The sequence below is a fragment of the Canis lupus genome, chromosome 18, assembly GCF_003254725.2.
Source record: "Canis lupus dingo isolate Sandy chromosome 18, ASM325472v2, whole genome shotgun sequence".
Classification (NCBI taxonomy): Eukaryota; Metazoa; Chordata; class Mammalia; order Carnivora; family Canidae; genus Canis; species Canis lupus.
Window position 1 is genome coordinate 49,556,267 of NC_064260.1, and position 278,137 is coordinate 49,834,403.

Here is a 278,137-nt window from a genome sequence, read left to right on the forward strand (position 1 = left end):
TTCTTCTCATTATGGCTCATAGTTTCTTGCTTCTTTGCATACCTGGCAACTTTTTTTGGATGCCATACACCATTTACACTAGTTTTTAAAATAATTTTACTTTGTTTTGGACTGTTTGGTGTTTATATAAATATTCTTGAACTTTGCTCTGGGACACACATGTTCCTGAGACAGAGTTTGATTCTTTCTAGTCTTGCTTTGTGAGGCAAGATCAGAGCAGTGTTTAGTCTAGGGCTAATTTTCCCCTCTACACAAGCAGGAACCTTCTCAGCACTTTACCCAAAGTCTAGAAGGCTTTCCCTCTGGCTACTGGAAGCAGGAAATCTACTCCTGGCCCTGTGTAAGCTATTGTGATTGTTCCCTCTGATCCTTTTGGGTGTTTGTCTCCCAGGTTTGAGCAGACATTTTGTTTTCCTCACGTACACTCTTGATCTCAGAGTCTTGAGTTCAAGCCCCATGTTGAGCGTAGATCTTACTTTAAACAAACAAGAGAATGAGATATAAGACATAGACTGGAGGAGCCTGGATGGCACACTTGGTTAAGCTTCTGACTCTTGGTTTCAGCTCAGGTCTGATCTCAGGGTGGTGAAATTGAGCCCCCCCTCAGCTCTGTGCCCAGCAGAGAGTCTGCTTGAGTTTCTCTCTGCCTCTTCCTCTGCCTCTTCCCACTGTGCTCATTCTCTCTCTCTCTCTCTCACTGAAATAAATAAATAAATCTTAAAAAAAAAAAGACATAGACTGTAAAAACATTTACAGATCACCTATCCAAAAAGGGCTTGTATTAAGGAGATATTATAAAGACCTCTCAAAATTAAGCATTAGGAGAGGCACCTGGGTGACTCAGTTGTTTAAGCATCTGACTCTTAATTTTGACTCAGTCATCTCAGGGTTGTGAGATCAGGCTCCATGCTGGGCCATGCTGGGTCTCTATCTCCTTCTTCCTTGGCCCCTCTCCTCTTCCCTCTCTAAAAAAAATAAAAAATAAGAAACCAATCCTATTTATTTATTTGTTTGTGTAATCTCTGCCCCCAGTATGGGGCTTGAACTCTTGACCTTGAGGTGAAGAGTCCCAGGATCTTGTTTTTTTAAAAGATTTTATTTACTTATTCATGAGAGATACAGAGAGAAAGGCAGAGACATAGGCAGAGGGAGAAGCAGCCTCCCTCCCCTTGGGGAGCCCAATGTGGGACTCGATCCCAGGACCCCAGGATCATGCCCTGAGTCAAAGGCAGACACTCAACCACTGAGCCACCCAGGTGTCCAAGAGTCCCATGTTCTAGTGACTGACCCAGCCAGGTGCTCCACAAATAACCCAATTTCAAAATGCATGAAAGGTTTGAGCAGACGCTTCATCAAAGAAGATACAAGCATGGCAAATAAGCCTGAAAAAAAAAATGCTCACCCTCATTAGTCCCCAGGGAAATGCAAATTAAAGCTACAAGACACCCCACTCCAGACCTATTAGAATGGTTAAAATAAAAAAAAAAAACTGACCAAGTGTGGACAAGGAGGTGGGGAGCTGGACCTCTCACACATAGTGGAATGCAACATGGCACAGCATCTGGGAAATGGTTTGGCAGTTTCTTATAAAATAAAACATATATCAGCAATGCCACTTCTGGTTGCTTACTCAAGGGAAGCAAAAACTTCTGTTCACACCAAAACCTGTCCATGAATGTTTACAGCAGTGTTATTCATGGCAGTGAAAAACTGGAAACAACCCAATGTCCTTGCCAGAAGAGCAGATAGGCAAATGGTCAAATGGCCACACACTGGAATACTACTTCAGCAACATAAAGAAACCAACTATTGATACGGTGACAACATGAAAGCCTCTCAAAAACACTATGCTAAGTGAAACAAGCCAGTCTCAAAAGATTACTTACCGAAGAACGTTACTTACAGGACATTCTAGAACAGGATTGGAACAGACCAGTGGTTGCCAGGATTTAGGGGACAACTTGACTACAAAGAGGCAGTATGAAGGAATTTGGGGGTAATGGGGCTGTTTCATCCCTCACTATGGAGGTGGATGCCCAAGTCTATAAACATGTGAAATCTCACAGAAGCATATACCAAAACCAAACAAAATAAAATGGCATTTAATTTGAAAAAGCAAACAAATAAACTTCAGCTGTATGCTAGAAATGATTTTGGATATGTTTTATTTTTATTTTTTAAGATTTTATTTATTTATTCATGAGAGACACAGAGAGAGGCAGAGACATAGGCAGAGGGAGAAGCAGGCTCCATGCAGGGAGCCCGATGCGAGACTCAATCCCAGGATCCCAAGATCATGACCTGAGCCAAAGGCAGACCACCCAGGTGCTCTGATTTTGATATATTTTATTCAGCATTTCTAGGTGTTTGTGAGCAGAGGAGTTTTTAGGTTTTCTTATGCCACCTTCTTGCAAGAGCTGGGCAAATTCCTGCTACTTTGACCCCTTTATCTCTCAAGTCCTCTTCCTGCCTCCAGTGCAGACACCCACTCCCATGGCTGCACCTGGATCCTCCTGTCACCAGGAATTGCTTTGCCTCAGAATTCGGCTATAAATCAGAGCAACCCCTCTATAAGCCAATGGCTCTTTGATGGGAGTGACGTTGTCCCCGGAGGGCATCTGGCAACATCTGAAGACATTTTTGTCATGACTAGGGATGGTGTGGGTAGGATGCTGCTAAACATCCTGCAATATACAGGACAGATCCCACAGCAAAGAGTAGTTTGGCCACAGATGTCAAGAGAGCAGAGATTGAGAGACCCTGCTCAAGCCTGTATAGAATCCCCTGAAACCATGTCAGCCCGATCCAGCCCCCGGGCTCTAGTCTTCTAGCCTCTTTCTCCGGCTTGCAGCCCATGGCCCAGCTCAGCCACTTCTTGGTGAACATTCTCACCTTAGGCAAGACTCTTTTTATAATGAGAAATATTTAAAAAATCAGAACAGGTAGGGCCCAAGAGGGGACTTGATTGGAACAATTCGAAGGTGGAACACTGATGGCCAAGTGAGAGCTGACATTCACTGAGCCCCTACGTGACAGCACAAATCTCCATAGTTCTCCTTTAAGGTAGATACCATACTGTCCCATTTTGTATATGTTATGGAACCACAGGCAGAAAGGGCCCTAGCCTGCCCCGGAGTTGGGAACAGGAAACTGGAAAGACAAAGCAATAAGAGTGGCTGTTCTTCAAGCTCTGTCTGGGACACTCCCCTGCCTGGTGTTGACCTTCCCTGCAAAGCTGCTCTCTTCTCTCTGTAGACCAGCTAATTCCATTTGTCCCAGAGCACAGCATCAGGCAGCCAGGTGGGGACTGCCTAGCTTACTTGACCCTAATTCAGGAGACCAGCAGAGTACAAATGACATTTTTGATCTGCAAATTCAAATTCTCTGTTCAGTTTGTTTCTTAAATCAATAAACTTTATTTCTTATTTTTTTAGAGATTTATTTATTTATTGTAGGGCGGAAGGGCAGAGGGAGAAGGAGAGAGAAACCCAAGCAGACTCCCTGCTAAGTGCAGAGCCCAACATCGATCACTTGACCCTGAGATCATGACCCAAGCTGAAACCGAGAGTCGGAAGCTTAACCAACTAAGCCACCCAGGCACCCCAATCACCTTCATTTCTTTTAGAACAGTTTTAGATCTACAAAAAAACTGACAGTACAGATAGTTCCAGTATACATCCCACTGCACCCCAGGGTTTTCCCTATCACTAACATCTTGGTTAGTGTGGCCCATTTGTTCCATTCTATCACCCAACATTGATACATAATTATTAACCAAAGTCCATACTTTACATTAGTTCCCTTTTGGTGTTGTGCTTTCTATATATCTATAGTCCCAGTGATACAAAGAATGGTTGCACGCTCTCAAAGTCCCCTTGCTCTCCTTACATACTTCCCTACTCCCCCAAATCCCCGGAAACCACTGATCCTATTACTGTCTCTACAGTTGAATCTTTTTTTTTTTAAACGATTTTAGTTATTTATTCATGAGAGACACAGAGAGAGGCAGAGATGTAGTCAGAGGAAGAGGCAGAAGCAGGTTCCCTGCAGGGACCCCGATGCAGGACTCAATCCCAGGACCCCAGGGTCATGCCCTGAGCCGAAGGCAGACACTCAACTGATAAGCCACCCAGGCATCCCTCTACAGCTGAATCTTTTCTAGAATGTCTTATAGTTGGAATCACACAGTATGAGGCCTTTTCTCATTGGCTTTTTACTTAGCAGTATATATTTAAGGTTCCTCCATGACTTTTTATGGTCTAATAGCTCATTACTTTTGATTATTGAATGACACTCTATCAACTGGATGTATCACAGCCTCTTCATCCTTACATCTGTTGGGTGACATTTTGGTTGTTTCCATTTTTGGTGATTGAATAAATCCGCATTCCTGTGTAGGTTTTTGTGTGGACATAAGTTTTCAATTCAATTGGGTAAATACCAAGGAACATGACTGCTGGGTTGTACGGTGAAATGATATTTGGTTTTGTAAGAAACGTCTAGCAAAGTGGCTGTATCACTTTACTCCCACTGGCAATGACTCAGATTTCCTATTGTTCCACATCCTCATCAAGATTTATTATTGTCGGGGATCCCTGGGTGGCTCAACGGTTTGGCGCCTGCCTTTGGCCCAGGGCGCAGTCCTGGAGTCCCGGGATCGGGTCCCATGTCGGGCTCTTGGCGTGGAGCCTGCTTCTCCCTCTGCCTGTGTCTTTGCCTCTCTCTCTCTCTCTCTCTCTCTGTGTCTCTCATGAATAAATAAATAAAATCTTAAAAACCCAAGGATCCCCGAGGACAGCCTTTTTAAGATTGAACAAGTTCACTTCTATTTCAAATTTGCTGATGGTTTTCTTTCCTCTTCTCTTTAAATCATCAAAGCACTGAATTCTGTCAAGTTCTTATTAAATACATCTATTAAAATGTCACGTGTGTTTTCCCTCTCCTTTTAATTAATTAAGTTTCTTTACATAAATGTAGTGAATTATATTGACTTTTGTCAGTATTAAATCAGTCTTGCATTCATGGGATAAACCCTACTTTGTCATTATGTATTTTTATCTGTCATCTATATTGCTGGGTTTATTTTGCTAATATATTATTAAGAATATTTGCATGGAGGAGCACCTCCCTCAAGGCCATGAGATGAGCTGGCTCTGCCTCCCTGCAACCCTTCTCATCTGCTGAGTACCCTGGCAGCCAGTACCCAGGGGAATGAAGCCAGTACCTCTTCCCAAGGCCTGCCACCTGCCTTCTGCCTCCCTTCCCAGGTCCCTGCAGGTCCCTGTTGACCATGTGTTTCTTCAACGCCAGCTCTGGAAGAGGGAAGAAGAACTGCTTCCTGGAAGGGGAGGAGTGGGCCAGTGCCTGCAAGGAGGACAGCCAGGACTGGCCTGGGCGGGCCTGGCACCTATGCTCCCTGAGGTCCAAGGATGCCCATGTAGGGCCGGGCTGTGGCTGCTTCTGAAACAGGTCAACCTCATCAACCCCACCCTCCTCAGTAGAGCCCTGCCTCTTCCCTTCTCCCAGCGGATGTTTGCTTTGGCTCTGTCTCACCCAGGAACCTGGAAGCACCATGACAGCAAGAATTAGGCACCTTTGTTACATTATCCCTAGCATTTAGCATGGGCTCCTGGCAGAAAGGAGACAGTCCATAAATATTTGGGGGAATGAATGAGTTAATGCACAAGCACATCACTTCCCTCCGGGAGTGACTAGACCGTGAGGCATTTGAAGCCAAGACTCTTCCCCCACCCTTATCCTCACTGTCCTCACTTTCATTCCCCACCATCACTGGGCTGGGGGAGAGGGATCTCAATGGTGGAACTTCTGGCATCTGGTTCCAAACATCAGTGATGGCAGGGCTATTTCCACTAAAGAAGCCCTGCTCCCCACCTGGGTATGTTATACACTTTCCTGTCTATGGCTTCAATTTATTTATTTATTTTTAAGACTTTATTTATTTATTCATGAGAGACACACACAGAGAGAGGCAGAGACACAGGCAGAGGCAGAAGCAAGCTCCATGCAGGAAGCCTGATGTAGGACTCGATCCCAGGACTCTGAGCCAAAGGCAGACACTCAACTGCTGAGCCACCCAGGCATCCCAATTTTCTAATTAAAAAATAAAAATAAATTTTAAAAAAGAATATTTGCATGTCTATCATGAAAGATGTCCTTCTGTGACTTTATTTTCTTGTAATAATATCTTTTTCAGTTATGGCAGTGGGATGGAGCAAGCTTTACAGAATAAGTCAGAGGGGATCCCTGGGTGGCTCAGCGGTTTCGCACCTGCCTTTGGCCCAGGGCGTGATCCTGGAGTCCCGGGATTGAGTCCCGCGTCGGGCTCCTTGCATGGAGCCTGCTTCTCCCTCTGCCTGTGTCTCTGCCTCTCTCTCTCTCTCTATCATAAATAAACAAAAATAAATCGTCAAAAAAATTAAAAAAAAAGAATGAGTTAGAAATATTCTCTTCTCTTCTGTTTTCTGAAGGAGTTTGCGTAAGATTTACATTATTTATAAACTAGAATTTATAGTGACTAGTGAAGACATCTAGGACTGGACTGTGTGTGTGTGCATGTGTGTGTGAGAGAGAGAGAGAGAGAGAGAGGAAATTTTTCATAATGAATTAAATTTCTTTGATAGATATAGGTATTGGCCTATTCAGATTCTTATATCCTTCTTTGGTTATTCATGGTATTTTTTTATTTTTTTGCCATTTGAGAAATACACCCATCTTATCTAACTTGTCAAATTTGTAAATTTGTTAGAATAAAGTAGTTTGTTTTATATGTATATACATATAAATATATGTATGTATACATATATATGTGTATAGATATATATACAACATATCATCTTGTATCCAAATAAATAAAAGATGTTTATAACTCACTAATAACAAGACAAAAAATCCAATTAATAAGTTGGTCAATGATTTGAACGGACACTTTCCCAAAGGAAGATACACCATGGACAATGAACTTGTAAAAAAAAAATGCTCAACATCTTTAGTCATCAGAGAAATGCAAATAACATCCACGATGAAATATTATTACACACCCCCTAGAATGGCCAAACTTAAAAAAGACTGATGGTATCAAAAGTTGGTGAACAGATAGAGCCTACTCTGCTGGTGGGAGTGGAAATTGGTGCAGCACTCCGGGAAAGGTGTGGCGGTTTCTTATGATTAAACATACACCTACCCTATGGCTGGGCCATTCTACTCCCAAGGGAAATGAAAATATTTTCCCACAAAAAGACTTTTACAGGAATGTTCCTGGTAGCTTTATTCATAGTATCCTGAACTGGAAACAATCCAAAAGTCCGCTGCAGGTGGGGAGGTAGAAAGGTCGTGGTATCTATGCATTGTATGCATATCAGGAATGATAGGAGCAAACTGCTGGGGAGCCTGGCTCTGTCAGTGGAGCATGCGGTCATGAGTTCAAGCCCCACAGCAAGTGGAGAGTTTACTTAAATAAATAAATTTAAACAAAAAAAGAGCGAATGCCTGATACATCCAACAACATGAATGACTCACAGAACAGTATGCTTCAGGGGCAGCCCCGGGGTGGGGTGGGGGCGCTCAGCGGTTTGGCACCGCCTTCAGCTCCAGCGTGATCCTGGAGACCCGGGATCGAGTCCCACGTTGGACTCCCTGCGTGGAGCCTGCTTCTCCCTCTGCCTGGGTCTCTGCCTGTGTGTATCTTATGAATAAACAAATCATTTATTTATTTATTTATTTATTTATTTATTTATTTATTTATTTATGATAGTCACAGAGAGAGAGAGAGAGAGAGAGAGAGAGGCAGAGACATAGGCAGAGGGAGAAGCAGGCTCCATGCACCGGGAGCCCGATGTGGGATTCGATCCTGGATCTCCAGGATTGCGCCCTGGGCCAAAGGCAGGCGCCAAACCGCTGCGCCACCCAGGGATCCCTGAATAAACAAATCTTTAAAAAAAAAAAAAAAAAAGAAAGAAACATTATGCTTCATTTTTTTTTTTAAAAGATTTTATTTATTCATTTATGGTAGACACACAGAGGGAGAGAGGCAGAGACACAGGCAGAGGGAGAAGCAGGCTCCATGCACCGGGAGCCTGATGTGGGATTCGATCCGGGGTCTCCAGGATCACGCCCTGGGCCAAAGGCAGGCGCCAAACCGCTGCGCCACCCAGGGATCCCAAACATTATGCTTCAATTATAAGAAGCTCTAGAACTGGCAAAACTAATCAAAGGTGAAAAACTTCAGCACTGTGGCTGCCTCTGGGAGAAGACACTGGGAAGAGACAAGAGACATGAGGGAACATTCTGGGGATCATGTGAATATCTTGATAGGTTGTGGGTTACATGGTTATATCCACTTGTCAGGACATGATTGTACACTTAAGATTTGAGAATTTCAATATATGTACATTTTACCTAAAAAAAAAAAAAAGGAACTGCAACCAAATATTGAACGCTTATTGATAGGGTGGCTTTTTGTGGTGGAATTGGTTGGTAATTTTGAAGCTACCTTCTGTGTATTTTATTTTATTTTAAGATTTTTCATTTATTTATTTAAGAAAGAGTGAGCAAGAGAAAGAGAGCATGAGCAGGGGGAGAGGTAGAGGGAGGAGCAGAGATTGAAGGAGAAGCAGACTCTGCTGATCAGAGAACCCCCACACGGAGGCGGGGCTCTATCTCATACCCTGAGCTGAGGGCAGAAGCTTAACCAACTGAGCTACCCAAGAGCCCCCTACCCTCTGCGTATTTTAGCCTTGAGTAAATGAGTACATCTATTGAGGTTAATGGGAGTCAGGATTCTCACTGCTGGGGAAGAGTTATGAACATAGAACTGAACTCTTTGTTTTTGACTGACAGACCACATAGAAACAATAATAGTTATATGTGAAATACATATGTGTAGGTGTGTGTGTTGTGTGGATTGAATATACTCCCTCTGCCATGTCTGCTAAGAGAGCCGAGGAGCAAATGATACACCAGTGGAGATGTGCACACCTGGCATCAGAATCTTGCTTTCTAAATCCATCCTCCACTAACATGAAGTGACCTTCTTAGAGAAATGACTGGTTCAGAACTGGAGCAGGGAAAGTACAACTTGATCCTAGGATTTCTTGTGACTTCACAAAATAAGGAAGTATTCTAAGAATGAGAGGAACATTTCCAAAGGGACAGGTGCCAGCTTGAAGGGGATTCCACTGGCCAAACCTGGGGCAATCAAAATAAAGTAAATGGTAGGGCTATCAAGTGAATGTTTGTGTCCTCCCCCCCAAATTCATATACAGAAACTTAATCCCCAGTGTGATGATACTGGAGGGTGGAGCTTTGGGGAGGTGATTAGGACATGAGGGAGGAACCCTTATAAACAAGATAGCAGAGAGCTCCTTCGCCCCTTCTGCTGTGTGAGGCCACAGTGAGAAGAGGGCGTCTGTGAACCAGGAAGCAGGTCCTCACCAGACACGCAATCTGTAGGCACCTTGATTTGGACTTCCCAGCCTCTGATCCTGAGAAAGAAAAGTCTGTTGTTTAAACCACCCAGTCTGCACGCGGTATTGTATTATAACAGCCCAGAGAAAGATAGTAGTCGTGGGTTGTAACTGTTGGTGGACAGAGAATATGAAAATGAACCAGTAATGTATTGGAATTAGGTTGAAGTCTATGTTTACACATTTTTATTTATTTACTTACTTATTTTATTTTATTTACGATTTTTATCTATGAGAGACACAGAGAGGGAGAGCGAGAGAGAGAGAGGCAGAGACACAGGCAGTGGGAGAAGCAGGCTCCACACAGCCTGACATGGGACTCAATCTCAGGTCTCCAGGATCAGGCCCTAGGCTGAAGGCAGTGTAAACCGCTGAGCCACCCGGGCTGCCCTACTTACTTATTTTATTATGATTTTTTTAGATGGAGCCCAACAGGGAGCTTGAACTCACAATCCTGAGATCAAGACCTGAGCTGAGATCAAGAGTTGGATGCTTCACTGAATGCGCCACCCAGATGCCCCAATATGTATTTAGATATAGAAATATAGCTGTGAATGGGGTGCCTGGGTGGTGCATTTGGTGAAGCATCTGCCTTCGGCTCAGGTCATGATCTCAGTGTCCTGGGATTGAGCCCTGCATTGGGCTCCCTGCTTAGCGAGGAGTCTGCTTCTCCCTCTCCCTCTGCCCCTCCCCTCTGCTCATATTTGCTCTCTCACTCAAATGAATAAATAAAATCTAAAAAAATAATAATAAGAAGAAGAAATATAGATGCAGAGGGGCCCGGGTAGCTCAGTCAGTAAAGTATCCGACTCTTGATTTCGGCTCAGGCCATGATCTCAGGGTCCTAAGATTGAGCCTTGTGTTGGGCTCTGAGCTCAGCCTGGAGTTGGCTCAAGATTCTCTCCCTTTCCCTCCCTCTCTGCCCCTCTACCCATTCATGTAGGCACTCTCTCCTTTCTCTGTAAAATAAATATATAAAATCTTTAAAAAATGTACCTAGCTGTAAATATGTGCATAACTATATATACATATAAAAATGTGTATTATATGTGCATATACATGTACACACATAGACATATACATTCTTGGGCTTGGTCTACTGAGTGGGCCAGAGAGTACCACCACCACCATGACCCTGGGCATACCTGGCACCCAGAGCTTGGCTGCCCTGAGAGGAACCAGAGCTCCCTGGAGAAATGATTGATCCTGGGGCTGAGGCCCAAAGAACCATGGGGGCATATAAAATGGGACAGAAACAAGGCTGAATTGGTTCCCATTAGCCCAATCCAGGACAATGCAGGCATCCAAATAAACAGTGCTGGAGTATGTTGAATGGTGTGTCCCCCCTCATCCCAAAGGTATGTCCTTGTCCTTATCTTCAGAACCTGCAAATGTGACCTAATTTGGGAAAGGGGACTTTGCAGATGTAATTTTAAGTTAGGGATCTCCAGATGAGATCATTCTGGGCTCTCTTGGTGGGCCCTAAATCCAACCACAGGTGTCATAAGAGAAAGTTAAGGGAGATTTGACACAGAGAGGGGCCTTGGGGAGACAGAGGCAGAGGCTGGAGGGATGCAGTAGTGAGCCCAGGAGTGCCTGGAGTCCTCTAGCAGCTGGAAGAGGCAGGAAAGATCCTCCCCTAGAGCTTCTGGAGGGAGCACCCCGTCAACACCTTGATTTTGGACTTCTGGCCTCCAGAACTGTGAGAGAATCATTTTCTGTTGTTTTAAGCCACAGGAAACGAATACAAATGAGAAGAGTCAACTCCCTCTGAGCGGAGCCCTTTCCAGATTGAAAGATTCTTCTCTGCCTGGTTTAAAGCCCTTTGGAAAGAGATATGCCCTATGAAGAGTCTGTGCCTGGGACGGGGCTGGAATGAGATCCTGTACAACCAGTTCTGCCTTCAGAACCTCAGATGCAGGGTGCCAGAGGCTTGGACAAGTGTGTGGCTGCAGCCAGCTGCCTGTGGCACCAGGATGTGGGAGGGACCTGTGCCTGGCCTGCGGAGCCTCAGTGTGTACTGCTCCCACACATTGGGAACTCGTTCACTCTCCCCCTTACCACTCCAGAGACCTCCGTATCTCTGGCAAGTTCTTACTCTTTCTCCTAGTTGGCTCAGGGCAACTCACAGCCCCAAACCGAGCTCTAGTCTGGGCGGCAGTTGCCGAGGATCCAATCTCCTGAGGGCACCCATCAAGGCCTGGGCACTGCAGTGAGCAATGTCTGAGGGCCGGGGAATAGATTTTGTTCTTGTGAATTGAAGTAACAAAGAAAGATTCTGATTCTTTGTGGCTTCTCCTTTCAGTGGGCTCACTGGGGGCTTATCACATTTCTTCTACTATTTGATTAAAGACCAAGAGTAATATCATAGGGATGCCTGGCTGGCTCAGTTGAAAGAGCATGTGACTCTTGATCTCAGGGTCATGAGTGCAAGCCCCATGTTGCATGTAGAGATTACTTAAAGAAAAAAAACTTAAAAAAAAAATGAAGGGCACCTGGGTGGCTCAGTGGTTGGCTCAGGTCATGATCCCGGAGTCCTGGGATAGGGTCCTACATCAGGCTCCCCATAGGGAGCCTGCTTCACCCTTTGCCTATATCTCTGCCTCTCTGTGTCTCTCATGAATAATTTTTTTAAAAATCTTAAAAAAAAAAAAAAAGATGTCACAGAGAAACTCAAAACTCTTCTTTCTCCCTTGGTGAACTAGCTCCCTCCCCAACTCTAAGGCCTTCTGGAACTGAACCTCTAGGGGCCCCCCAACTCTGAAGCCAGGGTCTCTACTCCCAATGCCAAAGCCTCATCCCTATTCATCTTCTCTGCCTGGCTACCCAGAATGCTCTAGAGGAAAATCATCTCTACTTTTGACTCAGGAAACACCATCTCTAGGAATTTACCGAGAGACAAGCCAATAGCCCAAAGTGTATCTGTGAGGTATGACATGGAAATTAAGGGTAATGAAACAGAGCAAACCCTGGTGCCCCATGATATCCTGGCCAGAGAAAACCAAGGTCAACTGAAAATTGGCTGGAGATTCCAGTCCAATATAGGCCCCATTGCAGCTGAGAGGAGGCCCCAGGGCCTGCAGCAGGGAAGTTCACCTGGTCGGAGAAGATTTCATCAAGCCTATCAGGAACAGGAGCAGTTTTTCCTCTCCCCTTTACTTATCACTCAGCAAGAGGCAATACTGACAGAGCCCGGAGGGAGGAGAGAGGATCTTCAGCTCCCTCACCTGCACTTTGGACCATGAGTGTCATCTTAAACCTGGGTCTTTCCCCGAAGCAATGTCTGGGTAACACCCAATGAAAACCTATGCTGCAAAATGAACTCAGTCGCAAGACAAGTCATGGAAAAACAGAAGAGGTTTTCACAGAACAGTAGCTCGGTCCAATTCACTAGCCCCCCCCATCTCCCCCACTCCCTTATGATTGTATAATTTACATGCAGTAATTTGTACAGAACTTAGACACCTGGCTTGAGAGCTTTCTTGAGCCCACATTCCCGGGTAACCGCCCTGCAATACAGAACGTTCCTATCGTATTGGAAGTTTTTCCCACCTGCCTAAAGGCAAGTGACTCCAGATTTCTTTTTTTTTTTTTTAATTTTTATTTATTTATGATAGTCACACAGAGAGAGAGAGAGAGAGAGAGAGAGAGGCAGAGACATAGGCAGAGGGAGAAGCGGGCTCCATGCACCGGGAGCCCGACGTGGGATTCGATCCCGGGTCTCCAGGATCGCGCCCTGGGCCAAAGGCAGGCGCCAAACCGCTGCGCCACCCAGGGATCCCGCCTCCAGATTTCTATCCCCATTGGTCTGTTTTTCTTCTGTTCTATGACACCACATATTTGAAATCAAACAACCTGTACTCTATCTGTCTTCTGTTACCCCAACACAATGTTTTTGGAATTCATCTGTTGTTGTAACTCATTGGCTCTTATTTCGGTAGGATTTCATTGTGTGGATAGACCACAATTGGTCTATCCATTCTTTTGTTGATCGCATTTGTGTTGTGACCAGTTTAGGGCTACAATAAATGAAGCTGCCACAAGAATCTTTGAAGAAGGGGAGAGGAAGGAAAGGGAGAAAGAGGAACAGAGTATAGCCTACTGAAAAAAAAATAGGAACTCATAAGTCATACTGACATAAATATATTACTACACTGCAAGTTTGATAAGGAATAGGATGTTTGTGTCCTCTTAAAGCATCTCTCCATGGAATAATTAGTACAAAGGGAAAACAAGTGACTCTCCAGTGGAGAAGTTTGGCAGACATCCCTTTATCAGTGACCCAACTGAGCATCCTCAGTTATGGGGCAGACTGAAGTCCTCCACCACCTGATAGGATGCGATGAGAACACGGCCTTGCTTCTGCAACATTCCTGTCAAAGATCCCTGATCTTAATTGAACCATAAGGAACCATCTGAAAAGCCTCAGTTAAAGGACATACTACAAAATAATTGGTCTGTAACCTTCAGGAGTGCCAAAGGCATACAAGTCAAAGAAAGAGGGAGGAACGTTCCAGAAGGAAGCTGAAGAGATTTGACAACCAAGGGAACATGGGTTCCCTTAATATAAAGGACATCATTATTGTCATAGGGAAGATTTGAATGTGATCTGAAGATCAAATGACTACAACCTATGGATGTGATTCCCTGACTTTGCTCACACTAGGGTCTGGTTTTGTAGGAAGATATATCACATCAGTTGGAAGGAAATACACCCTAATGTGCTCTGAAGCTGTGGAGCATCTGGGTAGTGACTTTTTTTTTTTTTTTTTTTTTTTTTTAAGATTTTACTTATTTGACAGAGAGGGAGAGAGAGAGAGAGCACAAGCAGGGGGAGCAGGAGAAGCAGACTCCCTGATGAGCAGGGAGCCTGATGTGGGGCTTGATCCCAGGACCCTGAGATATGACCTCAGCTGAAGGCTGAAGCTTCACCAACTGAGCCACCCAGGTGCCCCTGGGTAGTGACTTATAGGCAGACAGTTCAGGAAAAATAATTCTTTGTGTAATACTTGGAAACTTCCTGCAAATTTGAAATTATTAAAAAATAATAAGATTAAGGTTTTCCTGCTCTTGAAGAAAACAGTTTTTTAGCTGCCATTGATCCTTTCTGTGTTTACTGTTAAGTGTGCATGAGGACAGGGCTCACCACAGTCAGGCTTCTTTTTGGAGGTGGTGGGGACCTGAAAGGGCTCCATCCCTCAGGGGCACAAGGCTGTACCTGGGGCCTGTCTGATTGCCCCAGGTGGATAGGAGTCCCAGGGCACCCCTGATCTTGAAAGGCAGGGAAGGATCTGTGCACTTTGTGGGCACGGCTGAACACACCTGAGCCACTGGGCCAGAAGAGCAGGTGAAGAAACACTTACACCTCCTTTAGCCCAGTAGCAGGGCTGGAAGGTCTGCATCATCCTTCATGTATCGAGCCTCTTATGTCAGCACCCCAGGCACTACTCTGGATGCTGGAGATGCAGCTGTGAACAAGGCAGACAAAGCCCCTGCCCTCAAGGAGCTTACAGCCTGGAAAGGAGAGACAGCCAGTAGACACGATGAGTAAGTAAAATGTACAGAATGCTAGACAGTGATACGTGTTAAGGAGAGAAAGCCACAAAGGCTGGTAATGCGGAATGAAAGCTAGCTACTGGACCTGAGCAATGGGAAGACTGAGAGGTGGGAGCGTGCACACGTATGTGCGTGCGTGTGAGTGTGTGTGTGTTCAGTTGTGAACTGAACATGCTCCTATGCTATATAGGAAATGCCTGGTAAATACCTAAGTGATGAAGTCAGAAGTTCAGAACAGTGGGCCAGGCTGGAAATCAGAATTGGGGCGTTAAATAGATGAACGATTTTAAAGACATGAGCGAGTTCTGGGCAGACCCAAGAATTGGCACATTTCACAGTTGAATGGGTGGTGTGTAGATGGGCCACATCACTTGCCCCAAATCACATGGCTGGTAAGTTGGGGAGCTGGGGATTCAAATCCAGGTCAGACGTACCCCAGACAGTTCAAAGCTGCCATAAGTCTGCCTGCTGTTGACTATGTGGCCTTGGGCAGGTCACCTGACCTTCCAGAGGCTGGGTTTCCTAACCTATCAAAGGAGGAGTGAGAGTGTCAGGGCAGGTGAAGGTAAGGGTGATGCAGGGGGCCTCGTGGTGCTCAGACAGCTGGCCAGACAGGTCACCGGAATGGTCCTGGGTTTGCTCCCAGTCCTTCTCCCATTAGTCTTGGATGCCCGCTCTCATCAGAACAGCCCTGTCTTCTGGGCAGGGGTGGAGGGACAGTGAGACACATGTACAGAGTCAAAAGTCAACATATCAATTTACAAGAAGCCACTGTTGCCCAACCCGGAATTCTGGGGTCAGCGTGACCTGCAGGCCCTCCCTGTGGGCACAAGATTCCACCAAGCAAATCCCTGCCAGCCAGTTGCTGGGTGAACCTAGCATTTGAAGAAGGGAAATTAGAGAGTGATGCAGGGTTGGTGGGACCAGACTGGGCACTCTGTGGAGTACCCCTGGGCCCGGCTGGGAGGACTGGAACAGCCTCTATAAACCTCAGCCAGTGCTCTGGCAAGGGTGCCGCTCCCAGGTCAGCTCCGGGCTGGGCTGGCACTCCTGGAGCTTCCGGGGCTGGCCAGGCTCCTTCCGCCAACTGAGTCTTTCTTTAGAGTTGTTAATATCTTTCCATCTGTCCAGGCCCAGTGGGGGCCCCACTGCTTCTGTGGCTTAGCACTTCCACTTTGTAGTATCCAGAGGCTTCACAGTGTAAATGCCAATGGCTCCTGTCACCTGGGGGCTGGGCAGGTGCCAGGCCACACTACTTCCTGTCCCCCATCCACCCCTCCCCTGCCAGCTGGCAGCAGGAAGCTTCCAGCTGGCCATGCTCACTGTGGGGAAGTCAAATTTCCAGTCTCCCCCAGGAGGACCGCTCTGGGCTGTGCCCTCTGCCCAGCTTAGCCCTAGCTTCCCTGTATCCTTACTCCATCGAGGTCCTGAGGCCCAACTCAGTTGTGCCAAGAACTCTGGTCCACCCTGTGTCTCACAGTTAAGGCTACAAGAGCAGCCAGCAATGCAGGGGGCTGGAGGAGAGGCAGATCCAGAGCCGGGGGAGCCTGAGAGGACGCTGAGCTTAGGTCTCACCTGTCTCCCCTGCTGGGCTGTAGGTCTGACCTGCTCCCTTGCAAGTCACTATCCAGAACACCTGACCTGGCCCTGGGCCATGAATAAATGGCAGTGTCAGCATCTTGGGAATCTGGGGGCTTTATAGGGGTGGGGGTGGGTGGGGATTTTGGTGTCAGTCTCAGGGGTCTGTGTTGGGGTGAACTCTGGAAAGTTTGGAGTGGGGGGGGGGGTGACAGTGGTGCTTAGCTGTGAAGGGCTTGCCCAGGCACAGTTGGGCTTGAAGCCTAGGTACCAAGAGCCACACAAGGCTGCGGCTGCCCTTTGCAGGCATCTAGATGGGTTTCCTTCTTTTCCCACGTGCGCACGCCTCCTGTGGGCATCCAGTGGAGGAGGGGCTGGCAAAGGCAATCTCAGGGTTTCTGGGATGTAATTTGAGTATTTGGAGCCAAGCACTATAAAAATCTTGGAAAGAACATTTAGTGATAAATCAGAAACTAACAAAATCAAAGCAATTATCTGTTAGTTGTGTCTGCAAAGAGGAACAGGGCAAGGTGAATTCTTATCCAGTAAGACCCAAGCTGTGTGCCTGGGTCTGGTTTGGTTGAGGGGTGGTGAGGCTCCACCCACACTCTCCCCTCAACCCCAGCTGGCTTCTAGAGGGGGAAGGGCAGAAAGCAGGTGCCAGCAGTGGGAGGAACTTTGGTTTGGAAGATCTAGACCCCTGGCTGCCTGTTACATACACACTCTTGGCAAATCACCGTGCCTCAGTTTCTCATCTGTGAAAGGAATCATAAGCATCATGTCTACTACCCAAGGTCAAGGAGGGTGAATGAGGTCAGCACGTGTATGGGTGTTAGTTGGACCACAGTCTCCAGTGAATCATCCTTTATGGTGCGCCCATTCTGTGCCAGACCCTCGGGATACAAGGGAAACCAAGGCAAGAACGGATTCCTGGAATCCATCTATCCACCTGCCCTGGAAACGCCGGAGCCTCCCCCCCACCAGGCCTTTGCACTTACAGCTCCCACATTTCCTAACCACCCCTTTCCCCTAACATACTGCAACCCACTGTTCGTGCCTCCACTGCCCAAGGGGCCACTTGCAGGCCCCAGCTCTGAGCACCTGACTTCTGTGGCCACAGATCCGGAGTCCCCCAGACGAGCTCTCCTAGGGGTCGCCTAACCTGTTTCCCTGCATGTAGGGGAGAAGCACCACGTTCCCACCCGCTGAGGGCTGTTGCGAAGAGTCCAAAGCCCTGAGCACGGCGCCCACCACCCGGCGAAGGCTGTGTACGTGTGAGTCTCAGTACTGTTATTTTGTAGCCAGTGTTATCGGACCGCAGGACTCAGGGCGGTGCTTCGCCCCCTTCCCACAGCTCAGCGCCCGGAGCGCGCGACCCTCGGCCTCTCCCGCACCTGCCCAAGGTCCCGGGCGGGGGTGCGGCTGCACCTCGGGCGCCGGCGCTGCCCCACGAGCGAGGGAAGCGGAAGGAGCGGCGCGTCGGCCAGCCGGGCAGGCACACGGTGGGTGCCCCGGGGACGGCGGCGGACACCCGGAAGCCAGTGGCCCGGTGAGTGCACGCTCCCCCCACCCACGGCGCGGCGGAACGCGCGGCCGCCCCGACGCTCCCGAGGGTGTATCCGCTGCAGCGACACCCGCTCGCACAACAAAGAAGCTCGCCTCCGTGGGCCGCCTCCCCGCGGCGCCCCCCACGCACGCCGCGGGACCGAGAGGCCGCGCGACCCCCGGCCCCACCCCCACCCCCCTCCCCGCCCCGGGAGCCGGCCCGGCGGGCGCACCCGCACCCGCAGCCGGCACGCAGCCGGGGTGGCGCCCGAGGGGCGCGCGGCGACGCCGCCTCCAGCCGCGATTTAAAGGGCAGCGAGGGGCGGAGGGATCCCGGCAGACCTCGGCGCGGATCCCTCCGCCGCGGGCGACGCGAGGCGGCGGCTCGTCTCCCCTCGCTCCCCAGATTCGCTTTTTGTCCCTCCGCCCCCGGGAGCACCCAGCGAGGAACTCGTTTCCTCCCCGTGTTTCTCCGCCTCCGCCGCCCCCCGCCCCCCCGCAAGTCCCGTAAAAGCAACAGAGGCCGCAGCAGTGGCGCGAGGCGGCGCGGTGTCCCTCCGCCCGGCCGAGGGCACTCCTTTTCGTGTCCTTCCACCGTTCCCGGGCGGCGTCCGGACGGCTCACCGGGGGCGGCGACGCGTCTGCGGCGCGGGAGGCGAGGCTCCGGGGCTATGAGGTGAGGGCGCCCGGACAGCGGCGGCGGCGCGTGCGGCGCCAGGACCCGGGACGCGGACCCCGGCGGAGGCGGCCCCCGGGACGGCGCGGCCGCGCGCGAGGCGAGGTGAGGCCGGGCGTGGGGACGCGGGGGCGCGGCGCGGTGGGGGCGGGGGGCTCCGGCCGCGGCTGGGACTTATTTCCCGACAGCGGATGGAGCGGGCGGTGCTGCGGCAGGCGCCGCCATCTTGGATTTTACTCTCCATTTTTCTCGGGAATTTTTTTTTGGTGATTAATTTTCTTGGGGGCCGGGGAAGTGCCGCCCGGCAGCGCGGACCCCCCAGCGCAGCGGCCGGACCGGGGGCCGCGCGGCGCCCCGAGGAGGAGCGGGCAGCGCCCGGCGGTGAGCGGGGGGCGGGCGCGGCGCGGGCGTGCGGGGGCGCCGGGCGGCGGCGGCGGCGGCGGCGGCGGGCTGGGGGCGGGTCGGCGGGAGCGGGGGCGCCGGGCCGGGCGGGGGCCGGGGCCCGGGCGCGGGGGGCGGCGGCCGGGGGAGGGGCGCGGCGCGGCGGCGGCGGCGGGCGGCTGCGGCGCTGGGCGGCGGGCGGCGGCGCCGGGCGGGGGTGCGGGCCCTGCAGTGGGCGCCGCCGCCGGAAGGGAGCGGTAGCGGCCGGCGGGCAGCGCGGGGCCGGGCAGCGCCGGGGCGGCCCGCGGCCGCACGAGGGGAGCAGCCCCGCCGCTCGCGATTGGGGGACTCTGTTTTCCCTCTTCTCCAATGGGCAGTCGTGATCGGGCTCGCCCAATCTGCTCCCTCTGCCGCGCTCCCTTCGGCTTGTTTTTGTTTGGGCTGGAGCCTGGTTCAGGCTCCACCGGGGCCGGTCCCCCGCCCTGCCCGCCCTGCCCGCCCTGCCCTGACAGCGGCGCCCTCGGTGCCCTCGGTGCCCGGCCGTCCTCGCAGAGTGGCGGTTGTCCTGCACACCCAGAGGTGATGGGCTCGGCGTCGCTCCCACCTGGGGGGGGGGGGGGGGCGGGACCGCGTTTCCGTGGTGACAACGGGATCCAACTTTCGAGGATGGTGTAGAGGCACGTTGCACCCGGAGAAATCCACTCTTTCTGTCTTTGGGCTCATTTGACCCCGTTCTGGAGCTGTCACTTCCGATCCGTCAAGCGGGGAAGCCAGAATTACTAAGAGGGTGAACGTGTGTTCGTTCTTGGAAGATGATTTTTAGAAACTTGTCTTACGTAGAGTAGTGGGCAATGAATGGGTCGGTCGTGATTATGCCTTTTCATCAGGACCTTCTTAGATGTAAGCTACTGTAAACTTTATAAAAGTAGAGTCCGTTAAACGTGGTTGGGAGACTGCCGTGTAGGATCGTCGGAGGAAGTAGTTGCCAGCTGCAACTTTTTCCTTTAGTCTTGGATAGCGAAAACATAGCCGCAACTTTTGATGATTGGTAGTACAAGCGTAAATGTTTTGAAAAGGACAGGGGAAATCATTTTTGCCTGAAATAGCGCCGATGACTTGTGTATATCGAAAAACGTATCTGAAGAGTTACTTGGTGTAAATACACGTTTACTTTGTAGCCGAACGGTTGGCATCTTGAAACACAGGTGTGGCCCCGTCACTGTCGGGACTCCTTATTTTCCGAGAGTAAAGTCCACAAACGCTTTAATCCCAGCATGTGGGGGAACTCCGGTCCACTTTCCAGGTTTTGATCTTTAAGCATTCTACATTCTACTCCCCCTTTACCAGGCTCTAGTGCAACGAGCTTCCCCATGCCTGGCACCTTTTGGTCTCATTCCGCCCAGCATTCCTAGCCACCCTCTGCCCCCTCGCCCTCATCCTTCGGAAAGGTCTGGCGAGAAGTTACCTGCAGGGACTGGCCCACTCTGGAGGATGCCCATTTCCTCTGCGTTCCCTGAGCAATTGTTACTGGGTATTCTGTTTGGTTATTTGCCCACCCCTTCAGTTTTCTTGTGAACTTGTTGGGCTATTACTTATTTTCTCTGTCTGGGGCGGGTGCAAAGTAGGTGCTTAGTAGGCATTTGACAAAAGTGAATTTGTTAATCTCCAAGTTATGGAGCCTCATAGCTTGTATTTGGATTTTTGTATTATGTCCATTTTAATGTTATCTTAAGACGTTGTTATTAATAACAAAAGCCACATAGTTTGTGCACATGAACTTTGAAACCAGACTCTTTCAAAGTCATTTCCAAGTGCCCTCTTGCCGGTATGTTCATCTGTCTTCTCAGATACCCTGAACTGTTTTCTGTACTTGAACCAGATACCAGTGGACCTACTCAGGGGAAGGGGAGTTGGAGAGTATAGCAGAATAAGATGTGAAGGAAGTGGTCACAGGTTGTTTGTGTGTTTGAGCATAGAGTTTTGTGGGTGGGGATGTTGGTGTGTCATTTTTTCCTTGGGTCATATAAATTTGGGATCAAATCTGATTTTTCTCTACATAGGACATGGGTAAGTGGCCCAGTTGTGTTGAAAGACACATGTACCATCTGAACAGCTCCTTGTCCACAGGAATGTCCTTTCCATGGCTTATGAGAGCAAATCCTTTCAGACAAACCATGTGGTTTCCATTATTTTATACTCTTGCCTGCCATATATGAGCTTTACTTTTTCTCCACTCACCAAAATGCTTCTTCATGGAGCAAGAATTGTGGCACTCTGTTATGTGTTAGCCCCAGAACACTGCAGTTGAGCTTTCCACACAGGGACCGTATGTCCTTGCTCCACTGTGACACAGTACTGGTTACATGGATACACTAAGTAAATGCAGGGAGAAAATGTGGGGTGGTTCTAGCCCAGATACAGCTGCATGCAGTAGAAAGATGTTTTCTATATAGGATGTAACTTAGTTTTCCAGTCTGACTTTTAGTTACTTTTTGTTTTGGGGGCAAGAACTTGTAATTTTACTGACATGTCTTGGTGTAGAAAATGGATTTAATGGCTCTAAGCAGCACAAGCTCAAATTATTACAAGATAAAATTAAAACTAGCTAATGCACTTTAAATTGTAATCATTAGGATATTCTAAGCATTAGAACACAGTGATTTGAAAAGTAATTTCTTCGACAGACTGCCAACTTTAAACTCATAAAATTACTTTCTATTTGGAGCTCTTAGTTTGAAATGTAAGTTAAACCCTGAAGATTTAATGGCTCAGTTTCATTGAACAAGCTGTATGAGGATGAGGTCCTAGCAAACAGTAGGGAGTGAGTACCCTAGGTCTTTGTCTAAAGGATTTTTAATGAAGGAAAGTATAGCAGGTTTCTTTAAATTCTATCAACTCTACCTCATGCCTCTCCCCCAGCCTCTCTACAAATCTGTTTTTATTTCAGTTATTACTGTAGTCCCTTTTTTCCCCCTCATAATTTGGTGTTTCCTAGAATCTGGAAGTATCGATTAAAAGTAAAGATCATGCCTGAGCAATATCTAACCCCGTACTTATTAGTGTGATCTGAGTTTCTTTTTGCCCTAGTCAAATAAAAAAAGCACTTGCCATTTACAAACATATTTTGAATCAATAGACATCTTCCTAAATTTTGGTCGTCCATTTCTTACTTTTTCTGCATTACAGGATTTTATTTTACTGTTTTAAAGAAATGCTAGGGAGAGAATCCATCTGTATAGCAAAGACTTCTAACCTTATTTTTGTAAAGCCACGTTAATGTATAATGTTTGCTTTAAAAGAACAAAACAAAACACCTTTTCTTTTGATCCTCATGTTGCCTGGAGACAGAGCTGATATATTATCTTTATATAGTTTGTGATGGAACCAGAAGCTATTTGCATTCTAAAATATTCTCACAAAAGGAGAAGTGAAGTCACTGATTATTTCCATAGTTATCAATATTCTAAATTATGTTTTGCTTCACAGTTTTCCATTTGTCGTGCTAAAGGGTTCCTAGGACCAGGTTGGTCACTCACTGCCTCTGGCTCCTGCCTCTTCCAGCCAGATTTGGGGCTGTCTGATGTCTGTAAAACAAACTCAAACCACACAGCCTTTTAGGATTGTATGCAATTGTGACTACATTACATACAATTCCGGAGCTGGATGAAGGACCATTGGAATAAGAATACCTGTGTTCCAGTCTGCTCTGTCATTATTTATTATAAGACACAAGGGCCAAGCCTCAGCTCCTACAACTGAACCTTCCAATTTTAAATTATATTTTACACTTAATTGCCACCCTGTTTTCTCACTTCTAAAATCTGTTTTAGTATTTCGACATCTAATTGGTACACGTAGTTCATCTACATATTCTATGTAGTTTTTCCTCACTTTATTTTGAATTGATGCTATAGCTTACCATCAGTTGGGTTTTAGAATTGAGAGGATGGAGTATATTAATGGCCCCCAAATCTTGATGGCTCGTACTTCTGTATGGCTCCTATTTGTCAGTTGCATCTCTACTAGATGTCTTTTCTGTATTATAATAGTACACTAAAGAAAAAGTATACAGACCTAGGGAGCATTACCTAGTGATAATAAGCCTTTTTATTTATGGGTGATGCACATGTGGCTCAAGTATTGGCGTAAACCCCAGACTTCAGCTTGAACAGTAGGGTTTTAGACTCAGCCTTTCCACTGAATAGCAATTTGACTTCAGGAAAACAACTTTATTTCTGAGCTTTAGCCATCTCATGTGTAGCAGTAATGCCTGCCTCACCAACCTCATAGGGTTGCCAAACAGGTGAATCCCTCAGTCATGTGTCAGAGTGAAACACACCTGTGTTTTCAACTTCAGCATCTTTATCAGAACTCTTGCCCAATAGATCTATGATGGCATTAGGATTGCCTCTCAAGTCTCAGGCTTAAGATCCCTTCAGTGAAGGGTCATCCTGCTTTCCCCTCTGCACCTTTCTGTCCTGTTCTTCAGATACCCAGTTTTCACTGGCTTCCCTTTGGACTTGCAAGGTCTCCTACTCTTTATTAGCCCTGCTCAATTTTCCTGAAGACTGAAATGCACATGCGCCCTCTAGCGTTCCATAGAGGCAACAATATTCCAGCACCACGAACAGTGCCCAATGGCTCCCAGTAGGTTCTTGAAAAATGTTGGGTTCTTGGTCTGCAGAATGATTCATTTTGTTTGTCTGATTTGTAGAACAAGGTTGCAGCAGCTGATACAGTGTCATGATCTCTGAGGAGTATTTTTATTTTCAAGGAAATGCTATGTTGTATAATGTAGAGGGATATATATTTTTAGCAAGAAAACCAACCTATTCTTAGGAAAATGGAGTTCCCCCCACTGAAGCGTAGAGGGGGCCTGATCCTTCAGGCAGTGAACCAGTGCAGTCTGGGATTAGAGAGGCCATATGGAAACCTTCTCTCTCCCCTTCAAAAGAGAAACAAAAACAGATCTCACTCAGGGTCCAAGAGGATTTAGACAAAGCCAATGGCCTCAGAAGATCTTTGATGTAGATACCAGAAGTGCTTTTGACACCCCCAAAAAGAGGGGTGATTTTTTTTCTCTACTTGTGCTTTTTATTTCTTTTCCCTGATCATCCAGTGTAAAGTCTGTTCCCACATGATTCTCTCTCCTAATATCCTATTTGTTTCTTTAAAGCTCTTACCAGAATTTGTAGTTTCGTCCTTATTGGATTGTTTCTCTTTCTGTGCTATCCTAAGAGCCCCATGAAATTAGGAGCCATGCCACTTTTGTTCTAGGGTCTTACTCTTCAAATAAGGGGCAAAGTGTGTTTAAAATTTTGTTTGCATCACTTTCTTCATAATGTCAAGAGTGTACAGGCTCTCTCTGGGACCTGGGTGGCTCAGCGGTTGAGCATCTGCCTTTGGTTCAGGGCATGATCCCGGGGTTCTAGGATCGAGTTCCACATGGGGCTCCCTGCATGGAGTCTGCTTCTCCCTCTGCCTGTATATTTCTGCCTCTGTGTCTCTCATGAATGAGTAAATAAAATCTTTTTTTTTTAAGATTCTATTTACTTATTTTTATTTATTTATTTTTTATTTATTTATGATAGTCACACAGAGAGAGAGAGGCAGAGACATAGGCAGAGGGAGAAGCAGGCTCCATGCACTGGGAGCCCAACATGGGATTCGATCCCTGGTCTCCAGGATCGCGCCCTGGGCCAAAGGCAGGCGCTAAACCGCTGCGCCACCCAGGGATCCCTAAGATTCTATTTATTCATGACACACACACACAGAGAGAGAATGAGAGAGAGGCAGAGACACAGGCAGAGGGAGAAGCAGACTCCATGCAGGGAGCCCGACGTGGGACTCGATCCTAGATCTCCAGGATCAGGCCCTGGGCTGAAGGCAGCACTAAACCGCTGAGCCACCCGGGCTGCCCTGACTAAATAAAATCTTTTAAAAAACGTGTACAGGCTCTCAACCAGCCTCAGCTTAATTTGTTTCTAGTTGTCTAAGGCTTACTCTTATTTGTAAAATGGGGGTGATAGCGGTGGTATTGTGTATGTTTTGTGTATTAGTAGCATATTGTCATAAGGAGTGAATTACTTTGGGCAGGCAGGGATTCCTGAGCCTGTTTCTTTTAATCTAAGACTTTTTGCTCTGAAGTTCTGTGATTCTTTGAGTTGAGATAATGTTGAAATGCTTGGTAAACTGTAGAGTCCTTTTGTTAGTGTTACTCTCTTCACAGTCCCCACTTCTTAATTTTTTAAAAAATATTTTATTTATTCATGAGAGACACAGAGAGAAGCAGAGACACAGGAAGAGGGAGAAGCAGGATCCCTGCAAGGAACCTGATGTGGGACTCGATCCCGGACCCCGGGATCACATCCTGAGCCAAAGACAGATGTTAACCGCTGAGCCACCCAGGTGTCCCCACAGTCCCCACTTCTCTCCTGAGTTCTGATGTCTTATAACAGCTCCACCTGGGTTGTGACCCCTCCCTCCTCAAATTCAGTAAACTTAAACCTTCTCATCTTTTCTGCAAACCTGTTTCTTATGTAGCATAGTTTATGGCAATCTTGCAGTCTCTGCAGCTATAGATTTCTGAACCATCTTAAATTCCTTTCTGTCCCTCACCACCTGTGTCTTAATTTATTACCAAGTCTTGCCTTCTATTTGAAACACCACAGCTTTTCCTCCCTCTCCCTGTCCACTGCTACTGTTATATTTGAGCTTCTTCCAGCCACATGCTTTTTCACCAGTAGGATCCTTTCTAGAGTACAAGTAAGCAAATTCTGCTACCTTCCGTCTGTTTAACCAAGAAAAAAAGTACATACTTTACAGGATGTGAGAATTACATGGTAAATGAATGGAGGAGCTATTATTTATTGTTGTTTTAAAAGTGGAGTTACAGTGGGTCGCCCGGCTGGTACAGTTGGTGAAGCATGAGACTCTTGACCTCAGGGTTGTGAGTTCGAGCCCCACAATGGGTGTAGCGATTACCTAAAATCTTTAAAAAAAAAAAAAAAAAAGTGGGGTTACAGTAAGAAAAAAATGTCTTACCAGAAACATAACAGGCAATTCTACTGTAACAAAATCTGTCGTCCCCTTGGATGTTGATGTGTGAGGTATAGTTTGGTATTATTTTTAATTCTAATTGTTATCAGAAGGCATTTTCCTTCTCTTCAGGAGCAGTAGGAAAAGCAAAGCTGGTCTTAGGTCTCTATCATAAATTAGCACCCTACTCTTTTTATTTTCTTGAAAATAAGTACTCTTTTTAATGGAAATGGTGATGTGATTGTTTTCTTGGGAGAGTTATGGTAGGATAAGGAATGGAGGGGAAATTTCTACCTGGTCATTTTAGGTTTTGTGAACACTTCATCAGTGTATCTGACCCTATGTTTCTGCCATCAAAGAGGGGACAGTTGGAGGTCTTTATTTTATTAGCTATTTCTGCTTGTTTTATCCTTGTGCCAAACCAAGGAGGTAGGCTCTGTTTTCATTTTACCTATGAGACGTTTGTGAGGTTGAATGCCTTGTTCATGGCTGCATTGTTAGTATCAAATGGGGTTAGAGTGGAACCCTAGGTGCATTGACTCCATCTGGAGCCCCATCCTGAACCCTGTGTGCGCCGTCTCCTGCAGGGTGTGCTGCCTGGCACACTTAGTCTTGGCCTTTAAGACCAAGACTCACCTATGGAAGTTTTTCCTCGCCCACCACGTCTTTGCCCTGTAAGAATGGATTGTTCTTTGTTCTGCTTACCTCTTAGCTTCTGAGGAACTGTGGGCTGTACTTACAGACTTTTGACACTAGGTGGCATATGTTTATAGAAAAGTAAAATGCTGTGGGTCTCAGGGAGGAGTAACAAAGGAAGCATCCTTGATTTTATGTATAGGCACTACTAGGTGAGCAGATGGGTCAGATGTAGAGAGATGTGGAAGCACGTTGTTTTGTTTTGTAGAATTTCTCCCAACAACCACATCAGCTAAAACCTTTTTTTGGAAATACCTACCAAGACAATTGGAGACATAAATCTTTCATATACCAAATCTTTTGTTGTGATACATATTGGATGAATATTGGATATTATTGGATAAATAAGGAACTGTGGATCAATATTTTTTGTCCTGAGGCAATTAGAGGGAAGTTTATTACATGCCCACTTGCAGATCAGTAGGTTTAAGTGTTACAATGATTGTTACCAGTAGTGCATGTTTTGCTGTTTCAAATGTTCTGCTAAATGAAAAATCCTACCTAAGAGTTTTAGTTTTCATTTTTATTGTAAAGTTTTTACATAAATATAAAAGTATTCGATCATAACACTTCTATGGAAGGTCTTGGTTACCTGAGGTTTAAGTATATATAAAACTTTTTAAAGGTGTTTAAGAGTTTTTCCAGTGATATATTGGAATTTTATGTGTTTTGAGGAGCTGGTAACTGTAAAACATTTTCACTTTGGTTTACTTTATCATGGTCTCTGTATTAGCTGCTTGTGGCTGCTGTGACAAATTACACGAATTTGGTGGCCTCCAACAGCAGGGATGTATTCTCAGTTGGGCAGGCCCGAGGTTCCCCATCTGTTTCACTGGGCCAAAGTCCAAGTGCGGTAGGGCTCCCCCGGAGGCTGTAGGAGAGAATCTGTTCTGTGCCTCTGCCAGCTCCTGCAGTGGTTTTCGTTCCTTTGCTTGGGGCCCGTGTCACTGCAATCCTCACCTCTCCTCTTGGGTGTGTGGTGTCAAAGCACCCTCTACCATTCTCGAAGGTCTCTTGTGATAGCATTTAGAGCCCACCCAGACAACCTGTGTCATCTCAAAATCCATACTTTAAATCACCTCTCCAAAGACCCATTTCCTTATAGGCTAATACTCACAGGTTCTAGATTAGGACCTGATATCTTTGAGGACTATTTTTCAGCCCACGGAAGTCTCCTTTGGAGCAGTTAGCACAACCAGTTTAGCACGATTAGTAGTGCTGGCTCCAGCCAGCCTTTTACTTTGGATTTTATCTTTATATAGTCATATCTTACTATGAGTTGTGGGAAACTGCTCCAAGTCAGGTGCCATCTCTTGCTGGATCAGAGGGGGCTTTACCACCTCAGGCTGCTTGGGGAGACTGTTAACTTGGCTGAAGCAAAATGCTTGGTGAATTTGACTCTCCAAAAGCTGGAAAAGAAAGCAGAAATGATACTTAGTCATCTAACTTCTCAAGTGACACTTATTTCTGACAATATTTATAGGAGCAAGTTGTAAGGTTACAGGTGTGATCATGAAGTCATAGTTGTCTTCTAACTGACAAGTGAGTAAACTGTCTTGTCAAAGTAGATTACAGTCTTACTGCATTGTAATATGGAATATTGACCACAAGTGCTTCTGATAGCTTTAAGGACTTCTACTACTGGCCTGATAGTATGAATTATTGTTCTGGGATTCCATGGAACCTTGGAAAATATTGATCACAGATGAATTTGGAATAACCATCAATGAACACTGATTTGCATTTCCTTGATGTATTATTGTAGAGCCCTTTTGTAACTTTAGATTTAAGAAAAAGAACTAATCACCAGTTGGGTTTCTATGTAGCAGTTAGGTTCGTGACCAGAAAGGGGGATGTGATGTGAATGGACCTGTGGTAAGTTGTGCTAAGTTCCAGTGATACAAAAGTGTACCTTAGCTAGCATAATACTGCAGTGGGGAAGTGAAGGATTATCAAGTACTTACACGAAGAAGTGAGTACAGTTGTAATAAGCACCATTAAAGAGAAAGTGTATATGGGATGGAGGACTGGGGGTTGGGCGGGGGGGGACTGGCGGGCAGCTTGACAGCATCCCAAATACAAAGGCCCTGTGTAGGGAACATGTCTAGCACACTAGGGGATGAGAACTGGGCTGTATCTGAAATTTTAGCTGGAGTAAAGGGGGGGGGGGGGCGCGAGTTTGGATCATGCAGAACTTTGTAGGCACCAGCAAGGTAAGTTCTGTTAATGGTAGTTCATAACAATTTCCAAATGCTTTTGTTTTTGCTTGTAGACTGGGCATGTTAGCCTAGAATGGAAGTTGGATTTTTACTTTACTGGTGGGACATTGTTGGCACTGACCCTAGCCAGTGTGGTCACTCCTGGTCCAGTGTGGGCACTTTTGTTCCTTTGGGCTGTTTGTGTTTGTTGTCGCCTCTCTGGACAGTGCTTCCTTTCATTTTTGTGTGTTTTATTTGTGTTAGTCTTCCTTGTACTTATTTTAAATATAAAGCTCCTGGGAGTCTGGGATTGTGGCACTTGAGAATCACGGAGTCAGTCCACAAATAAAGGCATCAGAAACTTGTGGAAGTATTTCAGAGATGTATTTAACTTCTCTGATGTTGGAATTACCGAATTTAAGGTCTTAGAAATTGGCTTTAACTTAAATACATAAGAATGATGCAGAAGAATTTTTGTGACATCTGTTTTACTTTCCCTTTTATACCTGCTCATTTTGAAAAGCTGAACCTTGTGAAAAATACACCGTGCAATGAAAAAATTGCTCGTGATCTCATTCCCCAGAGAGAGTACTGTTAACTATTTGGTGTTCTGAATCGTTTGCTCAGCATATTGTAGCTGAATCACTTGCAAAATGTTTGCTCTGCTTTTTCTCAGTGAAGTTTTCCAAAAGTCCTTCAGCAAGCTAGAGCCTGCTTTTTAAAAATCTGTGTTACCTTCTCAACCCCTTGGGACATGTTTCTTTGCCACTGGGTAATTTCTCTAAGATAAGCTATCTGAGACAAGTTCAACATGTAAACTGGTTAGAGAATTCTTTGTAATATCACAGGAATTCTATTAAAATTCTTTTTTTATATTAAAATTCTTGTTTCTTTTAGAATCAGTGTTCTCATTTTTCTGACAGTCTTAAAATCCTGGTTTGTGTTTAAGACATTCAGCAGGAAATAATCCAAAAGCTTCAAGTAGGAAAGGATTGGAACCAGAGTTTTCAAATTGTGCGAGCAGTAAAGTCGAAAGTCACCAAATAGTTCATAACCTCATGTGTGTTCACAAAGGCGGCAGTGGAAAGAAAGAAGGTCATTGGCATTTGTTGGGGACCTGTCACTGCTGGGAGCAGTGCAGGCACTTGACAGGAACCAAGCACATTTTCTATGAGACAACTGTGTACTTTGAAAAATTTGCAAGTGTCAGCAGGTGTTTCTTTCTTTTTTTTTTTTTTTTCCCCCAATTATAAATAGTAAACATTTGGGGGTTGGGTTTTTGTAATGTTAATCCCATTCCTCCAAAGACAGGGAATGCTGTTGGTGATTTGGAATGAGTGGTGGTGGTGTGGGTATGCCTCTTACCTTAGTGGTATTATATATACAGTTCCTCTTTTTATTTTTTCAAGATTTTTTTATTTTTAAATAATCTCTACACCCAGTGTTGGGCTTGAACTCACGACCTCGAGATCAAGAGTTGCATGCTCCACTGATTGAGCCTGCCAGGTGCCCCTAAAAAGTTTCCTCTTTAAATACAACTCTAAATCTTTAAATACTTTGCTTTTTAAATGCAACTCTTAGTTTAGTGGTTTTCAAGTATGTTTTGTATTATCACAAATCTCCTGCCCCTTTTAAAATTTATGTTTGATAGTAGAATCTGAAGTAGGTGCTTTGTCTCCCATCTGTTGGTCCAGTGAAGCCACGTGAGGCAAATCCTCCTATTTGTTGACTTCACAGTGGGTGAAGCTCGGGAGACCAGTGTTAGTGCTGCCTGTCCCGGAGCATTGGCACAACTGTGTTTCCTTAGAGCCTGCTTGCATCATTCTTGTGAACACTCATAAAAAAGAAGGAGCAGAGCCTTAAACAGCACCCTTAGGAACTCCATCCACCCTGTTGCACTCAGATCGTCCTTATCACTCTATTAGAATACTACTCAGTTCTTTTAAAAACTTTTTTTAAAGATTTTATTTATTTATTTGAGTCAGAGCAAACATACAAGTGGAGGGAGGGAGAGGGAGAAGCACACTCCCCACTGAGCTGGGAGCCCAAATCAGGACTTCCAGGATCATGACCTGAGCCAAAGGCAGATGCCCAACTGACTGGGACACCCAGGCACCCCTGAAAACTTTTTTAAAGAAAAATCCTTAAAAACTCTGAAAGCCTGCTGTTCTCAGATTAACCCTTTCCCATCATCTCCATTTTCTGAGTTTAATTTACACATGTCCTTTTAGTTACATGCAATTTTAATTTTCTACTCTCATTTGAAACAAATGACCTAGAACTTAGGACTCTTTCTATTCATTATTCCTTAGTTCCCCTCTGCCATCTCTTTCGCCACAAGCCCATGTTTCAAGATGTCACGTCCATTTTAGGAGTTCTCCGACATTTCTGAGGTGCTCACAGATGGTCAGAGTCTGCGAGTTTCAGCTCCTGTCCATGAGTTTCAGCTCCTAAAAGAGAACTTTGCCTTGGGAGTACCTGCAGCCTGTGCCCAAGTGGGTCACTCCCTTCCCTCATTTGCTCTTGCTTCTCCTCCTTCCTCCCTAGTTGTTCCCTGCAGTAGCCTTTGCAGCTGGTTCCTCATCTTGAGGGATGCCCCTCTGTCCTTAGATTTCTTTCATCTGTACTCAGCCCCTAGGTGATTTCATCTCGTCCATTAGCACTCTGACCAGCCTGGACCTGTACTCCCGGCCCTTGTATTCAGCGTCTCTGCGTGGTCTCTGCTGGGTGTCTCAAACATAACCGAAGCTGAACTTCTGCACTTGGACCCCTGCCCAAACCTGAGCTTCCTGTAGGCTTTGCCATCTCTGTAAATAGTGTACTTCAGTTGGGAGGCATGTTAGTCTTCTTTCTTTTTCACACAGTCTGTTCTCAGATCCTGTCTATCTGTGTGTGACCCTTCAGAAAAGATCCCCAAGCCAGCTACTTCTTGCCACCTGTGCTGCTCCGAGCTGCCAGTATCCTGTGGTTCATTGCAGTAGCCTCTTAACTGGTGCTTTCTCTTGTGTCCCCCAATTATTAGTAGCGGGATTAGATCTGACCTTTAAAAAACATTTATTTGTGAGCTTTTCTCCATATAGCAAGCAGCTAGCGTGGGCCTTTAAAATTGTGACTTGGACCACATCACTCCTGCTTTCCATCTCCCGGAAAGTCTGTGCCCTAAGTCTCAGCAGTGGCTTTGAGGCCCTCTGTGACATGTTCTAGCAGCCCTTCTGATGACCTTCCTGCCCCCGCCCCACTAACCCTACCACAGCCACACTGGGCACCGTACTGGTCTTCTGCACACCCACTGCTTCCCCCACCCCCTCTGGTTTTGTGCTTTCCCTTTGCCTGGGACGAGCTCCCCTTTGCTGCCAGGCGGAGTCCCCCCCTCCCCCACCCTGAAACACCAGTGCTTAGAAACTGCTTTACTTTCTCCAAGGTGCTGGCAGTGATTTGTTAATTTGTTATTTCCTAGAGATTTTTTTTTTTAATTTTTTTATTTATTTATGATAGTCACAGAGAGAGAGAGAGAGAGGCAGAGACACAGGCAGAGGGAGAAGCAGGCTCCATGCACTGGGAGCCCAATGTGGGATTCGATCCCGGGTCTCCAGGATCGCGCCCTAGGCCGAAGGCAGGCGCCAAACCGCTGCGCCACCTAGGGATCCCTTTCCTAGAGATTTCTTCATTGGAATACAAGCACAGATTTGCTATATCCTCAGGCCCTGGTCTGATGTCTAATAATTTTCCTGATATTTTATATACTTCACCCTTGAACCCTCATGCAGTCAAAATTCCACATACAACTTTGGACTCCTAAAAGACTTAACTGCTGGGGTGCCTGTGTGGCTCAGTTCATTGAACATCTATCTTCCTCTCAGGTCATGATCCCTGGGTTCTGGATCGAGCCCCATGTCGAGCTCTCTGCTTAGCAGGGAGCCTGCTTCTCCCTCTCCCTCTGCTGCTTCCACTGCTTGTGCGTGCATGCACACGCACGCTCTCTCTTTCTCTCTCTAATAAATATTTTTAAAAAAAAGTAACAGCCTACTGTTGACCAGAAGTCTTATAGACAAAATAAATGGGTAGTATAAATTTTGTATATTACATGTATTTATTTATTTTAAAGATTTTATCTATTTATTCATAGAGACAGAGAGAGGGGAGGGGGCAGAGACACAGGCAGACGGAGAAGCAGGGTCCATGCAGGGAGCCCGACATGGGAATGTTACATGTATTTATATAAAGTAAAGCTGCAGAAACTTTATTAAGGGGCAGCCTGGGTGGCTCAGCGGTTTAGCACCTGCCTTTGGCCCAGGGTGTGATCCTGGAGTCCCCGGATCGAGTCCCACATCAGGTTCCCTGTGTGGAGTCTGCTTCTCCCTCTGCCTGTGTCTCTGCCTCCCTCTCTCTCTCTCTCTCTCTCTCTCTGTGTATTCTCATGAATAAATAAAATCTTAAAAAAAAAAAGAAACTTTATTAAGAAAATCGTAAGGAAGAGAAAATATGTTTATTGTGCTGTGCTGTATTTATCTTTAAAAATTCATATAGAAGTGGGCAGCCCCGGCAGCCCAGTGGTTTAGCTCCGCCTTCGGCGCGGGGTGTGGTCCTGGGGGCCCCGGGATCGAGTCCCACATCAGGCTCCCTGCATAGAGCCTGCTTCTCCCTCTGCCTGTGTCTCTGCCACTCTCTCTGTGTCTCTCATGAATAAATAAAAATAAAATCTAAAAAAAAAATTTCATATAGAAGTGGACCTGTGCAATTCAAACCCATGTTGTTCAAGGGTCAACTGTATTGGGAAATCAGAACAGAGAAAGATTTGCAATTGTTACACCATTTAAGGAGTGGCCAGTACTCCCCTTCTTGAAATTTTCTTCTGCCAATTTTGGGATAAATCAGGTAATTTTTACTTCTAAATATAGTTAGTGGTCAGTAGACTTAGACACTGTCAACCAAGCCAAGACCATGGTGGTATTTTCTATGTGAGCCGTCTTGTGTCCCAGGCCGGAGAGACTGCACCCTTGCTTATGTTGGGAGTGGACCTCTGTGGGAGCCGTGAAGCCTTTAGGCTTTGCTAGCCACCCAATGTCCTCAACTTCTGTTTCTCCATAGTCTGCTACAGTATCGGCTGTGTTAGTCTTTGAAATTCTATCTCCACCTTTAAAATATAAATATTCTTTCAGCTTGTAGTCTTACAGGAAAAATTGTGCCAACAAGAACAGATTCCACAGTCAGGGGGGCACAACCATCAATGACCTAATAATTAGTAGAGGATATGTTCATTTTGAGTTAGAAATTTATAAATAGTTCCCAAATTTCTGATAGTTTCACTAGAACTGGTTTTACAAAATAATTCATTTGTGAGTGTAAGTAAAGTTTTTTGCCTTAATGATAGCTGTTATCTGGACAAGTCGAGAGTATTGGAGCCTCTACTAGAATATATCCAGACATGTGCAGTGTATTCATACTAGTGAAATTCAGTCACAATATGTGATTGACAGAGTGATATTTTAGTATTTAAGTCCAAAAAAAAATATTAGTTAACTGGATGAGATGCAAGGTTATGAATTTGCTCCAATTTGGATGGATCATTAGTCCTCATTGAGTTGCAATTATGTAGGAGTAGATCTTAGTCTCTATTCCATGAACTAGGCTGAAGTGTGCTGCTAAGATGATTTATTGGCGAACTTTTCCTAATTCTCAGGAAAAAAATTAGGTCAATAGGTATAATTTCCTCATTAAATTTTGGCCTCTGTTCTTTGCCCTAACAAATGATCAAGTGAATGAGTAACAGAGAACAGTAGTTCTCACACTGGAATTTACATCAAAACCATGTGGAGGGCTTACTAAGAACGAATGGCTGGACTTCATCCTGGCTTTTCTACTTTTAATCTCTGAGTGAAAATCATGGTTGGGATTCGGGATTCTCTGTGGAGAGATGGCATGCTATTTCTTTTCTCTCTTAATTCTCTCTAAAGCCATGTTGCTCTTTTCTATTCCATGTAGTTCTATTTTATGTCTCACTGTTGAGGGTATTGGGACTCCTGAGTCCTGAAAACACTTCAGTCATTCTCCATAAACTGTGTGCTCTGGGAGGGCATTCTTAAGATCACTTCCTCCAGGACCAAGAGCACTTTACCTGTTGCTTGTCCTTCTCTGGAGGTGTGGAGCTGGGGGTTTCCGCAGAAAGCAGAAGGGAAGCATAGGGAGGTGGCTGCCAGTAGCCACAGCACAGCCGTGCCCGGGCAGGGGCTTTGCTTGCTGCCTTTAGCAGCACAGGCATCTTGAGAAAGAAGAGGACTTGAAGAAGTCAGGTTATAACTTTAGTATTTTACAGTTTACTTTTTTTAAATTTTTTATTTATTTATGATAGTCACAGAGAGAGAGAGAGAGAGAGAGGCAGAGACATAGGCAGAGGGAGAAGCAGGCTCCATGCACCGGGAGCCCGACGTGGGATTCGATCCCAGGTCTCCAGGATCGCGCCCTGGGCCAAAGGCAGGCGCCAAACCGCTGTGCCACCCAGGGATCCCGTATTTTACAGTTTAAAACAATACAAAAAGTAGTTCTGGGGTGCCTGGGTGGCTCAGTCGGTTAAGCATACAACTCTTAGTTTCGGCTCATGTCCCAATCTCAGCTCAGGATCATGGGATCTAGCCCTACCTTGGTCTCTGTGTTGGGGGTGGGGGGGGAGTCTGCTTTGGATCCTTTGTCCCTCCTCCCACTTGGACACATGTGTTCTCACTCTAAAGTAAATAAAGCTTTCAAAAGAATTAGTGTTTTGTAATTTTGTTGGATATCATTAAAGGTACAACTAGGTGTACATTTCTAGAAGTACTTTAAAATAATGTATCATTGGTGTTTTTCTGTGTGTTTGTAAAAATGCAAGGGAAATTGGCCTTTGTGGGGGGTAGTGAGAGACCCTGAGGCCCCAGTAAGGTTCTCCTTACTCTGCTGGAGCCTGGTCGTGTGGCCCTGGGCAGGGCGCCTCTCAGCTTCTGTGTTGGTTTCATCTGCAAATTGAAGGAGTTGTACTAAGATCTTAAAGTTCCTTTAGCTCTGAAGTTCTGTGTTTTTTGCACTTTCTTATCCTGGAGCCCTTTTAGTCTGATTTATACTAAGGCATAATTCCATAATGAGGTGATGCCATGGACATCCCTGTTCTTGCTCCATTACCAGCAAAATGTAATCCATCATAATGTAATCTATCATACCCTTACTTCCAAAGGTCCTTATGAATTACAAGCACCCTCATTATCCAAATCATTCAGTTCCCAAATTCAGTTGACTAAAATTCAGATGGTGAGGGATATCTCTATATTAGCAAATGTAATTTCTCAGTTTTTGTTGCTATTGTAAAGGCTGACCCATGGTAATGGGTGATACTTTGATATTTGAATATCAGTCCCCAAAATACCTTGACTGTTGACTTCAAAATAACAACAAAAGACAAAGCTGGAGCAGCCTGGGTGGCTCAGCAGTTTAGTGCCACCTTCAGCCCCGGATGTGGTTCTGGAGACTCGGGATTGAGTCCTGCATCAGGCTCCCTGCATGGAGTGTCTCTGCCTCTCTCTCTCTCTCTCTCTCTCTCTCTCTCTCTCTCTCTCTGTCTCTCATGAATAAATTAAAAAAAAAAAAAAGACAAAGCTGTTGTGGACAAAGCTTAACTTAGATACTTTTTCTTAAGCTTTCCTTAGAGAGGACTTCCTTGTAGTTTGTTTGCTCACAATTTTTTTTTTTTTTAAGATTTTATTTATTCATGAGAGAGAGAGGCAGAGACATAGGCAGAGGGAGAAGCAGGCTCTATGCAGGGGAGGCCGATGCAGAACTGAAGCTCAACAGATGAGCTACCCAGGTGTCCCTGTTTACTCACAGTTAGTAAACTGTTACCAAAACATATCTTTTGAGCAGAATGTTGCTGTACGTGAATACAGGCCATAACAAGGTGCAAAAGGAATCTTATTGGTAACTGAGAGAGAAGTGCTTGCTAAGCTCTTACTGTTTACCAGTCTCTATTCACAGCACAAAGTGCCTGTCAGAGTGAGCTCCCTCCCTGCAAGTGGGGAGGGCTGCTGTAGACCTCAGCATGACACTGGATGGCCTGGGGTGCCAAGTGGTTTTTAAAGAGTGGAAACATTAGTTATTAAATTGCCTCCTCCCCAAAAGGCTTTATTAGATACATATGGAGTGAGGTTCGGTCCTTGGCTGCCACCTTCCTCGTTTGCTGAGGTGTCGTTCAGCTCCTCTCTCTTCCTCTTGGTGCTAATGTGTGTCTCCATCCTTTCCTCAGTGAACTTGAGGGTTAGCTTGTCCTTGGAGACCTTGAGCAGCACCTTGGTGCGCCTCGGGTCGCATCCCACATGGACTTGGTGTGCCGGGTGGGGTGCCCAAGGCGCCAGTGGCACAGCTGGGCCTGGGCTGCTCCTGTTCTTCTGACTCTTGCTGGGTGCTGCGTGACCCCCCACCCCCACCCCAGTCAGGGATGTGCAGAGCTCCCACCACCAAAGACTTGGAATACTTTGTATCTTTCTCAAGGGTCTGGGTAGTATGGTCTTTTATGTATTTATTTACCTCCTGGTTTTGTTTTCCATATTTTGTTTCTGTTAGGAGAGAACATTGGAATTATTCTCTAAGCTATCTGAAGAGAGCGACTCAATGCACCTGGGTCAGGCGGTCTGTGGGCATGAAGTGGTTGGGAGAATCCAAGAACATGGTGGTGAATGGCAGGAGGAGTGGAGGCAAGTTGTCTAATGACCATCAGCAGAGTCAATCAAAATTGCAGCACTCGGGAAAGGAGGCCGCGAAGGCTGGCAAACACGCAGTTGAGAGGAGGTCAAGCAGATGTATGTACACAGTGCAACTGTCTCTTTTCATTGTGATCTGGGTGGTAATTCTTTACAGTTTGTAACTTGTGTTCTGCCTTTATTGTTTTCAGAAAATTTGTTCATGTTCTCATACTTAACTTTTTTTACCCTTTGAAAGTTGACAATTCCTACTCTCATCTGACATGCACACTCTAGTTTAATGCTTAATATAATTAATTATGCTCTTATATCCATGACTTTAAGTTATGTTTTGTAGAATGTACATCTGAGAGTTTAGTCTGTTCTATAAAAAATATTAAAGTACTGCTGCTGGATTTCCTACAAGTTCAAACTATATTTTTTACATCTGATGTAAGTATGTCTTTCTTTGAAAACTTAGCAATATGAATAATCAAGTCAACTCTACAGAACAAGTGGAATTTAGGGCAACTTCCCAAATTGTTGCCATTTTTTCTATATATATGGGGTGAACAGTTGTTTATCCTGACACTGGAGCACTGGTGATAATGAGTAACTTTTTTACCTTGCTTACCTCTTGGTAAGAAGGAGGCTACTAGTTTTTTTTGTTTTTTTTTGTTTTTTTTTTAGATTTTATTTATTTATTCATGAGAGACACACAGAGAGAGAGAGAGAGAGAGAGATAGAGTCAGAGCGAGAAGCAGGCTCCACACAGGGAGCCCGATGTGGGACTTGATCCTGGGACTCCAGGATCACGCCCTGGGCTGAAGGCAGGCTCTAAACCACTGAGCTACCCAGGGATCCCTACTGTTCAGAGTTCAAGAAATAGTTCTCTTTTTTTCTTAATTTATTTGAGAGAGAGAGAGAAAGCATGTGCACGTGCATGAGTGGGGGGAGGGGTAGAGGGAGTGGGACTGTTTAAACACTCTCAGCCGAAGGGGGGCTCCATGCAGGGGCTGTATGCGGGGCTTGCCCCCAGAACCCTGAGATCATGACCTGAGCTTAACTGATTGAGCCACTCAGGTGCCCCAAGAAATAGCTCTTTTGAGAGCAGGAAAGTGCCCCAGGATAAGTGTGAACCTAAGTAGGCAGCTATATGAAGATAATCCAACAGTGGCCATATTAAGGAGGATAGTTTTCTCTGTTTTTGTTTCTCCTGGTTGATATAGTGCCACTACAAAATAGCCTTAGTTTGTGTTGTAGTTGGCCTGCCTTGAGTAGAGTTGAATTTGCCTGGGATTTGCAGCAGTTTCAGATAGATTGCACCAGTTCTGATTGATTACCTTCCTACCATTTAGAGGTTTAAGCAATTTATTGAGCCCAGGCTGCCCTTAACCTTTCTACATTAGAACAGGTCACTGTTTCTGTAAAAAAACTAGGCAGAAAGCCCTGCTTGGGATAAGAGTTAGGCAGAGAGCCCAAGACTGAATAGATCGTCCTCCTCATGGACACCTGCTCACTCTGGAGCATTGTGATGGGAACCTGAAGGAAATGAGAAACGTAGTGACCATAGCAAATGATATTGGCTCTAGTCAGTAAATTAGACCACTTTTTTTTTTTTTTTGGTTGTTTTTTTTGTTTTGTTTTTTCAAATACCTCTTGGCCTCCGTCTGTGCGTTGTTGAGCAAAAGGTCTTAAGTAGTTTAATTGTTGGAGGTACATAATGTAGAAGATGGTCATTACATATGCTACACTTTGCCAAGTATAGACCAATTCTGAGGGCAGGCTGGGAAAATCCAGAGAGTGTAAAGATGGACAGCATCACATTGAATGCCACTGGACAAGAATGGTACAAAGTGAGAGCTAACAATGAAGCAAAGTAGAGCTGTGCTCCGTTGTCAGTAAACTACAGTGACTTCACCTAACAACAGAGCCACCAAGTATGTGATGCAGAAACGGACAAAACTGAAGGGAAAAATAGATAATTCAGCAGTAATTTGAAGACTTCAGTTCCCCCACTTTCAATAATGAATCAGACAGCTAGACAGAAGATCAACAGGAAAGGAAAACTTAATACCCTAAACCAGTTCTTCCTGACAGATATCTATACAATGCTCCACCCAACAATAGCAGCATGCACAATCTTCTCAGGTGCGCATGGAACATTCTTCAGGGTAGACCATAGGCTAGGCCATGCAACAAGCCTCAATAAATGTTAAAGGATTGGAATCATACAGTGTATGTTCTCTGATTACAGTGGATTAAAATTAGAGATGAATAACCAGTGAGTTAAAGAAGAAATCCAAAGGAAATGAGAAAGTACTTCAAGATGATTGAAAATACTAACATACTAAATACAACATACTAAAACTTACAGGATGCAGCTAAAGCAATGCCTAGAGGGAAATGTATAGTTGTGAACACCCGTATTAAAAAAGAAGAAAGAGAACTCTTCATCAGTAACCTAACTTCTTACCTCAAAACACCAGAAAAAAAAAAAAAAAAAAAAAAACCCAAAGCAAGCAGAAGGAAAGAAATAATAGAGTAGAAATTTACAAAATATAAGGACACCAGAAACAGAAGGACAACAGAAAATCAGCAAAGCTAAAAGTGGACTCTTTGAAAAAAAATCAGCAAAATTGGCAAACCTTTACCCAAGACTAACCAGTTAAAAGAGAAGACTCAAGAATGAAAGATGACATTACTACTGCCTCACAGAAATAAAAAAGGTTACAACTCAGTATTCTGAACACCTGGATACCAACATGTTAGAAAACCTAGATTAAATAAACAAATTCCTAGAAAGTAACAAACTACCAAAACTGATTCAGGAAGTACAAAATCTGCATAAGCCTATAGCAAGTAAAAAGGTTGAATCAGTATTTTTTTTTTAAATACTGCTAAGAAAATCTCAAATCTAGATGGCTTTGTTGGTGAATACTGGCAGATATTTAAAGAAAAATTAACTCCAATCCTTTCCTGTTCCAAAAAACAGAAGGGAAGGGAGCACTTCCTCATTCAATGAGACCAGTATTATTCTGCCACCAAAACCAAAAACATCACATGGAAAAATACTCAAAAACTACAGACCAATATCTCTAGTAAATATGGATTAAAAAATCCTCACTAAAATACTCAAAAACCAAATCCCGCAAGAATAGGAAGAGTTCCTTTTTTTTTAAGATTTTATTTATTTATTCATGAGAGAGGCAGAGACATAGGCAGAGGCAGAAGCAGGCTTCCTGGGACCCTGATCTGGGACTCGATCCCAGGACTCCGGGATCACAACCTGAGCCGAAGGCAGACGCTCAAGCACTGAGCCACCCGGGTGTCCCACTTTGTCCCAAAGTGGGAAGGGTTCTGTAGCATAAGCAAGTGGGATTTAAGTGCAAAGTTGGCTTAATATCTGAAATTAATGTAATACTATCACATCAATAGCATGAAGGACAAAAACCTTATGATCATTCCAGTGGATACAGACACTGACAGGGTAAAAACACTCGACAAGCTGGGAATAGAAGGAAATTCTTCAACCCAACAAAGGAGGTCTACAAAAACCCATAGCTTATGCCCTATTTAGTGGTGAAAGATTTCCACTAAATGCTTTTCCCCTAAGATCAGAACAAGACAAGAATATCTGTTCTCACCACATCTATCAAGCCTTGTGCTAGAGGTTCTAACCACAGCAATTAGGCAAAAAAATTAACAAAAAGGCATCCAGATGGAAAAGGAAAAAGTAAAATAATCTCTTTTCAGATGATATGATTGTGTGTATAAAAAATTCTAAGGAATCCATTTAATTGTTGGAACTACTAAATGAGTTTAGCAGGATAGATCAGTATGCAAACAATAAAAGTATAGAACTTACACTGTGAAAACCTCAAGTCATTGTTGAAAGAAATAAGACCTAAATAAGTAGAAAGACATCCCATGTTCATTGATTAGAAGACAATACTGCTATGATGGCAATACTCCCCAAATGATCTACAGATTCAGCGCAGTCCCTATCAAAATCTCAATTGGCTTCTTTGCAGAAATTGGCAAAGCTGATCCTAAAATTCTTACAGAAATTCAAGGGACCCAGCGTAGCCAAAACAGTCTTGAAGAAGAACAAAGATGGCATACCCACACTTCTCATTTTCAAAACTTTAAAACTTCAGTGTTACATTGGTGTGTCGCTAGACCTATATCCATGGGATAGAATTGAGGGTCTGGAAATAAACCCTCATGTTTTCAGTCAGTTGATTTTTGACAGGGACGCCTGGGTGGCTCAGCAGTTGAGCATCTGCCTTGGGGTCAGGGCGTGATCCAAGGGTCCCGGAATCGAGTCCCACATCAGGGTCCTTGCATGGAGCCTACTTCTCCCTCTGCCTGTGTCTCTGCCTCTCTCTGTGTGTGTCTCTCATGAATAAATAAAATATTTTTTAAAAATTGATTTTGACAGGCATGCCAAGAAAATTAAGTGGGGAAAGAATGGTCTTTCAGTAAATGATGCTGGGAAAATGATATCCACATGCAGAAGGATGAAGTCGGACTCAACCTCACACTATGAGTGAAAAATTAACTCAAAATGGATCAAAAACGTTAATTATAAAACTCTTAGGAACAGATGTATACATTTTCATGACTTTGGATTAGGCAGTCGTTTCTTAAGACACTAAAAGCACAAGGAACAGAAGAAAAATGAAAAGATAAATTGAAATTCATTAAAGTTACAGACTTTTGTGCTTTAAGGAATAACATCAAGAACTGGAAAAGATAACTCACAGAAGGGGAAAAAAACATTTTCAAATCACATATCTAATAAAGGACTCATATTTAGAATATACAAGGAATTCTTACAAGTCAGCAGTAAAAAACAAACTGCAATTCAAAATGAGCAGGGGAATCTGAATAGACGTTTCTCCAAAGATACACAAATGGCCAGTACGTGAAAAGATGCTTGAAATCATTAGTCATCTGGGAAATGCAAATCAAAACCACAAACTACCACTTCATAACCGCTAGAATGTGTCAAACTAGAAGGACAGATGGTAGCAGGTGTTGGGGATGAGGTGGAGAATTTAGAAACAATCACACAACTGCTGGTTGGAATGTAAAATGGTGCGGCCACTTTGAAAAACAGTTTGGCAGTTTCTCAAAAGGTTAAACATGGAGTTACCGTATGACCTAGCACATTTATTATGTGCCTAAGAGAATTGAAAACCTAGGTATATACACAGAAACTTTTATATGAATGTTCATAGAAACATTGTTTGTAATAACCCAAAAGTTGAAACAGCCCAGTGTCCATCAGCTGATGAATGAACTGGCAAAATGTGATCTATCCAATGAAATATAATTTGACCATAATAAGGAATAAAGTACTTCTGTATGGTACCACATGGATGAACTTGAAAACATGCTGATTGAAAGGAGCCAATCACGGAAGACCTCATATCGTATAATTTCACCGATATGAAATTTTCAGACCAGGCAAATCCATAGAGACAGGGAGTAGATTAATGGTTGCCAGGGGCTGTGGGGAGGGAAAAGCAATAATGACTGCTCATGGATCTGGGATGTGTTTTGGGAGTGATGAAAATGTTCCAAAATTGATTGTGGTAATGGCTACACAGTTCTGTGGATATATTAAAAGCCATTGAACTGTATGCTTTAAATGAGTGAATCATATGGTATGTAAATTGCATTTCAATTAATAAAACAACTTGGATAGCTAAATGCAAATGATTTGATGGCAAAACATATACCTACCTTTTGATGGTAGAGATTCACATGTTTAGTATTTAATTTGTTTTTTTGAAAGAGTGTAGAAAGGGTTATGCCTCTCACTGTGTGTTTCGTTCTTCCACACCTTAGTTGTGAGAGGCTTAAAGTTAAACTGTTGGTGTAACTAAGTGGCTAAAAATTTTAGACTGTCATTGACCTACAGGGCAGGCTTTAGTAAGCCCTTGATGAAATTTCACCCAGACGAGTGTAGCCTTCCTTTCCTCTCTCCCACACTGTGTTTCTTCCACCACCAAACCCAATTACTTCAATTAGGTATCTCCAGCACTTCCCTGATTTTATCCATTTGTTCAAAAATCTGTTTCAAACAGGTTAGAAATCGCCCTGTCATTCTCTCTACTTTTCCCATTTCTGCTACCTAACTCTGTGATGATGGATGAGTTTCCTAACCTGTGTGCTCCTGTTACCAGCAAAGTGAGGATAGTTCTCATCCACCTGCCCAAAAGCAGGAAGGTGAAGTGAACTCCTTGGGACTCCGTTTGGTACTTGAGATCCACCCTTCTGGCACTTACTGCAGAGCGTTTCTTTGCTCCCCCGCAACTCTCCCCCAGTCTGTAATGGCACTTGATGCGGTCTTGCTATGGTAATGAGCATTCACTCATCCCCTGTTTTTCATCTTCCTTGAAGGTGTTTGAGCTCAAGATTCTTACACCTAGTGAGACTCTGTTCTTGGGAAACCTGATAATATCATCTAATCAAAATACTTTCCATATTATTGTATTTGGTTTTCTGTTTATGCAGCAGGTATCCAGTTCTTAATTAAACAGAGTGAAACAAGTGATTTCAATTTTTTAAAAAGATTTTATTCATTTATTCATGAGAGACACAGAGAATCAGAGATACAGGCAGAGGGAGGAGCAGGCCCGGGATCATGCCCTGAGCCGAAGGCAGACGGTCAACCACTGAGCCAACCAGGCATCCCAGTAATTTCAATTCTTAATTACCAACTTGAGAGGGCAGTGAAGCTAAAGGTTTTACAGGTAAATTTAAATTTAGTTTTCAATTTGGGTTACTTTTCTTTCATTTTCTTTTCACAGGTAATGGTAATTCAGGATTTGAAGGACAGAGTCGCTATGTACCATCTTCTGGAATGTCTGCCAAGGAACTCTGTGAAAATGATGACCTGGCGACCAGTTTGGTTCTTGATCCCTATTTAGGTTTTCAAACACACAAAATGAATACTAGGTAATTGTAAGTCTTTATCCTGATGTGGAGCAGATGATGATGTTGAATTTAAGGAAAGAGATGCTGATTTTACTTTTAGTCACAACTTAAAATGACATTAAAGGAAAGGTCTTTGCTGTAGAAGATTTTCTATATGTGAGCCAAGAAAAGCAACAAAAGCTTCTAAGGGTCTTGTCAGTTTTAATTCTGTGTTCTTATTTTATCTCAGGCTGTTTCTATTAAAATATAAAGCTGGAGGCATCTCATATTCTATTTTAAATGTTAATGATAGTTATCTTAGCTGAAAGAAAAACCTTGTGAAACCTTGAAAATGTATATGATTTTTTTTCTACTCAAAGTGGGTTACATCAGTGTTTTTTTCATGATTTTATTATAGACTTTCTTCTTTTAAATAATTGCAACTGTATATAAAGAATTTTGCCATCATGTTTAATCTTTGAGATTCAGCTAATCATTGTAAGAAAGAGAATATTTTTAAAGACATGCTTCTGTTCAGCACACAGATAAGAGATGTGTATGTGTTTTGAGTATCCCTCACCATCTTGTATAAAATAGTGTTACACTGCTTTTGAAATCTGTAATCCTTTTAAATTTTTTAATTCATATTCTCTTAAACATCATTCCTCCCCCAAAAAAGGCCCTTAGACAATTTCATAATTGCCACCAGACACTAAGTCAGAACATTACAACTTTTTTTACCTCCTGAGTGGCGAAGGGTTTTCAAGGCTAATGGAGTATAACTGCAGGGATTGAGAATGTAGAGCCGGTCTGGGCCACTAATCCCTCCTATGTTCCTCATACTTGGTGCTGGTGTTTTGTAGTTCCAAGGCCAGTGACCACACTAGAGGGATGTGACCACCAGGTGACTGGTCACTGATAGTTGGGGAGGGAGAGTGAGTAAAGGTGATTAGAGGAAAATCTTGTGCCATTTCCCCGTTTAATTCAGTCCCTTGCTAAAATTTAAAACAAGAGACTGTATGATTCATTTATCAGTATATTCTAAATCCAGAAAGAACAAATTCAGACAAAAATGAGACTCTTGGGGATCCCTGGGTGGAGCAGCGGTTTGGCGCCTGCCTTTGGCCCAGGGTGCGATCCTGGAGACCCGGGATCGAATCCCACGTCGGGCTCCCGGTGCATGGAGCCTGCTTCTCCCTCTGCCTATGTCTCTGCCTCTCTCTCTCTCTCTCTGTGTGTGTGTGTGTGTGTGTGTGTGTGACTATCATAAAAAAAATGAGACTTTTTTTTTGTTTTTTTGTTTAAGATTTTTATTTATTTGAGAGAGAGAGAGAGAATGAATGAATGAATGGGGACAGAGGGAGAGGGATGAGCAGGGAGCAGGAAGCAGGCAGCCTGAAGCAGGGCTCCATCCCAGGACCCTAGGACCATGACCTGAGCCAAAGGCAGACGCTTCACTGACTGAGCCACCCAGGCACCCCGAGTCTTTGGTACTTTCATGTGATTTCCTGTCATCATAGATCTACCCTTGCTAAAATGAAGTGACAAGTTTGAGTGGATTTGAGAACTTATTTAAATAGCTCCCTGCCATCAGAGGGATGCCTTTTTTTAAGTAGGCAGCTGGGAGGCTGTTGTCTGGAAGATTAGCAGGATTGGTTGTTCTAGTATCCAATTAAAATCTGGATTGCATTATTTTAAGTCCATTTCCCTTCTTTCCCCAGTGAGGCCCACTCTCATTCTCCTAGAAGGTCCTAATAATATTTAAGAAATGTGACTCACTTTCACATAACAGTCTTAGATATTCAGAGTATTACTACAAAGGCCCATAATTATGACCTGGAATCATGAAGAAAGAGGTTCTGTTCTTTACGCCTGTATATTGAAATATAGAAGCGTACAAGTCATCTTAGAAAGTACTGCATCAAAATTAAAGCAGAAGTTTCACTGGTTTAGGAAAGAACTCCTATGTATTCAATCTCCCCTTCCCCTGTCATTCTTTGTTTCAAGAGTTGAGCAGTTACCTGTTACTGGCTTCTGCAATAGGAAACAACTCATATGTTTAAATAAAAGTCCTCCTTGACAACAGCTTCCCATAATTAGCTTACGTGTGAGTCACTTGGGGAGTTTAAGATGCATGTTCTGATTCAGTAGCTGTGGGCTGGGGCCTGAGATGTTCCATTTGTAACAAGCTGCCACCTCTACTTGGAGTAGCAGGTCCTAGGCCATCTGGCCTACTGAGCTTTGTTGTGATGTAATAAGTGGATAAAAAGTTCTTAATCAGTAGTTTCCTAGGCTCATTTAAAAACAATGCAGCCTGGGGCACCTGGGTGGCTCAGGTGATGATCTCAGGATCATGGGATTGAGCCCTGTGTCAAACTCTGTACTCAGCACAGAGTCTACTTGAGATTCCTCTGCCCCCCCGCCACCAGCTCACACACATACACGTGTGTTCTCTTTCAAAAATAAATAAAATCTTTTAAAAAATAAAAACACGCCGTCCTAAGATGTAAACTTTCAGGTTACTCCACAAATCTGATTAAAATTCAAGACGTTACTGTATCCAGGTACCTCTAAATTAAAATGCAGGATCCAAAATCGGTTAAATCACATTAAACATTCAGAGGAAAACCTATATTCCTGTTTTCCAGTACAGTATGTAATTCTACTCCTAGAGTTCCAGGAGTAGCCATTGGTGGTGGAGATGGTTGTGTTGTGCCCTGTCTAAAACAGGTTGGCCAATGGCAGCATCGGCACCCTGGGCCCATGTGACTGAGCCAGCAGTGCTGCTGTGACCCTGAGCACTGACTGCCTTTCACCAGAGGCATTTATTTCAAAAGTGCTTTTTTTTTTTAATACAGATTTTTTTTTCAAGATTTTATTTATTTATTCATGAGAGACAGAGAGAGAGAGAGAGAGAGGCAGAGACACAGGCAGAGGGAGAAGCAAGTTCCATGCAAGGGAGCCCAACGTGGGACTCGATCCCAGGTCTCCAGGATCAGGCCCTGGGCTGAAGGCGGCTCTAAACCGCTGAGCCACCTGGGCTGCCCAGTACTTACAGATTTATTTCAGAGAGAGAGAGAGTACATGTGGGGAGCCAGAGAGGGAGAGGAGAGAGAGAGAGAATCCTCAAGCAGCTCCCCACTGAGCATGGGGAGTGGGGCTCCATCCCACAACCCTGAGATCATGATCTGAGCTGAAACCAAGAGTCAGATGCTTAACTGACTGAGCCACCCAGAGGCTCCCATTTCAAAGGTCTTTTGACGGACTCTCTTGTAAGCTGCCTTTTGGGGAATACACAGAAGTTTTATTAATGAAGCTTGTTAATCTTAGTGAAAGGCATATGTGTTCATTTAATCTTAGTGGAGTTACTTGAAAATAAAACTTTGTCTTCCAATTCTTCACCTTTTGAACAAGAATTTATTAAAATGTTGACTTCCATCATTCTCAAAGGTACCATTTTATGGGAAATGAGGAAAATCAGTAGTGCTGCATTAGAATAGTTTTGACTATTTCTTAAATTATTAGTTTATGGACTTCTCTTTCTTTGGGGGTGAAAGATGTAATTGGAGCTTGGATCCTCATTGTCGAAGCTTGTATGTCTGTCACCTGTAGGAGTGATCTCGTTCCCATGTTTGTGCATCTGTAATTTGTCCTTTCTGTTTCTCTATTTTATGCCCTCTTCCCCTCCCTCTGCTTCTTTCAGTGTGCCATCAGAAACCATGTTCAGATACAGTAGATACTTAATGGTTTAAGAATATCTCTAGCTGGCTCTGTTTATGAATGCTTATGTTTTAATCTTGATAAATCCCTACATTTATGAACAAGTAAGTCAGAATTGTAGCACAACTATCTAGAAATGATATAAAAATAGTAACTTTAGTTTATTGAGAAATATTTAGATCTAATTGACTTTTGTCAACTATGAAAATTAAATTCTTCAATTTTTTTAAAAATATTTATTCATTCATGAAAGACACAAAGAGAGAAAGGCAGAGATGCAGGCAGAGGGAGAAGCAGGCTCCAGGCAGGGAGGCCAATGTGGGACTCGATTCCAAGACTGCGAATCATGCCCTGAGCCAGGGGCAGGCGCTCAACTGCTGAGCCACCCAGGCATCGCTAAATTCTTCCTTTTAACCAGAGAACAGAGTTGCTGCTAGTCATGCCTCTGAATTTTTATTTTTTAAATGTCTAATAATTTAACAAGCACGTGGAGAGGTGATAGCGTAAAGCAGGCTGGACACCTTCTGTAATGCCCCTTGTTGTAGGTAGGCGACCTGACCCGGAGGTTTCCTTCTCCTGGGTGAGTGGGGGGGACGCTGAGCAGGAGATAACAAAAAATGGGAAGAGTCCTCACAGGATTTTTGGGACTTTTAGAATTTTTCTCTATTTTTCTAATGCAAACTACACTTCAGCCTATCTCCTCTTTCCACTGCTGAAACCATCTTAATTTTAATTTTGCTTGTTTATGTATGTGATTTCTTTGTATCCAGTATGGGATGTGAAATTATAAATCACTTGAAATGTCACTTTAAAATCAAGTGCTTGATTAGAAAACATAAAGACATTTTTAGGCCTTCTAACTTAATGTGATCAAGAGAGGAAGGATGTCGTGTGGGAAGGAAAGAATTGTGGCATATTGGCCTTTGTTAGTATGCTGAGTCTGCCAAGGCCTCACAAAGCTCTGAGTGTCACAGCATTTTAAGGACTTGTGGGACAACTAATATTATAAGTCTGTTTAGAACTTATAAATACAACTTACACAAATAGTTTTTATTGTTGTTGTTTGTTTTTGCATTTATATAGCGCCTTTCCTTCGAGGAGCTCAAGGCATTTTTCAAAATCTGACAGTTTTCCTCACAACAACCCTGTGAGGTAGGTAGAGTGCATTACAAACAATAATAAGATACCAACTAACCTGTTTCAGCCTTTATGATGTTCTTTTATGTTAAGTAATTGGAGGTGTCAGCATAAACACGATTTTTAGAACATTTTGCAAACCTTTTAAAATAGTTTGGTCTCAGTAATAGCTGTATTTAAAAAACCACTTGTACTCCATAACAGGGTAATTTTAAAAGAAAGCATTCATCAAAAGATCAGGAGTCACTCCCTGGGATTAGCTGAGCACTGATTGCAGGACTCAGCCAGGTATGTCTCTGGTGGTTGTTTCCTTTCAGGTCAAGAAGGAATGAAGAGCTGTGATTCTAGCATGATTCCTCAGCATCTACAAACTGTCCGTGTGCAGTTGAACTTTCTTCAAAGGGGGAAATGTGTTCACAATGTTGCTTCACAGTCTTCTTATTTTATATCTTAAATATTTGAGCATTTTCTCTCTCTTCCTCTCTCCTTCCCTTGCTCCCTTTTCTCTGTCCCCCACCCTTCTCCCCCTCCCTCCAGTCAGCTCTTGGGTGTACATGCTAATGGAAGGGCACAGTAGTACAGCTAATACAAATCTGCAACTTCCCTTCATTGCCACAGTGGTCACTTGGGTTTGGAAACAGAAAATCCAAATAGCAAGAAAACCTGGGAAGTCAGTCTCTGGAAAGAGTGGGGAACAGGTGTGTGGGAGTGTGAATTCATGTTTTTTTCTGCCCTTTTTAATAATAAATGACTTAAGTGACATATTTTTGTATTTCTTTTATCAGACATTGATCAGAGGTGTGGAGAGAGAAATGTTTGGTTTATTTAAAGTTCTAAAGATTATACGTATTAAGAGAGGGAAGAGGGACGTACTGATTTGGAAATGCCAAATATCTGTCTCTTGCCTCCCCTGCCACACCATTTGGCACCCCCCAAATACTAAATTCAAAAGTATATATTTGTGTCTACCCTTCTTGCTGTCTGTGGCTGGGCTCTGTGCTATGCTCAATGGCGAACACAAGTCAAATCCTATTCTGATCATGAAACAACACCAGAGGGCCCTCAGAGTCCACAGGAGAGAGTAGGACTGGGCCCAAGGCCTGGGTAATAATAGTCACTCCATTAACAACCTTCATTAGGCTTTGTTTTCTGCATTTATGGAACAAGAGGGTTGTTTCACAATAACCTAAATATTCTTCTAGCTTTAAGAACTGTGGCATGAGGATAGCGTTGTAGGTTTAGAATGATTGTGCTTAAGGAGAGGACAAAGGGTATTTTTCTCCTCAGTTAATAGAAAACCACTTCACTTTTTCTAGGGTTTTCAGTGCCTTTTGCTCTGGCCCTATTAGTTGTAATAATCTTATGTCACTAAGTAATTTTATCTCTCCGTAGTATTTGTTATAATGGGATTTGACTTGAACTGTCAGCCAGGTGATTTTGATATACTTCTATAAGATTATTGAAAACTGTCTTGTTTCCTTCCTGTCTGCACCCAGAACCATTTCTTCCTCCTTTGCCTCACTATCATTTCACGCCTATAACAGCCAACTGAGACAGTAAGTTTTGACAGTAAATTACATCTTAGGTGAAATGGAAGTTCCTGCCAGTGAGAAATAGTAAGGGACAGTTCAGAGGTTTTATGTTTGAAGCAATAGAACTCAGGAAAGCAGAAACAAAGCCCAGGAGAAGCAGCGGAATAGTACTAAATTGACAGTTGATTCTTTTGGTTTTAGCATATAAATTGTTTGGCATCATGAACAAAGAGTAAGCAAAACTAAAGTAAGCTGGCAGGCATTTTTAGATAGGGAGGAACATGTTTCAGGAAGTGGAGAGCACCCAGAAAGCCTGTCAGGAAGAGCCAGCATCCATTCCAGGTCTGTAACTTATTTTTCTGACACATTCTCAAGAGCTTTAGGTGAATTTAGCCTGGACTTTGGCTTGCTTTCTCATGCATCAAGCCATGCGGTGTTTTAAAACTGTCACCATTGGTTAGTTCTACATTAAACATGGAACGATGGCTTGGCTCTTTCTGTGCTTCGTAGCCCTGCCACTTAACATCGTAGATTTATTCATTGTATTCACTGTAAGTGAACTAGTGCTTTTCTCTTTACTCCACAAAACATGAATTTCCTGCCATTTCATATTCTATATTGCCGACAGCTACTGGGTTGTCTGGTCTGTCCTTGGTGTGCAGAGAACTTCATAGTGTAGGGTTACGGCAAGGAGGGTTTAGGTTTTCTAAGAAACCCAATCTTGACAAAATCGCTTGTGGTGGTTACAAGTAAGTAGTTTAATATTCTATCTGTGATGGTATGGATGTTTCCATAATTCTGCAGCTGATTTTTAGATCATTTTAGTGGTAGTTCTCTGACACCGTATTCTGACAGCCTAGTTGAAGACTTCTGAGTTTAAAGGATTTGCACTCTCCCACCTGTGAGGGCTGGTGTGAGGGCTGGTATGCTAATTGATTGAAATGGAAGATAATCTAGGGTATTATCCATTTATTCATATGATCTCTCCAGGATGTGCTTGAAGTCTTTCTCATAGTTCTGCTTACTAGTCATGAGAAACACTGAAACTTGAATCTCTGGCTGGTTAGTTCCCAGAGGTGTCAGCTTGCATTTCTAGAGTGGAAGTCCTTAGAGGTCCTGTCCAGTAAATAGTATATACCCATTCAGGGTCTCATGTCTTCTCTCTTCCTTGTTCTAGTACTTTCCCTCAATATTGCTGGCCAAGCTGACTCCCTCAGTCCCAGTTCAACTCTTTGAATTCACCCTCATTAAGATCCTCTGCCTAGACTTCCTCTCACTTTGCCTGCCGCCTTTTGATTCTTTCCTGACAATGGTAATATTCTGCTTTTTCTTTAGAAAGCTGAAATCACCACTTTCCTCATTGCTCACATCACTGTCAACTCCAAAACCCCTTCCCAAACAGACCTTACTCCTTAGTTCTGGTTTCCATACTTGAAAGTGCTGTAGCGTGTAGTTTGTACCCTGCTAACTTGCATTAGGAAAGCGATTCCTTGCTTTTAACCCTTGGATGCATGTATGTTTCTCTCAGTCCCTATGGAGTTTTCCATTCAAGAGCAGTGGTCATGTTTTTCCCCATGCCACCTGTGTACCAGCACCTAATAAAGAATTCTTGGTGAGATACTGTGCCTTCAAATCTCACTGAAATTTATGAAGGCCTTTGTTATAGCTTACCTGGAAAAAAAATTCTGCTTAAATGCTTCCTGTGCTGGAATTCATGCCAGGTCTTACTTCCATGTTAGCATGTTCAGGGGCTACAAGATATGCAATTTTAATTGTTGGAGTAAGATGCGTTGTTCAAATATATTTTCTCCTGGACCACTAATAGTTTCTTCTTAACAGTTTATTTGAACAGCAGTCTAGCTCCTTTTTGTTGTTGGACGTTAAAAAAAAACAAAACAAAACTTTGAGAAGATAGACCAAAGGAATTTGACATGAGAAGAAATTTTGAAATTAAGGTCCAAATACCTTTAATCATAGTACATGTTTTAGAGAACACAGCTTTAGAATAAGGGGCTTTACCAACTGAAGTCTTTCTTGGACCATGATTGCATCATGCCTAACAGTACAGTATTTTGAAGGCATCATGGCTAGTGTTATTATAGAAGCCTTTCAAAATTCTACCCCAACAGTTTTTCCTTTGGCATCACCAATTTAGCAACATTACCGCTAGAGTTGTGCTTTTTGCAAAACTCTTTGCTCTCTGATTGCACTTACCGAAGATTAATTTGACATGAGTGTTAGAAAACTCAAGGTGTATTTCAGGACCTCTTGGGATATTACTTGATTTGGGGCTTTTCTAACTGTGCACATGGAGAATGTTCTGTTTATGGCATGATTTTTGTTTGCTTCATCCCTCTGAAGCTCATTGCCTTGCACTCTTCTGGCTTGATTCTGCATGTTTTTAAAAATTCTTGTCATTCTAACTCTTAATTAGACGTATTCTATTCTAGATCTTTCATTTTATACCATCCAAAGTAGATGACTAGCGTGAGCCTGAATCAAACAGCTTTCGTTTGAGTCATCTGGTCATTTCTCAGTTAAATGAGGTAACAGTAAAATAAAAATACCAAATACAGTTTGAAGAAAGAGAAGTTCTATTTCCTGGTGATAACTATTACTTGAACAGTAATTATCAGGATTATTGATTATTATCTTTTATTAAGTCTGGCTGTTTTTAGGTTATCTCTTATCTCAGGATCTCTTAACGTGGCCCAGGGATGATGGAAGATAACTAAAGTGAATGTTTTGATTTTGTTCAGATTTCGGCCTATTAAAGGAAGGCAAGAAGAACTAAAGGAAGTCATTGAACGTTTTAAGAAAGATGAACACTTGGAGAAAGCATTCAAATGTTTGACTTCAGGCGAATGGGCACGGCATTATTTTCTCAACAAGAACAAAATGCAGGAGAAATTATTCAAGGAACATGTAGGTTTTATTGATAAGATTAATACTGTTTTCAGTTTGGATAAGAGTAGAGGAAACTAAAGCTTAAATTTTAGTGAACACTGAAACTTTAAGTCAATTTTGCATAATGCTGATGAGTGTGAAGATCTAATAATACATAGGATCATTTGTATGACTCTCCAAAGAGAAAACTTTGTCATCTAGAGGTGAAATTTACTGTGAACTTTTAGAGGAACATAGCCAAGCCAGTAGGTATTCAAATATGTGAAATTTAAAAATAAGAGAGTTTATTACTTAATGATCTTAAATGTTTTACATTGTTGATAATGATTTGCTTTTATAATTCTGAGCAAGTCTAACAGGATAAACAATTTAATACAAAGTTAATATCTTTTTTTCCCCCCGTTTAGGTATTTATTTACTTGCGAATGTTTGCAACTGACAGTGGATTTGAAATACTGCCTTGTAATAGATACTCATCTGAACAAAATGGAGCCAAAATAGTTGCAACAAAAGAGTGGTAACTATTATACTAGTATAAACCCATAACATAATTTTAATTAAATTTCTCTCTTAAATAACTGTTGAAGTGTTAAGAAAGTTGTGGGAAGGAGTAAAGCCAGAACATACCTTAATGGGGCCAGTGCAGTGCCAGCACCTCAACCCTGTGACCTGGGTCCAGGACAGTGAAATTAGAAATCTGGGTTGAACCAGATCTCGTCCCTAAGCCATTGTGCTTCTTGTTTTTCTTTTACTGAGTCTGAGTGCTTCTCTGCAATGAGGCTGAAAGCCAATGGGCACCAGGGCTGGAGAACCTGGCTTCCAGAGTCCGGCTCCTGCTGGCCTAAAGGAAGGTCAGATGAGAAGTCATAATGATCCTAGGAATTTCAGAGGTGGAAATTTCCTACTGCATTGCCTGCCTAAATACATACACAGACATATATATGCCCGGTTAAGTAAGAGTAGTGGAATTGAGTCCAGCTAGAAGGGATGAAAGCCATTTGCAAGGGAATATTTTATTATATTTTTCCTCTAATGCCTGTTCCTATCTTATCTCCCAGAAGAAGGAACATGTTGCCCCTCTCATAAGCTACCTTCAGTATTTTTTATAGCAAAAATGTTAGGATCAGGTGACTGAAAGTGGAATGATCAAAGAGCAGCACACTCAGGTCTCTTGGATAAGTGCGTGCGTGTGAGTGTGCATCGGAATGTATCCAACCTGCTACTCTGCTCCCCTGGCTCTCTGTCCGTGGATGTAGAGCTTTGAGGTCTTGTATTCCAGAACTGCGCTGTCAAGTACAGTAGACACCAGCCACCTGTGGCTCGTGGGCCTTTGAAATGTGGCCAGTCTGACCTGAGAAATGCTGTCAGTGTGATACTGGCAGATTTTGTATTAAACTGTATTCCCCATTGATTCTTCTACTGATTGTCTGCTAGAACAATATTGAGGGTGTGTTGGGTTACAAAAAATAACTAAAAGTAATGTCATCTATTTTTTTTCTTTACTTTTTTTAATGTGGCTGCTAGAATGCTGAGGATTCCGTGTTTGGCTTCCATTCCATTTCTCTTGAATGGTGCTGCTCTAGAGGGTAGCATCCCAATCCTGGGTCCCCGTGACCTTTTACTACTGCTTGTCTCTGTCTTGAGACCTTCGTCCATTGTCACCAAGTTGAATTCAGTGGAGTGGGCATTTGAGTCCTTCCTGCCTGCAAAACACCCTAGCACCTGCCTGCTGCAGGGCATTCAGAGACATAGGTAGCACAGCACCTTCTGATTTCTCGTAGTGATGAGACAGCCTCCCAAGTAACCTTGGCACAAGGCTGAAGGCTTCTGGGGAGGGCAAGGCCGTGCCCAGATGGAGTTCCTGGGGGCTCGGCTAAAGTAGTACACACAACTAGGCCTTCTCAATTCCTGGTGTTGATTGGACAGGCTTATTTTATTAAAAGAAGCCTTGTTATTTATAATTACTAGTAATTTTTAACATGACATATTTTAAATAGGAAACGAAATGACAAAATAGAATTACTGGTGGGTTGTATTGCCGAACTTTCAGAAATTGAGGAGAACATGCTACTTAGACATGGAGAAAACGACTTCAGTGTCATGTATTCCACAAGGAAAAACTGTGCTCAGCTCTGGCTTGGCCCCGCCGCCTTTATAAACCATGGTAAGCTGTGCTTCTCGGGCGGGCGCGCGAGTGGCGGGCAGGACGGCTAAGACTTAGCATGGCCTTGTCAGACCGTGTAAAATTGTGTCTCCCTTCAGAGGAGGTTGGCAGCGTGACTTCTTTATTTTTCCCACCAATTTATTGAACAAATAGTCCTGTAGTTTAACTCGAGACCTAAACTTCTATCAAAGATTGTAAAATTATGTGGAAAGCTTATTTCAGATTTCTGTAATTGTTCGTGTTTCAGATCTTATCTACAGTTAATTGACTTTATCTTTTGGACATTTTTCAGATTGCAGACCTAACTGTAAGGTAAGCAGAGACATTTTTTTATTTCAAATATTTTGTTTCTGCCTCAGGTATGAGTTTCTTAATGGGTCGATTGTATTTCAGTTTGTGTCAACTGGTCGAGACACGGCGTGTGTGAAGGCCCTGAGAGACATTGAACCTGGAGAAGAGATATCTTGTTATTATGGAGACGGGTTTTTTGGAGAAAATAATGAGTTCTGCGAGTGTTACACTTGTGAAAGGTAAAGTATCGAGTAAGGTAGTTGTGGGCGTGCACTAACATCACTTCCTCCTCACATGCAGGAGTGGTATTCTGTGTTCTGGTGTCATGCACCCGCACAGTGTATGTCAACAGTCAGAGATGCAGAGTTCTTGAGGGACTTTGGCACCTGGTCCTTTAAAGTCTTCTTACCAGCTTATTATTCTTCTGAGTAGGTCAGAATACCAACGTGCCTAAGGAGAGAATGAGAAATAACACACACACACACACACAGAGTGCGAGAGTGGGGTTGCCCCAAAATAGCAAGTGATATTCACTGCTGATAATCACATGAAAACCCTGAAGTTGTCTTGTGTATTACCAAGCTGTGGCTTCTCGAATTTTTATGTTTGTTTTAATTTTTTTAATTCAAGTTACTTGAGTTGACACACATCAGTATGTTAGTTTTAGATGTACAACATAATGATTTGGCATCTCTGCTGTGCTCACCACAGGAATTTTTATGTTTTGATATACATACTTTTCACATTCCTGGGTTCTGTTTTTTCCTTAATAAGGAACCTCTTGTGACCCATAAAGATTCTGGAGTCCTCATAGAAATCCCCAGATCTGACTTAGCAAGACTGCTGCTTCACACTCACTCATTGCACTGATTTCTGCATAGCAGAGCTCCCAGAGATGGCTTCACAAACTTGTCTTGGCTAGTGCTGCAGGAGGGCTTCTTACAAGGCAGTGCACATTCGTATAGGTCACATAGCGGAGTAAACCTGGATTTGTTGAATTTGTTTTTCTTGTACTGTGCTGGGCTCTTTATTGACCTAATGAATTCAGTCCTCACGGCAGTCCTGAGAGAAGAGTACTAGTCATGTGCCCATGTTGCGAGTACAGAAATTAAAGTGTCTGAATCCATTGCAGCGGAATGACAAAGCCCTAATTCTGCCCACTTCATACTGCTTTTACAAATATGAGCAGGATTGTCCAGTAGTACTACTTCTCCCTCTGAAAACACCCAGCTTGCAGCCAGCCAGCCTAGGGAGAGGTAGTGAATCCCCAACACCCCAGTTTCCTTCTTTCTAGGTAGTTTGGAGAATCCCCCTATGTCATGAGACAGTAGAAGCATGGAGTCACGATACTACCCCAGTCACTTCTCTCCCATCACCAGGGTCTTTGCCATAAAAAACGGCAGAAAACCTATTCCTGCTGCTGCTGAGAGAGTGGTATAAAAACTATCATTTACTACATAAAAAATGATTTGAGTGTTGATTGAATCTTAGACCAGCCCACAAAAAGACTTTTAATCCATTAAGTAGTTTAATTATACTTGAATAACACTTCAAAATCATTTTCTAGGGAGAACATAGTGTAGCACTTAGGTGCCTGAGATCTAAAATAGCCTGAGTTGAAATCCTGTGACTGACTGCACTTCAGTAGCTACATGATCCTGGACAACTTAGCTGCTTCTTATGCCTTAATCACCTCATCTGTAAAGTGGAGATAACGTTAGAAGCAATCTCACAGGGTCACCATGAGGATTAAATTTGTTATTTTATGTGAAGCATGTAGAACAGCACAGATGTTAACATAAAGTTATTTTGTGGTTTCTGGTTATTTGCCCATTAAAATGTAAGCCCCATGGAGGCAGAGATTTTTGTCCTTTTCACTTACTACCATATCCCCAGCATCCAGAACAGTACCTGGCACATAATATGTTCTTTTTTTAAAGATTTATTTTATTCATGAGAGAGACAGACATAGACATAGGTAGAGAGAAGCAGGCTCCTTACAGGGAGCCCAATGCGGAACTCGATCCCAGATCCCAGGCTCACACCCTGAGCTGAAGGCAGACACTCAACCACCGAGCCACCCAGGCGTCCCACATAGTAGGCTCTTGATAAATATTTGGTCATTGAATGAAGGAATGAGTGAACAGAGCAAACAGTATTCTAAATAAGCTTTTGGTGGCTATCCTGAAAAATGTAACTCCATACTCAGGATTCTGAACCAAACCCAAAGCAGCTCTTTTACCATAGTCTAGAATTGCACTTATCATCCTGTTCCTCAGGCAAAGTAGTACTCTGTAAGCTTCAGTTTCTCATTGGTCAGATGAATGTTACTCCAAACAGTAGCCATGGCTATTTTCAGACATTTGGAGCAGTTTGATTTTAAAGGTTGACTGCAAATATTTGTGACATTCTCAGGAACACCTGAGAGGGTAAAACTAGTTAAAGGGACTCCTTCAGTTATTCATCAGATAGTAACTGAGTAGTTAATTTATGTTAGGTCTAGTACATGCTGGGTCAACAAGACTTAGCATGATGCCAGCTATGAGAGCAGTGCAGTGAGAGGGACATGCACACATGTGCTCTGCCAGGAACTGTAGGTTGAGAAGAGGTGGCCCCGTGAAGAAATGGGTGAGCAGAAAGTTCACAGAGGCACTGAGATCATGGGTGAAGTGTCCAGGATGCATTTGATGCATGTTTCTGGCTCTAACTATCCTGATGATCACTATTGTGAATGTAATGCGTTCATAAGTAAATGCTATGGATTTTACTGCAGAAAATGTGAGGAATTCAAGTCTAATGAAGGACCAAAAAATATGAAGGGCTAGCTTATTTTTATATTGAAATATGTCTGATGATAACCAAGAAAACATTTCTAAAGTATAGTTAGAGGAGATTTGCGTTATCAGACCTCAAAAATAACTAAGAGACTATTGTCATCAACATTTGATGCTGTTGGCCCAGAAATACACAAACAGATAAAAGGACACAGAGGCGAATGTGTGTGTGATTCTGATATCACATTAGGAGAAATGATGATTTTTCCTAATGAATGATGTTAGTATCATTTGTTGTGCATCTGGAAGAAAACCAAGTTAAGTTCAAGATGGGTTAAAGATTTCAGTTTTAAAATACAATGCAAAATTGTTAGAAAAAAAAAATTAGACTATCTGCCTAAGCTTGGGGTAGTGGACATGTTTTGAAAGAGAAATAAGAAACAGTGACTACGAAAATGTCTGGTCAAAAGTAAAGTCAAAGACAACTGATGAACCAGAGGGAAAACAGTACACATGTGGCAAAGAGTAAATAATCCAAATAACAAAGAAGCTCCTAGAAACTCATAAGGAAAAGACAGACTCCAGAAGAGAAAGGTAAGGAGGATGCCTCACAGAAAATCATGGCCATAAACAAGGCAGTTAAAACACTAATTGGGTATTCATTGTCACTATCAAATTGGTAAAATTTAAGAGGAATACTCTGTAGTGCTGGTGAAGATGTGGAGAAACGGGCACTCATACACTGTTAGTAGGGCCACGAATTATCTGCAATAGTTCAAAATAAGTGCACCCTTTTACCTGGCAGTCAGTCCCATATGGAAGAATCTGTCCTGTGGAAATGTGAGTGGTAGTAAAGATTTGGTTTCTATAGCAATATAACAACAACAACAACAACAACAACAAAAAACCCTGCAAGTTTCAGTAACCATCAATGAGGAATGATAGACTATATCATGGAATGTGTATTCAGTGTAAAAATACAATTTTCAAAACATGTTCAGTTTAGATGTATTTGTACAAAATGTAATGATAAAGCTGATTGCTGAGTATTACTGTACATTTTTGTTTCGTTTTTGGTTTTGTTTGCTTAAAAACCAACCACATAGACTGGTGTACAGACTATGGTAAACAAATGAAGGATGACACACTGGCAGGCAGTTAACACTGGTACCTCAGGGCTCTGGGGGTGCAGGGTGGCTGACTGTCAACTTTTGCTGTATGGATTTAGATACTAGGATTGTTTTGCTTGTTGCAGCAAGCAGGAGCAAGTCTTACTTGCATAAGTTAGAAAAAATCAGGGAAGTAGAGAAGCAGATGAATGGTAGAGTACTTTAAAAAAAAAAACCCTCTAATTTCCAGAAAAAAATAATTCCATCATGATCATTTGTATTTAAGCATACTTTTAATATGGCCCATTTTTCTAGATATGAACCAGAAATGTTAAAGGTTATAGGGAAGAGGCATGGAATATCTGAAAATGATGTATTACTCTCTTAATCTCCATGAAATGAAATCACCTTTGACATTAACTGTATTTTCTTTCTGCACATGTTTTAATGTGAAGTGGAACTGCTTGCCTGCCTGGGTAATGATTACCTGGGCGTTTTACCATGATTTCTAACTCACATTCCAAGATCAGAACTGAGGCAGCCACACAATAAGATTGTTGTGATTTTAATAGAAACATTAATAGAGTTCCCAATCTGTTCTGGAAAGGTGAAGAGAGCAAGAATGCTCACCCTACTTACCAGAGAGAGTTTTGGCGATAGGTTTGGGTGTGTGGCCCCTAGCTTTAAGATGTAAGATGGTAGGAAGGGAAATTGAAAGTTTTGTTTTGTCCCTTAGCTAAAAGTTGAGCACTCCAATTACTTGGAGAAGTTATTTTGTCCTCATCCACATCCTGAAAGGAAGGAATCATACAGGATCTTATGGAAGCCAGTACTGCTCCTAGGCTGGAGGACACCCACAGTTTACTGTGTGTTCAAAAGTTGTTGTATATGGCTTTTCATTTACAAGCTGAGGACAAAAAAGCAAATCCGTGAAGACATTTTGGCCAAAAAGATTTCTCACTTTTTAATTGTAATATGTAGTGCCTTTTTTAAATCTCATTAACTTCTTCTCTTAAATTGAGTTGAGTAGAAGTAATCACCAAATAAAATTAATGTCTGCAAAGCTAGATTCATTAAAGTTGATGAGAGCCTCTTCGTGAGCACCCTCATTTCAGAAGAACTTACATAAAAATAAAATTATTAGAGTAGGCTACAAATCATTCTTGTTCCGTAGTAAAAGCAAGTCTTTTAATGTGTTTTATTTAGTAACATTGTGTTAATTATGGTCATTCACGTTTATCTCAATAACTTGAAAGAAATTAAACAGTTTTTATTGTTTTGGAAGTTAAATTTTCACTGATACAGCCATCTTATACAGAATTTCAGTTAAGGGCAGCCCAGGTGGCTCAGCGGTTTAGCGCTGCCTTCAGCCCAGGGCTTGATCCTGGAGACCCGGGATTGAGTCCCACGACAGGCTTCCTGCATGGAGCCTGCTTCTCCCTCTGCCTGTGTCTCTGCCTCTCTCTGTGTGTGTGTCTCTCATGAATAAATAAATATTTTAAAAAAATTTTTTTTCAATTAAGATTTGTATCTAACATCAAGATCTATATAATGACTTAATTTATGGAAGTTCTCTGGGTTTTTTAATTCCTTAATTCTTAATATTTAGTATTACAGAGTTAAATTGCATAGAGCAAAGCTGGAATATAATTAATGGGTGGGTTATTTAAGATATAATGTAAATCTAACTATCAATTAAGCAGCTTTGAAACTGAGGAATTAATTCTACCTACACGTGGACTTCTACAGGGTCTAGGAGTTTCTCGTGGGCGATTGATAATTAATTGATAATAATCATAGGTTGTTATTTAAGGTTTAAAGGAGTTTTTTGTGTTAATTTTAGATACACTTAATTATTTTGAGAGTGTTAAACATTTTTTTAAAAAGGACTTTTATTTATTCATGAGAGACACAGAAATAGACCTAGGCAGAGGGAGAAGCAGGCTCCCTGCAGGGAGCCTGATGTGAGACTCCATCCCGGGACCCCAGGATCACGACCTGAGTGGAAGGCAAACACTCAACCACTGAGCCACCTAGGTGCCACTTTGTGAGTGTTAGACCTAGCAGATTTCCAGTGATGATGGAGGCCTCGTGAGTGTGCTTCATCTGTGAACTTGATGTGGCCATGAGCCCTCAGCAGCTGACCTTATAGTAAATACACTGTCTGTTTAACCTGTGCTGTTTTCTCTTTCAGACGGGGAACCGGTGCTTTTAAATCCAGAGTGGGACTGCCTGCACCTGCTCCTGTTATCAATAGCAAATACGGACTCAGAGAGACAGATAAACGCTTAAATAGGCTTAAAAAGTTAGGTGACAGCAGCAAAAACTCAGACAGTCAATCTGTCAGCTCTAACACTGATGCAGATACCACTCAGGAAAAAAACAATGCAAGTAAGTAAGGGAGATTGATAAGCATCTATCTTCTTTTTTTAATTATTATTTTTAAAGTATTTTTACACAATGATCTTTCTAAAGTGTGCTTCACTTCAGTAGTTTTGATCTTTTAAAAATTGAGAGAAGCTCTGGGACTCGTGTGCTTCAGCAGCACTGCAAGGTTCTAGAAACGATCTGAGCACAAAAGCAGTCTGTATCCTGCCTCCAGATTCAGTCCTGTACTCTAGACTGAACTGTCTGCTTTTCTTGAATTCCTGGTAACTGGATATTACATTCTTCATCATGTGTTCCAGGGTCGTCCTATGTTTGAGAGAAACATTTTCAAGGTGTTAGTTTGACTGTCATGATGGCGGTAGGTCCTACAGGAAGACGAAGGACTGGGTAGAGGCGTAGAGGCACGTACGTGTCCGTGCGCCAAGCTGGTCCGTTAGCACGCATGATGCGAACTTGGGCAGTTCATAGCTCTGGCCTCAAGGCTTCTGCCTTTTTACTGCTTGCTTGCCCTTTGCAAACTGAACTGAGCCCATTCACCAAACCACCAGTTACCAGACTCAGAATTGTGATAGAGGAGCGTTTCAAATGTCGCTGTACTGTGACGTGGTGCGTTAGCCACCACTGAAAGGAGCAAGAGAGGTGCAAAGAAGAAGCCAGCATTAAGATGCCAGTTGTGCGTGGGGGCAAGACCGTATGGAAACTGGAAACAGAGAGAATGGAGAATAAAGAGGCAAGAAAGCGAAGCAAGCCTAGCCGGGCAAAAGGAAACGCGTCATGTTTGTGGAACTTTGAAGTCCTGGGACCATGCTCATGGCTGCCGTTTCCTCTGGGTAACACCAGTTTCCTCTCATTGCCACTAAAGCTGTAGGCTTTTTAGTCTGACTTGTTTCTGACAGGAATAAAGCCTCAAGGTTTTGACTCAGTGATCCCTAGGGGTTCCTGTTCTGGCATGCCAAGTGTCTGTAGGTACTTGGTAGCACCTCTGTGCCTTCTGGAGTCGGGTTGTTTGAGGCTCCTCTCCCCATCTTCAGATGTTTGCAGCCCAGCGTGGATGCACCCTTCCCCTGCAGAAAACCCTGGAGAGAAGGGAAGGCTTGTCCTGTGATGGCCACTGTCACTGCCGTGAATTCCTGCATCCGCCTGCTGCTGGAGGGTCAGAGTCCAGGTGTAACCCCCATAGTGGAAGAGCAGTACTGTGTTCCTATTCCAGTCTTTAATGTCCCAGGTGAACAGAGAGAGCAGTTAGCCCGTCATTCACTGTTGACTGTTGGTTCTAATAATAAATGGAACATAATCAACGTTTTGTTTTCGGAGTCTGGTTCCTTGGTGAAACTGGAGACTTGTGAAGCCTGGTTTAGAAATATGTGCATGAAACACTACAGAGCGCGGACACGGCCACCACGCTGCCCACACCGGATGGCTCTGTGACACGGGGGGCGTTAACTCTATTCCTACTGTATACATACTGAACTCAGTACACCACGGAGTCTAAAAGAGCATAATATAGGTAGTTTCTGGAAGCATACTGACTGCTGTGGGACCATCTAGGAAATGTTTATTAGTAAACCAAATACTTAAAAGCCTTCTAGTTGTTGAAGAGATACAGAGATGAATGAGACACAGGTTCCTCCCTCAGGGAGCTTACGCTTTAGCTCCAGGATACAACAAGTACACAATGACGCCGAGCAGACTATAAATGCCATTTGAGCTGTGGTCTCAGCATGACTGAGTAGAAATGCAGCACTTCCCCGTGACTGCTGATGGGAGGGGGCTGACTTTGTTCAAATTACCTTTCTGCAGAATGATGGTTTTGAGTACTTGGGTTGGTTGTAGCTAACTTTGAGGGGCCATGTGTGAGTTGACAGATGCAACTCCATACTCTGGAGGAGCAGACTGCCCTACACTAGGTCACTTTCACAGCAGTGTTCTTTCAAGTTCCCACAGGTATTCTTTCAGACGGTATTTCTTTCAGTGTCTGTCTTGACCATACACTTCTACCGGTTTTTAAGAAAGACTTTTTCAAATTGCAGCCGGAAGCAAAGCCAGAGCTGCCTGAGCCTGTCCTAAAGGAGGCGGCCTACTTGTTGTTTATGGACTCAGGGTCCTTTCTCCGTGTGCAGCTGCCATCCTTATTCTGCAGTTTGTTTAGAGTTCACCTGGCAGAGAACTTTCTTTGAACAGCTTATGTGTTCTTTTTAAGGAAACATTTCTGCTTAGGAGAAAAATTATTTCTTCTGCACAGATTCTTTTTTTGAAAAGTGTCTCAAGAGCCACAAGTTGACTGTTGGCTTTAGCATCTGGAAAGAGGAAACAACAAGAAATCCATTTTCACAAATTCAGTCCACAAACTTGAATTATAATGCATTTTAGAAGATTGTGGCTTTTTAGGCCTCTCACGCCTCGATGGCTAGGCCACACATACCCCCATAGTGCTGTGATACGGGGTGTGGGTCGTGACAGTGCCACGAGTCAGTGTGAGACCCAGAAGACCAGGCCAGTGGAATAGGTTTATCTTAACTCTGGAGCGCCTGTCCTAGATATAGTGGACTGGGTCACCCACTTCTCACTCTCAACTGTCAGACTTCTCTGTTGATCCGAATACTCTCTGCTGATGAGCCTACAGGCTGCTTCAGAGTCCTTTCCAACACCCTGCTCCAGGCAGCCACTGCCAGTATGTGTTGGTCACGTGAGATGGAAGATGCTTATTGTGCCTGACAAACTTGAAGTGAACTCTTTAAAGTCTTATTCAGGGTTTACTGGATCTTCAACTTCTGAAGATGCCAGGCTGTGGATGGCCCTCACACTCCCTTGGTTCACGTTGATAGAGTGCATTTCCAGGACTTCTCCGTACAGAACCCAGCCCGAGCGTGCGGGAAGCTTTGATGTTGTTTTGCTGTTCTTATATCTGGCTGTAATTCTTGATACCCACACAGGGCTGCCTTGCAATTTGGAGGACACCCTGAAATGATGGTGATGGCCATGCCGTGGGCCCTCTACCCAGGAGTTGGGACCCACACTGTAACTCTGTGGCCTACTTAATACAGTGGATCTTAAGCCACAGACCTCCGTCCAAATCGCACCTCTTCCACTTACCAGGTGGACGATCTTAGACATGCTCGTCCATACGAGCTTGGTGGTCACATGGATTTAATAGCACTTACTACAAAGAATGCATCTTAGGATTGAGATCATAACTGGTTTGTCTATTTTGCATAGCACCAGTACATAATAATTGCTAAAAATAAAATTACTGTCTTAGGTAATGCACTGGGGGTTTGTCCCCACCGCTAGGCCAGAGAGTCGCCTATGTGTGGCAGTACTGGGACCCGCGGAGCCGCAATACCTGATCTCCACTTTGTCAAAATCCTCAGTCTCTTGACAGACTTCCATTAGCTTGTGTTGTGGCTACTGTCTTCCTTCTCTAGCCTACCATCACTGTCAGCCTGAACACCCAGAGGACTGGGTAAACCATCTGGTAGAAAAGAGCCCTTGGGCACCCTTGGGGCTCCCATCTTAGTCACATTGCTCACATGTCTCCTCCCCAGCCTGTCTGTGTCTTTTCTGACCTTTGACTTAATGAACTTACCTCTTAGCTGGGCTTTTGTTGAGATACTGTTTTTAAAATGAGACTAGACCAATACATGAACATACGAAAGTGAGATCTCTATAGAAGTAATACATAGCATCAAATACAGTTTATTTTGTGCTGTTTAGAACACAAACACAAGTGCTTTGTCAGTGGTTCACTGTAGTCAGCTAACAATGAATCTGTTGGAAGCAGGGGTGGATTCAGAATCACCATAAAATGAGACTCGCCTAATAGATTAAAATACAAGCTGGAGTAAGGAGAATTTCAGGTGCTCTGAGAATACAGAGGAAGGGTGACCTGTCATTTGTAAAACGTCGCAAAGGCTCCCTGAGCAAAGCATTTCCTAAGCTGAGTCTTAAAGGGGATGGGGGGTTGGCCAAGTAAAGCATGTTGAGAGCAGAGGGAATTCATAAATGGAGCTGTAGGGACGAGAGTAGGGCCCAAATAAGTAAAGTACATCATGGCTGGAGTAGAGGGTGGAAAAGAGATATGACCATTGTTTAAAATTATGGGTTTATTCATAGGGCATTAAGTTATTGAAAGTTTTAAAGCCTGCCAGTGACATGTTATACTAGGACGATCATTCTGGGCACATGGTAGACAACAGGATGTTGGGGAAGCAATGGGAGAGATGAGAAAAGGTAGGGGTGTTGTTGCCATGGTTCAGGCTGGGGAGTGTGAACCAAGATAAGTAGATGGCCACAGGGGTGCTGCAGGAGTGGAATCCACGGGGACATTATGGCTAATTGGGTGAGGCGGTCAGGGAAAGCAAGAGTCCTAGAGTCGCCTCACTATCTGCTTGGGCAGCTGGGCAGATGGTGGTGTTACTGAGCAGGATGGAGAACTTAGAAGGAGAAGCAGCTGTGAAGCTTGATGGTGAGTTCAGTTTGGTCATGTGGAGTGTGAGGAGTCCATCCTCAGTAAGATCTAGATGCTAGCGGTGTCTGGCAATATGCATCTGTAATCTAGGAGAGAGGCTAGAGAAAGTGATTCGGGAGCTGCCAGTGCTTCAGTTGCAAGAGCCATATGGGGGAAGGGGATAGATGCTTACCACCCAGAGAATGAACGTAGTTTCCAAAGGGGCTAGGACAGCAGAGGCCCGGCGAGCGCAGTTGAAGGGGCAGATGGAAGGACAGGGGAGTGTGCTCCTGTGGGCAGCCAACGGGACGGGTTTTCAAGGAAGAAAGTGGTTAGTAGTGTCACATTCTGCAGAGAAAGAAGAAGGGGAAGAACTGGAAAGTGCTTGCTGGATTTCATGCCAAGAAGGTCTTCCAAGACTGGCAAAGGTTGTCTCCATAGAAGGACAGGCTGGATCCAAATTGCAGGGGATTGTGGCCAAGCATTTGGTGTATATGTTTTCATTGTGAAGGGGCGATTGCATGTACAAAATGAGAACAGAATGGCCAAAGGAATAGTAAGGCTAAGAACCACCAAGTTTGGTCCTTGAAGAGCCAAAGGACTTCACAGCCATATTTGAGAAAGCCAAGTACGGGACCCTGACATGCATTTACATCAACAAGCACATCTCCTCAGTCTACCTTGTAGGAAGCCTTGTAAGCATAAAGAGGTCCTTTAACAAAAGAATGCCCTATGTAGCCTTGTATTTTAAAAAATAATTTCTAGCTGTTCTATTTAATTCCAATTCATGCTACATCAGTTGAATGACATCCAAACCATGACTCCTACTATTCTAAAAATAAGTGGCTGTTTTGGGGCGGTAGCCCACATGGATAAATAAGCACATTCTTGGTCTGATTGGGGGATCTCATTCCTGGGAATTGTGCTGGTTTGGGTACCCCAAAGCCATTTATGAGACACCTTTCTTGAGTACAGAGCCTTCTATTCTTGGTGGTTTGATATTTTTGCAATGCTTTAATGCATTCTTGCTCTTCTCGCCCAATAAAAACTAACTAATGGTAACTTACTTGCTTAGCCATGCAGAAGGAACACCAGTCGCCCTGGCAACCCTTGGGCATGTAGTTAACAACAGTCTTTGTTGGGCAGCGTGCTGGATTTACCCATAGTTGCTTTTTACTCTCGCTGTTTTCTTGTGAGAAGTGGGAATTATTAGTTTGGTCATCCCAGCTTCCCTAGTGAATGACTGAAGGGTAGTTTGATAGGAAGAGGTTTTCAGGTAGGGTCTGAGGGGACCTATAAGTAATTGAGAAATTACTGTAAAACACTATCATACATAGGTCCAAAATACAAATGGAGAGAAAAATACAAAGGCAGCAGAAAGTCCGTGGTAAGGTTAGAAGCTCACCATGGAAGCAGCTTAAACTTGAGTCACCTGTAAACCTTTTGAAAATCTGATCACCTGTCATGTTGGTCCTCAGCTGGCTGTTCCCAGTAGGGTCATCACAGCCTTTCTGTATGCTTGTCCAGAGGAAGGTAGATCCCCTTCTGTCCCAAGAGTGTAACTCTAGTAGCATGCTTCTTCCTGCCGTAGTTTGATGTTGGTAGCAGGCGTTCCCCGGAGGAATGGGGCCAAGCAAGTTCTGCCTTGGAAATCTGCTGGTCCTCACGGAGTTGGAGGGAGAACTTTGTGTAGTGAAGTTCGTTGTTGAAAAACAATATATGGTTCTTAGGGTCTCTCTTGTTTGTTTGAAACCATTGTGAGGGGCAGCCCCTGTGGCGCAGCGGTTTAACACCGCCTGCAGCCCAGGGCGTGATCCTGGAGACCCAGGATCGAGTCCCACATCAGGCTCTCTGTGTGATGCCTGCTTCTCCCTCTGCCTGTGTCTCTGCCTCTCTCTCTTTCTGTCTCTATGAATAAATAAATAAAATCTTAAAAAAGAAAAAAAAAGAAACCATTGTGATAATAGAATGTGTCCGTTAGAGCTCATTAATAATGTATTTCTGTTCTATATTACTGGTCGAGTGTTATACTTCCTTTGAGTTAATGAGTAATGGATTTTAGAAAGCCATTTTAAATGATGTTAAGAATTTGTGAAAGAAAATCTTATTTTTCCTCATTTACTTCAAATCTTTTATGTGGTAAAATACTTGGGAAGATGACTCAGGAAAAGAAATTCTTTCTGTGGACAAGTACTGTGATAGATTGTGGACAGGCTCGGAGTGGAACCCCGGACCTTGCTGTGTGAAACACACAGATGCTCTGTAACTCGGAGGCAGCAGTTGGGAAGTTAAGGAAAGTAGTGTGGGGGTGCTCGCGTGCCAGCGGAGATGGAACGGGGTCTGTCCTGCACGTGCTGGTAGTATCTGAACATTTCGTAGCTGACAGGTGTGGGCACTGTTTTGTTGAGCACTCCTGTGTTACCACGGCTGATTTTCATCCTTTTTTTTTCTCCTTAATTTACAGCTCCTAACCGAAAATCTTCAGTTGGTGTGAAAAAGAACAGCAAGAGCAGAACATTAACAAGGCAATCTATGTCAAGAATTCCAGCTTCTTCCAACTCTACCTCATCTAAGCTAACTCATATAAATAATTCCAGGGTACCAAAGAAACTGAAAAAGCCTGCAAAGCCTTTACTTTCAAAGATAAAATTAAGAAATCATTGCAAACGGCTGGAGCAAAAGAGTGCTTCGAGAAAACTCGAGATGGGGAACTTAGTACTTAAAGAGCCCAAAGTAGTTCTGTATAAAAACTTACCCATTAAAAAAGACAAGGAGCCAGAGGGACCAGCTCAAGCCACAGCAGCTAGTGGGTGCTTAACTAGACACGCGGCGAGAGAGCACAGACAGAGCTCCGGCCGGGGCGCCCCGCCGCTCGGGGATGGCGTCCCCTGCACCTACACCACCAGGCGCTCGACCAGGACAAGGATGAACCCGAAGGAGCCTTCTGACATCAAGCTAGAACCAAATACGTTGGACGGCTATACAAGCAGCGTGACAGAACCTTGCCCGGACGGTGGCGAGCAGCCAACTCCCGTGGCACAGGAAGAAGACCCGGCTCATGGAACTGCACAAAAGGGGGAAGCAAAGTGTCCAAGGAGTGACAGTGGTTTGTCCAAGAAGAAATCGCGACAAGGAAAACTTGTGAAACAGGTGGCCAAGGCCGAGGAGGCCGCTGTAGGGCAGGAGTCCCCTGGGGAAGCCAGTGTGGCACCGGAGGTGCTGGGGCCCCACTGCGAGCCGGGGGAGCACAGCGCCTCGGAGGCCACACCGGGAAGCTACCCAGACTGGGCTCCCAGTCCATCACCCGGTGGCGGTTCAGTCGTGACGTCTGACAGCTTCAAAACAAAAGATGGCTTCAGAACTGCAAAAAGTAAAAAGAAGAGGCGGATCACAAGGTATGATGCCCAGTTGATCTTGGAGAATAACTCTGGGATTCCCAAATTGACTCTTCGTAGGCGTCACGATAGCAGCAGCAAGACAAACGACCAAGAGAATGATGGGATGAATTCTTCAAAAATAAGCATCAAGTTAAGTAAAGACCATGAAAATGATAATAATCTGTATGTAGCAAAGCTCAATAATGGGTTTAACTCAGGGTCAGGCAGCAGCTCCACAAAACTAAAGATCCAGCTGAAGCGGGATGAGGAAGGTCGGGGGCCGTACACAGAGGGGCTTCACGAGAACGGGGTGTGCTGCAGCGACCCTCTCTCGCTGCTGGAGTCCCGCATGGAAGTGGATGACTACAGCCAGTATGAGGAGGAGAGCACAGATGAGCCCTCCTCTTCGGAGGGCGACGAGGAGGACGAGGACTACGAGGAGGACTTCGAGGATGACTTTATTCCTCTTCCTCCGGCCAAGCGCTTGCGGCTGATCGTTGGGAAGGACTCCATAGATATTGACATTTCTTCCCGGAGGAGAGAAGACCAGTCTTTGAGGCTCAATGCATAAGCTCTTGGTCTCAGTTTGGTCTGGGAAACCTACTTAAATAAAAACAAATTCCAGTTATTCCTCACCCGAGACGTTCTAGCGGCCGCACTTCCCTTCTCTCTTTACTTAGCAGCGTCATACTGTAGAAAGTGTACAGCGCACTGACTCTCCCTAAGTCTGATTTGTGCAAATTTTTATTGTACTTTTTAAATAGCCTTCTTATGTGCAATTCTGAGTTAGAGGGAAAGCCCCATTGTAAAATAAAGGCTCAAGCAAAATTGTACAGTGATAAGCAACTTTCCACACAGGACGTTGAAAACAATAATGTGGCTACACAATTTTCTTTTCTTTTTTTTAAACTAAGAGCATCAACTGGCTCTTTAATATATGACTAAACAATAATTTAAAACAAATCATAGTAGCAGCATATTAAGGTTTTCTAGTATATGCTAATATCACCAGCAATGATCTTTGGCTTTTTGATTTATTTGCTAAATGTCTCCCCCTCGGAGTTTTGTCAGTTTCACACTGTTTGCTGGCCCAGGTGTACTATTTGTGGCCTTGCCTAAAAAGAGCAAACCATCAATTAGGAGTCGAATTGGTTACTTTAAAAAAAAAGAAAAAAAGTACAATTACACGCGTGACCGCTAACTTTTCAGTACATTATATGTACGAGGATAGCAGTGTGCAGGATGAGTTCCAATACAGCGTATTTATTGCTTGTCATGTAAATTAAAGACCTTGTATTTAACACTTTTCAATCCTTTTAGATAAAATTGTTCTTTGCAAGAATGATTGGTGCTTATTTTTTCAAAACTTTGCTGTGAACAATGTGATGACAACAAGCAACATTTATCTAATGAACTACAGCTCTCTTAATTTGGGTCTTCAAGGTTTCTGTTGCACTTGTAAAATGCTACAAGGAATATTAAAAACTCTATTCACTTTAACTTATAATAGTTTATGAAATAAAAACAGTCACAGCTTTTGTTCTGTGGTAACCTATAAAAATGTTTGTCTTTGAAATTCAGTGTAAAGAACTGAAAACAATGTATATGTTGTAAATATTTGTGTGTTGTGAGAAATTTTTGTCATAAGAAATTAAAAGAACTTACCAGGAAGGTTTTTAAGTTTAGAAATATTCATGCCAATAAAATAGGAAATTATAAAATATATAGTTTTAAGCACTGCATCAGTGGGAGTTCTTGGCTTATGTTTATGTATGAAACTATCAAAGATTTTTTGACTATATTATCAGTTAAATGAAAAGAGGAGTCAGATTTAATTTGTTTTTTTGAAGCACTTTGAAAAGAGAAATTAATTTTAAGTAACTTAATGAGCAAATTTTTGATTACTACTTTATGTTCAATACCAACCTTTCATTTGTCTGGATTATTTTACAAATCATTGGACAAAGAATTTGGGAATATAAATCTGTAGCAGGTGTTTGACACCAGTGGGTCTCTTTTTTTCTGGGAAATGTGTACATGTGCTTTCAGATATACAGTGTTCCTGAGTAAAATCAATTTAGGGGATTCGTGTAGTGTCTATAGAAAAGTTAGCCCATGTCTTAAAATATTACAAGGAATCTGCCTGTAATGAAAAGTCCAGTGGAGAAAACCTCAATGCTTACTGTTATTTCTAGGTGATTCCTCCCGGTTTCCAGGTTCCGGGGACACTCTTTAGATTGAGGCCCACAAAACGGTTGCTGTTAGGTTCCACGTAGAAATGAGTAACATTCATAAAAGTGTTTGCCATGTAGAATTTTGTTTCTCCTCACGTCCTTTAGGGAGGTCTCTTGTGGTCCAAGTCGCCCCGTTACTGTCTGTCCCACGCAGGGCAGCCCCTCAGGTAGTGGCGTGGAGGCGGGCGCAGACCCCCCGGCCCAGGGCACCCCCACCCGGCTCCGCCGGCGCCCCCCAGGGTCTGTCCCCAGGCCCTCGAGACCGCGCGGCCAAGGAAGGTCTGGAAAGCGCCAGAGAGCGGTGGCCCCCCTCCAGCCTCGTCTTAGTGTGGTGTTCTCGGCAGAGGTGCAGAGCCCGCGTCTCAGGCCGCCTCCCGGGATGCCAGCAACAGCCATTTCAGGAATTCCCATGGAAAGGAAAAAGTCACAAAATACCACATTTCCCACGTTTCTCCATTTCTCAGCTGAAGTTTAGTAACTTATTTATGTTCGTTTTAACTGTATCGCGGCCTCGTCTTTTGGAGGCCGACACTCCCGTGGGCCCGAGCGGCGGCCCCCCCTCGGGAGTTCGGGGTGCACAAGCGCTGCAGGGAAACCGGGTAGGGCCCCCGGAGCTGCGTAGACTGCACCGCGTGGAGTGGCAACATCCACACGCGGGCGACCGCTCAGAAGAGGTTGTGTCCAATACAACTTTGAGCTTGAGCTTATGCAATGATTCGTAAAGATTTTGGCATTGTACGAATTAGGAAATGATCATAAAAGTACATGTAAAGTATTCAATTTTCAATCATTTTTCAAATTACTGTCTTAAATTGTTTTGCCGAGTTGTAATACTTTTGAGATACAATGTATTCCTTGTACTGAAAGAATGAAAAAAAGGACTTTTTCAGCATTTGAGGTAAGTTCTTTAACGTTTCATTAAAAACATTTTTTACAAATATTTTGTACATGCACTTGCAGTATTGAGGTTAATCATTTTAATAAATTCGGAAATTAAAACAATTTGGCCAGTGTTCGCTGTATCTGCAAAGAAGCGATCAGAGGGGTGACTTTCTCCACGAGGTTTTCATTTCAAGATGAATTTGTAAGGTCAAAGGTTTGGGAGCTGTCCAGTTACCTGCAAGTGTGGAGTTGCCTGCACCCCAGCCTCTGGCCTCCGTTTGCTTCCGGGGCCACTCCGTTTAGAAACCAGAGGAAAGGGCAGCCTTGGTGGCTCAGCAGTTTAGCGTCGCCTTCAGCCCAGGGCGTGATCCTAGAGACCCGGGATCGGGATCGGATCCCACATCGGGCTCCCTGCGTGGAGCCTGCTTCTCCCTCTGCCTGTGTCTCTGCACCGCCCCCTCATAAATAAATAAAATCTTTAAAAAAAAAGGGAAAGCACTCCTCGTGCCCTGGGGAGGCTCCTCTCAAACCTCACTGCCCTCCAGCCCCACACTTGTGCAACTCCTGAGTACTCAGTTTCTTCCCTCGCTTGATGGAACAAAACTGGCCTATCTAGAGGCTGGCATGACTCCTCTGTCCTGGTTACTGTAGCGAGGCCCAGTTGAGGGAAGAAGTAGGCCTGGCCTCGGGTCGGGGTCAAGGAGCTGCCCTGGCACCCCCCTAGACCGCCTCTCCGCAATGCCCGACGTCACTGGAAGCTTGTGTGAGCCCGTCCTGTCCCGGCGAGGCAGGCAGGGCAGGTGGCGCAGGCTGGGCTGGCAGCACCAGCTGGATGCCCAGTGCCTGGAAAGGCTGCAGAGCTGGCGCACCCCTAGGTGCTCAAGCCTGGTGTCTGGGCTCAGGCCATTTCCCTGAAACAAGTTCTCCCGTCCGCGACCCAGTGGCAGCTAGCCCTGGTGTGACTCCGTTCCTCGAGCGCCAGCTCCGGCACGGGCAGGCACCCGGTGCTTGCTGGGAGCCGCCGGCCCTAGTGTAGCCCCGGGGTCTGGTGAGCGCTACCCAGGCAGGAGGGGACGGGAAGCCTCTGCAGCTTCTCCCTCCCCGGGTCCTAAGCGCCTGGGCACTGCTGGCATTCGCTAGTGGTGAGGCCCAGAGGCAAAGCGAGGCTTCTGATTTGTCAGGAGGAGGCCCTCCCACCAGGGCTGCCTCCACCCCCTCTCTCTGCACCTCTGCCGCTCCCACCTCCTAGGGCCTGAAGTTTGTGTTTGTGGAAACCTTTGGAAAGCTTCTAACACGGAGGACTAAAGACGGCCTACAGCCTCCCGTGATGACTTGGGTAATGTTCTTTAAAAGAAAAGCCTGTTGCCAGATCCTGTTTTCTCCTTGTCAAATTTGTGAGTTTTTCTGCTAAATTCAGTAGATCGTGCTTCCACGTTTTGCAGAAAGTCTGCTCCTCTGTGGGGACATTCACACACCAGAGGGCTGGCAGATGGGTGGCCGTCTGAGACCCTGAGTGACAGGGGTGCGGCTGCATTTCTTTAATATTTGTTGAACACCTGTTATGTATTAGTGCTGGGGTGGGGAGGCAAGAGGTGAGAGACCTTGGGGTGGGTGTAATTAAAGCCGTGGAAGCAGGTGAGGACCTAGGGGAGAAGGGGGCAGACAGCCCCTGGCCACCCCTACCCCCGACCTGGGAGAGGGCAACTAGCCAGACATGCCACCTCCAGGAGGAGCAGGCCAGTGGGGAGAGAAGAAAGCTGGTGAGGGGGAGGGAAGGATGGCAGCTGGAAGGGGAGGTGGGGTTAAGGAAGTAATTCCTATTGGGTTGTTTGTTTTTTTTTTAAGATTGATTTTATTGGGGCAGCCCCAGTGGCACAGCGGTTTAGCGCCGCCTGCAGCCCAGGGTGTGATCCTGGAGATCTGGGATCGAGTCCCACGTCGAGCTCCCTGCATGGAGCCTGCTACTCCCTCTGCCTGTGTCTCTGCCTCTCTCTCTCTCTGTGTCTCTCATGAATAAATAAATAAAATTTAAAAAAAAGATTGATTTTATTTATTTGAGAAAGAGAGGATGAGCACAACCAGAGGTGAGGGGCAGAGGGAGAGAAGCAGGCTCCCTACTAAGCAGGGATGTGGGACTTGATCCCAGGACACCAGGATCATCAAAGGCAGGTGCTTAACCAACTCACCCACCAAGACACCCCTGGAGGTGATTCGTATTGTTAATGAAGGACAAACACAAGAAGCTTCCACAGGGAATGAGTTCCCAAAAGGGAAGGTGGGGAAGTTATTCAGAATCTGGAGGAGGGCTGGTCTTAGGTTGGGCCTATCTTCCTAAGTAACAAGAAGGAAAGAGATGGAGCCAGTGCCAGCATGAAAGTTTCCATTTTGTTTGTAAATAGGAGGCAAGATCACCTGAGAGTGAGGAGGAGGAGGTGAGAACCCCCAAAGCTTAAGGAGCATGAAGGAGATTTAGAATCAAGAAAGGAAAAGCAAGCCACCAAGCCACCCATAGAAACCCAGCATAACTCGTTACAGAAATCTTGACCAGTCACCTTCTAGGTACCAGTGGGTGTTGGAGGCACCCAGTGGAGCCAAGGCCACTGGCCTCACTTCTCAGCCTAGGTGTTAGGCTCTCAGCCAGGTGGGGGGTGGTGGAAGTCCGCAGGTTATAGGGCTCAGGTGGGCAGGAGAGGGCTTGAATGAAGAGCCCTGGAGAGAGCGCAGGTTAGGGAAGGGGAGTCCACGGTAGAAGTGGGCCCCTGGCCGGTAGAGCCGCCCAAGGCCTGGAGGCACTCCTGCCGTCAGAGAGCAGTCCAGCAGTAGTCAGACAAGCACGTGGGTGGACAGGAGGTCAAGGTCGGAGCGGGGCTCTTGGAACTTTGGAAGGGCTGCATTTAAGTGATGACAAGCTCCCTGATGGGGCCCAAGGGGAGAGCGTCCTGGTTCTGGGAGATGAAGACGCTGGGTAGAACTGAGCTCACTCAAGATGACAGCAGACAGCCTTCACTGAGAGTCCTGGGAACCAAGCAAACCTGGCCAGAAACATTAGCCTGTGGGGGATTAACACGGGGAGGTACCCTACTCAGGTCTGGGCGGCTTGCTGAGCCTCCTGGGGAGGTGAGCAAATGCTCAAAAGTGACGTTTCAGTGAATGAGTCAGCTTGCTCGAGGCCACGCAGGCGCAGGTCCTGCAAGCAGCAGAGCCACACGTCAGTCCCAGATCCAGCTCCAAGGTCCTGGGGTGCATTTGGAGCTATGCCTGGACTGTCACAGAGCCAAGGTCACTGGGGCCAGCCCAAGTCACAAGGCCCCACCTTCACCAGCTTAATTCTGGAAAGCTCCATGGATGACAAATGGCAATCACTGTTTCTTACCTCCTGTCCGTGCAGTTAGGTGGGGACAGGAGAACTTTGTCCAGGGGTTATCATGCAGATAAGCATGGTGACCTGCCCCCATTAGTCAAATAGACACAGGGGGCTTGAAAAGTGTACAGGGTGCCTCATGAGTTTTCTGAACCCCGAGAGCCGTGACTTGTCTTTATCTGAAAGAGTGTGTCCAACAAGAGGAGGCCTCAAGACGGCGGAGAAAGGGCAGCCCGGGTGGCTCAGCGGTTTAGTGCCGCCTTCAGCGCAGGGCGTGATCCTGGAAAACCCCAGATCGAGTCCCATGTGGGGCTCCCTGCATGGAGCCTGCTTCTCCGTCTGCCTGTGTCTCTGCCTCTCTCTGTATGTGCGTCTAATAAATAAATAAAATCGTTTAAAAAAAAAAAGACGACAGAGAAAGAGTTTTTCTTCCAGCCTGGCAAGTTGCTGGACTCCATCTCGACAGTGACTCCACACAAAAGTCACCCAGGCACACAGGAGGGACCCTATGCATTACCCCCTAAAGCAGCACCAGGTCCCCTCAGTTGGGTGCACACTTTGGAAGCTACAGACACAAGGCTGGGGAGTTAGTACACTCTTGCATAGCTGACTCCCCGGCAGCATGTCGGGTGTCCTTACACCTCCTGGGTGGGGTGAGGAGTCGGATGCTGATGGGAAGTGGCTGTTAACCTCTGGCAGGTTGAGAAAACCCTGCCTAGGGTCAGTCTCCTGCAAACCAAACAGAAGGACATTTCTTTCCTCTTCTTGCCAGTAAAACTACATTTTTTTCTTTTTTCTTTTTTTTTTTTTTAAGATTTATTTGTTTATTCATGAGAGACAGAGAGAGGCAGAGACACAGGCAGAGGGAGAAGCAGGCTTCCTGAAGGGAGCTGGATGTGGGACTTGATCCCAGAACCCTGGGATCAGGACCTGAACCAAAGGCAGACGCTCAACTGCTGAGCACCCAGGCGCCCCTAAAACCACATTTTTCTTCTTGGGTCAGAAGGGAGAACCAAGGACAGCCTGAGCAGCCTCCGAGTGGACCCAGAAACGGCCAGAGCGGCTCTGGGAATCGCTCAGCCCCGGGCACGGCTGGCAGAGGTGCTGTGGGTCTCACTGCCCTCCCTTAGCTCTGCGGGGACGGACAGACACAGGTCCTCTGTGGTCTCCAGTTTCTCACCTGTCAAGCAGAGGTACCACTGGCACTGACTTCAGAGTCATTGAGGAGTGAGAGCCGTGAGCCCCCACTTGGGGCCTGGTCCCCAAGTCAACAGTGAGCATAGGCTGGCCTCTGTGCGCTCATGGGCCTCCTCTGGGCCTCTGACCTTCGTCCTCTCCCGTTAACACCTGCTCAAACAACTGGAAGGCATTATGCTGAGTGAAGTAAGTCAATCAGAGAAGGACAAACATTATATGGTCTCATTCATTTGGGGAATATAAAAATTAGTGAAAGGGAATAAAGGGAAAGGAGAGAAAATGAGGGAAAATATCAGTGAGGGTGACAAAACATGAGAGACTCCTAACTGGGAAACGAACAAGGGGTAGTGGAAGGGGAGGTGGGCAGGGGGTGGGGGTGACTGGGTGATGGGCACTGAGGGGGGCACTTGGCGGGATGAGTACTGGGTGTTATGCTATATGTTGGCAAATTGAACTCCAATAAAAATTAAAAAAACACACACCTGCTCAAACAGCCTTCAATCACAGCCTTTTCCTTTTTTTTTTTTTTTTTAAAGATTTGATTTATTTATTCACGAGAGACATACAGAGAGAGAGGCAGAGACACAGGCAGAGGGAGAAGCAGGCTCCATGCAAGGAGCCTGATGCAGGACTCGATCCCGGGATCCCAGGACCATGCCCTCGGCTGAGGGCAGGCGTTAAACTGCTGAGCCATCCAGGGATCCCCGTCACAGCCTTTTCCATCCTGATTTCAAATCGCTGGGCCACTGGAACTGGTCTCCACTGGAGATGGACCCACAACAATTCCAGTTCTTTCTTCCTCAAGCCGAAGCTGACAGAGGTCAGCCAAGCCCTCCTTCCACAGGGGTCTTTCTGGATTTATCTGCTCCCTTGACAACCTTCTCACCTTGAGCACCAAATAGGTGCAGAGCACTCAAAAGGCACGGGGGGGCCTCCCCTCCCCACCCCCACTACCCCGGCTCTTTCCCTCACAAGTAGCAGGTACACAGATTGGCAGGGAGCGGGATTCGTGCCTCGATGAAGTATGTGGGAAGCACTGAGGGAGTACCGAGGAGGTGTCACTTCTGCTGGAGAATCGAGGCAGGTTTCAAAGAGGAGGTGAGATTAAGAAGGCTCCAGAGGAGTTCGTATGAATAGGAGTTCATAAGCCCAAGGGGCAGAGAGGCAGCAGAGCCTGGTGAGAAGAATGGTGAGAAGTTCAGGGTGGCCAATCCAGAGGATTAATGGGGATGGGCAGGCCCAGGTGGTCTGGGGAGATTGGGTGCGAATGGTGGGGAGACAGGGGCTCACTGGGGTTAGGAACAGGGGTTCTTGTCCAGTGCCCTCAGGGCAAGTTCAGTCCACACCACCTCCTAATTTGGCAGCCTTGGCTTCCTGTTCCGTAAAATGGAAATGATCGTTGTGCCCAACTGGCTGGGGATTAAATGGAACAGCAAAAGGATGCCTGGGCACCAGTGTGGCCACAGACATTGGATAGCAGCTACTGGTCACTTTTGATTCCTGGAATCTAATTCCAGAGGCTATTCTGTTTCTCCTGCTTCCCCCAGTCAGCCCCACTTGGGCTCCCCACCCCTCCTCCTGGCCCCAGCTGTGGCCCAGCCATCCCAGGAGGCCAGAGAGGAGGGCCAGGCTCCTCACAGGACAGAGGGGGCGATGGAACCCCCAGTAGCACGGACAGCCTAAGCCCCCTTGCTGGCTGTGGCGGGCATCCTGCCTGGAGCCCAACACAGGCGGTGACCCGTTTGGGCCTCAGCGCCTCTTCTTAGCAACAACCTCCGAGCTGGAAGAGCCAAGCCAGAGGAGGAAGCAGCGAGTGCATAGGCCGAAGTGAGAGAGAAGAGAGCTGAGGTGGAGGCCCAAGTCAGCCACTAGCAGGGGCATCCACGGAAGCCACGAGAACAGAAGCGAGGAAGGCCAGAGGCCGGGGGCGCCGGTGCAGGTCGTTGGACGGCAACCCTACTGTCTGGAATTCATCCGGTGGATCTAGAACATCCATCACCATCTGATCACAGCCACTGCCTCTGAAAGGCCCACCTTGCTCGTAGCTAAGCAGTCCCCTTTGGTCCTTTGCCCTGGACAGTGACATTCCCTAGTTCTGTTCTCAGGTGTGGCTGGATGTAGTCCACACACAACATCGTCTTTTCTACGGTCTTGGCTAAAGGAAAAATAAATAAATAAATAAAGCAGATTCTTGACCTTATTACTGTATGCCCTGCAGTGTTTTGTGTGTGTGTGTGTGTGTGTGTGTTTTAAAGATTTTATTTATTTATTCATGAGAGACATGGACAGAGAGAGGCAGAGACAGGGCAGGGGCAGAAGCAGGCTCCACGCAGGGAGCCCGACGTGGGACTCAATCCCGGGTTTCCGGGATCATGCCCTGAGCCAAAGGCAGATGCTCAAGCGCTGAGCCAGCCAGGCGTCCCTAGAGTAGAGTTTTCCTGCATATGCTTTTAGTACAAGAAAAGCACAGATGGAAGCACTATTTTTTGTCTTTGGAGAGGATCCTGAAAGTCAGTTCAACTTAAAGAGCAACATTGTTGACTCTTAAAACTGGGGCAGTTCTGCTGGCAGATCTTTTAACAGAGGCCTCAGTGATAGTCACTTAGATTTGCTTACGATTTCAAAAAATAAAATAAATCCAATTAAATCAGCCCAGCAGCTGCGGCAGGGGGTAGCTACCATTGACCTGTGACAACGTGTTTGTGTTTGTTTAGCTGGAGCCACTCACCAAAGAGGTTAATGTTCAACACCCTCCAGCCCCTGGAGCTATGGCAGGGAGCCAGGCTGGTGAGACACGCTGGCCAGCACTGAGGCCACTGCTCAACTGCCCTTCCTGCCTGCCCCTCCCCGACAGTGACATGCGTGTGTTCTTGCCCTGGAGAGTATCAGGTGAAGCCTCCAAGGTCTCTCTCGGATCTTTGGGAACAGTGAACATAGGCAGGCAGGGAGCCTCATTGTGGTTCCCGGGAGGGAAGAGGAGCCTCAGGCTCAGAGTGGGACAGTGCCACCGATGTCATGAAGTCCCCAGGACTCTGCCACACTGGGCCAGTTCCTCAGAACCCCTGGGAGGCCCTGGTGGGTGGTGGCTTCAAGTATGGAGGGTGAGGCTGGTAAGCAGCCCTAGGGCTCGCTTGGGTTAGGGAGTCTTTGCTGTTCCCTCCTCCTGGACCTTCTCTCTGTCCCACCCTTACTTGAGCAGCAATTTCTCAGCCCTTGGACCCCTGGCAGATGTCACTTCCTGAACCCTCCCAGATGTCCCACTCTCACTCTGATCATCTCTGCTCAGCTCTGATCCCTCTAACCCCATGGGGTCTTTGGGGCCTGACAGTGTCAACCCAGGAAGGCTAGGGCAAGCCACAGGCTGATGGGGAAGGGGCTTCCTCCCTGGAGAAAGAAATCCCAGAAGCATTCCACCTCTCGTCCCCTTTGGCCAGCAGAGCAGGATTCAGGTGCCCCAGAAAAGCCCAAGCTTCAGGTTGCCACCAGCCTCGGGGGTGCCTGGGACACACTCTCCTCCCCCTCAGTGAAGAGGCCATGCCAGGCAAAACGGCTATGCCCAACCTGTGCCCCACGCCCTCTTCATCCTGCCTGGTGACTCCCAGCGGAGGAAGGACTGGAAGTAGGTAGCAGAGCACTTGCTCCATGTTGGACCTGGGAATGTGGCCTAAGGGCTGGGATGGAAAGGGCTGGTGGCCAAGGGACATGTGGTTGAGGGCACCTGCCACTGTCATAGCCTCCATGCCAGGCGAGTGCGGTGGACCCACCAGGAGGGAGCACACTGTCCTCTGGCTGGCCCCCTGGCCCACCTGCCTTCACAGAAACTGCTGCTTCTGGGGGTTCCTACGCAGCCACAAGGGTCAGGCCCATCTGTCCAGCCAGGAAACATGGAGATGGAAACAGGCCCTGTGAAGGGCCCAGGGTGTGCGCTGGGCGGGGGCAGAGCAAGCACGACACCAAGTAGGTCCTCTAGGCTGACCACCCCCCGTGGCCAAGAAGGGAAAGCAGGTTGTGACACGGACCACAGTGGCGGCTTGAGAGTTAACAGGGCACCTCGAGAAGGAATAAGAGGGGGGCGGGGGGAGTTTGCAAGGTGCCCAGTTGGAGGCGAGGGGCCCTGGGGGCAGCCCCACCCCCACCTGCCAGCCTACCTGCCCCGGTCAGGCTTGAGCTCACTGCCACCCCATGCCCCATGGATAGTGGGCCCCAGAGCACGCAGTGGGATGGCCCGGCTGGCCTCTGGTCCTTGGTCAGAGGTGGCAGATGTGGGCCGTGCTGGGGGTGAGCCACCCCCGTGCGAGGCAGCCTTCTGGGCACTGGGTCCGATGAACAGACTGCCGAGGGGGGTGGCAGCTCGTTACTGGCCATGTGGTTACAACCCAGCGCCACCGTTGAGAGGGTTGAGGTGGGCTGAGCTTAGACACCAGCCACAGAGAGCTGCAGAGGGCTGGACTCTTTCTCTCCCAGCTTTGGCCACCCCTGGACGGAGGCACCAGAGGGCCCGGCTCCTGCTGCCCTGGCTCCCTGGGGCTGTCTGCCCGGCCACTCAGTGGTCCCATACATCCGCTCATCTCCTCACTCATTCACTCATGGGGTGTTTGCTAAGCACCTGCTCTGTGCCATGATCTACACTGGGCACACACTGGCCACCAGGGAATCCCTGCCTCCTGCCCCTGAGTGGTCCATCGTCTGACAGGGAGACACTCACACTTCAGTTGGGGGACTCTGAGGAGGGCAGCCCAGGAGACATGGATGAAGCCTCCTGGAAGTGTGGCAGGCATAGCAGGGAAGGCTTCTTGGAGGAAGTGACAGTGGAACTTTGTTTTGGTTGTGGAGGTGAAGAAGGGCCTTGTCTGTCCCAGCAAGCCAGGCTTGGTGATGGATCGGGAGCCTGGAGGTCAGGCCACGGGCCAGCCTGGTCATTGACTTGCTCTGTGACCCAGGTCAGTCACTGCCCTTCTCTGAGCTTCTGTCAACAGTTGGCTTTGGCCCCTGCCTTGTAAAGCACGCAAGCTGGCAGGGCCCCCAGTGAGATGAGGCCACAAGCCTGGACCACAGGCCACTCATTGCTCTACTTGGGCAGCCTTAGGAGAGAGTGGAGGCAGACTGGCGGCCCCCCTCCCTCCATCCTGCCGCTTGGGCCTGGGGACCCTGACCCATACCAACTTCCTTTAAGGCCTGAGGCACTGAGAGAGACGAAGAGGAGCCGGGTCCTCTTACTCCAGGGTTTGGACCCACACCCTGCCACCTCCTGACTGTGTGGTCCATGGCAAATCACACCACCTCCTCGAGCTCGCTTTTCTCATCTGCTAAATTGGGGGGGCGGGGGGGGGATGATAGGATGATAATTATAACAACTAATTGTCAGTTCTCCTGTAAGTGTAGGCACTGGGCTTAGATTTTCCATGCATTATCTTGACTTTCCCCCCAAGACTGAAAGGTAGACCTCGCCATTCTATTCTAAATAAGGACTCAGAGGAAGATGAGACTAAGACTCATCTCAAAACCACAGACCCTTGGTGCCTGGATGGCTCAGTTGGTTAAGCACACGACTTCAACTCAGGTCAGGATCCCAGGGTCCTGGGATCAAGCCCCACATTGGGAATCCACACTTAGTGGGGAGTCTGGTTTTGCCTCTGCTCATGCTCATGCTCTCTCTCCTCTCTCAAATAAATAAATAAAATCTAAAAACAAACAAACAAACAAAAACAAAAACCTCCAAAACAGCAGAACTGGCTTAGAACTCCAATTTTTCTGTTCAAAGACCAGAGACCCCAGCTACTTCCTTTAGTAACTTTCTTACCAGGTCCTGTCTCAAGCCAGGCTCAGCCAGACACACAGAAAGGCATGGAAGCCAGGCCCTGGGGCTTACCCTGGAGGAGTCAGGAGAACCAGGGGCCCGGCAGTCCTCCTGCCCCAGGGTGTTTGGAAACCAGGACACATAGGAGTTGTAGGACCTTGCACCATGAGGGAATGAGCCACCCCACTGGGGAAACCACCCCCCCGCCCCGCCCGGCCCCAGAAATCACTGGCCAAATGTCGTATCTGGTGAAGCATATGCTACCACCATCACTTCCCTCCAGCCTCCCAGACCTCATGCAGAAACTATCCTGAACTTTGTTGCAGGGTACACTGAGGAATTCTTGGGCTTCTTGGGCTTCTGGGCCCTGCATTCAGGGCAGTCATAGTCTGGGGACAAGGGGCTAGAAAGAGGTCACTGGCCCATGAAGTCTGCATAGCCCTAGTACAGTGGCACCCCCAGTGTGGCATAGCATGCCACCCATTGTGTACTCCTGAGCCCATTGCCAAACCTCCCTGTGCCTGTCTCCTTGCCACTGGCCCCATAGGCTGTGTGATGATACTGTGCAATAATTGGTGTGAAAAGTTTTGCATGGGGCCTGGTACCTAGGGAGCACTCAATGCACAAACTGTTGGAATCATATGACATTTCTTTGGGTAGGAGCCACTGGCCTACATGGGACATGGCTTCTGCCATGTGGAATTCCGATGGTTGGAACCTCAGAGCCCTGTCTCCGACTCCCCAGTCTCTAGGCTCAGGCCTTTGCGTTTCTCCACAAAGAACCACGGGCTGCTGGGAGCTCTTTCTGGTGAATGTGGCTGCAGGACTGTGGGGCAGCTTCTCTTTCTTTCCAAACCAGGTTTTCTCCCCTTCCTGGGGGTCTGGGAAGGGACCTTCCCTGAGAGCCTCCCAATAAATTATTTTCCTTATTTTCTTAAAAAATAATCTCTACATCCAGCGTGTCGCTTTAACTCAAAACCTTCAAGATCAAGAGTCATGTGCTCTACAGACTGAGCCAGCCAGGCTGCCCAAATTATTTTCCTTCTTAAATTAGCCTGAAATGGTGTCTGTCATCTTCAATCAGTAGACCCAGCTGGAGCAGTCAATGGTCTTGGGGCTGTGGCTCCCCCATCAGTTCTGGAGAAAGACATGAGGACAGTAAGGATGAAGGGGTCTCTTCCACAGCTGGGAAAATGTAGCCACTGAAGGTGGAATCTTCAAAGAACATTTCAAATGACTTGGGAGAATGCTCATGATAGATGCTTCAGTTGAAGAATAATTTACACAATATCCACAAGTTTTAATAAACAACTCAACTGGACACCTGGGTGACTCAGCGGTTGAGCAGCTGCCTTCAGCTCAGGGCGTGATCCCGAGTCTGGGGATTGAATCTTGCAATGGACTCTGCAGGGAGCCTGCTTCTCCCTCTGCCTGAGTCTCTGCCTCTCTCTGTGTCTCTCTTGAATAAATAAAATTTTTAGAAAAAAAATAAATAACTCAATTATTTTGGACATGATATTCATGCATGTAAACTACCACCCAGCTCAAGACATAGGACATTTTCAACCCCCAGGAGGCTCTCGAGTGCCCCTTCCCATATAATACTTCCTTTTTTTTTTTTTTTTAAAGATTTTATTTATTTATTCATAAGAGACAGAGAGAGACACACACACAGGCAGAGGGAGAAGCAGGCTTCATACAGGCAGCCTGATGTGGGACTTGATCTCGGGTCTCCATGATAATGCCCTGGGCTGAAGACGGAGCCACCTAGCCTGCCCCAAATAATGCTTCCTAAAAGGAAACTGTTACCCTGATTTCTACCTCCATTGACTAAGTCTGCTCTTCTAGAACTTCAAAAATGGGACCGGTGTGTCCTCTTTTGTCTATCTTTTTGCACTCCATGTTACATCCATGAGATTCCTTTCAAGTGTGGTGTGTCCTCTTCATCACAGTTGTAGTGCTCAATCATGGAAATATACCACAATTTGTTTATACATTCTACTCCTTTTGGACATTTGCATTGTTTCCTCTCTGGGGCTACTGCCAGTGGTGCTGCTGTGCATTGTTCACGCCTGCCTGTTGCTGGACATAAGCAGTCAGCAGTCATTTCTATCAGGTACCGACCTACATCCAGCAGTGCAATTACTGGTTCTTAAGATATGTGTGTGTTGGGGATCCCGGGGTGGCTCGGTGGTTTAGCGCCTGCCTTTGGCCCAGGGCATGATCCTGGAGACCTGGGATCGAATCCCACATCAGGCTCCCGGCATGGAGCCTGCTTCTCCCTCTGCCTGTGTCTCTGCCTCTCTCTCTCTCTCTCTCTCTCTCTCTCTGTCTCTTTCATGAATGAATTTTAATAAATCTTTAAAGGAGTGAAAGATGGTAACTAATAAAAAAAAGATATGTGTGTATTGACACTTTGTTATGAAAAACCTCAAATCTAGGGATCCCTGGGTGGCCCAGCGGTTTAGCGCCTGCCTTTGGCCCAGGGCATGATCCTGGAGTCCTGGGATCAAGTCCCACATAAGGCTCCCTGCATGGAGCCTGCTTCTCCCTCTGCCTGTGTCTCTGCCTCTCTCTCTCTGTGTGTCTCTCATGAATAAATAAATAAAATCTTAAAAAAAAAGAAAAACCTCAAATCTACAGAAAATTTGAAAGAATCGTTCAGTGAATCCCACAATGCACTTCACATGGACACCATAACTCTATTCTACTGTAGCTGTCGTATCGTGTTTCTATCCATCGCCCATTCCTCTGTCCATCCATTAATCTATCTACTGTTGCCAAGGCAGCAATATAATTTTAAGGAAAAAAAGGCAGACACAAAATTATTCCAAACCCATAGACTCAGAGAGATTGGGAGGGCATCCAGCAAACCCCCAATGACCATGGTGATGTCTGCCTGGTAGGATAGGGCTCAAGCTTCCCAGGAGAAGAAAAGGTGGCAGGGACCAAGGAAGTAGAACAGAAGGAAACTGCTCCATAAATCTCTTGACCCTAAGAGGTGTGAATGAAAGGCTCAGAGGGCCCATCCCAAGCTGAGGAAAGGTGGCCAGTAAAAGGGGAAGAATCTCATCACCAGCAACATTTAAGCTGAAATTTGGGAGAAGGTTCTGGACAAAGAGACCAGGATACTGTGCTGTGTCTAGGTGTTTATTTCTATGAAAAGCTTTCACAGGTATGCAAATAGCCAGTAAGCACATGGAAAGATGCTTGGCATCACTAACCATTAAGGGAAATGCAAATCAAAACTGCAAGGAGATACCATTTCACACCTTTTAGAAGCCCATTACAAAAGATAAAACAGAAAAACAAACAAACAAACAGAAAGCAGTGATGTTGCTGAGAGTGTGCAGAAACTGGAGCCCTTGTGTACTGTGGGAGGGTAAAAATGGTGCAGCCGCTTATGGAAAAAAAGTATGTGGTTCCTCAAAAAATTAAACATAGAATCACCATTTGATCCAATAATTGCACTTCACACACAGAAGAATTGAAAGTAGAGATTTGAACAGATATTTGTACCCCAAAATTCCTAGCAATATTATTCACAATAGCTGGTAGGTAGAAGCAAACAATCAAATGCATGAATGGGTAAAACAATGCGACCTATCTTTTTTTTTTTTTTTTTTTTAAGATTTCATTTATTCATTCATGAGAGACACAGAAAGAGAGGCAGAGACACAGGCAGAGGGAGGAGAAGCAGGCTTCATGCAAGGAGCCCGATGTGGGACCCGATCCCGAGAATCCGGGATCGGGCCCTGAGCCGAAGGCAGACACTCAACCGCTGAGCCACCCAGGTGTCCCACGATGTGGCATATCCATACAACGGAATTTTTTTTGTTGTTATAGCACAGCTTACATATTTCAAAAGGACAAAAAATTAGTATCATTTACAGTATCTTAAGATAAATTGCCTTTGGGAGTTTTCTTTCCAGTACTTTTTAGGTCTATGAGACGTATCTAGAAAACGTATTACTGTGGAAAATGACTGCTTGAATCGATGGCAAGGGTGAGGGGAGGGCCTGTCTTTTCTCTTTTTGATTAATTGCTGTACTATCGTCCTTCAGGTGGCTGAGGGAATTTCATGTCTTCTTAGACATCATTAGGTGCCGCAGCTCTTGCAGGACAACTTTGGTGCTATATGAGTTCTGCCATTTTGCTAGCACGGATATGGCTTTTGGGTCCACCACTCCACTAGAACTATAAACTCCATATTAATTTTTGTTACAAATCTTACAAAGGGGGGTTGCTTCTGGGTACTTAGGTCTACATTCTATTTTAAGGTTGTATATTCAGTTTTCATAAATTGTTCTTGGAGGCCCAATTATCATCCCTGTCCATCTTGTTTTTGGTTTTTTTAAAAGATTTTATTTATTCATGAGAGACCCAGAGACAGAGACAGAAAGACAGAGACACAGGCAGAGGGAGGAGCAGGCATCTCACAGGGACCCCATTGTGGGACCGAATCCCCAAACTGGGATCACACCCTGAGCCAAAGGCAGATGCTCAACCGTTGAGCCACCCAGGAGTCCCCTCGTCCATCTTGTGTCATAACTTCGTCATCTTCTAGACCCCAGCTAACAGTGCCATCTCTTACTCCTTTCTGGCCTTCTTCCAATTCTTCCAACAGTCAAAAATTGTGAGGCACTTTTACTCCCAAGCCCGTGGTAGCTGCCATCTTGCGTCACTGTCCCATACAATGGAATATTATTCAGTCTTTTTTAAAAATCTTTATTTATTTATGATAGTCACAGAGAGAGAGAGAGAGAGAGAGAGAGAGAGAGAGGCAGAGACACAGGCAGAGGGAGAAGCAGGCTCCATGCACCGGGAGCCCGACGTGGGACTCGATCCCGGGTCTCCAGGATCGTGCCCTGGGCCAAAGGCAAGCACCAAACCGCTGCGCCCCCCGGGGATCCCATATTATTCAGTCTTAAAACGGAATACAATTCTGGGATGCCTGCTGGCTCAGTGGTTGAGCGTCTGCCTTTGGCTCAGGTCGCGATCCTGGGGTCCTGGAATCGAGTCCCGCACTGGGCTCCCCACAGGGAGCCTGCTTCTCCCTCTGCCTATGTCTCTGCCTCTCTCTGTGTCTCTCATAAATAAACAAAATCTTTAAAAAGAACAGACAAACAAACAAAAGATATGCAGAGCAGACAAATTCAGACACAGAAGGTGGAATAGAGGCTACCAGGGGTTGGAGGGGGTATGGGAGGTTGTTTAATGCAGACAGTTTCAGTTCTATGAGAGGAAAAGAGTGCTAGAGATTGGTTGCACAACATTGTGAATTTACTTAACACCACTGAACTATACAGTTAAATGTGTTTAAGATGGTAAAGTTGGGGTGCCTGGGTGGCTCAGTCAGATGGGCATCTGCCTTTGCCTCGGGTCATGGTCCCACGGTCCCAGGTCCTGGGATCGAGCCCTGCGACAGGCTTCCTGCTCAGTGGGGAGTCTGCTTCTCCCTCTCCCTCTGTTCCCCCACTACCTTGCTCATGCTGTCTCTGTCCTCTCTCTCTTTCAAATGAATAAATAAAATCTTTATTTTATTTTATTTTTTTAAATAAAATCTTTAAAAAAATGGTAAAGTTGATGAGAAAGACCAACTTCCTGGAACAGGAAGTAGGACAGTGTAAGGACCCCACTAGGCTGGGGGCATGGATTTCAGGTAAAACCAGTTGAACCAGTTATAGGGTACTCAGGAACATTCAGCTTTTCTGTGTGGCAGTTGAGAAGGGCAGGTTGGGCTCACCTAGGGTGGGGGTTTGCCAGGTGATTACAGCAGAGGAAGGGTCAGCCAAGTGCTAGGACGCTCAGCTCCCAGATGGCAGTCACTGAGCACCACAGAGCCCTGCTTCTGGCTCACACAAACTCCTTCCTTGCATGTGTTGGTGACCAAGCATCTCTCCTCAGCTTTGGGACACGAGACTCCCTGTCTTGTAATGCTGGCTTCACCTTGCACCCAGCGCCCTGGCTTACCATGGAAGGGGAAGAGTATGGGGAAGGTATACTGGGTATTTAACCCTCAAGGCTGTTCAGGGACATGTTCAACTCTGTTCCTGTCTTGGTCTATTCACATGATGGGCAGGTTGTCTCCCACGTGCTGATCCAGGGACCCAGGTGTCTTGGAGCTGGTGTGGCTGCCCTGGCTTCTTCCCTTGGATCCTCTGCTGCTAGTCAGAGACAAGGGCCATGGCAGGTGCAAAGAGGCTTTCCCAGAAGTGGCCTCTTTAAGGAGTCACATGGTCCTTGTCTGCTGCAAAGGAGCAGGGGACTGAGAAATATGATCTTCCTACTTGCCCAAGAAGGAGAGGTGCCCCTGGATAGTGGGAGTGTTCTCTCAGCGTCTCTGTCAAGAGAGCCAAGTATGTTCATGAGGGGTGGAATCCACACTGGGGCTGCTGGCTGGAGGGCAGATAGTGCTAAGGCCACCAACGGAGGCTTGAAAGGAGTCAGAAGGGGCACCTGGGTGGCTCAGTGGTTGAGCTGAGCATCTGTCTGACTTTGGCTCAGTCGAGATCCCGGAGTCCTGGGATTGAGTCCTGCATGGGGCTCCCCGCAGGAAGCCTCCTTTCCCTCTGCCTATGTCTCTGCCTCTCTGTGCTTCTCATGAATAAAAGAAATCTTTAAAAGAAAGAAAAATCAATCAATCAATCAATCAATCAGAAATCTGTAGCTAGGGAGGGTCCTAGAGGAGAAGTCTAAGTGCAGAGCTGGGGCCAATGGACCCAAAGTGGGATGCTCCAAAACAAATTTCAGGATGCGGCTATTTCCAGTGATGAGTGCAGAGCATGGCAGCTGGCATCCGCATAAGAAAAGAAGGCACAGACTTCTAGTTATAAAATAAATAAGTCACAGGGATGAAAAGAACAGCATAGGGAACAAATTGTCAGTAGTATTGTAATCACATTGTATGGTGACAGATGGTGACTAACTGACCCTGGTGCCAGGAGCATAAGGTATAGAATTGTCCAATCACTATGTTGTACACCTGAAACCCATATAACATTGTATGTCAGTTATACTTCAATTTAAAAAAAAGTGTTGTTTTTTTTTAAGATTTTATTTATTTATTCATGAGAGACACAAAGAGGGGGCAAGTACACAGGCAGAGGGAGAAGCAGGCCCCATGCAGGGAGCCCAATGCGGGACTCGATCCCAGGACTCCAGGAGCACACCCTGAGCCTAAGGCAGATGCCCAACCGCTGGGCCACTCAGGCGTCCCCAAAAAAGTGTTTTAAAAGAGAGTGCAAAAAAAAAAAAAAAAAGAGAGAGATTGAGAGAGCGCCAGCGAGGGTTCAAGAACACAGAGGCCAGAGTGGCAGGGGTCATGCAGGTAGATGCGGAGAACGGTGTTCTTTTCTCTTTTCAGGCCCTGGCCACGTTCCAGGTTCTGTCCTCAGCTCTAGTCACTCGTGTGATCCTTCTAATGACCATACGGGGCAGGGACTCCTGTTGTCCCCTTTACCGGCAGGGAACAGAGATGCAAACAGTACAATGACCTGATCGGGGTCAAACTGTGAACAGGGTGGACCCGGGATGAGCAGTCAGGCAACGCGGCGCCCCCCGCCCCCGCGCGGGCATCTCCCGTTCCTCCCGCGAACACGCACAGGGCCCCTGGCGCGTGCGGGCCCTGAAGGCGGTGGAGGGGCCCAGAGAGGGTGGGGGTCTCGCCGCACGAGCCCCCCAGGGAGGGGGCTGGGGGCGCGGACCCTTGGCCTCGGTCGGTCGTAGCTCGGATTAGTCCTGGCTCCGGGGACGCGAACCTTTGCCCGGTCACACGCTGGCGCCGTGGCCCAGGGCGGTTCCTTGCTGCTGTTGCTCTAATTGCGAGGGCAGCTTGGTCAAGCTGGTCGGAGGGGGGCAGACAGCCGTCGGGGGACCGAACATTGCGGGGGGAAGGGGGGCTCCGGCCACGGCCCCGCGGGACTTGCAGGGCAGGGTGGCCGCGCCGGGAGGGAGGCCGAGCTGGGTGGCTCGCCCTGGTGGGTGGGATCTGGGGGGGCACCCCCTCTCGGCGCAGACCCCGCCCCCTCGTCCTCCTGCCCGGCACCTGCCAGCTGGGCCCGCACCCTCTCTTGCCCAGAGGGGAGTGGCGCAGGAATCCCGTCGGGCCAGATTCCTTACCCCAAGGACAGCGGCTCCGCCTGGAATTTGGCCCAGACAGCGGGGCTGGGAGGAGGGTCCAGCCACAGCCTCCCAGGACCCAGATCTTCCAAGGTCGCCTTCTGCTTTCTCCTTCATTCTCTCCCTCTACCCTGTTACATGGCGTTCTAAGAGGCTCTGGGACCAGCCAGGGTCATGTGGAGGGTCGCCAGTGGGGTTCCACCGACTTCTGAGTGGCTTTGTCAGGCCCTGTGCGGTTGAGGGCTGCCAGCTTCCTTGCTTCCCAGTCGCTCACTAAAAGGGAAAGGACAGGGTCAGGGGCGTTGGGGCTAGTGATGCCAAGTACCCCTAAGAGAAGAGACCCTCCCAGCAAGTAGAAGCCAGATCCTGGACTGGGAGAAAGGGATTTAGGTGGGCGTGGCCCAGCAGTGGCCATGGCATCCCGGATAAGCAGAGCCCTGGGTCTCCGCTTACCCATCTGCACAGGGCATCTTTGGATCCTGCTGGTTCTCGTCCACAGAAAGGAGAGCTGTGCCAAGGCCACCTGGCACAAGTCCAGCCCGCAGAGCCCAGGGCTGACTGAGGAAACAGGAGCTCAGTAGGCTGCAGCGTCAGAGTCAAGGCTTCTGGACTTCTAGTCCAGAAGTCTCATTCCCATGCCATGACTTTCATCATATCTAGGATCTTTTGAAAAATGCACTTATTGGGGCAGCCTGGGTGGCTCAGTTGGTTAAGCATCTGCCTTTGGCTAGCGTCATAATCCCAGGGTCCTGGCATTGAGCCCTTCATTGGGCTCCCTGCTCAGCAGGGAGCCTACTTCTCCCTCTCCCCCTGCCTTTCCCCCTGCTTGTACTCTGTCAAATAAATAAAATATTTTTAAAAGTTAAAATGCACTTATTGTGTTACAAAAGTAATGCTTGTAAGCCTCAAAACCACAGGATAGGTATTCACCAAATTTAGAAAGTAAGTTTGAAAGATGTACTTTAAAACACAGGCTACTCTCTCTCTCTCAAATAGATAAATAAAATCTTAAAAAAAAGGGGGGGGGGGAGTAATCCCTGGATGGCTCAGCGGTTTAGCACCTGCCTTCAGTTCAGGACGTGATCCTGGAGTCCCGGGATCGAGTCCCACACTGGGCTCCCTGCACGGAGCCTGTGCAGATGGGTAAGCTGAGACCCACAGCTCTGCATATCCAGGATGCCGGTGTCTCTGTCTCTGCCTCTCTCTCTCTCTCATGAATAAATATATAAAATCTTTTTTAAAAAGCTTTTTTAAAAAACAAACCAACCACAGGCTCTGGGTGGCCCTTGGGATCACTTCCGGTAGATGGATGGCCATTGCCCAGGGTCTCCCGCAGGGACCTCAGAAGGGCCTTGTATTTAGATTTTGGCTGTCTTCTCTAAATAAGGACAGATTAACACAGAGATATGTGGTCAGGCTTGAAAGATGTTCTTCACACTATACCCTTTGCCACTATTAGCTTGTGTACAGTAAAATTATCTTGCCTGAGACCTTTTGCATGTGTGATATACAAGCATCAATTTGTTCAGCATAAGTATTTAAAATATGACCTGGTTTTAATAATCCTATTGAAGTATTTCTTCGTTTTTGAAAGTGCCAGGAGTCTCAAAAAACAGAAAAGGCCCCAGGCCCTCTTAGACCTCTAGGAGCCCCCAGAGTTCCTGTAGGCTATGTTCTCCCAGGGGCACTTGGGATGTACTGCTTGCAGGTGCTCCCCTCCTGACAACAGGTGATGGCTGCTGTCTTCCAGCCTCTGGGAATCCAGCTAATAGTCAGTAGAAAGGCACAGCCGCCCTTCGTGGGGTCCTGACTTTGTGGCCGGTACTTTCTCTGCTTGTGTCAGTGACTCTCCCCAACAATGCTGTAGGGTAGGAACAATGATCTTCCTCTGGCTTGGACAGGTAGGTGACTTGTCCAAGGCCACAACAGGCATGGAGGCACAAGATCCAAAGATAGGTTTTTACCTATCTTTCATTACCTTCACTCTGTGCTCAGGATCCCTGCAAAGGGCCTGTTCCATCCACCAGACAGTAGGCATTCAAGTCACTGGCTTTCTTTAAGCCCGCCAGGCCCTAAGCTCTGCCTGTGGCCTGAATTCCCTGGGGCTAAGTATATGGTAGGAGGCCACTAAGTAGGACCACGCTTGGGCTCAGAGACCTGCTGCTAGGCCAGCCCAGTCTCTAGCTAGCTGACAGAGTATCCAGGGGTAGGACCAAACCCAGGCATGCCATGAAGAGGCCCAGCCCCTTGTTACTCTGCTGGAGGGGACTGAAACCCAATCGGAGCATATAGGATCTCAGCCTGTTGGCCTCTGAGCACTCCCCATCAATATTTTAAGGCTCAGAAAAGAAGTAGGGAGGCCTAGTCCCGGGTGCAGTCTAGAAGGGGGTGGTAAGCCCAGCACAGCTAGGATGCTGCTGCCTCAGTGAACCCCCACTGCATGTAGTGGTCCAAAGGTGATTTTGATGCAGATGGACAAGTCTCCTCTGCATTCACAGGAAGTCCTGGGGTGAGGTCTCTTCCATTTTGGGGGGCGTAGACTCAGAAAGCTCTTCCTTTGAATAGGCCTTGCAGTTGGAGTTGGTGGCACGGCTGTGGCCCATGGGACCCTGGTCTGCCCAGTGGTCCTGGGGACACCCCTGCCCAGTCCCACAGGCCAGACCAGAGGCATGAGTCTGCAGGAATGTCAGGGACTGGTCAGAGACTTCCCAACCACCTCCTTCCCACATTGCTCCCAAGGCCTATCACCCACACCCTCTGTGTCTGCTCTCAGAATTCAGCACCAACCAGAGCTTTTGGAAATTATTTTCTTATGTCCCAGAAGGAAGTTTTTGCTATGGGAACACCCTCTCTCCAGCCCCAGTACCTGCCATAGCAAATTTCTCTTTAAGCCTTGGCCACTTGTGCATGCATATTGACATTTTGATCAGAGAATGTACATTCCATCCAAAAATGAATTCTTTTCTGAGATGACATTGTCCTCTTGGGCTGAGCTGCTCCAAGTATGTATATTATTCATTACTGAATACCAGCCACTGGCTGAGAAGCCATGTCATGCAGTACACTACGTAACAATACAGGTGCTCCTTGCTCCTGGCATCCTCTTGTTCCCCCGTCACAACACCTCTGTGCCTTGGGGATGACACCAGCATGCTTCGTTTTACTGTGCTTTGTTTCATTGCACTTCACAGACACTGCATTTTTTAACAGATGCAAGATTTGTGGCAACCTGGCGTCAAGCAAGGCTGTCGGTACCATTTTTTCCAACAGCATTGACTCTCTTGGTGTCTCTGTGTCACATTTTAGTAATTATAGCAATATTTCCAACTTTTTCCTCATTATTGTATTTGTTATGATGATCTGCGATGACAACTCACTGTAAGTTCAGAGGATGATTAGCATTTATTAGTAGTAAAGTATTTTCTTTAAAGATTTTTTTCAAATAATCTCAACATCTGATGTGGGGCTTGAACTCACAACCCTGAGATCGAGAGTCCCATGCTCTACCATCCAGGTGTCTTGCGATAAAGTATTTTTAAATTAAGGCATATACACTGTTTTTTTATTTTGGACATGCTACTGTACACTTAATGAACTATAGTATAGTGGAATTATTACTTTTATCTGCACTGGGAAATCAAAACATTTGTTTCACTGACTTTATTGTGATATCTGCTTTATTGTGGTGGTCTGGAACTGAACCTGTAATGTCTCTGAGTATGCCTGTCAGCCCCATTTTACAGCTGAGGAAACTGAGGCTCAGTTCAAAGATATGGTTAGTAAGTACTGAACCAGAATTTCATCTAGTCAGCCAATATTTGAGTGTCCACAAACATCAGGGCCTGTCTGTCATGGGTTTGGAGAAAGATATTCAAGGTCCCAGCTTTCCTGGAGGCTCCATGTGTTGAGAAGATGGACAATACACAATAAACAAACAGGAATGAGGAGAGAGGCACTGGGTGGCCGTGGTTGGACAGTGTTGCTATTCTAGATTGGAATAGGAGCCAGGCAGAGCTGTTTTCCTCACTATGCAGTGCTGCCAATGACTGGCCCATAAATAATGTGGAAAATGAATCCTTCGTACCACCTTTGACCTGGCCACATTTAACTCCTGATACACCAACATGTAGGCTCAACATCTTTTTTTTTTTTTTTTTTTTCTTTTTTTGAGTAAGCTCTACGTCCAGTGTGGGGCCTGAACTCGCCACCCCCAGATCAAGAGGCACATTGACTATTTGACTAAGCCAGCTAGGTGCTCCATGGACCCAAATATCTTTTATAGCTTGGTCCAGGTGCTGGACGAACACTGAGGTTATTTCCAGCTTTCTCCAATTACAGATGGTGAGGCAGTGGATGGTATGATGCATGGGGCTTTCCGCTCTGGATGACTTCTTGGTAGAAAGTCTTGAGAATGTGGTTGGCAGCTCAAAGGTCACGAACATATTTATCACTCTGGATTTCTCCTGGTGGAGCCTGATAGGTCCGGTGCTTTTCCTGAGCACCTACTTGGTGCCAAGCCCCATCTTCATTATACATCCTCATTGATTACTCTGGAAAGGGGACTGCCTGGAAAATGCCTTTTTCAACCTTTCAAAGCCTTGCTCAAACACCCCCTGGCAAGGCTTCCCCTACTTTTAGGGCAGAATTAGTCTTTTTTCATGTAAAACCTCTTATTTTAGCATCATGATATGCCAAGCTTCCTCAGCCTCTGCCCTGGTGGTTTTGTCCCAGCACTAAGGGTGGGAGCTGAGTGGCCAAGCCAAGGATGAGCTTATTAGAGCTACATTCAGGATTTTGTTTGATTGTAGGGGAGGGAAGTTTTCTACCCTCTTGGAAGTAATACTCTTCACACAAAGGAGCCAGGATGCCCTGCGCTCACCTCTCATCTTGGGTAAGAGACCTCAGCTGAGGCATGCAGCTTCTGTAGGACTCAGTCTTCATATCTATAAATGGAAGTACCTTTAATAAGGCATCCTTTCCTTCCCACAGGGAACTGCCATCCCATAAAGGCGCCTGTGGGTTCTAACAGCCCAAACCAGCAGACGCCAGAGTTACTTCTAGTGCCCTTTCCTCCCTGCCAGGTTTCTGGCATTCCAGAGATTACTAGGTGGCTGCCAGGGGACAGTGGGACAAAAGGTCTGTCACCTGGGCAGGCCGGTGGACACAGCCCCACCTCCCTACGAGTATTATTTTTAGACAAAGTCCTTGGCTACTTTATCTAAATGGCCTGACTGGAGACCTTGACTTCCCAGCTTTTCAAATATCCAATGGGACTCTCACCTTCCCTTCCACCCAAACGCCTAGGCTACTCCCAGGTCCTTAGCCCAGTGTTCCGGCCCCATCTCTACAGCTGTCTCATCAAAAGCCCCCTTTCATTAGGACGCTTTTTCTCAATCAGACCATTTTTCTTGGAGCAAGTTCAGCTAAGTACACGCTGTCTAAAAAGAGGTTTTCGGGCAGGCTGAAATCCCACGCAGAAGCCATTTTCTGTAATCCAGGCGCTTAATTTCCTAAGCAGCCTGGGAAACCTCTTGTCCCAGCTCATGTCCCATAAACTAGGATCCGTAATGTTTATGCTTATCTGTAACCCACTTCCAGAAAGGATCGGGGCGGGAGGGTCAAAGAGGAGTGAGGCACAGCGGCCCCTATGGCAAGGGGAGCAGGGCCGTCGTCCCCCTCCGCGGGCAAAGGTGCATTAGTCGCGGTCACGGGGCTGCCCCCTGCGCGGGGGCGGGCGGGGCGCCCACAAAGCCAGCAGCCCCGTGTCATTCACCTTTGGCCAGAGCCCCGCTGCGGGATGCCGCCCCGCCCGCCCCGAGCCTCGAGGCTCTGGCGTCCTCAGCACCAAGGACAGGGAAACTGAGGCTGCCGGAGACCTGGGAGGGCGGGGTCCCCTGAGCGGCCTCGAACCAATCGCCTCTGCCCCCTTTCGGACCGGGGCTTCTGACCAGGGGATAAGTCGCTCCTCTGGCTTCTGGCTGGACGCAGCGTGGCCGCGAGGAGCTGAGCCGGCGCCGGGAAACGTTATAAAAACACACCCACGGAGCTGCAGAAGGAGGGGCCCTGCCCAAGGTCGTGCGGAAAGAGGCGCCGGCTTCCTGCTTGCCCCCGGCCAGGCCCCGGCCTCTGACGCCCCGGGGTCCCCAGGGGCCCAAGCAAACTGTCGGCTCACAAATCCGAGCCCCAGACCCCCGCTGAGGGGCCGCCCTCACCCGGTCCCCGCACCGCTCCAGGGGCGCCCCCGCGCCTCCTCGCTGCGCTCCAACCCCGCGACCCCCCGCGCCGGCTCGACGCCCCGCCCCCCGCCCCCCGCCCCGGCCCCGCCCCCCGCGCCGGCAGCGCCCGGGGCGGGGGCGGCACCGCAGCCAATAGCGAGGTGGCGTGGCGAGGGCGGCGGCGGTTGTGATGCGCCGGGCCGGCGGGCGCCAGCCAATCCGCGGCGAGCTCGAGGGCGGGCTGCGACGCGAGCGGCGCTCCTCGTGCGGCGGCGGTATAGGAGCGAGCGCCGCGGCCAGCAGGGCCAGCAGGGCCAGCCGGGCCAGCCGAGCGCCGCCGCCGCCTCCTCCGCCCGCCGCCCGCTCCCTCCGCGCCGCCGCCCCGCGTCCGCCCGGCGCGCCCGCTCCCGGCCGGCCCGTCGGAGAGCCGGCGAGCCGCCTCCGCGCCCGGCCTCCGTGAGGGGGGCGCCCGGCCGGACCCTGAGCCTCGCCCTCTCGCGCTGCGGCCGCCCGCGCCTCCTCAGCCGTCTGCCCGGCATGAAGACCAAGTTCTGCAACGGGGGCGAGGCGGAGCCCTCGCCGCTCGGGCTGCTGCTGAGCTGCGGCGGCGGCGGCGGCGGCGGCAACGCAGCCCCGGCGCCCGGCGTGGGGCAGCAGCGCGACGCCGCCAGCGACCGCGAGCCCAAGCAGCTGGGCGGCCCGCCGCCGCCGCTCGCGCTGCCCCCGCCGCCGCCGCCGCCGCTGCCGCTGCCCCCGCCCCCGCCGCCGCCGGCCGACGAGCAGCCCGACCCTCGGACGCGGCGCAGGGCCTATCTGTGGTGCAGGGAGTTCCTGCCCGGCGCCTGGCGGGGCCTTCTCGAGGACCAGTTCCACATCAGCGTCATCAGGTCGGTGGCGGTGCCCCGCCGGGGTGGGCGCCCGGGGCCCCCGCGGCCAGCCGCTACCCGGTCAGGTGATGCGGGCCGGGCGGGGGCGGGGCCTGCGGGCCGAGGGGGCGGGGCCTGCGGGCTGCACGGGGGCTCCGGACCCGGTTCCCCGACCGCGGCCGGGGCCCCGCGGCGCCGCCAGGACCTTCCAGGAGTCAGGCCGTTGGGGGGCGGGGGGGACCGGTTTCGTGGGAAACCGTCAGCAGAACAATGCCGCCGAATCACAAAGTGCGTTTTGTCCCGAAGCCTAACATCTGCCTGGGAAGTCCCTTTGCGGTTGAGGGCCTTGAAAACGCGGACGGGTGTCGTGACCGACTTTCAAAAAAAAAAATCACCTGGTAACTTCGCTTCTAGTTCCTCGAGTCCGTGGGTTTGCTTTTTCTCTCCGCTCTCAAGAGAGTCACTTATTTGTTAGTGTCCAAGGGGGTGATAGTGGTTCGTCCGCGCCGACACTGCTCAGGCCCAGGGCTGTATTTGTGGTCAAAGTTTAGGAGGTGTGGCTCCAAGAATTATGAGCAAGGGAGAAGGAGTTTCCCTCCTTTTCCCCTCCCACTTTTTAAACTAAAAATGTTTAGTCGTAAATTTAAATGACAAAAAGAGTATGTGTTATGTATTCAGACTTAACAGGAAAACAGACTCCCTTGGTTTCTGCTGCCATGAGATAACCATTTAACAGTTTGTGTGTGTCCTTCTGTTGAGACCTTTAAAAATGCGTTTCTTTCTTTCTTTTTTTTTTTTTTCTCTCTGCTGACTTTCTTTTAGCTGGTTGGCCAGGTTGAGCGTCCTATGTAGAAACTGGCTGGCTGCCATTGATAATCCCCAAATCCAGTTGTAGTCATTTGATTCCTTTTCAGTGCCCAGCCTTTGAGCAGAGCTGCCAGTGCGACACAATAACCAAGCTTCACTTCCTTGTTGTGCCTGTGGCCTCTCACAGATTTGCTCATGGAGAAGTGAGAGTCAAAAGGTAGGAATGAAAAACAGATGTTCAGATAATCTCACAATTGCCTACTGACGTTTTGTTTTGATGAAACTCTCCAAAACGATCACATTTAGGTAGGCCTGAAAATTCCTCCGTGAAAAAGGCGATAGAGCTCATCAGAGGCCGTGTCATCAGTCCGTAAGGGGCTGGAGGTCAGTGGCTGTTTGCTTTTGTCAGAGCCTGAACTGCTAGGTCTCTGGTACCCCTCCTCCTGCTCTGGTGCCCTTGCCTGTTGCCTGTGAAGACGTTTGGACACCCTGGGATCCAGCCTTAAGACGTTTTTTTTGTGGCTCCTTTTGGGGGACTGTCACTGGTCAGTTAAACCTTTGTGTTTTTCTCAAAACTGTCACTGTAAGAGCATTGAGGATGTGTTTTGTTTCTTTTCTCCAAGACTAAGTAGTCTTAGGAATGGTCTTGGAAGCATCATTTTGGTTTGGTTTTAAAACAATGTATGGGATACATTGCCTCTTAGTTCTGTTTTCTGAAAGAGAATGTGGTTATGGAATCCATTTAATAAGGAGAAAAGAGGTGACTTAGGACACAGGAAGAGAGTAAGAGGTAAGGGAGTGATACCTAGCTTTTAAAAGCAAAAGAGGCAGTTGAGGGTGGGGAATAGGGTTCCCCTTGGTTGAAATCTGGTGAACCTCCATGGGCAGTGGCCTTTCCTGTGGCTCCAGCTATTAGGTGTTACTCTTGATGATCTTTCAGCTTTTGGCTGAGTGCTGGTCCCTCTGCAGCGCTTTATCAGATCTTACCACCTCATCTCAGTCTATCTGTCCCACATTTAACCCTATTACTCCTTCCCACCCTGGAATATGCTTTTGCTGCTTTCTGTTTTGGGTTGGTAACAGCAGCTGGCCAGAACCCCAGGACCGCTGCCACCTTTGCACTCCCCCCGGAAGCCCCTCCTCTACCTGCAGTGGCAGGTGAGATCACGTGAGCTACTTCTGCATCCACACCTGCTGTCTTCTCTCTGTGCTGTTTCTGAGGCCAGGAGTTCAGGTCCGTGTCCTTGCTTAGACCTGGCACAGGAGGCGCCTTTGGATGTCCTTGTGCTTTGGGCTCCCTCCTCGAGTTCTGGGTCCCCTTGGTAGATATTTCTCAAATATTGTTACTCTTTGTTTCAAAGTTTATGTGGCTTCCTGTGGCTGGGGAATAAAATCCAGACTTGTTTGCATGCTTTAAACTTGGGCCCCAGCCTCCCTTTCTAGAGTGGTTCCTTTTTGTTGCTATTGTTTGAAAATTGCTTTTTCCCTCTTACCAGAAGCGAGCAGCAATGAGCTCCTTACACGGGACCCTGCGTTTCCTGAATGAGCTTTGTGCTTTCATTTCTAGGCCTTTCTTTGCTCTTATACTTGGCTTGGCAGCCTGGTGTGTCTGCTTTTAAACTTCCTCCTTCAAGGCCTAGCTTAAGGAGAAACAGAATTAATTTCTTTATTTATGTCTTTTCTGTAGCACTTCATAACCATACGCAGCTTCACAGCAACAGCAGCTACCACATTTCTGTGTTTATTCTTTGCCATTTCTGTTGGGTTGAATTCCTAGAGGGCATTTTCTTTTTCTTTTTCTTCTTTTTTTTTTTTTTTTTTTTTAGAGGGCTTTTTCTATTCCTCTCTATCTCTAGCAATGGAATTGTGCCTGACTCCTGGTGGGCACTGAATTTTAAATTGACCTCTTTGCTATTCTCTTATCTGTAATGACAGGGGTCTTTTTAACCAGACTATTCGTTTGCTTGAGTCCCTGTAGCTAGGAGTGTTATAGGGAAAGATAAGAATTATCACATTAGGGCACCTGGGTGGCTCCTTGGTTAATTGCCCAGCTCTTGCTTTTGGCTCATGATCTTAGGGTTAGATCATGATCTTAGGGTTGTAAGATCAAGCCCCGCATGGGACTCTGTGCTGGGTGTGGAATCTGCTAAAAGATCTACCTCAACCCTGACCCTCCTCATGCTTGCTCTCTCTCTCTCAAAAAAAAAAAAAAAAAAGGAATTATTGTAACATAAACATCGTCATTAATAAACTGATCACTTGAAAGTTTTGTCCATGCCTGCCATCACAGCTGCTCACTAGCTTCTGTTTAGGCTTATCAAATCAAAGGTTTGTTACCATTCTCATTGATGATTGGTAAAAGTCACAATCAGTTGTGAAATGAAATTGCAGATCTTTTAAGATTTCATGAAGTTTGATGGAAAAAACGTTTGAGAGCTTTTAAAGCCTCACACATACCTGTTGACACATTACATCCCACGGACTAGCTAACAGTTGAAAACTGATAGAGAAGGTGATACCCTGAGATCTCCCAAGTAGAATAATTTAATTATCAAAAAACTGAGAGAAGTCCATGAAAATACTGTCCAAATCCCTAGACATATTTGCACAGTAATGCAGTAAGGATCAGATAGGGAGTGAGTTGTAGTTTATGGTGTCATCAATAAGTTTTTTGATAAAAGTATGCCAAAATTCCCTACTTAGTTTCCTTCTTATGTACACAGTTACATTTATAACCTAAATTATGTTATGTATAACTTTTAGTTTCATTTCTCAAGATGAAGTTTCATTTACATTTTGCTTTTACTATTTACTGTGAGAATTTGGTCCCTCATGTGGCCTTACTTTTTTATTTTTATTTTATTTTTTTTATTTTACTTTTTTATTTCTTTAAAGATTTTATTTATTTATTCATGAGAGACAGAAAGAGAGAGAGAGAGGCAGAGACACAGGCAGAGGGAGAAGCAGGCTCCATGCAGGGAGCCCAATGTGGGACTCGATCCCGGGTCTCCAGGATCATACCCCGGGCTGAAGGTGGCACTAAACCGCTGAGCCACCCGGTTTTTTTTTTTTTTTTTTTTAAGATTTTATTTATTTATTTATTCATGAGAGTCACACAGAGGCAGAGACACAGACAGAGGGAGAAGCAGGCTCCTCGCAGGGAGCCTGATATGGGACTCAATCCCTAGACTGGGATCATGCCCTGAGCCGAAGGCAGATCGCTGAGCCACCCAGGCATCCAAAAGTGGGCTTACTTTTTAAAAAAAATTAATAAATTTGGGGTGCCTGCCTGGCTTAGTCCATGGAGCATGTGACTCTTGATCTCAGGGTCATATATTCAAGACCCACTTTGGGTGTAGAGCTTACTTAGAAAAAAATTAATGAACTTAACTTTTAAAAAAAATTATTTATTTTATTTATTTATTTATTCCTTCCTTCCTTCCTTCCTTCCTTCCTTCCTTCCTTTCTTTTCTTTCTTTTCTTTCTTTTCTTTCTTTTCTTTCTTTCTTTTCTTTTCTTTCTTTCTTTCTTTCTTTCTTTCTTTCTTTCTTTCTTTCTTTCTTTTTCTTTCTTTTTCTTTCTTTTTCTTTCTTTCTTTCTTCTTTCTTTCCCAGAGAGAGACAGACACAGGCAGAGGGAGAAGCAGGCTCCATGCAGGGACCCGGATGTGGGACTTGATCACAGGACTCCAGGATCACGCCCTGGGCTGAAGGCAGGTGCTAAACCACTGAGCCACCCAGGTGTCCCAGAACTTAACTTTTCTAGAGCAGTTTTATTTTATTATTATTATTTTTTTAGAGCAGTTTTATTTTTTTTTATTTTTTATTTATTTATTTATTTTTTTTAGAGCAGTTTTAGATTCACAGCCAAATTGCAGAAAGTACAAAGTTCCCATATATCCTGTGTTCTCCTGTCACCCCACCGGAGTGGTACATTGGTTACGGTTGATGAACCTACACTGATGTCATTATCATTCAGAGTCCCTAATTTACACTGATCCTCTGTGTTTTTAATTTAAAGATCCTCTGTCCTCTGCCTGTCCCTCTCTCCTCCCAACCCTTTTTCTCAAATGTTCTTTGATTTGAAGCATAAAGTATGTAGCCTTCATATTGGCTTCTTTCCTTATCAGTATGCATTTAAAAGTCTCCATGTCTTTTCATGGCTTACCATATCATGATAGTATATTTCATTTTAATACTGAATAACATTTCATCACCCAGATGTACCATAGTTTATTCATTTACCTACTGAAGGACATCTTGGTTGCTTCCAAGTTTGGCAGTTATGAATAAAGGTGTTGTAAAAAAAAAAAAGGTGTTGTAAATATCCACGTGCAGCTTTTTGTGTTGATGCAAGTTTTCAATTCTTTGAGTAAATACGAAGTAAATACGAAGTTGTGCAATTGCTGTATTGTGTGGTAAGAGCATGTTTTGTTTTGTAAGAAATGACCAGTCTCTCTTCCAGAGTGGTTGTGCCATCTTGCATTCCCATCAGCACTGAGCGAGAGCTCCTGGTGCTCCACACCTTCCCCAGCATTTGGCATCAGCATTCTAGATTTGGGCCACTCTGATAGATGTGCACTGGTATCTTGTTGTTTTGGGTTTCTTTTTTTTTTTTTTTTAAGATTTATTTAATTAACAGAGTTAGGGAGCACAAGCATGTGGAGCAGCTGAGCAGGGAGCCTGACGTGGGGCTCCATCCCATCCCAGGACCCTGGGATCATGACCCGAGCTGAAGGCAGATGCTTAACCGACTGAGCCGTCTAGGCGCCCATGGCATCTTGTTTTAATTTGCAATTCCCTAATGGCATATGACATGGGGAATCTTTTTATCTGCTTATGTGCCTTCTGTATATCTTTTTTTTTTTTCCTGTATATCTTCTTTGGTGAGGTTTGTGTTTAGGTTTTTTTGCTCATTTTTTATGTTATTTATTTTTATTTTTTAAAAGATTTTATTTATTCCTGAGACACACACACACACACACACACACACACAGAGGCAGAGACACAGGCAGAGGGAGAAGGAGGCTCCATGCAGGGAGCCCAACGTGGGACTCAATCCCGGGTCTCCAGGCTCACGCCCTGGGCTGAAGGCAGTGCTAAACTGCTGAGCCACCCAGGCTGCCCATTTTGCCCATTTTTTAAATCAAGTTGCCTATTTTTTTATTGTTGCATTTTAAGAGGTCTTTGTATCTTTTAGCTAATAGTCCTTTATCCAGTGTGTCTTTTGCAGATATTTTCTTCCAGTTTGTGATTGTCACCTTATTTTCTTGAATAGTGTCTTTGTGGAGTTTGAAGTTTTAATGAATTCCAGGGGCCCCTGGAACTCCATTGGTTAAGCATCTACCTTCGGCTCAGGTTGGGATTTCAGGGTCCGGAGATCCGACCCTGAGTCTAGTTCCCTGCTCAGTGGGGAGCCTGCTTCTTCCTCTCCCACTCCCCCTACTTGTGTGCTCACGTTCTTTGTTGAATAAATAAATAAAATCTTAAAAAAAAATTTTAATGAATTCCACCTTATCAATCATTTCTTTCATGGATTGTGCCTTTGGTGTTGTATGTAAAATGTAATCACCATGAGCAAGGCTGTTTATTTATTTATTTGTTTGTTTATTTTAAGGTTTTATTTATTTATCCATGAGAGACACACAGAGAGAGAGAGAGAGGCAGGGACACAAGCAGAGGGAGAAGCAGGCTCCATGCCGGGACTCTGATGCGGGACTCGATCTTGGATCTCTAGGATCACACCCTGGGCCGAAGGCGGCGCTAAACTGCTGAACCACCTGGGCTGCCCGAGCAAGGCTGTTTAGATGATAGTGTGGTTTGTAGTTTTGCATTTTATGTTTAGGTCTAGGATCCATTTTGTGTTAACTTTTGTAAAGGATGTAAGGTTTGTGTCTAGATTTCTTTTCTTTTCTCTTTTCTTTTCTCTTCTTTTCTTTTCTTTTCTTTTTTCTTTCTTCCCCTCCCTCCCTCCCTCCCTTTCTTTCTTTCTGTCTTTCTTTCTTTCTTTCTTTCTTTCTTTCGTTCTTTCTCTCTCTCTCTCTCTCTCTCTCTCTCTCTTCTTTCTTTCTTTCTTTCTTTCTTTCTTTCTTTCTTTCTTTCTTTCTTTCTTTCTAGATTTATTTATTCGTTAGAGACACACACAGAGAGAGAGAGGCAGAGACATAGGCAGAGGGAGAAGCAGGCTTCTCACAGGGACCCTGATGTGGGACTCGATCCTGGATCCTGGGGTCATGCTCTGAGCCAAAGGCAGATGCTCAACTGCTGAGCCACCCAGGTGTCGTGTCGTGTCGTGTCTTGTCTTGTCTTGTCTCGTCTCATCTCGTCTCGTCTTGTCTCATCTTGTCTCGCCTTTCCTTCCCTTTCCCCTTCCCCTTCCCCTTTCCCCTTTCCCTTTCCCTTTCCCCTTCCCCTTCCCTTTCCCTTCCCTTTCCCCTTCCCTTTCTTTTCCCTTCCCTTTCCCCTTCCCTTCCCTTCCCTTCCTTTCCTTTCCCTTCCCTTTCCCCTTCCCCTTCCCCTTTCCCCTTCCCCTTCCTTTCCCTTCCTTTCCCCTTCCTCCTTCCTTCCCTTTCCCTTTCCCCTTCCCCCTTTCCCCTTTCCCTTCCCCCTTTCCTTTCCCCTTCCCCCTTTCCCTTCCTTCCCTTCCCTTTCTCCTTCCTTTCCCTTCCCTTTCCTCCTTCCCTTTCCCTTCCCTTTCCCTTCCCTTCCCTTCCCTTCCCTTCCCTTCCCCTTCCCCTTCCCCTTCCCCTTCCCCTTCCCCTTCCCCTTCCCCTTCCCCTTCCCCTTCCCTTCCTCTTCCCTTCCTCTTCTTTCTCTCCTTGCCCAGTGTGGAGCCCAATGCAGAACTTGAACTCATAACCCTGAGATCAACACCTGAGCTGCAATCAAAAGTTGGACACTGGGATCCCTGGGTGGCGCAGCGGTTTGGCGCCTGCCTTTGGCCCAGGGCGCGATCTTGGAGATCCGGGATCGAATCCCACGTCGGGCTCCCGGTGCATGGAGCCTACTTCTCCCTCTGCCTGTGTCTCTGCCTCTCTCTCTCTCACTGTGTGCCTATCATGAATAAATAAAAATTAAAAAAACAAAAACAAAAAACAAAAGTTGGACACTTAACTGACTGAGCCACCCAGGTGCCCTTAGATTTCATTTTTTAATTGTGAATGTCTAGTTCCAGCACCATTTGTTAAGACTGTCCCTTCTCTATTGAATTGCCTTTGCTCTTTGTCAAGATCAGTGGACTGTATTTATGTGGATCTATTTCTGGGCTCTGTACTCTGTTCCATCGATCTGTTTGCTATTCTTTTGCCAGCACCACATTGTCCTAATTATTGTAGCTTTGTAGTAAGTCTTGAAGTCACGTAGTGTTAGTCCTGTGACTATTCAGCTTGCTTGCTTGCTTATTTATTTATTTATTTTTGTTCTGCTCCTTTGATACTGATTTGGCTATTTATTTGTTTTTGTTCTGCTCCTTTGATACTGGGTATTTTGCATCTCCAAATAAACTAGAATTAGTTTGTCAATATTGAGAAAACATTTTGGTGGAATTTTTATTGGAATTGCAGCATTGGAGCTATACATCAAGTAAGGAAGAACTAGCATCTTGGCAGTATACTGAGTCCTCCTATCCATGGACATGGAATATCTTTCCATTTTATTTATTCTTTGATATCTTTTTTTTTTAAAGATTTTATTTTTATTTATTTATTCATGAGAGACACAGAGAGAGAGAGAGAGAGAGAGAGAGAGAGAGGCAGAGACACAGGCAGAGGGAGAAGCAGGCTCCATACAGGGAGCCCGACATGGGACTTGATCCCAGGTCTCCAGGATCACGCCCTGGGCCAAAGGTGGCACCAAACCGCTGGGCCACCGGGGCTGCCCCTATTCTTTGATATCTTTAAAAAGAGTTTTGTATTTTTCCTTCTATAGATCTTGTACATATTTTGTTACATTTATACCTAAATGTTTAATTTTTTCGGTTGCTGATGTACATGATAATATGCTTTTTTTAATAATATGCTTTTAATTTTAATTTCTACTTATTCATTGCTGGCATATGGGACAGTGATGGGCTTTTTTATTTTATTTTTTTTAAGAGAGGATGGTCAGGGACAGAGGGAAAGGGAGAGACAAAATCTTAAGCAGACCCAATTCCCCCCCAGTACGGAGCATTGAGACTCAGTCTCACAACCCAGAGATCATGACCTGGCCCAAAATCAGAGGTTTGACAGTTAACCGACTGAGCCACCCTGATGCTCAGACTTTTGTATCCTGTAACCTTGCTATAATTCTGTTAGTTCCACGATTTTATTTTCAGGCTAGTCTCTTGGCTTGCCCAGCTAATGATGCCCATGTTCTCCTTCTGGGTTTACCTATAGTGGACCCTTCCACTATCTCACTGTCCTCTATCAGCTGGTGGAAAATCTTGTCCTGTCCTTGCACAGCCCTTGTCTTTAGCTTTTCACAAGTCTGTTTTGCATCTACAATTAGGTTGTACTCTTCATGTCTTTCATATTTATGTATGTATATAAAGAAGCTGTACGCTATATGTAGAGCTTGAACTCACACACCCTGAGATCAAGAGTTTCATGCCTGGGGTGCCTGGGTGGCTCAGTTGGTTAAGTGTCCGACTCTTGGTTTTGGCTCAAGTTGTGATCTTGAGGTCATGGGATCAAGGCCCATGTTGGGCTCTATACTCAGTTCAGGATCTGCTTAGGATTCTCTCCCTCTCCCTCTGCCCTCATGTGCATTCTCTCTCTCTCAAGTAAAATAAATAGGGGTGCCTGGGTGGCTCTCTCTGCCTTCAGCTCAGGTCATGATCCTGGGGTCTTGGGATTGAGACCTCTTGCTCAATGGGGAGCCTGCTTCTCCCTCTCCCCCTCCCCCTGTTTGTGCTCTCTCATGCTCTCTGTCAAATACATACATACATACATACATATCTTTAGGGAAAAAAAGTAAAATGAATAAACAAAATCTTTACCAAAAAAAATAATTGCATGCTCTACCAATTGAGCCAGCCAGGTGTCTCTCCATGCCTTTCATTACATATTTATACATCTCACTGTGGCCAGTACTCTTTCTGTTGAGCGTAGCCTAGGAACTGATGATGAAACAGTTAAAAAAAAAAAACAAAAAAGGCCTAGGAGGTCCATGTGAGCTGGGAGATGGAGAAAGTGGCAGCACCCCTGAACTCTGAAAGATGGAAGAGCCTCTTAGGTGAGAGCAGACAGAGGCATGCTACGTTCCAAGGGTGCTAAGAATAGTGACTTGAAATGGGTATTTTAGGAACCCTTTCTGAGGGACATTTGGTAATGTCTGGACACATTTTTTTATTGTCGCAATTGGTGGTGGCACTCCTGGCATCTAGTGGGTGGAGGAAAGGGGTACTGCTGACCATCCTACAGTACAAAGGGCAGTCCCTACTCTTCCTCCAAAAAGAATTCTTAGACCCAATGTGTTAAGAGTGCAGAGCTTGAGCAGCCCTTGGAATGGAGCACTTAAGACCAGCTTTTCTCCTTAATCTGTCTGGCATACTCTTACCGATGAACTTTTGCTGATGAGCAGCTGACATTACCTCATGATTGTCACAGAAATCCCTATTAGATACTACTACACTGTTTTATGGTGAGAAGACAGGCTTAAAAGACATCGAGTAACTAGCCCAAGGCCACACAGCTGTCTGTGGGAGCCAGCAGTTCACCAAGGTCAAAAGCTGTTCTCTTAACACAGCCTCCAGGCTTGGGGTTAAGGCAGCTATTCATTTCCACACACTGATGCTGTCATTTCACTGAAGTTTATTTTTGTTTTTGGTTTTTGTTTTTCACCTGAGTCATGGTTGTTTCAAAAGGAGTTTTAGATGGCTAGAAGAAATTTTACAAAAATCCCTCTTTCCCCCTTATTTTATTTGCGCTCCAAATTCCTTGGCTGTTTTGGTATTACCACTGTCTGATTTTCCGCGTATCTTGTCCTTTACACTTGCGGATCATTTTCCTCTGAGATACTAGTTATGTTTGAATTTTTTTCCCCTAGTCATTTGACTTTTAGAAAAAGTGAAATTTTGAGGGGATCAGGCTGTAAGAATCCAGGAGACGAGTCCTGTGTGTATTGGACTTGATGCCATGTTACATGTGGGCAATTTGCAGAAGTTTCAGTGGCTTTTTTGCTTTTCAGTAAAATACAGTTGGCTAGGTGCGGACCAGATAGCCTCCCCCCACCCCCACCCTTTTTTTTTTTTAAGATTTTATTTATTTATTTGATAGAGTGAACAAGCATGTAGGGGAAGAGATAGGCAGAGAGAGAGAGAGAGAAGCAGGCTCTCCATGGAGCAGGGAGCCCATTGCAGGGCTTGGTCCTAGGACTCTGGGATCATGACCTGAGCCAAAGGCAGATGCTCAAGCAGCTGAGCCACCCAGGCATCCCAATGACCTCCCATCTTAATCGTTAAAGGTTTCTCTAGAGCAGATAGGTCCTGTGGTTTATCATTCTCTGAGCATTGAGCTGATTGCACCTAGATATGGGTCCTTTTCCAACTGATTAAAAATACATAGATGTTTTTGATGGATGAATGGATAAGCAAAATGGCACATTTACATGGACTGTTATTTAACCATAAAAAAGGAAATTCTGACACTGCTATACCATGGATGAACCTTGAGGACTAAATGCAAAATAAAATAATCACAAGTCACAAAAAGACACACTGTATAATTTGATTTCTCTGAGATCTCTAGTGCAGTCAGATGCATAGAGATAAAGTTGATGGGGGTGGCCAGGGGCTGGGATGGGGGGTAAAGTGCAGAGTTAGTGCATTAATGGGCACAGTTTCAGTTTTGCAAGATAAAAAGAGTTCTGGAGATGGATGGTGGATGATGCTTGTAAAACAGTGTGAATGTACTTAATGCCAGTGGATATACTTTTTTTAAAAAAAGATTTTATTTATTTATTCATGAGAGACAAAGGCAGAGACATAGGCAGAGTGAGAAGCAGGCTCCCTGTGGGATCCCAATATGGGACTCTATCCCAGGACCCCGGGATCTCGACCTGAGCCAAAGGCAGACAGATGCTCAACCACTGAGCCACCCAGGTGTCTGCCCCTGAATGTATTTCATGCCGCGCTAAACAGTGTGAATGTACTTACTGCTAATGTTGTATATTTCACCACAATTTAAAAACTGGAAAAAGATAGGGGTGCCTGGCTGGCTCAATTGGTGGAACATGTGACTCTCGATCTCGGGATCCTGAGTTCAAGCCCCACATTGTGTAGAGATTACTAAAAAGGGGGGGGGGCACCTGGGTGGCTTATTCGGTTAAGCATCTGCCTTTGGCTCAGGTCCTGATTCCTGCCGTGAGCTCCCTTCTCTGCAGGGAGACTGCTTCTCCCTCTCCCTCTGCTGCTCCCCCTGCTTGTGCTCTCTTTGTCAAATAAGTAAGTAAATCTTAAAAAAAGAGAGAGATTACAAAAAAAATAACTTTAGAAAGTGTTGAAAAATTGGGAAAAAATACATGTAGACGTTTGACATTAAGAATGTCCTATTTCAGGACACCTGGGTGGCTCAGCAGTTGAGTATCTGCCTTCAGCTCAAGGCATGATCCTAGAGTCCTGGGATTGAGTCCCACATCAGGCTCCCCACAAGGAGCCTGCTTCTTCTTCTGCCTATGTCTCTGCCTCTCTCTGTGTCTCTCGTGAATAAATAAATAAAATCTTAAAAAAAAAAGAATGTCCTATTTCAAGACTTTGGACATTCCGCTAACTTATATTACTATAGCATGAATTTTTCCTGCTTAGAACGCTGTGGAATAAAATAGAAATTAATCTCTATGAGCCCTGCTAAGTCTACAAAAAAAGGATGCAAGTCTTTTTCTTTTCTTTTCTTTTCTTTTCTTTTCTTTTCTTTTCTTTTCTTTTCTTTTCTTTTCTCTTCTCTTCTCTTCTCTTCTCTTTTCTTTCTTTCTTTCTTTCTTTCTTTCTTTCTTTCTTTCTTTCTTTCTTTCTTTCTTTCTTTCTTCTTTCAGATTTTATTTATTCATGAGAGAGACAGGGAAAGAGGCAGAGACACAGGTAGAGGGAGAAGCAGGTTCCATGCAAGGAGTCTGATGTGGGACTCGATCCTGGGACTCCAGAATCACGCCCTGAGCTGAAGGCAGGCACTCAACTGCTGAGCCACCCAGGCATCCCAAGCAAGCCATTTTAATTTAAAAATGTGTTACTAAAATAAAATCTATGTATTACCGTGAACCCTATCTAGCAAAGTGATTGTACTCCAAAACTTTTAAAGAATATATTTTTTTGTAGTAAGGACTTGAAAATATTGAAGCCATTCCTAGATACAAATGCAGAGACTAGCTCAGAAGCTCTCTCCTGTATGTTTGCCTCATAACTTGTAGTTAAAACTTGTTCTTCGTCAAAAACACCAACTACTTCTTAACCATAAACCGAGTACTTGAATGTCAGGATGTGACATTCACAGGTGCCCAAGATCTACACTGTCTATGCCAGCTTCCTAATGCTGATGTGTTGAAGCAGGTCACATCTACTGGACTATTCAGTTTTTTTTTCCTGGGGCTGAGATGTTCCTGGGGTTTAGATGATCTTATCCACTCTGATTTGGCTTCTTTACACATGGAGTGTATTCACAAGCTATGTGAACTTTTCAGAGCAACCGGAATTGCTGGTAGTATTCAGTGTTTTCAGTAAGGTGGGTAGAAAGTCTGGAAGGTTTTGTGAAGGGGCCTTTGTTTCCTCTGTATGTGCTATGTAACCAAGAGGACAGCTTGCTCTTGCGGCTCTATGGCTGGAGAAAGGGTGAGGCATGTACGGGCAGTGCTGTGCTGTCCCACAGGACAGGGGACAGGGTCGACCATAGAAAACCAAGACGTAGCTTTTCCAGCCACGGCAGCAGGCAGCCACCTTCCTTTGCTTCCTCTCTTTCTGGTTGGATAATTTCAAAGGATTTGTTATCTGTGTTTCAATGGGGAGCACTTCTGCCACCTCTGGCCTTTCAAGCGAAGTACAACTGTGCCCTAAATGGTGACTTAACCTGCCTCTATGTCAGTGGCATTGTCTCATTTGCCTCCTGGTGGGGAAATGTCCTTTTCCTTCTCGCTCCTTGAAAAACCTCTACATTGCTATTAAGTCTGGAAACTAATTGTACTTAATGGTTACTTGTTGAGTAACCTGTTCGAATGGTGATGACCTAGTAGTGAATGGTGAGGAACTTGATTTATTTTGCACTTTGCAGGTTTTTGGGTTTTTGTGGATTTGCCTTGTGTGTGTAGGTAACATGCAAATTTCCCTGAGCTGCTTTACTGTTAACACAGTAGACTTCTGTGGGAAAGGGTGGTGCTGCAGGCTCTTTTCCTTATTTTTTTAACTACTCCTTTGTCTATAAAATCAAGTAAAGGGTTAGATTTGTGCTTATCAAACTAGAATGCCCATATCAGTACTCAAGCCACAGTGTAATCTTATAAATTTCCCCAAGAGGGTAATTGTATTAACAGATTCTGAGAGCAGTTTGTATTTACCAGTTGTGTTTATTAAAACTGAAAACTGGCCTAAATAGGTATATGAAAGTTTGAGTTTATGAGAGAACAAGCCTATTTGTTCTCAACTGGCATTTGAAACACTTGTTGAGAGAATTCGAGAAGTTCTAGTTTATTTTTTTTTTAAAGATTTTATTTATTCATGAGAGACACGCAGAGAGAGGCAGAGACATAGGCAGAGGGAGAAGCAAGCCACAGGGAGCCTGATGCGGGACTTGATCCCCGGACTCCAGCATCACAACCTGAGCCAAAGGCAAATGCTCAACCACTGAATCACCCAGGTGCCCAGAAGTTCTGGTTTAAATAGTATTTCTGGGTCCTCCTGCTTTAATACTCTGTGAGCTTTTTGTTTTTTTGGGTTTTTTAAATATTTAAATTATTTAAAAATGTATATTTTATATATATATATATTTTTTATTTATGACAGTCACACACACAGAGAGAGAGAGAGGCAGAGACACAGGCAGAGGGAGAAGCAGGCTCCATGCACCGGGAGCCTGACGTGGGATTCGATCCCGGGTCTCCAGGATCGCGCCCTGGGCCAAAGGCAGGCGCCAAACCGCTGCGCCACCCAGGGATCCCAAAAATGTATATTTTTTAAAGTATACGTATTTGAGAGAGAGAGACAGAGATAGCAGCAGAGAGCACAAGAGTAGGGAGGAGAGGGAGAAGCAGGCTCCTGCCGAGCAGGGAGCCCAGACTAGAGCTAAATTCCAGGACCTTGGCATCATGACCTAAGCCAAAGGCAGACACTTTTTTTTTAAAGATTTTATTTATTTATTCATGAGAGAACGCAGAGGCAGAGGGAGAAGCAGGCTCCCTGTGGGGAGCCCAATGCGGGACTTGGTCCCAGGACCCCAGCATCACAACCTGAGCCAAAGGCAGACATGTTCAACCACTAAGCCATACATGTGCCCCCAAAGGCAGACACTTAACCAGCTGAGCCACCCAGGCGGCTCTAAATTTTTATTTTTTATTGCAGTATCTTAACATATAGTATTACTAGTTTCAGGTATACAACATAAGATTCAGTAGTTCTACACACTGTTTGGTGTTCATCATGATGAGGAGTGTGGTCCCTATCTGTCACTAAGAAATGTTATTATATTACTGAGTATATTTCCTATGCTGTCCTTTTAATTTCTGTGACTTAAAATAACATTTTTTTTAAAAAAAGAATAAAATAAATTATTTTTTTGACAGAGAACCCAAGCAGGGAGGAGAAGCAGAGGGAGAGGGAGAACAGGCTTCCCGCTGGGCAGAGACCCCAATGTGGGGCTCATCCCAGGACCCTGGGATCATGACCTGATCTGAAGGCACATGCTTAACCAACTGAGCCACCCAGGTACCCTCGAATAAAATCTTAAAAAAAAAAAATCAGACTCCTTTTCCAGCACAGTCCTAACACAATGTGATGGATATTTCAAATATTCATTCAGATACACTCTTCAGTTTTGGCAGTAGATTATGTTCACCTGTCCCTATTTTTGCCAAGATTTTTTTTGATAATCAGTTCTCTGTAACAGTACCCATTGCTTGTAAGCTATGTGCAAAAGTATCCAAGGACTCCAAATGACTGTGTGTTGATCAGTCCTGTCTTTTAGATAGGTAATAGTCAAAAGACATTCCTACCCTCATATCTAGTCAGATATACCTTGCATTAAAAACCTGTGCAGAGGGCAGCCTGGGTGGCTCAGTGGTTTAGCGCTGCCTTCAGCCCAGGGCGTGATCCTGGAGACCCGGGGTCAAGTCCCGTGTGAGACTACCTGCATGGAGCCTGCTTCTCCCTCTGCCTCTCTCATTCTCCCTCCCTCTCTCTCTCTCTCTCTCTCTCTCATGAATAAGTAAATCTTGAAAAAAAGAAAGAAAGAAACCTATGCAGACAGGGGCACCTGGGTGACTCATTTGGTTAAGCATCTGACCCTTGATTTCAACTCAGGTCATGATCTTAGAGTCATAAGATGGAGCCCTGTCTCAGGCTCCATGCTCAGTGTGGAGTCTGCTTGAGATTCTCTCTCCTTCTCCCTCTGCCCCTCCTGTTTGTGCTCTCTCTCTTCGTCTCCAAAATAAATAAATCTTCCGAAAGAAAGAGGAAGGAACCTATGCACACATACATCCTGTCACAGTCCAGGATCAGGTGATATTTATGTGCATCAAGGGCAGGGTCACGTGGAAGAGGCTGAGGATCCTCCAGATGTCTCTGACCTTTTCAGGGACTCCATGTGATTAATGAGAACTGCAAACAGATCTTTTGTCAAATGCCCTTTGTCCATTTGTGGATTGTGAATGAAGAAGCTTAAGATTCAGTAGGGTGTTTATATTATCAGTAGGCAGGCAATTCATGCCTGATGTTATGGTCATACTTTGGTTACTTTCTCCTGCCCGTGTGCTATTAAAAATGCCATCTCTTCTGAGTCTTCCTGATTTTCTTCATTTTCCTGCCTTTGCATTTGGCCTGCCTCCTCAGTGGTGGAATTCCGGATGCCGTGTTAAAGAGCACTGTGGAAGCTCCTCTGTGCAGAGATGGCCATAGCTACTAAAGCGTAAGTTAAAGACTTTGAAAAGCCAAGAGAGCATAAACAGCATGGAAGTGAGTCTATAGGAGGAGGGCAAGAGAGGCAAGTGTTAGCAAACCTCCCCTCTCTGGATGTTATTCTAGAATTTTTATCTTGACGGGTTTTACAATGCCCTACGTGCCAGAATTAAACCCTGGCAATGAGAGAGTGGGAGGAGAAGAAAAGGTGGTGGTTTGTGTTTGTGTGAGAGCCTTCTCTTACTGGTCTCAAACTTAAAGGGAGGAAGGAAGGGTGGCAAAAAAAATAATTGTGTGAAGGAAAAAACCCAAAGTAGATGGTCAGGACCAGAGAAAAGGACCCCTGGTAGTAGTGGTAGGGGAAAAGTACCATATCTAATGGAGTAAAAATGGGTGTGTGAAGCTGGGAACTTATCATGCAGCTATGGAGAGGTTTCCTAAAACTGGGTAACTTTTCTCATTCCAAAGCTCTTAGTAATGTTTCTTTTTCTAGAGTCTAAAACCAGAGGAGTCTTTTTTATGGGCTTGATGGCTCTTAGGATCTAGCAGTTCCCCTGGAAGTGTTCAGTGGTTGGAGGCAGATTTTAATCAAATAATGATTGCCCTGGATAAGACAGAGGTTTAATATTGAGGATGGTTCAGATAAATCAATTAATGTTCAGTCTACAGTGAACTACTTAAGGCAAGTTGGCTATCACTGATCCAAAAAGAAAAATAACAACTTTATTGAGATACCATAAAATTCACCCTTTTAAATTGAGTGATTTTTAGCATTTTTAAAAAGATTTCATTAATTTATTTATTCATGAGAGACACAGAGAGAGAGAGAGAGAGAGAGAGAGGCAGAAACACAGGCAGAGGGAGAAGCAGGCTCCCTGAAGGGAGCCCGATGTAGGACTCGATCCTGGGATTCCAGGATCACATCATGAACCAAAGGCAGACGCTTAACCGCTGAGCCACCCAGGCATCCCAGATTTTTAGTATTTTTTACAGGGTTCTACAATAATCACCACCATCTTTTCAGAATATTTTCATTACCTCAAAAATAAATCATGTACCATTAGCAATCTCTCCCCATGCTCCCCCCCACTTAGTTCCTAACAACCACTAATCCACTTGATATCTTCTGGACATTTCGTGTAAAAAGAGTCACACAATATGCTTGGACTTTTGTGGCCATTGTCTTTCACTTAGTATAATGTTTTCAAGATTTGTTCGTGTTGTAGTACATATAGCACTTTATTCCTTTTTATGGTTGAATAACATTTCATTGCTTGATATACCATAATTTGTTTATCAGTTGATGGACATTTGAGTTTTTCCATTTCTTGGCCATTATGGACATTTGTGTATAGTTTTTGTGAGAACATGTTTTCAGTTCTCTTGAATATATGTGTAGGAGTGGAATTGCTGGGTCATGTGGTAACTTGATGTTTAACCTTTTGAAGATGTCACGTCACTGATCTTTCGAAGCCTCTGTCAAAGAGAATCTCTGTGAACCTCAGGAAATATCCTCCATTATGATTGAGAAGATAGTGGACAGGGTTGTTGCTTTGACCCACGGTGATCTTTACCAGGACCACATTTTCCTTGCTACCAATGATCTTGATTTTATACAGACCCTACATTGCCAACTGACTTTTTTTTTTTTCTTTTTAAGATTTATTTATTTTATTTTAATTTTTAAGATTTTTATTTATTTATTAATGGGAGAGAGAGGCAGAGACACAGGCAGAGGGAGAAGCAGGCTCCACGCAGGGAGCTTGACATGGGACTCAATCCTGGGTCTCCAGGATCAGGCCCTGGGCTGAAGGTGGTGCTAAACCGCTGAGCCACCCGGGCTGCCCTAGATTTATTTATTTTAGAAGAAGAGAGAGAACATGCAAGTAAGCGTGGGAGGAGTAGAGGGGAAGGAGGGAGAGAGGGAGAGAAGAGAGAGAGAGAATCCTCAAGCAGACTCCCTGCTGAGCATGGAGCCTCACTTGGGACTTGATCCCAGGACCCTGAGACCATGACCTGAAGCTCAAATCCAGAGTGAGCTGCTCGACTGACTGAGCCACACAGGCGCCTGGTTTTTGATTTTTTGAGAAGAGTTCATTATAGTGTATGCTGTTGATTGTGTATTAGATGCCATAAAGTTTTTTTTTTTTTTTTTTAAGATTTTATTTACTTATTCATGAGAGACACAGAGAGAGAGGCAGATACATAGGCAGAGGGAGAACCAGGCTCCCTGTGGGGAGCCTGATATGGGACTTGATCCCAGGACTCTGGGATCACGACCTGAGCCAAAGGCAGATGCTTAAGCACTGAGCCACCTAGGCATCCCAGCCATAAAGTTTTATGTGAAATAAGCTCATTATTAAAAATTACAAACCTTTAGGGGCACCTAGGTGGCTCAGTCAGTTGTGTGTCTGACTTAGGATTTCAGCTTAGACATGATCTCTTGGGTCATGAGATTGAGCCACTTGGTAGGGTGTCTGGTTGGAATTCTCTTTCTTTCCCTCTCCCTCTGCCATTCCCCCCAACTCATGGGCATATGTGAGCACAAATGCTCCCCTTCCAAATAATTAAACATTTCTAAAAATATTCGTAAAATTACAAACATTTATAAATGTAGTAAAGAATTATAAAAGTAAAATAGCTTTATCAAATTGGAACATTCTGCTAAATTGGCCTCAGGTTCCCTTCCTTTGCCCAGAGATGATCACCATTCTGAATTGGCGTTAAAATTTTGTTTCATTCTGAAATAAGATTCTGATCTTTCATTCAGAATTTTTTTAAAGATTTATTTATTTATTTATGATAGACAGAGAGAGAGAGAGGCAGAGACACAGGAGGAGGGAGAAGCAGGCTCCATGCCGGGAGCCCGACGCGACTTGATCCCGGGACTCCAGGATCGCGCCCTGGGCCAAAGGCAGGCACCAAACCGCTGAGCCACCCAGGGATCCCCTTTCATTCAGAATTTTGAAATCTTTTATGATCTGTGTTTTTGGTTTAAGTGCTGTGGAACACTTGAATTTTTTTTTTTTTTTAGTAAGAGATGTACTTGGAATAGCTGACATATGAGAGAATTAATAGTGCTTTGTATTTTGGAACATTGTGGTTCGTAGTTGACCATATGGAACCTGTTGTCATTTGGGCTTCTATTTGGGGAAGACCTTGCACGCTAAGAAGGCATGATTGATATGTCTTGCTATTAGGAACTTTGAAGAGGAAGTAACATCAAATACCAGATCTTAGTGTTATATGGAGTGGTTCTGTTTTGAAATAATTTTGTGGAATTGGAATTTCCCAAATTTCTTTTTAATAATGTTGATTAGTATGTTGCCTACTGTGACACATATCTTGGATCCATCTTTAGGTCAACTAAAATTTTAGATTATCTGCTATTTTACATTTTCCAATTTTCTTTCCTTAGTGATTAGTGCAATTGATTGTATGGCTTGATAAGAAGGGTAATGGATCCACATTTTATCAGTTTTGGAGGAAGTTATCTAACACGGACTCAGTGATGCATGTCACCAAGAAGTCATTTGTTTTTTTAAAGATTTTATTTATTTGAGAGAGAGAGCATGGGCATGGAGAGGGGCAGAGGGAGAACCAGACTCCTCACTGAGCAGGAACCCTGACGTGGGCCTCAATCCCAGGACCCCAGGATCCTGACCTGAGCTGAAATGAAAGCAGAGGTTTAACTGACTGAGCCACCCAGGAGCCGCCCCCAAGAAGTCATTTAAATAAAACTAACTCTCAGAATGTTTTGTGATTTATTTTAATAACTGTATTTTTTTTTCTGTATTGATGTACCTATAAATATATCCTTTTTTTAAATATTTTTATTTATTTATTCATAGAGATGCAGAGAGAGAGAGAGAGAGAGAGAGAGAGGCAGAGACACAGGCAGAGGGAGAAGCAAGCTTCATGCAGGGAGCCTGATGTGGGACTCGATCCAGGGTCTCCAGGATCACGCCCTGGGCTGCAGGCGGCGCTAAACCACTGCGCCACCGGAGTTGCCCTGTAAATATATCCTATGCAACAGTTTTTTAACTTAAAATATTTCATGGCCTTTGTTAATAACTTCTTGTATATTGTAGACTTAGAAAAGTTAGTTATCATCACTAGCAATTTGATGTTTTTATTTATTTTTAAAGATTTATTCATTTTAGAGAGAGTATGTATCCACAAGCTGGGGGAGGGGCAGAGGGACAGAGAGAGGGAAAGCAGACTCCCTGCCCAGTGGGGAGTCTGACTTGGAGCTCATCCTATGATCCTAAGACCATGACCCAAGCTGAAATCAAGAGTCAGATGCCTAACTGACTGACCCACCTAAGTGCCCTGCCGTTTGATGTTTTTTAAAGTTATATTTTGATATATCGAGTTTCCATTGATAGATAAGTCAAGAATATGAGATGGGGGACCTGGATGAAGCATCTCACTCTTGGTTTTGGCTCAGGTCATGATCTCAGAGTCAGGAGATCAAGCCCCATGTCAGTCTCCTTGCTCAGCAGGGAGTCTGCTTGAGATTTTCTATACCTCTGCCCCTCCACCCCCACATACTCTCTCTCAAATACGTAAATCTTAGCCAAAAAATAAATAATATGAAACAGATGTTCTAATGTGCTGACAGGCAAGGAGTAAGTGGTGTGGCTTGTTTGTAGACACTTTGACAATGGGCATCAAGAATTTTAAAACATTAGTGCCCTTTGACCTAGAAAAACCCAACTGTAACTAAGGGTCTCATCAGATTGTGCATAAAATTTGATGTACAGGTGTCTATACTATAGAGTTATGGATAGAAGTAAAAAGTTATGGAAAAGCCCACGGTCTCCAGCTAAGCCATGCTTAGTCTCTAAGATGAAATTGTATGCATGAGAGGCACCTGGGTGGCTCAGGCAGTTAAGCACCTGCATTCTGCTCAGATCATGATCCCAAGATCCTGGGATCAAGTCCCACATCAAGCTCCCTGCTTAGAGGGGAGCCTACTTCTCCCTCTCCCTTTGCTGCTCCCCTGCTTTTATGCTCTCTTGTTGTCTTTCTCTTTCTCTCTCTCTCATAAATAAATAAAACCTTAAAAACTTTTTATATATGATTAAAAAACGTGTTTTTAATGCTTAATTGATGGAAAATGCTCCTATAAATGGAAAAGGAATGTTACAGAGTAATAAGTTCAGGATGATCCCAATTTTATTTATTTATTTTTTAGGATTTTTTAAAAAAGATTTTATTTATTCATGAGAGACAGAGGCAGAGACATAGGCAGAGGGAGAAGCAAGCTTCCTCTGGGAAGCCTGTTGCAGGACTTGATCCCAGGACCCCAACCTGAGCCCAAAGCACACGCTCAGCCACTGAGCCACCCAGGTGCCCTGATCCCAATTTCAATAAGAAGTAGGAAAAGAGCTTAGGAAAATGGCAACTAAAAATCCCAGAATGTTAGGGGCACCTGGCTGGCTCAGTCAGTACAGCATGTAGCTCTTGATCTCAGGGTTGTGAATTTAAGCCCCACCTTGGGCTTGGAGCCTACTTAAAAAACAAAACAAAACAAAAACAAAAACACCCAAAATGTTGAAAACTGGTTATGTTTGAATGGTAGAATTTAGGTAACTTGTTATAGTTTTTATTTTGAGGGTCCATATTAACATGGTTTTTTGGAACATGAATTCTAAACTCTGAAAGGCAAACAATTTACTACACATTATAAGCAGCCTACTTTAGTTGTTCCAGTAAAATTGATAAAGCTTAGCTGAGTCCTTAAAAGCACACCCATGTCACCTGAGTTCTTTATTGCTCGTGGTGAATATAAACAGGAATACGATGAAAGCAGCGCAGTGCTCCTCAGGGCTGCTGTGTGGCTTTGTTTTCACAAAGTACTTTATTTGGCACGGAAACCCAATAGCCATAGTTCTTCAGCTTGAAATTTGTTCTTTGTGCTGTTATTGCATGTTTTTTTTTTCTATATCCAGAGAAATTGAAATTATTATCTTATTTATTTATTTGTTTTTAAAGATTTTATTTATTTATTTGAGAAAGCAAGCACAAGCAGGGGAAGGGGCAGAGAGAGAATGAGAAGCATGCTCCCCACTGAGCAGAATGCTCAATGCGGGGCTCAATCCCGGGACCCTGGGATCCTGACCTGAGCCAAAGGCAGATGCTTAACAGACTGAGCCACCTAGGCACTCCTGAAAGGATTATTTTAATATCTGATTAATGGTTTGTCTGCAAGAAGCTTTTTTTTTTGCTCACTAGTCCACTGGCTCTGTGTTGGAAGCCTGCGGGCGGGATGGGCGCCGTGCCCTCGGCCTGGGGAGCGCACCCGCCAGCAGTGCCTTCTGCGCTTTCAGTTTTCTGCCTCCCATGGGCTGCTGACATGTGTTGAATGTGAAATACATGCATTTGTTTCATTTCATTTGCTGTTTTGCTTACTTGAGTATATTGTGTCTCCTAAGTTCAACTATGACTTGTATGTTTATTATAAAGCTGTTCTGCCACTTGTTTGAAATCCTTGTGAGTTCCAGAGGTTTTACTTAGGAGGACAAATTATATGGTAAATTGGGCCATCATAGTTTTGCTACCATATCTGTGGCATATCTTCCCAAGATATCTTATTATTCCCAGTCATGTTTGGCTCATTGGTAATTGGCATTTTTTTAGGTGGTTTCTCACAGTTGGGTCATCTGGGATAATGACCTTGTTTCACTTATCTTGCTTGTCAACTAAAAAATAACCGACGGTTTACTTCCTCCTGTTATAGCCTATTGAGCAACAGGGGCTATGGATAATTCAAGAGATGAAGGGTTTCCAGGTTGTGAGCTGGTTTCTGGCCGAGCTGGCCCGCCTGCCTTCTCTAGGAGCACGGGATTAAACTTTGAATGAAGTTACACAATTTAGAACAGTAGCTCATCTGTTTGCTCCCACTGTTGACCGAACTCTCAAGAGTGTGTGACAGGAAGGAAAACGAGGGCTTTTAACTGATGGGATGCCTATCCTGTCGCCTGGTACCCAAGAGCCAGTGGCAGGGCACTTCTGATAAGTCGTGCACTAGAGGCGTTGCCCTGAGTTGAGAAGAAAGGTCAAGGCTGCTCGCATCTTCCTCCCTCCACACTGTCCCTGTGCTTCCCCTGTGCTTTGAAGCTCACTTGGGAGAAAACGAGAGCCTTGGGTTCCCTGATGTTTCTGCTCTTCCTTCACTGGGGTAGACAACTGATTTACCTTTTGGAAAAAGAGGTCTTTGTTCTTGCAAAGATTCTCAGGTACTCATGATTGCTTTTAAGTATTTTTTTTTTTAAGATTTTATTTATTTGAGAGAGAGAACAAGCAGGGAGATGGGGCAGCGGGAGAGGGAGAAGTAGACTCCCCACTTAGCAGGGAGCCTGACATGGGGCTCGTTCCCAGGATGTTCTGAGCCAAAGGCAGATAGATGCCCAACTGACTGAACCACTCAGTTACTCCTGAAAAAATTCTTAAAATATGAGTTTTATTTACATCTGGGGAACATAGTTTCTGCAGAAGCACATTCAAGTTTTTAATTGGTTAAGAAAAAATCATTACAGTAGGAAAAAATAATTTTTCTTTTTAAAAAGTACTTTATTGAGATATGGTTCACATATTTTATACAATTCACCTATTTAAAGTGTGTGTATCTGGTGGCTTTTAGTATAGTCACAGGTATGGGCAACCGTCATCTCACAAAATTTAGAACATTTTTCTCATCTTGGAAGGAGACCCTGGCCCCCAGCCCTAGGCACTCACTGATGTCTCTGTCTGTAGATTGCCTTGATCTGGACATTTCACATGAATGGAATAGTAGAATATGTGACTGGTTTCTTTCACTGAGCATAATGTAGCATGTGTCAGTACTTCATTCCTTTTTTTAAAACATTGTGGTAAAATGTACACAGGATGGAATTTACTATTTTTACCATTTTTAAGTGTATACAGTGGATTAAGGATGTTCACACTGTTGTGCAACCATCACTACGATCCATCTCAGGAACACTTTCATTTTCCTGGTCTGAAACTGTCCCAGTTAAACACCAGTTCCTCTTGCCCCCCAGTAAGCACTGTCCTTTGACATTCATTAGCTCAATCAGAATCAACTTTTTGTCATTTTGTATGTGTTTCCTGGACTGTGGTATACAGCCCTGCTGACATCTTGATTTTAGCCACATAAGACCTATTTCCTGGCGTCTGAACTCCAAAACTGTAAGATAAATTTTTATTGTTTTAAGCCATGGAATGTGTGGTCATATGTTACAGCAGCCACAGGAAATAAAGACCTCTGTTTTATGTACATTTGTATAGACTAGTCCTGATGTAACGCTCTTGTGATCATGCTGCTCCCATAGCACCTACCATGTGCTTAGCATGGCATGGTGCTATCCTGCACTGTCTCGTGTCCTTGTCTTATAAATGAGAGGCAGTATCAGCATCCACCCTGCAGGATTGTGGAGAGGGTGAACTGAGCTAACCTGTTGAACACTACAGCCCCAGACTAAAGAGGGAAGCATGGGGGGCACAGTCAATTAAGCATCTGACTCTTGAATTTGGCTTAAGTCATGATTTCAGGGTCCTGAGATTGAGCCCACATCGGGCTCCACATTGGGCATGGAGCCTGCTTGGAATTCTCTCTCTCTCTCTCTCTCTCTCTCTCTCTCTCTCTCTCTCTCTCTCCCCCCCCCTCAAAAAAAAAATCCCTCTGCCCCCCCCCCCCGCTAAAAAAAATAAAATGACAAAAGAACAAAAGGAAAGTGCAACTCTTTTACAGAGGGGTGAATTTGAGGCTCAGAGAGGTTCAGCGATATGCCCAAGATCACACAGCTAGTAAGTGGCAATACTGGGGTTTGGATTGCTGGCTCTCAAGCCAGTGGTCTTTCTCGTAGCATAATGCCTTCCCCCAGGACCTTCTCTTAGGGGGCTTACAGTCTAATTAATTAGGGAGCCAAGCCTAACCCACTAGACCTAGTAAGACAAAATAATAGGAGTGAGTTTAGAGAAGACTCAGTGGGACAATGGTGCTGCTGATTGTTGTCATCTTCAGAAAAGCTTTACTGAGCACCTACCATTTGGGGTCACTAAGTCTTGAGAATTGTAGTGAGACATTACCCCTGCCTTCAAGGAACTAGCAGGGAAGAAGGTGAAAGCTTCTTGAAAAGGTTAGACTTGGTCTTAAACTATAGGTAGTTTTAGGTAGCAGAGCACGGTAAAGAGAAGTTTGCAGATTGGGAGAACAGGAGTAAGTGGATTGTGATAAGCTGTATCAGTTAGAACTAGGTCTAGCTGCTTGTAACAGAAACTCTAGAGTAATAGTGGCTTGAATAACACAAATTTATTTCTGTCTTGTGTTAAGAGGTCTAGAAGACAGGCTGGGCAGGTATGGCAGCTCCATGGACTCATTGGAGAAACAGGCTCCTTTCAGCTAACTGTTCTGCCTTCCTAGGCTGGGCTCATGATCTAAGAAGCTACTAAAGCTCTGGCCATATGTGCCAGTCAAGACCCTGGCAAGAAGGGGGAAACAACACTAGACATTTTCAACATAGAGAATTTAATATAGGGAATTGGGTGAACAGGTATTAGAGAACCAAAAAAGCAAAAATGGGACCCACTGGCATACAGAATTCCAGGAAGCAGCCCCTTCTCTGGGCTGGGGGGTCAGAGGGAAGAGGTTGTGGTTATCAAACCCTGGAGCTGGGGCCCCCACCCCCTGTGGAGAGAGCACTACTGGCTGTTGCTGGCATCTGAGAACCTGAGGAGCATCCCCCTGGAGCTGGGACCCAGACCTCTGAGCTGGTATCTCTGCAAAGGTGCCATGAGGCTGGTTCTGAGGTTGGTGAAAGAAGTGGGGATTGCTCTGTTGCTACTACAGCACTCAGACAAGAACAACAAGCAAGCATATCTCCTTCCTCCCGCCTTCCAGCCTCCTTCCAATGCCCCTACTGGCAGAACCTAACCGGGAGCAACTGGCAAAGGAGATTTGTAACTAGTGGAGCCCCCAGCTCCGCATTACAACAGAGAACTGAAGTATAGATTTGGAGCTCAGAGACAAGAGCTTAGCAATTGACAAACGATCATCTCCTTGTTTCAGACAGCAAGATAGAGAACTGGAAGAAAGGGACAAAGCCCATGAGAATGTCTTAAGTTGACTTCCAGAAGTCACAGAAACACTTCCTTTTTATATATATATATATATATATATATATATATAGTCAGCCCTTGGGCACATGGGCACACCTAGCCATGAAGGCAGCTAGCCGTGTTGCTGCTTGAGTAAAATATGGAAAGGAAGGAGAGGGTCTGCCACAGAAGCAAACTTTTCAAAATTGTTAGCTAATGTTAATATACCAACATTAACAAGCCTTCATGTAAAAATTCTCCCTGTTCTCTTTTCTCCCCACACAATCTTTTGGTCTGTATTCTGTAGCTCTTGGCAGTGCTTGCCAGTGTTACTCCTAATGCCTGTGTAATTCTGCACCTGATGGTATAAATTAGGTGTGTATTTTACTCTCACTTTGGAGAACATAGCTTGACTGGACAGACTTTATGGATAAAGCAGGGGGAAAGCTGGTGCCTCCTGTGACTGGGGGGTGTCCTTCTAGAAAGCTGTAGTTCGATCTCCTGGTGGCTTTCTCTCCCAGAGTTGTTCATCTACTGCCATATGATGCTGAAGCCTTTGACAGGCAGGGGTGGACTCAGTTGGCTCAAGTGTGTCACCTCAGACACACTGTGATTTTGAATTCTGTGATTTTGAATTCTGACAGTTTTATGCCTGGTTTGTCTTCATTAGAGAGGCTGTTTCTTGAGGGCAAGGGCCAGAACATAGTTTAGTTTTTTATTATCCTAGCTTCCAGCATAGTGCTTTGCTTAGGGAATAGTTCCTTAAGATTTATTGGCTGGATAATATTAGGATTTAGGCCTCTGAAATCTGCTGCAGATGAAATGCTTCTTGTCTGGAACTCCAGATTGTACAGATGTTTATTCCTTCATTTAGCTCTGGTTCCTCCATTAACTATCTTTCCTGTATACCTAATCATGTCCAACCTGGGCAGGTGATTCGTCCCAAAGTTTTTTTTTTTTTTTTTTTTTTTTTTTTTTTATTTGTCCCAAACTTAATGTTGCAAAGGCTATTAGTCAAAATTGGTTGAGACATTTTCCATAACATGGAACTATATATACTTCAAGTGGAAGGTTCTGGGGGGAGGTGGATTAAGTATTGCTTCAAGATTTTTACCTGGTGGGACGCCTGGGTGGCTCAGCAGTTGGGCGTCTGCCTTCGGTCCAGGGCGTGATCCTAGAGACCCAGGATCGAGTCCCACATTGGGCTCCCTGCATGGAGCCTGCTTCTCCCTCTGCCTGTGTCTCTGCCTGCCTCTCTGTGTCTCTCATAAATAAATAAATAAAATCTTTAAAAAAAAAAGATTTTAACCTGGTCATTATGAGAATATAGTGGAAATTTTAGAACTAGAAGAACATGGTCCTGAAGGAATGCTTCTGGGATGCCCCCCACTCCAGTGTGCGCTGGGTTCTCTTCCATCCTGCTCCTTCTCTGGAGGCACATGCCATGCTCAGGTGCACACATGCAATTTAAACAGAGCTCACCTCCAACATTAAGAAGAACAGATAGGGAATTTGCTTGTTTTTTAAAAAATATTTTATTTATTCATGAGAGACACAGAAAGAGAAGCAGAGACATAGGCAGAGGGAGAAGCAGGCTCCATGCAGGGAGCCTGATGTGGGACCCGATCCTGGGTCTCCAGGATCACAACCTGGGCTGAAGGCAGGCGCTAAACCGCTGAGCCACCCAGACTGCTCTGGAATTTGCTTGTTTTTAATGTGACTCTGGAATTGATCTAAACACTGTGGAGCTTATTGTGTATGTTGCACGTATCCTGAGAGTCTGTCAAAACTTCTACAGGAACAGTTCCCACAGGATCCTGACTTCTCATCCATAGTTGTCTAAGAAGAGCAGTTTAGCTCACTTTCAAAACACTGACACTTACTCTCATCTTCCAACAGAGGTGGCCTCAGTAACATGCTGTTCCAGTGCTCCTTACCTGACACTGTGGCCACCGTTGGTGACGAGCCTCGGAAAGTGCTCCTACGGCTCTATGGGGCGATTTTAAAGATGGTGAGTTTGTGGGCTGTGTGGGGATGGGAGGGCCCTGTGAACAGTTATCATCCTCTCTCCTGAATCACCTGGGAAGAGATTTTAAATACTTTAGTGGTGTTATTAAAGTTATTTTTATATATTGTTTTTATTTTAATTGGGCTGCACAACCGAGTTTTTTGCTTATATCCTGTTATGTTCTGAATTCCTGTTTTTCTTATAATTTATTAATAAGCTAGTACAAATATTTTCAGCTTTACATCCAAAGTACGATGTTGCTTAAATCTTCAGTAGTGGTTATGATGCTTGGATTTTCCACACATTGAAATTTTTAGCTCCGACCTAGGTTGTAAAATTCTAATGTGGAAAGGGTATTAACATGATCATAAAGGTTTTACAGGGCAAATATTGCAAAGGAGAGCCCAGTGGACAAAGTATGATCTCAGTGGAGCTGAATTTATCAACTCCCTCACTTCGAGATTTCTTTAAAACTTTGAATTTGTTAGACTCGTGATCTTTCTCAATTTTTATATTATTTAATTGAATCTAATTTTCAATTAAAGTGCTTTATTTATTGAATTGTCTTAACCAGTTATAGGAGAACCCAAATATCTGGATTTTTTTTTCTATTTATACCATGAATTTACCATTTTACTGACCACACATACAAATGTTTGATATATTTCTATGATAGAATTTTAATATCCATTTAAATCTTTGGAAGGGCCCTTTTTGATCTTCATGAAATGGAGAATAGTTTTCTGACTTAATGTTTTAAGAGACTAGTCTCAGCTCAATCGGAAAAGCAGATTATTATGCCCATGTCTATGATAATTCGATGATAATGTTCAGATATATCATAGTTACAGCTGGTACACTGAGCCTTTTTGCTGGATAGTTTTCTTTGTCCTTGTCAGGGCGTGCAGTGCTCAGGATCTGAGTGTTGAAAGCCAGCTTGTATGTCTGAAGTCATGTGCCCCTTGCCAAGAAAACCTGAAACCACTCTGATGAGGGACACACAGCTGACCCTGACCCCTTATTGTTGGTACACAGTGGCAGGGTTCTTGTGTTAACTATGCAGTTGAGTTTTTTATTTACTCAAATTTCATTTTCAAAGCACAATTTTTTTTTTTAATTGGTGTTCAATTTACTAACATACAGAATAACACCCAGTGCCCGTCACCCATTCACTCCCACCCCCTGCCCTCCTCCCCCTTCTACCACCCCTAGTTCGTTTCCCAGAGTTAGCAGTCTTTACGTTCTGTCTCCCTTTCTGATATTTCCCACACATTTCTTCTCCCTTCCCTTATTTTCCCTTTCACTATTATTTATATTCCCCAAATGAATGAGAACATATAATGTTTGTCCTTCTCCGACTGACTTACTTCACTCAGCATAATACCCTCCAGTTCCATCCACGTTGAAGCAAATGGTGGGTATTTGTCATTTCTAATAGCTGAGTAATATTCCAGTGTATACATAAACCACATCTTCTTTATCCATTCATCTTTCGTTGGACACCGAGGCTCCTTCCACAGTTTGGCTATAGTGGACATTGCTGCTAGAAACATCGGGGTGCAGGTGTCCCGGCGTTTCATTGCATTTGTATCTTTGGGGTAAATCCCCAACAGTGCAATTGCTGGGTCGTAGGGCAGGTATATTTTTAACTGTTTGAGGAACCTCCACACAGTTTTCCAGAGTGGCTGCACCAGTTCACATTCCCACCAACAGTGTAAGAGGGTTCCCTTTTCTCCGCATCCTCTCCAACATTTGTTGTTTCCTGCCTTGTTAATTTTCCCCATTCTCACTGGTGTGAGGTGGTATCTCATTGTGGTTTTGATTTGTATTTCCCTGATGGCTCAAAGCACAATTTTTGAAAAACCCAGTTAATGTCCTTTTGGTGCTTTCAATGAAATCAGTCTTTAGCCATTTTTTCTTTGAAGACTTTTACATCCTCTAACAATTAGTCCCATTTGTGTGCTTTCATATGGGCAGCACTTTTAAAATACTTTAATAGCCAGCTGCTGGATTTGCATATTATAAAGACTATTGTTTAAATCTGATTTATTGAAAAAATCTGATTTATGTGGCTTTTGTTTGCTATTTATAACTTTAAATAGGGGCGTTATTTTTTTTTAAGATTTTATTTATTTATTCATGAGAGACATAGAGAGAGAGGCAGAAACACAGGCAGAGGGAGAAGCAGGCTCCATGCAGGGAGCCTGACATGGGACTCGATCCCGGGTCTCCAGGATCCCACCCTGGGCTGAAGGCGGCACTAAACCGCTGAACCACCGGGGCTGCCCAATAGTGGCGTTTTGAACATGCACTATGCGCCCCTCCAGCTGCCAGGCTAAGCTGGGCACCAGGCTCTGCTCTGTGTAGAGCAGCAGTTTGATGATGGAGGTGAAAGGAATGTTCTGGATCTGCTGTTTGGGACACTGGGCACCAGCCATAGGTGGCTATCAAACATTTGAAATATGGCGAGGGCAGCTGAAGATTGAAATTTTAAATTTTAATTAACTTTAATTAAATTGAAATGGTCACATGCACTGTGCCTGCTGCATTGGACAGCACAGCTCTAGAGTGTGCTGTGTTACTGGATGGGTAGCTCAGTGAAGCCGTCAACAGTATAGCCTGGGCCTGAGCAGTTAACTCTTCCCCTGTTAAAGATTCATTATCAGTAGTTAGTATTTTGTTCTTGAAATTTTAGTGGTGTAGAATTACTGCCTTATAAGTACTCAAATGCAATATAAATGTCTGAAAGTAGAATTTATTTTAGCGTTTCTATGTCCCTATTTTTAGGTAGCTCAAAATGAACAATAATTAAAGCCACTTAAAGTGGAATTAATTCTTGCCAAATTAACAGACTGGAGTATGTTTTCCATATAGTTGTGATTTATGGGGGGGAACACTCTATAGCTAGCTTCTTATTATATTTTTGTTAGGCAGATGTCAGTTGCCATTCCTGTAGCTGCCTCCACCATGCAGGGTGGAACCTGTGCCGGGAGATGAGCAGCTTGCTAACTGGACAGTCATTGGGGGTCTACAGGCTCACCGTTGACTTACCAGAGAGCAGTTTCGTTTTTTGCTAGAAAAAAAGCTGTTCCTTTGCTTAGGGAAGGGTATCTGTTGTCAGTATAAATACTTGGTAGATCAAGTCCTTAGTTCAAGGACGATTTTTTTGTGCAGTTCTAACAGAAAAATTATGAAACCTACAGCCTCCAGGGTAAATGGAAAGGTTTTTGGCAGAAAAGTTCTTTAGGGTTTGGCAAGGGCCCTGGTTGCCAGTTGGAATTTTAGACATTAATGGCCATTGCAAACTGTTGGTCATTTAGATATCTTGACCACACGAGGAGGGAAGCAGACGGGGGCGGGAGGGGGGCTCTGAGAAATGGCTGCGGGAGAGAGAAGGTGGCAGAGGCAGACACTGTGAGCCCGAGAGGCACAAGCCAGGTGGCAACCACCAGCAGGTGCCAGAAAAGCTGAGCAGTCACAGAGCTATGCCAGGGATCTCACTGCAGACTCCAGTGCCTTTTCAAATATTTCCAACTCAGATTTAAAGCATCTATCATTTTTGTTGCTAGGGTGTAAGTTCACTCCTATTGCTGACCAGCTCTTTGAAATGAGTCTGGCCTACAGTGGAGGGACAGACAATTGGTGTCTGCCATGAGGCTTCTGTTCCCATCAAAACAAAAAAGTTGCCAGAATTGGTAGTGACTTTTTAGGATTTGCATTTATTAAGAGATGTGGCTCAGCAAATCTAGAGTCCGCTTGAATAATAAGCCCTGTTATTTTCATAAATGAATGGATTAAAGACAGAAACATAACTCAGGTGTTATGCTTTCCCTGTCTGTACCCTCTCTGTGGGGAAAGCACACACATGCATGTATATGCACCATACAGAAAGGCTGGGATCCCAAAAATCCGTATAGCTGCAGTTGTAGCATGCTTGAAGGTGGGTTAAAGTAAGTTCCTTTCTTAAAAAATTTCAACTGACAGCTACAGGTAATGATAGACTTGTGTATTTTCTCAGACGGTCTTCCATTTTGCTAAATGACATGCTAGACCAGTTGAATTGAGTATGTCCCTTCCTTCCCTTTCTCCATGTTTGACACTTTGGAGTTTTTTGGTGTTTTTTTTTTTTTTTTTTTTTTAGATTTGATCCTTTGATTTTTTCCTTAGATTTGATCTAAGGATCAAATATTAAGTAGAAATAGTTCTTTGATATACATTTTATAGTCCTTTACAAGTGACTTGGTTTAAGATGATCAGATGTTGCTCAGCTTTTTCATTTCTCTTCACTTTGGTGTTGTGAGATGTCTGAGACCATGGCAGGGAGCCACTGATCTTCAGTGCTGTTCACTGTGGGCTAAGTGGCAGGAAGCCGACAGTCTGTCCCCAAACTTCATTCTCTCCTAACCCTTTTCTTTAACATATACACTGTAAACATTAAAACATCAGTCTGATCCTAAAGCACTACCTGCCAGTACAATTCGGGGTCTGTTTCACATGGCCTAGCTTTAATTTTAATAAGGAGGGTTAATTTCTGTAGTTGCTCACACAATGGACACAATTCCACTGTAGAATCACCCCTAAGCACAGGAGGATCGTTTAATAGAAGTTGGGAAATATATTAGTTCAGCCTTTGCCATGTGGAAAGAGATGTGATTGCTAGAAGAGAGCTTGAAACAATAACGCAAGCTGTCAATGTAACTTGGTTTTTTTCCTTTCTGATACTGGGAAGGAACATGAGCTCCGCAACGTCCAGTAGCAGCCTTTTCAAAGCAGCAAGTTTGGCTGATTACAAATAACCCGTTTGCTTATTTATCATGAATTGTGGAAGACACAAATGTCAGTACGTATTGTTCATTCAATGTAACCTGTGCCACTTGGCGGAAGTCTCAGAGGATTGCTTCGTCCCTTCCTCGTCAGAACAGTGACTCTGTGTTGAGCCAGTTCCTTCTGTGCATGAATGGAGAGATATGGCCTCACCATTTTGAATGGTCTCACGGGCATGAATGTCTATAATCCACATCAAAGATCTCTCGAGTGTTGTCTGGGAAAAATGTTTTTGTGTGTTCTTTGAGCATAGAAGGCTAATATTAGTGCTTGTTTGAGTACTAACCATAATAAAATTAAAGGCATCAAGGCACAATGCAGATATGAATTAGTGACTCAAAGAGTGCAGTCTGGGACATGGTCTGTTTTAAATCCAGAAAGCAAAATGTCATCTTCTCTGTTTTCACTTAATCCTGATTTAAATAGAAATTAAACCACCGTAAAATATGGGAAACAAACAATATGGGAACAGCCCATAGATATAGTTCATAATAAACTACCAGCAACTAAGGAATTGACTGCTTCCAAACATTGTCCCTGGAATGAGGGTCACACCTGCAGAGTCTATCTGACTCCTGCTCCGTCACAAACAGCCCTGCTCTGTCCCAAGTCACTGGGAGAGCACGTGTCCCTGGCCACTGAATACTGTGAACTTGGTGTATTATTTCTCATTGTCTTAGAATCATCATGAGTTGAAGTTGTTTTGTTTATTCTGCTTTGACAAAATCCCCTCGGACTTTGAGTGTGGTGTAATTTTATCTGTTCCTGAAGGTAATCAAACTTCCCTCCCAGAAGTAACACATTGTTCTAGTATTGTATGTTCCCATTTGGTCTGACCTAGTATTTCTTCAGTTTAATATTCGAGAGAGAGTTGCCAAATCACTATCTACAGCCCTTCCATACCTGCTTTGATGCCTTCTTTTGAGAACTAAATAAATTGCAGACCCCTGTGTCTAATTTTGACATATGCCACGTGTCTTTGTCTTGCTGGTCTTAAATGTTGGGGATTTATAGCATGAAGCCAATACAGATTTCTGGTCCCTGGAACGATGGTGTGACTGCAGCCCAGCCGTCCGGGGAAGGAATGTGTTTGTGTCGGGTGGCGTGAAGGGCACTTGGGGGTAATGTACCACTTTAGCTGTCTGTGCATGTGTTCTCTGCCGCAGGCTGTCCATGCGATCGTGCCTGGGGCAGTCTGGTTTCCAGGTGACAGACACGATTCACGGTATAGTATGAGTCCTCTGAAGTGGGAGCATTCTCTACAGCTTTAATTTCTTTCTTTTAGTTCTCAGTTTCAAGAAATGCTTTTTAAAAAGAAAATTGTAATGCTTTTGTTAAGTAGCACCAGCTACAGTTTGTGCTGTGTTCACAAGGGCACAGCGATTAAGATTTCAGAATGTTACGTAGCAAATATATTTTTAGTTTTGGGGTTTTCTTTGTTGTTTTTTTTGTTTGTTTGTTTGTTTTGGCCCAAGGCAAATCTAATCCCTTTCTTCTGTTTCCTCAGTAGAAAATGATTTGGTAATTTTAGAAATTTAAGGGCCTCAATTTGAAAATTCATTTGATGTATTTAGCTTCCTCTTCCTTCGTACTACTTTTAGCTTTAAGGAAACACCATGTTGTATGGATATTTTGGTCAGACTTAGAACAAACTCTCTTCTTTGTCCTTATCGGTTGGTATCCTCCTCCTACCTTGTACCTTTATGAGGATGAGCAGTGCTGGTCCATTGTGGAGGCACACACAGGCTAGAGAAGCCAAGCCACTCTTCCTGGAAACATGTTGCTTTCAGATTAGCCTTCAGGGTGCTTATGTCTAATGTACTTGTTGAAGCCTTGGGGGTCTTGGGGCAGCAGGTTACCCTGGATCAGATATAAATTTTGAGAAGGCCCTATAAGGAGCCTGCCTTTCCTGGGTCTCTGCTCTCCTGTCTGTCTTCTGGTTTATACCTTCCTAGAGCCTTTAGAAGTTCTAGTCTCCTATTGATGTTCATCAAGTCATCCCATTTTGCAAAGTTCAGAGGATCAAATTGTTTTAGAATGTTCCTCGAGGTAGGTAATTGAAAATGCTCTAGAGAACACCATAAGATGTTAAAAATTGTCTAAGTTCTTGTAAGTCATATCTGCTCATTAGAGAATCATATGTAAGCTATATATTTATTTTAAGATTTTTATTTTAAAGTAATCTATTTATTTTAAAGTAATCTTTTTATTTTAAAGTATGCCCAGTGTGGAGCTTGAGCTCACGTCCTCGAGATTGCTTCACCAACTGAGCCATCTGGGTGCCCCCCTATACTTTAAATCATTACATTGTGATCTCACATTTTTAAAATATTTTATTTATTTATTTAACAGCGCACAAGCAGGGGAACAGCAGAAGCAGAGGGAGAGGAGCCTGATGTAGGGCTTGATCCCAGGACCCTGGGATCATGACCTGAGCTGAAGACTAGTGGTTAACCAACTGAGCCACCTAGCACTCCTGTGATCTCACATTTTAATGTGTTCTGTAAAATAATTTTTCAGAAAATGCTGTAAGAGACCATAAAAACAATAAATATAGAATGTTTTCCTACAAATCAGGGAGAAGGGAAGTTAGGCTCCATGGTGACATTGAGAAGAAAATATACTATAGGAAATTATAGAAGGAGCCACATGACTACTGTGCATTCTCTGGAGCCAGAGTTCTCACACTGTTCCTGCCCCAGCTCACCTGAGGGATGGTACAAGCCTTACCGGGAACAGGAAGGGAGAGGTGGCAGATGCTACCCTCATGTTGACTCCTGTGGTCATTTATTAGGGTGGATCTTAGGAATTTTCAGAGCCACAGGCTGCACAATAAAGAACTCATGCCACTCCAGGATCAGGTGAGCATCACAGTGACTGAATGTTCAGAATAGCTCAACTCCTTGTGTTTTAGGGGTAAATACTGACAGTCTGAGAGTTGCTCAGGACTCAACTCAAGAGGATAATCCCAGATTTTCCTAGACCAGGTTGTTGGATATCCTAGAAGTTGAATCTAGCTAACATTTGGATTGTTGTTTCTTAATCTCTCATTTATGGGCCACAACCAACTTCCTCCTTTGTACAGAACCTTTAAAAGAGCCAGGTGAGGGGCTCCTGACTGGCCCAGTCAGTAGAGTTCGCAACCCTTGATCTCAGAGTCTGAGTTCAAGCCCCACGTTGTGCATGGAGTCTACTTAAAATAGATAGATAGATAGATAGATAGATAGATAGATAGATAGATAGATAGAGCGAGCCAGCTGAGTACTCTGTGTAGCTTTTTGTGCTTCTGTTTTTGCTGGAGAAGGAAAGGCTAGTGGGAAGAGATGTCTTCCATGTTTCTAACACATACTCTTTTTTAAATCTTTTTATTTCTGTGGTCACCCTTACATTTAACATGGTGACCTATTAACAGTATCTGTAATTGATGGTGATTTGATTTCTTTAGCAGCATTTCTAATGTATTATTACTGTTGATGACATGTTATTATTTGTAGCTGATTAAACACCCCACCTGTCCCACCAGTCCCACCAGCAGCTAGCTCATGCAGTGGTGGGCTTCTAAAGACACTTTGAAGACCTGTTTTTCAGTATTACAAATGACATTTAAACAGCTGGATGCCATTTCATGCCACTTTCTTTATGCCACTTTTATTTACATGCACAGCCATGCATACACAGACTTCAGGAAAAATGAGGTATACTTTGTTTCATCACATAAATGTGTCTTTATTAAAGTGGTTCAGTTGTAAAACTAGCTCCCTCCTCATTGTAGGAATCTGTTATTAAGAACTGAGCAGATAAGAGTTTATTCTGCCCAATAGCTTAGATTTAAAGAAATAAACCTGTTAAATTGTGGAATATTGGGTAACTTTAAATAGAACATTTTTGAATCCTAAAATTATATATATAAGACAAAATTCAGTCAAGGGATATTTCCTCATCCTAGCCCCTGTTAACTGTCTTACTATTTATTGATTTTCAGTTTTTTTTTCAAAGCATGAAATAAAACATTTTAATAGCTAATAAACTAGAATAAGAAGGTTGCTTTTTCTTCAGAGTCTTTAAAGTACAAGACTTTACATGCAATTTTGTCAGAAGTAACATTTGAAACCTTGTATCAAATACATTTATTATAAAAGTAAAATACTTTTAAACACTTTTATAGCAATGCAAGTATGTAAAGTAAAAAAAAAAGTGGAAGTCCTCTATTCTCATCCCTTATTTCCCAATAGAAATCAAGTTTTTACAAATTTGGGTTTTAAATTTAAAAGTTCTTAGCCCGTCAAAAATCTGTTTCAGCTTTCAAAATCTTGTATAACTCTAAAATGAAATATAAACCATATGCCTGTTACTACTGCTAAGCCACTTTTATTTCCTATAACACCGTCTAATGAATTTGTGGATTATGAGGAATGTTTTCAGATTCTCTTGAACACCAAGCCCAAGATAGGAAGAAAAGAACAAGGAAGGTGGGAGGAACAGTGGCAGTGTATCTTTAATAATCGTTGGATGTCTTTTGTTTGTTTTTTGTTTTTGTAATGTCTTTATGTCCTACAATTCATTTAGAGAGCCCAATTCAGGGATGTTAGAGTCTTAAGCATATTTAATGCATTCTGACGTCTTAGGTCTTGAAATTTCTGTATTTATTTACTTATTTATTTTTAAGATTTAATTAATTTATTTTTGAGAGAGAGAGAGAGAGAACAAGCACAAGCTGGAGGGAAAGGCAGAAGGAGAAGCTGACTCCCTGCTGAGCAAGGAGCCTGATATGGGACTTGACTCCAGCATCATGACCTGAGCTGAAGGCAGACGCTTAACCAAATGAGTCACACAGGCACACTCTGTGTTTATTTTAAAAAGACTTTTTATTACAGGGAATCTCAGATACATACAAAAGTGGAGCAGAAGAGTGTAATGAGCCCCAAGTACCCCAATATCTGTCTTTCCCTTTGACCAGTCCTTCACCCTCGCCCTTGGTCATTCTCTGGGGTTATTCTGAACCATATTCCAGACATCACATTAGCACTTCCGTGAATGTTTCCATCTATATCTATATAAGATGATTTTTTTTTAAGATTTCATTTATTCATGAGAGACACAGAGAGAAAGAGAGGCAGAGACACAGGCGAAGGAGAAACAGGCTCCATGCAGGGAGCCCGATGTGGGACTTGATCCCAGAATCTTGGGATCATGCCGTGAGCTGAAGGCAGATGCTCAACTGCTGAGCCACCCAGGCATACCTAAGATGATTTTTTTAAATGACCATAATAATGTTTACATCAAAAGATCTTAGTAATTATTTGATATTAACCAGTGTTCAAATTCCTAATGTGAAAACTTTAGTTTTATTTTATATATGATAGCTAGTTTTTATTAAAAGTTGGCAAAAAATATGGAGTCATGTTAAATATTTATACAATATATTTTAATATCTGCTTCAAATAAATTTATGCCTCTGAAGTAAAATCCCACAGATTCCAAGATACATTTTACTTTCTATCTTCCTGCACAAAAAAGTTCTCTGACTTCTTTTTTGGCAGTGAGTCTATCTCCCCTTGGCTTATCAGGAGGAGGTCGCTTCTCTCACTTTTTGTGAATATCTAAATTGGTTTGAGATTTCCTGGTCTTACTCTTTTTGTTTACAGGATTGAGGGAACCTGAACATTCTGTACTGAGGAAACAGAACAGAGGGTTGAATGTGGCAGAAGTCCATCTTGCCTTCATGATGGTGCTCTTATGGTATAAGTAATGCATTCATTTGGGGGTGGAATGGAGTGGGCAGGGGTGGGGAAATCCATAACAAAATTTATTTCCACCGGTGCAAGAATTAAAAAGGAATGGCCTTGGGAACTAAAGCAATTTGTAACTTTGGATGAAATGACTTGCTTTTGAGAGCACCATTGGACAAGGGAAAGGGACTTCTGTTGGCTAAATAACCCATTAACTGTATCTCCCTAAGAAGATACAGTTCGAATAATAACAGCATAGGAATAACCATAGTCCTTTAGAATTTTGTTCAGGTCAAATCCCGTTACGACAAATTTCAATAAGATACCCAAATTTCATATTTGTCTTTTCTGACAAAGTATCAGTATACAATATATCGTATTGTAGAACTTTTTTTGTTCTTAACTTTCCTTAGGGAGAACAAGCACAGGATTTAACATTTTGGGACATTTGGGCCCCATTCAGCATCCGTATAAGTATCATAGCCAGTTTCCCCCACTGCTTGGACCATGGATGTGAGTTTGCCCGAAGCCGGCTGGCTCTGTCACGGAGGTTGTGCCTTGAGCTTCACAGCACAGCCGGCTCCTTTATTCATGCAGGCGAAAAGTGTAGTGAGCAGCAGGATTCCTTGGTGCTTTGGAGGAAGACTAACAATTAGTGAAAGATGGAGTCCCTATTTGTGAGGAGCTGGTAGGCCATTGGGCAGAAAGGGGACAGCTCAAGTCTGACTCTGAGGTCGCAGTGGTGCAGCCATGGGGAGTGGTTTGGAGTTAAGGAGCAAAGCTTTGGTGGTACCCAAGTACTCTACCCTAGAGTTTGCCACATTGCACACCGAGCCATCAGCAAACCAAGTGTTTCTGGAGTGTTTTCATTTTGGTAGCTTTTATTGTAACGGGATTTAACCTGTAACACCTTTTCATCAGAGAAACGCAGATTACAAGATTACACAAATGAAAGTATATATTGCCCCAGTTGTACTTTCCATACTTTGTACAAAATGAACTTCATGGGATGTTAAAGATGTTATTGAATTTGTAGAAGAGCAATCTGCTTCATGAACATGGATATTTACCTTTATGTTGAGGAAGCTAGCACATGCACTGTTTGTGCAGAGCACGCATGAAAACGTCCGTGGAATGTGTCCGTGCAGGATGAATGGGAGCGCTGCTCCAAAGCACTGGGGTCTTTGAATGGCACTAGAGTAGCTGGTGTTGCTTAACGTGGCATTTTTTTTTTCCTGTCCATACTTTCCACCCTTGGTACAGGTATTTTTGATAAAGCTGTGGAATGGAAAGGTATGTTTTTCATGGGATGTTCAAGAATAATTTACCTTAACATTTTGAAGAAGCTCCCTTTATGGGTTTCCTTCTGGGTCTGGCTTAAGCCGACTTAGTTTAATTATAGCAAATAACATTTCTAGAGGCAATATTGGAGTGTAAAATTTTGGCATGATGCTTAAGTTTCTGACTTGCTTTTCTCCGTCCCCTTATTAAAGATAGTAGGCAAATTTCTAAAGCACTTGGGGTGGAGGGTTGCTTTTAAAAGATATGATCTGTGCCATGAAGAAAGAGTGTAGCCAGAGAGTTGCACAAGGCAGTTAATGATATATTTGTTATTGCTAGATCCCTGGTTTCCAATAATTTGCAATTTCATTGAGGAAAGTGATATAAAAATATCCCTTAATATATTAAAATGTGAAGTAAGTTTAGGGACTTGATTAAATTCTCACGACCCTCTTTTTGGTGGTAGAATTCAGATTGAGCCAGTGACGGGCTGAGTGAGCAGGGCTATGTGAAAGTGGCAAGTTGGCAGGCTTGTCGCATGGGTTCTGTGCCAAGTCTCCTGCCTGCACAGCGCTTTTTTCTCTGTCCCCGTTCTGTGCTGACCACGATGACTTGCCCCGGGTGTGTGTACACTCCTAGTTCTTGTAGGAAGGAAGCTTCCTCAGGATAGTGTGGACTTGAAGGCACCACCTAGCTAAATTGGGGAGACCACTTGACCATTTGTTTCGGGAAGACCTGATTGGGAGAGCGCCCCCTATTGACTTTCCTCGGGCAATGAAATTGTGAAAAAGTACACGGCTGTTTGGGGTCAATAGGACGTTCCTTTTCTTGTAAATAAATGAAGTGATTCCTTGGGTGTTGATACTAGTGCTGGACACTAGTGGTGCATTTTAGCCTGCCGCTGTTGGTGGCTTCCATGGGTTGAGAAGTGCTCATTAAAGATCTGTGATGTTTTGTAAACCCTGACTGTTCTGGTGGTTGCAAAGTTAGTGTCTGTTTGGTGTTCCCCATCTTACCAGAAGTGTTTGCTTTTTCTCATTCGTAGAGGTCCTGTAATAAAGAGGGATCCGAACAAGCTCAGAAAGAAAATGAATTTCAAGTAAGTAATTCAGTCCGTTCTGCATCTGTCTGAGGTGTAAGCGGTGTTAGCAGTGCCTTTTGGCTGCCCCCAGAGGGGCTGATCTGTCTCCCAGAGGATGGGGCATGCCGTGTAGGGAGCCACGCTAGGAAGAATGAGTGTGCCCTGGGTATTTTCTGTTCCAACTGAGTGTAGGCAGCAGACCCTTGTGGTTTTTCCTTATGGCAACCTAAACAGCATTTGGGGCGAGAGAGGGCAGTTTGGGGAGATGCTTGTGCATGACAGGATGTAGAGGCAACCTGGCTCGTGCAACTGTGCCTCTGACCCCCTCTTCCAGTCCCTTGGGACACTGAAGCAAGCACTGTCCCAGGTGAGCAGGATTGCCTTTTCCTATGCTTGGTACCCCAGTCAGATTAAAATGACCCCCTCCGAAATGCTTATGTTCAGAAGAACTTGAGGTCGAGAGCACTGATGCGTTGACTTGGGCCCTTTTCAAGGCTCAGAAGTGGAGATTCTAGAGTAGTGATGTCCACATGCCATCGGGCAAGCCACCTTTGAGCACACTGGCCCCATATCTGCAGGTTTGTATAGAAGTACCCCCCCCAACACAGACATAAGTGCACTAGTTTTATTCACTGTAGACTAGTTATTGAAACCATCAAGAAATAGGAATTAAAAAGAGGTGAGATCATAAAGGCATAAAAGTACTGATGTTTCCCCCTGATGTCTTGGTGGATTGTTCTGGGTGTGCCCTGCTCTGGAGGCCCCAGTCTAATGGATCCAGAATGTGTGTTCTGAGTGACACTGACTGAGACACCCCCCAGCAGGAAGTGATGGACATGGAGTTTCCCCCATCCAAAGTCCTTGGTGTATTGGCCTGCATGTGTCCTAGTTGTTGATGAGGCTGGGTCCTGGGGGCCTCCGCGATGCCACACTCACCGTACATTCTCAGTTCTAGTTGACTCAGCTTTTCAATGGCACCCGGCACCACCCCGTCCTCTCTGAAGTGTTTCCTTCCCCCTTGGTTCCTTTCTGGGCCTGACCTGTTGTCTTAGGTGCCCCAAGACATCCAGAGGCCCTCTTTCTGCGCTGCCCCTCAGCGCCATCCGCTGTCCGCCTCCCCTGGGCCATCTCGCCAGGTCCAAGGCTGAACACACCGTGTCTGCCCCACCCCTCTCCCAGGAGCCTCAGTTTCTCCTTTCTCTGCAGACAAAGCTGGGAGGCCCCTCTGATATCCTTCTCACCCTCACCCTGTGTCTGGGCTGTGAGTCTCCTGTTTTCCTGTGAATCTACCATTTGTCTATGTGTTCATCTCCTTTGATATACCACCCACCTCCCCAGTCCAGGCTGTGCCTCTTCTCCTCTGGGGGCTCTGCTCTGATCAGGTCAGCCTCTTGCATGATGTCTTCAGAGCTCACTGTGCCCCAGTTTGGCCTGGGCTTTGTCCCAGCAGGTCCTCGTGGCCTGACCCTACTGACCTTTCCTTTCTCATCTTCAGTGTCCTTCCCTTTCCTGCCCCCAGCCATGTTGTCCTAAACTCTGTGGTTTTCTTCCTGCCTTTGCAGATGCTGCTCCTTCCATTTGAAATGCTCCTGACTTCACCCATTTGTCACCCCCACTTTTGCTTCTAATTAGGACCTCACTCAAGGGTTCCTTCCCCACGGGCCCTCCTACTCTCTAGACTAGGTGTGTGCCTCTGTTTTGTGCCCTCACCGTGAGCACTGTCTGCTCTCCTCTGCACTTTCTCTGGCTGTAACTTTTCAGCATGATGCGATTCGTGTCTGCCCCCTATTCTTGGGAGTCTAGACTCAGGGAGGACCTCTCTGCCTCTTACTGCCTCACCAGAGCTATTGTGCCCATTATCCAGTGGGGCACAGATAGAATTGCCGAATGCTGGCTGCAGCCAGCACCTGTGCACAGCTCTGGAACATTCTGCCCCTTGCCTGCTGGTGTGCACACTCCTTATCCCTTCCTCTCCTCAGTCCAAGATGTTCTTTGAGCCCCTTTGGATGGCTGGCCTTTGTCTGCAATCGTTCCCTCTTTTCTGAGCGTTTCCTGTGCTGACTTCTCTATAGCCTCAATGACCAGAGACCCCCTCCCCTTCTGCCCTTCGGGAGGGTGTTTTCCCATCACATCTGGGTATCTTGGCTGTTGGACTGGGTAGTAGGGGGTGATGTCTTGGGGAGTGGTGTCTTCTGGCTTTTTCCTCATTCCTGCTTCCAAACCATTCTTCCTCTGTTGAAAACCCTCCTGAGGGATGCTTTAATGGCTCAGTCGGTTAGGCAGCTGCCTTCAGCTTGGGTCATGATCCCAAGCCCCATGTCGGGCTCCCTGCTTGGCAGGGATCTGCTTCTCCCTCTCTCTTACCCCCTACTCATGCTCTCTCTTTCTCTCACTTTCTCTCTCAAATAAAATCTTAATTTTTTTTTTTAAAAGAGAAAACCCTCCTCCTGAGCACTGCCCTGGTTTGGTGAAGATTGCTGTGTCTGACTTGGTCTTTGGACCTCGCCGCTTTGCCCTCTCTGGACCCACACCTGAACAGCTGGACATTGTTAGAGGGAAACCCACTGTCGGGAGGACTACTGGCCTGTCCGGGGGCTCGCCCTCCTGACCAGGTCCCTCTCTGCTCCCAGTTGCTGTGTTCTCGGCGCTTATCTCCCAACTTGCTAGCCCGTGAGCCATCTGCGCTTGTACACCTGCTCTTTCCATAGCCTGGTTCTTCTCTCATGCTCCCGACTCCGACTCTCCTCCTTCCCACCAGTGCGTTGCTGGCTGTCCCTTGTGGCCTCGCCTGCATCCGCTCCCTGTCTGTAGTAGGATTTCTTGAGAGTATTTACACACTCTCTACTTTCTTACTTCTCGATCTCTTTTTTTTCTTGGAAAAAAAGTGTCGAGCATGTGAGGCAGCACAGAATAACATAATGAACACCCTTACCCCAATGCACAGAATTAGTAATTGATATTATCATATTGCTTGATTTCCATCTTTTAATATACATTTATTTTAATTATTTTTAACTTTTTATTTCAAATTTCAGGAATTTTGCAGAACTAATACAGAGAGCCCCCCTCCTCCCTGCAGCTCCCCTGATGTTCACACCTAACAGCTAAGGACACCAACTCTGTCACAATAATGACAGCTAAGCTCCAGGCCTTCTTTGAATTTCCCAGGTTTTTCCACTGATGTTTTCTCTTCTCCTGTTCCAGGAGACAGCCAGGACCCTACACTGCATTTGCTGGTGGTTCCTCCCTGGTCTCTTCCATCTGCCTCCTTGTCTCTCACAGTCCAAATGGTTGTTAGGCACATTGATCGTTGTTTCATAAGATGTTCCCTCAGGTTAGCTTTGTCTCACCTTTTCTCGTGACTGGAATGAGGTTATGCATTTTTGGCAAGAATACCACAGAAATGCTTCTTTAGTCTTCTCCAAAAGTTCATAATCTCGATATTACTGGATTTTAATGTTTTTAAAGAAATACAATTGTGTGGATAAAGCACACCTTGGCCCCCCAGCTGTCCGCCTCCCTCTTCCCTTGCCTGCCTGTCCCCTGCCCCATTGCTCCGGTAGCACCAGTCTTGTTTTGGTCACCAAGGACCCCACATTGCTGAATCCAGGGGCCACTTTGCCCTTTCTCCGTGTTTCACCTCTGAGCATCCGGGACAGCACCACTCACTTTCAACCCCACTGCCGTCTCTCTTGCCCCCAACTGAATCAGGGGCTTATGTGGTGGGTTGTAAGCCCCAAATGGCACATGAAATGTTTTTAAAATGAAATAGACTAGGAGCACCTGGGTGGCTCAGTAGGTTAAGTATTTGCCTTAGGCTCAGGTCATGGTTCCAAAATCCTGGTATCGAGTAGCACATCAGGCTTCCTGCTCAGTGGGGAGCCTGCTTCTCCCTCTCTCCCTCTTCCTCTGCCCCGCCCCCCCACCCCCACCCCCGCTTGTGTTCTCTCTCTGTCAAATAAAATATATTTTTTAAATAAATTAAAATAAAATGAAATAGACAAGGAAGTACTAGAAAGTCTTGCAGAGTGGTGAGCATGTAAGGTTAGTTTTAGGGGTGGGTGTTTGACAGCTCGCTGTGTAAAATGTGCTTCTTCCTGTGGGGCCAACCCCCAGGAGAGCTCAGACTCTGTGTGGATTCCTCCTCGTTAGCCATGCATTTTTAGCCCTAGATGCCATCGAGGTACTAAGGACTTCATAGCTGGCCCGGACCTTCTGACTTTTCCAAGCTCATTTTGTTCTCTTCTTCCCTGATTGTTCCATTGGGAGGTGGGGGCTCCCAGTTCCCTGAATGTGCTTGCTTCTCACCCCTCAGGTGTCCATGTCACCATCTCCTTAGAAGCAACCTCCTGCCCTGCTGTCCCATCCCTGCAATTACCCCACCTGTGCCGGGCTTGCATATTACTGTCTGCTTCTCGCTCTGGAACGTGGTCCTTGCAGGCAGCATTCATGTCTTTTTTTTTTTTTTCCATGTCTTATTCTTGTTTCCCTGAGGCGGGAACACAGTGCCTGGGGCTTACACAGTGCCAGGCCCATTGTGGACATCCAGTAAATATTCTGGGGCTGAATGTGTATGAATATTTCTGAAGCAGAAGTAAATAGTTTCAAGTGGGGGTAGGACCTTCTGTCCTGAGAAGGTAGGGCCAGCTGTGGTTGGAGGGCCAGTGGACTGGGTTGTGTTGGTCCCAACCTCTACGGTGCTCACCTTCCCAGTAGTGTGCAGGAAGGTGTGTGGAGACCTAGTGGTGACAAAAGGCTGCCAGTAGTTGATGCACTCATTTTAAGATTCCCTGCTGTCCTTAACCTGTCTACTTTTCTTGCTTGTAATTGTTTTCCTTCACTTCTTCCTCCAAATTCTTTCCTCCATGCACAGCTGCCCTTTCTCCCTCCTGGGTATAAACACTGAACTGTAGTGTTACATGTAAACAAAGAGATTTCTTGTCTGCAGTACTCAGAGCAATGCCAGAGAGAGTGACAAAGTTCCTAGGTTTCCATCCATCTCTCTCTCCACTATCCCAGCAACGGTTTGACTTGGCTCTGGAGGATTCTGGGCCCTGTGTGTTCAGCCCAAGTGCCAGTGACAGCACAGCCTGTGAGGTCACTTCCCAGTGGCCTTTGTACTGAGTGGGCATGATGCACGAATTGCTATGTCTGTGATGTAACACGTGGGGCCTTAACTCTGTATAAAGTTTGCAGCTCCCACCTTAAAGACCTCTTTGGGATCTGGCACATGTATGTGTCTTTTTTTTTTTTTTAATTTTTATTCATTTATGATAGTCACAGAGAGAGAGAGAGAGAAAGGCAGAGACACAGGCAGAGGGAGAAGCAGGCTCCATGCACCGGGAGCCCGATGTGGGACTCGATCCGGGGTCTCCAGGATCGCGCCCTGGGCCAAAGGCAGGCGCCAAACTGCTGCGCCACCCAGGGATCCCATATGTATGTGTCTTATACAGAGCCCACCCTGATGCCCTTGGGCTTGGTCACTTCACACAGAAGAAAACCGAAAAACAAATTTAATTCTGACAAAACTTGGATGCCTAGACAGAAGAAATCCTAGTGGAATTCGGGGGTAGGGTACAGATGGCAGAGGGCTGCACAAAGCTCCAGGCCACCTGGTGCCACACCCTGGTGCCAGGGTCCTGCAGTGCCCGGCCTGCCTTTGCCATGGCATCTCGTTCTGTGAAGGTTCCAGGTGGAGAGAGAGGCTTTGCAGACCTGTGCGCACACTCTCCGGTGAGCATCTCTGGTGCTGGATGTGAGGCCAGCAGTGACCATCCCTCCAGGGAGGTCAGAGGGTAAATCTGTCTCCTCTCAAACCCTGCTCTAAGCTCTGTGGACCTTACAGATCAATGCTGTTTGTATTGTCCTTGTCTTAGTCTCCTGGGGCTGCCGTAACAGACTCCTCAGGGGTGCCAGCAACAGACATATCTCACTGAGCTGGATGCTGGAGGTCTGGATCAGGGTGCTGGCACAGTTGGGTTCCTGGCCTGCGGGTGCTGTCTTCTCCGTGTGTCCTCACATGGTGGAGGGATGGTGGGAGGGACAGCAGGCTCTCTGGAGTTCTTCGTATAAAGATACCGCATGAGAGCCCTGCACTTGCGACCTTATCTATACCTAACCACTTCCCAAAGGCCCATCTCCAGACATCATCACACTGTGAGTTAGGGCTTCCATGTGTGAATTTAGGGGGGACACAATTTAGTTATAACAGTCACAGATACAAAACTGCAAATGAGTAAATAAAGATCAGGCGTTACAAGGTGGTCAGACTGCAATTGTGGGTAATACAAGACAGTGGCTAAACTGTAACTGTGGGGGCTCACCAGTAAATATTTGCTCTATCCAAATGTGAAAGTGATCAAATTACTTTTTACTGTGGTTCCATGTCCTTTGGAAAAGTAGCTTTTCTGTTTTCTTCTCCATAACTTTAGCATCCTTTCGTTGCCTGAGTAGGTCCTATTGTCCTATTGTCTCCATAACTTGAGCATGCTATCGTTGCCAGAGAAGGTCCTATTGTCTGTTTCTATAACCCGAGTATAAAGAGCTGCTTAACTTTGCACAGTGTTTCTGCAGAATTGTAGTCACTTCGGTGCATTTCTTAACCAGAGATGAATAAGGATCATCTGAAAGCGCTTTCCAGCCACGCTGGCCCTTCTTCCTCAAATGTGGCGGCTTAGAGGTTGACTTGCTGTTTAATGGAAAAGGACCAGGGAGTGAATTTGAACTGAGACCAAAAGACGGTTTTTGAAGGCAGGATGATTCTTGATCCCACATGAGTTCCTAGGACTGAAGACTGCATATGAGCAATGTCAGGTTTTGGCAAGAGACAAACGTTAAAATGGCAGCAGGGAGAAGACTGGGGATAAGAGCAGAGCATAGAACCTGTGAAGGCTCCATGCCGGTGCTCTCTGGACCCAAAAACAGGCCCAGATATGTCAGTTGTCCTTAAGGATTGGTTCAGCGGCCGAAGGCCCCTGGAAGGGGGGCCACAACATTGTGGTGGCCTTTGGGAAGATGCTATAGGTGGAACTCATCGAAGTTTTAAAATATGTACAAGCAATAAGATACAAATAGATAATATTCTATTTTTGGAATCAGTGACTCGGTTAAACTTGAATTTTAAATCTCATCACTATAGTGTGGTGCTTGCAAGCATGGATCCTACAGATTACAAGATATGATCTCTGTTTCTTTATGGGGGTGGTACTAATAGTGCCCAGTCGTAGGGTTGCTGGGAGGTTAGATACCACCGCTCCTGTGAAAGCACTATTGTGCCTGCACGTAGTCAGCCCTCAGTAAACATTTGGTGTGTTGCTCTCTGTTTTAGGGGGCCGAGGCCATGGTTCTGGAGAGCGTTATGTTTGCCATTCTTGCAGAGAGGTCGCTTGGGCCAAAGCTCTACGGCATCTTTCCCCAAGGCCGCCTGGAGCAGTTCATCCCGGTAAGATGTGTTCTCGACTGGTCAGTTGATGGGTGCCACAGACAGCAGACAGATTCTATGTCTTGGTCCTGCAGGAGCCTGAGCTGTTGGGGTCTGACATGGTAAATGGGATTCACGTTATGAAACTGTATCAGAAATAAAGAAAAAACAGATTTCTATTGAATTTACATTAGAACCTCTGTTTTTTCTGCCAAGATGTTCATCCAAATGAAAAATATATATGAAACCTAATATTCCGTTGTCCCCTGAAGCTGCTTACCCCAAAACTATTGCTTTTCCCCTTGTACCTCTCAATTTCTGGGCCGCTTTCAGGACTCCCTGCAGAGCCCTTTGGCCCTGGCCACACCACCCACACCTTGGGTCTTTGGCCACCATTGCTCTTTGCCTCGTCTCCCAGCTCACTCCCTCTGTTTGAGTCTTCCCAGCTCTATGTCCCCCACAGAGACATTTCAAGGCCCAGCTCAAATCCTCTTCCCAAAAGTTGGGACTATTTGCTTTTTCTTGCTGCCTGAGGCATTTTTAATGTTGCTGCCACATCTGCCAGTGTGTCATCTTTAGACTTATGTGTGAGTTAGACCCACGAGGGGCTTTGGGCCTTAAGAGCTCATGTTAAAGTGAATCCTGGACAACTCTGGACCTCGTGACCAGGTTGTTGAGACCAGATTGGGTAGAGATGCTGAGCCTGGCTGGCCTGCATTCTCACTCACAGCCTGGTTCACAGATTTGGGGTGGGTGCCTCCTCTTCACCTGTGTGAGCTCCTCGAGGACCGGGTCACAAATGGTGGCCTTTTCATGCCCTGCCTCGCATGGGCACCTATGTGCAGGACTGCCCTGTATAAATATACAGGTGGTTAAGCACAAGCCACCTGGCTGAAGGGATGCTCTGCTTGCCAGGACTCAACCTGTATTCAGTAGGAAGCTGGAGGAAGGGGTCCTAATTGTCTATTCCCCAGAGCCCAGGGAAAGGAGCCTTCTCGTGACCTGTCTCCCAGGAGGGGTGCCCTTTTCTGCTTGATGCAGTGGCACCATATGTGCAGCTGCCAGCCTGGGGGTGTGCTGAAACCAACAGCTATACCGTCATGACAGACCTTCTGTCTCTGTACCTGCACCTCCTTGCTACCTGGCAGTGTTTTCATTTATAACTGTCCCAATAAAGACAGTAACACCCGACTGGTGTGCAAATCAAATGAGATAATAAAGTATTTGAAAGAATTGAAAATCTAAAATACTTCCTGTGGTTAGAAGTGGCAACATCTTAAAAACAATATTGAGTTTGATAAAACCAGATTGTGTAAGACTACACATAGTATACTGTTTTAATAAAGCCCACTAAAAGCAAACTAAAAATTGTTTAAAACATACCTGTGTGGTAAAACTTCTCTTTTTAGGGAAGATAAAGGACCCGTGAGCACAACTCAGAATATTGGGACTGTCCTGTTCTGTATCAGGGATTGATACTATTCTAGTTCTGAAATTCTAATCTCTTTTTGTATATAATGTTTACTATATAGTGAAGATTTTTTAAAGTTCTTAAAATACTGGGTTGAACCAATCATCAACTGTTTTTGGCCCCATAAATGGTGATTTCATTTGGCTCAGCCTGATAGTGCGTGTTATTTCCAGGTTTACTCTTGAGCATCTAGTGGTGTGGGATGCACTCCACCTTGTCTGGTTCCCATAGCATTTTCCAGAGGACACAGGAGAGTGGTGGCCTCTAAGAACCCTGGTTGGTCTCCTATTGCTCTTTCCCTGCGCTTGGGAAAGGACCTTAGAACTATGAAATATGTTCATCTTTGACCACGGTTAGCTTTACACTATCCACGATGCCAAGTATGGCATTTTTTTTTAACAGAGCCACATGAAAAATGAGTGAGCTGCCACTAAGAGCCAAGTCCCCGTCTCTAACCATGTCCTGATCATGTCATAACTTGGAGGGTTCTCGAATAGGAGAGGAGGAGTTTGAGCCTGCTGCTTCCAATGAGCTCTGAGCTCTCGTCATCATGCTCCCACCATTTGTCGAGACTTCCTTGGCTGGGTGCTGGTCCAGGGCCCTTGCCAGCACTATCTGTTCTAGGTCAGAGCAGCCTCACCAGGAACTCGATGTCATACTTCTCATTTTACAGAGATCAGAAAGATGCAGAGGTCTGAGTAACATGCCTTTGGTCATGTGGCTTTGAAATGAGGATTAAAGCCAGAATTCGAGCTGAGTTTTCTCTAACTTGGAGACCACCCCCCCCTTCACCCTTGGGTGCTCTGGATTTTCAGAGGAATGCCTCTTTGGGCTTCTTTAGGGGAGCAGCGCATGTGGAAAAGACAAACAGGTCTTAGTTGAAATTTAGTTGATTGTGATTTCCTTGTGAGGAACTGGGAAAGTGCAGCCTGAGCATGTGTAGCCTCAGACTGCAGTAGTGGGAGCTGGACATCTCTTTCTTCGTTCAGCTGTGCACTCTGAGAGCTGCTCTGTGCCAGGTAGGGTGCTGTGGGGTGCTGCAGATGCCACTGTAGATGAGGGGGTAATGGCTCACCCTGAACTCCTGCCGTGCTTCTGACTAGGACCTGTGCTGAGCACCATCTCTTGGCTGTGATCTTTCAGGCCAGGGTGTCTGAGGTGCTGAAGGAATTGACATGGGCTCATGTAACAAATCCTGAGACTCAACTTTTACCAGGGACGAGGGCATGGAGAGGGAAGAGAGGGCAGAGTCTGCCTAAATGCTTGTATGTGAGAGGGGCCACAAGCTGAGAAATGCCATGGCGGTTGCTGGGTCACTGTCCACTGTCCACTTCCTCAAGGAGTTTTGTGTGCCGGCTGAGGCAGACACCCTGTGGAACTGGCTGCTAGGTCTTAGGCTTCTGTGATCGCCCCCCTCCAGGCTTTCTGGAGAAATGCTGTTTGTTCTCTAACTCTCTTGTTCGTTCCAGAGCCGACGCTTAGACACTGAAGAATTAAGCTTGCCAGATATTTCTGCAGAAATAGCTGAGAAAATGGCCACATTTCATGGTATGAAAATGCCATTCAATAAGGAACCAAAATGGCTTTTTGGAACAATGGAAAAGTAAGTGGTCAAACCGCTTGGCTCTAACTTAGTTTTCTATTAGCGGCTGCCAGAGGTGCCAGAGTGAGTACTTATTTGCCATGATGGTTGGAGGTCTTCCTCTGGTCCACTGAATAGGTGGGTGGGCAGAGATGAGCTTTGTAGAGAGCCTGGAGCCCCAGGCTCTGTCCTGGGGCCTGAGGGTCCCTGCTGCCATCGTACTTGACAGGACCCCCAATGGTAAGCCATGGTGAACTGGGAGGTGATTTTTGTTCTCCCTTTTTTTTCCAGGTACTTGAATCAAGTGCTGAGGATTAAGTTTGCTGGGGAGCCCCGGGTGAAGCAGCTCCACAGGCTCCTCCGCTACAATCTGCCTCTGGAGCTGCAGTATCTGAGGTGAGGAACGGTCGGTGAAGGCCATAGGGTTTTTCTGAAACAAAACACAAAACAAGCCATGGGGGCAGTTGGGGGGAACCGTTTAGCCCGAGCACTGGGGGATATGGGGCAGGAAGCCTGGTTTGGGCCTGCGAGTAGGGGCAGCCATGGAGTGTCCAGGGTGTACTCACCCGAGTGTGAGAAGTCACAGTTGTCATCACTCATGTGTGTGAGTAGTGCTGAGGACATGGAGACCAGGATGACCTTTGAGGCACTTGCATCTTATTAAGAGAAACAGAGACAAGCAAACATGTCCCGTAGCGTTGAGTTGTGATAAGAGATGTGATGGAAACCAGGGGCTGGAGCAGAGGAGGAGGGTTGTGCTTTGGGTGGAAAGGGCCTGGCTGTAGAAGAGCTAGGTGCCCTCGGGGGCTGGTGTGAGTCTCCAGGGTGAGCTGGAGCTACGTGAATGCAGTACTCTCGGAGCTCACGGGGAAGGCACTGCACAGAGGCTGCATGGTGGTGCAGTGTGCCTGTCTGCTACCAGGCATGGAGGCATCTGACCTACACTGTGATTCCCTTTCCAGGTCACTACTTGAATCCACCCCTTCTCCAGTTGTGTTTTGTCACAATGATTGTCAGGAAGGTAAGAATTGCTGCCTGTTAGGTGAAGCTGGGTTTGTGTGTCTCCTTCAAAGGCAGCCTCCAGCGGTGTGATGGATGCCAGGTGTCTGTGCAGAAGGGGGTACACATGTGAAATAATGGCACAGCTACACAGTGGAATATTCTACCACTATTAAAAAAAAAATGAGGTCGAGTTTTTATGCAGACCAACAGAAGAAATTTCCAGGATATGTTAAGAGAAAAAAAGCAAGTTTTAGAAAAACACGGGTGTCTTCCCATTTTTGTAAACAATACATTCATAGAAGAAAAAATGGCAACAGTCACTAAACTGTGAGCTTGGATAAATGATTGAAACCTCCTAAGTCACATGTTTGTTCAGTGTTTAACTCTGTGAACATGCAACTTCGATAATCTGAAAACCCAGTGAGAGGTAACTGCCCCCGTTCAGTCCTGGGGGCCTTGCCCTGGCCGCATTTTGCACCTGCTCTCCTGGGATTAGTTCACTCTACCATGACCTTGGGTCTCTGCCTTCCAAAAAGTATAATGCCAGGTACCCCTCACTGTGACTTCAAACGGAGGCCCCGTCTAAGCTCCACCGGTGCTGCTGTGGTGCCGGGTTCTGGTGTGGTTTTGCCTTGCTGTCCCTGTCCTCTTCATCATGGCTAGCTCATATCCACCCTCAGGCCCTATGCCAGGCTCAGCAGTTTGTTTTTAATTTTGATAATAGTCTCTGTTGAAGACCAGTCATTAGTTAAGACATTAGTTTGAACCAAAATACCTTTTATTAATTAGTGGATCATTGCGGCCAAGTCAAGCAGGGTGTAGACATGTCAGCCAGGTTTGTGTGTTAGCAGGCAATAGTCAGCTACACAGACATCACCAGGGGGGTCTGGCCAGTGATCGCCAATGTATGAAAAGGCTAGAGGAGGTGGGAGTTATACATTTACTTTGCTCTACTGCTCTGGGCATCTCCTTGTAATGGCCCCTGGAAATGGAAGATGTGTGCTAAAAACCCTAGAGAAAACACTTCCTGCAGAAACCCTGGAGAGAGTGGCCAAAAAATTAGCAAAGCTTGGCTCACTGGTGCCTACCCGCCAGCCTGATAGTGACAGATGCTGAGCATTGGGTCGAGTGTGGGGCCTTGGGAAGAGCCTGAAGAGCCAGTCTGGCAGCCAGTTCACTTCAGGCCCAGAATTCAGCTGTGGAAGGAAATATGATGGAAGGAAAGATGCCTGTGGTCTCCTCCTTGGGCGTATGGTCTGCAGAGCCCTGTGCTGCCTAAGCTGGATGCCAGCACACAGCTTCCTAACTGGTGGGCCACAACCACCCTCCCTAGGGCTGCTCGGGTTGTTGGGTCAGCCAGAACTCCAGGATGCAATCAGGTGTTTTCTTTCATACCCTGGTGTAGAAAGTCTGGAGGTGCAGTCCCAACAAGCCAAGGGAGAGCCATTCTTGTTCCAGGGTGAGCTTGGGGCCATGTTACTCTTGGGCTGTTGTGAACAGGGGCCTTGTGTCCACATGGCCCAAGGCCTTCAGTTTGGGCTGGACTTCGGGGGGCAGTGTGCTCCGTGGCCCACACCCACTCACTGTGTGGTTAGGGTTCCCTGACAGGATCAGCACCACTCTCAGCCCTACGTTCAAGGACTTTTGCTCTCAACTGTGCCACATGCCAACAGTAAATGGCATGTTATCTAAACCTTTCTGCAGGTAATATCTTAATGCTGGAAGGCAGAGAGAATTCTGAAAAGCAGAGACTGATGCTCATCGACTTCGAATACAGCAGCTATAATTACAGGTATGAAACAGCCACAGAAGGAAATAGGCAGCCATGACACAGTACCGTAGGAGCTTGTGCACTCTGTCCCAGCGTCCTAGCAGTCTTCAGCAGCGTGGAAAGCAGCCGGGCCTGTTCTTCGCTGGTAGTGGGGGGCAGCAGTGTGAGTGATCAGAACACAGAATTGGGTATTTTGTTGGCTTCAGAGATCAGAGTACTGAGTGCAGGAGAATGCTCTCGAACAACTGCTCCTGAGTGGTGGGTTGGGTGGTGCTTTTGTAGCTTCAGTTGGCTGTGGTTGTGGTAAATGCCCTGTTGGCCCTCTCTGCCCCTGGGGCAGTCATCCTTGGGGAACCACAGGAAAGACAGCTTGTTGTTGAGAGGGATGCTCACAACTTGGCCTTTTCCCCTCTCTGACCAGAGGAGCCTCATGGTGCGGTAGTCTGCGCCCTTCTCTGCAGCTCTTACCTCTTTTTCAGGGGATTCGACATTGGGAATCATTTCTGTGAATGGATGTACGACTATACCTATGAAAAGTACCCTTTCTTCAGAGCGAACATCCTGAAGTACCCCACCAGGAAACAACAGGTAGGAGGTGACTGTGTAGGCTTGGTAGATTAATGCATGAGTCCATTTCATGCAGTTAGAATTGATTGCATCTTCATGACACCTTTTTTAAATCATGGAATTTTTAAGCAAACCCTTTTGCTCTAAAATGGGATTTTGTGTTTGGACACAAACTTGACATTTTAATCCCTGTGTCAGGGATAACCTGTATTCAGTTAGAAAAAACACAGTCTCTTTTGTAGCTCCTTCTCATTTTTTCCAAAAAGCCCAGCCTCTGATCTGCCTCCTGGCCTTCTTTGTGGGGATCATGATGTTTTCTGTGTGTGTTTCACTCTGTGCAGACAAAAGTAGTCTATTGGGCACCATGACTTAGTAGCTGCTACGGCTGTTACCAGTTCCCTTTCCTGTCCTGAGTATGGGGGAGGGGGCTGCGTGAAGAATCACCGTGTGGGAAGTTCCTCCTGGGAGCCCCTGCTCTCTTCCTCAGCCCGCCGTCGGAGCTGTGGGTTGAGGGTAAGTGGGTAGCGATGTGGAAGCAAGCCCAGTTGAGAAGAAGGTATCCTGAGCCTGGGCAGGGCAGTAGCTCAACCCCTGCTACGGAACAGCTCTTCCCGTGGAACTCTTGCCAGCTCAGCAGCATTTCAGAGAGGTCAGAGAGAGGTGTGAGGACTGGGATGCAGTCAGCCGCTGCTGTATTTCACTCAGGAGATGTCCTTGAGCACTCTCACCTGTGCCAGGCGCAGTGATCGTACCTTCAGCAGATGGCACACACTCCAGGGGCAGCCATTCAAGCGTTGACTTGCTGTGGGACCAAAACTATATTGCCCTCTTCTGGCCACACTGTCAGGACAACTGTGATGAGCTTGAGTGGGTTCCAAGCAGAGTGGCCAGGCTGGCTCTGGCCTCGAGGTCATGCTGTATGAGAAGAAAGGTGTTGGGGGACGAGGAGACGCAGCAGCAGTCTTCAGGTATTGAAATTCCTGCTGTACCGAAGGAAGTTCTTCCTCTGTCACAACTGGGCAGCCCCAGAGTGTGGACTCTCCAGCCAGGAGGAGGGGGTTTTCTGCCAGTGAGAAGGCAGGTTCCATGTGATGGGCTGCAGGGCTGTGTAACCACCAGCACTGCACAGCGACGGAAATGAAGGAAGTTCAATTTTTATATTTTGAGCAATTTAAAAAGTCACATATAGGTGTTGGTCTTCATTAGCTACCCTTTCTGCACCTACCTGGTAAAGTCATGCTTTTCTCTCTTTAGTCCGCTAATGAGATGATTTAAAATGTTAAACTATGAAGTTCCTAAAATAAACCATTTGAATGAGGTGTGTTATTTTGGAACACTCTGTTGGGTCCAGTGAGGCAGTCTCTTACCTAGGACTTTTACATCTATGTGCATACGTGAAATGGGCTTAAAATGGTCATTTAAAAAATTATTATTCGTATCTAGTTTTGGAATAAATATTATGCTAGTCTAATAAAATGTGTTTGGTGTCCCTTTGTAATTTTTTTGGGACAAATTTATATAACATGATGTTCTTTGAAAATTTGGTAACTTTACCTGTAAGAAAGTGTGGGCCTCAAACTTTTGGGGAGGAAAGGTCATTACCATTTCTTAAGGTGTTGATCTATTCAAATTTTCTGTCTTCATTGGCCAATTTGAGCATTTAGTGTCTCTCAGAAATTAACCCATCTTGTGTGATGGTTCAAGCATGGGTTTTCAAAACAGTGCCTAGATTTGAATCGCAGATCTGCCACTGTTCACTGTCACCTACTGACTCTGTGTGTGCTTCTGTTGCCTCGTCTGCAGAAATTATTCTGTTCTTGGGAGGTGTGAGGTCATGTTCAGAAACAAAGGCTCAGGACGGTGCCTGCTACATAGAATTTAATAGGCGTGAGCCATCGCCATGCCTGTGCCAGGTTTACTCCTTCCAGAATGCCCTGCTAGCACAGCCCTCTAGCTGGAATGCTGCTTTCTGGTGGGAGGAGGTGTGGAGTATGAAAGCCATCTGGGAACAGGAAAGTGGACGAGGTGGTGGAAAGGCAGTGTTGCCCTTCCAGCTACGTAATCCATTAATGGCGTTCTCTAGGTGAAGCAGCTGCCAGCCGTTTCCTTTTTATAAAAGAAAGCAAGTGAATGATGGTTCTCTGTGTTCTGGTGCCGTTTGGTATAGTGTGAGCTGCTGAAGAACGGGGGTCTTCTAGATCCTGATTGACATGTAGACTACATGCGGGACCTGGTAGAGCCTCTTCTCCAAACCAGAATTAGACCTTGCCAATCTGCGGACATACACACGTCATTGCAGCACATCAGAGGCAGCAGGCCCCTTCACGTGGTCTGGTGAGCTCCCACTCTGAGGGAGCCTCTGCCAGCGACCTCGGGCCCCTAGCGCCCATGCCAGGCACACCTGTGAAGGCCCCACACAGAATGCCAGCCCATCCAGGGGGATGTGTGACGTAGGCTTACCCTGCTTTGTGACCAGACTGGGAAATGGGAATGTGGAGTAGATTCTACCTCAGTGATTTTGTCCAGAAGCAGCGGTGGTTTCCTGTGCCTGTCTTGTTGACAGTGTGGCACCGAGTCCAGTAAACTCTGACTGTGATCACAGCCGCATGCACCGGTGAGCTTCCGTGCTCCTGCCTGGCACAGAGCTCCTCCAGGCCCTGCCAGGTGTGTAGGGTGTCCACTGACCATGTGGGGTGTCCACTGGATGTGTGGGGTGTCCGCTGGATATGTGGGGTGTCTTCCAGCCATGTGGTGCTTCCTGACAGTTCTTGACACCACCATCTGTCACCGTCAGATTCTAATGTAATTACTTTTTTTTAAAGCTCCACTTTATTTCCAATTACTTGGCTGCATTCCAAAATGAATTTGAAAACCTCAGTAATGAAGAAAAGTCCATTATAGAAGAAGAAATGTTACTTGAAGTCAATAGGTAATTTGTTTTGTTGTTAATTTATAAAAAATTGTTGTCCTGTTTATAGAATATAATTGGGATGCCAAATTGCAATCGTTAGTATTTTAGGAGCTTCTTTATACCCTTACATCTTTGGGACTTCTACTTTGTCAAACATGGAGCATTTGGTGCCTCTCCAGATTTCAGCACACAGCAGGTGTAGAGAGCAGGGTCAGTGTTATAGGGTCAGGGTGTGTGGTTGGCGCTCCACACTGTAATCCACACATAGGACTCGGCTGTGTGAGGCTGTGCCACCCAGGGCCTGTATGCTCTCGTCTCTTGATGCTCATGGAGTGGTGGGCACCATCCAATAATGTGTTTCTTCTGAAAACTATAAATTGTGAGTGTTCTGAGTCTTGCTTTTAATTTTTCTTCACTAGCTCTCAAAGCAGGGCTGAGAAACTTCTAGATTTCATGAAAGCTTGGACCCCTGTTTATCAAACACACTCATCTCTTTAGTTAAGAGACCTGAATTACTCCTTCTTTGAGCTCTCTTAGGAGATTCTTTGGCAAAAATGTTCAGGTGACTTCAGTCCACTCACCATAAATCACCTCTTCTGAAGTGTCCACGGCCCTGTTGCTGGGCGTACAGCCACCCTTACTGTCCCTGGGGCTTCCCCTGGTGCATAGATCTTCCCACTCTGGTTCTAGAATGGATAGAAATAGAAAAGTGGAGGAGAGCCAGACAGAAAGGGTAGCTCCAAGGGATGTGTAGTGGGTCAAGGACCACAAGAAAAGCAATCAGGTTTGAGGAGGACACTGAAGCATTCAGTGAAGCCCAAAGGCACTGTTGTGAGGGGAGCTTGGGTTCTCAGTGATGGGGGCCATGGTGCACCGCCACACTCTGTTTCACTGCTGTAGGAGGGCAGGGATGAGGGTGAATGAGGGTGAGGCAACATCCTACCTCCTCAGAAAGCCAGTGAGTCATCCAGAGGCCTGTGTGTTCCTCCTCTCGTATAATGCCCCCTAAGTTGCTGATGATGGGCGCTCGCGTACATGTAGCAGAGACCGTTTCTTTCCCGGTGTGGCTCGTGCCCCGCCTATGTGGCCCCCAAGGCCTCTGTGTGAGTCCTTGGACTGTAGCCATGCGCCAGGGACAGCAGTTGGGCATGTCCACACTGCAGGTCCACCTGCCACCAGTAGAGGTGGGAGAGGCCAGCTGCTGGGCTCCCACCCTGTTCTTGGTCACTATGGAATATAATCTTGTTGAGTGGGCCAGGGCAGACTGGGTTTGCGTCCCGATGAGTTACAGTGCCTGCCAGCAGGAAATCCCATCACTGGGCCTTTGGCCAGCACCACACATCTCATGTGCATTTCCTGCTTTTGTAATTACAGGTTTGCCCTTGCATCCCATTTCTTCTGGGGACTTTGGTCCATCGTACAGGCCAAGATTTCATCCATTGAATTTGGGTACATGGTATGTTTCGGGATGGTTTTCTCTTCTATTCCCAGAAAGAAAATTGTTTGTGAGTGCATGGCGGGAAGTGAACGTTCTTACAGAGATCTACATGTGTCCCCACAAGGTCCTGAACGAGGTGACCTGGCACCAGGACAGCAGGCTCAGCCCAGGAAGCTGGGGGTTAAAGGCTGCACTATTTAACCCACTTTGGCTCTGCATCTGCCTTTGGAGGTGGCTTCACCTTCCCTGCTTCAGAGAGGTGCTTTATGACCCTGTGGCTCTGATGGATCTTGGTGGTCCAGCCCTTGACCTCAGGCCTTTCTGACAGGAGGGACACAGAGTGAAGGAGCGTGAGGGTGCCTGCCTGTGCTTTGACGTGTTTGCTTCAGTTGTCACTGCTCCATTCTCTGGCCTGCAGTGCCCATTCTCCAGTGGGTGGCTGGTGCGGATTGAATGAGGATGTAGTTCGACAAGCCAGGCTGTCATTTCCTTCTAACTTTAGGAACTGTTCGTAACATAGACAGTTTTAACCTTGAGTTAAGCCGTCTGCTGCCCCGTAGCAAGTGTTGGTGGCATGTCCTGGGGTGGGGGCACACACACTCTGCTGTGAGCATCTTGCTTTAGGACAGGTTCATTCATCCTCCCAGTCCTTGGTTATAGCGATTTCTGCTTCCAGGCAGGAGGTTTGATGACACACAGACGCTGTTAGGGAAAAGAAAGGGGGAATAAGGAGTTTTAAACGGATTCAAAGCCATGGTCAAATGATACTGTAAGACAAAGTACACATCAGAAAATATTACCAAAGATAAGGAATAATTTCATAATGATAAAGGGATCAGTTAATCCAAAAGACATAGAAAAAAATCCTAAATGTGTATGTATTTGTCTTGCTTCAGAAGACATAAAGCAGAACCTGAGAAAACTGAGCAGAGAGGTGAACCCACAGAGCAGAGAGGCAGAGCTGGACACACAGCAGTGAGAGGGATGGAGTGGGGACCGCACTCTTGCCCAGCCAGAGTGGGGTAGAGGGTAGAAGGGGGACTGCAGTCTCCCCCAGCCTGAGAGGAGGGATGAAGCGGGGGCCGTCTCTTGCCCAGCCTGACACTGTTGAATGCCCAACTGCAGGATGTAAGTTCTTGCCTGGTGAATATGGCATATTTGCCAAGATAGACCATACGCTGGGCGTTACGAAACAGATCTCAAGTTGAAAAGAATTGAAATCCAAAGTATATTTTCTGACCATCATGGAATTTAGTAGGCAATCAACAACAACAGAGTTTGAAAATTCTTAATTATTTGGAAATTAAACAGTATACCTACATAAACCCTGGATTGTAGTGAAATAGACAATTAGAAAGTATTTTGAACCAGATTATAATGAAAACACAATATATCAATTTGCAGGGTATAGTTAAAGCAGAGTTTAAAAACTTGTGGCTTTGAAGGTTTTACATTTGTATTAGATAAGAAATCCTCAAACCAGTGACTGGAGCTTCTACTTTAAAAAGCTAGAAAGAGAAAAAAACAACCTCAGCCTGAAGTCAATAGAACTAGATAAAGAGGGGCACCTGGCTGGCTGTTGGTGGAACACACGACTCCTGATCTCAGGGTCATGAGTTCAGGCCCCACATTGGGCATGGAACCTACTTTTTAAAACAAATCTAAATAAAGCTAAGAGCAGAAATCATTAAAATAGAAAATGGATGGGGAAAAAAGAGAAAACCAATGAAACCAAAAGTTCTTTGAAAAGCTCAATACAGTTTACAAACTTTTAGCTATATTGAGCGAGAAAGAAAGAAGCACATATGACCAGTATCACGTACAAGGAGAAGGTGTCCCTCCAGGTCCTGTGGGTGTTGAAAGGGTAAGAGAATATTATGAATAACTTTACACCGACAGATTTGACAGTGTCCATAAAATGTGCACATTTCTTGGAAGATAGAAATGACAAAAACTAACCTAACAAATGATCATATATTTATTGGATAAATTGAATTCATACTCAGAAAACCTCCCTGTAGCATAAACTGCATGTCCTGGTGAATATCACCCAATATTTAAGGAAGAAATAATACTTGTTTTACACAGACTTGTAGAGAATAAAGAGAGGAAGGGACTTTTCTCTACTCATTTGATAAAGCATTGCCCCGATGCCAAAACGAGACAAAAACATTAAGAAAACTGCAGATCAGTGCCCTTCATGAGCAGGACAGAAAAATCATTATCAAAATATTAGCAGAAATTAGGGCAGCGCAGGTGGCTCAGCGGTTAGTGCCACCTTCAGCCCAGGGTGTGATCCTGGAGACCCAGGATCGATCCCACTTCGGGCTCCATGCATGGAGCCTGCTTCTCCCTCTGCCTGTGCCTCTTGCCTTTCTCTCTCTCTCTCTCTCTCTCTCTCTCTCTCTCTGTCTCTCATGAATAAATAAATAAAATCTTTAAAAAATATATTAGCAGAAATTAAATCCAACATAGATAGGACCAAGTGGCACTTATCTCTGGAATGCCAGGTTAATTTAACATTTTAAAAACCAGTTAGTATAATTCAGCATATTAACAGAATGAGAGAGGAAAACCATATTATCTTCTGAGTGAATGCAGGCAAAGCATTTGACAAAATCCAATACCCATTCATGATCATAATTTAAAACAGAAACAAGCCTCAGCAAAGTAGAAATAGTAGGGTCCTTTCTCTACCAGGGGAAGGGCACATATGAAACATACAGCTAGCGTCATAATTACCAGTGAGAGCTGGAGCATTCCTGCACACCTGAGAGCCCCAGACAGCAAGCAAGGCAGGTGTGCTGCTCTCACATCCCACTGCCACCCCCCAGGGGACCAGAGCACCTGGGCAGCATAGTGAGGCCAGGAAAAGAGAGGAACTGCAAAAGTACTGGAAACAAAGAAGAAAAACTTCTGTGTTATAGTCGACATGATCAAGTACATGAGAAAATATGAAAGAATCAACAGAAATGCTGTTTAAGCTGTGGAAGTGAAGTTTCATTGTATTTACAATGGTATAAAACATGAAATACTTAGGGATGAGATTTTTGAAATATGTGCATGGTCTTCACACTGGAAACTGTAAAACATGGCTAAAAACCTAAATAAATGGACTGCGAGACCCCATTTATGGCTTCAGGAGACTCCATATTAAGAGTCTGTTCTCCCCAAGCTGATACCCAGAGTCTCTGTGATCCCAGTCAAATACCAGCCCCCACCCAGCCCCAGGCGTTTTGGCAGAAACTGGTAAGTTCTAAAATTTATGTGAAACTAAAACTTAACAAAGTTGGAGGACTCATTCTGCCGGATTTTAAGATGTATCAAGACTGCGATATTGGTGTAAAGATGGACATCTGTCAAATAGAGTAGAGCCTGGTGCCCAGAGACACTCATACATACAGCCGACTGATACTCAAGGGTCACGTCATTCATTGGAGAAGGGGTTAGATTTTCAAAACTGATGCGGGAAGAACTAAGCAGCCATACGGGAAAAATTATGAACTTGGTTTCCCACCATACACAAGCATTAACTTGGATAACAGGCCTAGGTGTAAAAGCATCTGGAAAACAAAGGAGAAAAGCTTTGTGACCATGGCAGAGATTTCTTAGGTTATGTAAAGCACTGACCATAAAAGAAAAAAGATACAGTAAGTTTGGCTTAATCAGTTAAAAACTTGTGATCTTAGAATGACATTATTAAGAAAACAAATAGGCAAGCACAGCCTTGGAGCAAATGTGGCAGATCTCTCCCTCTAGAAGGACTTGTATTTAGAATATATAAAGAGCTCACAATTTAGCAAGAAATCAAACTACTTTGTAAATAGGCAGAAGATTTGGACATTTCACGAGAGAGAAGCAAATGGTTAGTAGACATCTGTTTTGTCTGCTTAATGTAATTAGTCATAAAAGAAGTGTAGATTGAATCTCCAGCAAGATGCCCTGCATACTATGATGGCAGCTAAAACGTTTAAGACACCAACACTACCAAATGTCAGCAAGAATGTGGAACAGCTGGAACCCGCATACATGGCTAAGGGGGAAGGTAGAGGGTCTGAGGTACACCTAGTGTCCGGCCTGGCAACCTCCTACTGTGGGATTGATCCAAAAGATATGAAGGCATGTTTCCACACCAAGACTGGCACTCCTGCTCATAGCAGCTTTCTGTTTAATTGCCCAAACCCGCATGCCAGTCAGATGAATGGATATTTGTAGTGTGTTAGATCATACAATCGACAAGTACTCCACAGTAACAGGAATGAACCACAGATGCTCACAACAGCCTGGATGAATCCCAGAAATGTTACTATGCTGAGTGAAACAAGCCAGACACAAAAGGGTACACACTGGATGACTTGATGTATGGAAAAGTTTTCTAATAGCAAAATCCACGGTGATTGAGATAGAATTCAGAGGCTGCCTGTGGCCAGGCGTTGGAGCCAGGCCCGTGGAAATGTGAGTGTGCTGGAATGTTCCTTAGCAGGATTGTGGTGCTGGTGCTAAACTGGATGGACACATTTGTGAAAATGTCCAACTCTGAAGTCATTCATTTTTGAAGTTCAAAGCGGTGGTACATAAGTTACATCCCAATGTCGAGTTTGAAACTGATGCTGTAATCTTCCTGGCAGTTGGCATCACAGACTTTTCAATTTGAAGCAGGCGCTTCAGAGATTGTGCTTTCCACCCTGAGGGGCGGGTCGGGGAGCAGACCCAGAGACACACGGCTTGACGGTTTTCGTGTAGGCAGAACTCAAGACCAGAATCTCCAACGTCCCTCTCATGTCTTAGTAGTAGTATTGCTGCAGGTGATCCCAGAAAATTGGTGGTACCTTCTTCCTCACACCTCTGTTCTCTACTTGATCTTCTGCTTTGAGAGAGGAGCCTGTGTTTCAGTCAGTGCCTGCAGCATTCAGGGTAAACGAGCGTGAACCGTGGCAGTGCCAGATACAGAGACAGAAGGCCCACCTGGGTGGCCATGCCACGACGGCCCAGGTGCCTGAGCTGGGTGTCTGGGGTTCTGGACACCCTGCAGCGGCTGGAGCTGCTCTGTCCGGTGCGGTGGTAGTGGCCCAGGCGCAGGCCCATGCGGGACATGGGCAGCCTGGGTGGGAGTCTTTGGTGAGGCTGTTCTTCCTTATGTCTCCTAGGACTACGCCCAAGCAAGGTTCGATGCCTATTTCGACCAGAAGCGGAAGCTCGGGGTGTGAGCGTGGGAGGCGCCATCCACTTCATCCCTGGACTGCGTGGGGGTGGCCAGCAAGCGGGCCCCTCCGCGCTCCAACTGCTGTCCCTACAGCAAGGCTTGGATGTCTCGCTGCCGACACAGATGTGTATGATACGAAAGACTGTATTAAAATTGAGTAACATTTATATCCTATCTTGTTTACGATTTCACTAGGTCTGCAATGAGATCGGGAAGCAGAAACATAGTTCAATAGCGCAATAGTGCAATATCTCAGAATCCTTTTAATCTAGAGAAGGCATCTCCTATTTGGGGCCTGAAGTTTGTAGTCAGGTATGGCAGACAGCGAGAGTAAACAGTGTTTCTGTGGGTCTTCTTTTTGGTTAACGTTGATTTTTCAAGGATTTGAGTTCACATGCTGGGGAACACTGTGACCATGCTCTCTGTTGGTGACTGTGTAGACGCTGCTGGCTCCCGAGCGCAGTGAGCGAGCAGGGACAGACTGTGACATAGCCCTGTGGATTGAGCGCAAGTCTCTGGAAGCTGCTCCCTCACCCTCTGGTCCACGTGGCTGATGCTCCGGACAGCAGACTGCCTGTGACGGGGGTGAGCTGTTGTCTCTGGACAAGGATGAACCAACGAATGTAGCTCCTTGCTACCTGTTGTACATATACTGTTATGCAAACGCATCTCACCCTGACCGGATGCAACTTGGCCCTGCCCTCCTCTTTAACTGAATGTGCTTTACTAACTCCAGCCTCAGGGGCAGGCAGGGAGCCCATAGGGGGCCACCTGCCAGCCAAGGGGCAGCTTGGGGACCTTTGGATGCACAGGGGCCTCCTGCCTCCCTTCCCCATGGAGAGCTTTATCCTGCTCTCCGCAGCCTTTTCTCCTCCACCTCTGCTCAGAGGGGTTGTGGGTTCTGTGCCTGGGCTGAAGCCTCCTGCTGCCCTGCTGCGGGGGCCTCAGTGTGCCAGGGGAGAGGGAGGAGGCCTGACCATGGCTCTGGGCCAGCTCCCCTGCCCTCCCTGTTCCCGATATCCCTGATGAGGTCCTCCTGGTGGGAAAGAGCAGTCTGTGGAATGTGGGGGCGCAGATACACTATAGCTGTGAAACCCATATATGTTAAATGTCCTTTGGGATAAATTTTTTTTTACTCTGAACTCTTATTTGAATGTTTTTTTGTGCATACATTTCTGCTACCAGAGATTGTACTATACAAACAATAAAAGCGTATAAAACTCATCCTGTCACCCTTGGGTGTGTCCTAAATCTCCTGTCGCCTGTTGTGCCTATGGAGGGCTCCCGGCCGGTCTTCTCTGCCCCACGACCATAAGGATCTAGAAGAAACTAGGAGCAGGGGGACATCCTGGAGGAGACTGAACTGCTGGCTTGCTCAGGCAGGAGGAAGATTTTCCACTATTTGCCCTTGTAGACATTTTAATTTTCTTTTCTTTTTTTTTAAGATTTTATTTATTCATGAGAGACACAGAGAGAGAGATAGGCAGACACAGCAGAGGGAGAAGCAGGCTCCACTCAGGGAGCCTGACGTGGGACTCGATTCCGGGTCCCCAGGATCACACCCTGGGCTGTAGGCAGCACTAAACCTCTGTGCCACCGGGGCTGCCCGACATTTTAAATTTTAACCGGGTGAATGTGTTTTGGTGTCCAAACGATAAAACTAGCAGTAAATGATACTGTACTCCTATGTAAGGACTCACCCGCTCCCCCCGCTCTTCCCTGCCCACCCCCAGCCCCCTGGCATCTGGAGGCCCTGAGCAGGGCAGTCGGGCTCCTCCCACAGCTGGCCAGATGAGAGCCACAGTCATGGAGCCAGGCCACCCGGCTTGCCATGCCCAGGGCATCTTTGGCCTCAAAGCAGCCTTTGTTCCTGGGGCCTCCTGCCGGAAGAGCCATTTTGCAGCTCCTCAGCTGGAGAAAGGAAGGCCTCTGAGAAGCATTGGCACCACCTCCCAGCCAGTGGTGGGACCCAGGCCAGAAAGACATGCAAAATGCCCCTCTCCACCCCACCAGCCGAAGGATGACCTCAGCGTGGGGGGAAGGGGGTAGGACTGGTCACCAAGGAGGGGTGGGAGAGACAAACAATAGGTTCCACTGAAGGGGCAGCAGGGCCTGGAATCCAGCTCAATCCTTTTCCTGACCATTGGGGCCCTGGGTGGCTCCTGGGCTGCCTGGACAGCCTCTGCCCTTCTCTAGAATGGTGGCCGTGTGTGTGAGTGTCCCCGTCCTCACTGCTGGGTCAGGCTCTGGTGTCCCAGGCTGCTCCCTGCCTCAGACATCTTGAGTGCCTGAGGTGGGGCTAGCACCAGGGCATGGAAACATTGGCCCATCATGCCAGGCACCACCCTTCATGCCGAGTATCCCAGTCTCCTAACAGCCACTTGCACATCCCCAAGGATATCGGGAGCTCACTCACATCCCTGGCTCAGCCTGGCAGACACTCATATTGAGCTAGAATGTGCTGGAAACTTCCTTGGTCCTAGTTCTGCCCCTTTTCACGCCAAGACTCTGGAATTGCTGCAGATGTGCTCATGAGGCCTCTCCCCAAATTCTCAAGACCCCAGGTCCTAGACCAGGGCTTCCCACTCCATTACACCTGACACCAAGCCCAGCTGCATAGGTGAGCATGAGGACGATGGGCATAATATATAGCCAGGCACGGAGTCCATGATATCAGGAGCCCTGGGGTGGGACCAGCCATGCCCAGAGCCTAGGCCCCACCACACCCAGCCTCCCCAGCCCGTGGCATTGCAGATGGGACCAGGACAGTTCTAAAGCCATCTTTATTTCTTGTCTCTGTAGGTAAAGGCAGAGACCTGAGCGTGGCCACAGATGGGCACTACTCTTCCTCTGCAGTGAAGGTGAAGGGGCTTAGCTTGTAGCCACTGCCTGAGTAGAACTTGTTCTGGAACTCCACCCTGGGGGTGAGAAGGGAAGAGCTCGTGAGGGGAGGCCCCCGCTCCTGCCCCCTTGTGCTTCCCGGGGCCAGCCAGGCAGGCTGCTCACCAGTGTAGCCGCAGTGCGTGCAGGAAGGCTGAGAGCCCCTCCATCACCAGCAGGATGGCCACGGTCAACACGGCGAAGGCAGCAAAGACAGGAACCAGCACCACAGGCGCCACTCCCCATTCACGGCCCATGCGCAGGCCGCTACGCATGACCATGGCCCACAGGACCTCTGACAGCTCTGGGGGTCGGGGAGGCAGCAGTGGAGGCCAGGGCCGAGGGGTGCCCACCCAGCCCCTGTGGCAGCCGGAAGCGCCCCCTTCCTGGTGGAGGACCTCCCCACATCCTCAGGCTACAGGGGATTCTGAAGCCTGGAGAAGTGACCCGCCCAGGCCCCCCAGCCAGCAGCTGCCCCCGCGGCCAGCCAACCCCCTGTGGCCAGGTCACTCACGAGCATGGGCCAGGCTCAGAGCCCAGAGGCGCAGGTAAGAGGCCGTGTTGGAGATGCATCCCAGGCAGAACTCAATGGTGTGGATGGCCTGGTGCATGAGCACCTCGGACAGGACAAACTGGGGGATGGGAGGCAGTGAGGGGCAAGTCAGTCTGGCAGCCGCCATCCCCCACACATACTCTGGAAGACCACACCCACCTCGGCCTCCTCTGAGTTCCCTGGGCACCCTGCTTTCTCTTCATCAGAGCCCCAGCCAGCCACAGATGTGTCGGAGGAGTCTAGAATCCTGGACTTGTCCTCATCCTGGGGGTGGAGGGCAGGTGACATCAGCAGGCCTCCACCACCCAGGAGACCGCGAGGCAGCGAGGCTGGGGTCAAGCCTCCCGGCAGCCCTCATGCCACATGCCCCCTCCCTCCAGCTTCTACCGGTTGCCGGCCAGTGGGCCTCCGCGAACGGCGGCGGTGCTGCCAGTGCAGGAACAAGGGTGTGCCAAGCAGCAGGACGGGCACCATGGCCAGGGCCAGGACCACCAGCACAGACTGCACCACCTCCTGCGGGGCGGGGGGAGCTTGAGTCAGGGTGCCCTCTTCGAGCCTCATGACTCTTGGGAGCCCAGGGAGCCTGCCGCCCACTCCTCCCCCAGGGCCCCTCAGAGCAGGGACATTGTGCTATAAGGAATCCTGGGGGGAGATTCCCTAGGGGAGTTTCACACGGTCCCTTGACCTCCCTGGCTCACAGCCTCAGGCCTGCATCCCCTTTTCTCAGAGGAGGACCCTGCAGCTCAGAGTGGCCCAGTGATCACGAGGCCCCCTGAAGGGGTCTGGCGGGGCAGTACCTGCCCAGGGAAGAGCAGCCTGTTGGTGGGGCTGCGGGAGAAGAGGAACATGTTGATGAAGTGGATGAGGATGCTGGGGGCTGAGGCAGCGCTGGCAGCTGAGATGCACAGCCACTTGTAGATGACCAGGAAGACAAGGTAGCCGAACAGCCCCAGCAGGAAGACCAGCTCCGGTAGGGTCTCTAGGAGCAGCCGGTGCCACTGGCCAAAGTGTCTGTGGTGGCAGAAGGCCGGAGGTACTTGGTCACCCACCGGGCCACCCTGGCCCTGCCTGCCCCAGTGCCCCCTGCCCCCACCAGAACTCAGGCCCTCACATGTGGTTGAAGACTCCCAGGACCACCCCAAAGGTCATGTGGGTGACCCCAAGGATGACGGACATCTTCATCTTGAAGGAGTTGAGGAAGCTGAGGTGGTTGACAGCCAGGCTCCAGACCTGGGGTGGCAAGAGGGAGGGGTATCACCCTGGGCAGCCTGCCTGCCTGTCCCTGTGGGGCCTCATTGGCATCTGCCACCCACCTGCCCACTGCAGGGCAGCAGAAGGGAACAATGGACTGGACAGACAGGCTGGGCAACTGGGGTCCAGACCCCAGCTCTTCCCAGCCAGGCAACGTCACATGCCTGGTCTCTCCTGTATCTCTGTGTCCTTGTCTGTGAGACAAGAGCAACGCTAATGCTCACATCCGGGGACTGTCATGAGAACTACATGCAATATCCTGTCACACGGAGAGTACGGAATGGCGCCTGGGCAGCAGGCTGCGAGCAAGCCAGCTCTGGCCTTGCTCCCACATGCTTCTCTCTTCCCTGAGGTGGCTGCTGTGTGGGCCCCACAGGGCGGGCCCCTCGTCCTCCTGGAGCCCCGCACCTCTTGCCCCCAGTGCCAGGCCAGGCCCTCGGGAGGGGCGCGCGGGAGGTGTCATGGCCAGGTCAAGGTCGGGTCAGGGTTAGTGCTGGCACCCACCCGGCCCTCCCGCCGCCTGCACCCGCGTGGCAAGCGGCCAGGACTCACGGGGTCAATGCCGAAGGGGTAGGGTCCCAGGAAGACACCGGTGACATTGGGGTCCAGGGTGAGAAGTGGGTGCTCCGCCAAGAACGTGTCACTGTGGCAACAGGGGCAGGTGGTCAGGGGCTGCGGGGCCAGGGGGGCCACGGGGCTGCGGCCGGGCCTCACCTCCAGTCCGACTGGGTGGCCATGGCTGCCACGCTCCAGCCCGAGGAGAAGATGGTCGTGGCGCGGCTGAAGCACTCGTTGTAGATGAAGCCGGTGTAGATGGAGAACAGGCCCATGAGCAGCAGCAGGTAGCGGCCGCTGAAGAAAGTCTGCCAGATCTGGGGGCGGCGGGCGGGGAGGGGGCTGTGAGGGGTGGCCCGGGCCCCCGCCGCACCCAGACCCCTCACCCGCCCTTACCTCATTCTGCGCCGTCTTCACGGCCGGCTGGTTCTCCGCGAGCACCATGGCCAGGGCAAAGAGGAACATGAGCAGCCCGTGGCCCACGTCGCCAAACATCACGGCAAAGAGGAAGGGGAAGGTGATGATGGTATAGGGCGCTGCACACAGAGGGCAGGCGGTCAGCCAGGACCCCCGGGTGAACGTGCGCATCTGCACAAGCTGCCCCAGAGGCCCCGAGCCCAGGCTCTGGGACCCCGGGAGACTCGGAGGGGGTGTTGGCGAGGCAGGGAGGCCAGACTGTGTGTCTGCATTCCAGAGCCTGCCCCCTCCTGGCTGTGTGACCACGGGCTAGTGACACAACCTCTCTGAACTTCTGTTTCCCCATCTGTAAATTGGGAGATAGCAGTACTAGGACTCGGTAGAGCTATTGTCAACGAGTTCACCCAGGGCCAGTACTTGGCAGCCCCTGGCCTGCTCCCAGCTCCCCACCCCTCCCTGCCTACTGCCTCATCCCCTGCCATCAGCCCTGGTTGGTTTCTCCCAGGAGCACCTCTCTTAATTGGCCACTTGCGCCAGAGTCCCCAACTCAGGCTCTGCTTCTGGGAGAACCCGACGGCACCCGATTCAAACTTCTTACACAGTGAGGCCTAATGAGGAGCCTCAGCAGGCTGACTTTGGTCCCGTGGACATCGGATGTGCAATCTCTCAACCCTCCCAGCACTGCTCTGAGGCCCAAACTATGATTCCCGTTTTATAGATGTGGAAACCGAGGCTCAGAAATGAAGAAATGAATCAAGGTAAAGAGTCAGGCCTCAAACCCAAGCCATTCCTACTGCAAAGCCTGTTCTTTGCACACAGCCTCATGCTGGATCCCTTGTAAGCCTAACTGCTGGTTGTGGGGGGTGTTGCTGGAAGTAAATGCAAATCCTCCACGTTGCTTCCCCTGCCCTCCAGCGTGACGGGAGTGGGCTCACGAGGGCAGGACAAGCCAGGTATGGAGATGCCACCCTCCCGGGCTGGGGGCTCCACAGATCTCACCAGGATTGACCTCCTGATAGCGGCCCACACCGTAGGCGTCCACGATGCCCTGGAAGCTGGCAGTAAAGCGGTTGGTGCGGATAAGCGTCGGGGGCATGTCCCGGCAGGGGATGCGGTGAACCACAGCGCTCACGCCTGCCTCACTCTGCAGCACCCAATGGACAAAAAGATGAGGCTGATGGGGGGGCCTTCAGGGACCCTCTGACACCCCCAGCCAAACCCAGTGGGAGAGGTGGGGCTCACTGGGCAGGTGCCCAGAGATCTGGAGTAGCCCCTCCCCTCTCTGAAATAGGACCTCCTGCCCCCCCACCCATGGTGATTTAGGGAGAGTCCGAGATCAGCTGGACCAGAAAGTGCTTGGGAAAGAGAAGTGTGGCCCAGGAGAGGGTGCCCCACTGCCACATGTGAGCACCTACTGGGTCCCAGCAGCCTATGGTGTGTTCACACTACAATGGCCCCTGCAGGCTCATTACACCCATTTCATACATGAGTAGCCTGAGGCTCCCTGCAGTGGCCCAAGATCTCGGAGCCAGTGCCCATCGGGCCAGCCTCCAGGGTGCTTTTGGGATGCCAGGAGGGGGAAGGCTTGCTGGGCCTGGACCCTCAGGGAGAGCCGGCACCCACTGGGTGGAAGGGGAGGGCGGGAGCCCCCCTCGCCCCACTCACCGAGCTGTCCTGCAGCACCTGCTGTAGCGTGGGCAGGTCGCGCGTGGCGCACCAGCCCTCAGCGATGAGGCACTTGTGCGTGGCACTCACGCTGCACTGGTTGAGAGCCAGGTACACGGCCTTCATCTTGCGGATCTGCACTTGCCAGGGTGGCAGCAGCCGCTGCACCCGGCCCAGCACCTGGGTCAGGAAGCGCTCAGTCTCCCCCAGGACCTGCGGCCAGAGCAGGTGGTGAGGAAAGTGGGGGGGGAGGGGGCAGCGGGACGTCCAGCCCGCCCGAGCCCCAGGGTGCCCACCTCCTGCAGCTCCTGGCTCTGCTGTCGCAGCTGCTGCAGGGTTGTGAGGCGGCCCTCCTCCTGCTCCACGAACGGGAAGACGTGGCAGTGGAAGCTGGCAGGGAGGGGGCGGCGTGAGGGGGCGCCCGGGGGTTCTGCCGGCGGCCAGGGGCCTGGGCACAAGGGTGGTGCAGGGTCGGCCCCCCGTGGGGCTCACCAGTCAGTGATCTTGTGGATCTTCTGTCCTATCCGCTCACCCCAGTAGGAGATGAGGAAGGTCATCCAGGTCGCGGGCTCGCCCTGCGGGAATGGGCTTCTTTACCTAGGGTCCCACCCCGCCCGGGATGCCCCCAGCCCGGGCTCCCCAGCCCTCACCGTCACCGGGTCCTCCAGCTGCTGCTCCGTCTCCCTGAAGCTGGCGATGAGGAAGCCGCGGCAGGCCCTCCAGAGCAGGCGTTCCAGGGCAGCGGCCTTGGAGGGCTCCACGGCTCCTGCCACGAAGCTGCCGAGGGGCTGGACTGGGCAGGGGTGCTCCCGCCATCCCCCAGCCCCACCCTTCCCCTGGCCAGGCCACCCCAGTCAGGACGGTCAGCCTGGCACACAGGCCTGCTCCCAGGCAGGAGGCTGGGCCCGGCAGGCCGGGCCGGGAAAGGAGAAGGCCCCACGAGCAAGGGAAATTGTGGGCCTGAGGGAGGAGGCCGGAGGTGATCTGCAGGTAGAGGAGGAGAGCACTGGACAAGGAGTCAGTCAGGGCCTCCAGCTGACAGGAAAGAACCTGAAGTGCCCCTTACTTACTTGACCCTCAGGTCCTGGTGTGGCCCCCCAGGGGGCTGGAGCAGGGGGCTTCTCTCCGAGAGCCCATCAGCATGGGTGGCTGCCAGCTGGGAGCCAAGAGGCACCACCGTGAGCCCCGTGCCCAGCGGGGGCTGGTACCCTCTCCCCCAGCCCCCTACCCCCACCCAGAGCTGGAGCTGACCGGGAGGCTGTGGCCCTGGCCCAGCACAGCAGAGTGCAGCTGCAGCTGGTGGAGCTGGGCCCGCAGGGACTGCTGGTTGCCCCGCACATCCCGGAGCTCCTGTGCCAGGCGATCCGTCTCCTCCTGGATGCGAAGCAGGTCACGGGGCGGGGGTGCCAGCAGCCTCCCCTCTGGTGGAGGCAGCACCAGCCCAGCCCGCCGCACCTCCTCCTGCAGGAACACTGGGTGCAGAGGGACGGGCGTCAGGAGAGGCTCTTTGGGGGCCAGCGCCAGCTAATGGCCACTGGTAGCCAAGGGCTGCCTGATGACTAGCAGGGGTCCCAAATGCCACCCCAAACTCAACTGGCCACGAGCTAGTTGATTCACTAAGTCCCAGACTCCCAGAAAAACCCCAGGCCAAATCTCTACCCCGAAAGGTCCACCCTCCTCCTCCTGAGCTCGTGTGGGCCTCTCCTCTGTGTGGGCCTGGGTCCCACAGGGCTGTGCCAGGCAGGGTGGGCCTAGCATGGGAGGGCCTGGGACGGGAGCATGCCGGGAGCCCCACGTACCACCTGCCTGATGACCTAAAAGGCATCAGTTAAACTAACAAACCATTAAACGAATGTGCTGTTCCCCCCCTCACGGGCTCCTCCTAGGAGGGGCTGTCACAGAGTCCAGGGTGAGGGTCCCTGGGTTGGAGAATCTGCTCCTCGGGGCACCTGGCCCTGGATCCTGGCCTCTGCCCACCTAGTCCATCTGTAGCACAGAAAGCTCAGTCCATGCCTCACCCTTGCTTAGAAACAAACCACAGCAGCTCCCAGTATCTACTGGAGGAATTCCCAGGCCCTCATACAGTATTTGAGGCCTCTTCCAAGTGAGCCCCATTCTCAAGAGCACTCCACAGACCCCAGCGGCCCTGTCCTGGCTCTGCAGGGCATGGCTTGGACTTCCCTTCACTGACTTCCGTCTGGGGGACCAGGACTTTTCCTTTCAGGCCAAGCTCGACTGGCACCTCCTTCAGGAAGCCTGCCTGGGATGTGGGCTGAGGCCAACTCACTGAAGGTTTTCTCCAGCTCTTCACAGCGCCGAACATCCCCCACAAAGCGTCTCTGGAAGGCGCTCACCGAGGCATTGAGCTGTGGGTGCCGCACAGAGGGGTCAGATTTCTGAGAAGGGAGCCAGGGCGGTCCCACCCTGGCACCCAGGCTTGGCTCCCTGCGGGCCATAGCTGCCTCCCCCTAGGACGGTGCTGAACACACCATGAGCCTCCTGATGCCCAGCTGGAGACAGAGCAGCTTTCCGTGCTCTGGGGAGGGTGTGACAGGGCCCCAGAGGCAAGGTGGCCTCAGCTGTCAGGCTGGCCTCTCCGAGAGCGGAGTATCTATGGCAGAGGCCGCCAGGACTCGAGCACGGCCAAGGGCATCCTGTGGGCAGGCGGCATACCATCGAGGACGCAGAAGGCCCCCTCCCGAACCCGTCGGTCCCACTCACGTCTCTGAACTCCACGAGGCCCAGCTCGCCAAGCTGGCTCATGCAGGTGTAGGCGGCAGAGGTGGGCAGGAAGAGCTGGACCAGTGCCACCTCCTCACTCCGGAACATGGAGCCCATGGTCCTGCGGGCCCGGCCGGGGGTGAAGGTTCAGTCGAGGTGGGCCTCGCAGTTTCCCATCGGGTAGGAATTCTGTCCACCTCGGCTCACATGCGCCACAGAAGGTAGGTCCTGCTACCAACCCCGTCTGACAGGTGGGCAAACTGAGGCCCGGGAAGCCTTGAAGGGGTGCTGAGGTCACACCGGAAGTGCGCGGTATACTTGGGAGTGGAGCCCACCCTGGCCGACCTCACGGCCCAGCCCACAGCCCTCCCCAAGCTCTTTCCCAGCTGGCTCTGCCCTGTCCCAGACACCCACCCTCGAGCCCTGGTGGCTCTGGCTCTTCTCACCCTTGACCTCTGCGCCATCTGTCCCTCTGTGACCTGCCCTCACCCCTAGATCCCACTCATCCTTGGGGCCCCAGGCCAAGGGTCACTTCCAGCGGCCAGCCTCCTGACTGCCACAGCCCTCGGCGGGCTGCGAGTCCTCGTCCGTCCACACCAAGGAGCGTTTGTCTGTGACAGCAGCCAGGGCTGGGCTGGAGCCTCCTCCTTCCCTGGGGTGTCTGTGAGCACTGAGCGCAGGGAGCCTCCACCGGGTCCCCTGGTGCCCTCACTGTGGGCAGAGAGGCCCGGGAGGGGAGCCTTCCCCTGAGGCCTGGACTGCCTGGTGGCCTCTGTCCAGAAAAGGACAGAAACAGCCTTCCAGGTGTCGAAACCCACGAAAGTGAAACTGTGGAAGCTGACACAGGCGGGACAGCCTGGTGGGGCCCTGCCTAGCGCCCGGGGAAGGCCCTGCAGATGACCCAGCCACGAGCCGGGACTCCATGGCCACTGCTCTCCGGGCCCCAGGCCAGCCACTTCCCCTCTGTGGACTCAGTTTCCTTAGCTCTCAAATTGTCAGGGAAGGGGACAGGCACGGTGAGGTCCCAAGCTGACAGGGTGAACATTTGGCGCCAAAGTGCCCCACCCGCTGTCTGGGCCGCTAGGGGCCTGCCCGGCTGGTCACTTCCTCCCCTGGGCCTGATTTCCTTCAATCCAAATAGGAAGTGCAGCCCTGGCCCCAGCCTGGAGGAGGAGAGAAGGCTGAGAGGCAGCTTGAGGCTGCAGAAGCACCCGGCCCTGGACGGGGAAAGGGGGTAGGAGGGGCTAGGTTCCACCCCAGAGGCCTGAGCTCCGCCCAAGCTGTGACTGGCTGTGTGTCCTTGGGGGAGTCTCTCACCTCCTCTAGGGCTCCACTTCCTCTTTAGGTAAATGGGACTTGGCCACCCTGCCCCAGGAGAGACAGGACCTGAGGGGGGGGATGAAATAAAGTGAGCCTCCACGAAATCCCCTCACCCATACTACCTCACTGAAACCTAACAGCAATCCTGGGGAAGAGGCCCCTGAGCCCTGGTCTACCCACAGGTCAGCGCGCTTGAGGAGGTGAGGTCTGGGACCAGGTGGTCAAGTCAGGCAGGAGCCAGACCCTGGAGCTGCAGGTCTGTTAGTCCCACGGCTGTTCTCTGCCCAAGGGCACCCTGAAAGCCTGGTTGGACAGATGGGGGGCTGCAGGGAACCTGGTCTGGGGGCTCAGGGAGTGCAGCAGCCCCAGGCTGTGGCATATCCAGCTGAGTATCCCTCACTCACAGGGCGTGGGCCTGGGCGATTCCCTCATGGGGAATCGTGGGCAGGGTGTGTAGGGCCCTGGTCAGACCCCTCCCCAACATCTGAGGACTCCACTGGCTCAGCCCTTAGCCCCTCTCCTCCCTGGCCCCTACCCAAGCCAGGGCCGCCCTACTCCTTTTAATGCAGCAAACGAAGGTTCCTCAGTCCTGTGGCTTCAGGGTCCAGACTGCAGCCCCCTCCTCACTCTATGCCCCCTCCTCCTGCTTCCTAAGGGGCTGAAGCTCAGGCCACCCACTTCAGGAACCCACTAGATCCCTCCCCCAGGCCCTTGACCCACGATGATGAGAGCTGAGCTGGAGGACCTCGCCTGGAGCCTCCCTAATATCCAGACTGGTAGGCTCTGGAGTTGGAGTGACCCCACTTGCCTCTAGCTCTGCCTCTTTCTAGTTGGGTGGGCCTCAATTTCCTCATCTGTAGAATGGGTCCCTCCCTCCCGGGAAGATGCCACAGAGAAAGCCCTGAGCGCCACCAGAGTGCCATCAGGCCCGGCAGAGTTAGTCTCAGTGGTTAGCGGCTGGTAACTCCCCATTCTCCTCTTCCTCTTCCCTTCATCCCTCCTCCTCCTCCTTCCCGTCGCCGCCGTGGCCCCCGCCACGGCCCGACACCCGGTGGGCGGGCGGACTGAGCCGCATCCACCGACCCAGCCGGGTGGGGGTTCCAGGACCCGCTTCCCGGGGCGGGACGAGGAGAGGGCGGCGGACGGGGCGCGGGGCCCGCAGACCCCGCGGGCACTCACCCTGGGGTCAGCCGCACTCGGCGCCGCGCTGCTCCGCGCTCCCGGCTCTGCGCTCCCCGCCCCGGCGCCCACGCAACTCACTTTCCCCGGCGGGCGGGACCGCAGGGGGCGGGACCACGGAAGCCCCGCCCCGTCCCGTCCGGGCCGGGGAAGTGGTAGGGGTGGCACCCGGAGCCCCGCGAGCGGCCGCCAGGGAGGCAGGGCTTCGTCTTCGGAGGCTGGGGGGCCGCTGGGGGCGCGCGGCCGGGAGCGGGGGGACCCGAGCGGAGACGCTGCCGACGTGGCCGGGAGGCCGGTGCGGGGAGGCGTCCGGGGCGGTCCCCCCCACCTAGAAGGCTCCTGGGGCCTACCCCTGATGGGACCCCAAAACAGAGGCTTGGGGTCCCCAGCGCGCCCCCTATCTCTGGGCGCACTCTCCCCTTTTTATACCCAGGATAGGGCCTAGGCTCCAGGCCCAGTGCTCGAGCCCTTGGGTGGGTGCTGCCCGTATCTGAGCCTTTTTCCTCAATGGCACTCCAAGGACTGGGCACCCACGGGTAGTTGTCGCTCCACCTGCGCCTGGGGGAGTTCCAGTGACTTTGCTTCTAGTTAGCTCCCCATGGTTGGTCATGTCCCAACACCTCTGACCTGAGGCTCCTGAATGTCCAGCTGCCTGCACTTTGGACGAGCCAGGCCCATACCCTCCAGGGACAAGGGGCCTCCCACCTCTGGTGATCCTTGAACCCCACATGGCTAGGTCCTCCGAGGGGGAGGGAGCTGTGGGCAAATGGAGCCCCAGAGTTGGGGGTGGAAAGTCACAGCCAAGGTTAACATGTTCAGAAAAGGGGGGGACCCACTTCTAGGGCATCATAAGTCCGTTTCAGGTGGGGAGGCCCTCAACACAACGAAACTGAGTCCCAGTGGAGGCCTCAGGTCAACACTTCCTGGTGCAGGGGAACCAGAACCCCACAACCACAATGGCATTAGAGGCGGGCTCCTGAAACACACAAAAGATTCTGACAAGTCAGGGAAAGAATCAAGTCAGGAGCTGGATAAGCTGACCCATTTTTAATAAACGTGTTCTATTTATCTGTGTACAAATAGAGGCTCCATCACAATGGAGCTGGCTCCTTCTAGCTGGGAAATCAGAGGTGACACGGGATTCTCAAGCCTGTCTCATTACTGCAGGGCTCCTGCCTCCCACAGCTGCCAGGGCCTGCAAGGGGCTTGGTACAGACACTACCCAGGTTCTGGTCTTCCCTTCAGGGCCTTCACTCCCTTCTCACCTCTGCACTTCGTTCCTTATGCTGTGGGGGCCCAAGCAGTTCCTGGACCACTTCAGCATCAGGAGACGGCCTAGGTGTCAGAAGTCATGAAAAAAGGGAAGGAGCTGGGGAAAGGTTAGGGTTCTTTGCTACCAGTCTTCTCAGAGCCTTGATTGTGCTCACATGCGGTGCCTATCCCAGGGGAAAGAGGGCACTTGGGGCATTTCCCACCACTGGTCCACGGAACACCTTCCTCTCTCTTCTATGAAGCATCATGGGAAGTTAGTGTTTCATAAAGAGTACTTCTGGAAAGGGGGGGGGGGGGTAGGGTAGCGCTCAGATCTCTGACCTGAGCTAGTGTTTTCATCAGACACATGCTGTGTGATCCTGAGCAGGTCCCTTCACTTCTCTGAGCTGCTTTGCTTACAGCTGGGGATATGCTGAAGCCGTTCCACAGTGCCCAGCACTCAGCCCATTCTGGTTCTGGAGGCTCCATTCGCACTGAGCTGGCACCCGGCCGCACAGGGAACCGCACCACTGCTGGGATTGCAAAGCAGGAAGTTCTGAGCAGCAGAAGCCAAGCTAGCAGCCTGGTCTGGGGAACTTGGGGAGGAAAGGGGATGTGGCTGGAGATGAGGCAAGGCCAGCTCAGGAGCAGGAGGGCCTGTGTCACCTCCTTGTGACTGTTCCCTCAGAGCAGGCTTCTCCCTGCCCCCAAGGATGCCCTGGCCTTCCTGAATTTCTGCCACTCAATGTACTTCTGCCTGAGACCTTGGCAGACCCTACATCCTTAGGGTTGTAGCTGTGTGTGGCCCTCAGGACAGGACAGGCCCAGGCCCTACGCTCTGGACAGCCAGGATTATGGGAACAGCAGACCTGAGGTTAAGCCTTGGGGGCTATGCCAAGGAAGATGTGTGTGTGGCAGGGGGTGGGAGGGGAAGGGGGCTCTAACAGGTCCCGCAGAGTCCCACAGGAAGGCCCCGCCCAGGGGAGGACCCCGCAGACTGCAGCCAGGCGCACAGTCCCAGCCCAGACAGCTGGATTGACCACAGAGACGGCGCGGGAGGCAGAGCTCTTTATTGGGCGGCGGGGGCGTCAGCGGTACAGGTAGTCCGCCTGGATGTTGGCGGCAATCTCGGCCTCCCACTTGTCCCCGTTGCTGAGCAGCTTCTCCTTGTTGTACAGCAGCTCCTCATGCGTCTCGGTGGAGAACTCGAAGTTGGGGCCCTGTGGGCGGGTGCGGGTGTGGGTGCGGTGGCATCAGGCCCCTCTGCTGGGCCCCTGCCCCGGCCCCTCCCCAACCCCAGGCCCGCTCACCTCGACGATGGCGTCCACAGGGCAGGCCTCCTGGCAGAAGCCGCAGTAGATGCACTTCGTCATGTCGATGTCGTAGCGGGTGGTCCGGCGGCTGCCATCGGCCCGCGGCTCGGCCTCGATGGTGATGGCCTTGGGGAGGGACACCGGGAGCCCCTTACTGCCGGCTCCTGCCCCATGTCTGCCCCTTCCTGGGGGCTCGCCCCGGGGCCGCGGAGCAGACCCTGCCACCCACCCTCAGCCTGATGAGTTGTTCCCAACACCTTTGCAAAACGGTCCCTGTCCCACAGCCCGAGATGATACTTTTGTCAACTCATGGCATCTCCTGCCTGAGAGGCTAAGTCCTCCGAGGGGAAGGCTGTAGCCTGCTGTGTTCACTGCAGCACCCGTAGCCCCAGGGTGGTCTCAGTACTTGCTCAACTGCCGGTGGTGGTACGTTCAACAACCTTCCCATTTATGTCTAGTTATCCCGCTTTCATGGATGAGAAAATAGAGACTCAGAGATGTTGAGGGGCTTCCGAAAGCCACACAGCAAGTGAGGGGCAAAGCTCAGACTTGAAGGTAGCTCCCTCACCCTCAGTTTTTGGGTGCGGTCTGTGCCAGCACCAAGAAGGCCCAGAGCCTCCCACAACCGGAAGGATGTTCAAAGGGGTATGCCAAAAGCCCGCCTGTGTCCCCAGGAGTGTAATACCACCATTCAGTGGGACCTTAGGCTGGTAGGCTTCTTTGTGCCCCAGTTTCCTCATCTATAAAAAGGGGTAATAACCTCTATGTCCTAGGGTTGCTGTAAAAATAAGTCACAAGCTGGAACAGCACCTGTTCCCTCCACGGTGCTCACTGCCCGGAGGCCATTACTGCTAGGGCTGTTTGGGGGCTTCTCTGTGTGCTCCAGGATCAGAGACATCTAGGCCACAGCCCATGGCCTGGAGCGGCCACGGGGAGGGGGCGGTCACTGTGTGGATGACGGGTGACCACAATGTCGGCTGGGGCTCCTGCTGGGGATGTCCATGGGCCTGCCCAAGAGCCTTAACTGGATCTTTCTTTTCCTTCCTTTTTTCATGATTTATTTGAGAACGAGTGTGCATATGCACAAAGACAGGGAGAGATCCAAGCAGACTGTGTTGAGTGCTGATGCAGGGCTCGATTTCATGACCCTGAGACCACGACCTGAGTTGAAACCAAGTTGGACACCCAACCAATTGCGCCACCTGTGCCATCCAGATGCTGCAACTGGATCTGTCTCTATACTAACAGGCCCCAACTCTGGGAGGGGGGTCCGTGGGGGTCCTCCAACAGAACTAATACTGGGGGCCCAGAGGAGCAGCAACCAGGGGCAGTGAGGTCCTCAACTGTGTCCCTGCAGCTGGTTACACGCATACATGCAGAAATCCCAAAACTGCTGCTGCATTCAGGGTAAAAGTGGGGACCTCCAATGCCACCCGGTGGCTCACAAGCCTAGGTTTCACATCCCTGACCAGATCCCCAAGGGCAGGACACACAGGTGTCATATGGCCTGCTCAGGGCTTCAAGCCTTGCTCTGATGACTCACTCCCTCTGAATTGGCTTGACAAGGCTCAGAGAGGGAAAAGGGCCTTCCTGGGACACACACCCAATGGGGGACCAGAGTTTGGGTCCAAGGCTGCCCCACTTCCCTCTCTCTGCAGCAGGCTGCAGCCTCCCTCTCAAGTGGCAGGGGCCAGGGTGGCGGTCAGCAGGGGTCAGGGGCTCACCTGGGCAGGGCAGACAGCTTCACAGAGCTTACAGGCGATGCAGCGCTCCTCCCCTGATGGATAGCGGCGCAGAGCATGCTCCCCCCGAAAGCGAGGGCTCAGAGGGCCCTTCTCGAATGGGTAGTTGATGGTGGCAGGCTCCCGGAACAGGTAGCTCAGGGTCATGCCCAGGCCTGTGGGCAGCATGAGCATGGTGGGTGGGGGCCGCTCCTCCCTAACAATCCGTGCCCACCCCCAGCCTGCCCGACCCCTTCCCCCAGGGCCCACCTCGGATGAGCTCAGTCCACAGCAGGGTCTGAGCTGCCCTGTCCGTCACCGACTTCATGTCCATCGAGGGCTCCCGCATGTTCACAAACTCTGCAGGGGAGGTGGGCAGAGGGGCTGTGGCAGGGCCTCTCATGTGCCCATGTCCCCTGGGAATCCAACTCAGAGAGATAAAGCTTTGTCTTCCTTCCAGCTGGGCTCCCTCCCCCCACAAGGGCTTGTTCATTCACCAAACCTTCCAGCCTCAGCCACTGCCCTACAAAGCCTGGCTCTGGCTCTGGGCAGTCTGTGTCCACTTCTCCCTGTGCCCAGGCAGCAGTCCGAGCCCAGGACTTGACACGGGAGGGAAGGGGCTGGAGCCTAAAGGTTTTGGTGAAGAGGACAGGCACCCAAGCCTCACACCTGGCAGCTCCCTCCCTGTCCCACATGGGGGAGCTCGGAACTCACACTGTGTGGCCACAGGGAGGGCTCCCCACCCCCTCACTGACAGACCCCATCCCCATGAATTATATTCAGTCTTGATCATCTTTACAGAGTTGAAACAGAGGCTCAGAGAGGGGGAGCCTCTGGCAAAGCCACAACTAGAACGTAGGCCTCCACCCTTGCCTCTGGCAGGTTCGTGATCAGGGAAGCCTGAGGCTCCAGGTGCCCCAGGACTCACTGTAGGTTGCTGCCACTGTGCTGCTGTGGAGGCTCCGGCCAGTGGGGTGCCCTGGAAGGAGAGGGATTACACTGTGCAGCTACAGTCTCTGCAGCCTCATGCCAGGAGACTGGGCTCCCCACACCCCGGGAAAGGCTCCCTTGGTCCTACCTGCTCGTGCAGCCTGGGCCAGGGTCCGGAGCAGAGTGGGCATAGTCAGGCAGCGCATCTGCAGGCAGGAAAAGGAAGAGAGGGATGGGTGGGTCCCAGATCTGTCCCCACAGGAACCCTGGCACTGCGGGAGCCCTGATCTCCATGACACTGTGTCACCTTCTCTATCTATCTGCCCATTCCTAACAGGCAGAGAAAGCCTCCCTGCCCCGACGTATGGCACCTCCCAGCTCTCCAAACCTGACCCAGCTCAGCGGGGCTAAGAGTCAGGGAGTATCCGTGAAACCCACGTTCTACCTACCTCCCCTTCTAAGAAACCTTTAAAATCCATCCCTCCTCTCTCCCCAACCAGTGCTCCTGTCTCATCTCTCCCCTTCCCTGATCTGACCTATTTCAAAAAACACTGCCAGCAGCCACCAGCATTGAAAGCTCCCTGTGCCAGGCACTGTGCCAGAGGTCACACACACTGTCATTTGCTCCTTACAAGGACCCCACAGGCACGGATGAGGAGGATGAGGAGGACTTGCTCGGACAAGTCCGGTAACTTGCCCAAAGTCACACACTGGGGGCGGGGGGTGGGGGCGGGGATGACCAGGACGTGAACCCGGGCCAGACTCTTCCCTTTACGGCCCACAGTCCAACCCCGCTGGAAACCCTTGAAAGGCTTAAATAACCCTCGCGATCACATTCCTTTCCCCACCATCAAGGGCCTTCTGGGACGGTCTCCCCGCCTGCCGAGTGACCTTGGGCGGCCGAGGTCATCCGGCGCGTCTTCTCATCTGTGAAACGGGGATCACGAGAACCAAGGGGGCTGTCCATGCGCAGAGCCTGGCATCTAGCCGACGCTCCAGAGCGGCCGTCCCGTGACCTGGGACTCCCCGTGGGCCCATCGCCCCTGACCGCTGACCCCGGGCCCAGGCGCCCGCCAGCCTGACACCTTCCCCGACCTTCCCCATGACCTCCGACCCCACGGACGCGGGCGGGGCATGCGCCTTGGCGCCGGCGGCTGGCGGGTCCGCCCGCTGCACGCTGAAGGACACCCGGGCCGCCGGCCCTCAGTGGGGCGACCCGCAGGGCCGCCGGGGCCACCGAGAACACCGCACTCGCCCCCGACGCCCCACTGCCTAGGCCCGGCTCTCCAGAGCGGAGCCCGGACACCCACCTTGAAGCGCCGCCGCTCCTTCCCTTGCCGAGCGGCCGGTCCGCGGAGGGGCGGAGCCTACACTTCGAGACGCTGCCATTGGGCCGGCTGGTTTCACCTTTTCCGCGCTCGTCTTTTACGCTGTGGTCTGATTGGCCAGTGGCGCCGCTGAAAGAGGCGGGACCCAGAAGCTGTTTTTCTTTGATTGGCTAGAGGAGAGCGGTCTCCTGAAGTTGTACCGGGCGCCGCCATGTTGGGTTGGATTGGCCAATAAGCCTCCCGAGCCCGCGGAGGCGGGACGTCCGGGACGTGGCTTAGGAAGCGGCTCCGGGTCAGGTCTGGCGCGCCGGCCCGAGGAGAGCTCGGGGTGTCGCCGGGTGTTTGTGAGAACCGCGCTGAGAATTGCTGCCGGCGGTGATTCCGCGGGAGCCGGGCTTGCAGGACGCTAAGGCTTTCCCCAGGAGCCCCGTGTGGAGGATCACGCCCGCTTTACTGATGGGGAAACTGAGGCACGGGCTCGCTTAGGAACTTCGCGTTAACAAGCGTTAGAGCTGACTTCGAGGCGGCCTAGGGCAGGCCAAGGGCAGAGCAGGCCTGCGCAGCGTGTGTGCAGACGTCCTCTTGGGAAGGACGACAGGCCCGGGGTGGGGACACAGCGGGCAAGAGACCTGGCGGAGCGCCCCAGGACTCTTGTGGGTCCTGACTGGGGGCCACAGAGAGCCACTGAGGGCTCGGGCTGAGCGGTGGCACGGACCCGTGAGCTTTGGGAAGATCAGTGGGTGCACTGAGGTCCGGCCTGTGAGGAGAGGGAGGTGGCCGAGGGCCCCGGGCGTGGTGATCAGGGCGTGCATCGGCAAGTTTGCGGCGTTCATAGAACCGTCGGAACTTGCTCAAAGAGGAGACTTGGGAGGTGTGTGTGGGTTGTTGAGCTGGGCTCTGGGGGTTTAGTTCGGTGGCTGAGTGGAGGAGGGACCATTCTGTGACATCGGGGCCCAGTAGGATGAGCAGGACAGGGAAGAGGGCGAGTCTGGTGTGGGACACTGAGGGGAAGGCAACCAGGGCCAGCCACTGGGGGGACAGGAATGCGCCCAGAGATCCCAAGAGGCCTGGGGACCCCACCCAAAGGAGAGAGGATGCCTGCAGCGTGGGATCAACAACTCATTTATTAAAACCCCACGTTGAACCCTCAGCGATCTCTGGAGGTGCTGACTGTTATCACAGATGTCTGCCCGGGGCCTAGGCTACTGCAGGTCTATGGTGTGACTTGGACCAGATGCCGGGGCCCCTTCTGTACCCTCCGCAGGGAGGGCGGTGGCTCAGCGGGGTCCAGGTCTGCCGACCTTTCCCAGGACACTGGTGGCTGGTGGGGGGGCAGGAGGGCAGGTTACTGCATCATTTTCCTTGCTCCATCCCCTCCACCCAGGCTAGTGGGGGGGAGGACAGCTGAGGGAGGAGGCTGAGAGCTCAAAGACAGAAGCCCCAGGAGGGAAGAGGGCAAGCACCCGCCTGGGCTGTGGTCCTTTCCTCCCCGAGTGTGGACCCCAGGCCGCATCTACACTCGCTGCAGGTGGCAGAGGCAGCGGACTCAGTGGTGAGCGGGGCTCAGAGCAGGGTGCAGCTGCAGCTGCGGGCCTCCATGGCCACCAGCAGCATCCTCAGGTTGCGAGGCGAGTAGGGCGGGTAGCGGATGGAGTAGATCTTCTCCAGCCCGGGGCGACGCAGCAGGCAGGCACGGTGGTGGGAGAAGGTGTCAAAGGAGAACTTGCCGTGGTAGCTGCCCATCCCACTGGCGCCTGTATGGGGGCACAGGACATGGCAGTCAGCCCCTCGATGGCCAGCCAGGAGGATGTCAGACAGACCCGGGTTCTGGCAGTCACATGCAGACCTCAGTGTGACCTCAGTTTCCCCATCTGTAAAATGGGCTGAGCACGAGACAATGTGGGTAGAGGGCTTGGCGCCAAGCCTGACACCAGCAACAGCCCAGTAGATGCAGGAGACCCCAGGTCTTGGGGCAAGAGAGGTTGGGAGTGTGGCTTCTGGGATGACTGCTCAGAGTTCAATCCCAGCCCTGAATTAGACCTGTCACCTCGGGCAGTTGACTTCGCCTTGATCTTCTCTGTGGCAGCAGATGACAATGGCGCCTGCCTCCTAGACCTGCAGGCTTTGGGTGGGTGTTCAGATCCATGGACACAATAAGTTATGTCCTGTGTTGTGAGTCCAAAGCGTCTAGGTAGGGAGACAGTCACAGACCAGGCTTCCGCAGGGGACCCAGGATGGGTGGAGTTGGGGGTAATGAGGGAGGGCTTCCTGGAGGGAGTGAGGCCTGAGGGACGTAAAGTTGACCAGATGAATGGGGTGGGTGAGGACAAGAGGGACCCAGACTTGGGGACAACTCAGAGAGCCTTGGGGGTGGGTGACCTGTGGCATTCAGGGACTGGACAGGGCCCAGGGTGGCCGGGGCAGCAGGCAGAGAAGCAGGGAGAGGAGGGGGGAGCAGGACACCATGGCCAGACCAGGAAGAGACAGACCTCAGGAAGTTGTGAGTCAGGGCCTTGCTCAATCCTGGGATGAGTAGCAGGATCAGATTTGCCCCCAGACAGGCTGCCATACTTCCCTGGGGAGGAGGGGCTGGGACTGGAGCCGGGCAGGCAGGTGGGCTAGGTCGGGGCTCCAGGACAGGCGCCAAGCAGTGGGGCCCACACAGCCCTGGTGTCAGCTCTCAGCTGGCCATGTGCTCCTGTGGCATCGGCCGCCCCCAGGGAGTGTCCAGACCACCCAGACAGCTCGCCAGGCCCTGCTGCTCATTTGCTCTGGTGCCTAGTGTGGACAGAGGCCAGTCTCTGGCCCTCCCATTCCTCTGAGGAGGAGGCGGGATCAGAGAGGGATGTGGCTAGCCCAGATCACACAGCCATGGGGCTCGCTGGGACCAGCTCTGAGGTTTCCGGCCTTGGCGGCCAGGACTTTGCAGAGGTAATGGGGGCTGCTGGGGCCAGGGATGTCCCCTTACCCGGCTTCCCTCGGGCAGGGAACAGTCCCTGTCTCCTGGGGTCGTGGGGAGTGACATGTCAAGGAAAGGCTAAAGGGGCAGTTCAGAGCCTCTGCGGAATCAAGGGAGCATGTGAGCTGGTGGGCATACTCGAAGCCACGCTATTCAGGAAGAAAGCAGTGGCAGCACAGGGACACTGACCGCGGTGGTGCTAAAAACCCCAAATTGTGTCCCTGTGGGTCCACCTGCATATGTACATACAGGGACAGGTCTGGCAGGTTTCTGCAGGACAGAGATGTTGGGGTGCCATCAGTCCAGTAACAGAGAAGGCAGGGCTCTGCCGGCACCTACCCACTCCTCCGAAGGGCAGGCTGGCCAGGGTCATGTGCATGAAGCCGTCGTTTCCGCAGAAGCCCCCGCTGCTGGTCTGGGCCAGTACTCGCTTGACCACCTGTTGGGGGGGGCGGTCAGCGATGAGGGCCCATGGCGTGGCTGCAGCAAGAGGCCAGCCAGCCACGGCCCGGGGCCCCAGGAAGAGTCAGGCCCCATGTGAGCTGCAGGGGTGGTGTAACAAGTGGGGGGTGTGGTTGTGTGGCAGCCTGCCACTGAGCTCCCAACTCGGACGTGTGTCCTGAGCGTCTGCTTGAGTATGGCCCATGCAGGATGCTGGGGACGCAGACTCAGGGCTAAGAGGGAGGCAGGAAGCCCAGCAGTTGCCTGGGGACGTGGAGAGTTTCAGGGTGAAATGCCAGGTCGTCAGGGAAGTGTCCCAGGGGAGGGATGCGATGTGCGTGCTACATCTCAGGGGAAAGGGAGTCCCCCAGGCAGAGTGAAGGGCAGGTGCAGGGCCGGCCTGTGTGGTGTGCAGCCCAGGGAAGACATTTAGGTGGGGCCATGCAGCCAGGTTTGTATTTTAGAGACATGGCCCTTGCTTGACTTAAAGTCCTTTTCTCTTTAACCTATAGGTTTATTTGAAGGATGAGAGGGGGGAAAAAAGATTAGTAAACACTGTACAGTCGTTTCCCGAAAACTTGGCAATATTTAGTTACAACATGTGATCCGGAGCTAACGGCTTATGTATATGGTGGGTGGCGGGAGCTCCCCATCAGGAGCTCAGAAATCTCGTGGAGGCCGCAGTATCAGCGACAGAAGATGGAACAGGAGTGTCACAGTGCTTCTCGGGGGCAGCCATGTGTTGTAGGTGTGGCTGTCCCCCCAGGCCAGTCAGTCCTGGGCATTCAGAAAAGCTTGGCAGTCACGTTTCCATATGACCCCCCTTCCAAAACACCCAGGTTGCAAATTTTCTAAAGTTAGTATTGTCGGGATCCCTGGGTGGCTCAGCAGTTTGGCGCCTGCCTTCAGCGCTGGGCGTGATCCTGGGGTCCCGGGCCCGAGTCCCGCATCAGGGTCCCTGCATGGAGCCTGCTTCTCCCTCTGCCTGTGTCTCTGCCTCTCTCTCTCTTTCAGTGTGTCTCTCATGAATAAATAAAGTCTTTAAAAAAATAAAGTTACTATTATCTAGATGAAACTAGGCTTTTTGGAAGCATGGCTGACTCCAGGGCTGGGTAAGGGAAACAGGATGAGCAGAATGGAAGGAAGTGGTCGGAAAATAAAAGGATGGGGGGTGGGCGCTGAAAGACATGGCAGCTCCCAGTGCCCAGGGAGGGACGGCTTAAGCAAGGACGCAAACAAGGTGGTTGTTGCGCTGTAACCCAGAGAATAAAGCAGATGCAGGTGAGTGCGTGCTGATAGAAGTGTTCAAGAGCCAGATCTTTCTTACAGATTCCAGATGACGTAAGTAGGTGTTCTCCCCTTAGCAGGTGGAGTTCAATCCCACAGAAGGGGAGCAGGACTTAGTGACTTGCTCCCAAAGAAGAAGAGGGCCTCTTGGTGGAGACCCCTGGCAGATAGGACCTTGGCCGGGTGATGAAGGTTTGCCTCACTAGTGACGGGTGGATCTCTGTATCCCTGATAAGATGTCAGAGACTAGCCCTCGCCTCGCAGACCACTGAGATTGGGGACACTCCGCAAGGGACCTAGTCAGCACCTCTCAAGCTGAGACGTGGTCAGAGGCCAGAGGAGCCATGACAACTAAATGCAATGTGGGGCCCCAACTGGGCTCGTGGGGCTGAAAGAAAAACACGAAACCCAAGTCAAATCTGGAGCATAGTTAACAATAATGGACCAATCTCAGTTTCTCAGTTTGGACGAACATAAGGGCCCTTAAATGGGGGAAATTGGTGGCAGGACATATTGGGACTCTCTAGACTATTCTTTTGTCTTCTGTAAAGCTAAAATGATTCCAAAATAAAAAGTTTATTAAAAACACACTGCCCAGAGGCACCCGGGTGGCTCAGTTGGTTAAGTGTCTGCCTTTGGCCTAGGTCATGACCCTGGAGTCAGGATCAAGCCCCACATCAGGCTCCCTGCTCAGCGAGGCGTGTGCTTCTCCCTGTCCCTCTGCCTGCTGCTCTGCCTACTTGCTCTCTCTCTCTGTCAAATAAACGAATAATAATAATAATAAAAACCACGGCCCAATCTGCAAGGGATCCATGAGATGTGGGTGAGAGAAGAAGGTGTGCCCTGAGCTGAGGACGCCTGCCTGGTGCCCTTGAGGCTCCAGGCTGCCCCAGCGGCTGAGCATCGTCCCTCCCGTGTGTTCTGGTCATTCACCCTCCCCTGGTCTTTCTGCTCCATACTGTGGGTGCCTTCTATGAGCAGGCTCTGGAAGGGGACGCTTGGCCACCAGCCGAGATGACGAGGAAGACCGAAGTGGGGGCTGATGGAGCAGGGACACTGACCCCTGAGTAGACCCGAGGAGCTGCCCACTACGGGCCCAAGAGACTGTGGCTTAGATCACGGTTCCACGGTCTCCTGCAGGCCTCTGCCCCCACCCAGCCCTGCCCGCCCCCACCTGGCTGCTCCTGGAGAAGGCGTACAGGGCCAGGGGCTTCTCCCGGCGGTTGATGAAGTCGATGGCCTCGTCCAGGCTCCCCACGTTCACGATGGGCAGGATGGGGCCGAAGATCTCCTCCTGCATCACCGGCTCCGTCTCCTGCACGTCCACCAGCACCGTGGGGGCTGCGGGCGCAGGGGAACAGGGTTCGGGCGGGCCGGGGCTCGGGGCTCGGGGCCTCCCGGGGAGGCGGCGCGGGCTCTGGGGTCCTGGGCCGGGCGGGGCGGGGGCCCCTCACCGATGTAGCGCTCGTCCTCGTCGCTCTGGCCGCCGATGGCCACGCGGCCGCAGCCCAGCAGGCCCCGCAGCCGCCGGAAGTGCTTGTCGCTGACCACGCGGCCCAGGCTCGGGGAGCGCCGCGGGTCCTCGCCGTAGAAGCGGGTGATGGCGCTCTGCAGGGCGGGCAGCAGCCGCTCCCGCGTGTGGGGGCTGCACAGGACGTAGTCGGGCGCCACGCACGTCTGGCCGCAGTTGAAGTAGCGGAACCAGGCCACGCGGTTGGCCACGGTCTGGGGGTCGCAGTCGTCGTCCACGTAGCAGGGGTTCTTGCCCCCCAGCTCCAGCGTGACGGGCGTCAGGTGCTTGGCGGCGGCGGTCATGACGATCCTGCCCACCCGGGGGCTCCCTGGTCGCCGAGAGAAGTCAGGGTGGCCCTGGGTTACCCCACCGGGTGGGATGGCCTCAGCCTGGGGGCTGGGACCTGGGACCTGGGTGGAGGGGTCACTCCCTGGCCTGTCCTCCCCCAGAGGTGCTGGAGTCGGAGGGCGCCAGTCTCCGCCCCAGGATCTTGCTTGATCTCGGCCAGACCAGCCCCAAAAGCCGAGGTTGATGCAGGGCTCTGCACCCCGCAACAGGCCTGTCCACTGGCTGCCTCTCCCGACCTGCCTCGTTAGAAATCCAGGAGCCCCTTGTCCTGTCTCTGATCCCAGGCTCACCCTGCAGTGACTCTTGCTGTCATGCCCCTCTGCACCCCTCCCCACCTTTCCAGCCTCCTCCAGAACTGGCAGTGACTGCTCTGGTCCAAGGCCAGAGGCCAGCTCCCGGGGCTGCCGTCTGGGTCTGTCTCTCTGAGCTAACCTGGCGACCCTGCCGCCCTTACCATCCACCCTCTGCTCTGGTCTTGACCCTTGGCTGAAGTGGCCACCTGCTCGTCTCCTCTGGGCTGATCTTCAGGGCCTCACAGTCCCTCCACGTCCCCTTCCCTGACCCGAAGCCCCCTGTACCCCCAAGATGTTCCTTCCCATGGCTGGCCCAGGGCACCGTGCTGCCATTTCTGCTGGGAAGGCTCTAGCCTTTCTGGCACCACCGTCCGGGAGCCTGATAACCCTGCTGTCGCCTCCTCCCCCACTGCAGGCCCACCCACATCCCATCTTCTGTCCTCTGCTCCCTCATGTCCTCCTGTCTTCCAGCAACATCTCCTGGTCTATGAGGCCTTCCAGAGAAGCCCTCCTTGTGTTGAATCCTGCCGTGCCTCCCCCCATCTTTTCTGTGCTATTCTTCTCTCTCTGTCCCTGTCCCCTCATTTTCATGTGAGCTCCTCCGGGGTGGGAGGCTTTGTCTCCTTAGGCCTTGCTTTATCTCAAGGACAAGGTGGTGGACAGGGTCTGGACGGGGTTCAGAACACGGGGAATGAGTGAATGGGCACTTCCCCAGGCTGTGTGCTGTAACAAAGGCTTCCACGAGGTCACATGTCCTCCAGACAGACCTGACTGTCACCAGATAAGGAAAGGCCTGGAGAAATCAGGAGATTGTGTCAGAGAAGGTGCTGGTCAGTCTGGCGGCCTCTGGCAGCCTGCTCAGGTTCCCAACGCCAGTCATGGGGCGCCAGGGCCCAAAGCCCACCGAGATGCTGGGTGGGATGGTGGAAGGTGGGCTGCCCCTTGCAGCGTCTCCTCCACCCTCTAGGAATTTGTGGGACCAGCTGAGGACTCCAGCCCCTGCTTCTATAGCCAGTTCCCTGTCAGCCACCGTGGGGGCCTGTAGGCCCTGTCCTGGGCTTGCAGCTGGGTCTGGGGGAGGGAGGCAGAGAGCGCACCTGCCCTGCTCTGATGTGGACAAGGTAACGAGGCAAGTGAACAGGAAGGCTCAGATGCTGTTGCCTGCCATGTCTGCTTCCCTCTCCTCTGGAACATTAGCCAGGTAACACAGCTACCTGCCCCCTTGGCTCTTTCGCCCTTATAGAAATGCCCTCCTGGTCACTTGAAGCCAGGTGGCGTCTGGGCCTCATGAGTACATACCAGGGGCCAAGGACCTCTGAGAACAATTCTAATGGAAGGCCTGGAAGGAAAATCCAGGCTTCCCCAATCCTGGTCCCTGGGGTGACCTAGGCTGGGCACCACACCACTTTGCCGCCTTGGCCTCCAATCCCTCATCTGTCCAGCCCTGTCAGCAGGGTCATGTATAAAGGTCCTGAGGCCACTGGGTGGTGTATAAGGTCCTGGGGGGCACCTGGCACATTGGTTGCTCAGCAGGAGCAAATGCTGTCATCTGTAAGGTTGTGACCAGTGAAGGGGCCTGTGGCAGGGGTAGGACCCAGTCCTCCTGAGCGGCCTGAGTGGTCAGAGTTGGTCCCCAGCCTGCTGGAGGAGTGCGGAGCAAGCTTGCCTGGAATCGGAGGGCACCACCCAGTCCCAGTGCCCAGCCCGGTCTGCCTCCTTCCTGGCTGTCTGTATGCCTTGGTCCCTGTGGCCTCTCTCAGGACCGGGGACAAGATCCTGAGAGGGTGTGGCTGGGCTCAACCAGGCCCCATTCCAGGCCCCTCAGCCCCCGCCCACAGCGGGAACCCCAGCCTTACCCGTGAAGAAGATGTAGTCGAACTTATGCTCCAGCAGCTGCCCGGTCTCCTGGGGCCCTCCCAGCACCACGGCAAAGCAGCTCTGCAAGGTGGGGTGGCAGACAGCTCCCTCTGGGACCCGGGGCCTGAGGAACCCAGGGGGCTGCCTGCCTGCATGGGACTGCCCCACCCCTCTGCCTGGCCTGACCCACAGTTTCCAGGGCTCTCAATGGGCCAGATGGGAGCAGGGTGGGAGTGGGGAGCTTCCCAGTGTCCCTGGCAGTTCCAGCCTGAAAGTTGTGAGGTTCAAGCCTGGCTTGGGTTGGGGGGCTGGGGGCCAGGGTGGGGTGATCAGGGCTGACCAGAAGACAGATGGGAGTCCCCGGGAACATGCTCCTCGATCCACAGCAGTGATCACCACCCCTCTGTTTCATTCAGAGGGAAAGAGGCTGAGGGGACAGTGGCCTGGCCATGGCCCCACAGCCCAGAGGAGGCAGGACTGAGGTTGGAACCCGGGTCTTGCCAGGGGGGCCTGCCTGGCCCTGCTCAGCCTGAGTGTAGCTGCTGGGTCCACCCCATGCCCTGCTCACCTGGTCCAGATACCGGGGCAGGACCTCCGCCAGGACCTTCTCCGTGCTCCTACTGAACTCTGAAGGCTTCAGCACCACACAGTTCCCTGCAGGGCAGGGCAGGGGGAGCGCTGGGAGAGGGGCGCCCTCCCGTCTCCATTCAGTCCTTGCACCTGCAGGGCAGGTGCCAGCCTCACTCTGCTTTCAAGTGAAGAATCTGCCTCAGAGAGGTCACTGACCGGCCCAAGGCTCCACAGCCCAGGGATGGTAGGCCGGGCGGCAGCCAGGTTTTCTTAGCCACTTGTTGCCAGCTCCCTGCTCCCTGGCTCTGAGGGCCACCGTGAGGCCTGAGGGCCGGGACGGCGGGCAGCGGGAAGGTAGAAAGTCTGCTCTCACCTGCGGCCAGGGCGCCCACCAGCGGCACCAGCGTCAGGTTCACAGGGTAGTTCCAGGGCGCGATGATGAGCACCAGGCCGAAGGGCTCCTTCCGGATGAAGGCCGAGTCCAGCTGCGTGGCCTGGGCCCCGGGGCCAGCAGGGTGGTGAGTGGTGGGGCGTGGGGACTCCCAGCCCCTTGGCGCCACCCTCCGCCTGGCAGGGCTGCCTGTGTGCCCTCACCCCCCCTCCGCCCCGACCCGGGGGCCAGCTCACCAGATTCTTGGGCACTTTCTCATCCTTCATCCAGCTCCTCAGATTCCTGAGGGCCAGGTCAATCTCGCTCTGGCTGATGTGGATCTCAGACACCTCAGACTCAAAGGTTGACTGCAGGGGAGACACGGACCAGGGTTTGGGCTGGGGGGCCCGGTCAGCAGGTGGCCTCTTATTTGCTCCTTCCTTCCCTCCGTGTTCAGTGAGTGCTTCGGGGGCTCAGGTGCCCTTTCCAGGCCAGGAATGCAGCCGTGGAGAGGCCGCCCCTGGAGAGCTCATGTCAGCTCATGTCGTAGGGGGACAGCCCGCATGACAACAAGAACACGGATGTGACGGGAGCCACAGAAGTGAAACAGGGTAAGGGGGACAGAGACTGCTGGAGTGTGCACGCATGCGTGTGTGTGCACGTGGGATGAGGGACTATACACGCGCGTGTGCGAGTAAGTGCATGAGTGTGTGTGCCTGTGTGTGCAAGCATGTCAGGGCTGGCCTCTGAGATGAGCTGACATCTGAGCATGGGGGACAAGGAGGGAGGGAGCCCATGGATACCTGAAGGCAGAACTTCTCAGGCAGAGAGCATAGTGTGTACAAAGGCTCTGAGGGGGGTGCGGGCTCACTCTGTCCCTGGTTAGTGAGGAGAAGGGGTGAGGCAATGGCACCGGGCAGCAGGGGTGAAGACTGTCGAGCAGAGCAGGGGCAGGATCCAACTTAACTTTAACAGGACCGCCTCTGTGGCCCGCAGTGGCCTGCTGTGTGGATGTCAGTCTGCAAGGGACACTGGGGCCGACGCCTCTGGGTAATTGTGGACAGTTCCTACAGCCCAGGCGGTGGGGCAGGGGTGGGAGAGAGGCAAAAATCAACAGGGAAATTGTCCTGATCTCTGCCTGTGGGCATGTCTGCCTCGCTCCCACCTGGGAGAAGAGACCCCGCCTGAGGGCTGGGGGCAGCCCGAGCCCGTGGCCAGGGACACCAGAGCCAGCTGTCCTGACTCCTGGGACTCAGCCGTTGGAATGCAAGCTCTCCCCTGCTGGAAATGAGGGCAGGGGACCAGCGGGTGAACTGAATCCTGGCCAGGGTCACTCAGCAAGGCTCAGTAGTAAGGCCAAGGCCAGAGCTGAGCCTTGAGGAGGAGGGAGCTGGGACCTTGGGGGAAGGAGCACATGCCCCCGCACTTCTAGATGCCACGCCTGATTCGGGCAGGCCTTCCGCTCAGCCTGTGTCCGCAGCTCATGTTTCTGCCCAGCCAGGTTGCCCTTGACCTGAGTGAGTGAGGTTTGGGCTAGTTTATGAACAGTCTAGACCCAACTCAAATTCATGACTTTGGAAGTGTAGGTTGTTTTGACCCAGGGCCGTGCACCCTTAGGCAAGAACATGCCTCCTCTGGGGGTGACTGGGGGTGATCGTCCTCATTTGGAAGGGCTGTTGGGGGTTAAATGCAACAATTAGTTGGGGCAAATCAGGGCAGATGCTGCCTGCTTAGAAGGACGGGGACAGGATTGGATTTTCTGTGCTGGAGAGCCTTGAGGAATTAGAATGAGGCAGGAGGTAAAATCTGAGCCCAAGGGAGAAAAGGAACCAGATGGACAGGTCAGGTCTCACAGAGGTGGCCAGGCCAGGCCAGCAGGTAGGTGGTGGAAGACGCTCATTGGAGATGGGAGGTTGGGAGCCCCCCCTCCATCCTGGACCAGGCCCAGGGAATGGGACACTCCCCACAGGAGGCAAAGCTGGGCCCCTCAGGCAAGGGAGAGCCAAGTGAAGTAAGATCTAGCATCCTGGTTTCATAAATAGGAGAACAGATGATTCCAGAAATGATTGACAAGGGAGCCTGGGTCTCACCTGGCTTCAGTCCCGGGGCATCATGGTTAATAGTAGGTTTGGGGACACCGAGAAATGGAGAAGGCATCACCAGAAAGCCACACCCTCAAAAGAAGTCCTGTGGCCATACTTTGCTGTCCTCAAGGAATGAGGGTGCCCTGATCCATGACTCTGGATGCCATGAGGCACTAGTCTCAAAGTCCATGACTGCTCTGGGGACAGGGCGGACACTTGGCTGGGTGCCTTGAGTCAGAAGGGTCCCCAGGAAGTTACCGAGGGCCCCCTGGCTCTGCTGGTGCCGGGGTCTCTATCATGATTTGGGTGGAGCCAGCAGGCCCCTGGAAGGGTGGGACCTTACCAGTTGGCAAAGAGCCACAGGCTGGGGCCCGAGGGGTTATAGGTGTTGAGAGGCTGGTGGAGCACAGGGGGTGGGTCTGGACACTGTGGCCTTGGTGGCAAGTGCAGAGAACATTTTGTCCAGAGAAGAACCCCCTGGACAGCTGTCCTGGGGCAGGAGAAGCCAAGCAGTTGGGCTCTGTTTGCCCAGGAGGTGGGAGGCTACCCGGAAGCAAGTGCATTTCTTGGGTTCCTGCCATGGCTGCTGCTGGAATGGCAGCCCTCGGGCCTGCCGGGTTTGAAGAGATGCCATGATGCCCGCCTTTCTGAGGGAAGCTGAACTCATCCATGGCCTATGAGGTGCTACGTGGAGTGATCCGCCTCCCTGGATCTCATCTTCTGTACACCTCTGCGTCTCCCCTCCCCTCAGGGTGTGCTGGCCTCTGCTGCTCCTCAAGCACCGAGGCCTCCGGCCTTAGGGCCTTTGCACGTGCTGTGCCCGCTGCCATTTCCTCCAACATTCTCCCTCCTTCATGTCTTTGCTCAAATGTCTTCTCCTCAGAGAAACCGTCCTTAACTCCCACATACGAGGCAGCAGCCTGCTCCTGGTGCTCTCTTGGCCCTTTCACACTGAAGTGTCTCTCCGTGGCACTTGAAACCATCCAACATGCTACCTATTAGTTCTTTATTGTTGTTTTGTGCTTCTTTCCAGAAGGCCAGCTCCCTGGGCACAGAGACCCCCGGAGCCTAGAACATGGCCCGTGGTAGGTGCTCCGTAAGCCGGGGGTGGGGGGGGGTATTGAGTGGGTGGACAGATGCAGAAGAGGCGCACAGGGGCTCACGGGATGGGGAAGGAGGTGGGGTTTGCCGGGTATTTAGTCCCCCTCTCCCCAGCCCCTCCCCAGCCCCCTCCCCCGCCCACCTTGTGCAGGTCCTGCGCCAGCGCCTCCTGCAGAAGCTGCTTGTTTTCTTGCAGGAAGCGGCCCAGGCCCTTGAGCTGCGCAGCCCTGAACTCGGGGGACCTCGTCCGCCCCGCGCTGAAGGCCTCCCGCAGCCGCTGCAGGGTGTCCGCCAAGGGGTCCATCCTGCGGGGAGGGGGGTGGCATGGATGGGGCGCCTCGCCTTCCCAGGCACTCTCCCCGCACCCCTGACTGTGCCTGTGTGGGCTCACAGACACTCCTCTGAGGCCTCACGTGGAGCCCCCGAGGGACAGGGCTGCCCCCCTACACACACACACACACACACACACACACACACACACACACACACAAACACAAAATAGTCCCTTCCCCTCGGCCAGGCAACAGGAGACCCTAGGCCTTGAGGTGGGTGCAGGACAGGGTGTGGGCTCGGGACCAGCTACCCCAGCCCCTAGGGGTAGGCCAGCAGCCAGGGGACCTCGCTTCTTCCTCCCGCACAGAAATTAGCCCCAAGGCATGGCCCCCGTCCCACTCTGGTGCCCCTCCTGGAGATGGGGCAGCCCTCGTCCCTGCCAGGCCTGCGTGGAGTAACCGGGAAGTTTGATGAGTGGAGGGACAGTCCACCAACAGCCACCATGGCCACCGCTGGGGGATAGTCCAGACGCAGAACGCACTGTGCCTCCTGCCCCTCGCCTGGGGGGCACCGCCTGGGGAAGCCAGGCTGGCTGGTGGTGGCTTGGGGTGCTGGGTGGCCTGGGCAGTGGCCTCCTCTGTCTATGCCCCTGTCACCAGTCCCAGTATTGGAGGAGCAGAGGACAGTGCGGGGCAGGGGTGCCTCCATGCTGCCATCAGCCATGGCAGGAGATCCGGGTGGGGCCCCCACATTCCCCCGGGCCCCTGCCTGTTTACTTGAAGCTCATCGGAGGAACAGGGTGACGTATGCACTTCCTGGCCTGCTGCCAAGGACCCGTGGGGACCCTTTCCTCCTGCCCTCTCTGACTCCCTTCCCTTCAAGTCTCAGCTTGGTTAATGCCTCCTCTAGGCAGCCTGCCCTGATTATTCCTTCACCCAGGGAGTGGGTTTCATCCTCTCTTCTACTGGCACCTCTTTGTCTACCCACCTGAGTGAGGTCATAACACCTCAGTCTCCTTATCTGTTAGGCGGGTAATGATAGCACCCACCAGCTGATATGAAGTTTCTCAAAGATGAGACCATGTTGTCCAGTTCTGAGCCTAGGGCCGGGCATCAGCACATCCAAGGCTGCCAGCTGTTGTTAAGTGGCTACCCCGTGACCCTCAGATTTCTGGAGTGATCCATGGCCCTGATCACTGAGCCTGCGCCAGCCCAAAGATGACCTGCCTGAAGGGGACTCTGCTGAGAGCCTGGCTGGAGCTTTGGACCTGATGGGGGGCGGGGGGCAGGCTAGCTCCCCAGGCATCCTGCTCTGGTTGGGAGAAACTGAGCAGTTGCCTAGGGTATGAGGCAGGCCCCATGACCCTCAGAGAGGCTGACAGTATAGCAGAAAGGGGACATTCTCAGAGCCACTCTCAGCCCCAGCCTTGCCCCCAGACCCTACCCTCCTTCTTGGAGGCAGGGGCCCTGGCCAGTGCCAACATCAGGAGCCAAGAGCCCTACCTGCCTCCAGAGCAGCCATCTGGGCTTGTCCCCTTCCTTGGCCTTATACTGGCCTTGTGACCTTGGGCAGGCCACTCATCTCTTTGCCTCAATTTCCTTGTCTGGAAAGTGAGTAAATGACATAATGCCACCTAAAATGTTGACCGCTGTGCACATGATATGTGCTCAAGAAAGGTCAGGGTGGTTATGATTACTAAGTACCTAGCAAATGTTTCTTTCTCTCCACCTGCTGCCACTCCTTGCTGTGTCTCACTGGCACCTCTGGATCCCTGCTGATGGATGTGGAGGGCAAAGTACACTCCACTTGCCTCTCCAGGGCTCTTTGCCTTTTCATAAGAAATGTCTGCAGAACCCACAAAAATGTGAGGCATGCAACTAGAATGGAAGGCACACCTCTGGGCACATGAGGGATGGGGAGCTCTGTGGGGGTACAGGTCTGGCTGGAACATTCCAGCAGCCTCTCCTGACAACCCTGAGGTCGACCCACCCTATATTGCCACCCCTCAGGTTGGTCACTCTGGACTGAGGGACCAAGGAGTGCCCGTCAGGGGATGGGAAGCTGGGTACAACCCAGGCGTGCACAGGAGCCCAGGCTACCTCCTGCCTAGGATCTGGGGGACCTGAGCCTGTGACCTCACAAAAGACACACAGATGAGGGAGTTCCTGGATCAGCCTGGGCTGGGGTCTTGGAGCGCATCTCTACCCTCTTACTCTGCACCCTCGGGGTACATGCAATACTATGGAAGCTCATAAGGATACTGAGCTACATTTCTCGTGCCTGCATGACTCATTTAACCACTGTGACTTCCTGCCCAGGGCACTGTTCTTCTCCCCCACAAGGAGAGGGACACCTCGGCACAGAGAGCACGGAGGTGGCCCAAGACCACCCAACTTCTTTACACTGGAAACCAGAAGGCAGAGGAATCCAGAAGAAGAGAGGGCTGCCTCCCGCCACTTCATCCCCTGGCCTGACCCCTGGGGAGAAGGGACACCCTGGTCAGAACTGCAGGTGTCGGGCCAGGTGGGCAGGGGTGTGTGGCTGGACCTGGTGCCCTCAAGGGTGAGAAGCCATGCTGTTCGTACCCTGCTCTCAGCCTCTGTCCCCTCACTCTGCTTCCCCTTCTGGCCTCCTTGGGCTAAGTGCTGAGGTCCCAGTGGCTGGCGGGCCCAGGGGTCTCCCGCCCACCAAGCGGGCACAGCTTCAACCACCTGCTGGGCTGCATCTGTTCCTGACTTGCTGCTCCCAGGCGAGGCGGGTGGGGTGGGAGCTGCTAAGTCAGTGGATGATAAGACACAGGCCTGTTTCCCTTGGCTTGGAGGCCAGGGGAGGACAAGCCATGTCCCCTCAAGGCCCTGGGCCTGGGAACTCCCTCTAATCATCATAATGAGCAGGTGCAATGGCAGGTGACAGTGTGGAAACCCGATATGGTGCAGTGTGGGTGTCAGCTCGGCGCTCCTGAGGGAAGCTGAGGCTCAGAGAGGTCACGTGGAGTCAGGGAGGGGGTGAATAAGTTTGGCACTCAGGTCTGCTGGCTCCAAAGCACCATCAGGAGGGAATCCACTGCCCTGATCCCAGCCCTGCACGGTAGCCAGTCCTGCTGGTGAGCTCTCTCTTTCTTCCCACCAGCCTCTGCCCACTCTGTCATTCTTCCTGTTTCAGCTTTCCTACATGTCTGGACACCTCCTAATGGCACTCCGTTTTTTTTTTTTTTTTAAAGGGTGTGGAGCCCAACACAGGCTTGAACTCACAACCCTGAGATCCAGAGTTGGATGCTCAATCCATGAGCTACCCAGGTGCCTCCCCAAGGGCATTGGTGTAGTATCAGGGTCCAGGGATTTGGGGTCAAATCCGGCAGCCCTGTTTGTGAGCTAGGAGTCCTTGGGCAGGTTGCTTGGCTCCTCTGTGGCTCACCTTCCCCATCCGTGAAATGAGGAGGGTACCTGTAGCTGCCCCATGGCGCTGTTGGGAGAATTTGGGTGTGCAGTGTTCTGTGCCAGGCCGAGCCCTGTGAGTGCTCGGGGACAATGGCTCTGAATGATCATTATTCAGACAGACTGTGAAGGACAGCTGTGTCAAGGGGGCTTCGGGGAGGAGACCCTGGGGTAGGAGCCCAAGGAGACCTTGGCCCAATGTGGGCACCAGGGAGTCAAGGACATCCACCTGAGACCGTGTGGAGGCAGCGATAGGGTGACAGGGATAAACAGGGTGCTCTGAGGGTCTGGGGGACCTTGACCCAGCTACCGGAGGTGGAGGTCACAGGGCTGGCCTTGATGATGGCCCCACAGGTCCTGATACCCCAGGTCTTCAATATGATCTCCCCATGTAGCCTGAACCTGGATTTTATGGGCTCTCCAGTAGCTCTGGCAGTTCCCTCCCCACAGTGGGAGCTGGGGGAACTGGGGACCAACCCTTCGCCTGTGGGCTGAGCCAACCTCAGCCTCAACCCACAGACAGTTCCCCTTTGCCCACGTTGACCAAGTCCCACTGATCATCAGTCCCTCCTCCAGGCAGGGTGGGGTTTGGCTAGACCCCACAGAGCCCACTCCCAAGACTCTGAGGTCCCAGAGCCACTGGGTACCCCTGCCCCGGCACTGGGCACACCTAGCAGCGCCCAGGAACTGTGTGTTGCTGGATGGACTCTAGCCCCACCCCCCGCCCCCCACCAGGGATGGGGGTGCAGTCCCTGCCCTGGGGCAGCCAGGTGCAGAGCTGGGACTCTTGGCCTCAGAGAAGATGTGCTGTAACTCTGGTTTGAGAAAGGTGGGGGCCCAGCTCAGACAAAATGAGGGTGCCCACTGGCCCCAGAGCCTCTCCTCACCCTCCCTCTCCCACTCTTAGGTCCCCGCAAGGAAGTTCCTCCCTCCTTCCCCTTTCTCCCCAGGCAGGCAGACAAAGCCAGCCTGTGTATGTGGCGCGGGTGACCAAGCCTGCCCAGGCAGCCCGCAACCCGGGGTCCCCAGCAAGCCCATCGCCAGGTCCCGGGCCCTGACTGCCGGCCGCTCCATCCCCGCCTCCCTGGGACAGCCTACCTGAGGCCCTGCCAGCAGCCCTTCTCCTCGCGTCCCTGCTCCGCGCCCTGTCGCCCTGTGGATAAGAGTCCTTATGAAATGTCCCAAGCTGGGGAGGCTGGGCGGGCCCCTGGGTGGGGCTGCCCTGGCCTCGTGCCTGACCTTGGCTCTGGGCCGGCTGGAAGCTGCAGGCGGAGACTTCACCACCTCTCCCAGGAAGGCCTCCAGAACCTCTCCTGGACCACGGAGGAGGAGCCGGGCCCAGAGAAGGCCAGCAGGTGGCCAAGGCCACCCAGCAGGTCTTCAGGGAGCGGAGCTCTGGCTGAGGGGTCCAGCCCAGGGCCTCAGGGCAGCTGGAAGAGGAGGGGGGCCTGGGGCAGTGGCCCTGGGAATTAGGGTGTCGGGTGGGGTCCGGTAGCCTGGAGGAGCGGAAAGCCCTACCCCGACTCCACCCCCAGCCCCAGGAGCCTTGGTTTTCCATATGCAACATGAAGAGATCAGATCCAAAGATTATCTCAGGGCCCACACCCACTGACCCCTCTGTTCCCTAGCCCTCCCTGTGTCTGCGTCCCTCAATGCCCCCTCATCCAGCACCCCCTCCCAGAACATGTCACCCTGCAACCTGACATTTCACAATAAGAAAACAGAGTCCCGGACAGGGGACAGGACTTGACCAGGGGGGCATGGATGTCAGGGCTGGGACCCACACCGGAAGCTTGTCACCCTGGAGCAGAGGGGCTGTGTCCATCCCCAGATGGCCCCTCCCACCTCCTAGGGAAGCACTCCACACTCTGCCCTCCAGGACAGCTGTCATGATAAGTGTCACCGTGGTGGTTCCTGTGGTCTTGCTCCTCTGGTGCCTGAGCTGTGCCAAGGGGCCCTGTCCTCTGCCTTTCCATGGCCCCCACCCCAGGTACACCTGCCGGAGCCAGCACAAAGAGGGATGGTTCCCGAGCAGCTGCTCGTGTCAGACAGGCAGGTGATTAGGTTACAGGTGTGGGGGCAGGAGCATCCTTTGTGCCATCGCCCGGTGCCCACCACCCCAGGCCCGCCGCTGCCTGTCTGCCTTGGTGTCCTGGGTCTGCCCCGTATCCTGGCCTGGGGCCTCTGGGCCGACCGGCACCTGGGAGATGCTTCTCACCGCCCTGGCCCTCCCGGCTCCCCCTGCCTACCTGGGGGGTAGGAGAGGTCTCCTGACCCACACCTGCTCTGGTTGCCCTGGAGGCTTCAGCCAGCTGGGACAGGGGGAAGGGGCTGCAGAGGCCCCCGTCCTCTGCGTGGGATGGAGCCCCCAGCCGCTGCCTGTCACGTGGCTCAGCATGTGACAGCCCTGCCCTGCTGTCTGGAGCTGAGCCAGCCAAAGGCAGTGGCAGAGCCAGCACCAGGCGGGGCTGGGCTGGGGCTGAGTCTGACAGCCCTTAGTCAGGAACCAGGCCCAGAGAGGGGCAGCCACTGGTCTAAGGCTACACAGCAAATCCGGGACCCACCTGGGGAGGTACTGGCGAGTGAGGTAGGTGTTGCAGGATCCTGAAGGGACCCTCTCTGGCCAAGGATCGCCTTGTGGGGCTACCCAGGAACTTGTCATGAATTCAGAAACAGCTTGGGACATCTCCAAAGAGGCCTGACCTCCTGGCACAGGGGCCTTAGCCTGGCCTGGCAGTGAAACTCCCCCAGTCTCAGGGGACTGCCCCTTGGGGAGGACTAGATATCCTCTCTCTTCTCTGGGTTGGAGGCCTCTACTGATCCTCAGAGTTCCAGGAGCTCGGTGCCGTCTGGAGGTCACATCCCTGTGGTGGAGAGCTCAAGATAAATGAGAAGAGGTCTGTGTGGGGTGCCACCAGGTGGCACTTTTAGAGCCAGCCCTAGTGGGTGACAGGCTCTGCCAAGGACCCAGGTCAGCCAGGTGAGGTGCGTATTGGGGGAGCCCTACCCAGGACCATGTCACCGCCCTGCCTGCTGACAGAGATGCAAACCAGCCTCCTCTGCCCACCTGCTAAGCAGCCTTGAGCAGGTCCTATCTCCTCTCTGGGCCTTCGCTTTCCCCCTTGTGAAACAGAGCTGACTCTGCTTGCCTCACAGCCCGCCCCAGTGGTGAAATAGCTCATTTGAAACATCCGGTATAGTAGGTGCTCAATAGGCATGGATGTCTTTCTGCCCCTTTCCCGCCCTCCTGAGCGAGTGGCTACCCTGGTCCCTTCAGAGGCCAGCCCACCCTGGCTCCTCTCCCCTCCCTTGCCCCAGCCTCCCCTCAGAGACCAGCAGGACCCATTCCAGGGGGCAGAGTTAGAGGCTGCTGGCACCCAGGGCACGTCCAGCACGCACTCAGCATACCTTGACCAAGCACCCATGGTGTGCTAAGCACTGCACCAGGCGCTTGACCCAAATCCTCATGGAAATCTCAGGTATCATGGTCCTAGCCTGCAAGAGAGACAACAGACTCAGAGACATGCAGTGACTGAGGCAGGCACACACAGGAAGAGTGACAGATGGGGATTCGAGCCCAGTCAGCCCTGTCTCCCTGGCCCACAGCATTTCCAGGGCTCCACGAGCCCTGACTTAGGAGCCCAAGGGGTCATCCTCACTCCTAGGAAGCCCATCTCTCAGCTGAGAGCAGCGAGCACTGTTTCTTGGGCATCTGCTCTGCCAGGCTCTGGCTGGGTCCTTGGCACATCTCGGCTTGGGGACCTCCCAACAGCCTAAGGTGACTGTCATCCCTAAGGTTTTTAGTTTAAAAAATGGCAAAGAGTCAACTGCATGCCAGGGAAATGGCATTAGGTGAATGAGGAGCGGGCCCAGTGTGGCCCTCTTAGGGACAGTGTGAGGGGTGACATGCTTTTGTTTGATCCACAGCATCCTAGGAGATGTTTTGGGGCATCTGACTTGGGAGCAACATCCTATTATATCATAAGGAGAACAAAAAGTAAAACTGGTAGGCCATGCTGGCTGCATTTATCTGGGTCCCCCCATGCCAGCCCCACAGGCAGTCCTAGGCCTGAGACTCAAAGGAAGTGGTGTCATCCCTCCTCCTGGCCACATCTGCTCACCCACTGAATTCTACGGAACTCCATTCTCCTGGGGGTGTCAAAGCCCCCCCCTCCGCCCCATGACCTCTAGGACTTCCTCCCTTCCCACCCTGTGCCACCACCACACCTGGAACTTGGTCATCCCCCAAGGGAATGAACCCCAGTGTCCAATCTTTGACCACAGCCTCCCGGCCCCCTAGCCTCCCAGCTCCCGCTGCATACCTGCAGTCCTGTCTCTTCCTGCCCCTAGACCTCAGGCCCACCCTCCCCCTTGCTGCTTTTGTAGCTCCTACTTCCAGACACCTCCAGCTTGATTCCACCTTTCTGCTCTCCCACATCTGCACTGGGTGTGGTCTGGAGAAAGTTGCAGCCTGAAGTCTCTGCAGATTCATCATGCCCTCCACACCCCTAGCTCCCTGCCTTCCCAGCAACCATTCTGAGGTGGATATTTGTCACCCATTCACTCACTTATCCATCCACTCACTTACCGAGCACCTACTAAGTACCAGCACAATCTGCTGCATGAGGGGTACATGGTGAGCATTTGCCAGGGACAGGGTGGAGTAAGATAGGGAAAGAGACCATTAAACCACAGAAAAACCAAGAGGGAAATAGTCAAGGGCGGGGGTTGTACCCATCCTCAGGGTGGCTTCTTATTCTGAAAGGGGAGGGTGGGAAGGAAACCTCCTGGGAGGAGCAGGAGGAAGGGTGCTCTAACCAAAAGGATGAGAATGGGCAAAGTGGGACAAGGGAGGGAAACTGGATGTTTTTTTTTTTAATTGAGATATAATTGACATATAACATTGTGTAAGTTTCAGGTATACAACACATTGATTTGACATATTTATATTGCAATGTGATTTGCAGTGTGGTGCCAGCTAACACCTCCGTCACATCACAGAATTGTCATTTCTTCTAGCGGTGGGAATAATTGAGACCAGGTCTCTTAGCAGATTTATTGCTTTTTTTTTTAAAGATTGTATTTATTTATTCACGAGAGACACACAGGGAGAGAGGCAGAGATACAGGCAAAGGGAGAAGCAGGCTCCCCATGGGGAGCCCGATGTGGGACTCGATCCCAGGACCCCAGGATCACGACCTGAGCCAAAGGCAGACACTCAACCACTAAGCCACCCAGTCGCTCCCAGATTTATTATCATACAGTTTGGTTGTCTGTAATCCCTGCACTGTGTTACAGTCGCTGGTATGTACCCTCGAACCATCCCTGGCAGCCAGTGTTCCTTTTTGGTTTTTGAAATCAGTTTTGTCACTGTTTTTAGATTCCACCTATAAGGCGCATCATACCATGTGTGTTTTTCTCCATCTCACATATTTCCCTTAACACAATATCTCTGAGGTCCATCCGTGCTGTTGCAAATGGCAGAATTTCCTCTTCTTCCTCATAACTGAAAAGTGTATCATTTAGATTTGTGCACTACATTTCCTTCATCCATCTATTGATGGACACTTAGGTTGTTTGTGTATCTCGGCAATTGTAAATAATACTGCAGTGTGGCACCTGGTGGCTCAGTTGTAAAGCAGCAGACTCTGGGTTTTGGCTCAGGTCATGATCTCAGGGTCTTGGGATCAAGCCCTGCATCAGGCTCCATGCTCAGTGGGGACTCTGCTTGGGATCCTCTCTCCCTCTCTCTCTGCCCCTCTCCCTCACTCTCTCTCTCTCTCTCTCTCTCTCTCTCTCTCTAAAGTAAATAAAATCTTTAAAAAATAATACTGGGAGTATAAAAAGTAACATGGGAGTACAGATATATTTTTGATAACTTGTTTTCATTTCCTTTGGATATACATCTAGACGTGGGATTGCTAGATCCTATGGTAGTTCTATGTGAGTTTTCTTTTTTTTTTTTTTTAAGATTTTATTTATTTATTCATGAGAGACACACACAGAGAGAGGCAGAGACACAGGCAGAGGGAGAAGCAAGCTCCATGCAGGGAGCCCAACGTGGGACTCGATCCCAGGACTCCGGGATCACACCCTGGGCCAAAGGCAGGCACCAAACCGCTGAGCCACCCAGGGATCCCCTATTGTGAGTTTTCTGAGGAATTTCTAGACTAGTCTCCAAAATGGCTGGACCCATTTACCATTCTACCAACCATGCACAATGGTCCCCTTTTCTCTATATCCTCTCCAATGCTTATTATCTCTTGTCTTCTTGATGATAGCCATTTTTATAGGCGTGCTTTTGATTTGCTTTTCTCTGGTTACTGAGGCTGAGGACCCTTTCATGGATCTGTTGGCTAATGGGATGTCTTCTTTGGAAAAAAATGTCTAATTCTTCTGCCCATTTTAAAATCAGAATGTTTGCTTTTTGCTATTGAGTTGTATGAATTCTTCATAAATTTTGGATATTAACCCCTTATCTGATATGTGGTTTACAAATATTCATTCCAATTCTGTAGGTTGCCTTTCTATTTTAACGGTTTCTTTTGCAACACAGAGGCTTTTTTTAAATAAAGATTTTATTTATTTGAGAGAGACTGAGAGAGCACAAGCAGGGGGAGGGGCAGAGAGAGAGGGAGAAGCAGACTCCCAGGTGAACAGGGAGCCCAATGTGGGGCTCCATCCCAGGATCCTGGGATCTTGACCTGAGCAGAAGGCAGATGCTTAACCCGCTGAGCCACCCAGGTGCCCCTGCAGTGCAGAAGCTTTTAAGTTTGATGTAGTCCCACCTGTTTTTTTTTTTTCTTGTGTTGTTCTTGCTTTTGGTGTCATATCCCTCCCCGCCCCCGCCCGCCCGCCAAAAAAAAACTTTCCAAGACCATTGCCAAGGAGCTTCTTCCCTATTTTTTCTCTAGAATTTTTACGTATCAGGTCTTATGTTTAAGCCTTTGATCCATTTCAAATTAAATTTTGTGAGGATGTAAGATGGGGGTCCGATTTCACTTTTCTGTGTGTGGTTACTAAGGTTTCCTAACACCATTTGTTGAAGAGTCTGACCTGGGAACTGTATATTTTTAAAAGCTTCCGAAGTGTTCCCAACCTGGGTGATAACCAGCGCTGCGAAGCCCCGCCTCCTGCAAGGCAAGAACTTCGCCAACTCGGCGCAGCCCAGACCCAGCTTGGAGGCTCTGGACCCGCCTCAGGGTCGACCCACTGGAGTCCAGCAGAAGCTCAGCCTTCCACCGCCCCCGCCAGGGCTCCCACCTGCAGGTGCCGAGCTGAAACTGGAGGGCGCATGGGAGGTGCGCACCGGCTGTCACGTCCCGTGGTGTGGGAGCCCTCTGTGGGGCTGCTCTGGGGGCTCTGACCTGCAAACACACCACACGGGGCTTGTGCCTCTGTTTCCTCACTCGGCACTTTCCTAAGGCTTTGCATTAATTTAGCAATCCGGTGACAGCCCTGGGGAGCAGCGCCGAGTGAGAAAACAGAGGCATAAAGTGGAGTGAATTCCCAAAGTTTTAAAGCCAGGAAGCGGCTGCGTGGAGATTCGAACTCACACCACGAGTCCGGGAGGCCGGGTCCGGGCTGCACAGGCACCCAGGATACGCCCCTCCCGCCCCCGCGCGCCCTGGACACGCCCCTCCCGCCCCCGCGCGCCCTGGACTCGCCCCTCCCGCCCCCGCGCGCCCTGGACACGCCCCTCTCGCCCCCGCGCGCCCTGGACACGCCCCTCCCGCCCCCGCGCGCCCTGGACACTTCCCTCTCGCCCCCGCGCGCCCTGGACACGCCCCTCCTGCCCCCGCGCGCCCTGGACACGCCCCTCCCTCCCCCGCGCGCCCTGGACACGCCCCTCTCGAGGAGGCTGCCCGCAGGGCGGGGGCAGGTCCCGGCCGCCGGGAGGAAGTGCCCTGCCCGCCGCTCGCAAGCAGAGGGGCCGCCGCCAGTGCTCCGGCGGGGTCTCGGGCCATGGAAGCGGAGCCGCCGCTCTACCGGGTGGCGGGGGCCGCGGGGGCGCAGGGCGATGAGGACCGGCTCGGGGTCCCAGACGGGTCCGGGGCTCCGGTGAGCGGGGACGGGTCTATGAGGGGGTGCAGAGCGCGGGGGCCTCCCCGGCGGGGGTGAGAGACAGCCCCCTAGGCGGGCCGTGCGGGGCGCGGGGAGGGGGGTACCCGGAGCCTCCCGGGCCGGGGTGCGGTGCGGCCGGGGGGCCCTTGCCCGCGTGCGAGCGCCGTGCGTGCCCCGCAGCTGGACGAGCTGGTGGGCGCGTACCCCAACTACAACGAGGAGGAGGAAGAGCGCCGCTACTACCGCCGCAAGCGCCTCGGCGTGCTCAAGAACGTGCTGGCGGCCAGCACCGGCGGCATGCTCACCTACGGCGTCTACCTGGGTAGGCGGCGCGCCCTGGCCCGGCCCGGCCCGGCCCGGCGCGGGGGGCGGCCCCGCGGGCTCCCGCGCTACAGCCCACGGCTTCCCGCCGCGGCCAGGGAAGGAGAAACCTTAGGGGCCTCTTCCCCCTTCCTCTTTCACTTCCCCAAATGACCCCTAGCAGCTGCTGCCGCGGCCCCAGCACATGTGTCAGGGTCCCTGTGCAGTGTCCCTGATTCCCAGCACGAGCCTTCGTGAGCGTGCGGGCGGGGACTGGGTCCCTGGGCAGGTAAGCTGCCTTCCAGATCTGGAGCTCTGCACGTGTGTGTGTCGGAGGGGTGGGTGGTGGTGTCAGGGGTGAAGTGGGGCGAGGGTCTGGATTCAAGTCGCTGTCGCTGCGGCTGACAGGATGCTTGCTTGGCCCCATCAGGGCAGCCCTCTCTGTTCTCAGGGGCATTGGAATCTGGGACTCCTTCGGTGACTGGAGTTCCCTTCAAGCTCGTGTGCCAGCAAGTCAGGCTGCCCGCTCCATGCCTGCTCCCTATCCCCCAGGCCTCCTGCAGATGCAGCTGATCCTGCACTATGATGAGACCTACCGCGAGGTGAAGTATGGCAACATGGGCCTGCCGGACATTGACAACAAGATGCTGATGGGCATCAACGTGACCCCCATCGCGGCTCTGCTCTACACACCTGTGCTCATCAGGTGCGAGGCTGCTGTCCACAACAGGGCTGGTCTTCAGATGTTGAAGGGGCATAAGGGCTGTTGGCCTGTGGTGTTCCCAGGGCAGGAAGCTGGGGAGAAGCCTTGTCTACCTGGTGGGGTGTGAGAGAAGGGGAGAACCTGCGTTTGGGGAAGGAAACAAACTTCTCCTCAGGGCATACGTGCATGTGACAACAGAAGTTCACTCCTGCTCCTTTCCTCATCTTGCCCATGACCCATATGGCATTGTCTTTATGCCTGCCCCCCCCCCCCCATGGCCTGGAGCTACAGTGAGTGACCTTTGGGATCAAGGCTGTGAACTCTCTGGAGAGAATGTGACAGCCAGCAAGACCCAGGCTCCAAGTCCAGCCTTATCAGCTGTGGTCAGTGTTGAGGGACATTTTTCACTGAAAAGGAAGGGCCCCGCAGGTGCCCCAGAGGATTGACCCTGGACCTGAGCCTTGGAGGCATCTGTTCCAGGCTCCTGGCCAGTGCATAATTCCCCTAGACAAGTACCCTCCCCACCAGGAGGTAGGTCTCTGCTCAGATGAGACCCAGAGACTAGCCTACAAATTAGATGAGTTTTAGTTCCTCTATCTTAAACCAAACCCCCAAAACCAACCAAATAAAAAACAAAAAAAACCCCTCCCAACCCAAAAAACCCCAAACTCCTTTAACACAATTGTACAAACAGTGTTAGAATCATAACTGAAATCAGAAGAAACAAAAACCTACCCAAGCCCTCCAGTAAATCAGCTGTTCATCATCCCACCAGCCCATATAGGTAACATTTATGTCCTTGTCACCAGAGCATGTGCAATGTTCACTTTTCCTTTTCTTTCTTTTCACTGTGCACATCTTGGCCTGCTCCTTAGTCTTCACCCCGAGGACCTTATGAGGGTAGCATCTTCTACCGGGGCGCAGGTAGTGCAGCTCAGAGTTGGACATTCACCTTACCCCCTTTGTGCAGACTCACTTTGAGCTTGTAGCTCTTCTCCATTTTTTTTTTTTTTTTTCTTCTCCATTTTTTAAAAAAGATTTTATTTGTTTGAGACAGAGCAGGAGCAGGGGGATGGGTGCAGGGAGGGGGAAAGGGAGAAGCAGACTCCCTGCTGAGTGCCCAGTAGGATACCCGGAGTGCATCCAGGGATGCTGAGATCATGACCTGGGCTGAAGTCAGATGCCTAACCGACCAAGCCACCCAGGCACCCCTAGTTCCTTCCTTCTTAAAATTAAAAAACAAAAAATTGCTATAAGTTTCTATCAGTGGCCTTAGCAGATTAGAGGTATATGAAAGGCTTTACGGCTCTTGAATCACCTTGATAACAGCTAGCTTTTATTTTTTTTTCCAATGTGCTAGGCACTTTGTAAATGCTATCTCATGCCCTATAATCCGAGGTAGGTGCTCTAGCAGACACAGAGAAACTGAGACATTCAACAGCTTGCCCACCAGGCCCCACAGGCAGCACCTGGCAGTCTGAAAGTTTGAATCCCTTACCCCAAGCTTGCCCCTTGCCCAAACTACTGGACTAATTTTTTCTTTCTTTCTTTCTTTCTTTCTTTCTTTCTTTCTTTCTTTCTTTCTTTCTTTCTTTCTTTCTTTCTTTCCTTTCTTTCCTTTCTTTCCTTTCTTTCCTTTCTTTCCTTTCTTTCTTCAACTGATTTTCTAAATGGCCATGCCAATCTGCATGACCACAGGTTGTGTGCATCATTTTTTAAAAGCACAGCCTCACCAGCAGTGAGGGTTAGTATTTTTACTTTTTGCTCGTTTACTCCATCAAGATGTACAGTACATTTTTTGTGACTTACCCTCCCCAAAATAGATCAGAGTGGGCTGCCTGTCTGTTTATGCCATGGCAAAATATGGATAAGGACTAGGGCCCTGTAACTGAAGAGAGAGTAATTGTATCAGAAAATTAGGGTTGTTTGTCTTTGAACTTCCTGGAAACCAAGGCAAAGAAAGGAACTAATGGGCACAAATACTCAAAACACCCCAAAGCTCCTGGTAGTGGTTTTCAGCTTGACGAGCCTCCATGCCCTGAATGGGCCCTTATCTTGTCACCACCTTTAAACACAGTGTGACATTTTCTCAGAGTCAGCAAGGCTGTAGTCCTAGGAGCCAGTGGGGCAGAAGCTTCCCAAATGACTACAGCGGACTGCAAGAGCGATGGGCAGGGAGGAGGTCCTGGGCCTGCCTCTGACCCTTCTCAGGTCCTAGTTTCCTTGCCCCAGTTTGGGTTGTGTTCTGGGTGCCCTGACATCCCAGCACATGAGAGTGGATGGAGACTGGGGGACTGGCCAGCCAGCCCAGAACACAGATGAAGGCCGGGTGTGCCCACAGACCACTGACTTGTGACCGCTCCCCTCTTACCTCCTTCCCTTGCAAGGGCCATGAGAGGCTTGTGGTTTGGGTTCTGTGCCCACATTAAGCAGTGAAAACCTGAGTGTGTGGATACAGGGCTTCCCTGAGACCATCAGCAAGTCCACATCTCTGCTATTTCATCTTAGGGCCCCTGACTCCAAGGCCTGGGATTGCTCCCTACCTCACCACCTCATGAGCTGTGGCCACTCTGGTTTCAGGCCACAGTAGTCTCGGTAGGCTCATGGTCCCAGCATCCTTCCCACTGCCCACAGGTTTTTTGGCACCAAGTGGATGATGTTTCTGGCTGTGGGCATCTATGCCCTCTTTGTCTCCACCAACTACTGGGAGCGTTACTACACCCTTGTGCCCTCAGCTGTGGCCCTGGGCATGGCCATCGTGCCACTTTGGGCCTCCATGGGCAACTACATCACCAGGTGAGTCTGGTGGGCAACAAGGTGGGAGGCTGGAGACCTGGCTGAGTCTCTGCTGCATTGCCAACCTTATCTGGGGAACCTTGGGCAGCACTTCCTGCCTTTTGGGTCTCAGTTTCCTCATCTATGAGACATAGCCCTTAGCCCTGGGTGCAGGAAGCAGAGACCTGTTTAGAGAATGGACTGGGGGAAGCTTTCTCTCCTCTGTGGTTCAGGATGGCTCAGAAGTATTACGAGTACTCCCACTATAAGGAGCGGGATGAGCAGGGCCCCCAGCAGCGCCCGCCTCGGGGCTCCCATGCACCATACCTCCTGGTCTTCCAAGCGATCTTCTATAGCTTCTTCCATGTGAGTACCACCTATGGGGCCACTGAGGGAGGGTATTCCAGGACCACATTCTGGTTTTTTCATCCCTCTAGCCCCACTGCCCTTTCTTGAGCCCACATCTGGTTATTTACCTCTAGTGACTGAGATCTCATCCCCTCCCTGTGCAGAAGAAAGTCCTCCTGCATTGGGCACTCCCTCCTGCCACCAGGCTGCCCCGGGAAGTGGGAGGGCTCCTGTTCTGCCAAGGCTGTGCCCAGACTCCTTCCAGGTTCTGTGCCCCCTACCTGGTTCTGAGCCCATGCCAAGCTGCTCTCCTGCCCACAGCTGAGCTTCGCCTGTGCCCAGCTGCCCATGATCTACTTCCTGAACCACTACCTGTATGACCTGAACCACACACTCTACAATGTGCAGAGCTGCGGTTAGTCCTCAAGGGGTGGGGTCCCCAAGGTTTGCTTGCCCCTGCCATTGAGTCATCCAGCAGACACTAGGCTCTTAAGAGCACCCAGAGAGGATGCCCTTGCCCGCAGGTTCAGGGCTGAGAGCCTGGTGGCCCACAGCTCTCATGGGCACAGCATAGGGCCCTATAGGAGTATGCAGTTAGGACATTAGACGTAGTCTGGTGGGGACAGAGTGCATCAGGGAAGGCTGCCTGGAAGAGATGCCATCTGGGCTGAGGCTTCTGGGGATTATCTCTCAGTGCCATGCATACCCTCAGAGCTCAACCACAGCAGGGTGAATGTATGGGGTTGTGTGGGGGTGGTGGGGGGACTGGCGGCCCCCCTCCAGCCTCCAGGCACTAGAGCATGAAAGGGGGGAAGGTGCTCCTCTCCTTGCCGCTGGTCTAGCCCCAGTGGCCCTCACCTCCACACTGCTCCTCCCCAAGTGAACCCTTCCTTTGCAAGCACTGTCCTCGCCCACCACCTCCAACTCTCCCCTCCACCTGCCCTCCTTGCTCCATTTCATTGTGGTTGAGTTGACGGTGTGCTCGATTCCCCGTCCCCACCCGCCTCTAGGTACTAACAGCCAGGGCATCCTCAGTGGCTTCAACAAGACTGTTCTGCGGACGTTACCACGGAGCGGGAACCTCATTGTGGTGGAGAGTGTGCTCATGGCGGTGGCTTTCCTGGCCATGCTGCTGGTGCGCCGGGATGGGGTGGGGCGAAGTCAACGAAGTCTGGGGACCGAGGCGGGGAGAAAGGGGTGCCATCTGGGTACGTTGCTGGCAGCCTGGGCAAGGTTATGGCTTGGAGTCCTGGTCTGAGCTGGGAGCCAGGCCTGAGCCCTGGGGAAGGGGGTCTGAACCTAGGACCCAGGCCAGAGGCTTGGGACTGAGCCTGGATTTGGAATCCCAGACGCCAAGGGTTAGGGAACCAAGCCCGGTCCAGGGTGGAGCTGGAGACGGGGTCTGAGAGACTGGGCTGTGGGCGGAACCCGAGAGGGTGGGGGCGTGGCCACCTCCTGGAGGCGGAGCTGGGGGTAAGGTCGAGGCCGGTGGGTGTGCCCGGGGCGGGGCCTGTGCTCAGCTCGCGGGTCCGCAGGTGCTGGGGCTGTGCGGCGCCGCCTACCGGCCCACGGAGGAGATCGACCTGCGCAGCGTAGGCTGGGGCAACATCTTCCAGCTGCCCTTCAAGCACGTGCGCGACTTCCGCCTGCGGCACCTCGTGCCCTTCTTTATCTACAGCGGCTTCGAGGTGCTCTTTGCCTGCACTGGGCTCGCCCTGGTGAGTACCGGCTGCACAGTGTCGCCAGGTGAAACACAGGGCTTCCAGTTGAATTCATATTTCAGATAAAAGATGAATAGGTTTTGAATACATATCTTAAGTATGTACAAGGGCGTCCCAGATATTCCCCTCCCTCTTTCTTCTCTTCCCTGGCTTCCCCCCCACCCACCCCTCGCCTTAGGCAAATTATTTTAAGCTCTCTGGGCCTCAGTTCCCTTATCTGTGAAGTGATTCCAGTAAGGATGCTTACTCCCAGAGGTGCTATACAGTTGAGATGGAATGAGGCCCATAAAGCGTGTGGTTCCATGCCGGGCACAACCTTGGTATCTGGACACTGTCAAAGCCTTTTCTCTAGTCTGTACCTTAAGAACCTTCCCATGCACCTTGGAGGGAGTTCATGAGGGGGCCCAGGGAGGACAGGGTATGACCCAGAGACTTCAGATGGGGAGGGCTAGAGCCTGGGCCAGCTGACCCCTAACACTCACCCTCGTCCATCCCTCCCCCCTACCCCCCAGGGCTATGGTGTGTGCTCAGTGGGACTGGAACGCCTGGCCTACCTCCTTGTGGCTTACAGCCTGGGCGCGTCAGCCTCCTCAATCCTAGGCCTGCTGGGGCTGTGGCTGCCTCGCCCGGTGCCTCTGGTGGCTGGGGCTGGCCTGCACCTGCTCCTCACACTTGGCCTCTTTTTCTGGGCCCCTGCACCTCGGGTCCTGCAACACATTTGGATCCTCTACGTAGCAGCTGTCCTCTGGGGTGTAGGCAGTGCCCTCAATAAGACCGGGCTCAGCAGTGAGTACACCCATGGGCACTGGGATGGCAGGGGACCCTGTGGTTACCTCAGGGTGGTTGGGAAGGAGCACAGAACTTCCAGGGACAGACGTAGGACCCCATGGGTATACTGGGGATCTGTTACAGTGGAGGTAGGTGGGGATCCCTGTAGACACTCCAGGAGTGGAAGGAAGTTCCATGGACTGCAGGGACAGATGGGGAAGGCTGTGGACACACAGGGGAGTTGCATGCCATGGACATCCTGTGGACACCCCAGGGTGGGCTTGGGGCCTCATGGACACTGCGGGGTTAGTGTGAGGTCTTGTGGCTACAAGGAATAGGTATGGTGCTCTGTGGGCACCCCAAGGGTGAAAAAACACATGGGGAATACTTTGCTTTCATACCTATGCCCACCTTGGCATAGTTTTCATGGCACTGGGAGCAGATTGCTGCTCTGTGCTCTAGGGAGCATGGGCAGCAGTGGGTGAGCCTGTCCACACTCCAGGGTGCAGTTGCAGACAGGGCCCTTTTCTGGCGAAGAGCTGGGAGCAGACATGGAGTCCCAACACCAGTCTGCCAAGTGGCAGAGTCCAGGCCCTGAGTCTGGGCTGATGGGGTGAGAGCATTGGCCAGTAGAGCTCTGTTTGCAGAAAGGAGGGGTGGGTCAGAGTTCAGCTGTGTGATCCTCTCTGCCCACAGGTGGGCATATGCCAGTGACACATAGCTGGGACATGCAGGTATCACTCTTCAGGTCTTCCACACCAGCATCTATTCTGATGGGCCAGTGCTATTAACAGTTTTGAACATCACCCCGGAGGTGTGGTGTGGTAGGGCATGCCCGCTGTGGGCAGGGCAGGGGCTGACTCAGGTGCACCCACCATCAGAGAGTCAGGCATCTGTACTTGTCATAGGGCAAGGAGCCCCAACCCTGGGCCCTACTCCCTTGGCTGTTGCTCAGAGGCAGCCGGCTCTGGGCAGCATCCAGCCTGGGTAGCTTTGGCCCACAGTAAGTCTGGAATTGGGTCTTGACCTGGCACCCCCTTCTGCCTGCCCAGCTCTGCTTCCTGCCTCTTTCTTCTGAACCGTGGAGGCTCCATGTCCCTTCACAGCAGGCCCGAGGGGTAGAATCACACTGCAAGGCCTTAGGGTAGGCATGTTAATGTCTTGAGTGGCAGGTGAGGGTACAATTTGCCAGATGCTATATGGGCTTTCTCACATTAAAATCACAGAACACAACATAATATGTGTCATCTCATTTTATGGATAGGAAAACTGGCCATGGGGACTTAACTTGCCCTGAGTCATCCATAGAGCCAACATTTGAATCTTCATCTCTGTAGGAATTCTCTGCACTTTATAGTCCTGGGAGTAAAATCTGTGTCTCCTGACTTCCTGTCCAGTGCTCCTTCTTCCTACCGCAGGGAGGATTCCTTGAGAAATAGGTCAAACCTCCTAACTTCAGATTTGATTTGCAGAAAGCTTGTTGCTGTAAGCAGTTTGCCCTCCCTGAGCCCTGAGTGAGGAGAAACAGCCCTCGAAGGCCTGGCATTATGCATCTGTGGTCAGAGAGACGCCAGGATATGATTGCACATTGAGCTTGCCACTTTTGAAGCCACACATGTGCCCCAGAGTGAGGCCCAACTCTACCTCCCAGCAAGGTTCCTATTCGTGCTTCTGCTCAGCATCCCAGGCACCATAACAAACCAGGGCTTCCATGAGGGGGCAGGCCAGGACCTGTTCACAAAGGCTTTCTGGGAGCTCCAAGGCCAAGGGCTGAGATCAGCCCAGTGCTGGGCTTAGGGTGGGTCGCAGGTGGGAGACCAGCCACTCTGGGCTCCAGATGACACCTCTCCCCTTCCTGTCCTGTCCTGCTCACCTGCAGCACTCTTGGGAATCCTCTATGAGGACAAAGAAAGACAAGACTTCATCTTCACTATCTACCACTGGTGGCAGGCAGTGGCCATCTTCACCGTGTACCTGGGCTCAAGCCTGCCCATGAAGGTGAGCCTTAGTGCTGGGAGGAGGGCCTCTGGGGCGTTAGCAACCCACGTGGCAGCCCCCAGGCCACAGATACTTTCTGAGTGCCCACTGTAGCCTCACAGTCCCCGAAGGGCTCCAGTGTCCAAGGTCTGGTCCTATGTCAAGCCCACTGAGTGGCTCCTAACCCAGCACCTTCTTACTGCCTCACTTCCCACGGCCCTCAGTTTACCCATCTCTGAAGAGGTTCAAGTTTTTCTTTCCTTGTGGGTGCCCCCGCCCCGCCCCCGCAGCCACCTTGTGGGTAGTTTGATGACCTGTTCACCAGGGGTCAGCTCTGAGCTGAGTGTGGGAGAGTCTTTCTCCCTTCCTGGCCTGCAAGGGGGGGGGGGGGGCAGGCTTCCTCTTGTCCTCCGCTCCCTCCCACCTACTGGTGGGTGGGTTTAGCAGGTCCCACCAACATTGGAAAAAGATGAAATAGAATAGAGGGGCTGGCCCGCGGGTCCCCTGCATCCGTGTCTGTGCCCTCAGGCCAAGCTGGCGGTGCTGCTGCTGACGCTGCTGGCGGCCGCGGCCTCGTACCTGTGGATGGAGCACAAGCTGCAGCGGGGCCTGGTCCCACGCCAGCCCCGCATCCCGCGGCCGCAGCACAAGGTGCGCGGCTACCGCTACCTGGAGGAGGACAACTCCGACGAGAGCGACGCGGAGGGCGAGCACGGCGGTGGCGGCGGCGGCCCGGGGGACGGCGTGGAGGAGGAGGTGGCGCCCTCGGGGCCCCGGCCCGGCCCCGAACCAGGCGGCCTCGGCCGCCGACCCTGCCCCTACGAACAGGCCCTGGGGGGCGACGGGCCCGAGGAGCAGTGAGGGGCCCAGCCGGCTCGCCGGCCTCGGTTTACCGCGTCTCAGGTCGGGGCCCTGCGAGTGCACCATCCTCAGGAAGGACCTTCTCCCCGGGGCGCACGGTCAGGAACCGAGCCCAGGCCTGGGGCTGAGAGACAGCACAGCCGACCCCCCTCCTCCGGAGTCCGCTCCCCACGACCACGCCCAGGCCCGAGAAGTGTCGGGGTCCTCTGCCGAGCCGCCCCCCAGCCCCGCCCCAGCGCTGCCCTCCTGCCCGCTCTGCAGGTGTGCCACGCGCTTTGCACATCCCATCCCCGCGGCCTGTCTAGGGGCATGACTTTTTATAGAAAATGAGAAATAAAGAGGTTTTATATTGTCCTGACTGGGAAATGTTAGGCTGTGGGGGGAAGGGGGGGCGCCCCAATGTGTGCCTGCAGAGCCTGCTGGGCCACTGATTTCGGACCCCTGGACTCCCGTCAGTAGGGGCAGAGGGGATGATTGTCTGAGCCCAGGTGTACTTGGCCACTGTCCCCTCCCAGCTATGGCTTCAGCAGCTGTGCTCATGAAAGACACAAACCGCCTACAGCCTGTGGGTGCCCCTTTCTCCATAACCCCCAAGGGAGGGACTGAGACCACACTGGATAGGGTTTGAATGCCTGGGTAAGGACAGGTAAGAGGGCCACAGGAGGGTCATGGAGTCCCTGACTGTGCCCCAACAGATCCTCTCCTAGGGCCACACCATTCCTCACTCCCCACACCCCCTCCATTCCTGAAGACCAGGTCGGGTCCACACCCACTTCAGCATTAGGTCTCTCAGATTCCACCACTCATAGACGGTGGCTCTCCTTCCTCCTTTGCCCTTCATGGACCTCACGTGAGTTTCCATCTAGGAACTCCTAGGGAGCCCTAGAACCAGGCTCTGACCTCAGGCAAGGGCCTGGCACATCAGAGCCGCAGGTGCCTTCTTGGTAAAGTCTATCTCTGTAAATCAGGAGTGTTTGAAATTGCTGAGTGCCGTAGCTCCAAGGTATCCAAGCCCTGTAGGTAACTCACAGGAGTGCAGAGGACCTTAAATTTTCTAAAGTTTGGAGGCAAATAGCATACCATACATCTGTCCACCCCAAGCAAACTGCTAGGTCTAGGTGGCTCACAGGTTCAACATTAGATCACACTGCATTCCCGTCATGTTATAGCTCTGAGAAGCTAGGTTTCCTGTGGTTTGGGGCATAAATGAAAATCACCATGGACCAGGAAATGAAGCTGGGGAATCCAGTCTGATTTTGAGGTGTCAGGAGCTTGCCACTACACAGCCGATTAGTAAGTGGTAGTTTTAAAGAATGAAATAAAAGTACTGAGTTTTTTCCCTACTTATGTGCATTTTATTTCCTAAATGACCACTAGGTTGTTAGAACGTATTATTTGGACCTAAGATAATTGGTTAACAGAACTATTAGATATTTCTTTTGGCCAAGAAGCACTGTGGAAAATTGCTGAGGCATCAGGCATGTCAGGACCTGAGAATGTTGGGCACCCCCTGGGTTAGCACAGGACTGGCACGGAGAAAGCCCTCAATAGATATCAGCTATTGTGTATCTGTCGCAAGTCCCTCACTGGACTTTGGGGCACCCCTTGCCCAGAGGACTAGCTGCATTCTTTCTGAGCCCAGTACTAGGGAAGGTGAAATCTATGTTTTGTGACTCCTGAGAAGGGAGCCCCCCTCCCCAGGCCAGTTACCAGGTTGTCTTTGGCAGATTCTGGGGTCCTGCGGTCATGAAGGACTGGGAAGACAGCAGCTCTAGCCAGGGCCACAAGTCCCCTCACCCAGCCCTCCTAGCAGGTGGTCTGGACGCTCAGGCAGTTGAAGATTGGAAAACTTCCTCCCTTACACTCAGACTTTCACTGACAAGCAGACCAGAAAGTGTCACATCATGTGACCTGTAGTCTGGGTGAGTGCCAACACTGCCTTTCCGGTTCCCTATTAGTTCCCTATCAGCGTGGAAAGGAAATTTCTCTGGCAGCACGTGTCACAACATGCTCCTGGCAGGATTCCAGCTAAACTCCAATCAGAGCTAGGCAATCAGACATTTCAATAATAAGCCTCTGAGGGCAGGACTGGGTGCTCTTCGGGGGAGTGTGGGCCGCAGGATGTGCTGGGCAAACATGGAGACGGGACAGGAACAGGTCTACAATTTGTCAGAGTCCAAAGTCATTTCTAACACCCATTTGAATAGTAGGTAAAGACTCTGATGTTGAACAGATGGGAAGGTGGCCCAGGAACATGGAGCAGCCACTTGAGATGGAAGCATGGTCTCTGATCACGCTCCTGGTGGCAGGTGAGTTCCCCATTAGTAGACTTCACACACCCCCTTACTGCTCCTGGAGCATGGATGAGACCCACACGCTGTCATATGACAGTCAACACACACCCAAATGTGTCAGGCAACACATGAAAGCAACAGGCAGATACACATTACAGGTCCTACATATGTGCTCACACACATAACAGGCCACACCCATGACAAACGACACACAGTGCACCCAGGACAGGCAGTGTAACTGCTCATGGCTGCAAATCCCAGCAGGCTGGCCCTTTGGAGGCAGGGCTAATTGAGCCATGACATGTGATGGCAGGGCTAATTGAGCCATGACATGCTCCACCCCTCGGGAGCTCCAGGTCTGGTTGTAAGCTATGACATTGACATTGATGTCATGTCCCCTTGTCTCTATCAGCTCTGGATAAAGTGATGTGGTGCAGTTTCTGGACCCCTGAGTGGAAAGAAGATCAGACTGTGTCAGGGCCATCACTCCTCTGACTCTGGTCACCACCATTGCTTCAAAAGTGGTTCTGTGATTTTGTTAATCTGCACCAGGAAGGTTTTTATTTTTTTATTTTTAAAGAAGATTTTTATTTATTTATTTTAGAGAGCGTGCTCCTGCCCACGAGCAGGAGAAGGGGCAGAGGGAGAGGGAGAGAGAGAATCCTCAAACACTCCCCACTGAGTGCAGAGCCCCATCATGGGACTCGATCCCAGGACCCTGAGGTCATGACCTGAGCCGAAGTCAAGAGCTGGAACTTTACTAACTGAGCCACCCAGGTGCCCCAGGTGTCTGATTGAGATTCCCTTTCTCTTTCTGTCCCTCTCCCTACTTGCGTGCACACTTAGCACCTGTGGACACGGCATAAAATGTATTCATCACATAGTAAACAGTAAAAGGATTTCCCAGAGAGAAGATTCTGTGGGTCTAGAATGAAACAAGAATGAGCAGGAAGGGTGGCTTTGGATCTTTGCTGTGGTTGAGGGGGGACCTGAGTGTGGGGGTCCTGTGCCGACAGGCTGGAGCTTTGGTGGTGTGAAAGGGACCTGCAGAGCTATGGCGTGAATGAAGCTGGAAAGCACCTGCTCAGTGAAAGGAGCTGGACACAAAGGCCACACAGTACAGGATCCCATCAATGTGAAAGGTCCAGAAGAGGCAAGTCCTTGAAGACAGAAACAGATTTATGGGTGGCAAGGGCCTGGGACGGTGGAGTGAATGCGTGACTGCTGATGGGTCTGGAGTTTCTCTCTGGAGTGTTGGAAATGTTCTAAAAGTAGATGATGGTGATGGTGACACAACTCTATGAATATACTGAAAGCCACCGGATTATATAGACAAGGATTGTCCATTACAAGGATGAATTTTAGGGTATATGAATTATATTTTAGTAAAGCTGGTGTTGAAAGGAAAGGAATCTGGCATCCAATTTATTTTTTTTTATTTTTTATTTTTTTAAACATTTAATTCTTTTTTTTTAATTTTTTATTTATTTATGATAGTCACAGAGAGAGAGAGAGAGAGAGGCAGAGACACAGGCAGAGGGAGAAGCAGGCTCCATGCACCAGGAGCCCGACGTGGGATTCGATCCCGGGTCTCCAGGATCGCGCCCTGGGCCAAAGGCAGGCGCCAAACTGCTGCGCCACCCAGGGATCCCTGGCATCCAATTTAATAATGATTGAAAATTTCAGGATGATTGTAGGTCTGCAGAGTAAGGGAAGATATCGTCAATTAAAGTTTCTAGAAGGTTAGCAGAGTAGGCATTAATTACAGAAGGCAGAGCCTATTTGGTGCATGGTAAGCCCAACACTGATTAAGGCTGTGGGCTGTAATTTTAGTTAGGGATATACAGTGGCACCTGGCTGCTTTCAGTCAGAAGAGCATGTGACTCTTGATCTCAGGGTTCGAGCCCCATGTTGGGTGTACAGATTACTAAAAAAAATAAACTAAAAAAGACAGTTGACCCTTGAACCACATGAGTTTGAACTTCATGGGTCCTCTTATACTTGGATTTTTTACGGGGCTATAAATATATTTTCTCCTCCTTATGATTTTGTTAACATTTTCTTTTCACTAGCTTACTTTATTGTAAGAACACAATACCCAATACATACAACATACAAAATATGTGTTAATTGACTGTTTGCATTATCCATGAGGCTTCCTGCCAGCAGTAGGCTATTAGTAGCTAAGTTTTGGGTGACTCAAAAGCCATACTCAAATTTTCAACTGCACAGGGGGTCAGTGCCCCAAAGGCAAACACCAAGCCCTCATGTTGTTCAAGGGTCAACTGTAATATTATTTGGAGGGATTCTGAGTTCAAGAGGTTGGGGCTCAAGGTCCGTTTTTGGAGAGATTTGAGAAGTGGTATGATTTTTCTAGAAGATTGTAAGGGGGAGGAAAGAGCGTGTACAGGGAAGGTGACACAGGATTTAGCTCTGGAATTAAGTCCATCCATTCGCAGGGACCTGGCGGTCAAAGGGCTGTTACCATTGAGGCAGAGGTCATCAGGATGCAAGAGTGATTTTGTTGTAATTTGGAATATAGTCATTTTGAGCCAAACTGACTACCATTAGGCACAGAGTTGTATTGGTCAGGGAGGTACAAAGCTGGACAAATGTCATAGGATAATGTGTCAATCACCCTACCTGCAGCATGTATATCCACACTGTGGGTGTAAGGAGGCCAAGAGTGCCCATGTTTAGTTTTGATGCCAGTACTTTAGAACAATTCCATTTGCTAATAACAATGATCATAGAGAGGCATGAAGATCAGAGGCCTTCTGTAGGTACAATCTGTCATTTTGGAGGCCTTTTGCTAATAAGTGTGACTCCCTTTTAATTTTAAAAGATGGTCAGTTGAAGAATTTCAACAATTTATATATTGTTGGAATGGACTTTATCTTAGATCATAAGAGGCTGTGGCCCCTACAAAAATATTGAAGAAGTCAAATGATACCGGATGGTAATGGGGCCAAAAGATGGCCCATGAGTATCTCAGATCTGAATGGGACCCCCAAAAGGATGGCAGTGTCCTTGACCCAAGCCTAGCTCAAATAACAGCCAGAAAGCTGAGCAGCTGCATTTTTATGCAATGGCCTGAGGTCCCGGAAGGCCTGACTTGGAATAAGCACTGTTTGGGGGGGGATTATTTAATATTTGCATGTTCAGGAGGGCTTGGGGACACCTCCTACTGAAACGTGCTTCATGATATGCCAATTTTAACTCCTAACTCTCCTGTAAGAGACTTTCATTAGGATTGTATTTGTGCATTTTATATTTTTTGGTGAGTCTTGCAGGTTAGGTAGGTCTACACAAACAGGATACCAAAGGTAAATATTAAGCCCTCTTGGGATTTATCACTAGAGGGTCATGTTCAATGGATTCCCCTTGGGCCGCCATCTGATCTCCATCCCTTATAGGGTGAGAGAGAGAGAGAAACCTTTTGTATTTTGTAAGAAAGTAAGATCTTATGATACTTTGTTGAGGTTGGAAACAGTGGGACAGGTTGAATCATTTTGTATTGTATATTGGATGCTCTGAGGCAATGCATGTAGTTTTGTTTTCTTGTTTGCTGGCTTAACGACTGGGAGAGGGGTAGCCTCCCTCTGCATCGGTCTTGGGCAAGGGACCTAGGATGGCACAGTGAACACGCTAGAAGGCCCAGGTAAAGCTTTACCCTGAAGATGTCATCTCTACTGTAGCGAGGAGGCTTGTGGGTAAGTTGAGTCCGCGGGGTGCTGCCTCCATGACCCAGACATAATGGACATCTGTCTGAAGGGTAATAGGGTTGGAACCAGGGGGCTCATCTCCAATAGGGCCCAACACGCAGCCAACAATTGTTCTGATGGCGAGTGAGGGTGGGGTGAGGAGCTGAAGCAGGCAGTTTTTCACATTAGAAACCAGTGGGCAGCCATCCTTCATGGCTCAGAGGCTGTCAGAGGCCTGAGCAAGGTCTTGTCCAGAAAGGAGTTATCTGGGGGCATCAAGGAAGTGCTGGTGGTATAGTTAGTAGTGCAGCAGGTCAAGTTGACACACAAGACAGCACCAGGCCAAAGTCAAGTTTGCACTAATTTGGCTGGTAATGACACAATGAGCTGCTTTTCTTTTCTTTTTCTTTTCTTTTCTTTTCTTTTCTTTCTTTTCTTTTTTTTTTTTTTTTTTTTTTTTTTTGAGAGAGAGAGAGAGCGAGCACTCACAAGTAGGATGGGGAGGGGCAAAGGGAGAGGAGGAGAGAAAATCCCAAGCAGGTCCATGCCCAGCAGAGCCTGACATGGGGCTCGATCTCATGACCCTGAGATCATGATCTAAGCTGAAATCAAGAGTCAGATGCTTCACGGAATGAACCTCCCAGGCACCCCATGCTGAGCTGCTTTCAAATTTAAGGTTTATTAGTTACATAGACAGTGAGAAAGGGAATAAGCCAAAGGTGCCAGCTCCCCGAGGACCTTGTCCTACACACCAGAAAGGATGGCCTTGAAACCAAAGGGACGAGAGCACTGCTGGTGAGTCATGGGATACCTGGCAGCTAAGGAGCCTGTTCACAGCTGAGTGCTCTGACATCCTGCAACTCTCTACTGACCAGGGCGGTCAGAAGGCCTCAGACTATTATTTTTTCTTTATCTGTAGTAATCTTATCTTAACAGTTTATAATTCAGGATGTTTTAGGGGACATTCTGTTTAGATTTTTTTTTCTGCAGGAAATTCCCAAATGGGTCCGAATATAGCCTCAAAGTGAGAAAAGCTACACAAAAGAAGCACTCTGACCTTGTGGGTGCTGGTAGGCCACCTGCCGCAGAAACACAAGGCCCCAAACACTGCCACATCGTGCTCACATACTGTAACACCCCCCGAGGATCAAGCACCCTTTCCAGGGAACTCTTGGGAAAGGTGGGGGTCAGTGCCTGGGTGAGACATGAGACCATTTGCGTCCTTCTCTCAGAATAGTCTGGCACTGCTAGTGTCCAGTCCAGGGTCAGGGTCCTCAGCCTGTGTTTCTTTTCATGATTGCTCAACCCTGTCCAGGGTCTGCTCTTGAACCCTTTCCTCCATCATTATGTCTGGCTTCAGCCAGCTAGACATAGGGCAGAGCTTGGTAAAATCCAGTGGAAATAACAGAAATGGTACAGACTGGAGCACAAACATGCCAGCAATCTACTGAGCCTGCCCAAGCCCACCTCCTGTCAGCTAACCCAGTCAGTAAGTGGAGAGAAGATCCATCACCCATGGCCATCGTCTAGCCCCCCTGTTCACAGCAACAAGTATTTCAGTTGGGTGCCTGCCACCCCCTGCTGCATGCTGGACACCCCCTGCCCAGTGACTTAGGGATCTTGGGATAAATGACACAAAGGCACCAACAGACATCAAATAGTATTTATTACATAATAAATAGCAAAATTCCCCAGGGAGAAGGCTCAGGTTGGAATCTAAAGCAAAATAAGAGCAGATGACTTCAGGTTGTCATTGTACTTCGGAGTACACCCGGGGTGGGGGGAGAATGCCAGTATATGCAGGCTCGAGTTTCCATGGTTTGAATTTGAAATTTGATTTGAAATTTCTTTTTTTAAAAATATTTATTTTAGAGAGAGAGCACGCGTGCATAAGTAGGGGGAGGGACAGAGGAAGAGGGAGAAGCAGTCTCCTGGCTGAGCAGAAAGCCTGACTTGGGGGACCCCAACCAAGATCATGACCCAAGCAGAAGGCAGCCACCATACCGACTCAGTCACCTAGGCACCCCTACTTCTTCCTTCTTCCTTTCTGATTTGAATGCCTTTTATTTATTTTTTTTTCTTGCCTAAATACTCCAGATAGACTTTCAGGAAAATACTGAAGTGCAGTGGTGAAAGCAGTCATCCTTGTCTTGTTCCTGATTTTAAGGGGAAAGTTCTCAATCTTTCACCACAGAGTATGAAGTTAGGTGTGAGTTTTTCATAAATGCTTCTTATCACATTAAGAAAGTTCCTCTCAGGGGATCCCTGGGTGGCTCAGTGGTTTGGCGCCAGCCTTTGGCCCAAGGCGCGATCCTGGAGTCCCGGGATTGAGTCCCGCGTCGGGCTCCTGGCATGGAGCCTCCTTCTCCCTCTGCCTGTGTCTCTGCCTCTCTCTCTCTCTCTCTCTCTCTATCATAAATGAATAAATAAACAATCTTTAAAAAAAAAAAAAAGTTCCTCTCAGGGGCACCTGGGTGGCTCAGTTGGTTAAGCGTCTGACTTCGGCTCAGGTCATGATCCTGGGGTCCTGGGATTGAGTCCCACATTGGGCTCCCTGCTCAACGGGAGCCTGTTTCTTCCTCTCTCCCTCTGGTCCTCCCATGCTTGTGTACATTCTCTCTCTCAAATGGATAAATAAAATCTTTAAAAAAGATTCCTTTCAATTCCTAGTTTGCTAAGTGGTTTTGATTATGAAAACGTGTTGAGGGATCCCTGGGTGGCACAGCGGTTTGGCGCCTGCCTTTGGCCCAGGGCGCGATCCTGGAGTCCCGGGATCGTGTCCCGCATCGGGCTCCCGGCATGGAGACTGATTCTCCCTCTGCCTGTGTCTCTGCCTCTCTCTCTCTCTCTGTGACTATTATAAAAAAGAAAGAAAGAAAGAAAGAAAATGTGTTGAATTTGTCAATTTTTTAATGTCTATGAATATGATCAAGCTTTTTCCCCTTTATTTTATTAACGTGACATATTATATTGATTGGTTCCTCATGTTGAATCACCCTTGCCTTCCTGGGATAAATCCTATTATAAGTCATGGTGCACAATCCTTTCAGTGTTCTGTGGCTCATAATCCTTTATAATCCAGTCTTTAAAATGACATTTCATTACCTTTGCTCTCTTGTATTCTTTAGAAACAAGTTAATAGATCCATTCCATACTAAAGGGGAGAGGATTATAAATACCTGGAGGTTGGAGGTCCCTGGGTGGCTCAGCGGTTGGGCACCTGCCTTCAGCCCAGGGAGTAATCCTGGAGTCCCAGGATGGAGTCCCACGTCGGGATCCCTGCATGGAGCCTGCTTCTCCCTCTGCCTGTGTCTCTGCCTCTCTCTCTCTCTCTCTCTCTCTCTTTGTCTGTCTCTCATGAATAAATAAAAAAAAATACCTGGAGGCAGGGCTCATAGGAGCCATCCTAGAAGCTATCACAATTATCTTCGGATTTATTATATAATCTCTCAGATCTTTTACATGTACATGTGACACCACCAACAACAATGAAACCTTTAAGCCAGTTGAGTTTATAGTTAGAGTTTTACCAACTATTCAGGGAATAGGTAATCCCAAACTTATATGCATTGTCCAGAGAACAAAAAAAAAGGGGATGCTCTTCAACTTACTTGATAAAGCTAGTCCATTCTTGACACTAAAAACAGAAAAAGAAAGCAAGATCAATTACATGTATGAATAGAGATGCAAATATACTTAGTATTTTATTAGCAAATCTAATTCTGCAATACACAAAAAACAAATTTCTTTTCTTTCTTCCTCCTTTTTTTTTTTTAAAGATTTTATTTATTTATCCATGAGATACACACACACACACACACACACACACACACACAGAGACACAGGCAGAGGGAGAAACAGGATCCATGCAGGGAGCCCAACGTGGGATTTGATCACTGGTCTCCAGGATCAGGTCCTGGGCTGAAGGCGGTACTAAACCGCTTAGCCACCAGGGCTGCCCTCTTCCTCCCTTTTTTTAGAGAGAATCCAGTACATGCATATATGCGAGCCAGGGCAGGGTTGGGGAGGCAGGGTAGGAGGACGATGGGGAGGGCCAGAGGGGGAGGGAGAGAGAGAATCCTAAGCAGGCTCTACACTCAGCTTGGAGCCCAATGAAGGGTTCAATCCCATGACCCTGACATCATGACCTGAGCCAAAATCAAGAATTGGACGCTTAACAGAATGAGCCACCCAGGCACCTCCAAAAGCAGATTCCTTTTAGTATAATTCATCATATTCATTGATTAAAGGAGAAAAGGCATATGATCATTTCAATAGACAAAGAGAAAATGTTTGATGAAATTCAATATCCATTCATGATTTAAAATAAACAAGATTTCTCATCAAGCTAAGTATAGAAAATATACCAAAGAAAGGTAAAGAAGTCTTCCAAAAATGTGCAGCAAACATTATACCTAAAGATGAATTACTCACAGTCTTAAGGACAAGAAGTTGATGATAATTCTCACTGTCATTTGCTTCTATTCAACATTGCACAGGAGATCCTAGTGTAGATAATAAAAAAAGAAAAACTAATGCGATGTAAGAATTAAAAAGAAAGAAATATGTCAATTTCTACAGATTTTATCTTCATTTACATGAAAACCTCATTATTGTTAGAACCAGTAATGAAAATAAGATTAAGACAAAGATGTAAATTGCATTCCCATACTCTTACACACTTTTAGAAAGTATAGTTTTTAGAGCAGCAATCAAAACAAGCTACCTAGGTATTCATCTAACTGAAGATCTAGTGGCAAAAATTTACAATATTGTATTGAAAGACAGTAATAAAGAGCTAAATCAGTGGAAAGATATACCATGTTAATGGATGGAAAGATTCATAAAGATGTCACATTCACCAAAAATGATCTATAAATTTAAACACTTCCAATCAAGATCCCAACAGAAGTTTTCATGGAATTTGGTGTGCTGATTCTAACATGTTTATGGAAAACAAATGGGCCAAGAACAAGTCAAAATAATTTGGAAGATAAGCAAGGTAGGGGAATTTGCCCTACTAGATTTCAAGACTTTTTATTAAACTATAGTATTTAAGTGCCTGGGTGGCTCAGCAGTTAACCGACTGCCTTTGGCTTGGGGGCATGATCCCGGTGTCCCGCAATCGAATCCTACATTGGGCTTCCTGCATGGAGCCTGCTTCTCCCTCTGTCTATGTCTCTGCCTCTCTCTCTATCTATGTCTATCATGAATGAATAAATAAAATCTTTAAAAAATAAAATAAACTATAGTATTTAAGACACTATAGTATTAGTATAGGGATGGAGAAATAGACAAATCAATGAAATAGAGTACAGTACCCAGAAACAGACTTACTACAAATGATTTATTATCCAACCAGTTGCTAGAACAATGAGTTTTATTTGTGGGGGAAAAGTTAAATTAGATCTCTGCCTCACACAATTCACAAAAGTAAATAAATTCTAGCAGAACTTAATGTGAAAAGCTAACTTTGAGAAGAAAATACACACACATATACACAAACCCAACTTTTTAAAAAGATTTTATTTATTTATTTAATGAAGAGAGAGAGCACAAGCAGGGGAAGCAGCAGGCAGAGGAAGAGGGAGAAGCAGACTTCCTGCTGGGCAGGGAGTCCAACAAGGGGCTCAATCCCAGGATCCTGGGATCATGACCTGAGCCGAAGGCAGATGCTTCAAGGACTGAGCCACCTAGATGCCCCTAAACCTAACTTTTTAAACGAACTTAGGGTAGATAAAAATTTCTTAAAGTTTAAAAAGCATAAATCTTAAAGTAAAAACAAATTGGACTCTATTGTCAATGTCCTCTAGCCAAAGATCAGTGAGAACACATTTATCTTTGAACAGGTGGGATTTATTACTTTTGAGACCACGGAGAACTGCAAGGTGTCTCAATAAGGGGGGCGGGGGCTAGAAAAGACTTCTAGGATTTGTGTTTGTGTCAAGTAACTTGAGGGACAGGACACCTGGGTGGCTTAGCAGTTGAGCGCCTGCCTTTGGCCCCGGGCGTGATTCCGGAGTCCCGGGATCGAGTCCCACATCAAGCTCCCTTCATGGAGCCTGCTTCTCTCTCTGCCTGTGTCTCTGCCTCTCTGTGTGTGTGTGTGTGTCTCTCATGAATGAATAAATAAATAAAATATTTTTAAAAAGTAACAAGGGAAGTTTGAGGAAGTTGGGCTTTGCCCTGTGTCGGATGCTATTAGAGCAAGGATCTTTCTATGACTGGGTATCTGAACAAATTTTATCTATACGGAGTGCAGATGAGCACGAAGGTAAAGCTGCAGCAGTCATGCATATTACCAGGATACAGGAATGTGTGGTCGTTATTGTGGTTTGGACAGTGTTCATGCCTGTTAGCATTCAGTCTTGTTTATGGAATGGTCTTGTTTTTGTCCTAATGCATCAAGTCTGCAGAATGTCTTTGATTCTGTTATTCTATGGACATGTTCATGTTCAACAGGAGAACAAGTCCTGGCTGGTAGTACCACCCCACCTCCCAGATGTCAGGGCTTGGTCTTCTCTTCTTCAACATTACATTAAAACCTAATTCACAAATGGTACCTTAAACAAAATGGGAACACAAGCTGCCAGCTCAGAGAAGATATTCTCAAGAATATCTCCCTCATAACCACAAGTACAAAACCGAACAAACCGAGACATCAACAACTCTTCTTGGAATCGATCAGAGAAGTGAAATTGCAGGGCATACTGCTGCCCTCAGAATTGGAGGGACAGACAAGTGGATACAGAGAAATACAATGTAAGAGAGCGGAAACACACCTATGAAGAGAAACTTTCCCATGCCAGCACAGGAAAATCTGAACTGTAATCAAGGAACAACTGGAGGCTCAGTGTAGATGACTCTGAGAGTGAAAAAAATCCAGGCTCCCTCCAACAACTTTCATAAGTTTCACTTCCAGGAGTTCCACCTGGCTGATCCTTGAATATCGGAGTGAATATCAGAGAAAAAAATCCCTTAATGCTTCCAGCAGGGGGAGGTAAAAGGAAGCATTTTGAAATACATCAGTTTTCTGTTCTTTTTTTTTTTTAAGATTTTATTTATTTATTCATGAGAGACACACAGAGAGACAGAGACATAGGTAGAGGGAGAAGCAGGCTCCTCATGGGAAGCCTGATGCAAGACTCCATCTCAAGCACTCTCACAACTTGAGCCGAAGGCAGATGCTCAGCCACCGAGCCACCAAGTTTTCTGTTCTTAACAAGGCCTGCCCTTAGCAGAAATGATTTTACCAGAGCCTGACCTCTAGGGTCATGAGGTCAGAAACTACCTTACCTGGAGGAAGAGAAATACACACAACTCCAGGCCACCCTAATCATCCTGTCCCATCTAAGAAGAGGAAAAGTGGAGAAGCACTCCAATTCAGTCAAGGGCCACAGGCTTACCAAAACACAGACCTAACCACAGGACTGCAGCACGGCTTCCTCTCCCCTGAATTTCACCACATTTCTAAAGGCCTATTTACCATAGTTCTTCAACTCAGTACATCACGGCCCGTTAAAAAAAAAAAATTACAAAGCATACTAAAAGGCAAAACAAAACAAAACAAAACCCCAAAAACAAGATAAAACAAAACAAAACAGTCTGAAGAGACCAAATAAGCATCAGAGCCAGAGTCAGACATGACAAGGACATCGGAATGATCAGACCAGAGATTTTAGAAAGCTATGACTAACATGCTGAGAGCTTTAATGGAAAAGGCAGATGACATGCAATAACATGGATAATATAAGCAGAGAGATGGAAATTTGAAGAAAGAATCAAAATGAAATGCTAGAGATCAAAAATATTGTTAACAAACAAAGGATGCCTTTGATGGGCTTGTTAACAGCCTGGACATGGCTGAGGAAAGAATCTCTGAGCTTGAAAATATGACACAAGGAACTCAAAGTAGAAAAGCAAAGAGGAAAAAAAGATTGGGGGAAAAATAGTACAGAACAGGGGTAGCCCTGGTGGCACAGCGGTTTAGCGCCACCTGCAGCCCAGGGTGTGATCCTGGAGACCCAGGATCGAGTCCCACATCAGGCTTCCTGCATGGAGCCTGCTTCTCCCTCTGCCTGTGTCTCTGCCTCTCTCTCGCTCTCTCTGAATGAATAAATAAATAAATCTTTTTTTAAAGATTTTTTAAAGAAATAGTACAGAACATCCAAGAAGTGTGGGACAATAGCAAAAGGTGTAACTTACATGTCATAGGGAAGCTGGAAGGAAGACAGAAAAGGAACAGAAGTGATATTTGAAGGAGTGATGACTGAGAATTCCCCCAAATTAACATCAGACACCAAACCACAGATTCAGGAATCTCAAAGCACACCAAGCAGGACAAATGCAAAGAAAGCTACATCTAGGCATATAACATTCAAACTTTAGGAAATCAAAGATAGAGAAAAAAATCAGAGATGGGGGGACACCTTATCTATACCTGAGGAAGACAAAGAAGAATTATATTGGAATTCTCAGAAACCATGTAAGCAAAAAGAAAGTCTAGTGAAATATTTGGCATTTGCCCAAAGGAGTTGAAAACTTATGTCTATACAAAAATCTGCACATGGAAGTGTGTAGTTGCTTTATTCATATTTTCCAAAACTTGGTGACATCAAAGATGTCCTTCAGTAGGCTAGATGGTTAAATAAATTATGGTCCGCCCAGACAATGGAATATTATGCAGGGCCAAACAGAAATGAGTTATCAAGTCATGAAAAGAAACAAGGGAAGCTTAAATGCATATGATTAAGTGAAAGATGCCGATCTGAAATTACTACCTACTGTGTGATTCCAACTATGTGGAATTCCAGAAAAGAAAAAGCTATGGAAACAGTAAAACAAAAAAAGTAGTGGTTGTCAGGTGTTTGGGGTGAAAGAGTGATGAACAGGTGGAGCACAGAGGATTTGGGGCAGTGAAATTATTCTCTATATTACAATGGTGGGTACATGTTATCATGCATTTGTCAAAACACACAGAATGTATAACACCAAGTGGGGACCCTAATGTAACTGTGGACTGTGGGTGATGATGATGTGTCAGTGTGGACTCACTGATTTTAACACATGTGCCTCTCTGGTGAGGGATGTTGAATATGTGTGTGGGGAACAAAGGGGTATATGGGAACTATGTGTATTTTTCACTCAATTTGGCTGTGAATCTAAAGCTGTTCTAGAAAATAAAGTTTATTAATTACCCCCTAAAATTAGATACAGAGAAAAGGGTTACTATTGTGAAAATACAGAATTCCTACAAACTGATAAGACAAAAGAAAAATAACACAGTAGAAAACTAAGCAACAACAACAACAACAAAGACCTGATAAGAAACCTGAGGAGCCCATAAGCAAATGACACTATGCTCATCCTCAGCAGTATTGGTTAAAATATAAATTAAAACGATTGTAAGATACTGTTACGTGCTCATTGTGTCAGTTTCCTAGGACTGTCGTAACAAAGGACACAAACACAAACTGCATGGCTTAGAAACCAGATACTTCTTCTCCCACAGTTCTAGAGGTCAGAAGTCTGCAATCCAAGTATGACAGGACCACACTCTCTCCACTGCCTCTAGGGGAGGGTCCTTTCTTACCTCTTCCAACTTCTAGGGGTTCCGAGGGCTCCTTGGCTTGTGGCAGTCTCTGCCTCATCTTCACATGGCCTCCTCCTCTTCTATCTCAAATCTCTTTCTTATACAAGGACATTTATCATAGGATTTAGGGCTCCCCTGGCCAATCTGGGATCTCTTATCTTGAGATCTTTAATTACATCTGCAAAGACTCTTTTGCCCACATAAGGTCACAGTCACAGACTCCTAGGGTTAGGGCATAGACATATCTTTTTAGAGGGGGAGGGCACTGTTCAACCCACTACACTCATTGGCAAAAAGCAAAAAGTCTGACAATATCAAGTGTTGGAAAAGATATGGGGCAAGGGGAACTTTCATACAATGTTTTGGGGAATTTCAATTAGTCAGTCTCTCTGGAGGCAACATGCAGGCCATATGTAGCAATACCTGGGAAGGTTGAGGATGCACTTACCACCTACACATCTTACACCCAGATACACACCCAAGAGAAACACCAAGAGACACAAAGTTTTTTTTTTAGATTTTATTTATTTATTCATGAGAGACACAGAGAGGCAGAGACACAGGCAGAGGGAGAAGTAGGCTCCTCACAGGGAGCCTGATGTGCGACTCGATCCCAGGACCCCAGGATCATGACCTGAGCCAAAGGCAGATGCTCAACCACTAAGCCACCCAGGTGCCCCAAGAAACACATATCTGATGTTACCCACGGCAATGCTTGTAATCACTAAGAAGGGAGCACTCTCTAAATGTCCACCACATGATTTTGGAGGGATACAATTCAGTCCATAGGAGTCCATCGGATCTCAACAGAAGGTCATGGCCAAACCTCAGAGGCCTCAACCAGAGCCACTGTTCTGTCACATCTGACCTCCGACCTCCCCAGCTCTGGCTCCTGTTATGTTACATCATGGAAAACACAAAAATCCCCAGGGGAAATCTGTCCCTCATTCTCCACCCCTACCTCTGCAAGCCCTCACTCCACATCCACTTTCTCTGCCCCTTCTATCTTCTCCCAACAAGGGCTCCCCACCTGCTTCATCCCCATAAACACCCATATGTACCCCCTGGATCTCAACCCGTCCCACCCCTCAGCCAGCACGCATTCTTGGCTTCCCTGTAGCAACAGAACTCCTGGAAAGAATCACCTCAGGGAGCCTGGGTGGCTCGGTCAGTTAAGTGTTTGCCTTCCAGTAGATGCTTTCACTCCAAAGTGTGCCTTGGCCTGTCCTCTGCTGTCCCCCTGCCCTGTCTCACTGATGTGCAGCCACGTTGGCTTCCTCTTGTCCTTAGATGTTTGCACTTAATCCCATCTGTCTGGAATGGACACTCTTCCCCTCCCAGCTGCAAATACGTGGCATATCTCACTGCCAGGAATCGGCTCAGATGCAGCTTCGTCTAAGAGGTGTCCCTGGCCAGCGTCTCTCCGCCCAGCATCTTGTGATCATCCTATTTGGAGTCCCCGACCCCCCGGTCCCCTTTGAGACTAGTGCCCTGTTGCAAGGCTAGTTCAAAGCCAGGTCCTATGTGCAGCCCTCCACTTAAGTGCTCAGCAAATATCTGTTGATGATTTGAATACATTTTTCTGGGAGCCACGGTCCCTTATTCTCCAGGGGTGTCAAAGCAAGCGGCTTTTGCTCCCTGTAGCGGGCTGATAATGGATCCCAAAGGTTTGTCCACGTCCTAATCCTCTGTGAATGAGACCTTACTTAGAAAAAGTAGTCTTGCATATTGTGATTGAGTTAATGATCTCGAGAGATGGAATCCATCCTGGAATATCCAACAGGCCCCAAATTCGGTCACAAGGGTCCTGAGAAGAGAGAGGCAAGGGGAGGTTCAATGCTGAGACCGTGTAAAGACGGAAGCAGGGGTAGGAAATATGTGGCCACAAAGCCCAGGGGTGCTCGTAGCCACTGAACCTAGGGGAAGCAGGGACAGACTCTGTTCTGGAGCCCCCAAGAGGGGGCACCTGGTTGGCTCAGTGGTTGAGCATCTGCCTTTGGTTCAGGTTGCCATCCTGGGGTCCTGGGATCAAGTCCGCATCCAGCTCCTTTCAGGCAGCCTGCTTCTCCCTCTGCCTATGTCACTGACTCTCTCTCTCTGTGTATCTCATGAATAAACAAAATCTTAAAAAAAAAAAAAAGTTGGAACCCCTGGGTGGAAGTTTGGCTCTGATCTTGGACTTCTGACCTATAGAGCTGTGAGACAATTCATTTCTGTTGTCCTCACCCACCACATTTGTGGCCGTTTGTTACAGCAGCCACAGAAAACTGATAAAATGGGGCAACAAAGACATCTTACAATGGTTTTATTTTACATTTTGCCAATCCTTGTTGAGGTTTCGTGCATTCTCATTTACTTATGAGCTACTCAGGTTTCTGGATTCCATTTAGTTTTAGTTGTTTTAATGGTTTCGTTAAGGTACAGTTCAGATATCTGAAGTGCACATCACCCAATGGTTTGGGGACAGGAGGCCTGCTCAGCTGCCACCACCCTCCCCCATCCCCTCACCCCCTACCCCTCCACTTTTAAATGCCAGCTCTGAGGTTCCCTTCTGGGTGTCCTAACAGCACTGGCATCTCTGGTTCAGGCCCAGATGCAGGCCTGGGGGCTGTGGTAGGCTGTGGCTCCTGCTAGGCTGACTCCAGTCAAGCCAACGATGATCCAGGGCGCCTGGTGGGTTTTCCCAGCCCTGCCCAGAGCCACTTTCCACAGCCCTCAGCACTGGGTGGTCACAGTCTAATCCTACAGAATTCAGGGCTGGAGGAAGGACAGGGTCAGACAACTGGTGAGAGCTGGCGACAGGGTCTGAGCTCATTCTTTTGCTTCCCAGAACTTAGTATGTGCTTAAGAAAGACTCGAGGAAATATTAGTATCCAACATTGGGGAGCACTGACTTTGTGCCATCAGCTGTGACCTATCCTATGTATTCCTCTATCTTCCCGTACGTGATCCTCTCAAGGGCCATGACACTCACTATGGTTACCTGGAGAGGCTAAGAGAAGTTAAATAACTTGCCCAGAGTCCTGCCATAAATAAAAGAATAAATGAGCAGAGGAACAATGAATCACCACCTTGTAGCCCAGTGGGTGCCCTGCCCATCCAGGATCCCTGCAGCTACCACGGCCCCTTCCTCTGCCCCAAGGATGCCTGTGGACACATTAGGGGAGGGGCAATAAATGACCCCCGTGGCAAGGGGAAGGAGGGGGTGGTGGACATGAAGACTTGGTGTGGGGAGCAGGTGGTCTGCTGGCTAAGGGCTTCCTGGAAGAGGCAGCATTTGCTACCCGAGTCCCACTGGTAGTTTATCCTGTAATCCTCTGGGGGATTTTTCTCATCAGATAACTCCCTGCCAGCCCCATATGCACACCCAGAGCAGCCTAGAGTTGCCAGACCTGTTCTCTGTTCAGCTGAAGCCAACTCCTGACCTGGTAAGGGCAAAGTTTTAGATCTGTGAAGCAGGAGGCAGCTTCTGCTAGGTCACCCCCAAGGTCACTCCACTGCCAGGCATGGGCACAGGAATCTGGTAGGAGCCAGGACGATTGGCAGTCCGCAGAGGCAGGGGTGAGTGCATCTGGAAGCAGAATGTCAGGCAAAGAAGGCAAAGATGTCACAAGGGATCCAGGGTTTGAGCCCACACTGGGGTATGTGGGGCCCTGGAGTCCAGGGCCAGCAGTATGGGGGAGTGAAATGTGGGGCCACAGGGCCAGGGACCAGGACCCAGGAGCTGGCTCAGCTCAGGGAGGGGGGCACTCACTGTCCTGCTCTGGCTGTACCAGTTCTTTTTTTTTTTTTTTTTTTTTTTAGATTTTATTTATTTATTCATGAGACACACAGAGAGAGGCAGAAACACAGGCAGAGGGAGAAGCAAGCTCTGTGCAGGGAGCCCGACGTGGGACCCGATCCCAGGACTCCGGGATCATGCCCTGAGTCGAAGGCAGATGTTCAACCACTGAGCCACCCAGGTGCCTCTGACTGTGCCAATTCTGATTGGATTTCACACCCCCCCTGACAGGGTCCTGGGAACACCCTCAAAGGAACCCTCCCTCTGGGGCCTGTAAAGGGGACAGACCCCATCCTCCCTCAAGGAGCTCGTAGGCTGGGGCGCCTAGGTGGCTCAGTCAGTTAAGCGTCTGTCTTCAGCTCAGGTCATGATCCCGGGGTCCCAGGATTGAGCCCCACATCAGTCTCCCTGCTCTTGGTGCGGAGTCTGCCCTCGTGCTCTCTCTCTCTCTCAAATAAATAAATAAATAAATAAATAAATAAATAAATAAATAAATAAAATCTTAAAAAAAAAGGAGCCCCTAGGCTGGGAGAAGAGGCAGTGTGTGGACAGACCAGGACCAGCCAGATGTCACTGTCACCATCACCGGGGCTGTGACGGGGAAGGCTGGGCAGTTGGGAGAGGGAAAGCAGAGAGCTGCTTGGGAAGCGAGGCCAGATCTGAGTCTTTGGTTTAGGGCTGTAAAAGTGACACTGACTGTTTATTTCTGTTTCTGAAAGTATTGCAGTCTCACTGTGGAACATCGGGAAGCTACAGAAAGATGCTAGGAAGCCAATTAAAGAAGCACAGGGCATACACTGGCGCAGGGACTCAGCGCTGCAGGGGAGGGTCTCTGGGCCATGGGGACTGGGGCTGAAGCCACCATACAGCAGCCGTCAGGAGGACAAATCAGGCCATCTCCCACCCCCAGAACCTCAGTTTCCTCACCCTTACGATGGGGTAATAAGCCCTTGGCGCTCCGAAGACATAGGTGATGCCTGCCAAGCAGTCAGCTCCAGGCACCAGCTGTGTTTCCATCTAGCCCTGCTCTGCGGTGTGCTCACCACCCACGGACTAAGTCCCAGCCCCCTGTGGGAAGGCCCTGCCTAGCTGGGTCTTGCTTCTGTTCCTCTGTCCGGAACACCTGCCCTCTGAGAGTCTGCCCCTGCCCCTCTCCTGCTGCAGTGGGAGCCCGCTGGCAGGGTGTCTGGTGAGCCTGTGCGCCTGTGGCCCACCGACTTATGTTTTCAGTATCATTGTTCTCCCTGTGTCTAGACCTCAAGGTCTGTGAGGACTGGCCAGGTCTGCTAGGGTCACTTACATGGCCCAGGCCCAACCAAAGCCTGGACTGGTAAACAGCCAGGGACTTCTTGTCTGCAAACCTTGGGTCCTTACCCCCTGCAGTGGGCAGGCAAGGATGCAGCTTGGATGAGAAGCAGCTGGCCAGCTCCAACCTCTCTGGGCACACCCCCACTCAGCTCTGCTTCCTCATTTGTTGGGCAACAGTGGGACTGGACCTGGGGATCTGGCCATGGACAAGCAGAGTCTGAGGTTGTCCTCGGGCACTCCAGGTGTGCACAGTGAGGACACACTTCACCTGGGAAAGGTATGACTGAGCTGGGGCCAGGGTCTTGGGATAGACCCCTGGGTACCACAACTCATCCCAGACTCCTCTCCTCTGGCGCTTGATTCAGGGCTGAGGGTTTTGGCCCTAGAGAGGTACTAGGGAACCACGGACAGAGTTAGAGCAGGACTGATAGGACCAGGACAGAGAAAACTGGATGAGGGAGGGTGATGCTGGCACTCCAGGTAGTGCTTTGGGGCACCCAGGGAACCTGAAGGTGCTCCAGGCCAACTCTGGGACTGCAGATGAGCACCCTGCTCCTCTGATGAGCTTCAAGTAAACAGGCGGGGGCCCGGGGGAATGTGGGGGCCCCACCCGGATCTCCTGCCATGGCTGATGGCAGCATGGAGGCACCCCTGCCCCGCACTGTCCTCTGCTCCTCCAATACTGGGACTGGTGACAGGGGCATAGACAGAGGAGGCCACTGCCCAGGCCACCCAGCACCCCAAGCCACCACCAGCCAGCCTGGCTTCCCCAGGCGGTGCCCCCCAGGCGAGGGGCAGGAGGCACAGTGCGTTCTGCGTCTGGACTATCCCCCAGTGGTGGCCATGGTGGCTGTTGGTGGACTGTCCCTCCACTCATCAAACTTCCCGGTTACTCCACGCAGGCCTGGCAGGGACGAGGGCTGCCCCATCTCCAGGAGGGGCACCAGAGTGGGACGGGGGCCATGCCTTGGGGCTAATTTCTGTGCGGGAGGAAGAAGCGAGGTCCCCTGGCTGCTGGCCTACCCCTAGGGGCTGGGGTAGCTGGTCCCGAGCCCACACCCTGTCCTGCACCCACCTCAAGGCCTAGGGTCTCCTGTTGCCTGGCCGAGGGGAAGGGACTATTTTGTGTTTGTGTGTGTGTGTGTGTGTGTGTGTGTAGGGGGGCAGCCCTGTCCCTCGGGGGCTCCACGTGAGGCCTCAGAGGAGTGTCTGTGAGCCCACACAGGCACAGTCAGGGGTGCGGGGAGAGTGCCTGGGAAGGCAAGGCGCCCCATCCATGCCACCCCCCTCCCCGCAGGATGGACCCCTTGGCGGACACCCTGCGGCGGCTGCGGGAGGCCTTCAGCGCGGGGCGGACGAGGTCCCCCGAGTTCAGGGCTGCGCAGCTCAAGGGCCTGGGCCGCTTCCTGCAAGAAAACAAGCAGCTTCTGCAGGAGGCGCTGGCGCAGGACCTGCACAAGGTGGGCGGGGGAGGGGGCCGGGGGCTGGCTGTGCTGCCAATTCATTCCTATTTCACAGACCCCTTCGTGGCGTGGCATGTGTGACAGCATTCACTCGTCCAAACCTGTGAGGCACGGTCCCCATGTTACTGAGGGGAAACTGAGGTGTGGGGGGGTGAAGACATTTGCCCAAGATCCCACAGCAAGGATGTGGCAGTGCGGGGTGGAGGCCAGGCCACCCGTCCCGGGGTCTATGCTCCTCACGGCTCACAGTGCAGTTCCCAGGGGCTGTGCTGCTGCTGGAGACTATCTCCTTTATCCCAGGGTCAGGACTCTTGGGGACCCCAAGCACTAAATACCCTCCCTGCTCTGTCCCAGGCCTGACCCATGAATTCCATCTCCACTGCAGTCAGTCTTTGAGGCTGAAACATCTGAGCTCCTCATGTGCCAGAATGAGGTTGACCTGGCGCTCAAGAATCTGCACAACTGGATGAAGGATGAGCCTGTGGCCAAGAACCTGGTGAGTCAGCTGGCTGGGGCCGGGGCCAGTGCCAGGGACAGTGCCCAGCAGCAGCTCCCGCCCAGGCATCTTCACCACCCCTGACCCCCAGCGAGTCTCTGACTTCCTGGAGATCTCTGTGTCATGAGCACGCCACAACACAGGCACCTTGAGGCCCCTGGGGGGCGGCTTTGGGGTGATCCCCAGCAGCACCTTACCATGTGTCCTGTGCTGCAGTTCACGCAGCTGGACTCGGCCTTCATCCAGAAGGAGCCCTTCGGCCTGGTGCTCATCATCGCGCCCTGGAACTACCCCATGAACCTGCCGCTGGTGTCCCTGGTGGGTGCCCTGGCCACAGGTGAGGAGAGAGTTCTGAGCCCCATGTCTGCCCAGCCTGGTAGCCCTTCCCAAAGGGAGCCCCCTCAAATTCCCTTATGTGGTGCCCCAGCCTCTGGCACATTCCTTGGATCTCCGCCCTGGGTGGGTGTGGGCATACTGGCCTCTCCCCACGCCATGCCCCTCTGTTCCTGCAGGGAACTGTGTGGTGTTGAAGCCATCAGAATTAAGTAAGAGCACGGAGAAGGTCCTGGCTGAGGTCCTGCCCCAATACCTGGACCAGGTGAGGATGACCCCGCCCCATCAGCACCCAGGGCCCCTACACCCCTGCCCCTGTCACAGCTGGGGAGGTCCAGCTGTCTCCAGGGCCTGAAGTGTCCCTTGAAACACCTGTCCTGCCTTGCAGAGCTGCTTTGCCGTGGTGCTGGGAGGGCCCCAGGAGACCCGGCAGCTGCTAGAACACAAGTTTGACTACATCTTCTTCCCTGGTGAGGGTGGTGGCCTCAACCAGTGTCCTGGGGGGGGAAGGCTGTGGAGGGAGAGGTGATGGCCAGCAGGGGGGGGCACTCCAGATGCTCAGCCCCTGGGCCTTGAGAGAGGAATGCTGGGGCAGCAGGGCCTAGGGCAGGTCCCAGCAGACAAGTTAAAGTGGGACAGAGGAGGTGGCTGCCTGGACCATCTGGTTGAGCATGTGGGGGTCAACTCCCACATTCCCAGGGAGCCCCCGGGTGGGCAGGATCGTCGTGGCCGCCCCCGCCAAGCACCTGACGCCCGTCACACTGGAGCTGGGGGGCAAGAACCCCTGCTACGTGGACGACGACTGCGACCCCCAGACCGTGGCCAACCGCGTGGCCTGGTTCCGCTACTTCAACTGCGGCCAGACGTGCGTGGCGCCCGACTACGCCCTGTGCAGCCCCCACACGCGGGGGCGCCATCACCCGCTTCTACGGCGAGGACCCGCGGCGCTCCCCGAGCCTGGGCCGCGTCCGGCGGCTGCGGGGCCTGCTGGGCTGCGGCCGCGTGGCCATCGGCGGCCAGAGCAACAGGACGAGCGCTCCATCGGTGAGGGGCCCCCGCCCCGCCCGGCCCAGAGAGCAGGGCCCCGTCTTCCTAAACCACGCAAAAGCTCTGTGTGGGCAAGCAGAGGCCCTGGAGGGAGGTGGGGGCAGCGCAGAGCTGGGACCTGACAGGCAGAGCCAGGCTGGCCACGGTGGGGCCTGTGCGCCATCGCAGGCACTGGCCGCCCTCACTGCCACTTCTGGCAGTCACGGTCTCCCCTCCATGTGCAAAGTGCTCACGGGGACATAGCTCAGTAGAGGATGGGAACAGGGAGGTCCCTCTGCTCCCCGTGCAATGGTCGGAGACCCAAGCCCTCTTCCTTTGATGATGAGCCTCCACCTGGCCTCTTCTGCCGCCCCCAGGTAGTGACCCAGATGCTCCATCAGACCAGCAGCGGCATTGTCGGAGGCAACCAGGGCTTCATTCACCTGACTCTGTCGACCTTGCTGCTGGGGGGCGTTGATGAGCCCTGCCCTCCTCTAGAGCCCCCACCCCGACCCCCACCCCCAAGCCTGGGGTTGGTACTCCCATCCTGGGAGGGCCCAGTTTTCCCTTGACTCTCTGTTCTACCTTGATCCAGGCCCTGGACTTCTCAAAGCCTCGGTTTTCTTATCTGCAAAATGACTCTTTGAGTGGCTTGGCTTTCCCAGAGCTCCCTGCCAGCTGTGGGCTGCTGCTACGGCTGGGTGGGCTGCCGGCCTTAGGCCCTCACCTCCGTGCATGCACAGGTAACAGTGGCATAGGAAGATACCATGGCAAGTTCTCCTTTGACACCTTCTCCCACCACCGTGCCAGCCTGCTCTCCTCATCGGGCCTGGAGAAGCTCAACGAACTCCACTACCCGCCCTACACTGCCCACAGCCAGAAGCTGATAACCTGGGTCTTGGGCTCCCACAGGTGCGCCCTTCTGTGAGCTCCCTGGGCACCTCCAACGCCCTACCCCACCACCCCTCTCTCGATACACAAGTGTTCAGTGGTCCCTGAAAGGTAGGTGTCCTGTCCAGGAGTGCAAAGATCATATTCTTGAGGCTTTGTCTCAACAGATCCCTGGCTAGTCAGGACCTCTGGGCCTCTGATCCAGCAGTTTTCAGAGCCAAAGTCCTCTCTGCAGCCTCCCGACAGATTCACTGACCCTCTGCTTGGATGTGTCTGGTGATGGAGCTCTTATGGTTAGAAAGGACTCACTTGTATCAGATCTACAATTAGGCTCCCAGGATACAGGGCCATTCCTTTTCCTTTTTTAATAGCAAGGGAGGGGATGGGAAGCCAGGGTGGGGAAGCAGTCCATGGGTGGGAGCTGCTGGAGAGGGGACCCAAGATCGAGCTATGGCCTGAGAGCCGAGCCAGCTACTGGGGCCCAAGGCCTCAGGCAGGGTGATCAACTTTGCCCTTGATCCACACACCACTGCAGCCAGCATGGGCACCTGTCTCATCACAGAAGCTGTCCACAAGGTCTCTGCCATGCACCTGTGCCACTACCTTCTGGTGGCCCTGCCCCCTCAGAGGACAAAGTGAGGGATGGGGGTAGGGGGCATCCAGTGCCTCCTCAGCTTGGTTTCCCTTCCCTGGGCTCCCTTCGCTGGGGCCTGCCACCTGTAGATGCTTCAAGCCCTCTGGTCCCTTCCTTCCCCGCTTTTGCCAGAGGGTGGAGAAAGTTGGGCTGTGGTGGGTGGTGCCCCGGTGCTCCCTCCATGCCCTCCCCAAGCCTCCCAAGGTGGCCTGGGGCTCTGCACACCTCCGTTGCCCCTCAGCGGCAGGACCCCTGCCCAGTCTTTCTGTACCAGCTGCCAGGGGAGAAGAGTTACACCCAAGGAAGTAATGGGTGGGCTGGGACCTCAGGATGACTGGGTGAGGGGGCGGGGCCTAGAAGGGCGAGGCCAGATGATGGGCAAGGTCAGGGCCTGGGGGTCAGAGCCCTCCTCTCTGGGACACCCTCCTGAGCCCTCCCCTCCCAGTCCCCAGCCCTGGATCTGGGACCCCAGCCTCAGGGCCCGCTGCAGGCAGACCATGAGGACCCTGGTCGCCGAAGTCCTGGACTTTATTGAGCTCTTCAATCAGGGTGAGACTGTTGGGATTTGGGGAGAAACTGAGGCCTAGAGAGGCGAAGGCCAGGCCCAGGGGCTAGGGAGCCAGGTTCACGTTTGGGCTGAGACCACCCACCAGCCCTGGGTGGCCCCCATGGCCCTTTCTGCCCTGGGCCTGGAGGGAGGGACAGACTCACTCACCCAGTCTTGGGCACAAGCATGGCCTTTCCTGCTTTTGAGATGGAAGCAAACAGAACCGTGGGCAGCGTGGACTTCGCATGCGCACCGAGTCTGGGGACCTGGCAGGCACCGCGCATCCTCAGCTGCCGGGGTGTGTGCTGTGGTGGGGAGACTCCTGGGTCACAGCTTGGGTATCAGAGGAAACTGAGCCCCAGAGGGAGGGATCCCAGGTGCCTCCCACAGGGTCATTGGGATCAGAACACGCCCTGCCCCTACTGCCTCCCAGGAAGCCCACAACCAGCCTGGCCCTCGGGCCACAGGGATCTGCAGAGGGCAGGGGGGGGAGGTCCCCAAAGCCTGGATGAGCCTCCCCGAGGCCACAGAAGGCCGAGGGCGAGGCTGTGGGGCGGCCACCGCCCAGTTCACCTGCTTGGAGGCACAAATACGGAACCCTCTCTGTTTCCCAATTAATTCCTCGAGCGTCCCTCTGCAGGTTAGGGAATCGAGCAAGTCCTTCTGCAGACCTCGTCCCGAATGTTGCGGGGATCTGACGATCCTGCCGCGACCCCCGGAGGGAGGAGGAGATGGGGCCGAGCGCGCCGCCCACCGGCTCCGCCTGCCGCCACGTGGGGTCGCTGTAGGGCAAGGTGCAAGCTCCCCGCCCCTGGGGCCCTGGTGTCCTGCAGCGTCCAGGCGGCAGGGCTGCCACGCTGGGGGCCCAGCCCTAGCTTCTTTAGTAACCGTTTCCCCAACTGGCCTTGGGGGGCGGGAGAGGCCTGGGGGCGGGCACATACTCTGTTGGCACCAGCCCTCCCCAGGCCGCCGCAGAGACCTGCCCCTGAGCCCCGTGGGGAGCCACGAGCCCTCCTTCAAAGATGAGTCCTTGTGGGCCAGCGGGGTCCTCTCCAGCCAGTGGGAACCCCCTCAGTATCACAGATGACCAAATGTAACACCTCTGCAAGGGTGGGTCTCTGTCCCAGGGGCCTCCACCTCCTTCCTCCACTGCCCCGTCCATCCCTGCAGGGGACAGCCGAGCCCCCAGCCCTGGGAATGGCCTGGCCTGGGGGTGACCCAGCAAGCTGACCCGGCATGTGCTGAGGGCACAGCGGAGCTAGGCACAAAAGAGAAAGAAATATTGCAAAGAATTTGACATTTCAAAAATTGTTCAAAGAACCAAGTTAACAATTGTAGGAAAAATCAGAACTTCGATTTTTTTGCTCTTATTACAGCTTCGTGTTTTATTTTGAGGTGTTCTCTTACTTGTAACAGCGTTGTGGTGGGCTGGGCACCATCTTTTCAGTGTTTAGGGCTGGGGTTATCTTCCTGGAAGGTGCTAAGCCATGGCAATTATTGTGAGTGATTTCTTCCACAATAATTTATTTTTATTATTTGTTATTATTTATTTTTAAAGATTTTTTAAAATTTATTTATTCATGTGAGACACACAGAGAGAGGCAGAGACATAGGCAGAGGGAGAAGCAGGCTCCAGGCAGGGAGCCGGATGTGGGACTTGATCCCAGGACTCTGGGATCACGCCCTGAGCCTAAGGCAGATGCTTAACCACTGAGCCATTCAGGCACCCCAATTTTTATTTTTTATTTATTTGACAGTGAGAAGGAGCACAAGTGGGTGGGGCAGAGGGAGAGAAACTCAAGCCCACTCGATGTTGAGGGCGGAGCCTGATGTGGGGCTCCATCTCAAGGCCCTGAGATCATGACCTGAGCCCAAACCAAGAGCTGGCCACTTAACCAACTGCACCACCCAAGTGCCCCTGATTTCTCCCACAATTTAAAACTATGATAAACTTTTATATTATATTTACTATGTGTCAGACACTGTTAGTTGTTTAATTGAAACCTCAGGGTGATAGGAGAAGATATTATAGTTCCGATTTTAGGGGATCCCTGGGTGGTGCAGCGGTTTGGCGCCTGCCTTTGGCCCAGGGCGCGATCCTGGAGACCCAGGATCGAGTCCCACGTCGGGCTCCCTGCATGGAGCCTGCTTCTCCCTCTGCCTCTCTCTCTCCCCACCGTGTGTGACTATCAAAAATAAATAAAAATTAAAAAAATATATATAGTTCCGATTTTACAGACAAGGAAGCTGAGGAACGGAGAGGTTAAGTGACTTGCCCAAGGTCACATAGCTAGCAAGGATTTGAACCCAGGCTTTACTACCTATGCCCTTAACGCTAGGCTACACTTCCACAACGGCAACTGTCATTCTAAGGCAACTTGCGTCTCCATTTCTAAACACAGAGCCAGTTGGCATCTCAGCAGACAGCGTGTGGCATCAACTGAGGAAGTAGAACAGTGACTGGGCAAGGCCATAAGTGAGAGGCTCCTTGGGCAGTGCCTGCTGGGGTCACACACCCCCAGCGGTCAGGGCAGAGGTGGGCCCCAGCAACCTTGGTCTGCGGCTCTCTTCCCAGGCCCAAGACTCCCAGCCGCTGCTGCCCGGGATGCCCATCTCCCAGATGTTCAGTGATGAAGATGTGCTCTCTGAGGGGGAGTCCACTGTGTACCCCGTGTTCATCAATGAGGCCGCCTACTATGAGAACGGCATGGCTGTCATCCAGATTGAGAAGCTCCCACTCTGTGCCTGCCCTGCCGGTGTTGGCCCTCACCCCCACCTCAGGGCCCTAACCCCCACCCAGATCCACCCAGCCTCAGCTTTCCCATCCGAACAATGTGTCCTGAGCCACAGTCCTGAGTCCAGGGGCCCCCTTTGCCACCCGCTATAATACCATGTTTCTTGCTATGCCTCATACCTCCGTGCCTCAGTTTCTCTATAAAATGGAAGATGTGTGGGGTTAATGATTCATATCCTCTGTCCTGCATGGTCCCTCTGTGACCTCAGGATCTGGGGCAGGTCTACCCCAGGGTGGTTCCAGGGGGAGGATCCCACTTGTAGAAAAACTGTGCTGGAGACAACAGAGCCCACCCCCACCCCCACCCCCACCAACCCACCAGGGCCAGAGAGTCAGTCTGAGAGGGCAGAAGCATGTGCCCATGTGTATGCACACATGTGTGGGTGACCATGCGTGTGCCTGCCTGGGTGTTGTGTGTGTGTGACCTTTAGCAAGTCACACACATGCATTCCAAGAGCTTCAGTACCTTGGGCGTCCTTCTCGGGGGGATCTCTATGTGGCTGGGCACACAGCCCAGACGTGCATTTCCAATGTGCAATGTGCCCATGAGGGCTCAGGGGGAGTCAGGGCTGGGGAAGGGGTGGGATAGCCCATCCAGGGGTAGGGGAAGTCCGACCAGGGAGGCTGGAACTACTCAGCGCTCCAGGAGGAAGCAGGCACAAGGTCTGCTGCTGGGGTCCCCTCAGTCCTGATCCAGGCACTCTGCAGGGCATCCACGCAGGCCAAACTGGACACAACTTGACAGCTTCCACAGCAACCTGAGCCTCACAGGGTGCCTGGGGGGCCCAGAGCTCCGTGCATGGGCGGTATCACTCCCCAGCCCCTCTGCACCCCTGCCTGGCCCATCCATCTCCCTGCGGCCACAGCTGCCATGTGGCCTCCTGCTATTGAACAGTGAGATGAGAAGGTGTGAAGGATACGAGGACACCAGGGACAGGCTGGCAGGCAAGATGGATGAGGGGGCAGGGGGGCCAGCAGGCGCCTCCGGCAGGAAGGGCAGGCCAGCCATAGAGGAGGTTGTGCAGAGGGGCGCGCCTGTGTGCATGGTGTATGTGCAAGAGAGAGCATGTATATCCATGCACACAGGAGCTTGTGCATCCGTGCACACGAGTGATTGTGGGCATCAGGCCTAGAGCTCATCTGTGTGCATGTGGGTCGGCATGTCAGTGTGCTCAAATACTGTGAGGGGGTGTTTCCCATCACACAGATCAGAGCTGCATGCAAGCACGCACACACACACAACACACACACACACACACACACACACACACACAATCAGTAGCCTCCAGAACCGCGGGCCAGCCCACTCCGGGGAGCCTCGGCTGAGGGGGTGCCCCCCAGGATTGGTGCGAATCTCCCAAGCCCCCCCCACCATCTCTCCCCTCTCCCACTGGCCCCACCGTGGATCCTGGGACAGTGCGGCATGGCTGGCCACACCCCACTGGGTGGCCCCTGAATGCTGTTGGGACCCTCACAAGCACAGAGAACCGCACCCCCCACCCCGATCTTGCCCCACAGCAAACTCCAAAACTGGGCATGGCTCTGCACCAGGGGTCCACCCATCTCTCCCAGCTCGGCAGGCAGGGATCTGGGGTGTAGGAGACCAAGGCAGGGTCTTGGTCCCTAAGCTGAAGGGAGGAGAGGTCTACCCCCTGGCATGAGGCTCCAGGGGGAGCCGGGGTGTCATCGTGGAGAAAAGCAGCCCCCCTGACCCTTGGTCGCTCCATGCCCACTCCCAGGTATGGGCCTCTGCCTGCCCCACGTCCCCAGTGGAGATGTGTTGGGGGGCTGTTTAGCCTGCCTTGGGGACCCAAGTCAAGTATGCAGAGCACAGCTGAGGTGCTGTCGCCTAGTGCTGCCCTGGGGGCTGGAATACCCACTCCCAGAGAGGGCTAGCTTGGGGTCTAGCCTGATAACCCTCCTTGGGCCATATGGCAGGGATGAAATGGCCAAACAGCATTATCAATTGATAGCAACCAATTTGGGGGTAGCCCCGCCCCTCTTGCCTTTCTGACCAGTGATCTGTGTGTCCCCTAATGGCCAGCCCAGACAAGCAGGGGCAGCCTGGAGAAGGTGCCTGGTCAGGCTGGATAGAGCACACAGACCTTGGGCAGAGCAGACACCTGCCCCGGTGACCCCTGACCTGGGCCGGGCTCCCACCCTGTGGGGACTACGCAGGCACTGTCAGTCAGGATAGAAACAGCGCACCACTGTCCATCCCAGATAGGAGAGAGTATGCACTTACTACAGTTGGGGAAACCGAGGCACAGAGACTGTCAGGAATCCAGCAGCATTGCACAGCTCATGAGTCAGAGCATGGGCAAGCCCCAGCTTCCTGCCACCCAGTCCAGGGGCTCCACCTCTGCCAGCACTTGCTGGTGCTGCCCCCTTGTGTTTGCTGCCCCAGTTTCCAGGCCACGCCACACCAGCAACCCCAGGTCAGGGATGGGGTCCCAGTGAGAGGGCACCACCTCTGCCATCCAGCCCTCAAGCTCCTGTGGCTTCCGAGGCCTCCCCAGCTGCCCTCAGGCCCTGTAGGCACCGAGCCCCTCCTGTCACAGGGCCTGGGCCCCAGCAGGTCCTCAAGATGGGCCCCCACCCTGCGCCTGGGTCCATTGATTGGGAGGGCTGGGGGTCTCCGAGCTGGGGAACGGAGGGAGCCAGGAGAGAGGGCCGGGAGGGGGAGAGGAGGCTTTGCAACGTCAGAGCCTTCTTCCCACCTGCCCTCCTCCCACACAGCACACGCCTGGAGCTGGACAAGCCCAGCCAGCAGCCTCGTGCAGTCCATTCTGAGTGGGGTTTGGACAAGGGGCCCTGCATACCCCCAGAACCGGGGGCCCCCTCCGCAGAGACCCAGTGCCTGGCTCCGGTGGAGAAGCGGGACCTGAGTGATCGCTCGGAGGGAAGGACGGCCCTGCAGAACGGAGCTGTGCCGCTGATTGGGCCGGGACACCAGGAGGGGCTGACCATCCTCCCAGCGGGCAGGGCCCCCTTGGGTGGCAGCGGCAGCCGGCCCTCCTCCGGGAACCAACGTCCAGGCTGTCCCCATGGCAGGTATGGTGCAGGCAGCCAAGGTGGCCCGGTGGCTGGGCTCAGGCTCCAGGGTGAACGGGGCAGGGCAGGGACCAGGTGTGGGGACCAAAGAAATCCCTCTGGGCCCGGGTTCTAGGCAGGAGGATGGGGCAGGGGCTCCCCACATTGAGTCTCAGATCCCACCAGGGCAGGGTTGATGGGCTCACCCGGGTACAAAAATGGGGGGTACTGACAGGTGGGGTAATGGAGTCATTTCTAGAAAGGGAAAGCCTTCTTAGGCATGGATGACCCTGAGCCTGTCCCCTCCCCTCTCTGGGCCTCACCCATTGAGTATCGAGGTGGGGGGCCAGACAAGAAACCTCTAATTTCCCCTTCAGACCTGACTCCATGCTTGTGGGAAATTGTCAAATCCTGACCCCAAGGGAAGGGACAGGCCCTTCCTGGGTTCCTGAGAGCACTCAGGGGTGGCACGTTGACCTAGAGGGGCAGGGGATGGGTGACCAGCCTGCAAAGGCCCCAGGCCCAGGGAAGCCATGAGCCTCTCCCTTGGGACCCACAGGATCCTGGAGCTGGTGCTAGCTACGTGGATGGTGGATCTGCACAGGGCAGCTGAACAATGGCCTGTCTGATGGCCTGGTCCGGGTGGTGGGGGCCATCAACCCATCCTCCTTTCATGCCTTTCTGGGGGACGCACACCTAGTGTGGCCCATCCCCTCTCAGAGAGACCCACCCATTCCCAGACTCCCGAACTCCTGGGGGCTTTAGTGAGGTGTCACCTTTCATTTGAAGTCCTCAGGGCTGCTAAATATGGGGCCACCAGCCCTGAGCCCCACACTCAGATGAGGCACCTACTGTGTGCCAGCCCTGGCCAGGCGCTGCCCAACTGTTAGCTCATGACACGTATACCACCCCAGGAATCTCCTTCCACCCATCTGTCTGTCCATCCATCCGACACCAAAATCCACATCTGCCCAGGGGATCTCAGTTTTACCAGGCTCTAGGCCCTTTGGGGGCTGCTACAGACTAATAGTCTGTTTTTCAGGATTTTTTTTTTCTGGTTTTAATTTTTATATTGTGGTAAAAGGTACAGAACATAAAAATTTCCATTTTAGCCATTTTTTAAGTGGACATTCTGATGGCATTAAGTACATCCACACTGCTGTGCACTCATCACCTCCATCCACCTCTAGAACTTTTGCATCTTGCAAAACTGCAACTCTGTCTGCATTCAACGCTCACTCTCCCTCCCGTGGTCTCCGCCCCTGGCAACCACCATGCTACTCCTGGTGGATGAATCTGAGGATTCTAGGGACCTCTTATAAATGGAATCACACAGGATTTGTCCTTTTGTGTCTATCTGGCTTATTTCACTTGGCATAACGTCCTCAAGGTCCATGCATGCTGTAGCATACTGCAGAATGTCTTTCCTTTTTAAGGAGGAATAATATTCCATTGTCTGGATAGACCATACTATGCTCATCCATCCTTTCATCAGCGGACACTTGAGGTGCTTCCACCTTCTGGCTATTGGGATTAATGCTGCTGTGAACACTCAGGTACACATATCTGTTAGGGTCCTTGCTCCCAGAAATGGAATTGCTGGATCATACAGAAATTTTATTTTCCAGCAGCCGCACCTTTTTACATCTGGCCAGCAATGCACAGGGCTCCAACTTCTCCACGTCCACACCAACACTTGTTTTTGTTTGGTTGTTCCTTTTTGTTTCGTTTTTGGTAATAACCATCCTTACAGACGTAAAGTAGTATCTCATTGTAGTTAAGTTTGTTTTTTTTTAAGAGTAGAAGGTGGCAAAACTTTTGGCCAAGGCTTGTGCCAGGATTGTACATTAAAAAAAATGGCATTTTGGGGACACTTGGGTGGATCCTGGGGGCCTAGGATCGAGTCCTGCATCCGGTTCTCTGCAGGGAGCCTGCTTCTCCCTCTGCCCATGTCTCTGCCTCTCTCTATGTGTCTCTCATGAATAAACAAAATCATTTTTTTAAATGGCATTTTTAGGAAAACGTGAGGAGGCCAGAGCAGGAAGACATTAGGATGGGCTGCCAGAGTTAGAGTTTGGGCAGGTTTTTGAAGTCAGACATGGGTGAGGGTCTCCAGTGGTGATTCCAGGATCTCCTCTCGGCTCAGATCTCCTGGAGCAGCACCGGGCAGCGGGGTCCCCACGGAGCTAAGACGCTCATCCCCAACTCCCACAACCTCACATATCCTATCATGCATAACAGGGGTCCTTTTTAAAGGGTCTGCTGTGTGCCAGGCACTGCATGCGTCGTCCTCACAAATCCTCACGTTGACCCTATGAGGCAGGTATTAAGAACCACTTGTGACAGATATGGAAACTGAGGGTCTGGGAAGTGAAACAACTTAAGGCCATGAGGCCACTTGATGACTCAAAGACTCCCTGGGGAAACAGGCCCTGTCTCTGGCCTCCAGGAGCTTTAAGTCAGCAATTACCTCATGAAGTGATGCGCAGTCAGGGGCACTATGGGAACACAGGCCTGGCAGTCAGGAAGGGCTTCCTGGAGGAAGAGGCACCTAAGTGCAGCCTGAAGGAGCTGGCTTGGTGGCATAAGGGTGAGCAAGAGGGGCCCACACTTTCACCCTCTCTCCCCAGCCTTCCTGTCTGCTGGCCTCGGGGTACTTGCGTCCTCAGAGCCCTACACCCTGCCCATGACCAGCTCCAGCTGGGAGCCCCGGCTGGACTCCCCATTCTCGTCAGACCCTTCGACCGGGGCCCAAGCCACAGTTGAGCCCAGCAAGCAGGGCCCCAAGAACCCACGTGTGTCCAGCGTGACAGTTCAGCTGGAGATGAAGGCTCTTTGGGAGGAATTCAACCAGCTGGGCACAGAGATGATTGTCACCAAGGCAGGCAGGTGTGAAGAGTGGGGGCGTGCGTGGCGGGGACAGGGGGCCATGCTGGAGCCGCATTTGGGCTGCTGAGCACCTGTCCCCTGCAGGAGGATGTTTCCCACCTTCCAGGTGAAGATCCTGGGCATGGACACGCTGGCGGACTACGCCCTACTCATGGACTTCGTGCCTCTGGATGACAAAAGATACAGGTCTGGGGGCTAGCCGGGGAAGCAGCTCAGATAGCAGGGGCTGAGCCAGGGGCCAGTTGGAGCAGTGGCAGGGAGGCCAGTCCTGGGGCACCAGTGGAAGCCCGATGGCAGGGGGGAGCCCAGCTCTGGGCTAGCCTGGGCAGGCAGAGGGAACTCAAGCCAGACAGCGTTCGGGGCTCTCCCATCCTCATGTGTGAGACGGGGACAGTGCATGGGCAGTTATGCTGAGGGATGGCCCCTCTGTCCCACAAGTCCTGGCTCCAGGTAGGGGCAGCAGATGAGTGCTGTGGGGTGCAGATGGAGCACCCCTGCCATTGCTCTGCTCTCCAGGTACGCCTTTCACAGCTCAGCCTGGCTGGTGGCAGGCAAAGCAGACCCGGTCACGCCAGGTCGTGTGCACTTCCACCCGGACTCGCCGGCCAAGGGCGCGCAGTGGATGCGCCAGATTGTGTCCTTTGACAAGCTCAAGCTGACCAACAACCTGCTGGACGACAATGGCCACGTGAGGCCCCAGCCACAGTAGGGAGGGGTTAGGCCAGGGCTGGGGACACTGGGGCCTGGTCATAACAAAGCCTGAGACCAGGGCTAGCTGTGCCTCTGATGCGCAGAAGCCTTGAAGCACCCCCAACCCCTACTGATGACCAATGCTGGGGGCGAAGTTCACCTGGCTGTGGGCTGGACAGCAGAGGGGACTGTCCAAGCAGGTGGGTAAGTGGGCTGGAGGTGTGGGAATGTTCCAGCAAACACTGTCCTCTTTGTAGAGGGGGCCAGGCCCATGGTAGGTGCAGGAATACAGCATGGTTGCCACTTTGTCAAACAAAGATCCCTGCCTCCATGGGGAGGGATGCAGGTGGTGAGCAAAGAATCCAGACTGCCCTGTGTGCAGTGTCTCAGATGGTGACAAATGCCAGGAGAAAAAGGAACCAGGGAGGGGGGCTGAGACAGAGGTGAAAGTTCCGTTCAGGGGGTTCTAGAAGCCACTGAGGCAATATTTGAAGAGAGATCTAAAGGAAATGGGGAAGGGAGCCTGTGTACCAGAAGTGGGAGCTGTTGCAGGGGAAGGGACACTAAGTGCAAAGGCCCTGAGGTTGCAGAATGTTTGGCCAGTGAAGGGGAAGTGCAAGGAGGCTCCTCACGTACGTAGCTGAAGTGGGGTGAGTAAGGGAGAAGGAGGGAAAGAGACCCCGAAGCTGCCAGGGCTGATCTGCGCTGCCAGCTGGCTGTGGAGAGGGTTCTGGCTTTTACTCTACGCAGTGGGCACAGGAGACCTTTGAGTCGGGGGTGACATGCTGCAGCTCACTGGGGTTGCTGTGCGCAGAATGGACAGGGAAGCTGAGAGGACGCAGGGAGACCAGTCGGGAGGCAGCTGAGGAAATCCAGGGGGACATGACGGCAGCCAGGCCAGGTGGAGACGGTTGGGTGGCAGAGGTGGTCAGGTTCTGGATATTTCCGAAAGTAAAGCTGACAGTGAGGCGTGGGTGTGGGAGAACGCAAAGTGGCAGAGACGCTCAGACACAAGGGGCCTTTGCTGCAGAACCGCGGGCTCTCCCGGCCAGACTCTGCGCCCCCCCCAGACCCCCCCCCACCGGGCAGCCTTCCCGCCCCAGAGAGGACTTAGCCTCGGGGGGCTGCCGCTGCTCCCCTGCACACCGCCTTCCGCAACCCCCCACAGATCATTCTCAACTCCATGCACCGCTACCAGCCCCGCTTCCACGTGGTCTTCGTGGACCCTCGCAAGGACAGCGAGCGCTACGCGCAGGAGAACTTCAAGTCTTTCATCTTCACGGAGACCCAGTTCACGGCCGTCACAGCCTATCAGAACCACCGGGTGGGTGGGGCCCATTTCACAGGGACGGAGACTGAGGCCCCAGGCTCTGGGCTCCCACATGCTCACAGAGCCCTGCCCTCTCTCCTCCCCTAGGACGCAGCAGACCCCTGCCCTCAGTCATTCCCCTGCCCTTGTGCCCACTGGCTCTATGGCTCCCGGGCTGAGGGGCCCAGGTCCCAGAGCCTCCTGTTTAGGGCATCCAGGGAGACGGGGTGGCTGAGCCTGGGGCCCCGCAGCCTGTCCCTGGCTTGGGGGCTGGCCCATAACCACACTTTCTCCTCTGCAGATCACCCAGCTGAAGATCGCCAGCAACCCTTTTGCCAAGGGCTTCAGGGAGACCGACTCGGACTCCTGGTACTGTCTGGGCCTGGCATCTCCACCTGGCTACCCTTAAACCAGCCCCTCACCCCTGTCCCCAGGCCTCTTCTAAATCCTCCTGCCCTGCTGGGAGGGTCATATCCACTGACTCGTCCTGGGGTCCTGTTTGACTGATCACGCCCCTTGGCCTGGGCTCCCCGCTTGACCTCCTGCCTCCATTCTTGTTTGTCCCATCCTCAGGACTGTATCTTCCCGAACCCTGCTCAGCATTCCGGCCCGGAGTCCCAGCAGCCTCAGCTCCTGCCTGCTGACAGGCCCCGCAGAGCAGGAGAAAGGTTAGCCCCCAGGCTTACAGACCCAGTAGGCTCACAGCCCATGTGATGGGCAGGAAGTCAGCTGACAGGGCCACAGGGCCTTCAGCCTGGGGCTTCAGCATGTTCAGCAAGCCCACTGGGCACCTCTTCAGCCAAAGTGGAGGAAACAGAGATTTCTGAGACAATTAGCACCAAGGGCAGAGAGAACAGGACAGGGACAAGGTGCTAAGAACAGGGGTGGGAGGTGTCAGGTGGGCTTCCTGAAGGAGGTGGCTCCTGAGCTGGGCCTTGAACTAGGAAGGGTTTGGACAGTGAGAGAAGGTGGGAAAGAAGGGAGGGAGAAGGAAGAGCAAGGGCAAAGGCTGAAAAGGGGAGGAATGGGATGGGAGCAGGGAAGGAACAGGGAGGTTGAGGATGTGGGGAGGTCTGGGGTCCACTTAGACCATGTCCTCCTTCAGACCCCAACAAAGCTCCGGCCTCTAACTCCAGGACATCTGCCCGGCTGCACCATCAGCTGCTGCCCCCCCCTGAGGCTCTGCTGCCTCCAGCCACCTACCAGCCCCTCAACTACCACGGCCTGTACCCTGGAGCCCCAAGTCCCCTCAGAATCCCTAAGGCGCGACCAGCACCATACCCCCTGCCCAATATCCAGGCCGGCAGAGATCAGGACGGCCTGCCCCTCCCAGCTAGGCTGGGGCTCCTGTCCCCCACTGCCATGCACTTAGGGCCTGTCCAGGACCCTTAGTGATGGTGAGGGCCCTGTGGACAGACTCCTCTTGCCCTGAACATTACTCCCTCCAGCCTTGCCTCTGCAGAGGCCCTGTCCCCTCCCAAGGAGAGCAGGGCAGGTGGAAGCCCAAAGAGGAAGGCTACCTGCCCAGAGCACAGCAAAGCTGAGAAAGTTCCAGGATTGGAACCAGCTCCCCGCCCCTCCCCAGAAGCTGTCCTCTTCTACCTTGAGGGGTGACTCCTCCAAGCCCTACTTTACATTAAACCATTTGGCATGAGTAGTCAGAGCACTTCTTTCCTTGGGGGTTGGGGTGGAGGGATTTAGGAACACTCAGACCCCAGATAATGGGCTGCAGAGGTCCCAAAGGTCTGCGCAGTGCCAGTGGGGTTCCTTGGAGCACAGTGATGGCAAAGGTGCTGGCTCCGGCCATGGGGCGGGCTCTGAGTGAGGCTGCGGTTTCTGCTCCCAGCCTTCTGTGTCCAGGTGAGGACTGAAACTGCACCGCAAAGAGGCGGCTGCTCAAAATCAAAGGAAAGCATGGTGACATCTGCCATCCCACACATAGGTGCTGTGCCCAAGACTGGGGTGCTCTGGTCCTCCAGAAGCCAGGGTCTGGAGGGATGCAGAAGCAGGACAGGCAGTGACCACTCGGGCCAGGCCAAGATGGGGGCAGGGGGAGGGACTTGAGAATCCAATCCAGGCTCAAGCGACGCAGGAGTGCGTCACAGAACGGTAACATTTAAACCAGCACCGAAAGGAGTATAAATTGCTAGGGACAGGGCCGGGGAGGAGCCGGGAGGGGAAGCCGCTGGGCACCCCTCCCGCAGCCCCGACGTCCTCGGCCTCCGGAGCGCCCCGTGGGTCCCCGAGACACCCACTCCGAACATCCTAGGGCACCTCGCCTTGGGGCCTTAGAAGAGGGACGGACACAGGCGAGCGTGGAGGGACGCGGGGCGGGGCCTGGCAAAGCCTCGAAGCCCGACACCGTCAGAAGGGCCGGGCCGGGAAGCCGGGGCGAGCGCGACGCCGGGCGCTCCGGGGACACGCTCTAGGCCACCAACGCCAGCTCCGCCCCGGCCCCAGGCCCGCCCCCGGCCGGAAGCCAAGTCGTCGGGACCCGCCCCTTCCGGCCCCGCCCCACCAACTGGAGGCGAGCCCTCTCCCTCAGGCCCCGCCCCGCTCCGCCGAGGCTCCGCCCCCAAGGGCACACCCCACCTCCGCGGGCTCACGGGGCGGGGGCGGGGCGACTCCTCCCGCGGCCCCGCCCAGCTTCCCCGGAGACTCGGAGCGCGCTCGCGGTGCGCCCCCTCCCGAGGCCCCGCGCCCTCCGCGTCCCGGCGGCACCGGGCGGGAATGCTGCCCGACTACCTGTCCGCGGAGGGCGAGCGGCGCTGCCGGCGGCTGCTGGCGGGGGCCACGGCCCGGCTCCGCGCGCGCCCCGCGGCGGCCGCAGTGCTGGTGCCGCTGTGCTCGGTGCGCGGGGTCCCGGCGCTGCTCTACACGCTGCGGTCCAGCCGCCTGGTTGGGAGACACAAGGGTGACGTCAGGTACACGGCTGGGAACTCCTGTCCTTTCCGGGAGGAGGCCGCCGACCCCCGGACACCGCGGGGACCTGAGCCAGGCGCTCTGCGTCTCCGAACCTGGGTTTCCGCCTCTGGGGAACGGGGCTGGGGAGAGCCGCGCCCCGCGTCCCTCCGCCCCGAGCCTGGCGCCGTGGGCGCCCCCGCCTGGAGCCGCGCCGGACCCCTCCAAGCGCGTCCCGCACCGCCTCGGGCCGGAACACCTCTGAGAAGGCAGGACCCGGCCTCCTGTCGGCGACTCCGGGAGATTCGGGCCCGGGAGCACACGGAGCTCGCCGGGCGGGGCTGCCTGGCTTCCCGCCCTGCCCCCGCCCCCGTCCCGGTGGAAACTGGGGACACAGTAGGGTCGTAGCGCCACTGCGGCCACCATAGGTAAAACTTGCGTGTGTGAGCTCCAAGGCCTCTCCCTCAGCCCTGGCGTTCAGGGAGGGCAACTGAGCCAGGACAGGTCACCGTGGCTTGCCCGCGGCCTCACTACAAACTAGAGGTAGAGACAAAAGATGCTAGGCGGGTAGCTAGCCCTCTGCCACAGCTTCACCCCCACCCACCATGGCCCCAACAGACCAAGGACCAGGCTCCCTGTGCTTGTTCAGTTTCCCAGGTGGCAAATGTGACCCCACTGACCAGGATGTGGTGCATACAGCTCTGAGGGAGACCCGCGAGGAGCTGGGCCTTACTGTGCCTGAAGAGCATGTGTGGGGTGTCCTGCAGCCTGTGCACGACAGGGTAAGACTGCCAGGCCCTGCGGCCACCATCAGGGACAAGCAGAGTGATAAGGGCCTCTGGCCAGCAAACAGCATGGTGGAGCACTAGGCACCAGCCTGGCAGTCACATTCCATCCTCACACAACCCATCAAGGACGGGCCAAGGCTATCTTAGCTCCTTTTCCCGGGGGATACTGAGGCTCAGGTCCTGGGCTGGAGGTGGCTCCAGGGTAAGCCAGCTCTGCCCAGCTTGGTGGAGAAGGGTTGTGGAAGTCTTCACAGGGTAGGTGGGGATTGGATGACAAGTGGGAGATTTTAGGGTAGTAAAAGCGAAGTGAAGGGAACAATCTGCAAAGGCCCAGAGGGCCGAAGGGCTCTAGCAAGTTCAAGGGCTCTGAGTTAGTGTGGCTGGAATGAGCTCAGGAGCAGGGGCTTCCAATGCTGAAAGCCTCTGGGTGGCCAGGTGGGGGTCTTCCTCTCAGGCTCCTCTCCCCAGCCCCAAAGCTCCACCGAGGCATGCCTCCCTTGACTACCTGTCATCCTCCTGCCCCAGCAAAAGGCCACTGTGGTACCAGTGCTTGCTGGCGTGGGCCCACTGGATCCCCAGAGTCTCAGGCCCAACCCCAAAGAGGTGAGTAGGGGGATGGTGGGGGCCAACCAATTGTGGGGAGCCTGCAGTGGCAAGTCGTCTGTCCTCCCTCTTACGGCCTCCTGCCCACAGGTGGACCAGGTATTTGCCCTACCCCTGGCCCACCTGCTACAGGAGGAGAACCAAGGGTACACCCACTTCTGCCACCGTGGCCACTTCAGCTACACACTGCCTGTTTTCCTGCATGGGCCACACCGTGTCTGGGGGCTCACGGCCGTCATCACTGAGTTCACCCTGCAGCTGCTGGCACCTGGCGCCTACCAGCCCTGTCTGGCCACCTCCAAGCGGCTCACAGGCTAAAGGCCTGGCCATAACCAGCCCCTTCCCTCACATTGCCAGGCCAGCTTCAATCTAGGACTGAATAAAGAGCCTTTACCAAGTCTGTGGCAACTGTCTCTTCTGCATTGGGACCTTGACCTAGGGCAGACCCCAGGGTGCCTCTGTCCTGACTGGGGTGCCTCTGTCCAATCACACTGCTACCTATTGAACAGTGGGCACTTACAGTGGGTGCTTACTGTGTACAGGTACTTGGCCCTCACCACAGCCCTGAGGTGAGGCCAATGCTGACCCTGGCTGGTGAGAGCAGGGCTCAGAGAGAGGGGACACCTTGCCCAAGGTCATTCCAAGCTAGGACTTGAGCCAAGCCCTCTCTGACTCCAGAGTGAAAACTCAGCCACACACTGTAGTTCCTGCTCCCTCCTCTGTGTCTAGCTGACCCCTTGTCGGGCTGTAGGAATCCAAAGAGGAGCCCTGCATGTTACTGCAAAGTTCCAACATGCTAGGCTCCTCCCACACACCAGTACTGTGCCGGTGCCATATCTTCGGACCAGCCAGATGCTGCCCTGACCTCTGGGGGTGACTCAGTCTGGGGAAGACCTCAGAGTATGTCACACAGGTAATCATGTGACTGTACGTTAATTAATCACAGATAATAGTGGAGTTATACATTATGTAGACCAGAGAGAGGTGGTAAGCAGTCCAACCTTGTCATTGTGGACCGGGCAATATTAGCCAGGACAGGTGATAGGAAACTACCCACTAGCTGACTTTGCCAAAAGAGGAATGGTGATAAACTTGAGATAAACTAGCTCCAGGCATGGCTGGATCCAAGGGCTCAGGGGCTCGCTTTCTCTAATTGTGCCTTCCACTGTGTCAGCCTCACTCTTGGAGAATCCCTGCTCTGCGGGGATGAGAAATAAGGAGAGGGCAACAGCTCTAGGATGGCACAGCACCAGTATCCCACCAACAGGAACCAGAGCTTCATTTCTCTAGAAGCTCTAACCCAGAGTTGTTCATTCGTCATTGGCCCTCCCTGAACCTGTCACACGGCGTCTGCTGTAGTTGGAATTCATTGGTTGGCAGGATCTGCCTGCTGAGGCCTAGAGAGGAGGACAAGCCTCCTAGATGAGACTAGGGGAGGGGCAATCTCCAGAGGACCACTGGGAAGAGACAAAAGTTTGGGTAAAAATCAGCCAATTCCCCTGCAGAGTGACCTTGACACCAAAAGTGGGCAAGGGCAGCCCAGGGCAAAGGAGGGAAGTTGGGGCAGAAAGAGTAGCACATGTGCAAAGGTTGGGGTATTCAAGGACACAAGATTAGCAGTGTGGGGGTGGGGAGGGGCCCCCTCACTCAGGGGCCACCCTGGGGTGTCAAGGGAACCCGCTTCAGTGGTAGGTTAGGATTTTGTTCCAGGCTGGGAAAGCAGCACAGGGTGTTGAAGTGATGGGATTCCTGTTTGAAAAAGCTTGAGCTGCAAGAGGCCCAGGCTACAGACGCCCTCCCCTTGGAGTCCTCTCCCTGGGCGCCCTTCCCCGCTCCACAGGAGCCCTGTCACCTCACCTCCCACACACCCCCTCTACACCTCCTGAAGTGTCCCCCACACCGCGTGCTCCCTCCCCCTGCACCCCTCCTGCCTCACCTACACCTTCCTTCATGGGCCCCTCCCACCACCCTCACACTTCACACCCCGTGTCACCACTGGCCCTCCAGACTCCTCACCTGGGAGCAGGGCGCATGATGATGGTAAAAATAACCGTGACAGTGTGTGAAACAGGGTGAGGGAGGTGGGAGGCTGAGCCCCTGCACTAAAGGGACCCTGGGGGTTGAGGGCAGAGAGGTGCCAGCCTCCGGAGCCCTGGAGATGAGCTCTGAGCCCCGCCTCTTCCCCCCCACTTCCCCACCAGCTCTGGGAGGCCCTTTGCTCACCCTCTTGCTCTAAACGGGCACCTCAGTCTGGCTTATACTCCGCGAACCAAAGCAGGTGGAGGAGCTCACAGAGTGGTGAGTAGCCGCCGGCCTAACTGCCAGCAGACTGGGGTCCCCCTTCGGGCCATAGCCCCCACTTCTCCCCCGCCCCACCTACTCTGATCCTGCACTTTGTCCTCAGGTCCTGGCTGCCATTCCAGACCCCATTCCGAACCCTCGGGGATGCCTCTCCACTCAGGTTCCTTGGCCCGCTGCATTCCCCCTGTCTCCAGTCCGCAGGGGCTCCTCTGAGTCCCTTCCCCCATGCCCAAGCCCCCATGGCAGGCATGGTGGCAGTGAGCCGGGGGCGGCCACCGCGGGTCAGCATGCAGGAGCACATGGCCATTGATGTGAGCCCCGGCCCTATCCGGCCCATCCACCTCATTTCCGACTATTTCCCACATTTCTACCCCTTTACTAAGCACAGCCTGCCCACCCTAGACCCACACCCTGCAGTGACCCCTGCCATACACTCTGCACCCCAGCTGCAGCCTGACCCAGAGCCGGAAGGAGATTCAGACGACAGCAGTGAGTGGGGGCAGGGAACAAGGGGAGCACTCCTGGCCCAGCTCCCCAGGGGTAGGGTTTGAGGCATCCCAGGCATCCGACCCAGGAGATGCTGGGCAGGAGGCATGGTGCCATTTGGGGGGTAGGGTGGGGTTGAGGTAGGAGCTGACCCTGCCTGCTACCTGCCATTAGCTGCCCTGGGCACCCTCGAGTTCACGCTTCTTTTTGATGCGGACAACAGCGCCCTGCACTGCACGGCTCACCGTGCCAAGGTGAGGATGGGGGCAGGGGTCTATGGGCCAAGAGCCTGGGCCACAGGCCTGTCCCACATTCATTGTCTTTTCTCAGGGGCTCAAGCCACCGGCCTCAGGCTCTGTGGACACCTATGTCAAAGCCAATCTGCTGCCAGGGACCAGCAAGGTAAGGGTGAGACCCAGGCCCCTACTGGTGCCCCCTGGCCACACTCCAGCCTAGAATGCCCATCTGGCCCTGCTGTGTCCCTCCTGACAAAGCCTAGATATCAGGCATGGAGCTCCCCATCACTGGCTTGTGCAACTGGAGGCCTACCAGGGAGGTGGGCTGGGGTGGGGCCCCAGGCCCAAGGAGGCCCTGATCCATTCTACCTGGCCCCCAGGCCAGCCAGCTTCGGACCCGCACAGTTCGGGGCACAAGGGGCCCTGTCTGGGAGGAGACACTCACCTATCATGGCTTTACCTGCCAGGATGCTGGGCGGAAGACTCTGCGGTGAGGAATGGGCCTGGGCCACAAGGGGGCAAGGACGAGGTAGGGGGTGGGGGGAAGCTGACCTGGCTAGGTCTGACCTGAGTGGCTACCAGGCTGTGTGTGTGTGAGGACCCACGGCTGCGGCGACGGCGGCGGGCGCCTCCCCTGGGGGAGCTGCGGGTACCCCTGAGGAAGCTGGTGCCCAACCGAGCCAGGAGCTTTGATGTGTGTCTGGAGAAGCGGAAGCTGGTGAGTGGGGCTGGTACAGGTTGGGGTATAGGGACTAGGATCCTGTGGTGGGGAAGCTGGAAAGGGAACGGGGGCAGGGGCAATATCTGGCCAAGTTGACCAGGCTCTTTGCTCTTTCAGACCAAGAGGCCCAAGAGCCTCGACACAGCCCGTGGCATGTCCCTGTATGAGGAGGTGGGTAGGGCAGTGGGACCAAGCAGGGATTGGGGGGGGTCAACCTGGGAGCCCAGGCAGATGTGCATCAGGCAGGGCCTCAGGTGGGCTGAGGGGGTAGATCCAGGCCCAGGTGGGCCTGGGGACGCTGAGAAGCCATCTCCTTCACAGGCCCTAGCATTCATATGCCCTGGGAACAGCTGGACCCCAGTGCCTGGACAGGGAGGGAGACTCCCTGGCTAGGGCAACTGAGAGCAGCCACTGGGCGCTGGGACAAGCAGAGCCCTCAGGAGGCAGAGACGTAGGCCAGGTAGAAGCAGAGGCTGCAACTGGTGGGTTCTGTCCATGGCCCAATTTGGGAGGGCAGGTCAAGGTCCAGGAGAGAATGGACAGCAGATGGGGCTCTCTGGCTTCTAGGTTGACCCCTAAGCATTGTAGGTACCACTCCTGGGGCTTGTATCCCTACACAGGGGCTACAAGAGGCAGAGATGACTGCAAGAGGCTCCATGCCAAAGACCAAAGGCATGGCCAGAACCCCCACCCCCACCCCCAGCTCAGCAGAGTGAGGGCCCTGCAAGGCTCAGGGCAGGCCCTCCCCAGCTCCTCTAGGTGGTTAGGGCCAGGTGCTGCCGCCCTGCCCCCTGGTGGGGCTGCAAGTTGCTGCACCTGCCAATTAGCCAAGGCCAGGCTGGCAAGTCCCACCCAGGTGGGGCAGGCACTCTGAGACACACACTTCCTGTCCAAGACCCCACACACTGAAGCATCACTGTGCATGGCAGGTGCTTCTGGAATACTCCCTTACTGAGAAAATGTAAGCAAGGTGGTTGGGCTTTATCTGAACTGAATCCTACCTTAAGTATGGGAGAAACACATTTTTCCCGGGCATCCTCCCCAAGTCCTCACCAGGGGCTGAGGGTGGCAAAGGACATTCAGAATCTGGTCCCCTGGGTGGTGGGGGGTGAAGAGGGTGGTAAGAGGTCATCTAGGAAGCTCTTAGCATGTTTGTGCCACTCAGACTCCAGCGCCCTTCCCCTCAGTGACAAAGATGGCCTGACCTCACCAGTAATATGGCCTGAGCAAGCCCCTCCCCTTCACAGGCCCTGGAGGGTACAGGGCCGATCTGGAAGCTCCCTTCCAGGGCACCAGGCCAGTGACTATTTTTGGAAACTGAATCATGACATTAAATTGTTGGCCCCTGATTTCTTGAGTTGTTACATTCAGCTGACACTGGTGGGTGTGCAGGCTTGTGGTTGCACCTGGCTGACCACAGCCTACCCTGCAGGATGAGGTGGAGGCGGCAGGGGAGGAGCGGGGGCGCATCCTGCTGTCACTGTGCTACAGCTCTCAGCAGGGCGGCTTGCTGGTAGGTGTGCTGCGTTGCGCCCACCTTGCCCCCATGGATGCCAATGGCTATTCGGACCCCTTTGTTCGCCTGTGAGTATAAGTGGGTGGAAGGGCAGGTGGAAAGTGGGGGTTCCGTAGAGCCCCTCTCCGGGGCCACACCTAACCTGATCCCATCCTTCCCAACCAGTTTCCTGCATCCAAATGTGGGGAAGAGATCTAAATACAAGACCAGTGTTCGGAAGAAGACCCTGAACCCTGAGTTCAATGAGGTAGGCCAGGGCCAGGTGGAGGCAGTCTTCCAGGGTTAGGGAGGTCAATGTTCTCTCAGCCAGAAAGCATAGGCCCCCTCTAACCTGAGCAACTCACCTGTTTCTGAGTCTGTAAAGGACTCAAGGCCCCTTCTTTCCTGCCTTTCTGCCCTCTTCCCCGCAGGAATTCTTCTATGCAGGCCCAAGGGAGGAGCTGGCCCAGAAGACACTGCTGGTGTCTGTATGGGACTATGACCTGGGTACAGCTGACGACTTCATTGGTGAGAATGTGGGGAAGCGGGGGGAGGGGCCCAATGGGCTCCCACATGGCTCCTGACTCCTGTCCCCCAATCCAGGTGGGGTCCAGCTGAGTAGCCAGGCCGGTGGGGAACGTCAGCAGCACTGGTGTGAATGCCTGGGCCGCAGTGACTGCCGACTGGAGCTGTGGCACCCGCTGGACGGTGCGCCCCTCCAGCTCAGCGACTAGAAGTGGTACCCAGCCTGTTCCTGCCTACCACCCTCCCCCAAACTGACCCATACAGCTGGGAGGACCTGGAGCTGCCCCACCCACCGTGCCCAGCCCCACATCAAATTGTTTGCTTTCTTATTCCCCTTTCAGATTCACCCCCCTGCCAACCATAAAGCAAGAATAAACCTTCAAATCAGACCAGACAGAGCCTGTTCTTTTCCCTGCCCATCACCTCACAGGGCAGACTGGGCCCCGTTCTTGCTCCCATCCTCCAGAGGCCCCCACTGGGCCAGGTCCAGGTCTGAACCCCAGGCCACTGCCTTCCCCTCGCCATACTGGGAAAGGCCCCTGTACCTGCCCCTGCTAGCTGCACTGAGGGATGGGTGCTCAAGATGGTCTGGGACAGACCGACTCACAGGAAGCCAAGGTGTGGATTCATGACATGACCCTGAGCTGACCTATCCTTCCACCATGTGGGGTCCAAGTAGGGTATGGGAAGCCTCTAATCCTGTCTGGGAAACAGACCTCCATGAGTCATGGGCTACAGTGGCAAAGTGAACAGCAAGGCCACAGAACAGATGCATCAGGAGAGTGGGCAGCACTTGCTTTATTGTCCAGCCATCTGGACAGATGGACTTCGGTGCAGGGCATCGAGCTCAGGAGGTAGCTTGCCTGGCCTGGTGCTGCTGGGCAAACCTCTGCATTCGTTCCTCAAGCTCTGGCCGAAAATGGCGGATCAGGCCCTAGAGGCAGGTAGGAGACACCATGAAGCAGAGCTGAAAATCTCAGCACCCCAAGGCCTCATCACCCCACCCCCACCCCAGTGCCCACAAGCAGGGCAATGAGTACCTGCACAGGCCAGGCGGCTCCATCGCCCAGGGCACAAATGGTATGGCCCTCTATCTGTTTGCTGATCTCCCAAAGGGAGTCGATCTCGGCTGGCCGGGCATCCCCCCTCACAAAGCGGGCCATCACCTTGTTCATCCAGTCCACACCTGAAGCCATGGCAGTAAGAGAGAGCCCAATGATCTCCAGCCAGGGTGTAGAGAATAGCACTCCAAGGCTGTAGGCCATGGGAAGGGCAAGGCCAAGAGAAACTACAGCCGGCTGGGAAGCAGCAGCTATACATTCAGTGTCCAGAGCCCACCCAACCTTTGCCCTGTGCCTGACCCAGGCCTAGGCGAGTCAGAGAAGAAGTCCCCACCCTGCCCAGGGAGCTTACCCTCACGGCACGGAGTACACTGGCCACAGCTCTCGTGCTTGTAGAACTCAATAAGGCGGGCAATGGCTTTCACAATATCTGTCTGGGGTGACAAGAGAATGAGCAGGCTCCTAGGCCGGAGCCTCAGACCTTTAGTAGCACACCCTGATTCCAGCAATGTTCTGGCCACCTCCTCCACTCCCCCTATCCACTGGCACTGCCCAGACCCCAACAGGCATTCCCTCTGGTCACAGGACCTGGGATCCAAGAGCTGGCAAGAGTTCTTAGGAAGCCCAGGGAGGGGTACCGTACCACTGGGTGGGGAGGTTGGCAGCCCTTACCGAGCGATCCATGACAATCACGGCAGCTGTGCCCAGGCCTGTCTGTGCTTGTACCAGCGCATCAAAGTCCATCAGCACTGTCTCACACACCGACTTGGGGATCAGTGGTGTGGATGAGCCGCCGGGGATCACAGCAAGGAGATTGTCCCAGCCACCTGTGACACCCCCTGGGACCACAGTCCGTTCCCAAAAGGATGGATGATCAGGGCTGGGACCAGCATAGCTGCCTAGTCCTGAGCCCAGGACCTCTGTCCGCCCCTGCCCAGCACTGCCTCATGAGGCCCTCCCTGGCTTTCTCCACGAACATCCTGCCCCACTTCTGCCCCGGTTGGCCCCAGGCCTCACCAGCATGTTTTTCAATCAGTTCCTTCAGGGGTACAGACATCTCCTCCTCCACAGTGCAAGGGTGGTTGACATGGCCAGAGATATTGAACAGTTTGGTGCCGGAGTTACGTTCACGACCAAAGCTGGCAAACCAAGCACCCCCACGGCGGCAGATGGTGGGAGACACAGCCACTGTCTCCACGTTGGCCACGGTTGTGGGACAGCCAAACACTCCTGTGGAGGAATGGGATGAGGGACTGGTGGCTACCAAAGGGTGGTCAGGTTTCCTAGCAGTGGGGTCTGTCCCAGGGTCCTGCTCTGTGATCCAGTCCCCCTTCACTCTTTTGTCCTTCCCATCCCCGACTGGATCCCAAACTCCCAACATACAAACTCCCAACATACACTGCAATGCCTTTTCATCTCTCTCCCCCTAGTCCCTAGAGGACTGGAGGACCCAAGTGTCTGACATGTGGGCTGAGGCAGGATGAGGGACTGCTGTCACCACCTTACTCAGCATCTGGCCCCAAATCCAGAAAGTGCTCAGAAATTCCCTAAGAAAGACCACTGGGCACTTGATGCCCAATGAGATTTCACAGGACACAGAACAAGGCTCAGGTTCAGGCCGAGTCTTACCCACGTCGGCAGGGAATGGCGGCTTCAGGCGGGGCTTGCCCTGCTTGCCCTCAATGGACTCGATGAGTGCTGTCTCCTCCCCACAGATGTAGGCCCCGGCCCCACGCACAACAAACACATCAAAATCATAGCCAGAGCCACAGGCATTCTTGCCGATCAGACCAGCCTCGTAGGCCTCTCGAATGGCCACCTGTGGGACAAGAGTGTGAGGGTGCCACTCCCACCAGTCCGAGAACACTGTGTGGTGGGGAGGGGAACAGACCGAGGGAGCCCATGTTCATAAAAGTCTGGGAGAAAGCTCCTCTTGAACATGAGCAGAGGATGCTCTGGAAGGTGGGGATTTTACAACGTGTAATTGTAATAACCTTTAACAAATTCTCCAACTACATGTATTTTTAAAAGAAAGGCTGAGAAAATAATGAAGATTTTAATAAGCACTTTCCTATAGATAGTGGATCTGTGGGAGGTTTTCTTGTGTGTATGTATGTGTGTGCTTTCCTATCTTTATAAAGAGCAAGTATTACTTCTGCAGTAGAGATTGATTTTTAAATATGTAGCAATAACACTTATACATAATGCTACTTTGTGCCAGGCGCTGTTCCAGGTGCTGTTTCCGCATCCCTCATCACTGTTGTGTAAGAGCCTAATAGAATGGAGTGAGACTCTGGCCCTGGACCAGTCACTACAGGTGCCACTGAGCTCAGAATTACTGAAATGACCCCTTGACCCTTCTGTAGGAAAAATACCTGCGAGCCAACCCTGCCCCACGAGTCATGGAGGCCTGAAAGCCTCTCAAGTTGAGGCTCTGGAACATAAAGAAAGAGCCCAGAGGAGGCTTTGGGGGCCATGTCCTATTTACAATGCATGCAGCAGTGGCAACCACTCTTCAGTTCAACCCCAAACAGACCCAGTGCTAAAATCTAAGAACAACTATGGCAGTAAGCAAGCACGTGAGTGCACACCCAGCACCCTCCCTTCTGTGGATGCCACTCCCCTTTCCCACCTGCAGATTGGAAGCCTCATTGTAGAATTCCCCTCGGATGTAGATGTAGGCAGCTCGGGCGCCCATGGCCCGGCCCCCAACTAGGCAGCCTTCCACTAGCTTGTGGGGATCGTGGCGCATGATCTCCCGGTCCTTGCAGGTGCCCGGCTCACCCTCGTCTGCATTCACGACTAGATACTTGGGCCTGTGGGTGCCAGCACATTGGTGAGGCTACAGGGCCACCAGGGCTGGGCCTTCAACTACACGCCACCCCACTCCACCCAAGGAAGCCTCAGAGATGTCTCCTCTGATAGTCGATCTCTCACAGTCCTCCCAACAGTCTTAGGAGCTCTGCTTGTTCACCATCAATGACAGCAAGCTCACTGCCTGTTACATCCTTGGGAGACTATGACCATGGGAAAGGTCTTTGTTCTGCTCAGTCCACATGTTCCCTTGTGCTTTCCTAAGAGCCCAAATTCTGCTCTTGGTCACCAAGAACCTTCCTGAACCTCTGCCACACCTCTGGGGCCAAAAGGAGGTAAAGTAGCTGACATTTATCATTTGCTTTCTATGTGCCAACCAATTTAAGGGCCAAGAGCTATATGAACACTATATCTTAATCCCTGCAAAATAGAAAATCCACTTATAAAAATAAAACTGAGTTCAAACAGACCAGGAGATAGCACAAAGCCTTATAATTAGAAGGCAGGGGAATCCCTAGGTGGCTCAGCCTGGTGGTTTAGTGCCTGCCTTTGGCCCAGGGAGTGATCCTGGAGTCCCGGGATCAAGTCCCACATTGGGCTCCCTGCATGTTGCCTGCTTCTCCCTTTGCCCATGTCTCTGCCCCTCTCTCTCTCTCATGAATAAATAAAATCTTTTAAACAATAATAAAAAATAAAAAAATAATTAGAAAGCAGGATTGACCAATAAGTCTGCATGAGTCAAAATCTTGTGTTGATTCTGCTATACCTGAGGAAGACCAGAGAGAACTGACTTTCACCTACTTAATCTCTGGTGAGGTTCTCTCATTCATTCACTTTTAGTTTCAGAGGAAACAGTCCCAGGGCCCAGGTAAGCCATAGCCACCCCCACATTTCTCCTGCAACCCCATCTCTGCCTCCCTACACACACCTGCCATCTGAAGGCTTATTCATGAAGCTCCACTTCAGGCCAGTGGGAAAGCCAGCACCACCACGGCCCCGCAAGCCGGATGTCTTGACCTCACCCAGGATCCAGTCAGGGCCCTTCAGCAAGATCTCCTTTGTCTTGTACCAGTCACCCCGACTCTGGGCACCTTTCAGCCTGGACAGTGAGGAAGGCATTGAAGGGGAGGCCTTGCTCCGGGACCACAGAGCTAAGGGCACCATCTCATCATCTCACCTCCAGTCATGGCGGCCATACAGGTTGGTGAAGATCCGGTCTTCATCCTTCAGCGAGCCAAATGAGGTTTTCTTGGGTGCTGTCTGAGGACACAAAGAGTCAGGAGGCTCAGCACAGTTCTGGGGTCATGAAGGGCCAAGCCAAAGGTTACAGATTCTTCAGTTCCCCTGATTAGATGGGGCTGGGCTGAAGAGATGGTAAGGGCCTATGCCTCAGAACCCTTCATAGCAGCAAAGCTACCACCAGTTAGTAGGCACTTCCTGCTTAGTAGGCATTAGGCTAAGTATTTGACATCCAAAACCCCATTTCATCCTCATAACCCTGAGACACGAATGACTTCCTCTGTTTTACAGAGGAGGAAACTGAGGCTAAGAACAAATAGAACTTATGGAAGGGCACACAACCAAAAGCACTAGCTGGAATTTGAACTCAGGTCTGTCATGGTCAAAGCCCACACCTGAACCACAGCACCTTACTACCTCCCTGAGCCCAATGTCAAGTATCCACTCACTTGCCTGGCCGTCCTGCTGGACCAAAGCTTGGTCAGACCAGGGTCTTATATTAATAACTCTGCTGGAAACAGAATGTGCTTACTGATGCAAAAGAAACACTTCACTGGGGCCGGGATACAAAGGTGATGGAGGGCGACCCACTTGGGATAAGACTGATGAGAAGTGGGGTCTGGAATCCACATGGCCAAGTGGCGAGCACCCCAGGTGAGGGCACCCCAGACTCCCACCCCCTTTAAAGTCACTACAGGGAGCAGAGCGCTGGACGGGGCCTCAAGAGACGTACATCCTCCCCAAAGCTTGTTTTCTGCAGCTGTAAAATGAGGACAATGACACCTTTACACTGTATAAGGCCATGCGAAGGAAGGAAGGAGACAAGGACGCTTCTCCACCTGCAAAATTTTCTACTGTGTCGCCCGGCTGTTAAATGGGGAAGCCAAGGAGCCGGAGGAACGGGGAGTCAGCCTGCCATAGGGACCCATTCCCTCTACATCCAGGCCGGAGCGGCAACCTTCCTGCCGCGCTGGGGAAATGAGGAGGTTCTCCGGAAGGGACTACAAAGCCAAGGGATGGCGCGCGCAGAGGCACTGCAGCGAGACCCGACCCGGGGGCACCCCTGGCCGGAGCCAGGCCGGGTCTCACCGTGTCGCCGCTGAAACGCACAGACACCCGAGCGGGGAGCGACTTGCTGAGCAGCCGCCGTGCCCCCAGCATCACGGTAGACGGTTCAGTCACCTCCCGCTGTCACCTTCACGGCTCCGAGGCTGAGGAACCGGCGCTCCCGAGACGCTAGGCGGCGCACAGGAAAAACGTCACGCGCCCTGGCTCGGGTTGCGCGCGCAAGCTGCCCTGCGCCCCTATCGCCTCGCCCCCGTCTCCGCTTCCTGGTAGGAGGGCGGGGAGGCCAAAGTGGCCTCTCTGGCGCGGCGGCTGCTGGGAAATGTAGTCCCGTCGGCTTCCGGGCCCGCTTTTCTCTCCCTAGGGGGTGGCGCTTAGTTTCTAGTTTCCTTGCTCACTTCCGGGCTCCAGACTTTCAAACCCCAAGTAAACAAACGTTGCAAGATGCCTTCTAATGGGTTCTGGTGTTTCCCACTTTCTCCAGGTTCTGCATTTAGTGCGCACCTGCTTATGCACAAGTGTATGCTGGGAGAAGAAATCAGGCCCTACGAACCCCAGGACCCTGTTGTCACTATTCTGTCCTCAGCTCCCCGACCCCAGTCTGGGCACTGCTGGGCTCAGGGAGGTATTGCTTATCAGGGGCAGAGAGCAGGGACAGTTCCAGAGGCAGGCAGGGGATAGTTGGAGGTGTTAGGTTGGGGTGAGGCAGCGAGTGTGGAGACGGTGGAGATGGTGGAGATAGTGGCACAGCCTCTTGCCCACGCTGCTAAACCCTGCCAGCCAATTCCTCTCCCCAGCCCCTGGGAGGGGAATAGAATAGAGACAGGCACTCCTGCTCAAAATCTTGGAGTGGCCGCCCTGCCTTCACAGCCAGGCCCTGGCCTGGCATTTAAGGACTCTGCCCCTCTCCCCGGGCAGGATCCTCAGCTCAGACACATCACCCTTGAAGCCCCTGCCCAGGACCCCTTCTTCTTGGGACTTTACTGTCCTCCCCTTACTGGGTGCTCCCCCGGCCTGAGGAGGTCCTGTGTCCTTTGCCTTCTTGGGAAGCCTCAGGAGTCTGATTAGCTCTGGTCTTTTGTCAGTTCTCTGGCACCTGTTCGCTGGGACACTTTGCCCTGGTCCAGGGACAAGGATGCCCTTTTTGGTCTTTTCTTTAGGGATCCTCTATTCTCTTGTCCCATTACCATCCTTCCTTGTCTCTCCTGCTAGTTACAAACTCATTTGCTCTTATTTTCTCAAATACTCCCCATGGCAGCCTAGAATAGAGTTAACTTTATATGTGAGGAAAAGGTTGAGGCCCATGGAGTTTCATCTCTTGTCCACGGGCATGACGCTGCAGAGTGGTAGAGCTAGAATCAAATCAAGGCCTGCCTTCCTTTCCGGAGTGCCACCCCCCGCCCCCCACCCCAGCAAACAGAACAACTGGAGCACATGTGACACTCACTGCAGATGTCATTGGTAGTCCCAATAAAGGCACCAAAACATCGACGCCTTGTCTGAGGTCTCACAGTACCAGGACCAGGGCCCAGCAGTTCTGGCTCCTAGCCAGCGGGCCCCTACTCCTAGGTAGGGAAAGAGAATGCCCAGACAGAGCTGGGGGATTACACAGCTAATCCTGGATTCTGACCTGAGTCCATAGATCCTCCCCCTGGGGCAGTTGAAGGGGGGTAGGATGGAGCCAGAGGGTGGATTTCTTCCTCATCCCGTCTAACTGGGTCAAGGGAACAAAAGGCCATGGGGAGACGGCAGGCTGGAGATGCTGTGGATGGGAGATGGCTGGGCACCGGGTGATGGGAAACTGAGAGTAAGGGGTAGGATCTCCTGTTCATCCAGCACCAGGCTCTGTGCCAACCACTTGCCATGTGTTATCTCCTTAATCCTCCCACAACTCAGGGCGGAGGAATGATGAGCCCCTGTTTACAAAAGAAGACAGAATGTGATAGGGACACTGAGTGGTTTGCCCAAGACAGCACAGCTGCCAGAACTCTGTCTGAGGTTTCCTGACCTTAGATCCCTCACTGAGTCCCCACCCATCTGGGGTACCCACTCACCAGGCTCCACTCAATGTCACCTCCCAGAAAGCCCTCCTCTGAGGCATCCCAGGCCCCCACTATCATCTCTCCTTCTGCACCTGTCCCATTCTATACCACCATCCACATTTGCCTCCTTCACTAGCCTCCAGACCAGAAGCCACTGTGTTCAGCTAATTCTGCCTTCCAGATGTTCCTTGTTCCTGTGTCCTCCTGCCTGTCTCATGGCCATGACTGATGCGCTTTCACCCGGAAATTTCCAAAGCATCCTTGAGGTCTCCCAGCCTCACCTCTCATCTCATCTCTTCCGATTCCTTCTCTGCACCATGGAATGAGTGGGATTAAGCCTCAGATCCATTCTGCCTCTCCTTTGGTGGTTCCCCAGTGTCCTCAAGCCCAATCCCAAGCCCCTAGCCTGGTGTTCAAGATCAGGCACTGACCTCTCCAGTTCCAGCTCAGATGGCTCCATCCACAGGCTGGATTTGCACCCGAGGATCCATCTTCCTCCCATTCCTCATTCCTCCTCCCTTTGAATGTCACCTTCCCAGGAAGTTTTCTTCTACCACTCCATACAACCATCTTGAGCAACCATTGCCACAGATCAGGTGTGACAATGGCACAATCGGATCTTCTCTCTTCTCCAGCCCCCAGCACAGAGCTTCTCAAGGGAGGTGCTTACACAATATTGTAATACAAAAAAATATATACAAAAATAAATACATACATACATACATACAAACACTCCCCAAAATTATTGTAATACAATTTTATATATGGAAAATGAAAAAAATCACTGCTTTTCCTTTCTTTGGGAAGTTAAGATATACAGAAAAGCAAAAAGAAAGTAGTAACAGATTTTCACTGCCCTGACTCAATCCCCATTATTGTTTTTGCTTATTTGTTTCCACTCTTTTCTAGGTGACTTAAAAATACTTCACAGTAGCATATGTATATACTGATCCTTAAAAATTAAGACCCTAACAACAACAACAACCAAAAAAACAAGAATCCTTCCACCCCAGAGCCAAATGCTATTGGATCCAATATTATCTTCCAATCCTCTAAAGAAAAAAAAAAATGCCTCTACTTGCACATGCACTTACCTGCAGAAAAAATATGAGTGTTTGGTGCTTTTTACTTGTAGTAATAATATCTTGCTATGCCACAAATTTTCACCTTGCCTTTTCATTCAACACTATATTTTTTATTTTTTTAAGATTTTATTTATTTATTCATAGAGACACAGCTAGAGAGAGAGAGGCAGAGACACAGGCAGAGGGAGAAGCAGGCACCATGCAGGGAGCCTGATGTGGGACTCAATGCCGGGTCCCCAGGATCACGCCCTGGGCTGCAGGCGGCGCTAAACCGCTGCGCCACCGGGGCTGCCCAACACTATATTTTTTAGAAGAGTTCGGGTTGATCCAAATAGATTTAGAAACATGATTGTCTATAGGTAACACCAGAGCTTCAAAGTTAAGGATCTGGATTCAAAAGCCTACATTTGGGATGCCTCAGTCCCTTCTAGTGGGAAATTAGGATAACATATGCCCTAAAGGAGCAACTGTTAGGGTGAAGAAGAGTAAATGAGTAGTGCTGGGCCCACAGCAAATGCACAAAGAACGTTTACCTAAATGCCCTGGATTACAGATTCATTTGAAGAAGATCCAGGTCTTTACAATATGGAGTCTCTCCACCTAGGAAATGTGATGTCACTCCTCAGTTTTGTAGATCTTTTTGGTTCTTTGCTAAACATTTAGAACTTTTTCTTTAAAAATTGTGCACATTTTTTAACATAGGAATTTTATGTGATGTCTTGTGTTTTTATGTTTTGTGATCTCATTTCCTAACTAGCTATTGTTTGTGAATAGAGCAGTATTGATTTGCCTTTAATAGTTTCGATCTGGATCCCTTAATGGACTCCCCTATTACATAAAAATTTGTCGAAGCTTTTCTGTTTTCTATGCTGATGGTAATCTTATTGAGAAATAATGAGAGTCTAGTATCTTGTTTTCTAATATTAGGTGTCTAGTTTCTCTTCTCTCCCTTTTTTATTATTGAATTATAATTGACATATGCTAGTTTCTTTCTCTTATTTCACCAACTAAGAGCTCATAGGTTTAAATAATAAGGTATAAAAGTAGTGGGCTTCCTTATGTGGGGCATGACTTGAATGCAAGTGTATAAAAACTTAATACTCAAGTCCCCAGTTCCATTTGTTAGAATTGCTGCTTCTGGGGCACCTGGGTGACTCCGTCAGTTAAGCATCTGCCTTCAGCTCGGATCATGATCCCGGGGTCCTGGGGTCCTGGGATTGAGCCCCATATCAGGCTCAGGCTCCCTGCTCGGTGGAGATTCTGCTTCTGCTGCTCCCCCTGCTTGTGCTCTCTTTCTGTGTCAAATAGATAAATAAAATCCTTTTTTAAAAAAAAGAATTGTTGTTTCTCCTTTTTGTTTCCTATGCTTTAGATTTCCTTAGGGAGGCCATTTTTCACTGGCTGCTCAGACACGGAATTCTGGTGTGGGTGTCCGATGTGTTCCCCCTAGTGAGTGGCAACTGCTTCTGAACAAAAAGGCAAGGGGCTGCAGAAATGTGATGCAGATCTGGTGATGCAGATGCCAAAGGAAATGGAAGTATAAACAATAATACCTTGAAACTATCTCAGATAAAGCTGAAGCCTTGAAACCTTCACAAGAGTATCTGTCCAGGTTTTTCTCCGACACTGTTGCCCTTCTCTACCATAGAATGCCTTCTTCCCTAATTAGTCAGAGGATCTTTCATGACACCTGCTGCATCCGGAGGAATTCACCTCCAAATAGCTCGCTAGCAAACTGTTTATAGAGGATCCAGACAATAAAATTCAAACTGCCCTCCCAGATCTGGGTGTGACTTGGTTGGTTGCCCAGAGGCGCCTTGGAAATGGACTTCCCCTTCCGTCACAACCAGAGGACTCTGGCCCATTTCTTATCTTAAGATGGCACTTAAATGTGACAACTGTCTTGGCACCCTGTAAGTATGAGGCTTGCTGAGGCTTATGGTAGAGAGCTTGATCATACTAAGGAAACTCCCAAGGCAGTTTTATTATGAATGGGGTGCTCAGTTTCATTGAATGCTTCTTCTACATCACAGATAGTCATATTGTTTTTCTTCTTTCTTCTTAATTACATCAATCTTTTTTCTAATCTATTAAACTATGGTTGACCTAAAGGGGTGGCAGAGTGAGGCAGCTAAGAGAACAGATTGAGGCCAGTTGGGACTAAATCTTGGGCTCTACTGCCTACCAGCTGTGTGGCATTAGGCAAGTTCCTTGACTTCTCTGTACCTCATAGTATCATTGCGATGATTAATTTTTTTAATCTCTGTAAAGCCTTACAGCAAGGCCTGGTACACAGTAAGTACTATGTAAGTGTTTGCTGTTCTCATTTTTTATTATTTTAAGGGCAAATCTTTTGGTCATGCTGTACTATTCTTTCATTGTAATGCTGGGTTGCTTTTTACCTCAGTGCTCATAAGGGAGAGTGGCTTAGAGTTACCTTTTCTCCAGGGTATCTTGTCCAGTTCTATTAAAGTGACATGATCAGGGACACCTGGGTGGTTCAGTCAGTTAAGCGTCTGCCTTTGGCTCAGGTCATGATCCTGGGGTCCTGTGATCAAGTCCCACATTGGGCTTCCTGCTCAGCAGAGAGTCTACTCTCCTTCTCTCTCTGCCTCTCTCCCTCTGCTCATGCTGTCTCTCACTTTCTCTCTATCTCAAACAATTAAATAAAATCTCTTTTCAAAAAATGACATGATCACTTTCTACCTTTTCCTAGTCATTGCAGGAGTTTGCTGAGGGTTAAAATGCTCCTGTCCTGAAGCATAGCTAGAATTCATGATAAGGCCATCTGGACCTGGGGCCTCTGTTTAGGGGTGATCTGATCACAGTTTACATTTCTTTTATGACTGTTTCTTTCCTTGAGCCAATTTCAAGCTGTGGGGGTTTTTTTCAGCCATATTTTATTTTTTTTATTTTTTTTTATTTATTTATGAGAGAGAGAGAGAGAGGCAGAGACATAGGCAGAGGGAGAAGCAGGCTCCATGCACCGGAAGCCCGACGTGGGATTTGATCCCGGGTCTCCAGGATCACGCCCTGGGCCAAAGGCAGGCGCTAAACCGCTGCGCCACCCGGGGATCCCTTCAGCCGTATTTTTAAGGATATTTTCTTGATGAATTGGCCCTTTTTCTAATATGAAATATTTCTGTGTCTATTGTAACAATTTTGCTTTGAGCCCTAGGTTCTCTGATACTGCAATTGCTATACAGGCTTTCTTTCGATTAGCATTTGGTATTTTTCCCCATCTTTTTTATTTACAATCTTCCTCTTGTTTTAGAAATGTTTCCTAAAAACAACATATAATTAAATTTCATCGTGTTTTGTTTTAGTCCAATTGGTGTCAGTCTTTTTTTTTAAGATTTTATTTATTTATTCATGAGAAACACACACACAGAGAGAGGGAGGGAGGCAGAGACACAGGCAGAGGGAGAAGCAGGCTCCATGCAGGGAGCCCAACATGGGACTCGATCCCGGGTCTCCAGGATCACACCCTGGACTGAAGGTGGCACTAAACCGCTGAGCCACCCGGGCTGCCTGGTGTCTTTTTTTTTTTTTTAATTTTTTAAAATTTATTTATGATAGTTACACACACAGAGAGAGAGAGGCAGAGACATAGGCAGAGGGAAAAGCAGGCTCCATGCACCGGGAGCCTGATGTGGGATTCGATTCCGGGTCTCCAGGATCACGCTCTGGGCCAAAGGCAGGCGCCAAACCGCTGTGCCACCCAGGGATCCCTGGTGTCTGTCTTTTTAAAAAAGTTTGACTCCTTTACATTTATTGGTATTGCCACTGAGACTTAAACTTTCCATATTATAGTATGTGTTCTATTTAGCATTCTTTATTTCTTGCTCTCCCTCTTTTCCTGTCTTGGTGAATTTTTTAAAAAATGTTTCATTTATTTATTTATTCATGAATGGTACACACAGAGAGGCACAGACATAGGCAGAGGGAGAAGCGGGCTTCCTGTGGGGAGTCCAATGTGGGACTCGATCCCGGACTCTGGGATCACGACCTGAGCCAAAGTCTGATGCTCAACCACTGAGCCACCCAGGTGCCCTGTCTTCTGGTGAATTAACTGAGTTTTCTTTCTGCTGTTGCCTTGTCCACGATTGTTTTGGAAGTTATATATTTTGTTTCTATTGTTAGTAGTTTCCCTTACATTTTCAAAAGTCATGGATAGATTTCCTTTTCCAGCAAACATCTAGCTAATACATCTATCCTCCTGCTGAATATGAAACAAAAATATAAACAGAATATATAGAGCTTTCCTCTGTTCCCTCCCAAACTCTGTACTCCTGTTT

The 278,137-nt window shown here is 49.8% G+C and overlaps 12 protein-coding genes, 2 long non-coding RNA genes and 1 pseudogene across 44 annotated transcripts; 9 read left to right on the forward strand and 6 right to left on the reverse strand.

Moving 5' to 3' along the window:
• Positions 1-18,073: 18,073 nt before the first annotated feature.
• KMT5B (lysine methyltransferase 5B) lies at positions 18,074-73,858 on the forward strand. Of its 9 annotated transcripts, none has more exons than XM_035701571.2 (11): positions 18,076-18,165; positions 37,731-37,966; positions 44,671-44,818; positions 49,580-49,648; positions 53,925-54,090; positions 54,480-54,589; positions 56,070-56,236; positions 56,529-56,548; positions 56,630-56,766; positions 62,605-62,801; positions 69,710-73,858. In XM_035701571.2, exons 2-11 carry the CDS (start codon positions 37,807-37,809, stop codon positions 71,191-71,193), a joined length of 2,658 nt encoding a protein of 885 aa, XP_035557464.1. In that variant the 5' UTR covers positions 18,076-18,165; positions 37,731-37,806; the 3' UTR covers positions 71,194-73,858. The 9 variants fall into 9 exon arrangements, with proteins under 9 accessions (XP_048952788.1, XP_035557464.1, XP_025302326.1 ...); XM_025446541.3 differs by lacking the exon at positions 18,076-18,165 and adding an exon at positions 18,612-18,942; XM_025446540.3 differs by lacking the exon at positions 18,076-18,165 and adding an exon at positions 19,047-19,218.
• Positions 73,859-74,617: 759 nt separating this feature from the next.
• LOC125752977 (uncharacterized) lies at positions 74,618-80,496 on the forward strand. Its single transcript, XR_007403705.1, has 2 exons — positions 74,618-75,074; positions 78,833-80,496. It is a non-coding gene; the product is annotated as an uncharacterized LOC125752977 (long non-coding RNA).
• Positions 80,497-88,131: 7,635 nt separating this feature from the next.
• On the reverse strand, positions 88,132-88,544 carry LOC112659273 (ubiquitin-conjugating enzyme E2 variant 1-like; annotated as a pseudogene).
• Positions 88,545-91,131: 2,587 nt separating this feature from the next.
• LOC112659477 (uncharacterized) lies at positions 91,132-100,031 on the reverse strand. 2 transcript variants are annotated; one of them, XR_007403704.1, is made up of 3 exons: positions 99,691-100,031; positions 92,215-92,487; positions 91,132-91,936 (listed from the first exon to the last, which is right to left on the reverse strand). It is a non-coding gene; the product is annotated as an uncharacterized LOC112659477 (long non-coding RNA). The 2 variants fall into 2 exon arrangements; XR_003136345.3 differs by having other exon boundaries at positions 91,132-91,604; positions 99,691-100,030.
• On the forward strand, positions 98,949-169,469 carry CHKA (choline kinase alpha). 11 transcript variants are annotated; one of them, XM_035701582.1, is made up of 13 exons: positions 98,952-99,316; positions 128,174-128,285; positions 140,099-140,128; positions 141,162-141,215; positions 148,525-148,638; positions 151,558-151,691; positions 151,962-152,066; positions 152,633-152,691; positions 154,377-154,464; positions 154,923-155,031; positions 157,833-157,939; positions 159,296-159,377; positions 164,507-165,786. In XM_035701582.1, the coding sequence occupies exons 1-13, from the start codon at positions 98,967-98,969 to the stop codon at positions 164,564-164,566; spliced, it is 1,404 nt and encodes a 467-aa protein (XP_035557475.1). In that variant the 5' UTR covers positions 98,952-98,966; the 3' UTR covers positions 164,567-165,786. The 11 variants fall into 11 exon arrangements, 10 of the variants coding, with proteins under 10 accessions (XP_035557475.1, XP_035557467.1, XP_035557466.1 ...); XM_035701574.1 differs by lacking the exons at positions 140,099-140,128; positions 164,507-165,786 and adding an exon at positions 167,365-169,469; XM_035701573.1 differs by lacking the exon at positions 140,099-140,128.
• Positions 167,328-177,203, reverse strand: TCIRG1 (T cell immune regulator 1, ATPase H+ transporting V0 subunit a3). The gene is made up of 20 exons (XM_025446319.3): positions 177,104-177,203; positions 174,605-174,725; positions 174,171-174,249; positions 173,135-173,355; positions 172,954-173,039; positions 172,534-172,660; positions 172,376-172,458; positions 172,180-172,273; positions 171,884-172,096; positions 171,218-171,362; positions 170,198-170,337; positions 169,961-170,118; positions 169,799-169,889; positions 169,107-169,225; positions 168,793-169,006; positions 168,383-168,508; positions 168,155-168,259; positions 167,957-168,074; positions 167,569-167,746; positions 167,328-167,480 (listed from the first exon to the last, which is right to left on the reverse strand). Exons 2-20 carry the CDS (start codon positions 174,719-174,721, stop codon positions 167,402-167,404), a joined length of 2,493 nt encoding a protein of 830 aa, XP_025302104.1. The 5' UTR covers positions 174,722-174,725; positions 177,104-177,203; the 3' UTR covers positions 167,328-167,401.
• A 2,203-nt stretch (positions 177,204-179,406) lies between these two features.
• On the reverse strand, positions 179,407-183,728 carry NDUFS8 (NADH:ubiquinone oxidoreductase core subunit S8). Of its 7 annotated transcripts, none has more exons than XM_049096837.1 (8): positions 183,629-183,684; positions 183,167-183,245; positions 182,467-182,524; positions 182,317-182,367; positions 181,659-181,748; positions 181,392-181,564; positions 179,665-179,793; positions 179,407-179,574 (listed from the first exon to the last, which is right to left on the reverse strand). In XM_049096837.1, the coding sequence occupies exons 2-8, from the start codon at positions 183,167-183,169 to the stop codon at positions 179,443-179,445; spliced, it is 636 nt and encodes a 211-aa protein (XP_048952794.1). In that variant the 5' UTR covers positions 183,170-183,245; positions 183,629-183,684; the 3' UTR covers positions 179,407-179,442. The 7 variants fall into 7 exon arrangements, with proteins under 7 accessions (XP_048952794.1, XP_048952795.1, XP_025301709.1 ...); XM_049096838.1 differs by having other exon boundaries at positions 183,210-183,245; positions 183,629-183,656; XM_025445924.3 differs by lacking the exon at positions 183,167-183,245 and having other exon boundaries at positions 183,629-183,728.
• Positions 183,729-184,752: 1,024 nt separating this feature from the next.
• On the reverse strand, positions 184,753-202,584 carry ALDH3B1 (aldehyde dehydrogenase 3 family member B1). Of its 4 annotated transcripts, XM_025445921.3 has the most exons (11): positions 202,426-202,566; positions 201,275-201,329; positions 196,612-196,774; positions 193,542-193,652; positions 193,288-193,408; positions 192,913-192,998; positions 192,344-192,425; positions 189,788-190,174; positions 189,508-189,674; positions 186,945-187,044; positions 184,753-185,400 (listed from the first exon to the last, which is right to left on the reverse strand). In XM_025445921.3, the coding sequence occupies exons 3-11, from the start codon at positions 196,771-196,773 to the stop codon at positions 185,210-185,212; spliced, it is 1,407 nt and encodes a 468-aa protein (XP_025301706.1). In that variant the 5' UTR covers position 196,774; positions 201,275-201,329; positions 202,426-202,566; the 3' UTR covers positions 184,753-185,209. The 4 variants fall into 4 exon arrangements, with proteins under 4 accessions (XP_025301706.1, XP_025301705.1, XP_035557476.1 ...); XM_025445920.3 differs by lacking the exon at positions 201,275-201,329 and having other exon boundaries at positions 202,426-202,583; XM_035701583.2 differs by lacking the exons at positions 184,753-185,400; positions 186,945-187,044; positions 201,275-201,329 and adding an exon at positions 187,531-187,823 and having other exon boundaries at positions 202,426-202,583.
• Positions 202,585-208,049: 5,465 nt separating this feature from the next.
• On the forward strand, positions 208,050-218,047 carry UNC93B1 (unc-93 homolog B1, TLR signaling regulator). The gene is made up of 11 exons (XM_025446147.3): positions 208,050-208,237; positions 208,421-208,562; positions 209,093-209,246; positions 211,878-212,039; positions 212,252-212,384; positions 212,688-212,781; positions 213,377-213,501; positions 213,902-214,084; positions 214,600-214,873; positions 216,735-216,853; positions 217,361-218,047. The coding sequence occupies exons 1-11, from the start codon at positions 208,142-208,144 to the stop codon at positions 217,691-217,693; spliced, it is 1,815 nt and encodes a 604-aa protein (XP_025301932.1). The 5' UTR covers positions 208,050-208,141; the 3' UTR covers positions 217,694-218,047.
• A 21,623-nt stretch (positions 218,048-239,670) lies between these two features.
• On the forward strand, positions 239,671-242,409 carry LOC112659272 (aldehyde dehydrogenase family 3 member B1-like). The gene is given in 9 exon segments (XM_025445864.3): positions 239,671-239,832; positions 240,221-240,331; positions 240,548-240,668; positions 240,844-240,929; positions 241,053-241,134; positions 241,364-241,571; positions 241,573-241,708; positions 242,068-242,226; positions 242,356-242,409. Coding segments are annotated over 9 exon segments (1,119 nt in total).
• Positions 242,410-242,425: 16 nt separating this feature from the next.
• ACY3 (aminoacylase 3) lies at positions 242,426-246,709 on the forward strand. The gene is given in 9 exon segments (XM_035701334.2): positions 242,426-242,433; positions 242,501-242,602; positions 243,049-243,216; positions 243,457-243,553; positions 243,661-243,710; positions 243,712-243,764; positions 243,935-244,008; positions 244,011-244,064; positions 246,338-246,709. Coding segments are annotated over 9 exon segments (918 nt in total). The 3' UTR covers positions 246,650-246,709.
• A 6,938-nt stretch (positions 246,710-253,647) lies between these two features.
• TBX10 (T-box transcription factor 10) lies at positions 253,648-256,131 on the forward strand. 2 transcript variants are annotated; one of them, XM_025446005.3, is made up of 5 exons: positions 253,648-253,800; positions 254,337-254,492; positions 254,779-254,846; positions 255,051-255,145; positions 255,583-256,131. In XM_025446005.3, exons 1-5 carry the CDS (start codon positions 253,678-253,680, stop codon positions 255,867-255,869), a joined length of 729 nt encoding a protein of 242 aa, XP_025301790.1. In that variant the 5' UTR covers positions 253,648-253,677; the 3' UTR covers positions 255,870-256,131. The 2 variants fall into 2 exon arrangements, with proteins under 2 accessions (XP_025301790.1, XP_025301792.1); XM_025446007.3 differs by having other exon boundaries at positions 253,662-253,818.
• Positions 256,132-257,115: 984 nt separating this feature from the next.
• NUDT8 (nudix hydrolase 8) lies at positions 257,116-259,166 on the forward strand. Its single transcript, XM_025446008.3, has 4 exons — positions 257,116-257,401; positions 258,028-258,160; positions 258,692-258,769; positions 258,860-259,166. The coding sequence occupies exons 1-4, from the start codon at positions 257,208-257,210 to the stop codon at positions 259,085-259,087; spliced, it is 633 nt and encodes a 210-aa protein (XP_025301793.1). The 5' UTR covers positions 257,116-257,207; the 3' UTR covers positions 259,088-259,166.
• A 141-nt stretch (positions 259,167-259,307) lies between these two features.
• LOC112659342 (double C2-like domain-containing protein gamma) lies at positions 259,308-264,922 on the forward strand. Of its 2 annotated transcripts, XM_035701584.2 has the most exons (13): positions 259,308-259,682; positions 260,971-261,067; positions 261,174-261,230; positions 261,473-261,559; positions 261,731-261,810; positions 261,887-261,958; positions 262,173-262,282; positions 262,375-262,510; positions 262,631-262,684; positions 263,946-264,097; positions 264,195-264,276; positions 264,440-264,536; positions 264,612-264,922. In XM_035701584.2, exons 3-13 carry the CDS (start codon positions 261,215-261,217, stop codon positions 264,740-264,742), a joined length of 1,017 nt encoding a protein of 338 aa, XP_035557477.1. In that variant the 5' UTR covers positions 259,308-259,682; positions 260,971-261,067; positions 261,174-261,214; the 3' UTR covers positions 264,743-264,922. The 2 variants fall into 2 exon arrangements, with proteins under 2 accessions (XP_035557477.1, XP_025301788.1); XM_025446003.3 differs by having other exon boundaries at positions 261,174-261,559.
• Positions 264,923-265,307: 385 nt separating this feature from the next.
• Positions 265,308-270,968, reverse strand: NDUFV1 (NADH:ubiquinone oxidoreductase core subunit V1). Its single transcript, XM_025446002.3, has 10 exons — positions 270,737-270,968; positions 269,586-269,668; positions 269,337-269,507; positions 268,227-268,410; positions 267,224-267,413; positions 266,612-266,824; positions 266,267-266,433; positions 265,947-266,028; positions 265,574-265,719; positions 265,308-265,467 (listed from the first exon to the last, which is right to left on the reverse strand). The coding sequence occupies exons 1-10, from the start codon at positions 270,806-270,808 to the stop codon at positions 265,381-265,383; spliced, it is 1,395 nt and encodes a 464-aa protein (XP_025301787.1). The 5' UTR covers positions 270,809-270,968; the 3' UTR covers positions 265,308-265,380.
• Between the last annotated feature and the right edge of the window lie 7,169 nt (positions 270,969-278,137).

What these genes read in the sequence shown, in the direction of transcription:
- KMT5B (XM_035701571.2), top strand. Translation starts at nt 37,807, where the DNA reads ATGAAGTGGTTGGGAGAATCCAAGAACATGGTGGTGAATGGCAGGAGG. An exon ending in ATTGCAGACCTAACTGTAAG is followed by an intron (nt 56,549 to 56,629) that starts GTAAGCAGAGAC and finishes ATTGTATTTCAG; the next exon opens with TTTGTGTCAACTGGTCGAGA. An exon ending in GAGTGTTACACTTGTGAAAG is followed by an intron (nt 56,767 to 62,604) that starts GTAAAGTATCGA and finishes TTTCTCTTTCAG; the next exon opens with ACGGGGAACCGGTGCTTTTA.
- CHKA (XM_035701582.1), top strand. Translation starts at nt 98,967, where the DNA reads ATGAAGACCAAGTTCTGCAACGGGGGCGAGGCGGAGCCCTCGCCGCTC. An exon ending in CTTTTTGGAACAATGGAAAA is followed by an intron (nt 151,692 to 151,961) that starts GTAAGTGGTCAA and finishes TTTTTTTTCCAG; the next exon opens with GTACTTGAATCAAGTGCTGA. An exon ending in ACCCCACCAGGAAACAACAG is followed by an intron (nt 155,032 to 157,832) that starts GTAGGAGGTGAC and finishes TTTTTTTTAAAG; the next exon opens with CTCCACTTTATTTCCAATTA.
- TCIRG1 (XM_025446319.3), bottom strand. Translation starts at nt 174,721, where the DNA reads ATGGGCTCCATGTTCCGGAGTGAGGAGGTGGCACTGGTCCAGCTCTTC. An exon ending in AGAGCTGGAGAAAACCTTCA is followed by an intron (nt 173,356 to 174,170) that starts GTGAGTTGGCCT and finishes CTCTGCACCCAG; the next exon opens with TGTTCCTGCAGGAGGAGGTG. An exon ending in GGCCCACTGGCCGGCAACCG is followed by an intron (nt 168,260 to 168,382) that starts GTAGAAGCTGGA and finishes CTCCACCCCCAG; the next exon opens with GATGAGGACAAGTCCAGGAT.
- NDUFS8 (XM_049096836.1), bottom strand. Translation starts at nt 182,797, where the DNA reads ATGGATTTTAAAGGTTTCTTAGAAGGGGAG. An exon ending in AAGGTTTCTTAGAAGGGGAG is followed by an intron (nt 182,525 to 182,767) that starts GTAGGTAGAACG and finishes TCCTGCCTGCAG; the next exon opens with ATGCGCTGCCTGACTATGCC. An exon ending in AAGCTGTCTGCCCTGCCCAG is followed by an intron (nt 179,794 to 181,391) that starts GTGAGCCCCTGA and finishes TCCCTCCCCAAG; the next exon opens with GCCATCACCATCGAGGCCGA.
- ALDH3B1 (XM_025445920.3), bottom strand. Translation starts at nt 202,574, where the DNA reads ATGCTGAGCCACGTGACAGGCAGCGGCTGGGGGCTCCATCCCACGCAG. An exon ending in AGACCTCTCCTACCCCCCAG is followed by an intron (nt 196,775 to 202,425) that starts GTAGGCAGGGGG and finishes CCCTCCCCGCAG; the next exon opens with GATGGACCCCTTGGCGGACA. An exon ending in CCTGCCCTTCGGAGGAGTGG is followed by an intron (nt 185,401 to 186,944) that starts GTAGGTGCCGGC and finishes GCCCCCATACAG; the next exon opens with GCGCCAGTGGGATGGGCAGC.
- UNC93B1 (XM_025446147.3), top strand. Translation starts at nt 208,142, where the DNA reads ATGGAAGCGGAGCCGCCGCTCTACCGGGTGGCGGGGGCCGCGGGGGCG. An exon ending in CCTGCACTGGGCTCGCCCTG is followed by an intron (nt 214,085 to 214,599) that starts GTGAGTACCGGC and finishes CCTACCCCCCAG; the next exon opens with GGCTATGGTGTGTGCTCAGT. An exon ending in GCTCAAGCCTGCCCATGAAG is followed by an intron (nt 216,854 to 217,360) that starts GTGAGCCTTAGT and finishes CTGTGCCCTCAG; the next exon opens with GCCAAGCTGGCGGTGCTGCT.
- TBX10 (XM_025446005.3), top strand. Translation starts at nt 253,678, where the DNA reads ATGGGGAAGGGAGCCTGTGTACCAGAAGTGGGAGCTGTTGCAGGGGAA. An exon ending in AGTGCAAGGAGGCTCCTCAC is followed by an intron (nt 253,801 to 254,336) that starts GTACGTAGCTGA and finishes AACCCCCCACAG; the next exon opens with ATCATTCTCAACTCCATGCA. An exon ending in CCCCGCAGAGCAGGAGAAAG is followed by an intron (nt 255,146 to 255,582) that starts GTTAGCCCCCAG and finishes GTCCTCCTTCAG; the next exon opens with ACCCCAACAAAGCTCCGGCC.
- NUDT8 (XM_025446008.3), top strand. Translation starts at nt 257,208, where the DNA reads ATGCTGCCCGACTACCTGTCCGCGGAGGGCGAGCGGCGCTGCCGGCGG. An exon ending in TGCAGCCTGTGCACGACAGG is followed by an intron (nt 258,161 to 258,691) that starts GTAAGACTGCCA and finishes CTCCTGCCCCAG; the next exon opens with CAAAAGGCCACTGTGGTACC. An exon ending in TCAGGCCCAACCCCAAAGAG is followed by an intron (nt 258,770 to 258,859) that starts GTGAGTAGGGGG and finishes TCCTGCCCACAG; the next exon opens with GTGGACCAGGTATTTGCCCT.
- LOC112659342 (XM_025446003.3), top strand. Translation starts at nt 261,310, where the DNA reads ATGGCAGGCATGGTGGCAGTGAGCCGGGGGCGGCCACCGCGGGTCAGC. An exon ending in AGGAGATTCAGACGACAGCA is followed by an intron (nt 261,560 to 261,730) that starts GTGAGTGGGGGC and finishes ACCTGCCATTAG; the next exon opens with CTGCCCTGGGCACCCTCGAG. An exon ending in TACAGCTGACGACTTCATTG is followed by an intron (nt 264,537 to 264,611) that starts GTGAGAATGTGG and finishes CCCCCAATCCAG; the next exon opens with GTGGGGTCCAGCTGAGTAGC.
- NDUFV1 (XM_025446002.3), bottom strand. Translation starts at nt 270,808, where the DNA reads ATGCTGGGGGCACGGCGGCTGCTCAGCAAGTCGCTCCCCGCTCGGGTG. An exon ending in ATGAGGCTTCCAATCTGCAG is followed by an intron (nt 267,414 to 268,226) that starts GTGGGAAAGGGG and finishes CTTGTCCCACAG; the next exon opens with GTGGCCATTCGAGAGGCCTA. An exon ending in GAGCCGCCTGGCCTGTGCAG is followed by an intron (nt 265,468 to 265,573) that starts GTACTCATTGCC and finishes ACCTGCCTCTAG; the next exon opens with GGCCTGATCCGCCATTTTCG.